Below are 244,678 nucleotides of genomic sequence, written 5' to 3'. Positions count from 1 at the left end.
CTGCGGCGGGCTGGGGCCAGGAGCCGGCCGTGGCTGGGCGCCCACGAACCAGGCGCAGCTCTGGCCCTAATGTCCAGTGCCGGTCACGCTTGTTTCCTTGCGATGACCCAAGGAGGCTCAGGGAGGTCGCCCCGCTGCCCAGCGGCAGGGACAGGTCCAGCTCGGAAACCCTGGGTCCCAGGCCGGGCCCCGACACCAGCCGCCTTCCACGAACCAGTCCCCGCAGCATCCTGTCCCCTCTCAGGGCATGAAATTGGGCCACTGGGGTTCCGGCTCCTGGGTGTCCCTAGCTGGCTCCCTGAGGCCAGACGAGCCCCTTCCTCTTGGCCCAGCGCCGAATGTGTGAATGGGCGATTGGCTAGCTCACCAGATGCCCTCCTGCCCTAATGCTGTGACGGTGACTTCCACTGGAGGCCTCTGGGACACAGGAGCTTGTGGGCGAGCCAGTCAAGTGTTGCAGGGAAGGCGGCCGGGAGCCTGATGGCCAACGCAGAGGGGTCGGAGACACCTGTGGAAGGGGCCCAAAGGTTGAGACGCAGCTGCCCTCCCTGGGGGGGGGGGGGTAGGGGTTGCTCCCAGCAGAGGGATGGGTGGGTGCCTGGCCTCAGAGGTCGGCTGGCGAGGCCTGGTCGGCGGGCTGGGACAGCCCAGCGGAGGGGCAAGGCCAGGGCGTGCACCTGGGCCTCTGACACGCCCGTACTCTCTCCGAGCTGCCATTCTGGTCTCTCCAGGTGAGCGGGGTGGGGCGGCGGCCAGGACGGCGATGAATAACAGGGCAGCGATCCAGCCCCGTCCCAACAGGCTGCCGTCAGCACTAGGCTGGCTCCGCGTGCCGCCCCTCTGCCAACCGAAAACTCCTGTCCTGTCCTCCCAAAGCTGGCGCACCTGGGGCCGCCTTGCCACTAGCCCCTCCCCGGGTCCACGGGGGCTCTGGGCCGAGCCCCGGCCTGGGGGCCCGAGGGGCCTCCAGCTCTCCTCAGGACCCAGCCGCACTCCGGTACAGACCCCAGGGCCTGCCCACGGAGGTGGCCTGGAAACGGGACAGGCGTGTGCCTAGCTTCCCCGCCGCTGGCTGCGTGACCCGGAGCACGCCACTCAGCCTCTCCGTGCCTCAGTCTCCTCGTTTGTTAACACGGGATTAGTAATGACTCTCAGGGATCCTGCGACCAGAAAGATATATTTAAAAACACATAAACGGCCTAGCAGTGTGCTCGGCATACTGCAGGAGCTTATAATGAACAGAACTTCCTCTCCCGGCCGCACTACCTGGCCTTCTAACTGTGTGGCCTTCTCTGCCGGGCTCCACCGTCTCCTGGGGCCAGGTCCCCCAGGGCCTCTCCCCCTAGCCCAGCCCACATCCTGGGCTACCACATGGCCCGCTCATTGCTGTGTGGGGGCCCTGAGACCCTCGGAGGGGGAGGAGCGTCACAAAACGCTGGTCTAGCCTTTGATTTGTCAGAAGATATAGTGAGTGCTGAGGGGTGCCTGGCCCTGCCCCCTCTCCTTGGAGGCATGGGGCCCCTCTCCCTTAGGGGAGAGTTGGCGGTGGGGGGGGGGCCTGGCAACAAGCTTGGGGCTTGAAGGGAAGCTAGGCCGGGGAGGCATCCCAGAGGGCTTCTTGGAGGTGCCGCTCCTGCTGCGGGGTGCTGGGAGAGCAAGGCCCTGGGAGGTGGAGCAGGGCCCCGGGAGAGGCCGTGGGAGCTGCGGAGCTGGCGGGAGTGTGGGGCGTGTGCGTGAGCAGGGAGCAGGCCCTGCGCTCTCGCCCTCCGTCTCGGTCACCTGCCCCGCCCCAGCCCGGCACGGCCTCCTGGTAATTTGATGAGTCACCCACCCGCGCCCGCAGAGCAGGCGGCCACACCCAGGGCAGCTGGCATCCTGGACAGTGTTTCTGTTCTGAGCTGCTGAGCCGGCAGCCTGCCAGGCTGCAGAGGGCGCTGACGGGGAGCCAAGACGCTCCGGGCCCTGGGCCGGGCTAGGAAGCTGCTGAGTGGCAGAGCGGTCTCCGTCTGCGTTGCGCCATCCCCGGCCAGGCCTCCGGTGGGCAGCCCGGCCCAGGTGCCTTCCCACGGGGAGCGCCAATCCCAGGCCTCGGCCGGCCCCTCCCAGGTCTGCGCTCCCTGGGGCCGGCTTCAGGCTGCTCCTGAGGGTCTGTAGTCGCCCACGGTCAGGGCCCACGTGGGGGGCCATCCGTCAGGCATGGGGTGCTGCATCGGGTGCCCCCCCTCAGAGCACTGCACCTCCGGTGCACCACGCAGCACACCGTGCCCCCCGCACACGGGAAGTCCCTGGCACGGCCGGCGGGCCGGCCCCTTGCCCTGAGCATCGCTCCCCGAGAGCTCTCCCTGGCCCGCCCACACTTGAGGTGCAGCCGGTGCCCCGGACAGCGTCTGAGACGATGCCCAGCCCCTTTCTGCCCCCTCTCCCCCACCCTCTCCAAAGGCCGGGTCTTCCTACCTGAGGCTGTGAGTTCGGGCCCTGCTGGGTTGGGGCTGGGCCTGGGGCCCATTTTGACAAAGAGCCCTGGGGGGACTGGGGGTGGAGGTGGGCTCCGTGGCACTCTGACCCTCTGACCCACCTCCACTGGCCACACACTGGTCACGGTCATGTTCCTCCTGGGACCACAGGCCAAGTGCTTCTGCAGCATGCACACCACACACACCACACGGGCCACACAGGCCACAGCACACACACACACCACACGCCATCTCTGGGGAGCAGTGAGCTGCTGCAGCACGGGGTCCCACAGGGTGGGGGCACCTGAAGGAGGTCGAACGGTGGCCCCCCCCAGCAGCTCCGCCCGTGGTGCAGCCCCAGACCCTGTGAATGTGGGTGCACTTGGGAAAAGGTCGTCGCAGCCCTAAGGACCTCAAAAGGCGATCATCCGGATTTGGGTTTAGGGTCGGCCCCGCATCCAAAGGCAAGTGTCCTTTGGGAAGAGAGAGAGGGCCAGGGAGGAGAAGCCACTGGGGACAGAGGCAGGGCCTGGAGCCGCGTTAGGGGCTGGAGGAACTCGGTCCTCTCTCAGAGGCCCCAGTCCCCCGGAAACTGCGACGGAGGGGCCAGCCCAGAATCAGCCATGAACCTGAAACTGTCTCAGGTACCTGGTGTGAGCTGTCGGCCTCTCTCAGCAAACTTGCTCAGCACTGGGCTCCAGGGGACTGGCCCCTGGGGACACAGGACGACACAGCCATCAGAAAGGGTGCCAGGCTGGGGCCCGCCAACCCCTGCCAGCCTCAGCCGGCCTCTCCCCGAGAAGAGGCGATGCTCCCACGGGCCACCCCCTCCCCCCAGTGGGGATTTGGGAAGCCAGGCGCTCCCTGCCCGGATGTCAGAGGGCCAACCCAGCCGTGTTCCCTCCCGTTCTTTCCCACCGAGTGGGTGGCTGTCCCCAGCCAGTGCCTCACGGTGGCAGTTAGGACACAACGGGACTGTCTTTCCATGGGCCTTCCCTCCTGAGAGCCAGGCCCTGTGGGGAGCCTGGGGGGCTGTCCTTCCTTCCGAGACGGGTAAACGAAGGGCTGTCTAGGAGAGGACCAGAACAGGGCTCAGGCCAGTCATCAATCAGTCCTCGGGCCAAGGACTTGGTTCTGAAGGTCCGTCTGGCTCCCCCATCCTCTGGGTCGGCCAGGCTTCCACGGGAGGGTTAGCTTCCTTCCAGAAAAGTCTGTGGGACTTGCTGCCCCTTCTTCGAGATGGTCAGCGTGGGGCTCAGCCCAGCTGCAGGAGCTGTGGGAGGCAGGTGGGTCATGAGGGAGAACGTGGGGCCCCGGGGGTCCCCGATGCCTCAGTCTGCCTGGTGCAAGGCTGGCTCCAGGCCTGGCCTAGCTGCCACCTGCGGCGCAGCTGCGGACGAGTCGCCTGCCCTCGCTGGGTTTCAGTTTCCCCTTGTAAAACGAGGGGTTCGGGTGGATGCTCCCCTGCGGCCCCTTTCAAATCTTCATGTACACGTGTCACTGGGGAATCTCGCAGATTCTGCCTCAGCAGGTCTGGGGCAGGGCCTAAGACTCTGCATTTCTATCCGGCACCTGCGGGTCCTCAGACCAGGCTCGGGGCCAGCCTCTCGGGGCCGGCGGTCGGCTCGTTGTCCCCACCTCCCCCAGGTGCTGTTGGAAGAACAAATCGGGGTCACTAGTCACGTTACAGATGTGGGCAAGGGAACAGGGACCTGGTGCAGGACCCCAGGCCTTTAGTCCTCCTGTGAGCCTGCACCAGGGGGTTCGGGCCGCTGCCCCACGGGCTGCTTAGGAGATGTCCCTAAAAGACCCCCGAACGCAGATGTGGGTCAGCTCCCCGTCCTCACAGGACAGGGTTGGCCAGGCCGGGGCCACTGCTACCCACGCCTGCCCTCCTTGTCCCGAAGCCCAACCTGCCAGGCCGGGACACAATGGCCCCTTGGTCCCCAGGGATCCCTAAGTTTCACCCAAGCCTCTCGCTTTCCTACCCTCCAGAGGCTGGACCGGCAGCTCCCTCAGCCAAGACCCCCGAGGGCAAGGGGCCACCCCCTGGGACATCAGGGGAGCCTGTGAGCGCCCACGACTGGGTTCGGGCTGGGGATCTGAGCCTCGTTTCCCTCCGGAAGTTGCCTGCTGCTCCGAGGCTCTTGGGTTTGGTGGGGGCCTGCCAGTCTCCAAGGTGTTGAGGTTTGTGGGGTGAGCGCGTAGCGTGAGGGGTGGGCCTGCTGGATGCCGGGGGGCAGGGGGCGCTCAGAGCTCCCAGATGGCCGGGGCGGAAACTCCCCCCAACTGTGCCCCCACCCTGGCACGAGCCCCACACGGGGTGTGCAGCCCCCCCGCCCCCCCACAGGTGCCTGGTGAAGAGCCCACTGAGCAGTGAGGTCCGGTTACGTGCAAACAGAACAATTACCCTCATTGTCATCTGTGCCTGGTGCCCGGCCATCAGTGGTGTGACAATGGGGTAGGTGTTCGTCACCCAGCCTGGTCTGGGGAGCTTCTGGGCCGCCCAGAGCCCAGAACACTGGAGAGGGGGCTCGGAGGGACCCCAGTGCCCAGTCCCGTCCCATCTGGGCCGGAGCCGCACCCTGCTCCGGGCCTCGGGTGTGGGCTTGGTCTCCAGGTGTCTGTCTGTGGCTGTGTGATGTTCACGTGGCAGGCCCCCCGAGTGTGGGACCCACAGGGGAGCTGGCGTGGGTGCTTGGGCCCCACTCGAGAGCCCTGTGGACTGACCGGCAGAGGACAGTGCCCAGAGAGAGCCACGGATGGGGGAGAAGCAAGGAAGGACAAGCCTTGCAGCGTCCCTGGGATGGGGACCTGTGGCGACTGAGGATGGACCGTGTGGAGCAGGGCCGGGCAGCAGCTGGGCCGCGGGGATGAACACAGTGACTGAAACAGCTCCCTGGTGCCTGGCTTGGCCACGTGCCCTGGCTCCCATGACCCGGCACGGCCACGCTGGCCGCCAGCCAGTGTCCCCCCTCCTGGACACTTCTGTGGAAACTTCCCTGTGGACGAACCCGTGTGGACAAAGAGTCAGTCTGGGGCCCAGCCATGGGAGGGGTGCAGCAGGCCCTTCGCATCCCGGTGCCTCTGGTTCTAAGGGAGCAGTGGGGGGGGGGGTCGGGTCCAAGTAGCAGCGGATGGACTCCCAGCCCCACTGAGGTGCAGCAGCGGTCTCGGTCTGCAGGGAGAGGGTCCGGGGAGAGTTGAAACTGTGAAATGGCCCAGGTTTCCCGGGCAACCCCCAGCCTGGGGGATTCCGGCCGTTTCCACGCCGTCCGCCTGGGCCGGTGGCTCACACTCTGGAGAACATGGAACCTCCGGGAAGTGCTCTCCCGTGTTAGGGACCCCCTGGAGCCAGGGTGGGGAAGCCTGGGAGTTGCCATTTCTAGAGAGTGCTCCAGGCCTGGCCGTTCTGGCATGTGCTGGACATTGGGCGTGATAAAACACAAGCTAAGATTTACCACTGTCACCATTTCTCAGGGCACCGTGTGGAGGCCGAGGCCCATCGGCACTGTGGTGCACCCATCGTCACCATCATTTCTGGAACTTTCTCGTGGTCCCAAACGGAAACTCCGGGCCCACTGAAAATAGACAGGGAGCGATTTTTCCAACCCGCAGCACCACCCTTTGCTGTTCTGTGTCCCGGCGCTGGACTCTCAAGGGCACAACAGTTTGGTCACACGGCGTGTGTGTGTGTGTATGTGTGTGTGTGTGTCCTGCTGTGACTGGCTTGCTTCCCTGGGCCTCGTGTCAGCTGGTGGCGCGCGCCACATGGCCTGTCTCAGCATCTCCCTCCTTCTCACGGCTGAGTGATGTTCTGTCCATGCACGGACCTCCCCGTGTTTGCCCGTTTACGCGTTGGGGGGGACACCCGGGCTGCCACCGCGCCGTCTGGCCGCTGTGAGTGTGGGTGGCAGGCGTCTGTGCGAGTCCCTGCTCTCGATGCTGCTGGGTCCTGCCCCGCCCCGTCTCTCGCTCACAGCTCTGCCACTTGCTCCCCGGACCTGGAACAGGCCCTGGGTGGCTGTCTCCCCGGCCCCACCCTGGCCTCGTCTCAGCCCGGCCCCACTCCTGAAAGCCGCTGTCAGGTGGACAAGTGAGGGCTGGGCCGGGGGTGCCAGCGAACAGGGCTGAAGCGGGAGGGCACGCCTTACGTGCATGAGGCAATCCCGGGAACAATAGAGGGCAAACGTGACTCACCGGCTTTGCCCCCGAGCTCCCGGAGGGTGCGGACACACCGACACGTTACCATAAGCACAGGAAAAAGGAATGGCGAGGCAGCTAGGAACATACCCACGGTGGCCTGGAGGTGGGAGGGACCATGGGAACAGTGGGTAGAGGCCGGCCTGGGAGGGAAAAAAAACAAAAAAACTAGAAACAGAAACAAATTCCTCGCCGATGCCCACATGTCAGAGAGTCTGCTAACACAGTGCACGTTCAGGCGAGGCCACGATTAAACTGTGCGAGGCGTAGAGAGATAGCAGCTTAAGAAAACAAAATTGAGAACTAAACACAATTGCTTATCTAACGAGAGGCTGAAAAAACGGCAACAATGGCTAAAAATAGAAAGGCCCAAAGGCTCGAAACCAGCGTAATCAGCCCTGAGGAAAAGAGGCAGGGATACACGGTAACCAGAGATGCATTGTAACCACTCGGGCTGGCTGACCGGAAACGGAGGGGAAAGAATTACCAGGCAACACTCAGGAAAGGAAAGCGGGAACAACGACAGCAGTTTCAGGTACAGTCGACTGCAGGGCAGGAGGAAGAAAGGGACCTTGCGTTTGGTAAAGGATGGAGCCACCAGCTCACGGAAGTGAAGGGACTTTTTGGCCAGCTGGATACCTGACCCGCAGGGACTTTTTGGCCACTCATTAATGAATGACTTAATGACTTCGGGGGGCCAAGGAGTCACGCGAGGCCTCTGGGAGTGTGGCCCCAGGCAGCACTGAGCTCCGTGCCCACAGGCTCCGTGGGTGGGGTCACCACCTTGGTCCGCTCTGAGGCTTCGGTTCTCCTGGCCCCTCTTCTCCTGGGCCCGGGGTCCCTGGCAAGGACCTGCAGCTGGACCAGGTACTGCCCACTGCGGAGGGGGGGCGCCCTCCCCAGCCCAGCCTCCTTGCCCTCACGCCCTAGGTCCGAGGGCAGCCCCTGAGTGTGGCACCCAGTCTCAATGTCCCCCTCGCAGGTTGGCTTCCCGGCTGCCCTGGGCCCTGTGCTCTCTGGCGCCTGCCACGGCCTGTCCTTGCTTTCTCTCTCTGGCCTCAGTTTCCTCATCCGTGACCCAGACAGGATATGACGCACTCCACAGACCTCGGAGGGCTGAAGAAGAGAATCTAGGAAACGCCAGGCCAGACACCCTGCTGCCCAGGACTCGCCTATTTGAAACTTTTTTCCTGTGCAGTGAGTTTGATGATTTTTGTCAAAATGATACGTGCTAATGATAAAAATTCACGCTGCACTGAAATCTACAAGGAGACAGTAATCCACACCCCACTCCCCAGAGAGCCCACAGTGACGTTTGGTGAGGATGTCTGTCTCCGAGCATGGACACAGACAGACGGAAGGTACTGGACAGACAGCAACAATGTAACAGAACAGGATCCGGTGTTGGAGTAGGGAAGTGTTCAATTAATTTATAGCAAAATTATAACAAAAAGAAAGGAGGAAGCCAAAGGCATGATTCTACCTTGAAAAAATGTGTCTGAATCACACCAGGCATTTGTACCTGTAAGATCCCTCTAAAGATAAGACAAAGAATTATTTTGCAAAATCCTTTTCAAATTTGCAGTCATTTTTTTTTACTATGTTTTTGTCGTTGACCGCACGGCTGACTCCCGACTGGGACGGGCAGGTGGTTGGCACCCTGCACCGGGCCCTCCCCTCCTCCCAAGGCCTGATGGTCCCACTGACACAGTATCTATTTTGTTGGGAGTTTTAAATGTTTGTGTGCGTGGTGTAACAGGTTCTACACTTAAAAGATACAATGTTTTCACCACCCCGGCCCTGGGTCCTCTCTCCCTGGGCCATTTTGTTTTGTTTTGTTCTGTTTTTTTTTCCCTGGGTATCTTTTTGGTTTCAGTTGTCTGGCTCTCTACCCCAGTAATAGTCATTGTCCTCAGACCGGCTGATCTTCACGTATCTTTTACCTTCCAACCCCCTCTCTTCTCCGCAACTGCTTCTACGGGGTTGGCCAAAAAGTCTGTTTGGTTTTTTTTGTAAAATAAGAGACACGTTTTTTTTTTTTTTTTTTCACCAGTAACTTCATTGATTTGGACATTTTGAGTGGGTCAGCTCTCTCCTGTGTGGTATAACATTGACTGTTCTCAATTAATGTCTAGATTGGATGGCTGTCAGCTTCCACCGGCCCGCCCGACCGAGGAGGAACAGCGTCCAGCGAGAAATCTCCCCCACGAGATTTCACAAACCGCTCTCGGCACGTTCGACCAGTCGGGGCACCTTCTCCACACACTGCACAAGTCTTTTTTTTTTTTTTTAACTCTTTTTCTGTGTGTTTCAGTTGCATTTTTCTCTTCTTGAAATAATAAAGTGAAAGTATGTCAAAAATGTTGCTCATTTTCTTCCATCTTCAATATTAAAATGGCTACACAAAAATTCACCAATTTTGATACGTTTTTACTTAAAATGCACAATGATGTCACAGCTGTCACATTGTCACCAAACGAAATTGTTTCCAACGAAATTGAAAACAACAATGTTACTAGAGCCATCAGATGGAAAGGCGAACAGACTTTTTGGCCGACCGACCAAACTTTGGGGGCAGCCCGATAGAGAAAGCACTCGGCCTGGGCCTTCCTCATCTTCCCCTGAGCCCAGGGCCTGGGGCCCCGAACCCCAAGGGCCGCTTGCGGAGGGGTCTCCGGGGAGCCCCAGAGGACAGGGCGTGAGCTGCCCGAGGCGTGGGGCGGCAAACTGGGAGCTGTCTCATCGCTTGGGAAGCCAGAGCAAGTGCAGACAGATTCCTGACGCAGCCGGTGGGGGGGCAGGTGTGCCCGGCGGTCCCCTCCCCAGCCCGCGGACTCTCCAGGCCCAGAGGTGGGGGAAGCCCCGTGACGAGCACCCCAGGGACCCAGGGTCCTTCCCGAGGCGTCCAGACCCCACAGCCAGGCTGGGCCTCCCCAGGGACAAACAGCTGGTCCCACAGCAGGAAGGCTCCCGGGTGGCAGCTCCCTGGGTGGGCCGAGCCTCCAGGAAACTGCATAGCCACAGTGCTGTCCCCTCTAGCAGACGAGAGCCCCACCCCTCCCCGGGGCAAACCCATCTCCTGCGCGTCCCAACCTCCTGTGTCCAGCATGGCAGCACAGGGGAGGCCAGCAAGCACCCTCCCACCGGGGCAGACAGAGGTCCTGCACATGTGTCTGCTCGGACCTTTGGACTCAGGGCAGGCCATCCTGGGGAGGCTGCCCACAGACATGGACAGCACAGCAGAGGGCAGCGGTCCACCAGGTCCACCGCCCCGTGGAGTCAGGCCTGCTCCGCAGCCGTGGTCTAGTGGGTGTCGGAGCAGGGACAGCTCGGGGCAGGTGGGGTGCGGGTGGGCTCCTGCCTCAGGGGCACCTGTGAGTTTTCTCTGTAGCCCACCGAGAGGGCGCCCTGGAGACCCGGCCTGGTTAACAGGCCTCTGGGTGGGGGAGCCAGTCGTGGAAGCTGGGAAGAGAGGGTGAAGGGGACATTGGGGCAGGGTCACGTTTCAGGGGTCCCCCAGGAACAGAGCTCCTCTGAGGACCGTCAGGGTCTGGGCCTCTGTGGACAGGGGAAGGCTGCCCTCCAGGTGAGGCCCAGGGTGCGTGGACGTGGTGGCTGTGCCGGGCGGTGCCCTCCCGTGGGTGTGGGGGCAGCCCCCGCCTGCCGCCCAGGCTCCAGCTACAGGCACAGGCTAGAGAAACGCCTGCCCCTGCCCTTGGGGTCCTGCCCGTGCCCCACATCCCAGGCACCTCACCCAGGACACGGTGTCCCGGGATGCAACCATCTGTCAGCAGCCGGGCGCACCCCGAGGCCCGCCCTCCTGGCCAGCTCCCGGCTGAAGTAGGCGAGAGCCGGGGAAAGGGCCGCACACCACGAGGCAGCCGCCCGTGACCCTGGCCAGGTCCGACCTCAGGTCCCCTGCCACCGGCCCTGTCCACTCCCCCTGGGCCTCAGCTGCATGGTGTTGCGATGGGCCCCTGGAGTCCTGTGTGGGCCAGCTGATCCCGGGCCTAGAGGGGCTGTGCTCTGGCTGCGTCCACCACACCATTCCGTGACCTCAGGGAGGCCCCAGCTTTGGACGCAGGAAGGAGGGAGGTCTGCTCTGCGGAGCTGCCCTCCTGTGTCCGGCAGAAAGCACCCAGAGAGGCCCAGTAGTGCCCCCACCAGCCCCAGGCCACCCTCTGTCCCCTTCCCTGTGCCCCTGCCCCAGCTCCAACACTGGCCCCCACTGCGGTCCCCAGGTTTCCCCTTCTGCAATCTTCCCAGTCATTGCAGGGCCAATGGCGCCACCTGGTGGTCAAGTTCGGAATGGCAGGCCGCTTGACCCGGGGACGAAGAGGAGGCTGAGGTTGCCTACCCGTGGCCCGCAGGTCCCCCAGAAGACAGGAGAGGCTGCTGCCTGCAGCCTGAGCTGCTGGCCCCCAGAGCCCCAGCCACGGTCGGACTGGGACAGAGGGCCCGCAGCTGGGGGATGCGCTTGTGTGAAGTGTGGGGCAGGCCCAGGCCTGCCAGGGCCGGAGAGGCGGCCTAGGAGAGGGGTGCCCACCCCCTACCCCCCACCCCCCACCCCCCATCCCCAGTGGGCTGTGCGGGCCTAGCTGTAACCGGATTCTGACCCCATTCTTTCCACAGCTGCCCCTCCCCCGACACTGGAGCCCAATCCGAAGGCCCTGCCCCATGCAGCTCTCCGGCGCTCCAACCTCCAGCTCACTCCACACGGATTTGCCTAACACTTTAATGAGGAAAAGCACAGAAAGCAGATCCCCTTCCCTCGCACACGCCTGCCCTCCAGGCCTGTCCCCACCCAGCTCCCCCCACCAGCTGCCCCCCTCGCTGCCCCCGCCCTGGGCTACAGGAGGCCCGCTCTGCGTCCCACGGCTCAGCCCGCCAGGCAGGTAGGTTCTCCCTGGGGCTGGAGGGAGGAAGGAAGCCCCACGGGGCGGGAGGTTCCCGCCACGCTGCTCAGCAGAGCTGGGAGGCCTAACATTCTCCTTTTCTTCCCCGAAACTCCACGCTTTCCTGGTGGGCTCTTCCCAGCGGCCCCTCCCTCTGGCCTCCCCAGGGCTCTGGGCAGTGCCCTCCAGCCCTGAGGACGGGCTCCCGGCCAGTGTGGGGGTCGGCTCGGAGACTTCACCTTCTGTGTCCATGTGGCCGGCAGGGCCAGCCCAGGGTGCCCCGGGCTAGGAGCTGGGGTCTGGAAGACACAGAGCGAGGGGTGTTGTGGCTGGTTCCGGAGGAGCGGCGGCCCCCATTACTGTGAAGGTCACACAGCAAGGGGGTCAGGCCTGGGAGCTCTGCCACTGGGGCCGCGGGTTCAAGAGCACCCCCAGGTGCTCTCAGAGGTCGGGCAGAGCCCTTCCCGGACCCCAGGGCAAACCGACCCTCGGACCCTGGCGTCTGCCCCGGCTCCGGGAAGCTCCTCGAGTGCTGGGCACAGAGAGCTCAGGCCCGGGAGTGAGAGGGAGCCCTGGGCCAGAGCGGCACAGAGGACGATTCTGAATAATTACAGGGTTCTGGGTTATTGCTTATCTATCGATTTGTTCGGCTGTTCCAACTAGAGGATGTTTCAGTTCTACGGGGAAAACGTCTTCTTACCAACACGTGTCATTTGCTTTGCTGGGAAGTTTACCAACGAGAGGGGCAGCGTGGCTTTGGGGGCACTGAAGGTCCACATGTGGGTGTATTCAGGAAGGCACGACACGGAAGCGGCCCCTCCCGTTCTCCCCATTGAATGGTGTCACGAGCCCACCCTGGGCAGCCGAGGTGGGTGACATGAAGCCCCTGTGCCAAGAGTGGCTCATCGATGACACAGCGCCAACAGCATGTCAGCCAGTCAGGGCCCCAGGGGGGCCAGTGGGGGCCAGCGACAGCCAGATTCAAGTCAAGTCCATAGGCAGCCACTCAGAGAGCCACGGCATCCTGGCTGATCACTCGAGGGGATGGGTCCCCTGTGGGCCCCTCCTCTGACTCCCCCCCTCCTTCCCCAGCCCGGCCTTGGTGGGGGGCGGGGGGTGTGCCTTACCTGTGACGAGGAGCGTGGCCGTGCTGATGGCCTGGCCCAGAGCGTTCTCGGCCACGGCCTTGTACAGGCCACTGTCCTCGAGGGAGACGCTGGCGATGACCAGGGAGCACACGCCCAGCGTGTCCATGCTATACACCACGGGGCTTCCGTCCAGGTTCTCGCCATTCCTGAACCAGGTGACGCGGGGTGGGGGCCAGCCCCGCACGGCGCAGCTCATGCGGCATTCGCAGCCGGCCGGCAGCAGGTGGGAACGCAGGCCCACGGCGAACCAGGGCTTCTGGCTCCGGCTGGGCTCCCGGTGGCTGGCGGCCTTCACTGTGACCGTGTCTGGGGGGGAGCCGGGGTCAGACAGGAGTGGGACAGGCGGGCTGGGGGCAGCGGGGCGGGGCGTGCCTACAGGAACACAGGCACCTCCCTCCTGCAAGTCCCGCCCCCGGGGCTCACCTCGCTGCCGCGGCAAGCACCAGGGCTGGCTGGTGTCGGAGGGCTCGCTGACTCCCAGCTCGTTCTTGGCCACCACTCGGAAGTAGTACTCGCGGCCGGGGAGGACGCCCAGGAGGGTGAAGCGGTTCGTGTAGACCCGGCTGGCCGCCTCGCGCCAGGGGCCGCTCCCCGAGCAGCGCGTCAGCACCGTGTAGTGCAGAGGCACGCCCTTGGCCTCGCTGGGGGACGGCTCCCACTCGGCCGTCACCGTCCCGGGCACATTCTCCTTCAGGGTGATGGGCCCAGGCGCCATCGGCTTCACTGCGGGTCAGAGGCCAGAGGAGCCGGGTTTGGGGCACCCAGAAGGGCGCCTGCAGAGGCCCGGAGGCCCGTGGGCATTGCGTGACCCTCCCTGGGTCCCTGCCTCTTGGGGGGGGGGGGGGGGGGGTGAGCTTGCTGGGTGGGAATCTGCCACCAGAGGGCGCTGTCTGCAGGGCAGGTGCCTCCCCTGGGTCTGTAAGTGACCTGACCCAGGACAGGGACAGCCGGGCTCTCTCCGCCGGGTGACAGAGCCCCGCTGGTCCTTTGCTCCTGCCTTCTGGGGACCACCTCCCGGGCGGGCCGTGGGGACAGCAGCCGCACCTCCTATGAGAACCGCAGGCAGGTCTCCCTGGGGCTCTGAGGGACAGCAGGGGGTGACTGCCTGTCCTCTGAGACCCCAAAGCATGACTAATCGAAGTCCCCATGGGGGCTCCCAGTCCCGAGCTCCTGGGCAGGAGCACAGTGAGCCCCCCGACTCCCCGGGCCTCCCCTCCTGTCGGTCATCAGCACCGAGGGGGTGAGGTCTCTGCGCAGCCCGACCTGGGAGTCGGGACAGTGGGGACCGGCCCCTGGCCCAGGCCGCCTCACCTGCCACCCTGAGGAAGAAGGTGTAGGTGGCCTCCTCGCCCTGCAGGCCCTTCAGCACCACGGTGTAGGCGCCGCTGTCTGCGAGGCTGGCCACGGGCACCAGGAGCTGCGTGAGGCCGTCCTCCGTGGAGGTCACGTATCTTCTGGGCAGGAGCAGGCCGTCCTTCAGCCAGGTCACCTCCGGCAGGGGGGCAGCCTGGGGGCCGGGGAGGGGAAGCCGTGGCCTGTGAGCGGGGCTGAGGAGCGGGGCCCGGGAGGGGCCTGGGCCTTCAAGGGCGGCCTCCTCCCTCCTTCCTGACACCCGGCGTGAGCCCTAGACACTGACTGGGGGCCAGAGGGCTGTGTCTGGCTCCCTCGGCACAGCAGCCCCCTCTCCACGCCCGCAAGGCAGACGCACTCACTTCAAAGGTGATGGGCACTCGGACCGTGTCCCCAACTCTGACCATCAGCGAGTCCTTCATGCTGGAGTCCATGAGGAACTTGGGACAGACTGCAACACACGAGATGGCCTGTCACCTCCCTCTGCAGGGGGCCCCTGGGACGGGTGTCCACCCACGGCCGAGAGGGAGCTGGGCGGGAAGGGTCAGGTGAGGTGGGAGCAGAGGGGGACGCAGAGAAATTCAGCCAACCCCTTCTTCTGCAGGCCAGGCCAGGCCACCCTGTCTGACGCAGCAGGTGACCCGCCTCGGCCCCCAGGGATGGGGCAGAGCCTGGACAAGGCCCCGGGATTCTGGACTCGGGTACAGTGTCTGATCTCTAGGTATGTCTCCCTTATTGTCACGGTGACACCAGGGGATGCTGCGGTGGCCTGGGTCGGCCTGAGCTGGAGATGGGCCGGCTGCTTCCACAGCCTGAGGAGCGAGGCCGGCCACCTGTGGACAACAGGAGGCTGGGCCCCGGGTCCCCGAGTGGACTGTGCTGGGCAGCGCCTGTGACTTCCGGGCTGGGCTCGGGGAGCCGAGGTGCTGGGGCCAGGCCGGCCTCGGGGGTCGGCAGCCTGCTTTAAACCCTGTCTCTGTCCCAGCCGGCCTGAGACCCAGGGCAGAGGGCCTTGTCTGTGGACGGGGGTTACAAACACGGACCTCGTGGGAGTTTTACGAGTTGTCACGAGAAAGCGTTTCTGAGAAAGAGCCTGCCTGGCACCTGGTAGGTGCTCAATAAGCATCACATGATTGAACTTGGGGGGAGGGGATCGCAGATCTGTGACGGAAGGGTCCCCCGGGGAGCTGGCACTCACCAGACACGGGCGCGGCGTGCACCAGCACGTCCAGCGCTGTGGGCGGGCTGCGGCCCCCCTCATTCACCGCCACGACCCGCACGAAGTAGCCCTCCCGGGGCCGGAGCCCCTTGGCTGTGTAGGTCGTGGCCAGCACGGTGCCGGCGTGGCACGGGGCCCACTCCAGGCTGTCCGAGGCGCACAGCTCCACCACGTACCCCTGCGCTTCGTCCCCGTCCCCCGAGTCCGGCTGGGCCCAGCGCAGGCTGATGCTGGCATGCGATGTGCCTGTGACCTGGAGGTCCCGCACGGGCCCAGGCGGTCCTGGCCGGGTGCAGCGGAGTGTCAGGAATGGCGCCTCCTCCAGGCAGCCTCCCTGACTCCTTCCTCGTATCTGACCCCTGCCGTCCCCTTCCCCGAACCACCCTCCTGGGGCTCCTGACCCCTGGCGTTGCCGTGGGCGGCGTCTCAGGCTGTGAGACCCCAGACACTAGCATCCTGTATCTGTGTGCCTGAGCTCTAAGCTGCTGGTCACCCCTGCCTCCCACGGGGGGTCCAGAGCTGCCTTCCCCAGCTGTGTGCCTAACCGTGAGGGTTTGGAAGGTGTTTTGTGGAAGAGGTATTCTCTGCTTAGATTTGGGAAGTTTGGGTCAAATGATGGAGTGGGGCCGGCCTCCTTCCTGTAGGACGGGGGATTTCCTGGCTGCACGTCAAACATCTTTGGTCACGGACCTCTGGCCGTGGCTGTCAGTCTCGGTGTCTACAGCTCCTGGGGGGGGGGGGGGGGGGGGGCGCTGCTGTTCCCGGGACTGACCACAGGGAGGCGCTGTTCTAAACCGGAGGCTCCTCAAGGGCAGACGGCATTGTTGGGCAGGCTAGTCCCTCCGGTGAGCAGCCAGCAGTGGCTTCTGTGACCCTGCCCGCCCTGCAGAGATGACGGCCCCTCCTTCAGGGGAGCATGCGGTTCCAGGACGGGACAGTGGGTCAGTTGGGGGCCCATCTGCCCAGGTGAGGGAGGTGATGTGACCTGGCTGCCTGGCCCCAGGCCCGTGTGGTCTCAGTGTGGGGCCGGAGCCTTCCCCAGCGCCTAAGCTACACCTCACCGCGAGACCTTCGACCTTGATCTCCCAGCCCTCCTGGCCATTCCCTGACACTGTCCTTGACCTGTGGCCACCTGTCCTGTCCCACCAGCTCCACGGCCACCCCCCGCGTCCCCCCGCCACCCTCACTCTGGGTCACCGCCCCACTTACTCATGGGGTCCCGAGCAAAGACGGGATCCGACGGGGGCCCGGGCTGCCCGGGGCCGGAGGGAGCCACAGCCGTGACCCGGAACTCATACTGGCAGTCCGGCCGCAGGTCGGTCACGGTCCACTTGCGCTCTGTGGAGGCCACATCAGTGCCACGTCAGTGTCCCCGGACGGCCCAGCCACTGGGACGCAGGCGGTGCCTGGAGAAGACAGGCCTGGGGCCCCGACCCGACCCTCCACCAGTGGGGACCCTCCACTGGGGAGGGTGCTGCCCCGGGTGTCAGGCCCGAGTCCCCGCCATGGACGTGCCCCTGGTCACGGGCAGGTGCTCGACCTCTCACCCTGCAGGTGTGAGAACTGAGGTCTGGGCAAGAGAGAGAGCTTCCTGGGCAGGCGGAGGGACAGGGCGACCGCTCCACCGCCACTTCCTTCCTAGACACCCGTGAACCCTGGCCTTCCCGCCCTCGGCACGGTGGACATTTTAGCCGCGTGAGTCTTTGCTGGGGAAGTGGGGGGAGGGGCTGTCCTGTGTGTCACAGGGTGTTTAGCGGCATCTCTGTCTGCTTCACATGGGGTGTCACTCCCCCACTTCAGTGGTGACCATTCGAAATGGTCAGGCATTGCCCGATGTCCCCAGGAGCAGAGCCACCGGGGGCCTCCAGGGTACTGGATCTGGCAAGAGGGCGCACCAGGACCCGGGGCTCGGGGGCTGCCTTGGAGCAGTGGGGAGGCCAGGCGCCGACCACTTACCCGGCACGGGCTGGTCGGTCACGGCTGTCCATGTGTTGCTTCCTTTCTTGCGCTTCTCAAGCAGGTAGCCCAGGAGGTGGGCGCTGCCGGGGCCACGCGGCGCTGTCCAGGTCACAGTGATGCTCTTGCTGGAGGCGGACAGGACACTTGGGGCCGAGGGGGGCCCGGGGAGTGCTGGGGGCAGAGGGGGCGGTCAGCCAGAGGCTGAACCCAGGGGTGGAGTGGGACATCCGGTGGGGCACATGCTGTCCCTTCCTGGGAAGCACTGGGGGCTGAGCCTGGTGCTTGGGGACACCGTTCTGTCTCCTCGGGGAGTGACAGAAACAGACAAACCCGGCATCCCAGGGGCACAGCGGGGCCCCTGGTTCAGGAAGAAGGCTCCAGACAGGGCACCCACGGAGGATGACGCCAGCCCACCCAGGGTCCTGAGAGTGGGTGCTGCGTGTCTGTCCCCTCTGCCTGGAGGGCCACAGCTGGGAGGGACCCCATCAACCTGGATCCCAGGCCCCGTAGCGCCCTCCACGGGCCGGAGGCCCTTCCCCGCCCAGAATGGTCCCCCGGCCTGGCCCCAGCCGGTCCTCTCACCCTCGGGAGCCACCAGGACCTCCTCTGACTCCAGGGCCTCGCCAGGCCCCTCTGAGGTCACGGCCCGCACTCGGAAGGCGTACTTCCTGCCCTGCTCCACGTGGGCGTCCGTGAAGCTGGTGCTGTCGGCGGGGGGCTCGCCCACCTTCAGCCACGTGCTGCGGCCGGCCTGCTGCCTCTCCACCACGTAGTGGTCCACCGCCCGGCCCCCGTCGTCCCGCGGGGGCCGCCAGCGCAGGCAGACCCCAGATCCCCGGCAGTGCTGGGCCTCCAAGGGGCCCTGGGGTGGCTGGGGCTTGTCTGGGGCCCGGGAGAGCGGAGGGAGGGGTGGGCGTCAGGGGGGCTGCAGCTGAGCCAGCTGGGCCCCCTGTTAGCAGAGAAGCCTGCCCTGGGGACTTGCATGCACGCACACGCACACACACATACATGCACTTGCATACAAACACACGCTCAGGACAGCCCCAATGGGAGTGCCAGCCCGGGCCGGCCGCCCCCCTCCACCCTCCTGCCCACCTTTCGGGCACCATTCCCGCCGAGGTCCCATCCCACCCAGCAAGGCTCTCCTAGGACACCACCCAGGGCCTGTCCTGTGTCAGCACAGCCAGCCCTCCATCTGTGGGAACTGCTTCTTCCCACCCAGGCCATGGAGGGTGACCAGGGGACCAGCAGCCACAGGCCGTGTGTAAACAGCCAGCAGGGGGCGCCTGAAGCCCGGAGCCGTGGCTCGGGCCATTGGGAGGTGGGCAGGCACCTATGACTTGCACTGTGACGTCGGCCTGTGCGGAGCCCCCCTTGCTCCTCAGCGTCACGCTGTAGCGGCCGCTGTCCTTCCTGCTGACGCTGGGGAGGCAGAGCCGGGTGAAGTCGTCGCCCAGGGCCACCTGGGCCCGCTTGCCGCCAGAGCTGTCCACCTCGGCCCCATCCTTCCTCCAGGACGCCTGGACAGGCAGGCGGCTCTGGAAGGCAACCTTCACAGTCAGCGGCTTCCCGGCCTTCACCACCAGCGGCTCCTTCAGCCGCTCGGCCACATCCGGTGCAATGACAGGGGGGTCTAGGGAGGGCACAGGGCCAGGGGTCAAAGAGGCCAGGGCTCTGGCGCCTGGGGCCCGCGAGGAGGGACCCAGAGACCAGAGTCTGGGCCAAGAGGCAGGGGCCCCACCCCCACCTCGTGAGGGCTAATGGAGGGGGTCTCATCTCCAGCAGAAAGGACCCCTGACAATGAGTTTTAAAATCGTCTCCTCCAAACTGGACGCAGGCCATCCACACCCCCGGCTGTCCCCGTATCGCCTGGGGCCAAGGGCCAGGTGGGACAGGGTGGGCCGGGCCTCACCTCGGACTGTCAGGGTGGCCTCGCTCTTCTGGCCGCCGACCTCGAAGGCGTAGGTGCCCGCGTGGGCCTCCTGCACGTGGGCGATGAGGAGCCGGTGGACCAGAGCATCCTGCTCCACGACCAGGCCATCCTGGGTGTCGAGCTGGGAACAGGCCACGGTGGCGCCCGTCAGCCACGGCGGTGCCCGTCAGCCACGGCGGCGCCCGTCAGCCACGGCCCGGGCCGCCTCCAGGCCCAGCAACCAGGTGGGCCCACACGGGACCGCGGGCCAGCCTTGCAAGGACACTCTGCCCTGCCGCCTCCCCGCGTGGCCGCTGCAGCCTCGCTCGGCCGGGGGCCATCCTTGCCTCCAGTTGTAGAGGGAACCAGCGGCCACACATGTGGCACTGGAAGCCTGAGCTCTGGAGTACTGCGACGGGCCCCCGCCTGAGATGACAGCCAGACTGGAGGACAGATGGCTGTCCCAGGGCCAGGAGATCTCGCCCGGCGAGGCCGGCAGGGTGGCCTCTGTGTGGGGCCATGCAGGGCGCTCAGAAGGCGACAGGTGCTGGGGCAGAAGCGGCATTTGGGGCAGCTGAGAGCTCGGGGCGGAGGGCGGGGGGCAGTGACCGGGACACAGGAGTCTGAAGTCCTCGGCGTTGTAAACACCCAGGCTGTTAAACTCCCAGAGGCACTGGGACAACGGAGGACAAATGTGCCCCCTCTGCCGCCCTCTGTCCCCACCCCCAACTGGCTGGTAGACGCGAAGGGATGGTACCTTGACTCCGTCCTTAAACCAGGCGCCAGGTCCCAGGTCCCGGCTGAGAATGCAGGACAGCACGGCTGCCTCCCCCAGCTTGGCCTCCGTGTCAGCCAGGCCCTGGGAGAAGTGGCCCCGGGGGCCTGGGGAGACACAGACAGAGGCTGGGGGTGGTCGCTCAGGCCCCCAAGGCCCGGCCTCCCTGGCCGTCGCCCGCATGGCACCCCGGAAAGCCACTGGCTCCTGAGAGCTACACTCTGACAGGGGCAGCAGGCAGCCCCCCACTCTTCTCAGCAGGACCTGGCCAGCGCGGAGACCTGGGGTGCAGGGGGTGACGGGCCCCTGAGCCTCAGAGATGGGTGTCAGGGTGACCCACTGAGTCAGTGGGACAACTCGGATTCGGACTTTGTGTGTCTGGACAGACACCCAGGAGACTCCCAGCCCCTTAGCTGGGATCCCACCTGAGCAAGGAGGGGAGGGGTGCTTCCTGGACCAGGGGGTAGGAGCCCCCCAAATGGGGGGAGTCCTGGCAGGGGATACTGCATGGGGCAGGAGGCGGAACCAGGACTGGGCTAGGCTCCCCAGTGTGTGGAGGAGCCCCAGCGGGGCAAGAGCACCCACCTCGGGCTTCCTCCAAGAGACCGCCAGTGGCCGGCTTGCGTCTGGATCGGGGACTCCGGGTGGCGTCCTCCTCTTGACCATCGATGTCCAGCCTGCCCTCTGTGCGACCTCTGCTGCCCCCCAGGTGACGCGAGGGCCCCTGGCTCCTGTCTTCATTCAGAGTCTCCCCGGCGCACCCCGCGTCCCCTACTCCAGGCTGCTGTCCCTGGCCTCTGGTGTCATCCGATGTCTGCCCCTCTGGGGCTCTGCCCTTGGTGCCCCGCTGTGTTCGGGACCTGCCCCCCAGTGGGCCGGGCCTGTCTGACCCTCCAGTCTCAACCGCTCCCCGTCCCTTGTCCTCCTTCAGGGCCCCTGGGCCTTGGCGCTCGTCATTCTCGGCCTCCAGGGGTGTCGGCTTCCCCAGGGGTCCCCTGTCTCCTCTCTGTCCTCGGCCAAGTGGGGAGCCCAGGCCCTCAATGTCCCTGGATCTGCCTCCAGAGTCTCTGCTGCCCATAGGACCTTCCAGGCCATTCCGGGCTCCATCCAAGTCCCTCGGGCCAGCAGCTGTGCTGTCTGGGAACCCCGGGCCTTGCCCCCGACCAGCCTCTCCGTGGCCTGCGACCCCCGCCGGACCCCCGGAGCCCGGCGGCTGGGTCCCGGCTGCCGCACTGCCCCCTTCAGACCTTTGGTCTTTCCTGCCTGTGCCCCGAGCATGCTTCAGCCCTGGCCCGGTTGAAGCGTCTGACACGGATCTGCCCCTCTCCCTGGGCGCTGGGCCGCCATCCAGACCCTGGCCTGTGCTCGTCCCCGATGCTTCTGCCACCTTCCTGCCCCCCAGCGAGCCCTCTGCTCCCTGAGGCCCCGGTGCCCCCTGGCCTGCCGCCCCATGCCCGCCTGCTGCCCCCGGACCTGCCCTCCCGGAGTCCCCTCCGTGTCTGGACCCCGGAGAGGCAGCCCCTGCCCAGGCGTCCCCGTCTACTGGCCCCCGACCATCACGAGAGCCAGAAGCCCCCATGCCCCCTGCCTGGCCTGCAGACCCACCCTCCCCAGCGGCAGCGTCTGCCGCTCCAGGCATCTCAGAGCCCACTCCGGGACCGGCCCCGTCCACCAGCCCCGGTCCCCTGCCCCTCCGGGGGTCCCCTGCGGAGCTGGTGCCTCCATTAGGCCCCTCTGATGCGGCCCGGTTCCCTGACCTGGGCCCCTGGGCTTCTCCTCCCCGGGGCCCACCCTCGTGGGCCCCTGAGCCCAGAGAGCCTATTAGTCCTCCGGCCCTGGGACCGTCTCTGTAGCCCTTCTCACTCTCTGGCCCGGTTTCTGCAGGCCCTCCTGAGCCCCCTCTGAGCCCTGCCTCATTCCTGGACCCCATTCCCTTAGAGCCCCCCAAAGCATCCCTGTGACCCGCCCCATCTACTGACTCCATGGCCCCAGTACCCCCCGTCCCATCCCTGTGACCTGCCTTGCTCCCGGACCCCATGCCTCCAAGGCCCCCTGGACCGTCTCTGAAGCCTGTCTCCTCCACTGACCCCGTCCCCCTGGACCCTGGACCCCTCGCCTCTCCTCCAGAACCTTCCACAAGCTGCGACCCTGGGACCCCCAACCCTTCCCCACGGCCTGGCCCACGGCCCAGCCCACCGGGCCCCTGGCTCTCAGAACCGAGCCTGTCGGAAGCCTGTGCCTCGGGGCGCCCAGACTCCCCCCAGCGACCCACTCCAGTTCCAGGGGCCCCGGTGCCTGGTCCCTTGGTGCCAACACTCCCTCTGCCCCCTGCTCCCAGGGTGCCCAGGCCCCCAGGGCCTCCTTCTCCAGGGGCCCCCATCGCCCCTGAGGCTCCAAAGCCTCCACCTGCTCCAGGTGAACCGCAAGGCCCAGGACTCCCCGAGGCCCCCGGCTCCGCTGCTGCGCGCTTCCCTCCTGAGGTCTCCACTGCTGTCCTGGCCCCAAGCCCCCCTCTCCCCCCAGGGCTGGCATCGCCCTGGGCTCTGGATGCATCCCAGGTTTCTGGGTGCACCCTGGCTCCCTCAGGGCTCCCCTGGAGACCAGCAGGAGTCCCTGGCCCACTCCGTGCCCAGTCGCCGCCGTCTCGGTTTCCAGCCCACCTGTCCCCAGGCACCCGTGAGCCATCCCCCCGACCGCCCCCCTCCTCAGGCCCTGCTTCCCCGGCGGCCCCGGGTCTGGGAGCAGAGCCCATTCCGCCTCTGGGCCCTCCTTCCCCGAAGCTCCATGACCCGTCACAAAAATCTGGCCCAGGCCCCGTGGCCCCCCGACCTCCTGCTCCATCCACACCTCCCCGAGTCCCCCAGGGCCCCTGAGCACTCTGGTTCGGGGAGCCAGTGAGCTGGTGGCTGCTGGCATCGCCCCTCTGACCAGACCCCGTCAGCCTGGGTGCCTGGGCAGCAGCTGCCCCCGCGCTCCCGCCCCCAGGTCCCTCTGTGCCAGGCCCAGGCTGCAGCCCCACTTGGCTGAGGCGGAACCCTGCATCACCCCAAGATCCTGGGTCCCCTGCCTCCACTCGGCCACCGCCCTCAGCTCCCTTCTGACCTGCTGTCCTCCCGGGGGGGCCCTGGAGGCTCCTGCCATCCCCCGCCTTGCCCGAGGTCCCCAGTGCCCCACGGCCCTCGCTTGTCCAGCCCCCAGGACCGCCAGGGCCTTCAGGGCGAGTTTTGTAGCCCTGTCCCTCACCCACAGGCCCCCGGGGGCTCCAACCATTTGCCTCCTGTCCCGAGTCCTCAGCACTCCCACGCCCCAGGAGGCTTCTGCCCCCCAAAACCGCAGGGCCCGAAAGGTCCTGGCCGCCGGGTATCCATCCTACAGACGGCCCTGGGGCCCCAAAGCCCTGGGCTTCCCCCTGGTCACCAGCACCCCGTCCCCGAGAGCCCCAGGCCCCAGGGCCCCTGCCTGCCTCCGAGCTGGGCCCTCTGCTCTCAGGGGACCCCAGGGCACCTGGACGTGCTCCTGCCGCTGAGCCGCTCCCAGCCGGCCCCAGGCGCCCCTCCCGCTGTAAGTCCTCCGCCCCCTCCCCCTCTGGCCCAGACCCCCCAGGACCGGGCTGCTCCCCCTGCAAGGCCCTCTTTCCTGCTCCAGGGCCCAGCTGAGCCCCCCAGAGCTGTCCCTGGCTGTCCCTGTCCTGCTGGCTCCTATTGTCCCCTCTGTGTCCCTGTCCTTCCCCACTGCCCTCCGGTCCTCCAGCCACATGGGGCTGGGACCCAGCACCCCAGACCCCTGCTGACCCACCGCGCCGGTCCCCATCACTGTCTCTGCCCTGCTGTAGCTGGTGACCATCCCGGCGGCCCAGCCCTGCACCCTCTCCCTGTGGGCGGGGCCCCTCCTCGAGGCTTGTGTCCCAGCCCCTGTCCCTATAGAGCTGGTCCTCTCCGAGGAGAGTGGTCCTGTGTCCGTCTGCTTCTGGAAAGCCATTTCCTGCCTGCCCAGGTCCCCAAGCTGCCCCCTCATCCCCTGTCGAGGACTGGCCATGCCCCCCAAGGCTGCCTCCCTCTAGGCCAGCGGTGAGCTGGAGCCCTAGAGACTGCCCAGCAGCCTCAAGGGTGCCCCCCAGGGGGCCCTGCTCTCTGGGCTCCCCACCCTGGCCCCTGGGGCTCCTGGACTCTCCCTCATCTGTGGTTGGGGCTCCTTGCGCCTGAACTTGGTGGTCGGTGCCTGTGGGCAGAAAGCCTTTGTCCTTGCCAGCTTTGGTGACAGGTCGCGGCCCCCATGGAGAAACAGAGAAAAGAGCCATGAAGTCGGGCTGATTGTCACTTGTCCAAACCCAAGTGACTATCTCCCAACCCTCGGTTTCCCAGCAGAGACACAAGTGGTCCTGCACCCACCGCCCCGCGCTGCCACGTGGGGGCTCCCGAGGACTCCAGGAGGAAGTACACGAGTCGTCATGTGCTCTCGAAATGCCCACTGGCCCTGCCGGCTGCTCCTTGTCTCCTTGGATGCCCTTGACCCCGAGGCTGGGGTTCCTGGGCCTCCTCCAAGGACTTCTCACCCACTGGACCTGGGTCCCTGTCTCAAGCCCTGACCAGGGCCCCGGGGCCACCTTGGACCTGTGTCCCCAGAGGAATCCCACAGACCCCATGGAGCAGAGGCAGCTGAGGGGGACAGGGCTGGCTGTGAAAGCCCTACACTGCGGGGCCACTGGACAGGCCTAAGGAGTGAAGGTGCCACCCAGGGCACGTGTGGCCAAAGGCAGCCCCTGCCCCGCCTCCTGAGTGCCGCCCTGGGCCTGACGCCTGGCCTTGGCGGAGGCAGGGAGACGGGGCCCACTCACCTTCCACCACCAGCCAGGCGGTAGAGGCCTGGAGCCCGGTGTCCAGGGAGTAGGGGCCCGCGTCCGAGGAGCAGACTCCCTTCACCACCAGCCGGTGGGTCTGCCCGTCGGGGGTAACAGACACTTCATATTTGTCACTGGGCCGGAGCGGCCGGTTCTGGAACTTCCAGGAGGCGTCGGGGCAGGAGTTGGAGAGGACGCACTCGAAGACGGCATCGCCCCCCTCCTCACAGTGGGTCTCGGTCAACGGGACCACCACGCTGGGCGGGATGTCTGTCGGGGGAGTGGGGACAGGCAGTCAGCTCAGCAGGGGGACCCAACGTGACCCCACGTTGGACGGGTCCTCTCTGTCCCCCATGCTGGTAAGGGGGGTGGCAACTAGGCTATGGACACGGAGACTCTTTTTGAGTCTGGATTCTCTAACTCCAAATCCCAAGGCAGACCCGGGGGTAAGGTGGGTGCGTGAGGACGCTGGTGCGCCCCGAGTGAGTGCTCTGCCCGCGTCTGCACCTTATCGGTTTTCCCAGTCACCTCCGAGGCAGGCGTGGCTGTCCCTTTTACAGGTCAGAAAGTACAGGCTTCAGAAGTCGAAGGGCCTGCCGGTCTCACTGGGCTGAGAGGAGGCCCCGCCGGGCTCCACACCCAGGCCTGCGGGGGTCTCGCCCCTTCTCCCTCCACGCGCCTCGGCTTCCTTCCCCAGCCTCTCCTGCGGCCCACTGGCCCCCGCAGTGCTCGGGTGCCCAGCAGTGGCGTGTACTCGGCTGCTTGTGGGAACAGGACCAGGCTGGATGGGGGAAGGAGGGACAGTGCCCAGGTGTGGGGAGGGGTCTGGAAGGCAGGGCGTTGCCTGGGCGCCAGCACCATGGGCTAACCCGGAGGCCCCTAGGGGTCATGGGCAAGGAGGGCGGGCCTGAGGAAGGAGCCGGCCACAGAGGCTGAAGAGGGCAGCACGGCCCAGCACGGCCCAGTCCCCAGGCCGAGATCCACCGACCTTGGCCAAGACTTTGAGAAAGAAGTCATCACAAAACCCCTCAGTCATGGGCTCCCCTCCCCATAGTCATTGTCACACTCATCTCTCTGCACCCGTGTGCCTGCTGTGGGCCCCAAAGCCCCGCCCCCTGCCCCCTGCAGGGCGGCCCCTCACTGTCGGCCTCCAGCTCCGTGGTGAAGATCTCCACGTCCTCCACCTTGACCTCGTAGATGCCGGCGTCCTCCGGGCGCACGTCCTGGATCTGGAAGCTGTAGTGTTTCCCCAGCTGCTGCAAGCTGTGCTTGGCGCTGCTGTCGGAGCTGAAGGGGATTTCCTCTCCGTCCTGAGGCCCGGAGACAAGAGGGGGTTCGGGGCCTCTGCGGGCCCTCAGGACCTCCTGCCCGGTCCCACTCTGGCCCAGTCACCCGGCCAGTGCTCCTGGGCCTTAGAGGAGATGGGGTGGGGGGGTGGGTGGGGGTGTTGTGAACAGACTGCAGGGAAATGAACCCTCTAGCAATGCCCACGACTCCAACCGCAGAGTCCAGTGCCCAGCACTCAGATGCCCACCGTGTGCCGGGTTCTGCTCAGGCACTTGGGACAGACACATAAGGGAATGTGACAGACAGGGACCCTGCTCCCGGGGACACAGACACATGCCCAACGTCTGGAGTAGGGAATGCACAGCGTGCTAGGAAGCGGTAGAGCTTCCTGGGCGAGGAGAGAGAGGAGTGCGCGGATTCAGGGGTGCCCAGGTCGGGCTGGGGGCCAGTGTCGCACAGGGTGGTCGGAAACGGCCCCGTGAGTTTCAGGAACGAGCTGGCAGGCAGAGGGAGCCACTGAGCAGAGGAAAATGGAGGAGGTCGGGGCAGAGTGAGGGAGGGCTCCTCACACATCAGCTCATGGTGCCCACGTGGGACTGGCCCTACAGGTCCCTCCCGTCACCAACCAGGAAACTGAGGCACAGCCAGTGAGGGGTGGAGCCAGGACGAGTTTGACCACAGAACCAGGGCTGTGTTTTGCTGCCCTTTCCACCTGCCCCGGTGCAGGGCAACTGCCCCTGGAGCCTGGGTAGGAATGGCCCCGTCTCTGGAGAGAGCCCACAGAGAAGGGGCGCAGTTTCTCAGAACCTCTTTCCACCCGCAGGTCCCGGTCGGAGAACCTTCTGTGGCATGTCTCTCCCGGGGCCCGACCTGACACCAGCCAGCATGCAGGGCTCACCACCTGTGCATGCCGCGGTCCCCGCAGGGGCGCCCGGGACACCGAGGACCAGCCCCAGCTCCTGCAGCACCCCTCCCCGTGAGAGCCTGCCCCTTTCGCTGGCCCCCTGCCTCACCTTGCACAAGGAGATCCTGCTCTGAGGATCCTTGAGGTCCAGCTCCATTCCAAAGGAGGCGACTCCCCTCTTGCTGACGGTGATGTGGGTCATGTCGGAGGCACTGTGGAGGTACTAGGGGAGACAAAGCCCCCAGGAGAGCTTGCTCCAGGGCACCCCAGCCCCCTCTACCCCAGACCCCCAAAAGCTCAGTCCAACACACACCCCCCACTTCAGAAGTGGGACAGGCAGCCCTGTGAGGCAGAAAATTCTCCAAGAGGAGATAGTAGGTTGCGGGGCAGGGGGGAGCAAGAGAGAACCCGGGTGTGTGCAGGGCTCCAGGAACGCAGGAAGGCTCTGTGTTGCCCCGTAAATGCGAGGGGAGCACCGGCCCTGTGCTGAGTCCCGGGCTGGGGCCTGCGTTAAAGCAGACGAGAAAGTTCGGAGGAGAGAGAGCAAGGCCCAGGATGGCAGGGTTGGTTAAATGCCGTTTTCAGGAGGGTGAAATCTAACTGTCTGTGTTTCCAGAAGGAAAGTGAGAGAGAGACTGTAGTCAGGTTCGGGACACAGGAAAGAACTTCCCGTGTACTTTATACGTCATTGGAATTGGGAGGCCAATGGGGACCGTGAAACACCTTCCTCAGAAGGCTTTGGAAACAAGACAGGTCCCCAAGGTCTGTGATGAGGGTGGACAGTGGTGGTGGTGGTGGTGATGGTCATGGTGGTCATGGTGGTGATGATGGTGATGCTGGTGGTGCTGGTGGTGATGGTGATGATGGCGGTGGTGACAGTGAGGTTGATGGTGGTGACGGTGACGATGGTGATGGCTGACAGAAGCCCTTACTAAGTGCCAGCACTCGGCTCATACTCTCCGCACACCCTCTCCAAGCCCCGTGAGGGGGGCGTGACTCTAACACCCGGGTTGAGAATAAGGAAACGAAGAGAGGGGCCCTGTCCCTCCAAAGCCCAGATGTAGCGTCACAGATGGGTTTCAAAGCCAAAGCCGACGGCACAGTGGGGCTAGACAAGGGCGGAGGCCGCTCCGGGCTTGGCCTCCCCAGGCCCGGCTGCCGGGGTTGGCCGGCGAGGCCGGCGCGGGCGCGGGCACCTGTGCCATCCTCTCCTCCTGCTCCTTGCGCATGGTCTCCAGCTTGCGCAGCATGCCGCGGAAGTCCACGATGCCGTACTTGATGCACAGCCTCTCGTAGTCCTTCCGGTCCGCCGACAGCAGCAGCTGCCACACCTGCTTTGGGTCCACGACTTTCTGGGCGGTGGGAGGCGGGGCCCTGGGGAGCGGGGCCGGCAGGTCAGAGGTCTGGGAGCCTCAGGAGCTGACCCCCAGCAGGGCCTGCGGGGCAGCCCTCTCTGCTCTCGAGGGAAGGGGCACACTGACTGGAGTCTGGGGCTGACCGCGGCTCCAGCCTCCTGCACCTAACAGCGTGCACGGTGGGTTGTCTGGGTGGGTTTCCAAGCGAGATGTCTCCAGGGGCGACTCTCCTGTTGCTTTAAATTCCCTGTGCTGGTGGAGTGCCCGCTCTACCAAGGAGCCAGTCAGGCCTCGGGGCGGGGTGGGGGGGAGCGATGATTCACTCCGGACAGAGCTCAGGAGTGGCCAAGCTGCACCCAGAGCCCCTCCTCCCTGCACCCTCTCCCCTCCCATCTGCACCTGCAGCCTGGCCCCCCGCCTGTGCCCAGGGTGGATTCCCCGGCTGAGCCCTGCATGCAAACAGAAGCTGCAGGGATGGGGACCTTGGAACCGCCACCCCCCCGCCAGGCCCACACCCACCTCAGCGTGCTCCGTAAGTCCATCAGCTCCTGCCTGAGGTCTGCAGAAGGAGGGGGAGTGAGGCCCCCGCCCGAGGGCGGGCGTCCCAGGGGCCAAGGCAGGGCTCTCCTTTAGGAAGCGGAGTGGGAGGGTGATGAAGGAGGCCATGTAGTCTGGGGACAGGTGAGGGCCCAGGAAGCCCCCGTGTGGGCCTGGCCAAGTTGGGGGCACCAGACAAGGAGCCACCCATCCCCCCAAAGTTACCAAGGAGACCACTGACAACCCTTCTACCTACCTGGCTGGGGCTCCTCCCTCTTCCGTTTCTTCCGAAAGCCAACTTGACCATCGGGGAGGAGAGGAGGGTGTCATTTTGGGCCGGCGGTGGGAGAAGCCAGGCACACTGAACGTCTCTCTGAGGACAAGGCGCACCAGGGCCCTGGCCTCCCTGTCCCCCAAGGTGCGGGCACAGCCCAGCCACAGGGATGAGCAGGGTAGAGGGTGTGCCTGACATACACGTTGACACCCCACCCCTTTGGGGCGACCCACTCAGTGGTCTACAGTGGCCAGGTGGTGGCACAGGTGAGGGGTGCGCCCTCTAGGGCCCCAGCTGACTCCCATGTGAAGGGACACCCACGGCTGTTTGGCTGGCCCTGCAGCCATCTCCACCCCTCCGTCACCCACGTCCCCCGCCACGGTGCTCCCTCTCCTCCCCAGGCACAGCCTCCTGCCTCCTCTCCGCCCCCCGTGGCCGAAGCAGGGAGGGGACGAGCCCACCTTCGATGACGGTGAGCCTGACTGAGCACACGGCCTCTCCGTACAGGTTCACGGCCATGCAGCGGTACACATCTGTGTCCTCACCGGTCAGCTTATTGATCTGTGGGGAGACCGAGGGCAGGAAGAGTGGGGCCGGCCCTCTCCCCTCCTCTGTCACTGGTCATGGCTGTGGGCGAGGGGCACAGAGGTCTGTCCTCGTGCCCAGAGAGCTGCTGGCGTTCCTCAGGAGAGACAGCCCACGGCGGAGCGCGGACACACCGGCTTCTGCCAGAGGCAGAGGGAGCCGTCTTGCAGGCACGTCGGGGGCCAAGTGTCCTCTCTGTAGTGCATTTCAAGCTGTGACCTTGGGCAAGTTCCCTGACCTCTCTGAACCTTTGCTTCTTTCCTTCTAAGGTGAGGATAACAATACCTCGAACAGCAGTGAGTGGTCAGGGTCACAAGACATAGCCTAGGAAAGCGGTCAGTCCAGGCTCCTACTAGAGCTCCGGCACCTAGTAGGTGTCTCACGATCGGCAGCTACGATTCTTACTCATACTGACCGGCATGGGTGGGTGCCCGCTGGAGGCCAGGGCACTGGCTGCTGCTTTACCCAAACCCATGGGGCTTGCAATGACCTTGAACCAGACACTGTTGTTGCCCCCACTCCCTGATGAGCAAAGAGATGCTCAAAGAATGTGACTTTTCCATCCAGGACGGTGGGCCAGGGTTGTCACTCCACAGCCCAGCTCCAGAGCTGGAGGTCAGGAGCAGCCCCACGGGGGAGAGAAGGCCGGGGAGGCCCGCGGGGGCCATGGAGGGCCCTTACCTGCAGCGCGTGGTCCTTGCTGCCGGGGGCGGACAAGATCTGGTACTTGCTGGAGTTACTGATCTCTCCCTTGCTGCTCTCCCAGCGCACCTCGGGCGTGGGGTCCCCGCAGACCACCGCTCGGAAGATGGCGTTTCTCCCTGGGGTGGGGGAGACGGGCCGGGAGGGTGATAGTGTGTTATTGAGTCGCCAGTGTGTGTGACCCCCACGGCCTAGGCATCTTGACCATCCACTTCCGGAAGTGGTCGGCTGGCGTGGTCGGCCGGCTCAGGGGCTCCCACACGCCTGTCTCCTGGCACCCAGGGGTGGCCGGTGTTTTTGCACGGCAAGGAAGTTTTGTCCTTGAGGGAGGGACTGTCCCCAGGGAGCAGGACTTGGGAGGGACGGGCCTTTCTTTGCAAGTGTCGGGGATGAGGGGTCTGAAGAACTGTCCCCAGGCTGAGAAGGGGATGAGTCTTCTGTGGCTCTCATGTCACTCTCTGTGTGGAAGTGACAACCCCAGAGAGGACTGGCTCTTGCGTGCTGAGAGGACCTGGTCCCGAAACCCCGAGCTCGGCCCGGAAGCCTGGGATCTGCTCCCCTCCAAGGACTGCTTAGTCCCTCGCCCCCGAACGGCTCTGCAGGGGGAGGTGTACACCCCGGGGGCCCTTCCCAGCAGTGAGAGAGTCCCCCCAACCTTGCTCTTGAGGACTTGGGGTCCGGTTTAGGGAAGTGATGCGTCACATTTTCTGATGCCCGAAGGTTGTACACTGAAGGGTGTTGCATGGTCGGGCAGCTCGCCAGCTGGCACGCTGGCCAGCCCGGCCTGTCCCCCAACCCCGCTGGGCACTTCTCTCCAGGGGGAAGGGCCGCTTTAGCCCAGCCGGGAGCCTGGGGGACCGGGGAGGGGTGGGCGTCTGGACGGAGGAGCCCAAGGGAACTAATCCGGGTGGCACCGCGACGCTGCAGCGGCTGGAGGCCAGGCAGGGGGACACAACCACCGCCCCTCCCTGCACCCAGCATCTCCCTGTCTCGCTTGCAGATGCCTCTCCTTTCAGAGCCACGTGGCCTGGGCTCACTCCCCCGGCCCACTCTGCCCTTCCCGGGGGCCCAGGCAGGCTCCTGTGGTGTGGCTGGTGAGGACTTGAGAACCGGGGGCTCAGGGGGTGCTGTGCGTGCTGGAGGCGGGGCAGCGGGGTCCCCTGGGCAGCTCTGGCCCCACCCCAGCCTCACCTTCTGCCAGCGCCATGGTGACGGGCTTCTGCTCGAAGTCCGGCAGGCTGCACCCTGCAGGGACGTCCTCCACCAGCTGCCGGACGGTCACCCCGTGCTTCCTGAGGGGCTTACCTGGGGACACGGAGGACGGGAGACGGCGCCTTAGCACGGTGGGGCTCCGACCCACAGACCCCGGGAGCCAGGGCCCCTCCTGTCCCGCACGGGGCAGCACGGAGACTCACAGCCCCTGCCAGGGTGGAGCCCCGCCGCAGCGCCCCCAGGGAGCACCTGGGGGAGGGGCTCACCTGCCATGGTCAGGCTCCGCTCAGCTCCTTAGGGTGCGGTGGGTCCTGCAAACAGAAGGCGAATCACCCCCAGGAGGCTGCTGGCCCTGCCCTGTCCCTCCCTAGCAGCATCGGCCCATATCTGGGGGGCCTGGGTGCAGTTGCTGCCTGTCCCCAAGGGCTTGTCTAACCCCAGCTGAAGACCCTCACGGGTGGCCTGCCGTCCCCCGGCCCAGCATGGCCGATGTCCCGGCGACCAGCAGGGGCTGGGCGCTTCCGCTGCCTTTGCCCAGGGAGAAGACAGACGGGGGGCCGAGCCTGCCAACTGCGCTGTGGCCCGGCCACTCTCCGGAGGGTGACGCAGCGTCCCCAGTCTCAGGAGTCAAGCTCCCGATTCCGGCACTCTTCGGCTCTAACGACCCAGCCCCTGGGACACGGGACGTGACTGTCCCAGGGAGAATCCCCAGTTTCCCAGTGGGTCCCAGTAGCCCTGGGCCTCCTTCCGTCAGCCAGTCTGGGTGCTTCTGAACACCAGGTCCAGAGAAGAACCCCCTCTCCCACCCCTCGATGCTCTCAGGCTCTCGCCCCGGAATCCACCTGCCCTGCTCTGAGGCCAGCGAACTATGACGTCTGGGGGATGAGAGTGTCTGAGCCTCTTCCAGCCACCACCGCCATCTCCCACCCACTCATGGCGTTTGTCCATGGTGGCCCAGAGGGAGTGCCCCGAGGAGACCCCTGAACGGGAGGGGAGGGATGTCTCAGAGGGCTCTCCGGCCACCCCACGTCTGGTGCGTCTGGTCCGTGGCCGCGGCTCTCAGTTCCAGCTGCCTGCGTCCTGCCCAAACGGCTCACAGTGGGCTCCCCAGACAGAGCTCTTGGCTGCGCACACACCCTTCCCCGCTGCCCGCCCCTCCACGCCCGCCCGGCAGCATCCCTTCCCCAGCCCCGCGGCGCTGGAGTGCCACGGGGCGCCAGTGGTGTCCTGGAGCGGTCACGGCCACGGCCACTGGGCAGCAGGGAGTCACAGGGAGGGGCAGGACGAGGGCAGCCGCTGGGCACCTGCCTACAGCCACTCCACACGAGTCTCTTAGTTGTCACCTCTGTCACCTGTCATCATTGCCACCAGCTCAGTGCCTCCCACTTGTCACCTCGAGGAGGGAATGCGAACACAGTCCTGCCCGCCAGCCTCCTGCCTGCAGGTCTCCGCTGAGAGGGAGTGGCGCCCGGCCCTGCCAGGGGGGCTGGGGGGTCCTGGGTCAGCTCCTGTCGCTGGCTGGACCCTCGCTTTCCTCAGGAAGGGCCGGTTTGGTGCAAAGTGCGCGATGGATGGGCAAGAGCTCGGCTAGGCTGCAGACCGGGGACTGTGGCATCCACTGGACGGCGGGGGCGGGGTGGGGTGGGCGACAGAAGGGACCCACGTGCCCACGTGGAGACCCTCGGCTCTGCGGAGATGCCCTAGTCCGGGCCCGAGACCTCATTCTGGACGGCTCGTCAGATCTCTGACCTGGTCACCCCAACACCGTTTAAGCCAAGAATGGCCCCGAGAAGCCGAGCCGGAACAGAGGACCGGCTGGATGGCTGAGACCCTCTCCGCCAAGACCCCGCAGTCGTCCCCAGGGGTGACGGGGCGCCCCAGGGCATCACTGGCCACTGGGGATGTCCTGGGTGGGTCTCACCCTCCGCCGGCCTTCTTGGGTGGACAAGTCCCGGAGCACGCGGCCGGCTCCATCTGCGCCTCACCCCCGCCCCAGGTGGGCAGGCGGGGGTGCGGTGCCCACTCACCTGGGCTCACTGCTGACCTCCAGCCTCCGGTCTGCTCCCTCCTCCCTGTCTCCAGCGGCTGCGCCCTGCCCCGCACAAGCCTCCGGAGGGACTGCCGTGCACAGGCGGTGCTGGGGCAGATGTAGGTCACGGCGGCCTTTTTGGGCCCCGCTGCCCCTCCCACTCGCCCCGCCTCCCTCCTCCTCTCGCCCGGGCTTGGCAGGGCCAGGCCCCCCAGAGCTGGTGCCCGGCTGCCCAGAGGTCAGAGATGGGAGGGTCCTGTGGCATTTGGCTCCTCCAACGCCTCGTCTTGCAGGGCTTTGAGCTCGGAAGCAGACGGGCTCAGTTACGCGTGCGCCATGGGCATGGGCCCTCTTAGCTGGGGTGTCGCTTTATCCACAGCTTTCGCTCTCCAGCTAAGCGGATCCCCGGGGCCCAGGACACCACCTGCCACACAGGCAGAAAGCCGCTGTCCCCGTGGGAATCACAACCCAAAGTGTCCCGAAGCAGGCAACACATTTGGGGAGCTAGTCAGCCCCAGACGGGTGAGAGGGCATGACCCCCACAGACTCTGTGGGGCACAGTCCCCCGAAAGGGACCCCGGGGCCATGCGCATCCAGGAGGAGTTCCTGGAGGAGGGGAGCTTTCTTGGGACAGGGAGGGTGACCCAGCCAGGTAGGCAGATGGTTGGCTGTGTGGAAGGAAGGTGGGGACTGAGGACAAGCTGTCTGGTGACAGATCTTCCTAATGAGAGCGAAGACCAGGTGGGGTCTGCAAGGAGCTGAGATGCCAAGGCCGCCTGCTCTGCGCCCTGCTCGGCCCTTACGGGCGGAGACCTGGCTGTTTCCCACACACACCAGGCTTGATGGAGGCCTCAAATAAAGTAAAATGGGGTCAGCACTGCCTTCGGGGGTGCCCTGGAGAAGCCCCCGTCCTCGTGAGCACAGAGCCACGTGGGAGGGCTCGGGGGAGAGGCGGGCGCACGTGGACAGGGGTGTCCCTGAGCGCTGCTCACTCTGCGTGACAGAGACAGGTGTCCCACCTGCCCCAGCGCCTGCCCTGCGTCAGGCCCTGGGGTACAAAGGTGGCCAAATCACGGCCCCTCTTAGAGCTTACAGCTCATGGGGCAGACCAATGTCAAACGGTCAGCCACACACTGTCACTCATGCTCTGAGGGACCAAGAGACAGTGGGGAGCTGAGGGGGCTGGGGTAGGCAGGGTGGGTGAGTTTGCCCAGGTGAGCTTTGGAAGCCACCTGGAAAGTTATATCTCCATGCTAAGGCCTCAGGGGGCCATTTCGTCCAGAGGGGTAACTGGGTGCAACCCGCACTTCGAAAGCTCACTGGGGTGCAGGGCGGAAAGGGAGCTGGAAGGGGTGGGAGAGAGAGGCAGCTCCCAGCAGGGCGGTCCTGTAGCCCCCCACTGGTCTTTCTCACAGTGGGGCTCTGGGCTGCGGGGGCGTCCTGAGCCCCAGGATGACATGGGCCCTCCCACACTACAGGTGCCCCGCTAGGCCCCAGGGTGCTGGTGTGTCTCCCCTGAAGCCTGGAAGTGGCCCGCAGACTGCACGGGGGTGCCTGTTCTCTGGTCCCGCACCACACTGGGGTCCCGCTCTTTGCCGTAGATGGAAGTTTCCGGACTCTAGGAACTGCGATGAGTCAAACGGGTCTCACGTGACTCTGCCCTCTGTCCACCCTCGGTGACACGCAGTGCCCCGTGTGTGAAGGTGGCACCTCCAGTTGGGTGACGGGCCCTGGGTTGGATGCCAGGGCTGCTCCTGGGACGGACAGCAGGTTCGGGGGGGTGGAAGGGGGTGCCCGGCCTTTTTCGGAAATCTCCAGGCCGCCACTCGAGCCGCGACAGCTGTCCTGACTGCCCTCCAGTGATCTGTCTCCCGGGCCCAGACTGGACACGGCCGTGGCATTTACTCGCCGCCTCTCCCCACCGCACAACCTCGTCACACCTCCTAGTAGGAGTTTCCTCTGGGAGAGAGAGGAGCAAGTCCTGCCCACCTGGGGCGCTGAAGGCAGGGACTTGCTCTGGGGCCGCTGGTTCCCAGGGGCCAGCAGCGACCAGGACCCCGGGGAAGACGCGGCCCCCGCCTCCGGTGTGAGGGCAGAGTGTCTCCTTCCTCCGGCTCAGCTCTTCTCCCTCGGGCACCAGCTTCTCAGATTCCCAGCAGCCACACACAGCTGGCGGCAAAGATCAGGATGAAACCCCATCCCTGCCCTCGGCCCGGCCTCGGGGCACCACGCCAGAGCGGGCATCGCCGGGGAGCCCGGGCTGAGGGCTGGGTGGGGGCTGGGCAGGGGCCGTGGGCGCTTCTCGGACTCTGGAGGCCGGGCCCTGGGGGAGGAGCGCTGACCCTCGGGCTCCTGCCGAAACAACTCAAGGACAGGACCCTCCCTGAGGGCCTCCTCTGCTGGGGAACGGCTTTTCCACAGGGGCCGCAGCCGCACAGCCCCAGTCCTCGGGGATGGGGGCTCCCTGAGACTGGAGAGCCCTGGTGCCCACAGCGAATGGTCCAGGTCCCCGCTGAATGGCGTCTGCCATCGCGCGGTTTGCGAGGGCCACCCTCTCTCTGCAGCGATTAGGGACGGGGACTGGTGCGCACTCAGCCCTGGGTGACTCAGCTGGGCCCTTGGTGACACTGTGTCATTGAACAGTGTCCTTTACTGCTTGCACTGGGCTGTCGGGTGGTGTCCGGGCCCACCTCCACCTCACCGACTCCTGGTCACTGGGCTGGAAGCTTCTGTGACTACAGGACTGAGTGGCTCTGTCTCATCCGTATATTTGTTCACAGGTTCTGTCCCCAACTTGAAATGCAAACCCCATGGGGAGAGAGATTCCGTTTTGTTCCCTGGGTTGAGGACTCACTGTGTCCCCGACTCTAACTTGGGGGCAGGATGGAGTTTCCCCACCACCCCCAGGCATGTTCAGAGACGGCTGTGTCACTGAGGTTCTGTCTCTATGTGACATGACGGAAGGGAGAGGTCCCCAACATGTAAAAGGGACAACGAGGCCTGGGACGCGGAGCTCACACAGCCCACTGGAGGCAGCTGTTGGAAGTGTCACGGCTTGTCGTCAAAGTGGGGGCTGAGGCTGAGGGTCAACAGGTAGAACAGACAGAAGGACGCGTGAACTCCAGGGCCACCGGACAGTCACGCAGACTGCCTGTCCCCCAGCTCCTCGCGGAGAGCGAGTCGGTTAACATCTGCAGACAGGAGGGAACGGCGGCCAACAGCTACACTGACCCCTTCCCATGGGTTTCGGTTCAGAAAGAGCAGTCCGGGGTGCAGCTACCCCACCAGGATTTGAGGGGCAAAGTGCCTGGAAGTCCGCCCCATAGAGAAGTATCCTCACGACACAGACACCAGAGCAGCCTTCGGATGCGCCACCGAGCAGAAGGGGACAATGGCCTCTCGTCCTTCTCTGTGACAGCTGTTTGCTCGGTGTCCCCAATGGGGGTGCAGGCGCCACACCCGCCAGGACTTCTGGTCCCAGACAAACGTCCCCTCTGTGACCTCCCCCAAATGTTCGCTCTACAACGGAGTCCCACCCATTTGATTTCCCAACATGGCTCCAAGTGAACATTCGTTTCTTTTCCGAAGATTGAATTCCACATTCCGGGAGGTATGCGCAGTGGTCAGATTCCAGCGAGTGACGGAACGGTCAGGCGGGCGTGGAGACCTTTACCAGCAAAATAGCTGAGAGCCCTGATCGGGTGCCAGGCCCCGTGCTGGGCGGGAGCCAGAGAACCCTTTCAATCCCACAGCCCTGGGGTGAGGCAGGGCTCCTGCCTGCATCCTGCAGAGAGGTAGCCTCACACAGTGACAGGTGAAGTGACATTAGGTCACAGGGCCACCCTGACGGTGGCAGAACTGGACGTGGGGTCAGGCAGACAGGTCGGTTTGCTCAGAGACACCCAGAACCTGGGTGTCTCTCATTTGTAAAACAAGAGAGAACTCGTCCAGCTGACTGAAGCTCTGTCCCCTGTCCCCTGGGAACTGAGTGTCCTCCTGGGCAGCCAGGGAGACAGAGGGGCCAGAGAGAAGGGAGAGAGAAAGGGACAAAGGGAAAGACTCCTCCAAGGAGAGAGAGAGAGAAAAGAAAGAGAAAGAAAGAAAGAAAGGAAGGAAGGAAGGAAGGAAGGAAGGAAGGAAGGAGGGAGGGAGGGAGGAAAAGAGGGAAAGAGAGAGAGAAACAGGAAGAGAAAAAGGGAGGGAGGGAGGGAGGGGCCCACTAGGAAACCTCTGTTAACACCAGGCTCGCAGCAGGGTGACAAGCCCTGCGGGTGTGTGTGAGCTCAGTGACACCTTCCAAAGGCTCAGCCAGCATCAACAAGAGATCTCAGGACCCAGGGTGTGTGCCCCCCCGGCTCCCACTTCCCTTTCCCTGAAGCTCCCACACATTCCAGCTCCCCGCAGTTAATTCTGGAAAATGCCCCCAGTAGGCAGTGCCCGGCCTCCACCAGAGACCTCTGGTCCCAGGGGCCACCTGTCAGCCGGTCGTTAGTTAGACGCCCAGGGAGATTGACAGGGGCGGCTGGGTCTCATTAAAGTCCGAGGCGGAAAAGGGCTTTGCTGTCTAGTGACCGGTGGCCCTGGGGGAGCTCGATCAGGGACCTGTTGACAGGCCTCCAGTGTGGCGGCTCCAGGGGACCGGGGACCCGGACACCTGGGGCCACTCCTGGGCCAGTCTGTGTCCGTCCTGGAGGGCAGCTGCTGCCATGGGCCCGTCATGCTCTCCAGGGTCACCCTCTGTCCCCCACGGTGCTTCCCCGGGGGACACGGGAATGCTGTCACAGCCACCTCTCTGCAGCCTGGCCCTGGGTTACCTCTCTGCGGGAGGCTGGGCTAGCCTCAGCTTATTCACAAACACCCCAGCGACGGAACATGGCCCTGACCTTGTGCGTAGGTAGCATGAGGACTTAAAGGAAGGAGAATCGCCACTTCCTGAGATCCGTTGACACTGAACTTGGGCTAAAAAGATGGAGACCACAGGCCAAGGACAAATGAAATCAGGGGGAACTTGGTGGAAACGACCTGTTACTTCCTGCTCTACCCCTGATGGACATGTGTGGCCGTCTACGTAGAAGGAGAGTCGGGTGGGGGTGAGGGGTGGTCTGCTCTGGGATTTGCAAATACACAGATAATCCAGAATATGATTAGCCACAGCTGTCTGCCCTCCCCGATGGTCTCTGTCCCTGTCTCCTCACCAGGGACAGCCCCCGCAGGGCAGCCGGCAAAGCCGCTAACAGCCTGGGCAGCTCATGAAACACTAGACCTGCGAGGTGCTAAGTCTCCCCATCCCGCCAAGGGCGCCCGCCCGCAGGCTCTCCAGCGGGGCAGGCATGCCGCTTGTTCTGACATTGGCCTTGGTGGGCAAGGAGCTGAAGGCCGGTGCCCCGGGCTGAGATGGACGCCTGCTCCACTCGCCATCCTGCCTGCCGCGGACTGCCCATCAGTCGCATCTCCTAGCCACGGGCTTGTGGCCTAGTCTCCAGTTTCTAAAACACCCGTTTTCTCATTTGCAACAGGGGGTGATGATGCGGGCAGGTTGGACGCTGGGGCAGGCAGGCCCAGCTGACACACCGAGTCCCCGCCTGGAGGCCGGGGGCCTGGGGGACTTGGGCAGAGGGCAGGTGGGGGATGCCGTTGGAGAAGCGAGGAGTCTGCTGCCACCACCAAGGTCACACTCCCCGGGGCACCAGGAACTCCGTCCTCAGAGTGGATCCCTTCCCTCCTGCCTCGTCGTTCCTCCCCGAGGCCTGACCTGGGGACAAAACATTCTCCTGCTGCCCAGTGGGTCCCCCAGAGCTTTGTCCAGTCGATGGCCTCCTTGGCCGTCCCTGAGCCTGGCGGTGAGGGCACCCAACTTGTGTCTTTTCTCAAGCGAGCACCCTCATTCACTGTTTGTCGAAGGCCCTCCTCTGCCAGGAAGTCCTCGGGACTCACTGGCCTCCTCCTGCCCCTCCACCAGCTATCTTGGAGGCTGGCCAGGGCTTGGCCCAGGTCTGGTCCCCTGCCCCCTGGCCCCTGTCCACTCACACGGCCCTGGGAGCTCCCCAGGACATGGGATCCTTCGGGCGGAGACCTGAGCCCCCATCCCACATTCTCAGGTGACTCCGTGGGGGGCAGGATGGGGTCGGACGTCAGCCTCGGAACCCAGGGCGCCGGCCTTCAGCTCCTCACCCACCAAGGCCAACGTCAGAACGGACGGCAGGCCTGCCCCGCTGGAGGGCCTTCGGGCGGGCGCCCTTGGCGGGTTGGGGAGGACTTAGCACCTCGCAGGTCTGGTGTTTCATGAGCTGCCCAGGCTGTTAGCAACTTTGCTGGCTGCCCTGCGGGGGCTGTCCCTGGTGAGGAGAGAGGGACGGAGACCAGTGTGGAGGGCGGCCAGCAGCCCCCGGCAGGGAGTCAGGGGACCTGGGCGTCGACGGGGATCCGGACCTGTCGGCCCGTGCCTCAAGGACCCCAGGAGGAGAGGCCAGAGGCAAATGGCCAGGAACGCAAAGGGAGCGATGTACTTGTTTGCAATCTATTTTTACTGTCCCGTCCACATGGTCTTCTTGTGACCCGGGCCTGACCAGGCGGCCAGGCAGGCTCGTTCCAGGGGCCCCCCGAGAGAATTTCTCAGAGGTTACCCCCTCGAAGGCACGGAAGCCTGTAATCCAGAGCACAGCTCACAGCCACAGGCCTGGCGCTCCCAGTGGGCTGACCGGCTGCTGCTGTCTAGCCCCAGGCTCCGTGTGCGGGGCCCCCCCGGCTGTGGTCTGATTTTGTAAATAAAGTTTTCCTGGGAACAGCCCCATCACAGCTGCTGGGTTAGTGGCCTTTAGTTAGGGCGTGCGGTGGAGCCCGCACGGGTGCCCACAGCGGGGGGCACCCCCAAACCCCGACCCCCGCTGCCCCAGCTAAGGAGACGTCGCATCACGCAGCATGGCTTCGCCAGTGGGGGCCACGGGCTTTGGAAGGAGGAGATGCCCGCTCACCCTTGGGAGAAAGGCCCAACTCCCGGGTCCTGGTTTTGCCGGGGTGTGGAGGCTGCGGGGGGAAGGACGGGCTCCACGAGCCGCGGAGAGACCCGGAGCTGACTCCAGCCACCAGTGGCGTGGCCGGGGGGCAGCCATGACCCCATCGGGCCCTGTTTCTGTCCTTGTTACACAAGGGCTCCAGCTCAGAGCTATGCCCGCCTCCCTCTCTGGTCAGCAGACTGACCCTAGCTCTGCCGGCAGCCATCTGGACAGAAGTCACGCCCTGACGCGGGGCCTTCCTCCCAGCCCCGCTTCCCTGGGACAACCCCAAAGCACCCCCCCCCCATTGCTCCTGCGGGCCTCCCAACCTCCTGACAGAGCAATCAGGTGGGTTTCCTTCAAGTCACGTATAGACGTTTTAAAAAAATAAACTTTGCGCCTACCCAGCGTGGCCCAGTTGGTTGCAACCTCACCCCATGACTGAAAGGTTTGGGTCTGCTTCTGTTCGGGGCGCCTACAGGAGACCACCGGTCAATGTTCCCCTCTCACATCGATGCTTGTTCCCCTCCCCTCCTGTCTCTCTAGCAGCAATGAAAAAACGTGCTCGGGTGAGAAGAAATATACATCAAGAATGAGCTTTGTGCTCCTGGGTGAGCGGATCCGCACCCGAGAGGGCGTGAGCTCCTCGGACAGAAGGGGCCTCTCCACTTCAGCCCCGTGTCCGCCTCCCGAACACCCCCTGGGGTTTCTCGTTTGCCCTTCAGAGGAGGGCTTCCTTTAACCCACTGTCCGGGTGGGAACACCGAGGTGCAGAGAGAGGTTGTGACCTTGTACCGGATGGGGTGGGGTGCGTGGCAGCTCCGGAACCAGCCGGCCACCGGCAGCCCCCACGGCTCAGGCCCTCCAGGGCCCAGGGCCCGGAGCCTAGAGCCTCCCAAGCCACCAGGCCCTCTGGCTCCGAGGGCCGCGTGTGCGACGTGAGCGTGAAGCGAGCGTGTGTGAAAACTGGATTAGTGTTTCTGCTCTGCTGTGTCTCCTGGGATCCGCAGGACCTGGGCGGCTGGCGAGGACACCAGCGGTGACCTCAGGGCTCAGCCGGCGCCTGGGGCCCAGTGGCCAGGACACTGCCGTGGTGGCCCGGCTCACTTTCTTCGGCCTTAGGCTTCTCACCCGGCCCGGGCAGGGGCCCAAGTTCTGAGGCCCGGGATGTCCTCAGGAGGTCCATCCCAAGTCCTTCCTCAGCCCTGCTCCTCAGGAAGGTGAGGAGACCCCCTCCCCAGCAGGTTTCTCCCCCTGGCTCAGCCCTGTCTGGGTGGGCAGCCAGCTGGAGGGCGGAGGCCCCGGGAGATGGGCCACGTTTCTGCCCCCGGGGTTTTTGCCTCAGGAGGGAATCTGAGCTGCCCCTGTTTCTCTACAACAAGCCTGTCGCCTGGTGGGGTAATCTCCCTGTTTCTCAGATGACAGCTGCTGGCCTGAGTCAGAGATGTCCTCACCCTGAGGGCGCTGCCTCCCCCAGGGGGTCTAGACCGGGGTGAGTGGTGGGCAGGCCAGGCACCGTGGCTGGGAGCATGAGGCCAAGGGCAAGTGGGGCCAGGGGGCTGCCTCCGGGCCTACAAGCCCCCCTCCTGGGCTGGCCCCCTCCTGGACCGGCCCCACCCGGGTTGGCCCCTCGCACCGCGCTTGTCCTCTGCGTGGAACTGCGGGGCAAACATTTACCCTTTCCATTTCTGCACGGGTTCAGTGACCTGCGGCCGGCGCAGGGCTGGACACCCCGCGGCCACCTGACGCCTCTTTGTCAGCTCGCACGTCCGTCCGCGTGTCCGGCTGCCAGCAGAGTCATGTTCTCGGCCCTGTTGGAATTTTCACCATGCACTTAGGACAAGTGGGTGACGTGCTGCTAGTAAAAACATCGGTGTCTGAGGGCGGCGTCTCTCCCCCTCAAGGACCAACTGGCGTGGAGTGAGGACCGCTCCTCGGAGTGTCGGACCCTGGCTCTGACTCCCGAGCTCTGCCAGGCTGTCCCCAGCCAGACGGGCAGGACGACCTTGGACTGTCCCCCCCGGGCAGCCTGACCTGTCTTCCCGAGGGGCATGCAGGACCCTGGTCCCGCCGTGGGCTGTGTCTAGCCCCGGTGACTCAGTTCCTTCTGGGCCACAGTGAACCGTCCTCAGAGCAGCCTGCCCTGACCACACGGCCGGCGGGGGCCTCCTGGCTGCCTCCGTGCACCTCTAGTCAGAAGGCGGAGACTGCTGGAGGCCTGTACCCTCCCTCCAATGTGGGGGCTGCCCAGGGAGGGCCCCTGGAGGCAGCCTGGCCTGGACCGGCCCCCCGGGGCCACCTTGTGTTTCCTTAGACCACAGGCGGCAAACACAAGGCCCGCGGGTCCAATCCGGCCCTCCACCTTGTCTTATCCGGCCCAGAACCTTGTGTCTACCCAGTGGCGGTGCCCACTGAGCTCCTTGCCCCTAGTTAAGGAGTAGTTGCATTTACACAGTCCTAAAATCACATTTGGCCCTTGAAGGGAACCGTGAGGCTGAGGTGGCCCCCTGGTGACCACAAGTCTGACAGCCCTGCCCTAGAGGATCTCGAGGAAGGTGGCCGGAGACGTTGGAGACCAGGGCTGAGCCCCCATCTGCAGCGGCTGGGAAACCCCTGCTGAGGGGTTTCCGGAAGCAGGAGCCCCGGACGTCAGGGCACAGCAGTGGCACAGCGCTCCGGAGTCCTGGGTCCGCGGTGTGCACGGTGTGGGGTGGGGGTGGGGCACTCTGGTGTCGTCCCCTCCGGGCTCCTCTGCAGATAAGAACTGGCTACATGCCTGTCTAGGTCGCCGTAGGCTGGCCGTCCCCCAGGCCCTCTCCGTGTTTGTGACAAGGACAGCAGCACAGCCTTCTCCAGAGCCCCTGGGCACACCCGGGCACGGCCAGGGTCCCAGTTTGGAGAACACAGAGCTGGGTCCTTCCCCGGCTTTGCGCTCTGACCAGCCGGGGATTCTGGGCAGGCGTGACCCCCTCAGGGCCTTCCCTTTGTGCCCTCGACGGCTCCCACACTCCCTGCCTCCCGGTGGACACGTTCTCGTGGGCAGCCGATGTGCCCCTGTCCTGGGCGTGGCCTGCAGCAGTGATCACGCAGAAGATGGCAGGGGGATCCAAGGTCACTCCCAAGATGAGTGCCCATCCCTGCCCGCCTGCCCGCTCGGACCCTCGCTGCCTCTCTCTCTCCGTCTGTGTGTCAGGCCCGTCTCTGCAGAGCGAGGCTCCAGGTTATGGACCAGCTGCCCCTGCAATGACCCACACGGCCTTGCTCTGAGACAGACCAGCAGACGGAGGCTGTCCATCCGCATGGGGTCCCACCAGAACCCCGGCTGAGCCGGGTCCCGAGTGCGGCAGACAGGCCGCAGCCCCGGGGACCCGAGAGTCCTGGCAGGAGCCACGGCTCCACCACTCAGACGGGGAGATGACCAGTGTTTGCTGGTTAAGCCACTGAGTGTGGAGTAATGGTGTGGGACCCAGCAGGCAGCTGTGCGTCTGTCCCGCAGCAGCCGGGCCCTGCCCTGGCCCTGCGCCTCCCTCCAGTCTCCTCCCAAACACCCTCCAGCCTCACCGACCTCCTTCCTAGCCTCCTCCGTGTCCAGACACCTTCCACTCGAGCATCCGCACGCTGGCCTCCCACCAGTCTAAACATACCTGAGCCAGTGCCGGGCTGGCTCCTCCGGGTCATGCTGCTGGAACTACAAAGGTCACCTCGCCCGGTCGCCTCCTCGGAGCCCCTGCCCTGTGTCCACACAGCCATCGCCCCTTCCTTCCACAGGCTGTGGGTTTCATGGAGTTGTCCACTTCCCCCCCCAGACCCAGAGCTCCGGAGGGCGGGGACCTGGTTGGCTGTTCTCCAGCCGGGCCCTGCAGGTGCTCCAGGTGCAGGTGCCGAGTGGGCTGGGAAGGTCCGTCCTAATGCTGACCAGCTCAGGTGTCCGAGCCAAATTGGTCATTGTAAGTGGACCAGATCGATAACTATGTTCCTTAGTCCTGTGATTCTAGCCTTTTGGGGTGTGTTAAGCTGGATGGCCCGAAAACCCCCTCCCCCGGTTTCTGTAGCAGTCACCATGCCCTCGTTCCAGTGCCAGGCAGGTGACCCACCCTTCAGGTGGCCACTCAGGAACCCAGAGTTCATCTATCATGTGCCTTCTCCATCCCTAGGATGTCACCTCCCCCTGTCTCCATCAGCCCAAGGGGACAGAGCGTGGAGAAATGCATGCTGGGACATTGTACCAGCCAGGTCCGCAATGGTGCACATCAGTTTCTGTCCTGTTCCCCTAGAAATGACAGCGTGCTGGGGCTGCAAGGGAGGCTGGGACGTGCCATCGAGGTGACAACGGATTCCGATGAACAGGTCAAGTTCTCTGCTGCAATGAGTAGCTGGCTTAGAATTGTGGAGTTTTTCACGTCTTGCCTGAGGGTTTGTGGTTCCAAGTCCCGACTGAGAAGCACCGTGGCCTGGAGAGGCTCCCAACCAAGAGAAGATGAGACAGGATGTCCCCCGAGGAGGAGGACACAAAGAAGGCACAGCTAGTGGAGGGGGCAGCCGCTGGGACCCCAGAGGCAGGTCAGTTAGCCAGGACATCTAATAAAGAACACCACAGCGCGGTGAAAACCGCAGACCCAAAGATAGGACAGGTCGGGGGGCGGTTGCTCACATTAAGTGGGCAGCGACTGAGAATCTAAGATGATCTTATTTTTCCGATAACTCTACGTCTGAATGTCCGTGAAAGTGGGGTTAGTTTTCCGATCCCCTCAAATGTTTATCGTTTCATGTTGATTATGCTCCGGTCTCGCGTGCTATTTTCTTCCAGCGGACATGAGGCCTGGGGGTGCAGACCAGCCACCCCCAGGCTTCCCTGCCCCACCCACGCGGGCGGGGGGCGGGGAGCTGCGGCCTCGTCTGCACTTCCGGTCCTGGTACCCGAGCTCAGTACTCACTCCCCGAGCGGCGGGACACGGGACGAGGCCCGCGTTCTCCTCGTGGGAAACGGCAGGGTGGTGCCTTCTCCTGGAAGGCACCCCGAACACTGACCCCCACAGGATTCACGTTGGTCCAGCAGCCAGCCTGGCGAGACGTCTGTTTGTCCTCACCTTCTATTGCAGTCGGAACCCAGAGCCAGGAAGCCCGCGAGCCATGTCTCCTGTGGCCACCAGAGGGCAGTGCGGGCTGCTCACGACAATGACATTGACCCACTTCCGAGGTTTCCGAGTTCGTCTGGTTCAGAACGTGTGTGACCACCTCAGAGCAGCGGTTGTCAATGTTTTGCATCTCATACACCGATGAGTAAAAAGATGCTTTTTAAAGATCTGATGAAAAAAACAGGTGTAATTTTGATCCACACCACGCAGCTATTGTTGGGACCACAATCTGAGGGGAAAGAGGCCGGTGCCTAAACCGGCAGGCGCGACACGGGGCATGGATCCCGCATGCCGGCTGAAAATCGCCGCCTTAAAGGATTTCTTTAAAGCGGATTTATTTACTTTTCATTTGACAGTTCATGAAAATCCCCTCCCTCCAACCAGCGATATAAAATGATGCTCTGACCGTGGCGCTGCTTGTGACCAGGCAGGTACAACGACCTGCCACCCCGCTCCGTGTCCACCATCGTGCCTACCTCTCCCCCTCCCTCCATCTACAAACCCCCATCTTCGTAAAGCATCTTTTGACCTTAGATGCCGCGTCTTGGAGACTTTTGTCCACCACGTTGTCCCTTCTTGGCGACAGGAGTCTGTGGACGACAAGTGGTCTGCTCGCAAGACCGTGGCACGACCCTGAAACCCGGAGACGTGACGGGGGCGGAATATCCCGGTGGGAGGGCGGCCGGGCATAGCCAAGGTCGAGGCCATGCTGGCCGGCCAAGGTCCCCAAAGCCTGCCTCGGCTCTCCCTGCGGGGGCTGGCTCAGATCCCCCAAACCCCTAAATAGCATTTCCAGACCCTGAGGACAAAGCCCTCGCACCCATTTTTCTTGCTATTGCCATATTTGCTGGCTTATTTGTACAAGGTGCTTTCTCTTGAAAACAGTAAGGCGGAGCCAGCTTAGCCCCTCCCTGAACCCGGAATTTTATAATCCGAGTGTCCATGGGCTGCTTCTCGAAGGGCCCGCGAGGGCCGGACCCCTTCTACCACTCGTTGGGAAGGCCGACGCTCCCTTTTCTCGTCCGCTCCGGGTTGGAAAATGCCCGCTGTCACTTGCGCGGAGTCTCCGCACCCGGGCAAAGGCGGGCCTTGTTGCCTGGACGACAGCGCCATCCGCTGAGGGGCTGGGGCGGCAGCCAATGGAAGCCTGGAGGGGCGGGGCCAGCCGGGTCTCGCGCGGCCACTGCTGGGTTGGCAGGTGAGAGGCCGGGAGTGGGGGAGGGGTGCGTGATCGTGACGGCCCAGGGGGGTCCCGGGTGACCCCAGGCCGCGGGTGTGGCGGCGCCGGCTTGGCCATAGGGTCAGAGCTCCCGGACTCTGCGCCCCAGGTCTCGTGGGGCCTCAGCGGGCAGAGCGGGCTGTGGGCCTCGGGGCGGGGGATCAGCGGGCCTGAGCGGGGATCGGGGACCCGGGACACCCCCACTGTCTTCCGGGCGCCCCAAGACTGGGGAGAGGCAGGGATCGCAGCGTTTGGCGCTGGGTCGCGGAGGCGCTGGAACCCCGGAGCCCAGCCCCCACCCATCCCGGGTGGGGCCGCGGCCGCTGGCCCCGTCTGACCCCGCGTCCTTTCTCAGGTGTCGGGTCTCCGGGCCCCCAGGATGGCCGGCGTGAAGCTCCTGTGCGTGGCGGCCGCAGTCGGCTGTTTGCTGGCACCCCCAGCCCAGGCCAACAAGGTGAGGGGGCGGGGCCTGCACCCCTGTGGACAGAGGGCCACCGGCCCTCGCTGCCCTGGGGCCCTGCCTTTGGGGGTTTCCCAGGGGGCGGGACCTCCGGGTGGGATTCCAGCCCGGGATTCCGTGTTCTGGGCAGTGGCCTGACCTGTCGGCGCCGCCCTCGGCCCCTGGGTCTCCGCAGTGGTTTCGCAGCAAGGCGCTCTCCGGACGTCAGGTCCTCAACACATGGACGCTTCTGCGCTGGGGGGGCTACCACCCAGGGCTAGGACTCCTCAGGTCTCTTCCACTCTCCCCGGGGAATCGGCCAGGACCTGGGTTTGGGTGGCCTCATACCAAAGCTGCGAGGGAGGCCCGAGGTGTTAGCAAAATTCAGCAGAGCACAACGGAAGATACTGACTTTTTTTTTAAAAGCATAAATAGGAATCTACATGGTTTTTTTTTTTAAAGATTTTATTTACCTTTAGAGAGGGGAAGGGAGGGAGAAAGAGAAGGAGGCAAACATCAGCGTATGGTTGCCTCTCGTGTGCCCCCTACAGAGGACCTGGCCTACAACCCAGGCACGTGCCCTGACTGGGAATCAAACCTGCAACCCTTTGGTTCGCAGGCCAGTGCTCAACCCACTGAGCCACATCAGCCAGGGCAGACATGGGCTTTTCCGTGACTCATGAACAAGGAGGAAGCCCACCCAGCAGCTAGACGGACCCCGAGGGGGTGTGCAGACTGGAAGGATTTTACAGAAAGAAGGGTGGGGAAGGGAGCTTTTGACGAGAGAAAACGAGGGGTTGTTTTTGGCCTGGGCATCTTTTCTTAGAGAAAGGGAGGGTTTTCACCCCGCAGGCTGCCCCTTCTTTCCATGGGGGGTGGAGAGGGGCCGTGTGTCACATGACCTTCCTGGTGCTTGGCCCACAAATCCCAGACTGGTCGATGAAGATGGTGTCTCCGGGAAAGGCCGAGGCTGTGGTTCGGCCGGGTGTTCAATCCGGGTTAGGAGTCGTGGGCTTTCAGCCCCAGGGACAGCATCCAGGGCCTGTGGGGTTTTCTTTAAAGAGGGTTTCGGGGAGTCCCTCCCCCGGGGCAAAAGTTCCTGTGGCCTCGTCTCTTGTGGCTTCAGAGGGCCAGCGTGAGCGTTTCCATAGGAACTACCCACTTTTTCTCCCTCCCTCGGCCTGTCTTTCCCCCCAGTCTTAACCTAGGAGGGTGGAGGGGGGGGCAGCTACAAAGACCAGGACAGAGGTGCACACGCAGGTGGGGTGCACGTTCCCTGCGCCCCCAGCCCTCCAGCCCCCTGCCCTTGGCAGCTATCTGTGATCATCTGTCACCTGGACAGCTTGTCTGGAAGCCCCTGTGATGGAGCGTCCTTCTTTGCCGAACTGGGGGATGGGGAAAGGTCAAGAGCCTTCCCGTGGTTGCCGTAGGGAACGGGGAGCCGAGAGTTGCCGTCTTGCGAGAAGGTGAGCCCGGGACCCCCCTGAGGCTTGCTGTCTCCCCCAGAGCTCCGAGGACACCAGGTGCAAGTGCATCTGCCCGCCCTACAGAAACCTCAGCGGCCACATCTACAACCGGAACGTCTCGCAGAAGGACTGGTAAGGCCACCGCCCCTGCTGCGTCCGTCATGCTCCGTGCGATTGGGGCAGAGTTGGGGCCGTGCGGGTTGAGGGCGGGCTTCTACCCCGGGCTTCTCAGGATCCCGGGCGCCCCGTCCTGCCCAGCCCAGTCCCGCAAGGAGCAGAGCACAGATGGTGGCACCCGTGGTGAGAGTTGGGACTTCCACGGTGGAGCTTTTAGCCCAGCTTTATTGAGCTCCAAGTCCCACACAGCGCTGTGCAAGTTCGAGACGCATGGGGATGGCATGCTACACGTATGTAGGGCTGGTTAGCACCTCCGTCCGCTCACGCAGCTACTGTGTGTGTGTGTGTGTGTGTGGTGAGACCAGGCAGGCCTACGCTCAGCAGCTTTCCAGGGGACGATAAATACAGTTTTGTCGATGGCAGTCCCTGTCCCGTCCATCACATGCCCCCAGAGATGTTTGTGCTCGAAGCCCTAGGAAAGGGGAGTCCCCAGACCTCGTCTGTGGGTGGTCACAGCTGAGAGAGTGCCCGGGGGGTGGGTTAACTGACAGACAGCCCACCCCAGATGCTCCCCCCCCACCGCACTCAGTCCCCCCGGCCCCGCCCGGGCCCTAGCGGAGGCCTGAGGCCCACGCCCGTCCGCCCGTCTGCCCGTCTGCCCGTCTGCTACAGCAACTGCCTGCGCGTGGTGGAGCCCATGCCGGTGGACGCGGAGGCCTACTGCCTGCTCTGCGAGTGCCAGTATGAGGAGCGCAGCACCACCACCATCAAGGTGAGTTTGCGCGTGCTGGGGCTCCATTCCAGAACATTCCAGGCGGCTCTGGGGCTGGCTTCCGGGCAGGCTGCCCTGGGACCTCCGTCCTGGGCCTCCCCTTACACTCACCTGGAATCCAGCTTTCCCAGGGACTCGCTGCACAGAGCACCTCTGGCCCCCAGCCCGGGTTCTGACGGTCCCTAGCCGGACCCCGCTTCCCGATTGCTCGCAGCCCTCCGGGGCCGGGGTTTGGGCTTATTCCTGCTTGTCCTGTGAAGAGTCCAGAGCAAGTGTCAGTCAGAAGTGACCGGGGAATGTAGCCACCTTGCTGGGTCCTCCCTCCAGGCTCAAGGGAAGAGCAGGTGACCCCCGAAAGCCCTGTGTTCTCACCTCTGAGGTGGAAGCAGCTGCCCGTCCCCTAGGCTCTGTCCCCACCATGGCCATCTTCCACCCTGCTGCCCCTCCTGCCGCCGCCTTTCCCCGTCTCTGAACTCGCTCCCGAGGCGACCAGCCGCCTGAGTTTGTCAAGCTCTGAGCCAGACGTTGCCCCTCCCTCTTTGGCAGGGAGGGGCTCCCTGCCCCGGGTCCTCACCAGACACACTTCCTAAACCCTGAGATTTGCCTGCAGGCCCCCACACCTTCAGGCTCCATCCACTGCCCCACCCCCAGGACAGGCAGGAGGAGGATGGGAAGAAGCCCCCCTTGAACTTGGCGTTGACCGAGGGGGCAGCAACCTGGAAAGTCCCAAGACCCCTTTTCCCTTCACCCCCCTTCTGAGTCTGCTCGGGTCTGGGCTGGGGTCAGAGATCAGGGACGGATGGCCAGGCGTTGGGAGGCAGAGTGGGCATCTGAGGTGCGGTCCCCAAACCGGGTGCAGGTGACACCCTGCCCGTCTGTAGCCTTGGCCCTCGGTGAAGGATGTTTGCCCGCTGTCCTCAGTCAGGTGCCTACTGCCCTCCAGGGGAGGGCGTGTCTCTGTGTCCCCCATCACTGGGGGCAGGGGCGCTGCCGGTCCAGTGTCCTGGAGGGTCCGGTCCTGGGTGCCCCGGGCACCCTTACAGAGAAATGTCCAGCACACCTCTCAGAGCCATCTTCCTCTGCCCACCAAACACCACTCCAGCTTGGGAGGTGCTCTCCGGACGCAGCAGGTTCAAGTCTGCCGTCCTGTCCCTGGCTCTCCGCTCCCTGCAGGGTGACCCTCCCTGTCCCCCTCCACCTGGCGCTGTGCCCTCAGAACTGAAGCTTCCCTCTTAGCCCCTCCCCCGGGAGCCCCTCATCACTCTACTCGGTGACCCTGGCTCACCGTCCCATGCAGGACTCTTTGGCAGCTGGTGGGCCTTTGTCCCCACCCTGCCCCCACCCCGGAGCATCGCAGGGTATCCTGATCCACAGGGTTCATCATCTCTTGTCTCTCTGGTCGTGGGAACCTGATGGGCAGTGAGGGGACACTCGGAGCAGGCCCCACGGCCACCCAGTAACCCTCTGAGCTGCAGTCAGGCCTCAGGGCCCGGGTGTCTTCTCAGGTCACCATCATCCTCTACCTGTCGGTGGTGGGGGCGCTGCTGCTGTACATGGCCTTCCTCATGCTGGTGGACCCCCTGATCCGGAAGCCGGACGCCTACACCGAGCAGCTGCACAGCGCAGAGGAGGATGAGGTAGCTGGGCTGGGGCAGCTGCGTGCGCGGTCCTGCACCCACGGGGTCCCGCCTCCCCCACGCTCCCGACAACCACCCCACCCCGTGTCCCACACGGCTCCCAGATGCCAGCTTTTTCCTCGGCAGGGTCTGCCCTGGGCACCCCCAGATGACGCAGTGGGTGGCCCTGGGTTTTTCCGAATGCTCGGCGTCCGCAGCTTCGGTGGCAGCCGGTCGGCCCTGTCTTTCTGCCACACTGCGGGGCAGGGGTTGGGAGCTGGGCGGGAGCCAGCCAGGCCAGTTTGGAGTGGCATCCTGGTTGCTCGGTTGTGTCAGGCTGGCGGTGAGCTTCAGGTGGCAGGATTATCTCCCATGACCCCAGACACCGCTCGGCACCCAGCTGGGCCTGGTGGGCTCGAGGGCAAGTGGGCTTTCAGGTACCAACAGGGCGTCAGGCGGGTGTCAGGCGGGTGGTGGGCCTGAGGAGCTGGGTATTTCCGGGCCAAGGCGGACGGGTTGGAAGTGCGGCCCGGAGCTTACAGCAGGTTATGGATGGCCCCCGTGTCTTGCTGAGTAGAGGGGAACCTGTAACTCCAGGCACCCTGCACCCCGCTAGGGCCCTGGCAGGATGGGGCCCGGCATGGGGAACCACCGCCGTCACCCCCGTCCCACTGCCCCTTGTTGAAGAGGTTTGGACGCCCTGCCGGGGAGGGGGGTGGACAGAGGGAGGGCGTCGGCGGGCCGTGCACTGTGAGGACAGCTGTCCCCATGGGAGTCTCCGTCTCGGCCCTGCCCTGGGACAGTTGGTTGAAGAAACTGGAGATGTTTAGTTCTAAAAAACAAAAACGAAAGGAACCTCCAGGAGGTGCATGATCTCGGCATTCAGATGGGAGTTCCCCCCGCCCCCCCAGCAAAGCCAGGACAGCAGGACCCACCTGGGAGGCCAGGGTGGGGGGCTTAACACCGTGGGAGAAGCAGCCTTGCACTTAGACAGTGAGTGTGGGGTTCAGGGTCACCACCAGTCCTAGGATGAACTGCCCCCGGGAGCCGCAGGTCAGGCGTCTCCAGCAGGGACGGAGGTGGGGCAGGGCAGGCTTGTGGATGGGGGGCGGAGCTCAGACCTGAGTGGGAAGCCGCCCAGCGCCCAGGGAGCTGCCCTGCCAGACCCGCGCCAGCCGCCCCCAGCCCTTGGCTCACACGCGCGGGGCCAGAGGTGGGGCAGAGGGCCTGAGCCTCGCCTGTTGGGGAGGTGGAGCCAGAGTTGGGTGGTCTGTGTTCAGGAGGAAACCCCGCATGCCTACCTGGTTATTAATGCAAGGTAATAGCAGCTCTGAGGGCGGGGGGCATCGCTAATAAACACTTGGCGATTAGGGCACCGTGCTAATTGCAGGCCTGGCTGGGGCATAATTGAGAGATGCGCGCTGATTACAGTTCGGGCGGGCGCACTCTTCCCGGAATGCCAGGCTCCCTGCCGCCTGGACGGGGACCTGGAGGAGCGGCAGCCCTGCCCTGCGGCCTGAGCCCCTGCCCCTGGCCCCTGTCCACCCCGGGGCTCCCCATTTTGACTCAAAGTCAGGGCTGCCTCCATGTGGGGGGCTCTGGGGAGAAAGGGCCAGGCGTGGTCAGTGCAGTTCCCGCAGCAGAGCCCGATCGGAGCGGGGACATCTGGGGGCAGATTTTGGTGGAGTGGGAAGGAAGGCTGTCCACAGTGAGGGGTGCTGTGGCCATGTGTCCGGGTGCCGGGAAAGGGGGGGTTCTAGAGGAAATAAGGCGTGTGTCCAGTGCCTGAGGCCTGACCGGAGGGGCGCCGGCGCTGCGCCACAGTCACGGGAAGGCCCCCCTGCCGGCACCTGGACCCAGGATGGCCCCATCTCTCTGTGCAGCCTCTGGTAGCCTTGCCCTGGTGCTCCTGGCTGACCCTTCCTGGGGCTCAGTGGCTCCTCTCCCGTGCACAAGCCTCTCTCCCTCCCTCTGCCTGCATTGCGTGAGCTTCCAGACTCATGTATGCCCCCAGGGGCTTCCACCCTGGACAGCCCAAGCCAGGAGAGCAGGCAGAGAACACTAAGGTGTAGGTAGGATCAGGCCCAGAAAATGGACAGTTGGGGATGAGGCCAGGAAGGCCCTTTACTAGACCAGGGTTGGGGACTTACCCTTTTTTCTTGTCAGTCTGGGAGGGCTTCCTGGCAGAGGGGGCCTTCAAAGCCAGCTCCGAGGACAGTGACTACCCAGCTGCTGGGGAGCACAGGGCTGAGTGGAGCCGCAGGGTCCCGTTTTGTCCTGGATGGTGAGGACACTCAGCTCGTCCTCCCCTCTCTGGGCAGGTGGAGGGGGCGGTGTTGGAGGGTGTTGGGTCGGGGTGGGCAGAGGCTGTGTCTTCAAGTTTGTTAGTGGTCTGGAGGACCCTCCCCGAGGGCACCAGGGAGGAGCTACCCCAGGCTGGGGGTCTTCGCTTTTGCCCCAAGAGGAGCGAAGTTAGAACAAGACCTCTTGGGTTCTTTGGACATTCTCCTCGGCCGGTGCAACTCAGTGGCCTTGAGACTGGAACTCTGTAGAGACGGAGTGGGCTTCAGCGGCCCTCCCTCGGGTGGGCTTCAGCCCCCCACCCCTGACCCCTGCCTGAGTCTGGGGCCCAGTCAGGGGTCAGATACAGAGGGGTTACATCCCAGGACTGGGGGCCCTTGGCTCCATCCCCCCAGCTCCGGAGCAGGGAGCTCTCCTGCCCAGGGAACATGCCGTGCAGGGAGATGAAAGCCGGCGTGTCCCTTTGAAGGCCTGGCAGCCTCGGCACTGGCGCTGCCCGCCCCCCAGCATGCCAGCAGCATTAGGGCCTAATCCCCGGGCTCAGACGCCCTTTGAAAGGAGGAAGCAAGCGTGTTTGCCGGGACAGAAGCGGAGCGGTTCAGATGTGTGGGCTTGGTGCTCTTTGAAGAGGGGACAGGCCTTGGAGGCTCTGGGTGTGTGTTGCCCACAGTGGGGCCCCAGTAGTCCCCCCACCCCCGGGGTGTGAGGACAGCATTGGACCTTGTGGGCAGGGTGAGCGGGGAATCCAGGAGAGACGGTGATGGCACCTGGGGACGTGAAGGGACCAGGGCAGGGAGGACTCAGGGCCACTACAACAGCCCCCTCTGCCCAGGCAGCGGGACCAGCTCTGAGAGGGAGGTCCCTGGTCCCGGGGTCTGACGAGGGAGCTTGGACAAGGCACGCTGTGAAAGGGACGCTCCCCTTGTCTCCTGTGAGGACAGAGCAGAAAGGTGGGCAGGCAACAGGACTCTGAAGCCACCATCGGGCCAGCACGTGGTGAGGGGCGCTGACTCCACCCTCCGCGCGCCGGCGGTCGCTGTCCGCGGTGCTGAATCCCAGGGTCGTTTCCGGAGCCTGGCGTCCGTGTGGGGGCTCTCACCCACCACGACGGTGCGTGGGCAGCTCCAAAGTGCTCCTTTGTCCTTATGGTTCGCTCAGGTCTTCACACCTACGTGGCGCTGTGACTGTAGGAGGGTCAGCTGAGGGCAGCGGGTGGAGCGCCTCGCAGTGCCGGCAGCCTCCGCCCCCAGGAAAGGCCCAGGGACCAGGGAGGCTGGGTGGCCAGCGGGCGCGGTCCACGGTTCAGCTACGCGCCGCGCTCAGGCATGTGCATCGGCCACAGCAGCGGGGTGGCCAGGCGAGGCCTCAGAGCCGGGACAGGGGGCCCTGAGGGAAGTGTCTGGAGGTGGGTGTGGCAGGGGCGTGGGGGTCAGGGGGAGCGGGTACAACAGGGAGGGTGAGCCACGTGGAGACGTGGGGGAGGCACTGCGGCCACCCTCTGATGGGCTGGCCCAGGGACGGTCTCAGCTGTGCGGCCAGGTCAGTGAGGAGATGGTCTGTCTGACTCTGGGCCCAGGATCGGAGATGGGGCGGAGGCGTCTTCTTCTCTCCTTGTCCTCAGAGAGGGGCTCACCCCTCCTCCCTGCTGTGCCCCCAGCTCCCCAAGTCCTTTGAGACCGAACCTCACAGAGAAGGGGGGCCAGTGACTCTCCAGCCTCAGCTGCCACCCCAATGCAGCACGGGCCAGGCCCAGGCCCACCCTGGCGTCTCTGGGACAGAAGTGGGGCCTTTAACACCGTTAGTCCGACTGTTGGCACGGAGCCTGTCCGCAGCAGCTTCCGACGCCCCTCGACCCCACCACTTAGGAGCTGCTTGTCAAGACCTTACGTGAAGGGCAGCTGGGTGAAGCCTCAGTCCTGCAGTGGGTGTGGGCGCAGCCCTGGTCCCCGTCTCCCCCCTGAGCGGGGAGGGGAAGTAGGCTGAGCCTTTCCCTGCCCTGCAGCTGCCTGCAAGGCTCCCCCGGCTCCTCACGGCTCCCAGAGGGGATGGGGTGGGACTGGGAAGGAAGAGGCTGGGTGGCTAGGTCCTGGTGGCCCAGAGCACATTCTGAGTGGGCCTGGGTGCCCACCTCAGCTATGTGGGGGCCAGTCCTCCGCACCAAGGAGTGCCCGTGGAGCAGCTGCCGTGGGAAGGTGTGCGAAGCCGCAGGAACTCCCAAAGGCAGGTCCCCCTGTCCCCACCTGGGCCACCAGAGCTGGGCTCGATGGCAATTCCTGCCGTGTGTTGAGGACCCGCTGAGGGCTCTGCACACACCACCCCGCTTACGGACAGGGATGGGGGTTCAGAGAGCCAGGCTGCCCATCCAGGTCATGTGCTGGGCTGTGTCGGCGCCGGACTGTGAGTCCGCCATGGCCCCAGCCCCATGCTGAGCTGTGGGGGGGACATGGCAGAACCCCAAGCCCCTGCTCCAGGGCAGCCCGTACGCCGTGTGCCTCACTCACTCACACCGTCCACTGAGCTGGCCATGCTGGTGCCGGTCGTCAACCATGTTTCTCCAACTGTGGGTCTCGGCCACTGGGTCGCGACACCGGCTTGGTGTCGGGAGCAGCACGTTTCACCCCTGAAGCGGAGCGGAGCACACCAGGACGCGCCCTGCTGCTTCTCGTGTGGCCTGTGTTCCGTGTGTGTGCTTTCGACCCCTGCTGACGGCGTAGCACAGAACGTCGGCAAACGGTGGGCTTGTTACATTACACTGAAGCCAGGAGAAACCACTGTCCAGGGACAGCTGGCCGCCAAGGGGTCGGCCGTCCCTCCTTCCTGGTGCCTTCGGCGAGCCTCTGCAACCGGCCCCAGGTGGTCGGAGGCTGGAGGAGAGGCCCGGCCCTGGGCCCTTCCTCTGCCCTGGACCTGGGCCCCTGGGGCATGGCCGCCTCTGCTCTCCCTGGGCAGTGCTCAAGACCAGTGGCCCAGCTCCACGGAGGCCACGGGCCTGCTGCTGCCAGCCTCACCGCTAGCCAGACCCCTCTCTGCAGCTGCCCACCCGCTCGCTCTGCCCCTCACACCCCACCGTGCGCCTCCCCCTGCAGCCCGGCAGCTGCGTGGCGACAGAAGCCGTGCCAGCCGGGTGTTAGAAGCGAGGTTGCATTTACGGGGTGGCGCTGGCTTAGAGGGCTGTGCTAATCCCTTAAGAGCCGGGTGGCGGGAGATGAGAGGCAGGGAGAGCTGGGAGGAAATCCCCGTGGGCACGTGGGCCGGCCTGGGCTCCGACTCCCCCAGGGATCAGGCTCGGGGTCCTGCAGGAAATTCATCGGCTTCGGAGGCAGCGAGGTGGTAATTAGGGGCGGATGCCGCCTTTGAGGACAGAGATGGCTGTCAGAGGAGAGGGGAGGAGGTGGGGCAGAGGGAGGGCGCCCAGCCGTCCCCCTCCAAGCAGATCCCAGGCCCCTCAGTGCAGTGGACCCTCCACCCCATGGCTGGGCTTCCTGCCACCGAGCAGGCTGTGACCCTGTGACACCCAGGGTCCTCTCCCTGTGGGTTAGAAGGTGCCTGTGCCACGCCTCCAGATCCTCCCCAGGCCCCGGAGTTGGGGGGCAGGGCCACCCCGCAGACCCCACGGCCCGGGGCCTCCTGTGAAGCCCAGGTCTCCTCTCCTCTTCCCGCTGCAGGATGCCCGGTCCCCGGCGGCCGCTGCGGCCTCCCTCGGAGGCCCCCGGGCCGAGTCGGTGCTGGGGCGTGTGGAGGGCGCGCAGCAGCGGTGGAGGCTGCAGGTGCGCGAGCAGAGGAAGACCGTCTTCGACCGGCAGAAGATGCTCAGCTAGGCGGGTCGGGGCCACATTCCCGCCTTGGGCCACCCTCCCCGGTCTTCCCCGGAGAGGCCTGCAGCGCCTGTGGCGTCTCCTCTGTAGCAACGTCCCTGTTGAGCGGCAGCCAGTGGGGAGGGAGGTGTTCGGTGCTGCCCTTCCAGCTCCAAATATCTGGAATGTTCGAGGGCAGAGCTGGGCCACAGCCACTCTGTGTTGGGGGGCACTGGCCCCCTCCTTCCCCACAGGCCCCACCGGGCAGGCTGGGCCATGCCCTTGTGGACCAGGCCCTCACCTCACTTCAGGACACCAGGCAGCCCCCCCTCCCATGGCTGGGAAGCCAAGCCAGACAGTGGTGGCAACTCGGGACACGAGAGGCTCTGCGTGCCAGAGTGCCTGTGCTCGGGTCCCCACTGGTCCCCGAGCTCCACTGTGCCAGTGCGTGGAGATGGAGAAAGCTTGTGTCCTTTGTGGTCTGTTATCATGGAAGCCACGATTAAATTGTCCGTGTCTCTCACTCTCTGCATTTCAAGAGGTTCTGAAAGCGAAGCGTGTCCCTGGTGACCTGGTAAGTGCCCCGTGGCAGACACGGTGCCTGCGGCATCCTGCTCACCTGCCAGCCACGCTGCCCTGGGGCTGGGGGTGGCGGCTCTTGGTCCCTGCTCTGAAGCTGCCCCGAGAGCCTGTTTGCATTTCACCATCGTGGACAGTCCCCTGAGACTGGGAACGAGCCTATGTCATTGGGGGTCTCTCAGACACGGCCGGCACTTGATCCAAAACCGCCGGGGGTGGGTCGGTAGGAAGAGACGGAAGTGGGAGCCACAGTGGTCACTCCGCTTCTGCCCAGGAAGTGCCATGGGGTGTCTGGGGCCCAGACAGAAGCAGGGTATTTGAGGGACCTGTGACCCAAGTGTCTGTCCCCAGGCCACCCAGGGAGCAGGCACTGGGGACCTTGTGGGCGGTCCTGGCTGGGTGCTCAGTGAGGCGGGGGTCCAGGTTACAAGGTCATGTGTCAGTGCTGGGGTTGGGGGCGACCTGCTGGCTGGGCTTCCAGGAGGAGCGGAGACTGGGGTTGGCACCAGAAACCCACAAAGGACACCGTGGCTGGGAGGGGATGGAGTTGGTTGTGAGACCCTGAGCAGGTGCACTCAGCCAGCACAGGGCTCCCGGTGCCACAGCCGTGAGCCAGGCCGAGCCCGAGCAGCCAGCGCTGGGGACATTGCTACCCTCGTGGGCCCTGCGCGCTCGACCCCGGCTGTCCACAACGGTGCTCTCGCCTCGAGGCAGCTCAGGTCTGTGGACAGGCACCCAGCTGGGCCTCTGCGGGTCCGTGGCTGCCAGGCCGCCCCTTCTCGGGGCCGCGAACCCTTTTCCCGAGGCCTCACTCTGCCAGCCACGGGGCACGCCTCCTGCACTTCCCGTCCCCTGGGAGACCTTGCCTCACTGCACGGAAACCAGAGCCCGCAGGTGTGAACCCGGCCTCTCCAGGAGCCGAGCTCCACTCCCACCTGCGAGCGAATCTTCGTCCAGGACCTGACCTCCTTCACACGGCCTCCTGTCCCAAGTCACCCCCTGCTGTCCCTTCTCCCGGCCCCCATGCCACTTCGACGTCCCCTGTCCCCCGTCTCCCTCAGCCTGTGCATGTGCACGAACGTCCCACCCACAGAGAGCCTTCTGTGGCCTCCAGTCTCCGCACCCTCCCCCACCCACCGCCTCAGGTGTCTAGCCCAAGCCTGTGCAGCAAGGTCAGGCAGGGGGGAGTCCTGCTCTCACCTCTGCCCCTGCCCTTCGACCCCAGTGGGCCTCCCTTGGAGAGCTGCTGCACTTGGCTTCTGGGGCCCCAGCCTCCGGTGCCCCTGCTCTTTGGATGCCCCTCCACCTCCCTAAGGTCAAGGGTTCCCAGGATCCCACTCAGCCCTGAGGCTCCCTCCCTCTGGGCTTCAGCATCTCCCTGAACAGCTACGCTCCTTCCTGGCCTCCCTGTCTCTGGCCCAGACCTGACTGCGGAGCTCCAGGCCTGTCCACCCGTCTCCCGGGTGGACCGAACCCCCCACCTACCCCAGGGTGCCACACAGCCAGCATCCAGGCCTCAGCCATCTGTGATCGGCTTCCTCTGTCTGAACCAGAATTACTCCCGCCGAAACCTGGAGGTTCGGCCCTTGTCTGCCGTCCCCTCACTCCCAAAGTCCCAGCAGCCGTCCCTCTGGGTGGCTGAGGAACCCACCCCCTCCTGTCCCCTCCGCCCTAACACCACAGTCCCCATCCATGTCCTCGTCATTTCTCAGGGGCCACAAAACATCATGTCACCTGCCTCCTGCACAGCCATCGAAGGCTTCCATCTGAGGCTCGAGGGCTTGGCAGAGGCAACAACCTGCCTGCCCCCCGGTCTGTGTCCCCAGAGCCACTCGGCAGGAGTGACGGGGCCCCTACAAGCCTGTGCTGGGGGGGGGGGTATTGGGAGGTGGCTGGCTCCCCAAAAGACCCCACAGCCCACTGCCCTGTGTGGGGCTGAGGAGAGAGCAGAGCCTGGAGAAGGGGCCGGAGGGCCGGGCGACAGATGCCCAGGTCTGCACCCTGCTGACCTGGAGATGCCCAGGGACCCCCGGAGCTGGCAGGGTGGGCGGGCAGTGTGCCCTGAAGGCCTGAAAAGACCTGGCTTCCCACACCTTCAGCCCTATGGCAACCCCAGCCGTCCCCAACCTTGTCTCCGAGGACACCAGGGCCTTACCTGTAGCTGCCCCTCAGAGGACGGTGACCATTGTGGGGGTCAGGTCCCAACCTCCCCCATTTAGTAAAGTGAGTGGCCGGTTGAGACGCATGCTCCCCAGCAGCCCGGGTGCAGAAGCCAACTGCCACTCGCTAGCAGGGCCACCAAGTCCCCCTGAAATCTCCTTGTGCCCCTGAGTCATTGCTGGGAGTGGGGTACCGGCCTCTAGCCCCAGGCGATCAGGGGCAGACGGGGAACCTGCACGGAGACGAGGACAAGCCTCCCACATAAGGACACACTCAGAGCCCCCGTTGTCCTTCTTGTCATTTGCAGCAGGGCCTTTTGGTCTGGGCTCTGAGGGGTCACGGGGGCCTCCCCCCTGCACCCCGCCGTGGCTAGAGAACCCGGACTGCAGCTAAACCAGCCTTGGGGAAGCTCCGCTCAGAACCTCCTGGGGCGACACCGTGCTGGCTCCCCTGGCCCGGGTATGTCCTGGTGTGGAGCTGAGCCGGGGCCAAGGCCACAGGCAGGCCGACCCTGAGGACACTGGGCCCCTCTGGCCAAGGCGGCAGACACGGAGGGCGGGGCTCCAGCTGGCGAGGGCGGGGAAGCAGCCCGTCCCTTCCCGACGTGCCGCACACACCGAGAGCGTTTCCGGTGGTGCCCACACTGGAACTCCTCATTCTAGTGGTCATGTGATTGTTTTAAAGAGTTTCAGGGCAAAGCCATAGGGTGTCAGCTTCGAGATTCCGTGCACATCGATGGGAGAGATAGGTGAGGGCGTGAGTGGGTGCAGAGAAAACTCAGCCTGACAGTGTGTGCCCTTGGGCTGCGGGGACTTTGGAGGGACCCGGTGCCACCGTGCTCGTTCAGGTCCCCTCAGAGTGACCCCTGATGGCTGACTCTGACTCAGGCTCCCCGGGGCCACGGTGGGTGAAGAGTGCTGAGCCGGGGTCTTCATTCTGCTGGTGCCGTGGGGCCGAGTGGACCCACAGGTGACAGCCTCCTGTGCCTAGTGCTGCCCAGGGGCCACCTGACAGCCCAGACCCCTGAATTCGGAGAGGGGTGTGCTCCCCAACCGCAGGGCCTCCCCCGACAGGAGCCCGGTGTCTTCCTGCCCTGCACACTCACTGCAGGCGGCCATCAGCCCTGGGCGGTCCACAGGTACAGCGCCCTGGGGCCACAGCATCTCCATCTGCCCTGCCAGGGCTCGGGCGGCCAATCACAGCAGGCCAGCAGTGGCCCTCTCTCCTCCTCCAGCCCATCCCCCTCCGCCCTCCTCCCTCCCCGTCTGGGTGTGTCCCTGTTTGGAGCTCCATCAGGTGAATCGTACCGGGCTCCTGGTGCTGTGGCGGGAAGCTGGGCAGAGGCTGCGAGGCGCCAGGGCAGGCGAGAGGCGCGGAGGCCCACTGTCCCCTGCCTGGAAGCCCACAAGCCATGGGTGGCTGTGCTGGAGGTGCCAACCCAGGAGGTAACCGCATACAGGTGGTGGCCGGGGGACACCAGGCCAGGAACACGCTCCCTGAGGGCTTCGTCCCCGACTGCTTCCCTCCTGCTGGCTGAGGGCGGGGAGCGGTGTGCTGGGTTTTGAGGGTGCTTTTGTGGTTCTGCCCCAGGGCACTGGGTTTGGCCGGATGCCTGACACACCGAGAGGCAAAGCAGGGTTCTCCCTGGGGGCACACCAGCTCGGGGCTATCCTGGGAGGGAGGCTGGGGGCCTGGGAACACTGGGCTGCTGGTGGCCGTGGGAGACCGCTTGGGAGGTGCGGGGCTGTGGGTGGGGGCGCAGACTCCAGTGCCAACGGAGGGGATCAGGGCCCACCCCCAGCCCTGATTAGCTGGGTGCCAACAGGCCTCTGTTCGCTTGAGTCTCTGCCCTGTCCCCTGGCACAGGGTCAGCCGCTACCGTGGCCGCCGTGGAGCCCTGTCACGGGCAGCACGCAAGATTAGGCGAGTGTCCAGACCCGAGCAAAGTCTGTGTGGGCTTTCTTGTTGTTTTCTAAACCCTGCTGTCCACTTGAAGCTCACCTAAGCTCACGGAAGCTCTCTGGGTCTCAGTTTCCCCATCTGTAACAGGGGGCAGGAAGTTCCCTCAAGGGGATTCAGTTTCTGCAGCAACGGCATTCTTGTAAATCGAGCCCAGACCGAGGGGGTCTGGCTGCATGCGCCCAGAGAGTTTGTGTGGGGCCGGATCAAGCCGGTCTCCTTGCACGGTGCAGAAACTCAGGAAGAAAGTGTGGGCGCTGTCCCCCCCACACACAGGACAGACGACGGGCTTGCTCCTGGTCCTGGAGCTGGGCAGGGGCAAAGCCAGGGTCCAAAGCCCATCCCGTTGGCCTGAGTCCCCGTCGGTCATCAGCTAAGTTTCGACAGGATGCAGAAAACACCTGCCCCTCTAAAACACAGGAGACCGCATGATGGACGGGTGACGCAGGAGAGACTGTCTGCCTGGGGAGCCGCCAGGACCGCAGCCACCAGGACAAGACCTGGGGCGGGGACATGAGGAGCCACTGTCCCAAATGGCCACAAGGGCGGGTTCTGACGACCCCAGCTTCCTCCCAGTGGAGTGGGACAGAAGACACCTCCTCGTCGGGACACCCAGAGTGTGACACACAGCGAGGATGAAGCAACATTAGTTCGCTCCAAGGAGGGGCCGTGTCCCCAAAGCCTGGTGACAGGGGCATTGCTTCCCACCCACAGAGCCTCTGAGTCTGGGGTGGCCAGGACCCCAGGAAACCTCACACTCCTGTCTTCCTCTGAGCCCACGGGCTTTCTCCACGGAACACTGATCCCCTGTGAGCACGGGCCTTCCAGACGAAGGAGCGAGCAACGCCTGGACCCGCCTTTCTCTTTCCCACATCTCGGCTTCGCTGACGCTCTCGGCTGTTAATAGAGACGCGCCCTTGAAGGGGGGCGAGGCCCGGCTGGCCCCACAGAGGATCCTGGTTTCTCCTGAAGCCCAAGTTGACCGTTCATCGGCTGTGTGACCTTGGGGAGCTTACTGCGCCTCTCTGTGCTCCCCCTTTCCTGTCTGGGGAATAGGGGGAATACCAGTCCCTGCCGGCAGTGAGGATCAAAGGGCTGTGCGTGCATGTGTGTGTGTGTGTGTGTGCGTGCGTGCACACGTGGGCATTTTGGGCCGTACCTGACGGAGAGGAAGCTTGGCTCACGGTTACCCGTGTTCTCTGGCCCTGGAAGGCTGACTCCCAGCTCTCGGTGGCCCCCCGCGCCAGCAGGTCCCTTTCTGAGGGTCAGTCTAGCTGTTCCCTCTCTCACATGTACACAGGAGCCCGAATGCCCGGAGGTGACTCTCAACTCTGCCCTGCAGCAGCTGTGCTACCCCGGGCAAGTGGCTGTCCCTCTGTGAGCCTCTGCCCTCTGGTCTGTAAGCTGGGGGCACCGTCCGTGGGGGAGACGCTGAGACCCGAGCCGGCCCGTGGGAAAGTGCAGTGTGGAGGGCACTGTGCTAGTGCCCTCTGCTCTTGGCCACACTGGGATAGCTCAGAGCCTGTCCCCCAGGGGCCCAGCCCCAGCCCGGCCTGAGAAAAGGAAACCGGAGCCGCGTGGGTGGGATTTTCTGCTAGACTTCCTCCAGGACAGGTGTGTCCGTGAATGCACGTCGGGGCTGTGCCCGGGCCGCACGGGCGGCCCTCGCTGTCTGGGGTCTTTCGCAGCCACGACCCAGGCCTCTGGCTCCTCTAGGAACCGTTCCCAAGGCTGCGCCTGCCTCGCCGACAATCCCAGATACTAGTAGCTGTGTCCCTATTACATACCATCTGAATTCCCCCAAAGACCCGGGGACTCCCACGGTGCCCAGGGGGGAGTGGAACAGGGAGTGGAAAGGTCCACCAGCGAGAGGGCAGGACCTGGAATTCCCCGCACCTGCGGCTGCCATCGCTTCTCGTGGGCACCCGGTGGCTGTTCTCCACCGGTTCTGCCCAATCCACAGGCTGGACGGGGTCCTGCCTGGGTTCTGCGTGGGTGGGGTTTTGGGGGGCGGGTACTGCTCCTGAGTTCTGAGCACAGACAAGGGGGTTCCTCATTGCTTTCCTGGGGGTGCAGCAGTGGTGAGGGAGGTGGCAGCTACATCCAACCCGGGCCAAGCTTCCCGAAACGCACAGCTTCCCGGCATCTGGGGAAGGCAGGTTGCGGGACAGAGGCTGAGCCCGCCTTTCTGCCCAGTTCTCCGGGCTTCTTAAATTTCTGCAGGGCCTCCAGGAGCCCGGAGCTGGGCCCAGCTCTGGGCTCAGCCTCCCCAGGGCAGACACTCCCGGGCCCCCAGGACGGCTGGTGGGCAAATCCGCACGGGGTGTGGAGGGCTTGGCGATGCCCCTCCGCTGGGCACAGAGAGGGCCGTCAAAGTCCCAACCACATGTCCAAACACCCACGTCCTTCGGTGCCGAGTGAGACCCGGAGGCCGGCTGTGGTGGCCCCGGAACTGCTATGATCTTTGGACAGAAGGCTCTGGAGGGTGTCAGCGATGAGACTCATCCCCACTCTCAGAGGAAGTGCCCTCGTTGGCATCATCAGAAGCTGAGCCCCACGGGTGTTTTGGGTGTATTTTTTCTTATATGAGTCTCACGTGCCATCGCCCTCCTGGGAGGGGGTTCCCTTCCCCGAGTCTGGGGAATGGGACTCAGTCCTCCGAGAGGGAGGCCGACCTGGGGCTGCAGCGCCGCTCTCCACCCTTCCTCTTCAGCAGGCGCCCCGCCCCCCACTCCAAAGCCCACAGGCCCCTTGGAAGGCGGTGACACCGGGCTCACTGCCGGCCTTTCCTAACTGGTGTGTCTGTCCGCTCTCTCCTTCAGGACCATTCCTGGGACTCTCTGCGAAGCTGGCGCGGTCCTAAAGGCAGCAGTCAGTTCCTGCCCTTGCATCCTCCCCACCCCCAGGGGGCCTGGCGTCTCCAAGGCCTGAGGAACCAGGCCCCAGCGCTGTGGTCCCAGCGCGCTGCGCTGCTGGCCAGACAGGTGCCCATGGGCGGCAGAGGAGAGCGAGCACCCCAAGTCCTGTGGCTTGGGGATGGACTAGAGCCCATGTGCTCTGAGCCTCTGCCCGGTGCCACCCGAGTCCACAGCGATGGCGCCCATTAGGGGGGCCGCTGAAGCCACCCCAGAGAGTGAAGAGCAACCCTAACCAGTCCTGGAACCCCCGAGGTGCTGCTGGCGATGTGACTTGTCCCCGCAGTGGGGACGCACAGACCCCGACCAGGGACCATTCCGGAAGCGCCTGGCTGTGGGTGCAGCCCCGCGCGGCACCATGAACAGTCACTTCTGCCGGGCGCTGATGGACCGGGGACCCGCGGCGCCCCCGGGCGGCATGCAGCTGGGGGCCGTGCCCCCTCCTCGGCCAGCGCCCCTGCCCGTGGAGCCCCCGGGCGCCATGCCCTTCCTGCTGTTCCCCGGCCCCACCGCCGCCTACGCCGGCCTGTTCCCCTGCGCTCCCGGGCCCGGCGCCCTGGGGGGCTACGACTGCGGGTTCGAGCCCGCCTTCGTCCACAAGCGCAACGAGCGCGAGCGGCACCGCGTGCGCTGCGTCAACGAGGGCTACGCGCGCCTCCGTGGCCACCTGCCCGGCGCGCTGGCCGAACGGCGCCTGAGCAAAGTGGAGACGCTGCGCGCCGCCATCCGCTACATCCGGCACCTGCAGGAGCTGCTGCGCGCCGCTCCCGACGGGCCCCGACCCGAGCGCCCCGGCGACGCCCCACCGCCCGAGGCCCCCCGCTTCTCTTCCTCGCCGGGCTTGGAGTCCGAGGAATCCAGCCAGTGATCGGGGTTCCCAGGGCCGCCCCACTGCCGAAGGCGCCCGTGACTGCAGGGTCACAGCGGGGCGGCGCAGCGCAGCGGACACTCAGAGGGGCGAGCGCTCTGTGTCTGCGACCCCTTCCTCCCTGCCCCGCGGCTGACTTCCTCCTCAGCAGCTGGACGGAGGTGCAGCGCAGGAATGCGAGGGGCCCACACATGCCCAGGAGCTGGGTAGGCGCAGGGGGCGCGGGCGTGGGGAAGCGCCAGTCCTCTCCACGCTGTCCCACAGGCCGCAAGAGGGCGACCCAGGGTGGTCGCCTGCGGCTCTGGCTGCAGTTCAGCTTCAGCCCCGCGCTGGGAAAAGCTGGGGCCCAGCCCCTGGCTGTGCACAGCCTGCCACGGCGCCCTTCGGTGTGCCCCGGGCCGCAGGCGTAGCCCTTGGGTCTTCGAGAATCCGCGAGGCCACCGGAGCTGCGCTTCGGTCCGGATGCGCCCTGCCGGACTCGCCACGAGATGGCCTCAAATACCAGCGTCCTCTTTGGAAGCCTGTTTGCAACCCCGTCCTGTCCCCGCGGTGGCGCTCTCTAGCCTCCCTGACGGAGGGCGATCTCCCGGCCCTCTCCTCCTCCCCGAGGGCCCTTTTCCTCGCTGCCCAGCCTCTCCCCTGCCCGGCCGGGAGAGGACTGGTTTCCCCCCTCAGCCGTCTGCCTGCGTGGGCGGTGGAACCGCGTGGGTGCACTGGCACTTGCCAGCCCAATGACAAAATAAAATACGCGTCGAGCTTGTAGTCCCCGTACCGTGGTCCGCCCTCACGCCCCCCGAGTCTCTCTCTCTCTCATCCCCACTCCGTCCTGGCTGCAGGGCGTGGGGTGTGCTCCACCCCCACTTACAGGGAGCTGGGCACTTTCCTGCAGGCTCGCGGGGGGGGGGGGCAGAGCCCTGAGAGAGAAAGCACTCCACTCACAGCAGTCGGGGGAGGGGACACAAAGCAGACAGTCCACTGGGGTGTGGCACATCCCAGCCAGAGGCCGGCACATCCCAGGTGGTCCTGGGAGCCTTCCGCCCTGGGAGTGGGTTTCACTTCTCTGAAGGGGGGGAGTGAGGGTGGGGAGGGCCCCTGGCCTGGAAGCTGCCTGTGCTGAAATGGGGGGGGGGGGCTGTGCCTTATGCCCAAGGGCCACCCAGCACCTATTCTGGACGGGGGGAGGGGGGCATCATGACGCCGGGGGAGGTGGAGCTAATCTTGGCATGAGGGACCGTCTGTAGTTGGGGGTCCACGTCAAGGGTCTTGCCCAGCCACGAGCCTCCTCCCTGTCTCCCTCTGCCCACCCCAGGCCCCGGTGCCTTCCACCACCCCACCCCCACCCTCCCAGGGACACTTTGGGATGTCACTGCTGGGCTGCGAAGGAATGACAGCTGCCTGGCCAGAGGGGCTAATTTTACTCCTGAAGCCGGGACAGTAATCCTCAGCCCCACCCCCGCTGGCCCAGCAGGCAGCCCGGGCCCAGCAGACACCGAGGCCAGTCCCCAAGGCCAGGGCACAGGGGACGCAGGGAGGAGAGGCTGTGGGGCGGGCAGCAGGAGGAACCAGGGCTGCCGGGAGCATGGAGCCGTCCTCTCCCCAGGACGAGGGCCTCAGGAAGAAGCAGCCCAAGAAGCCGGCCCCCGAGATTCTGCCCAGGCCCCCCCGGGCCCTGTTCTGTTTGACCCTCGAGAACCCACTGAGGAAGGCCTGCATCAGCATCGTGGAGTGGAAGTATCCTCCAGGCCCAGGGCGGGGACGCATGGGCCACGCACATGGGGGCCGGGAGAGGGGGAACGGAGATGGGGACGTGGAGGCGGGGTGGCAGGTGCCGGAGGACCCCGTGGGAACGAAGCCCTCAGGCGAGAGGGAGCGGGAGGAAGACTTGGGGGGGGGCTTCTGACACCTGAGTGGGTGGCCAGGACCTGGCGACCCCCCACCCAAGATGTCCACTGACTGCTGTGGCCAGGCTGGGTGCTCCTGGGCTGCTGGCAGGTGCGCCCGAGTCCACGTCACCTTGGGTCCCCCTGAGGGCTTTGAAGCAACAGCCTCATTCTTATACGTGATGGGGGGAATACAGTGGGGGCGGGCGGGGGGCGCTGCAAGAAAACCTTCCCCTTGATGGGCGGGGTGAGAGTGGGGGGAGGCAGGAGCTGGGGTGCGGCGGAGGGACCGGGCTTGAAGGAAGGGCCACGAGCCTGGCAACCCGAGCTCAGACCCTACCTGGGTTCAGGGCCTGGAGCCCGGCTCTGGGAGGAAGAACCCTGCAGGTTTGGGGGCTGTTCGGGGAAGGAGGGGGGAGGCAGGCGGGGGAGGCCGGCATCCTGGGGCTGCTAGAGAAGAGCAGGCATATCTGGAATGTCTCTGAGGGTTCCTGGGAGCGGGCTCCCACCAGCTGCTCCCGAGGATGAGGGGGAAGGAGCCAGACAGGGAAAATGCGGGGCCAGGTTGGAGTCATTCTCGTCAGAGCCAGCTGTGCTCCCCCACCCAGCCCCCGCTGCCAGCTCCCTGGCCCTGCCTCCGCAGGGTCGGGTTTAAAGGGGACAGGGACCTCCCCCTGGCCCTGCCTCCGGGCCTTCCCTCCCAGGCTTCTGCCCCTGCAGCACCTGGGGAATGGGTTTCCAGCCGAGCCTCCCACGCTCTCTCCCCTCCTCCCTCAATGCCACCTGCCCTGGCTTGGCCTGGGCTGCCCCAGAAGATGGCTGTGCAGGGGTGGGTGTGTCAGGATGGGGGTGCTGTGTGTGGCTCTGGGGGTGCTGGTCCAGCCGGTGGTCATCCTCTGCCTCCTTGGGCTCTGGGGCTCAGGAATCTCTCCCCACGGTCGCTTTTCCTGGGCCTGCTCTCTGGGCCCCTCGCCTGTCCCCCAACAGCCCCATTTCCCCCAGGGAGCCCTCACAAGTTTGTCTAGCAGAACCTCAGAGGGCCCGGGGTCCTGGGGAGAGGGCAGGTGAGGCGGGTGTGGGGCAGGCGTGGGGCCTTAAGGCTCCCTGGCCCTGGAAGCTGCTGGGCCTCAGAGCATGGGAGGGAGGTTTCCTGCCCCCCCAGGGGAGCCCGGGCCTTTCTCCACCTGCCGGAGATCGGGGCCCTCCCTCCCGGGGCGCCCTCCTGCCCCTCACCCTGCGAAGCCGAGCCTCACTCAAGGGCTCTCCTTAACCCGGCGCCAGACCCTTCGAGACCATCATCCTCCTGACCATCTTTGCCAACTGCGTGGCGCTGGCCGTGTACCTGCCCATGCCGGAGGATGACAACAACACTCTGAACATGGGCCTGGTAAGAGGCCGCCCTCCCCCGCCCGCGGTCTGCACCTGGCTGGGGATCAAGGGCTGCAGGGCCCGCCCCCAAGGATGCAGACGCCCCCCAACCACTGGCAGGGCTGCCCAGCGGCTCCTCCGCTCCGCGGGGTTCTGTGACGTGCCAGCGCATCCTGGGTCCCTGGCACAGTGTCGTGTGACAGGTGTGGAAACGGAGGCCCAGGGGGCCGAGTGCCCACTTCCCTTCCTGGACAGAATCCAGAAAACCCTGTCCCCACCGAGCTCACCTTCCTGGGAGGTCCCATCGTGGAGGACCGCAGGCAGAAGGCATAACCTGTGATGGAACCGGAACAGGCCAGGGTTGGACGGACTGTTTTATGGGCCAGACAGTGGAGGCTTCATTTAAAGGGTCCACCTACCTAAAGCCAGTAAAGGTGCTTCCCATGTAGATGTGTCCGTATTAGATGCCAGGCTCAGTGCTGAAGACTTTCCTCTATGGTCCACTTTCGTCCCCCTGTGAAGGAGTGACATTATAAATAAGGAAACTGAGGCTCAGAGAGTGGGGGTGCTGGGCCCAGGGACACCCCACGTGCACTTCCTTGGGGGACCTCTCATGCAGGCCTGTGACTTCTATCCCTGCCCTGTGACCGCTGTGTTGCCATCGTAATGACGGCTCGAGGACTTCTAGGGGACATCCCTGGAAATTGTGGTCTCGAGGGGGTGAGGACAAGGGACACTCAGCAGGCTTGTCCCTCCCCTACCTTGCCGGGATGGGGAGTTTGACGGAAAAATACTACCCGGCCCTCCTCACATGAGTTCCAGGATTCCAGGGAGTCGGTCCCAGGTGGGCGGGCTTCTGCACGAGCAGGACTCCACAGAGACCGCGGGCTCCCTCCTGGGTTGGACAGGAAGGTGGGGCAGCTGTGGGCGGGGCCACGCAAACTCCCAGCGCGACTTACGTCTCAGAGCCCCGCCCCCTCGCCTTCACTGGGGCTCCCCTCTGGGCCTGAGTCTGGGAGGGCTCTGGGCCCATGCCCCACGCCCACCCACCCTTCAGCAGTGCGGATTCGGGTTCCATGTCAGCTCTCTAAGAAGCTGACGCCTTGGAAAGGGATCTGCCCTCCGGGAGCGTATTCATTCACGCGGGGGCGCAGTTTTCCACCCTGAAACAGAACAGACGTCCCTAGACTACTTAAGCATTTCCTAGGGTCCCACGTGCATTGCCTTAGACGCGGGCTGGGGTTCCCCGCCTGGGGCTCCAGGGAGAGGAAGCTTTTCGAAGCGATGACGTCACCTCGGATGTGGGGTCGGATGCGCCGCCGCCAGGGGTTGGTCGGCCCAGAGAGGGTAGGCACCCCTCCGGCCACACGGCAGCTCTAGCTGAGGGCTCAGGAGGATCTAGGGGTGAATGGGGGGCCTAGCAGGTGCAATTGGCTTCCAGTGGGTGGGGACCAGGGAGGCCACGAACACTGTGTGATGCGGGGGACCCCAATCCTGCGCACAAAGAGCTGCCTAGCCTAAACATGACCGGGGCTGAGGTTGAGAAACCCCAGAAGTTGCTGATGAAACAGCCCTTGGCCCGGCCAGCCAGGTCACCCTCCACCATGACACCATGGGGACGTGGTGCCTTCCTTCTGCCGGATTCCCAGGTCGTGGGTGATTTCTGGTAACAGTGGCTAAGCAGTCCTTAGTGCTGTCCGGGGTAGGAGCGGTGGGCCAGCCCCTCCCTGGCTTCACAGTGGCTCCCGCAGACAGGGCCAGGCCTCTGGGACATTCCTGGGGTTCAGGTTGCTGCCCAGCCCTCGGGAGGCTGCAGCCTGAGCCTCTGGCAGGCAGGGTGGCTGTCTTTTTATAGGGTCAGGAATGTGCCTGAGGTGGCCTGCCTAGGCTCCAGCCTTGACCATCAGAGAACCAGGACCTGCAGCGTGCAGGCAGGGAGCCTGGTCACCCAGCAGGGGCCTGGAAAAATGACCTGAGGCCCCACCTTGACGCTGCCCGCGCCCCTGCAGGCACCAGCCACCCCTCCCCCAGAGCCCTCGCTCACTGGGGGTGAGCAGGAGCCCCACGAATAACCCCGGAGCACTGGGCCCAGCCGGCCGTCACTGGGCCGTCACTGGGGAGGCACAGGGACTGGACCAGCCTGCCCGGAGCTGGCCCTTTGCCCTCTCCACGCTCCCTGAGTCCCGGCCTCTCCATCTGCACACAAGGACCTCAGAATCTCCTGGGCAGCACGGGCATGTCCAGGAGATGAGTGCCGGCCTCGGGTCCCACCTGGAGCCCGGGTGGGGCTCAGGGGATCCCTTTCTGCACTCCCGGCCCTCCTGGGTCCCCGCTGAGGTCCCACAGAGCCCGGACCTGGGGTGGGAGGCAGGATGGGCCTGCCCAGACCGGCTTAGACCTGTCGGTGGGGCGAGGGTTCATCAGGCTAAATATAGCCACTTCCCTCACCCCCAGCGGGTCATCTTCCAAACCTGGAGGCTGCATGGGGACAGGGGCCAGGGCCCCGAGACCTGTGGGTCTGGTGGTTCACCAGGAGTCACTCAGCTGGCTCACCCGGAGCGCAGCAAACTCTGTCTCTTGGGTGGGCTGGGGCCCGGCAGCCTGGGCCCCCACTGCCCCTCTGAGCCCCACTCCCCTCACTGGCAAGGAGGAATCATAGCTGGAGGGCACTGGGTCCCAAGAGATGCTGGGTTCCACCGACGGAGACAGGGACACATGCAGATGAGTGGGTCCGGGGGTGGGAACACGTCAGGGCGAGCTTGTGAGCTCGGGGTAGGACAGGGCCCGGTCCACAGCCCCGTGAGAACCAACAGACAGGGTGTGGCTGGAGAGTGGCCCCCACAGACCTGGGGGCTACCACGCCTTTGAGGGTGCCAACAATGGTGGACACGTCCTCGAAGGACGCAGGCGGTTTGTGCCACCTCGGTTCTGCCAAGGAGGGAGCGCCGTCTTCTGGAGGCTTTGGGCTGCGTCAGGCAGAGCCAGTGAGCAGCGTTAGGTGCACGGCCACGGCCCCCCACCCCCTGATGGCAACCCTGGGGGGATGTTTGGGTAACGCTGATGACGTGGACCTTGGAGAGGCAGCCAGGCCCCCCTGGGGTGCCCAGGCCAGCCCTTGCTAAACGTCAGTGAGACAAAGAGCCCAGGCAAGAGGGGCCTCAGGTCGTGCAACCCACGGGACAGGGTTCCTGTCGTGCGCAGGGCAGGACCTGGGCACCCTCCACCTGCTGCGGCCGTGGGTTTGACCTGGGCGCTCCGAGCTGGGCGGGTGGTTGGGTGGGTGGGGGAGCTGGGCCTCGCAGCTAACTGGTGTGGTGCGTGGCCCTGTCCCGGCACACAGGAGCTACAAGTTCACAGAGTGCGGAGGTCAGGCCTGGGGACCGAGCCCAGCGTGGGCGTGGACAGGCCCTGTCAGCTGCAGAGGTGCCTGGTTCTCCACGTCAGCCTCCTGCCGCTGCACAGAGTGGCAGCCGGCGGGGCGACATCCCAAGGAGACTGGGCCTGTGGGGAGGGATGCTGGGGGGCAGGGTGGAGAGCTCTTGAAAGCCACCAGGCCCAGCGAGGACAGCTGTGGGGGGCGGGGGCTGGCTCAGCAGCGAGCCCCGACAGGCACATACTTTCCCTCTTAGAAATACCTCCCTCCTGGTCCAGGAGGGAGGGTGACAGGACATGGATGGGGTGACAGAGGACTGGATTTGGGGGGAAGGCCTGGGGGAGTCAGGAAAGCCCTCTGCAGGGTGGAGCTGGCTGAACACCCCCCCCTGCCCCTCCCCTCCCTGATAGTGCTGGTCCTGGGTGGGGGGGCTGCCTGCAGGAGAAGGGTAATAAAAACTGCCCCGCCCACACCGGGCACAGAGTTGATGTTTCAGCGGGTGAGACAGAGAGCGAAGAGGATGAAACCGTGTCTGGTGTTTTAGCGAGGGGTGAACGCGAGCCAGGGAGAGGGCCCGCGTGGCCTCGGAGGCTCGGACAGAGCTGGTGGCCTGTGACGGCCTCCGTGAGGGGTGACCTGCCGAGAGTGAGGAGCCCATGGGCAGGGGGGTCCAGGGTGTGGGGGTCGGGGCTGAGAGGTGAGGGTGGGCTCAGGGTGCCGGGGAGCGGCGTGAGGCGTGACGGCTCCGTCCCTGCAGGAGAAACTGGAGTACTTCTTCCTGGTCGTCTTCTCGGTCGAAGCCACCATGAAGATCATCGCCTACGGCTTCCTCTTCCACCAGGACGCCTACCTGCGCAGCGGCTGGAACGCCCTCGACTTCATCATCGTCTTCCTGGGGTGAGGCCAAGAGCGAGGGGGGTCCAAGAGGCCCTGGGGGACCCTGTGCCTGCCACCGCCACCGCCAGCACCCCAGGGCAGGACAGAACCCTACTCTGTGCTTGGGGTGGGGGGGTTGCCTCAGTGTGGTCCCCAAGAGGATACCCTGCCTGGCCGGTCACACCCCGCCCGCCCCACTGACCACCTAGTCCTTTATGCCACACCCTGTCTCCAAATACAGTCAGTCTGAGCTCCTGAGGGTTCGGGCTCCAACCTGTAACTTCGGGGGACCCAGGTCAGCCCCTAAGACAACTTGTCAGCGTGACCACGTCCTTGTAATGGCAGCCTTTGCCTCAAGATCGCATTCCATTTTCCCGATCACCCGGCTGCTTCCTCCCTTTAAGGAAGTTGAGGCCCCGGGGGAGTCCAGCGACTTGCCCAAGGTCACGTGGCTCCCCAGGGGGCCGTGCCCTGACCCAGACCCAGGTGGTCCCGGCCCCAGAGGCGGCCGCCTCCCCACCACGCGGCCCTTCAGGGCAGTGCACACTCTGTTCACTGGTAACCACGTCCGGGTGCTGCCCTGGGCACCCGGGGGAGCTGAGGGACGCCGCGAGCCAGGCTCCCTCAGGAGCCCAAGACACAGACACCCAGAAAGAAGGACGGTGTCAGGAGCAGCCCCTCACCAAGCACCACTGTTCCACACCCAGTGGGTCCCGGGTTCGGCCGTCAAAAGCAGGGTTTGGGAGGAAGGGCTGGGGGTGGATTTCCAAAGGACGGTGGAAGTTTGACTCCCTTAGAGAGGGGGGCGGGGCCCGGAGGGGAAGTGAGGCTCCGAACTTCCTCCCCCCGCCCCCCCCCCGGCCCCACGGATGAGGGGCTGCTGCCTCCCCGTGGCCCTCCATGGGGTGGCCGAGCCCCTGGGCTGGGGACTCTGGTAGTAAGTGACACACAGGCGCCAGTCCTCCCCAACCCATGCCCTGAGGTGACATCACAGATGGTTCCGATCCTCTTTTCCCGGAGCCTGACCTTGGCCTCAGGACATTTGGTAGTAAGCCCCTTGGGCAGGCATCCCTTAAGCAGAGCTGGCCATGGAGGAACTGTGTCTGCTGCCCTTCCCATGGGATTCCCGTGGGTCCCCTGAGTGCAGAGGGGACACGGGGTCCCGGGGACAGTGCTCATCTGATGGCTGGGCCCTCTCCCTTTGCCTCCCCCCACCAGGGTCTTCACGGTGATCCTGGAGCAGGTCAACGTCATCCAGAGCAACACGGCCCCGCTGAGCAGCAAAGGCGCCGGCCTGGACGTCAAGGCCCTGAGAGCTTTCCGCGTGCTCAGGCCCCTGCGGCTGGTGTCCGGGGTGCCCAGTGCGTGGCAGTGTCCCCACCCCACCCCGCCCCAGCCTGCTCCCTGGCCCAGTTCTGGGTCCCCCTCCTGCCCTGGTGTCCCAGAGGCTGCCCAGGGTGGGGAGAGCCAGAGGGGACCCTGGGGCGCTGACCCTCCCTCCCCTCTCCCCGCCCCACCCCGCTGCAGGCCTGCAGGTGGTCCTCAACTCCATCTTCAAGGCCATGCTGCCCCTGTTCCACATCGCCCTGCTGGTCCTCTTCATGGTCATCATCTACGCCATCATCGGCCTGGAGCTCTTCAAGGGCAAGATGCACAAGACGTGCTACTTCGTCGGGACCGGTGAGTCCCGGGGCTGGGCCGCAGCAGAGGCCTCGGCAACTCCAGGGGAGGGGCCCACCCTGCGTGGAGCCGCCGCACGCCGGGTCACTGCTGGCCACAGCTGCTGGCCTTGGGAACGATACCAGCGATGTTTCTCCCGTCGCTGCCCACCGTCTCCTGCCATCTGACCCTCCCACCTGCAGACATCGTGGCCACGGTGGAGAACGAGAAGCCGTCCCCCTGTGCCAGGACCGGCTCGGGCCGCCCCTGCACCATCAACGGCAGCGAGTGCCGAGGCGGCTGGCCGGGGCCCAACCGCGGCATCACGCACTTCGACAACTTTGGCTTCTCCATGCTCACGGTGTACCAGTGCATCACCATGGAGGGCTGGACCGAGGTCCTGTACTGGGTGGGTTGGCCGCCCCTGCCCAAGCACCTCTCTTCCTCAGGGCTGGCGGGGGGGNCTCCCTCGGGGCGGGGGGGGGGGGGGCGGTGGCCCTGCCTCTTCTGGCTCTTCCCTGGGAGCCCCCTCTGGTCCCCAGGTGTGTGTCCCAGCACCCTTGAGACACCCCAGTGTGGAGCCTGCCTGTGCAGCACTCGGGGGGAGCAGAGGAACGGAAGCCAGGAGCTGCGGGTCTGGCTCTGGTCTCCCCTCCTAACTCGTCCCTAAGCCTGGCTGGTGTGACCCACTGCTTGGGGCCGGGAGCCTCGTATCTCTTGGGGGATGACGGCCTCTTGAGTCTCTCTTCTGGCCACTGGGCAGGACTGCTTTCCCATATGATAAACCCTGGACACGAGTTTCCTCGCCCATGACAGGAGAATGCTGCCCACGTCCTTGGGCAGCACCGACGGGGAGTGGGAAGGTTCACTTCATCACGACAGAGCGGCCTGAAGCCGGTGCCATGGAAACCTTCCTGCGGCGTCTGCTGTTTACTTGGTGTTGCTGAGAGCTAGGCTGCATTTCCTATTTAATCGCCTCGCGGGGGAGGCACTGTTCCCATTTCACAGATGGGGAAACTGAGGCTCAGAGAGGTTCAGTAACTTGCCCTTGGTTAGGGAACTTGTGAGCAGCAGAACCAAGACCTCTAGTCCGTCTGGCTCCCCTGCTGACTCGGCTGCAGCAGCGTGAGCTGCTGGTGGGGGAAACACTGTGGGGAAACTGTGGGGAAACACTGTGACAGTGGGGGAGACACTGTGACGGTGGGGGAAACACTGTGACAGTAGGGGAAACATTGTAACAGTGGGGGAAACACTGTGACAGTGGGGGAGACACTGTGACAGTGGGGGAAACACTGTGACAGTAGGGGAAACATTGTGACGGTGAGGGAGACATTGTAACAGTGGGGGAAACATTACAACAGTGGGGGAGACACTGTAACCTGTCCAATGCTCTGCCGGTACGGAGGATTCACATGAACGGCTCTCATGCAAGCAAACCACTCACCACTTGGATGCGTGGTCCTTCGTGTGGCCTCAGCTCTGCTGCAGGGACCCAGGGCTCACCACTGCCCCCTGCAGGCGGCCTGTCCTGAGTCATGGACGCTGGTCCTGAGGCCCCTGGCCCGGCTCAGCTGAGACTCCTCACCGTTTCTTCTGTGTTGAAAACGTTTGACTGTAAAGAAACCAAGTAGAGGTGGACTCCATGAGCGAGTCAGGCCAGGGAGGGGGCCTGTTGGAGGGAGAAATGGGTCAGCGTCACCTGGGCGGGTCAAGTAGAAGGTCAGCAAGAACCCCCCTCAGGAGGTCCTAGGTTTTCAGGAGAGAAAGAAGCCCCTCCCCATGGTCCAGACGTCTTGACTCCTTGTCCCCCAGGGTTGGTGGAGTGGGCAATTCAGTCAGACAGTCAGACTCACCCCTCTGTCCTTCCAGGTCAACGATGCCATCGGGAACGAGTGGCCATGGATCTACTTCGTCACCCTCATTCTCCTGGGGTCCTTCTTCATCCTCAACCTGGTGCTGGGTGTCCTGAGCGGGTAAGGAAGCCCAAAGGCAGCTGGGAGGAGAGAGAGGAGGAGATGGAACAGGACGGGGAGATTGACTTAGAAGTTCGTACGTTCCCGCGTCCCCTGTGGCTAAGGGCCTGCTCCCTGGATAACCCAGAAGAGGCGGGCACTGCAGGCAGGGACCCTTCCGTGGTCCTTTATTCTCCCTTCCCTGTGAGCCTCCTTCTGTCCCTCCTGGTCCCCAGCCTCCTGGCCCAGGCTGTGCCCAGGCTCCGCACCAGAGTGCTCACAAGTTCCCAGTTGTGCTGGAGGCTCCCTTCTGCCCTGCATGGTGGCCTGAGGGTCCCTTCCTGACCCTCGGGCCCTTTCCTGTCACCTGGTTCTTTCAAGGCCCCGGAGCGCTCCCTGAGAAACTGGAGCTTCCGTGGCTGATTCTGTTCTGGCAACGGACTGCCTGGTTCCTGACCCCCTGATGCCCTCCCAGGGCGAGGGAGGAGGAATTGAGGGGGGAAGCGAAAATATGAGGAGAGGGGCTGAGTGTTCCCAAGGGCTCCTGGAGGGACATGGGGAGGGGCAGGGGGGAGGGGCGCCAGCCACAGGTTGTCGGTCTTTGAGAAGCTCTGCCCTTCCCACGCTGCCCCTCCTCCCTCCCATCCTCCCTGCCCCACCACAGGGAGTTCACCAAAGAGCGGGAGAAGGCCAAGTCCAGGGGAACCTTCCAGAAGCTCCGGGAGAAGCAGCAGCTGGAGGAGGACCTCCGGGGCTACATGAGCTGGATCACGCAGGGCGAGGTCATGGACGTGGAGGACTTAGAAGGTTCGGGCCCGGGCCCTCATCTGCCCCAGCTTCCCTCCCAGCGGGCACCCCCTCCCTGGAGCCCCCGCAAGCCCGGGCGGCCCACGGAGCAGGCACAGCACTGGGCTGTGCAGGTGAGACCACCGAGGCCCTGAGAGGTGAGCGACTGGTCCAAGGCCTCGCAGCTCCGAACATTGGCTTCCTGTGGGCCCAGCGCTCTCCCCAGACCACAAGGCCCCGCCTGCCTGCCCACTGCCTGCCCATCCATGCCCCTGCTGTGCTCCTGGTGGCCTGGTCCCAGGAAGGCAGGGGCATCCAGGCCCCCCCAGGGCCTGCCGTCCCAGGAGCCCCCTGTCCGTGGTCCTTTCCGGGTGTGTCCAGCCGCATGGGTCTCTCTTGTCCCCAGGGAAGCTGTCACTGGATGAAGGTGGCTCGGACACGGAGAGCCTGTACGAGATCGAGGGCCTGAACAAGCTCATCCAGTTTGTGTGAGTGCCTGCCCACCCCCCGGCCCCCAGCCTCGGGCCCCCAAGACCCTCATCAGAGCCCCGCCACCTCCCTCCGAGTGCAGGGCCACTGCCCCAGTCCCACAGCCCTGGTTATGGACTGCTGCCGCCCGAGGACCAGAGTGGCGTGGGCAGGCGGCTGGCCCTGAGCCTCTGCGGGGAGGCACAGGTGTGTTCCGAGGCAGCCTCGGGGCTTCGTGGGGCAGAGGCTGGCCCCGTCGCACCTCCGTCCCAAGAGTATGTGTGTTGGTTTGGGTGGCTGCTGTCCTCTACTAATTCTGATATCACCGAGCTGGTGGAAGATGGAACAGCAGAGAAACACATCACAGGGAGGATGAAGGCCCCTCTCCCTGCACAGAAGTAACCATGGTAACAGCAGCATCCCCGAGGCCTTTCCAGGTTTTCCTCTCTCGCTCTCTCACACTCACGCGTGCGCGCACACACACACACACACACACACACACGCGCAGGGCAGGTTTACCAGATTTTGTTGGGGCTTCTTCCACTGCGGGGTTATTTACAGAATTACTGTCACTTCAGATCCAGGACAGGACCTGGCACCTGGGAGCTGCTGCCAGGGGGAACAGAGGCGTGTCGGGCACTCATTACCTACTTACCTTTGTGACTTAACATGAGCTCTGGAGGCCACTTCACACAAATGTCTCTTTTTGTTGTTATTCAGACATTTTGTTTAGAGTAGTTTTAGGCTGAAGATGAAGCAGAGTTGAGCAGAAGGTACAGGGGGGTGCCATATTCCTCACCTCCCCCCACCCCCCGCAGACACTGTCCCCCACTCTCAGCGCCCCCACTAGATGGTGCACTTGGTACCAAAATGACCCCGACCGACATGTCACCGTCCCCCAGCATCCACAGCTGCCAGGAGCGTCACTCCTGTACCGGACGCCCTCTGGGTTCGGACCAGTGTCCCCACGGCCTGTGCCCACCGCTGTCGCAGCACACGGGGTGGTCTCGCCGCCCCGCTCACCCCCCCAACCCACAGCCACGGCAACCGCCCCGCTTCCTGCCGTCCCCACGGCCTGGCCGATGGCCGGACGCCACGCAGTTTTCCGATTGGCTGCCTTCACGGAGTGACGTGCCTTTGAAGCTCCTCCCAGCCTTCACGTGGCTTCATCGCTCACACACCTTCTTCTGGCATAACTTTTGAAAAATGTCCCGCAGTCAGGGTCCTTAGTGACACTTTAAAGGAGCCCACGGCACGGGTACTCAGTGACGCTCGAGAACATCTCGTGGTGTGTAGATGGAATGACGCTTTCCGGTCCGGGCTCAGGAACAGACTCCCCCGGGGCAACGGTTCTGCCAAAGTGTGAGCATTTCTGTGNGCCACGCAGTTTTCCGATTGGCTGCCTTCACGGAGTGACGTGCTTTTGAAGCTCCTCCCAGCCTTCACGTGGCTTCATCGCTCACACACCTTCTGGCATAACTTTTTTTTTTAAAGATTTTATTTATTTACTTATCTTTAGAGGGGAAGGAGAGAGGGAGAGAAACATCAATGTATGGTTGTCTTTCGAGCATCCCCTGCTGGGAGTTGGCCTGCAGGGAACTGGGCCACAACCCAGGCATGTGCCCTGACTGGGAATCGAACCGTGATCCTCTGGTTCGCAGGCCCGCGCTCAATCCACTGAGCTACACCAGCCAGGGCCTGGCACAACTTTTGAAAAATGTCCCGCAGTCGGGGTCCTTAGTGACACTTTAAAGGAGCCCACGGCACGGGTACTCAGTGATGCTCGAGAACATCTCGTGGTGCGTAGATGGAATGACGCTTTCCGGTCCGGGCTCAGGAACAGACTCCCCGGGGCAACGGCTCTGCCAAAGTGTGAGCATTTCTGTGGGCAAATCCCCGCGGAGGACCTGCTGGGTCGAAGGCACGTAGGCAGCACCTCCCTGGCTGCGCGCTCGCTGCCAGCTTGCTCTCCAAAAAGCCCCGACAGTCCACGCGCCCGGTCGGCAGCCACCCGCCACCCGAGTTTGCTAAAGAACCGCTCCCATGTGGGGCACCATGCGGGGCCCGGGGCCAGGCTGGCTGAGACGGGAAGCACTGTGCCCCGCGCCGCGCACATCGCGTCCTCTGTCCCGGGCATCACTGTCGCTCGCCTTTGGAGGAGGGAGCGTGGCAGGAAGAACAGAGGTCCCAGACCAGGGTGGCCCCGCCGCTCCGTGGCTGGGGCAGGGCCGGTCAGACCCCGGGTGGCTGGCCTGGGTCTGCCTGGAAGCTACCCGGGAAGCTGGGGCTCAGGGACAGCAGCAGCCCCTGGCCTTCTTCCTGCTCTGTCCTCCCCCCAGGAGACACTGGAGACGGTGGAACCGTGTCTTCCGCTGGAAATGCCACGACGTGATCAAGTCCAAAGCCTTCTACTGGCTGGTGATCCTGGTTGTGGCCCTAAACACGCTGTCGGTCGCCTCGGAGCACCACCACCAGCCCGCGTGGCTGACCCACCTGCAAGGTGAGGCCAGCCAGGGTGACCAGCCAGCGGCACCGAGGGTGTGGCAGGCGAAGCCAGTTGGATGCTGATGTCGGTTTCTAGGAAGTAGGGGCTGGCGGCACCCCCACCCCGTTCTGGGCAGTCACAGCGGGGCTGCCGGAGACCCCCACGAGGGTGCCCAGGTGTCTGTGCAGACCGTTCCCGCCACGGACACCGGACACAAAGCCGAGCTGCTGTCTAGGGGCCCAGGCTTCCAGGGCTAGAGATTTCTCCCCACGTCTGTGCTGCCCGTGGGCTCTCAGGGTGCAGAGAGAACGAGCACACTCTCACCAGGCTGCTCGGCCCGAGGCGAAGACAGCCCTGAACAAACAGCCGGGGAGGCGATGGGGGACGGGGGACGGCTTGGAGGCGGGCGCGGGAGTCCCAGGCGGGCGGCTCAGCCCGGCGCTGTGCCCCCAGACGTGGCCAACCGGGTGCTGCTGGCCCTCTTCGCCATCGAGATGCTGATGAAGATGTACGGGCTGGGGCTGCGCCAGTACTTCCTGTCTGTCTTCAACCGCTTCGACTGCTTCGTGGTGTGCAGTGGCATCCTGGAGGTCCTGCTGGTGGAGTCGGGCGCCATGAGCCCCCTGGGCATCTCCGTGCTGCGCTGCATCCGCCTGCTGCGGATCTTCAAGATCACCAAGTGAGCGGGGGGCGGGCACCGCGGGCACCTCGGGCCCCGCGGGCCCCGCGGGCTGGCCTGCGTCCCTCTCATCACGCACGGTCCGCGAAGGCACCCCTCTCTGTGCAGGAGAAAGGCCATCCCCTCTTTGGACCACACTCCTGCCCTTTCTTCTTACCTCTTCCCACCATCTTGGGGGAGGGAGGTGGGGTGTGGAACAGAGGACGGAAGCAGAGAAAGGAGGGACTTGCAGAGGAAAGAGGGAGAGGAAGAGGAGGGAAGAGGAGGGAAGGCAGACAAGGGCACTCTGTCAGCCTCACAAGTCCAGCCACCCTCCTCCTCACCCCTGTCCGGGCCTACAGAACAGGGAATAGGAGGAGCCAGGAGGGCGGTGAGGGGACAGGAGAGGGTGGGTGGACTTTTGAGGCTGACGAAGTTCCCCCGCCCGGCAGCCAGGTGCCATGTGAGGCACAGGGTCAGGGCACATGGACCAGAGTGGACCTTACTCTCGTGGGTGTAGAGTCCCGCGGTAGAAGCAGAAGTCAGACAGCTGTCCTGTGAACGAGTGTGACATGGCACAGAAGACGGGTGCTGTGGCGGAAGGAAAGAGTGGAGGGCACCACGACCCGGGGGCCTCCCCCTCCGGGCAGCCCACCCCCCTGCCTTCCCCCCGGCCCCCCCAGCCCCATGAACACCTGTGGGAAGGGACGCCCCCTCCACCTCTGGACCACGCCCTGCAGGTACTGGACGTCACTGAGCAACCTGGTGGCGTCCCTGCTCAACTCCATCCGCTCCATCGCCTCCCTGCTGCTCCTGCTCTTCCTCTTCATCGTCATCTTCGCCCTGCTGGGCATGCAGCTCTTCGGGGGCAGGTACGACTTCGAGGACACGGAGGTGCGCCGCAGCAACTTCGACAACTTCCCGCAGGCCCTCATCAGCGTCTTCCAGGTGGGCTGCCCTCGGGGGCCGAGGCCGCTTCTTGTTCCTCTGTGGCAGGCCAGGTGCCGCCTCGGAAGGAAGTGCCTTCCTCCAGGAAGCCTCCTCGGATCTGCGGGTTCGAGGCCAAGGTCCTTCTGCGGGCTCCCTCGTCCCCTGTGGCTCTCTCCATCATGACAGTTGCTCATTTGCCTGCGCCACACTCCTGAGTGGGGAGCTGTGCCCAGCTCAGCCTGTGTGCCCGGCAGAGTGCTGGCCCCCCGTCGGATGGCAGTCTGTGAACAGATGGAGTCGGGGGGGGGCTGGGAGTCCGGGCGCCTGTTGGTCTGTCATGTGCCGCGGCTGCCTCTGAGCACCAAGCCAGACCGGGTGGCCTCCCTCCCCATGGCTGGGTGCTCCCGAGAGCATGCGCCATCTCTCACCCCGCAGACATGCCTTGGCCAGTGCACGCGGGAATCTGCCCCAGGGAGCGGGACTGGGGCACCCAAGAGGCCGCTGGGGGAGCTGCCCTGTGCAGAGCCGGGGCACCCCGCTCTGCTGTGCGGGCCCTTGTGAGGGGCACCCCCACGGGGACAGTGGAGGGGCCGGCCCAACCCCAACGCACGCCTCTCTGTCTCCCAGTCACGCCCCCTGGCTGGGCGGGCGTGGTGTCTCTGAGAGAGTTAACACCCCGTGCCCTTTCTGGAGGACGGAGGGGCAGGAGGCCCCGGGTGCGTGCTGTGCAGTGAGGGACAGAGCACAGGGAAGCAGTGGCCCCGCTCGGGGACACCCACACTCCATGGCCCTGAAAAGCCAGGGATAAGATTGGCGCTCATTGCAAGATGTGCGGGAATTAGATCAGGGCCCTTTGGTCCGGGCAGGGGAGGAGGGGAAAGGTCCTGGGCGGGGGCAGGATCTCAGTCCCTGTGTACTCCCCCCCCCGCCCCGTCCCCGCCCCGCCCNCCCCCCCCCCCCCCCCCGCCCCGTCCCCACCCCGCCCCCAGGTCCTGACAGGGGAGGACTGGAACTCTGTCATGTACAATGGCATCATGGCCTACGGCGGGCCCACCTACCCCGGCATGCTCGTGTGCATTTACTTCATCATCCTCTTCGTCTGCGGCAACTGTATCCCTGCAGGTGCAGGGAGACCGTGGGGAGGGGGCTGGGGGAGGGGCTTAAACGGGCAGAGGGCAGCTCCCAGGCTCCTGGGGGGAGGGCAAGTTCAGGAGCTGCTGTGGGACCCTCCTTCCTCCAGCTGGTCAGGGACAGGTGACTGGCTGCGGGGGGAGGGGGGTGAGGATCACAAGAGGGCCGGGCTTGGGGGAGGAGCCGTGAAGAGCCAACCTGGGGCAAAGGCAGGGGGCAGGCAGCGGGGAAGTGAGGCACCAGGCAGCCCAAGTTTGGGCAGAGGGAGCCATAAAGGGGCAGATGGGAAGGCCAGGAGGGCAGGCAGGGAGGGCCGAAGTGCCCGGCCAGACGGGACTGGATATGATGAGCGGGGGCAGGGCGGGACCCCTGGCCCCCGAGCTCCCGTGTGTCTGCCAGGAGCTGGGCTCAGTCCTGGGCAGGAACGGGGTGGGGCTCAGGGCCACAGGGGACCCCAGGCCCTCTCTGGGCACCCTGGGCAGGCTTGCCAAGGATGTCCACGGCCCTGTACTCAAGCCCTCCGGTCAGGGAGCTCTAGCCAGAGGCTCTCTAGCGACCCCACCCAAGAGCAGGCAGGGAGGACCTGGGCCCCTTCCACCCACAGCCGCAGCCCCTTAGCTGGACACCCTCAGATATTCTGCTCAACGTTTTCCTGGCCATTGCGGTGGACAACCTGGCTGAGGCTGAGAGCCTGACCTCCGCCCAGAAGGCCAAGGCCGAGGAGAGGAAGCGCAGGAAGATGTCCAGGTGAATGCCGCGTCCTGGGTGGGACACTGTCCAGTGGTGCTGGTGTCCCAGCTCCAGGCAGGTGGCTCTTTGGAGCTTGATTCTCAGGGTCTTTGGTGTGGGGACCCCCAAGGAGCCTCGGCAGATCTTTGAGAACTTTTTAGCTCGGCCTCCACCTTGGGTTTTCTTGGTTTTCAATGCAGAGGTCTCCCAGACAGGCCAGAGGAGGAAAAGTCGGTGGTGGCCAAGAAGCTGGACCAGAAGCCCAAGGGGGAGGGGATCCCCACCACTGCCAAGGTGAGCCCGGCACGGGGTGGTTTCAGAGGCAGGTCAAGGGTAGGCTCCACTCGGAACGTCCCCTGGTCCACCCCCACCGGAGCCTGATGGTGCTGGTGGGTAGGGTGGGGGGTGGGAGAGAGGTGCTCAGCCAGGTGAGGGCACCTCCCCCAACCCCAGGGGGGACAGTCCTCGGCTACAGCCCCCGCAGGTGGACCTTTGTGCTGAGAAGTGCAGATGCCCCACCTGGGACCCAGACTTCCTCAGAGTCCCAGCACCCCGCCCCCTGTGACTCAGCACCCCTTTTCCCAGAGAGGCCCAGACTGGCTTCCCATCGTCCTACTCGGTGCTCCTTGCCCCAGCCTGGCCCTGCTCAGCCTTCATGGGGGCCGAGGTTTCCTGGGTCAGAGGATGACCCCTGAGAGCTGGGGGCCCTGGTGGGAGTGGAGCCTGGAGAAGTCATCTGGGGAGGGCACTGTGCACCAACCCGAGGGAGCTGGGGCAGTTTGTTGGACTTGCCGGGCTTGGCTGGTCATCTGTAAAAGGGGATGACTACAGTGTCCCTGTCCCCAGGTTGTAGGGAAGACTCCGGGAGCGGAAGCCCACACGGGCCCTCCCCCGAAGGTCCTGTAAGCGGACGCCGCAGGCCTCGTTTTCATCATCGTCTCCCTCGCGTTTCTCCTGCAGCTCAAAGTCGACGAGTTTGAGTCCAATGTCAAGGAGGTGAAGGACCCCTACCCCTCGGCTGACTTCCCAGGTGAGAGCCCGGTCCTCCTCCCCAGGCGCCGTTTCCTGCATGTGCCCGACCGGCCCCCCTGGCCCCCAGCCTGTGAGCGTCTGAGACAGACGATGTGACAGCGAGGCCCCCCCCACCCCCACAGGGGACGACGAAGAAGATGAGCCCGAGATCCCGGTGAGCCCCCGGCCAAGGCCCCTGGCTGAGCTGCAGCTGAAAGAGAAGGCGGTGCCCATCCCGGAAGCCAGCTCCTTCTTCATCTTCAGTCCCACCAATAAGTGCGTGTCCCCTCGGCGGGCTGTGCCCGGTGACTCACAGGGCTCTGGGGGTGGGGGCTGTCCCCGGCTCTCCCAAGACCCCCATCTCCGGACTGCACCAGGAGAACCCACCCCTGGAGCTTGGGCTCTTGCGCCCTGCCTCGGGCACTGCAGCTGGGGGGGGGGGGGAAGGCCTCAGCCTCGCCCATCGCTGGNAAGGCGGTGCCCATCCCGGAAGCCAGCTCCTTCTTCATCTTCAGTCCCACCAATAAGTGCGTGTCCCCTCGGCGGGCTGTGCCCGGTGACTCACAGGGCTCTGGGGGTGGGGGCTGTCCCCGGCTCTCCCAAGACCCCCATCTCCGGACTGCACCAGGAGAACCCACCCCTGGAGCTTGGGCTCTTGCGCCCTGCCTCGGGCACTGCAGCTGGGCGGGGGGGAAGGCCTCAGCCTCGCCCATCGCTGACACCCAGTGTGGCCTGGGTGCCCTGGCTCTCTCTGGGGGTGGTTTTAGACAGGGCGTGCGTCCCCCCGCAGGACAGATCGGGTGAGGCCTGAGCGCCCAGCACCTCACGGCTCTCCTGGCCCTCCCGTCCCTGCAGGATCCGCGTCCTGTGTCACCGCATCGTCAACGCCACCTGGTTCACCAACTTCATCCTGCTCTTCATCATGCTCAGCAGCGCCGCGCTGGCCGCCGAGGACCCCATCCGGGCCGAGTCCATGAGGAACCAGGTGCTGGCGGCAGGCCGGCCCTCTGCCGGCCCGGCCTGCCCCGTCCCTCCCCCCGCTGCAGCCCTCAGCCAGCACACGCCTCCCTCTGGGGTGGGTGGCAGCTGCGTCCTCCCTGTGGCTATGGGCACCAGAGCTTCTTAGAGTTCAAGTCCCTCAGGGTAAAGATTACCCAGTCCACTCCTTCCGAACACCGTCGTCCCAGCACGAGACAGTCAGGCTCTCGTCATCTGGGCTGAATGATGATGGTGATGACAGTGATGGTGGTGGTGGTGATGGTGGTGATAATGGTGATGGTGGTGATGGTGATGGTGATGGTGGTGATGGTGGTGGTGGTGGTGATGGTGGTGGTGGTGATGGTGGTGGTGGTGATGATGGTGATGGTGGTGGTGATGGTGGTGATGATGGTGGTGGTGATGGTGGCGGTGGTGATGGTGGTGGTGGTGATGATGGTGGTGATGATGGTGGTGATGGTGATGGTGATGATGGTGGTGGTGATGATGGTGGTGATGGTGGTGGTGATGGTGGTGATGATGGTGGTGATGGTGATGGTGGTGATGATGGTGGTGATGGTGGTGATGGTGGTGATGGTGATGGTGGTGGTGGTGGTGGTGGTGGTGATGGTGGTGGTGGTGGTGGTGGTGGTGATAATGGTGATGGTGATGGTGATGGTGGTGATGGTGGTGGTGGTGATGGTGGTGATGATGGTGGTGATGGTGATGGTGATGGTGGTGAGGATGGTGTTGGGGGTCATCGTGGTTTTGATGGTGACAATGACATCGTGGCTTCACCCTTCCGCTCACTGATCTTTCTCCTTCCCTGTCCCCAGATCCTGGGGTACTTTGACATTGGGTTCACCTCTGTGTTCACTGTGGAGATCATCCTGAAGGTCAGTGAAGGCCACGGCACGGCTTCAGCGTGGGCGTGGGGCATCTCTGGGTCAGGAAACCAGACCTGAAACAGCTCCAACTTCCTCATGTGTCACTCACTGGGGCTGGATGGCGGGGGCCAGGGAAAAGCCAGAAGATGGAGGGAGGCTGAGAAAGAGCCAGAAGCCAGGAGACGGGAAGGGGTTTCGGCTCACAGCCAGGGTGAGGGTTGAGCAGGTGGGCAGCCAGAGACGGGAATGCGGCCCACCTGCAGTCCGCATGCCTCTCAGCCGCACGGCCAAGCGTGTGCGGAGCCTCGGGGGTCTCCCCTGTGCTGAGGGCAGTGCCAGCAGGACAGCAGACCCTCGAAGCTGGGCCCCTTCCCAGACCTGCGTCACCAGTGGCCGAGAGGCCGCCCCTCCAGGCGGCCCCCGGGCGTTGCCCTGGGCGGGTTTTGAAGTTGGACAGGATTTCGTTAGGAAGGGAGAACAGGGGGCAGTCCAGGAGGCCTGCACGGTGGCAAGGGCGTTGTGGGGAGATGTCTGTGAGGGGCCCAGAGAGCGGCCCTTGCCGTGGGGAGATGCCTGCGTCTAGGGGTGGCCTGGTTCAGAGGCGGCCAGAGCAGGCCTCGGCCCCGTCAGACGTGAAGGGCAGAGCTGGCTGAGCAGAGGGCCTGGGAGGTCATCGAGAATTTGTGAAAGAAGCTGAGAGGCGCGCGAGGGAGGTGGCCAGGGACCCGAGGGCTGGAAAGAGAGAGGTCAGGGGCCTGGTGATGGTCTTCAAGTCCCTGAGGGTTTTCAGCCAACTCAGCCATCACGGGGCCGAAGGGACTTCTGGAGAAGCTTCTCGGGCAGAGGAGGAACCCTGTGGTGTCCTGCAGGAGAGGGGAGACCAGGGCTTCACTGCTCTGTAGCCCCACAGGGACAGAGCCAGAGCCCCCTCGACAGGATCCAGTATGGCTGCCCCAGAGCTGGGGTGGAAAACAGAACACACAGACCCCCCCCAACCCCCGACCCCTGGCCGCTCCGCCTCCTCGGAGCAGACCCAGGGGATCCAACCTCCAGCAGCCCCAGTCCGGCCCTCCCGGTCCGCTGCAGCCCCGGCCCCGCCGGCCCCAGCCAGGCGCTGCCTGTCTCCCCGCAGATGACGACCTACGGCGCCTTCCTGCACAAAGGCTCCTTCTGCCGCAACTACTTCAACCTCCTGGACCTGCTGGTGGTGGCCGTGTCCCTGGTGTCCATGCGGCTGGAGTAAGCGGAGGCCGGAGGGGGGCGCGTGGGTCCCTCTGCCCCCCCCCCGCCGCCGCCAGGGCCTGAGAATGGGAGTCATCCACTGGGGAGGGTGTCTCAGAGCCATCGATGGGGAGCCAGTCCCCTTGGGGTGTCACCACCTGGACTGAAGTCACAACGCCCTGTGGGCAGAGCCGCGAGCGGGAGACCAGGAGGGGACCAGAGAGGGGATCAGAGGGGAAGGCAGTCCCGGCAGCCCTTTGGGGAACCTGGCCCCACACTTGGGCTCCCAGTCTGACGAGGCGAACGAGCCTGCATCCCCCCCCGCCCCGCCCCCAGCCAGGAAGCCTGTTGTGTGCACGGACAGGAGAAGAGAACTCGGCCCCTGAGCGGGAGGCTGCGTTCCCTGAGGCTCCCACGCCCAGCCCCGGTGCAGGGGTGGGGGAGTGGGAGGCGCCACGAGGCCCAAGGGGAGGGGCGGCAGGGGCAGGGACTGACGCCCGCCCTCGGCCACCTGCCCAGGTCCAGCTCCATCTCCGTCGTGAAGATCCTGCGGGTGCTGCGCGTGCTGCGGCCCCTACGAGCCATCAACCGAGCCAAAGGGCTGAAGGTGGGGACCCTGGGTGGCCCCTGGGCGGGGAGGAGGAGGGGGTTGCAGGGCCGACTCTCCAGGGTCAGCTGGGCCCGTCCCGTCCCCCTCTGCCTGTCCTTGGGGGTGGCCGTGGGACTGGGCGACCATACCCCACGGACCTGCGGGCTGCAGCCAACTGGGGGCACGGGGGTGACGGTCCGGGGGTCCCTGTGGCCAGAATGGCAAGGGTGGGCGCTGCAACCTGGCCACATCGTGCCCCCCCACCGCAGCACGTGGTGCAGTGTGTGTTCGTGGCCATCCGCACCATCGGCAACATCGTCCTGGTCACCACGCTCCTGCAGTTCATCTTCGCCTGCATTGGGGTGCAGCTCTTCAAGGTGAGCCCGCCGGCCAGGGGCCAGCCCTCGGGCCAGGCCGCAGTGGCCCTTCCCCCCCAGCAAAGGAGCTCCAACGGAGAGGGCAGCTGTCCCCAAGGCGCCCTGCGCACCTGCTGTTGCCCAGGTTTCTGTGGTTCCCCCTCAGGAGGGGGTGTCCCCTGTACCTGCCGGGCCCTGCAGTGGCCCCTCCGTCACTCTCATCCACCCCCACCATGCCAGGCCTGCCTGACACACGCCCCCACCCAGCCCTGTAGCCCCACGCCCTCAGTCACCTGCGCTTCTGTGGCCCATGTGCCGCAGTCAGGTCCCGGTCATCCAGTCTCCCAGGAGCTTCTGCGGGTGGGGGTCTGTCTTCACTAGCTCATCGGGGAGCGGGGCCCACCCTGTCCTCAGCTCCACTCGAGGGGCCAGCCCTGCCGGGGTGTCCCTCCCACCGAGCACATCTCTGGAGCCCCCTGGCTTTGGGGTCGACAGCGCCCTGGCTCATCCTTCCGTGACCCAATCCTCTCCCTCCCCACGTGTCCTGTTTGCTACCACGAGGCAGAACCTCGGCCACGCTCAGTCACGTGATTGCCTTCACCCCCTCATCCCTCGAACCCAGACAGGGCTGTGTCTCTGGCTCAGGGCCTCGGCAGCAGGCTGAGGGCTCGTGAGCAAGGCCCTCCAGCCCGGCCTGGGGCCCGGAGCAGGCTGAGGGGTGGGCGACGGTGGAGGGGGACTGTTTGGGTCCTGGCCCCTGGTCTGGCCACGGATGGGAAGAAGACATAGGCTCCTCCTCCCAGACTGCCCGGCGCCCTTCCCCCCCATCCCCCTCGGCACTCCTGTTTCCATGACAATGCGTCTGTCCCTCCCTCCGGATGCAGGGCAAGTTCTTCTACTGTACTGACCTGTCCAAGATGACAGAGGAGGAATGCAGGTGTGTCATGTGGAGGGCCACCACACAGGGACATGTGTCAGGGGCCAGTGCCACTTCTGGCGGGGGGACCTGGGAGCAGAGCCCCTTGCCCAGGAGGGGTGCTCACAGAGGGGAGCCACTGATGAGGGAGGGAGGGCCCAGCGGGTCCCCTCTGGTCCCCTCTGGATGTCAGCTGCCTGCACACTCACTGCCCAGAGCCCAGAGGACATGGTGGGGGGGCAGCGCAGCCACGCCCGGTACAGTGACCACGGCCCCCGCCACGGCCCAGGGGCCACTACTACGTGTACAAGGACGGGGACCCCACGCAGATCGAGCTGCGCCCCCGCGAGTGGATGCACAGTGACTTCCACTTCGACAACGTGCTGTCCGCCATGATGTCCCTCTTCACCGTCTCCACCTTCGAGGGCTGGCCGCAGTGAGTGGGGGCCGGGCCGGGGCCCCGTGGCTGCTCCCAGGGGTGCTGGGGGCACTGGCTGGGGTGCTCTGCAGGACCGGTGGGCTGAGTGCTCACTCCGAACAGAGCTGAGCAGGGCCTCCGAGCAGACGCCCCCTGTCCCCCTCGGCCCAGGCCTCTCGGGTCCGTGAGGGCAGAGGGGACGCCCCACGGGAAGGCAAGGCCTGCTGTTCCCGGGTCTGTTCCGGCCTCCCCCACTTGACCCTGGCCCCTGTCCGGACACTCGCTCTTCACAAATCCCCCCCGAGGGGTGGAGCCCGCCTGGCCTGGCCAAGTCCCCAGCCCGCCCTGTCCCCGTGCCCAGGCTCCTGTACAGGGCCATCGACTCATACGAGGAGGACAAGGGTCCCGTCTACAACAACCGGGTGGAGATGGCCATCTTCTTCATCATCTACATCATCCTCATCGCCTTCTTCATGATGAACATCTTCGTGGGCTTCGTCATCGTCACCTTCCAGGAGCAAGGGGAGACAGAGTACAAGAACTGCGAGCTGAACAAGAACCAGGTGCCCCGAAGGGGCTGGGCCACCCCAGGTCCCCCACTCACCCCCCACCCCATCTCCACCCACCACTGCCGACGAGCTGGTGGGTGGGTCTCCTCATGGGCCCCTCGGGACGCCCCGAGTGGGGAGGCACATCAGGGCCCGGGCTGGACAGGAGCCACATTTGGAAAGGCCCAGGGTGACTCAGAGGGAGCCTTGGGGCCTCTGGGACTCTCCCCTCCTCGGCCCGGCAGGCCCCCCCGGCCCAGGCTCCTGGCTTGCAGGTGGTGGGGGCGTGAGGAGCGGCCACCCCCTCCTGCTGACGCCCCGCTGTGTCCCGTCCCAGCGCCAGTGTGTGCAGTACGCCCTGAAGGCCCGCCCTCTCAAGTGCTACATCCCCAAGAACCCGTACCAGTACCAGGTGTGGTACGTGGTCACCTCCTCCTACTTCGAGTACCTGATGTTTGCCCTCATCATGCTCAACACCATCTGCCTGGGCATGCAGGTGAGGGCCCGGGGCACTGGGACGGCCAGCTTTGGGGGGGGGGACAGGGGCCAGGCCACCCCACCCCCGTCCACTTTTCCTGGCACCTGCTGGGTGGGGTGGAGAAGTGAACTGGACCCAGGCCCAGGGGTTCATGGGCAGTCAGTTTTGTGGGTGTGGAGTGTGGGGGAGGGGGGAGGGGGGAGGGGGGAGGAAGTGCGCTCTCTCTGCCTTGGTTCCGCGGCTGTGCGTCTCGGGGGTCGCGTGGGCTGCGGTTTTGGCTCCGGGCCCAAGTCTGGGCGTAGTGGTCCCAGAATGGGTGTCTCCGGAGCTGGCATCCAGCCTTCAGTCAGCGTCTGATCTCTCAAGCCCGGGGCGATAGGGCCCCCTCCCCCGCCCAAGGACAGGGTGATGAGGCATCCCCCCCTCCCCAGCCGCCCTGTGCCCCTCCCCCCACAGCACTACAACCAGTCAGAGCAGATGAACCACATCTCAGACATCCTCAACGTGGCCTTCACCTTCATCTTCACGCTGGAGATGCTGCTCAAACTCGTGGCCTTCAAGGCCAGGGTGAGTGCCAGGTCTCGGGGTCCCAGGAGTGGGTGAGGCCTGGCGGGGGGGCCTCCTGGTGGCCTGCCCCCCACTCCACCGCCTCGTTCTACAGAGGGCTCTTCGCCCCCCTCCCGAGCCGCTCACCCCTGGGGCCACGTCTTCCTGCAGAGCAGGGCAGGCAGGCAAGTCCGGCTGCAGAGCTGGCCCAGGACCTGGTGGGCGCTGGCTGCCCCTCCCAAGCTTCTGAGGACTCAGCTCAGGGCCAGGTCCTTGTGGTGGCCTGGGTTCCCGAGTCCACTGCCCCATGTCCAGCCCAGCTGCCCCTGTCAGGACTGCGCTGTCCCACCCAAGGCTTCGAGGGGGACAGGGGGAAGTCCTCCCCGTCTGCACCCCAAATCCTGAGCTCCCGACCACGCTTTCCCCACTGGACACATTATGCTCTGGAGGAAACGAGGGGCCAAAGGCAGAAGGCGTGGGAGCGGGGGTCTCATGGGAGCCCCAGGGGAAAGGGGAGCGTCCTGGGCCTGGCCCAGGTCCGCTGTCCCGTGGCTGGCCGGGACCTCCACCTCCTGCTGGCCCCCAGAGCCCCTCGTCAGAGTGCTCATCCCGATTCCCGTCCGCCGCCCTCCCAGGGCTACTTCGGGGACCCCTGGAACGTGTTCGACTTTCTGATCGTCGTCGGCAGCATCATTGACGTGATCCTCAGCGAGATCGACGTGAGTGTCAGGGGGCGGGGCCATCGGGGGTGGGGCCGGCGCTCATTCCGCAAACCGATGTGCGCGCAGACACAGCGGACAAAAAAAAGTTCCAGTTGGATTTGATTTTCACTGTGATTCAGCGACTGAGCCTGGTGGCCACTGCGCAGGCAGCGCAAAAGGCCGCTGTCACTCTGGCTGCCTATTAGGACCACTCGGGGTGAATGTGTGCCCCGAAGCCAGGCCCCTCCCCCAGAGGCCTGGCTGGGGGACCCAGCGAAGGGATGTGGTTTTCAGTGTTCCGTGTGGTTCTGATGCAGGGTCAGGGTCGAAGCCCGTAGTCCAGGGCAGAGGTGCCCTAGAGAATGCGGGGGTGGGGGGGGTGGCGGTGGGAGGGCAGGGACCAGCCCACTCGTAAACAGCGGGAACATAAAGCAAGGACCCTCCCATCCCAGGACCCCAGAACAGGCTGCCCCTGACAGGTGGCCAAAGGAGAAGCCGGGCATAAACAGGAGCAAAGCAGCCCTCCCACCCCCCACCTGCTCAGCAAGAGCCCAGGCACAGCTGGAGGCCACCAGCCTCAGCCAAGCCAGGGCAGGTGCATCTGCTCTGGGGTCGCCCCCACCCCCAATTCTGTCCCTGACGGGGTGGGGGGCGTTTTCTCACTCATGCTGGTGGGCAGGCACTCTCCAAAGCCCCCAGTGTCACCGGAGCCAGAGCCCAAGCGCCTGGTCCGCTGCAGGTGCACCTGGAGATGAGAAGGGGCCTGGGGGCCAGTCTCCCCCCCGTCCCAGCTTCCCGCCCCAGCCTGCGGCCACCCTACCCCCGCTTCGTCCTGACGCCCTGCACGGGCAGCCCCTTGGGTCTCCGTCCCTGCCTCCCTGTCTTTTTCTCTCCTTAACCGATCTTGCATCCGTCCTCTCTGACACCGCCCCCCCCCACTGTGTCCCCCCCTCCTCGTCTCTTCCGCAGACCTTCCTGGCCTCCAGCGGGGGACTGTACTGCCTCGGCGGCGGCTGCGGGAACGTTGTAATTCCGGGCTGCAGCTTGCATGCCAGGCCGGGCCGCGTGGTGCATGGGCTCCAGCATTCAGCACTCCCTTCCCCAGAGCAGCGCCCCCCACACCCTAGGGTCCAGGGCAGGGTGGGGGTGGGGCTCTGCGGCAGGCGGGGCATGGACAGAGAAGCTTTCTGAGAGCCCTGGGGGGGGGCAAAGGGCTCCCCCAGAGGGGTCTGCGATGCCGGTGGGCACAGGAGCTCAGAGTCACGTCTCAAACGCAAAGCCTTTGAGGACTCAGGGAGCTGGGCGGGGCCTCTCCCCTTCCAAGGTTGGCACATGACGCTGTCAGCTGTCATGGGGACAGCTCAGTGAGTGAACACTGGGGACGCTCTGCACTGGGACGGCCCTGGGTGGGGTCTGGGACAGGAGAGCTGCAAGGTGCTCCGCTCAGCGGCAGCTTGGAGGGAAGGGGAGATGAGGCAGGCGCTGGGCCTGGCCACAGCCTGCCCTGGGCCAGAGGCCCTGTGGACCCTCCTGCGGGGACTCACCACAGGGGGGCGCTCTACGCCCACCGCCCTCCTCCCAGCCCAACAAGCCCAGAGCCCTGAAGCCCCGAGCCCAGGAAGGTTCAGCAGAGGGCGCCGCGAGGGCCACGTGCCCCTCCAGGACACCTTCCCCTTCTGCCTTGCCTGCCCTGCCCCCAACCCTTTGGAGGTGCCATTCCCAGACTGACCTCTGGGGCCGCTGCCCCGCAGGACCCCGACGAGAGCGCCCGCATCTCCAGCGCCTTCTTCCGCCTGTTCCGGGTCATGAGGCTGATCAAGCTGCTGAGCCGGGCAGAGGGCGTGCGGACCCTGCTGTGGACGTTCATCAAGTCTTTCCAGGTGTGTGTGCCTGGCCCTCCCAGCCAGGGTGCCATCAGGGGGACCCGGGGACCCTGGGGACCCGAGGGAGCCCGTCACAGACGGCGGGGGGCAGGGGGAGCCTCACGCTGCCGGCCCCTCCCGCAGGCCCTACCCTACGTGGCTCTGCTCATAGTGATGCTGTTCTTCATCTACGCCGTGATCGGCATGCAGGTGAGCGGGGCGCCGTGGGCCCTGCGTGGGGCTGACCTCGCCCTCCTGCCTGGCTCCCCCAGCAGCCCCGTGGACCCTGGTGGCTGCAGCAGGAGTCAGGGGACACCATCCTGCCATCCCAGGGGCCCGACTCCGTCCCTAAGGCCTATTAGAGGCCCAGGGGGGTCCCATCCCACCTCCCCAGAGAGCCCTGCCTGGGCCTGCCCGTTCTCAAAGCCCACGTCAGCTCCCGGTTAAGAAGGCTTGTCCACCCCCTGCTTCTCCGGGGCTTGATGGGAAGAGCCTCACGCAACCTCGTGAGCAGGCCGGGCGTCCGGAAGGGAAAGGGCTTCGGGGGAGCGCAGGGAAGACGGGGGCAGGGTGGGTGGGGAGGGCAGTGTGCAGACCCCGTCGGGGCCCCCAGGCAGCCCATGTGGTCTGCAGATGTTCGGGAAGATCGCACTGGTGGACGGGACCCCGATCAACCGGAACAACAACTTCCAGACCTTCCCTCAGGCTGTGTTGCTGCTCTTCAGGCAGGCCCCCGCCCCCCGACCCCAGGGCCTTTGCACGGAGCGGGCCAGCTGCCAGGGCGGCCTGCGTGGCCACGCTGGGCCCTGCGCTCAGAGCCCCAGGCTCCCCTGGCCCCGTCTCGTCCCCCTGCGCCCCACGTGGGATGTAGCTGGGCCTGACTGCAGGGGAGCTGTCCCCTGGTCTCACTCCAGGAGCAGGAGACAGAGGGTTGGGGCAGTGAGTCCTGGACGACCTTTGACCCTGCCTCCTCTCAGTCGGCCCCCTCCCAGTGACACGAATCACGGGTTGGTTTGGCGCCTCCGTCCCAGAAAGCCCTCTTCTGTCACTTCACTCCCACTCTGCTGCCCCAGTCGGCAGAGCAGGGGGAGGGCAGCGTAGAGGGGAGGCTGAGGCCCAGGCTGCAATGGACCTCCCGGCTTGGGGCCAGCCCAGGCGCGGCGGGGCCCACAGGAGCGCCCCTTTCCAGGTGTGCAACGGGGGAGGCGTGGCAGGAGGTCCTGCTGGCCAGCAGCTACGGCCAGCTGTGTGACCCGGAGTCCGAGTACGCGCCGGGCGAGGAGCAGTCCTGCGGCACCAACTTCGCCTACTACTACTTCATCAGCTTCTACATGCTCTGTGCCTTCCTGGTGAGCACGGCCGCCGCCCGGCCGCTGTCCGGGCCAGCAGGGGCGCTGCCTGGGCCTCCTGGCTGGCTNCTCCCGGCCTGGGGCCAGCCCAGGCGCGGCGGGGCCCACAGGAGCGCCCCTTTCCAGGTGTGCAACGGGGGAGGCGTGGCAGGAGGTCCTGCTGGCCAGCAGCTACGGCCAGCTGTGTGACCCGGAGTCCGAGTACGCGCCGGGCGAGGAGCAGTCCTGTGGCACCAACTTTGCCTACTACTACTTCATCAGCTTCTACATGCTCTGTGCCTTCCTGGTGAGCGTGGCTGCCGCCCGGCCGCTGTCCCGGCCAGCTGGGGCGCTGCCTGGGCCTCCTGGCTGGCTCTGGTCATCTGGGTGCGGCTCGGTCTCCTGCCCGCCCTCCTGTCCCAGAGGGGTGCGAAAAGGTTCTACTTTTCTGTGAGTTAGCAATGAAAAGAGGGGAACGAGCTTCCGCCCTTGCTCCTTCACTCTGTTTTCTTTCCTGAATTCAATCAGAACTCTGTGTGAGCACCTCCCCTGGACCAGGCCTTGGGCAAACAGGGCACCAGGCCAGCAGTCATGTGTCAACACACCCTGCAATTCCAGGGGAGCCCCCACCCCCGTATACGCAGAAAAACCCGGTGTGGGATCGGGGTGGGGTCCCGTGAGGGCTCCTGGGCGGGGACACTGTGTGCTGGGTGTGGGGGCTAGGGCCGGCACCCAGCCCCAGGCGGAGACGCTGTCTGGGTCTGAGCTCAGGGGCACAGCTGCTCCTGTGGGGGCTGTGGGTCACCCAGAAGGGCCCAGGCAGGGAGACACTGCGGGCCCCACAGGCAGCAGACGCCCCAGCCCCCACCCCCTCCCTGTGCCCCCTGCCTTCCGCACTGGAAGACCCCTGACCCTCCCACAGATCATCAACCTCTTTGTGGCCGTCATCATGGACAACTTCGACTACCTGACGCGGGACTGGTCCATCTTGGGCCCCCACCACCTGGACGAGTTCAAGGCCATCTGGGCTGAGTACGACCCTGAGGCCACGTGAGTCCTGTCTGCAGACCCCTGCTGGGCCTTCCCCTCACGCCATCAGCCCTCCATCCGGGGCCCCGTCTTGGGGTCCACCAGGGAGGCACTGTCCAGGTCACTGGGAACGAGCCGCTGCCTCTCCCTCCAACTCCAAGGCCCCAGCTCAGAGAACCGCAGTTTCCCAGGGTCGGAAGGGACCCCACCGCACCCCAACCCCTCCAGGGCAGGGACCACCTTGGCTTTATTGGGAAATGGTTGCCCAGTTTCTGCGAAGTTGCTTCTAGGAGCGGACCACTCGGTGCCCCACCAGGCTACTCAGAGTGTGGTCATCTCACCCACAGCTTCGCCCTGGATAAAAACTCAGAGCCCCTGCCCCCCTCACCCAATGGGTCAGAATCCGCATTGCCCCTAACCCACCCTGGAGGTCCCCAGGCACTGCCACCTCTCCACAGTCTTACCAAACCAGCCACAGGCTCCTATTTCAGGACTGCTTCCAGCCGCCAGGCACCGTGCTAACCACTGCACGTATTGCCTCATTTCATTCTCACAGCCACCGAGGAGACAGGTTGTAGGTGGGCTCACACCTGCCCTGACCCCTACCCTCTACTTCCAGTAATACAGCCCAGGGGCCCCCAGCCAGCTTGACTGGAACCCAAGGGAGGCCCCGCCATGGGAGAATACGGTCCAGATCCCAGGACTGGGGGGAACTCTGGCCCCTACCTGCCCCCAGAAGAGACCCGTTCCTCCTGGTGGGCGGCTGTGAACCCAAACATTCTCTTCTTTAAGAAGAGACTGGCTCCTGCCTGCTACTCGTGACTGCACTTGGGAAGCATCCCCCACGCCTCCCCACCCACCCCCGTCTCTGGCTCTCTTCCCTGGGCCGTTCTCTGAGCAGGGAGGGCAGTGGGGTGAGGGGGGGCTGCCAGGTTCACGGCCGCACCCCTGCAGGGGCAGAATCAAGCACCTGGACGTGGTGACCCTGCTGCGGAGGATCCAGCCCCCGCTGGGCTTCGGGAAGTTCTGCCCGCACCGGGTGGCATGTAAGGTAACCAGAGCTGCCAGAGAGGGGCCATGGGGACAGGAGGGGCACGGGTCCGGGGCGGGGAAGCGGGTGTCACTTCAGAGCAGTCGTCTGCTGGGCCCTTGCATCTCTCTCTGAGGACCTGCGGTGGGACAAAGTCCCCCCATTTACCCTTCCAGCCCTCATGAGGGAGTCCTGGCCAGGCCAGCCCACCCCGCCTGGCCTGGGACCCCACCTGGCCCGGTCCCCCCTCAGCCGCAAGCCCCCCTTCTCCCCACACAGCGGCTCGTGGGCATGAACATGCCCCTGAACAGCGATGGCACGGTCACCTTCAACGCCACGCTCTTCGCCCTGGTCCGCACGGCCCTCAAGATCAAGACGGAAGGTGAGGGACGGGCAGAGCCCTGGGTGGCTTGGTCAGGTGCAGCTGGCTTGGCCTGGGTGACGTTGGGGTGACACCTGTGCCCACCCCCTGTCCCCAGGTAACTTCGAGCAGGCCAACGAGGAGCTGAGGGCCATCATCAAGAAGATCTGGAAGAGAACGAGCATGAAGCTTCTGGACCAGGTCATCCCGCCCATAGGAGGTGCGCCCGGTTCTGGGGGCGCAGACCCCAGGGGCAGCTCGGGGCCCCGGGGGCGTCTGGGAACGGCCCAGACCCCCCCCAAATGCCTCCTATAGACCCCAGGGCGGCCACCTGGGCATGCAGCACCTGGGGGTGGAAACAGTCCCTGACCGGGTCAGCGAGAGGGGGCCTGGGCTCCAGCCCGGTCCCGGCCCGGGGGCTCCACCCGGCTCTCGTGGGCCTCAGGACGGCGCTTGTGGTCCCCTCTGCAGACGACGAGGTGACGGTGGGCAAGTTCTACGCCACGTTCCTCATCCAGGAGCACTTCCGCAAGTTCATGAAGCGCCAGGAGGAGTACTACGGGTACCGGCCCAAGAAGGACTCGGTGCAGATCCAGGCAAGCCCCGCCCCTTTCCGCGTCCTCCGGGCGAGTGACCGAGGCGCAGGGGGGACCCGGGGACCAGGACCCGTAAGGAAAGGCAAGGAGGGGTCTCGGTGGCCCTCGCCAGAAGACGGCCCGACCTCGAGGGAAGAACCGGGAGCGCTTCCGTCTCTGGAAGACAGGACCTAAGGCCACGAGGCCGTTCAGAGGAGGGGTCAGAGGTCAATCAGAGCCACGGTCTGCGGAGCAGGCCCCTCTCCCAGGACGCGGTTAAAATGAGCCCCGGGCGTGCAAAGCCGTGGACAACTGTGTGTCAGCTCCTCTGTCCTTTATTTCTGTTTTTTTTTGGGTGTTAATTATAATGCACATGATTGATGAATTCACAAATAGACACGCCCGTGGGCTGTGTGTTCAGAAATTTATTCCCATCGCAATTTTTAGCTTGAAACAACCTCACCACTGAGAAAGTGCCATGTGTAACACGAGAACCTTTTGAGACTAATTCCCCGCATGAGGTTCTACCAGCCCAGCGCAGGGCACCTTAAGGCCGGTTTTCTGCAAACGAGGGCGTTCTCTCACGTATCCCTCCGCCGAGCCGCAGCGCCACCACCGAAACCGTGAAGTGGACGCGGCAGGTGGCCAGGCCGTGCGAGTGCACCCACGAGCCCACGGGGCCCTTCCTCGCAGAAGGGCCCGACCCGGGAACCCCACTGCCTTCGGTGCTCCTGTCTCTTCAGTCCCGTCCGTCTGGAGCCTGTCCTGGGCCTTCGCTTGGCCTGACCTGGACACTGCGAAGCTTGCAGGACTGGATATCCCTCCGTTTGGGTCTGGGGGATGTCCCCTCATGATAGGTTTAGGACGCGCCTCTAGGGCACGAATGTCACGGAAGTGATGCTGTGTCCCCACTGCAAACTGTCAGGGACACCAATCTGCATGCATCCTGTGGTTGGTAATAGGAACTTTGATCAGCTCAAAAAATTATATTAATGGCACGTGCAATCGAAAGAGGTTGTTTGTCTAGAAGACCGTGCCGAACACAAAGGGATGTCACCCTGCAGGCCTGGGGGGCTGTGAAACCCTCCACAAGGTCGGGAGGAGAGTCCTCCGGGGCCGGGAGGGGTGGAACTGTCCCAGAGGCCTCACAGAGCCTGGACAGTGCAGGGGCCGGAGAGGGGCCCCGAGCTGAGGCCCTGGTGGCAAGGACTGGAGGGGAGGGAGGCTGTGCGTGGACTGCAGACTTGTCCCTACTCCTGCACTGAGGGCTACTGGGTCTCCCCTCCCCCCCAGGCTGGACTGCGGACCATCGAGGAGGAAGCCGCGCCCGAGATCCGCCGGACCATCTCTGGAGACCTGACCGCGGAGGAGGAGCTGGAGAGAGCCATGGTGGAGGCCGCCATGGAGGAAGGGATATTCCGGGTGGGCGGGGCAGGGCAGCCTCACATCACAGGAGGGAGGGCTGGGAACCTGGCTGGGCAGGAGGGGACGCGGAAGCAGAAGGCCCTCCCCTCACCCACATCGCTGGGGACTCGGAATCGGTGACCCAACCTCCTCGACTGAGGAGTCTAATACAACACACCCTGTCCCACCCACCGAGCCTCACACTTTCCTCCCTGTCCCGACCTGAGCCAACCCCCTCCTCTCTCCCAAGCCCTCTGGTTTCAGTCAGGGTCCTGCAGCCTCAGCCCTGTCTCACGTTCCTGTGACACTGCAGAGCGAGTCTGTCCCCAAGGACCACCTGGTTAAACCTTCCCGGGGTTTTGGTGATGAGATGGTGGCCCAGGGAGAGGCCCTGAGTTGCTCCATGTCACTTAGCAAGCTGGTTCTGCCCCCAGTCTCCCCCCACCCCTGCTCTCAGCCCCTCCTCTCTCCTCCCTGCCCCTAGAGGACCGGAGGCCTGTTCGGCCACACGGACAACTTCCTGGACAGGCCCAACTCCCTGGCCCCGGTCCTGGCCAACCAGAGACCCCTGCAGTTCTCCGAGATAGAGATGGAGGAGCTGGAGTCTCCTGTCTTCTTGGAGGACTTCCCCCAGAGTCCCAGAGCCAACCCGCTGGCTCGCGCCAACATTAACAATGCCAACGCCAATGCCGCCACCGGCAACGGCCACAGCGGCAGCCGCCGGGTGTTTGCCAGGTAGTGGCAGCTCCTGCCAGTAGGGGTACTGGGGTGGGGCTGGGAGGGCCCGGTCTGCAGAGGCTCCCGTGGCCAGCAGGGGGCAGCGGCGTGCGCGCGTTCGCCGCAGGATGCCTTTGCTAGCCGCACCTGGAGCAGGGAAAGGGGCCCAGGCCTGCAGGACAGATTGGGTCTGAAGGAGGGGCGTCAGCAGCACACACACACAACGCTGTGAATGGCGGAGGGCCGGTCCTGGGGGTGGGGCTCAGGGAGAGCCCGCGGTGCTGGGTGGCTCCCCTCCCACTGCCCCAAACCTGTGGCCACTGGGGTGTCCAGAAAACAGCAGGAGCAGGGATAACTGTCCCAGCGCAGGCACTGGGCTTCACGTGGAGCTTCTGCTCCAGACAGGCGGCCAGGCACCGAGGTCTCCGGCCTAGAAAGGCACCCCCAGGGAATGGGGTGGAGGCTGCTGCGAGGACAGGGCTGGGTGGGACTCTGACAGAGAAGGACGTGGGGGCTGCAGCGGGCAGGAGGGCAGGCGGCCCTGCTGCCCGCCTCAGTTCCCCGGTTCCCCGGCCTTGCCTCCCCTTCAGTGTCCACTGTGAAAGGGAGTTCCCCAGAGAAGCAGAGCCCACCGCCGCCACTCCTGCAGCCCCAGGTCAGTGTCTCCTGCACTTGGACGCTGAGCTCTCTCAGGCTGCTGAGCCCTGGGCACTGGGGCACCCAGCTGGGAGCCCGGCGGGGTGGCCTGGTGTCATGGAAGCCAGCCGGGCCCCGGGTGGGAGAGCTGACGGAGGACAAGGGTACCATCCAGGTGGCTGAGTGAGGCGGGCGGGGGTGTGCATGCACCGAAAGGGTCCCTGGCCAGCGTGCCGGGAAACACACCCCTGAGGACCACCATGGACACGCTGACACCCAGGCTCTGGGTCCCACAGCAGATGGTCCGCAGTCTCCCAGCAGGCCCTGCAGCACCGTGTGTGACCGCAGCGACCCCGAGGGAGCTCCATGCAGATGTGGGAGCTCGCCCTCCTCCACCACTGGCATGTGCATGAGCACACACTCACACTCACTCACTCATGAGCACACACACCCACTTGGCCGGAGCTGCTCAGGCTCTGGCCTGACCCCTCCCCCCCCCACAGGAGAGACCGCCCATACAGTGGGGGTTGAAGGGTGCACTGCGTCCTGCTGGCCTGGAGTGCTTGCCCCCAGTGCATGTCCACCCTCCAGGATGCCCTTCCCAGGCCCCGGATCTCAGAGTGTGGCCCACTGGCCAGGTGGGGGTCTGTTGACAACTGCCCCGCCCTCCCCCATCTCACCCACAGCGAGGCACAGCAAGTCCTGTGAGGGGAAGCGGACAGGACAGCTGACCCGGGGAGCCACACCTGGAGCCCAGGCCCCTCCTGCCTCCTGCCAGGTACCACAGGGCCTGGGTCTTGGCCAAGGGGCTGGGGTTTCGCTGGGTTCCAGTGGCCCCAGCGTCCTCTTGGGGTCTTTGCCTTTGTGCCTTTGGAACAGAGCCCCAGGGCAGAGTCCCTCATGCCTGAGGCGAGGAGGAGCCCCCCACCAGGGTCTCTGCCAGAGGAAGCCCCCCACAGCAGTAGGGCCCCCGAGAGTCCCCCCAGGTGCCAAGCTCCAGCCACTGCCCGACTGATCCAAGAGGTGAGGCCGGGCCACAGGCCACACGCAGGGCTGGCCAGGGGACAGCCTGGGGCTTGGCGGGGGTGGGGGGTGGGGTGGGGAGGGTGGGGGGGTGGGCCTCCAGGGCAGATCCCCAGCCGACCTGCCTCTCCTCCCACAGGCTCTGCTCCGAGGAGGCCTGGACTCCTTGGCAGCTGACGCCGGCTTCGTCCAGGTGACAGGCCAGGCCCTGGCGGAGGCCTGCCAGATGGAACCAGAGGAAGTGGAGGTGGCAGCCACGGAGCTGTTGCGGAGACGAGAGGCCTCCGAGGACTCAGCCAGCGCCCTGGGGTCCCCGAGCCTCCGGTGCTCCCTGGGCAGCCTCAGCCAGACTCAAGGCTCCCAGGAGACCCTCCTTCCCCGTAGGCCGTGAGCCAGGGTGGGGATCGATGCTGGAGTGGAGACCACCTCCCTGTCTCCTCCGAGTGAATGAGTGATGGGGGTGGGGGCCACAGCAGACAGCCAGAGGGGAGGAGCCAGCCAGCCCCCAGAGGCGGAAGTACAGGGAAACCCAGTGGGTGTGGCACATCCCCCACCCGCAGCCAGACATTAAAGTCTCCAGGCCTGTGATACGGGCACCTGGCTTCTGCTTGTCACCTGTTCGTTCGGACTTCCCCAGGAGCCCTCCAGGTGGCCCAGGGCCTGGGGAGGCCAGGGGAGCCACCTGGACTGTCATTTTGCATGCGCCCAGCAGCCCCACCTCCAGCTGTCCCCGCGGCCCCACTTCTGAGTCCTGGCCGTGTCCCATGGGCCAGAGTTTGCTGCTAGCCCAGGCCTCGAAGCCCCAGCTGTGCCTCTTTGTGGCCTCAGATATCGACAGGCTCCAGGGTCCCCGTGGTTGACCCTGAGTCACAACCAGTCACAGCAGCCACGGCTGACCAAGCACATGCCGAGCCCCAGCCGTGGGCGTGGCCCTGTGCCCACCATCCTCTTCCCAAAGCATCTGCCCGAACCACACCCATTTCGTGGCCCCCGCAGGCTGGGGAGGTGGGGAGGCACACGGAGGTGACGTGCTTGCCTGGTCACACAGCCGGCGGCGAGGGGCAGTGAGGCCACGTGTCCCGTCCCTCCTGTCCCCGGTGGGCCCTTCCCTCTCTGTTGCTCTCTCTTCTCTGCTCCCCTCCCTCCACGGAGCCCCTGGCTGTTGCCATGGTGACTGTACTCCCCTCCCCCAGCCTCCCAGCATAGCCGCAGGGCTCTTGGCTGCCCTCAGAGCAAGTGCCTGGACCAGGGGCTAAGTGGTCTGTGGGGTGGGGACAGCCGCCCCAGTTCCAGACACTGTCAGGGGTTCAGTCTGTCCTAGAGCACCCCTTCCTCTCTCCAGGGCACCCACATCCGGCCTTCTGTCTTGGAGGGCTGACCTCCAAGGCCTGGGCCTCCATCCAGGGTCTGGGGGAGAGGGGTAGGGAGCCAGAGGCTGAGTCTCGCCCCCTGGCTCTTTCTAACCTGGGCCGGAGCCCGTTGCAAACCCCGGCCCCCCAGTCCTGGTCTCTCTCTGCTTTGGTGCCTGCCCCCTACCCTGGAAGTTANGGCATAGCCCCAGGGCTCTTGGCTGCCCTTAGAGCAAGTGCCTGGACCAGGAGCTAAGTGGTCTGTGGGGTGGGGGAAGCCGCCCAGTTCCAGACACTGTCAGGGGTTCAGTCTGTCCTAGAGCACCCCTTCCTCTCTCCAGGGCACCCACATCCGGCCTTCTGTCTTGGAGGGCTGACCTCCAAGGCCTGGGCCTCCATCCAGGGTCGGGGGGAGAGGGGAAGGGAGCCAGAGGCTGAGTCTCGCCCCCTGGCTCTTTCTAACCTGGGCTGGAGCCCGTTGCAAACCCCGGCCCCCCAGTCCTGGTCTCTCTCTGCTTTGGTGCCTGCCCCCTACTCTGGAAGTTAGAGAGGAGGAAGAGCCCTCTCCACGCTTTTCTGCCTGCCCGCCAGTCCTGCCCCGGTGCTCCCCAGAAAGGCGTCCCCCCCGCCCCCCACCCCGTTCAGGGCACAAGTGTCCGGAAAGCTGGCTCCAGGAGAGGACACTGATCAGAGCTGGCACGGCCCCACCAGCTCCCTCTTCGGTCTCCAGCCCTGCCCCCCGCCTCCTCCAGTTTGTGAAGGTTAAATGCCCACGTTCTTGGGCCCTGCAGAGCCAGCCTGAGGCAGATGCCCTGTTAAAACCCAAGGAAGGGACCAGAGTACTGGCCACTCCGGGGCAGGGTCGCCATGTGTGCTGCCCTATCCAGAGGAAGGGACCCCCAGGGTGTTGCTGGGGCTGGGGGGACCCTGCTGGGGACTGCCTTCGAGGCCTCCGCCCTCCTTGTCCCCAGGCCTGTGGCTCCATCTCCTTTCGCGTCCACTCTCCTCCTCTCTGCTCTCTAATTCCCCACCACTGTCCCCCCTCTAGGGGACGGGGGACCCTCTAGAGGCTCACAGGCAGGACAGTGGGCTTGGCTGCCCTTGCTTGGGCCCGGACTCCTCCTAATTGCCCCAGTGACCCCAGGTGCCTCACCAGCGGCCCCGCACGTCTGCTTGAGCAAAGGAGTTGAAGCACATTGCCTTTTTAAAACCCCTTGGTTGAGTTATAATTAACAAGAAATGAGCAGCACATGTTCGAAGAGCGCAGTTCGGTTATTTCTGGAAAGTACCCCCCTCCGGAGCCGTCCCACCACCAAGATGTCTGGGTGCCTGGTGGTGCCCCGCCCTCTCCCCACCCCCTCACCGGGCAGCGACTGAGCTGCGCTCCGGGGCCGGACTGGCTTGTGTTTTCCAGACTTTTCTGCCAATGGAACCACACAGCTTGAGCTCTCGGGGGTCTGGCTTCCTTCAGCCGTGTAACTACCTTGAGGCTCATCCATGCCGTGTCCCGTGTGGAAAGTTCACTCCTGGTGGTCGCAGAACAGTGCTCCGTGGAGTGACAGGCCGGGTTAGCCCCTCCTCTGGGCGTGGACAGTTTGGAGCCACGGTCACAGAGCTGCGGTGAACCCCAAGGGCAAGCCCTCTTGGACCTCCGGAGCTGGCCTCGTGTCGGGATGGCCTGTGCGCCTCCTCGGCCCTGCCTGGCCAGACCCACCCCTCATCCTCCCCTGTGACCCAGCACCAGGGGAAACAGGAAACGAGCCTGCCCCGTTCAAACCGGCTCCGAAGCTCCTGAGGAGTGACCTTTGCTGTAACAGGGTGGTCCCTCTCCCGTCGTCCCGAGGCTGCTGTGAGCACCACGCCCAGCTCCACGAAGCGGTAGCTGTTACTAGTTTGTATGGGCCCCTCAGCAGCCCCACGGAAGCCCAAGTTGGCTTCGTCCAGGGTCTTGGAGCACCCGCCCAACCTTTGTGCAGTCCCATGTCACGGGGGAGGAACTGAGTCCCCAGGGAGAGACTGGACGAGGGCCAGTCTCCGAGTTGGGGGCTAACCCGGCAGTGCCCTCACGGCACCTCGGTGACCGTTTCCTAGGCAGGTGAGGGGCAGTGACCCTGGAACCCCCTGGCATTTTCCCAATGACTTCTCAGGGGTCCCTGACAGGCAGCCCCGCACAGCCGACCAGAAGGCTGCTTCATCGAAAGATGGCAACTCCGTAGTCAACGCGAGGGTGGACAAAGGGGCAGGTGGAGAGCCATCTGCCCACCTCTGTCTGCCCTGTGGGGCTCCAGGTGACCCAGGAGATCAGAACCAAAGGTGCTTCTGGTGTCCTCGACGGGCAGCTTTATATTGGCCAGAGACGGCCACATGGCCCCACCCACATTGGAGTGGGGACAGGCAGGCCTGCCTTGAGCCAGAAGGCAGAGAGTGGAACTATTTGGTGATCAGCACTAATGACCACTCCACCGGCCAAGTGGCCTCTGAGTCCATTTCCTCCCCTGCAGACTGGGGGCGACGGCAGCAGGCGTCTTGGGGGGCCTTGTGAGGGCTCAATGAGAAGACCTGTGCGGCTCCCATGGCCCAGGGCAGCACACGGGCAACGGAGGCAGAGTTCAGACGCCCCTGCAGACGGCCCCCCGTGAGGCTGTGACCTGGGACGTCATGTCCAGCAGGGGTCAGCAGGCCCAGGCTCCTTCCTGCCTCTGCAGACACCCAGCCTGGCCCTGGGCCCGCCCTAAGCGGTCAGCAGAGGCCAGGCCACTCCCTGTGAGTCGGCCCCTCCCATTTCCCCGGGATCGATGACCCCTCACGCCAGGCATCCTCTTGGTCGTCCCATGTCCCAGCCTCAACCACACTCACCCCTGAGACTTTCTACCCACCAGGGACCTCACCACGACAAAGTCACCCTTCTGTCCGATAGAGGAGGGGATGGGAGGTCCGTGGAATGTGAAGGGGACACAGCTGCTCTGCACCGGGTTCCTGGCCTGGCGACCTCACTTCCACTCCTGACGGTCCTGAGATGACACCAGTGTGGTCCTCACTCTGAGGACAGGGGACTGGCAGGCGGCGTAGTTCCATAACCTGCCCTGGGACACGTGGCAGGATCATTGCTGGAGTTTGCCCCTGGGTCTCTGTGACTGGCACCACCACCCTTGGCTTCGGGCTGTCCTTTGTTCTTACACGTTGACTTAGCCTTCATCCTAACAAGATAACCCCCCTGGCCCAGTCTCAGTGTTTACCTTCGGCCCCACCATGCTGCCGGGGGACTGCCCGGCTCTAGCACCCTGGGGACCCTGCTGCAGTCCCTGCTCAGCCCCTAGACTGCTGTGCAACCTGGACAAGTCTCTCTCCCTCTCTGGGCCTCGGGTTCTCCACCTGAAAGGGGAGGAGCAGAACTAGGTGACGACGGGGTCTTTCCCACTCAAGGGTGCTGTGACCCTGTCCTGCATCAGAGCCACTGCAGAGAAGGGTGGGTGAGGACTCGTGTTGGAGGTCATATGGAGAGCAACTTACCCCTCAGTAACACTCGAAACCAAAAATAGTTGTTTTTTTAAAGCCCGGCTGGGGAGTTTGAAATCCATAGCAGTCCTCTCCCCCCCCTGGCTATTTATAACAAATTCTGGTTTCCTCTCCGGCTAAGTCCTCCTCCTCTTTGAGAAGGGAAGTCGGCCTCAGCCTGCGCTGGAGCTAATCTCTGAGTCTGCCCGCCCCCCCCCCCCACAGACCCCCTCTGGGGCCCCGCTGGCAGGCAGATCTGGCTCTCTCTCCAGGTGGGCTCCGAAGGGCGCGGCCGGCCAGCTGCGGCGGGTCTCACACAGAGCAGAGCGCAGCCGTCGGGGCAGGGATGGGTGTTGGAACCCAAGGTCCAGAATGCTGGATTTTGAGGTCAAAGCTCAGGTGTCGTCAGCGAATGCCGATGCCTGGTTCCAGCCCTAGAGGTGAGGGGACAGAGCTCAGGGTCAGGCCACCCCTGGAGACATTTCTAGGGCCTAAGGGCATCTATCTCTTGGGGGTGTTGATTTGTCCCTGGAGGTCTGTGGCTAAGAGATCTGGGCCCCAAGTCACTGCTGAGTATTTTAACTACATAGCATGGAAGCTTCCTGCCCCGAGAGTGCCCCCCGCACCCCCCGTCCGGACTCCCAGCTGCCTGGCTGCCCACAGCTCCTGAGCAATGGAGACCCCAGAACCCTGGGGAAAGGGCCTCAGCTCAGGGCAAGAGGGGGGCCCAAACTCCTGTCCAGTTAGGGGCTCAGGGCCAAACACAGGGCAGTGACAGTGTGGGTGTGTTTGAGTGTGTATGTGTGCAAATGTGTGTGTGTGACTGTGCAAGTGTGTGAGTATATGGGTGAATGTATGTGTGTGCATGTTTCCCTCGGGCCAGGAGGACAGGGCTGGGGTGGGAGGGGGGGTGCGTGCAGGCAGCCGACTGGAGACACTTCGGGTTTGGGAAGGAGGACGGAAGGAAGCTAGGTGGAGGTGGGGTGGGAGCCAGTCGGAGAGGCCACGGTGGCTGGACAGAGGCTGCAGGCCAGCTGCAGGCTCCCTCTGGCCTTGCTGACCGGAATCTCCCAAGCTGCATTTAAGCCCCCCGTCTTGCCTCTGGCCACCCCCCAACCTCTTGACCCAGTTTCAGCCTCTCCTCGGAGCTGCAGTGCCCAGGAGTCGGGATTCGGGCCTCTAGCTGCCCTGCTGCTTCCCAGAGGCCTGGGAGTCCCTGCTGAGGGGCCAGCCTGGTGACCGGAGACCCTGACCTGGGAGAGTCCTGGGTCCCCACCTCCTGTGCCCCTGGCTCTGACATCCTGTGGCCTGGCTCCAGGGCAGTGGCTCCCGTGCATTTCCCAGCAGCAACGCTGCAAGTCAGAAAGGTCACCCATTCTCGGCAGGCCGGGGGGGCTTCCTGGAGGCAGGAAACCAGCGCCGGAGCCCAGAGAAGTCCAGAGGCTGGCGGGCACAGAGCGCCTCTGTGAGATGTGGCCTTGCCATCACCGAGGGGAAGGCTGCCCTTGCAGCAGAACCCTGGGCCTCGAGCCCCCGGCTCCCCCCTGGGGTCACCCCAGGGAGGGGCTCTGCAAGCACAGATCCTGGGTGAGACCCAGTCGCTCCTCTGCAAAACTGAGAGAGTGGTCAAGCGTCCCTCAGGAGGCTTTCAGGGCGAAGTGAGAGCGTGCCTGTGAAGCACCCTGTTCGTGTAGGGGGTTCCTAGACTGGGTCTCCTCCTCAGCCCCCCTTTTGGTGGATGGGTGGGGAGAGAATGCCCGGGATCTGACTCAACACTGATGGCCCCCCACACACTCTGGCAGGCGGGGCCTGCTAGCTCCAGAGATAGGCCTGCAGGTTCCAATGACACCCCCTGCCCTGCTGGTGGTGCTCCCGCTTGTCCCCAGGATGGGGGGCGGTGATTCGCCCTTGCAGTTGCCTTTGTTTTTGGTTTACGAAGGGGTCTGGGCTGCTGGCTGGCACAGGGGTCTACAGGCTGGGCGGGGAGGGAAGGGGAGGAGGAGGGCACCACCGGGGGCATCCGTGCCCAAATCGAGGACCTGGTTGCATCATCCCAGGGTGCTGCCAGAGGCTGGAGCCAGGCTCCGCGCCCTCCCCTCCTCCACAGAGCTCCCTGCACACCCGGAGCTGCAGCTGGGTCCTGGGCTTGGGCCCCTTCCAGGGAAGGGGGCCGGCTGCAGTGGCAGGCCCACGAATGGCCCCAGTGTTGGGCACCGGGAGGCATAGAGATGATGCGCGGTGCAGCAGGAGGGGAGACAGACTTCTCGCAGCTCCCGTCTCCTCCTTGTCCTCTGTGCCCACAGAAAGGCAGCTGTGCTCTCCCCCTGCCCCGGCCCCCTCGCCGCGCCCCCCCCCAGCCACCACCCAGGTGTCAGCTGAGTGCCCTCTTTGTTCCCTCCTGTCCCCAGGGCAGCTCAGGCCTCCCACATGGATGCCCAGCCCGCCCCCCAGGTCACAACAAGCGGAGTGTGGGGGCCCCCTGTGGGTCACAAAGGTCTGGCAGAAGGGCAGGGCACCTGGCCAGGGATTAACCAAAAGACAGGCTTTGTGATGCTGCAGGGTTGAGCTGAAGGGTAGGTCGAATATCCTTCAGTGAAGGTCGCAGATTCACTGGAATAGAGGGGGGCTTTCCTGGGGCTTTCACATACCAGGGGCTGGTCACTGTGCGTGCTGGGAAGGGAAGCTCTGGGCCTGGAGACCTGGGTTCTTACCCACGTTTAGCCACTGACTTGCTGTGACCTTGGGTAGTTCCCTTCTCTGGGTCCCAGTTTAGTCATTTACGAAACCGGGGTGCCCTCCAGGCCAAGGATCCAGCGCCGTCTGCTCGGCAAGCGTGGGTACTCTTCTGGGTCCGCCACTCCGCCAGCCCCCAGCACGCGGGGGTACGCGCGCCAAGAGCTCCTTTTAAAGACTCTAGCCCCGCCCCTGATGCTGACACAGGCCCTTGATTGGTCATCCATCCAGGGGGCGTGACTAGGGCGGGGTCTTGGCCTGAGCTCCGGGCGGGGCCTGGACAGGGCCGGCCCCCGCCCCCTTTGTCCGCGCCGCTGTGCGCGCGGGTGGCAGCGAGGTGGGCGGTGCGCTCAGGCGGGAGGTGTGTGTGCCGGTACCGCGCCGTACCCCCTGCGGTGCCCGCTCTGGCCACCACCGCAGCCTGGGGCATTGGCCCCGGGACCCCTGCCCCTGATCCACGCCCAGACCCTGGAGCCCCAGGGCCATGGCCGGCCAAGGGGACTGCTGCGTCAAGGTGGCCGTCAGGTAGGGGACTGCGGGCGCGAGGGGCTCGGGCTTTGTGTCGCGTGGCCATAGGGCCGCCAGGTCCGGAGCCTGCACGCCCGAAGGAAGGGCCGCGTGGACCCGCGGGCTGTTGGAAGGTGGCTTTGTTTGGGTGGTAATTTCGGGCCCCTCTTGGGAGCCCTTAATAATCAGAAAATCGAATAAACAAGGAAATCCGGTATTTCACACCCAGCCCTGGTCCAGGCGGAGAGTCTGTGTGTTTCCTCTTCGCCTCCCCACAGGGCTGCTGTCTCATATCGGGTTGTTGGGGGGAAATTTCCCCTCATCTACCCTAGCAGGCTGGTTTTGCCTTGGGTCCCGCCCAGCTGGCAGCATCCCCCTAGCCCACCAGCCTGCAGACAAAGATCAGTGCAGGGCTGGGATGGCCCCTGCTTCGGCTGGGAGGCAGAGGAGCCTGCTGGCTCTGTCCCAAGCAGACAGGGGGGCTGGGGACAGAGGAAGAGAGGTCCCTGGGGTTCCACGGCAAGAGCCAGGAGGGTGTGCCCGGCGTACGCTGCTCAGGCACTCTGATAAAATGGACCCGGGAGGGCTGCATGGACTTATCTGGGTTTTGAAGTGATGCCCTGACCTTTGAGGCAGGGACAGGACCCAGCTGGGGCTTCCACAGGGTGGGGCACACAGGGGCAGGTCGGGGAACACTGCGAAGGTGAGCCGAGCCCCTTTGTTGGGTGGAGCCCCTGTACACCACACCCCCTCTCGCTGTTCTTGCTTTGGGTCTGTCTCCTGGAGAGGGGTCCGTGGGTAGGAGAGGGCCACTGGGGACTGCCCACTGGGGACTGCTCCCTGCTCACTGAGGCAGGGATGCTGGACAGGAGCGCCCAGCCCTGCCCAGCCCTGTGTGATGCATGGGGGTCTGGGGTCCAGGTTTAGGGTGGGAATCTGCGGCAGGTGACCTATATTCCAGGAGCCCAGGAAGGTCACCTAGACAGACCTTCTGTCACCTAGAAGGCGTCCCTCCTCCTGCCCCAGAGCACGTGCTCTCGGCCTCCTCATCAGCCCTCTGCCGCCCAGAGAGAAGGGGGGATGGCTCCCAGGCTCTGCAGTCCAGGGAGGGAGAGAGAGGCACCCCCAACCGTGCACTAGGCTGCACCCAGGCACCTCCTGAGCTCGGCTCTGCTGGCCCCACCAGACAAAGGGGAGCCCGCAGGTGCCTGGTGGTCTAGCGGGCGGGTGGGGCCAGGCTGCTGCAGAGCTGACTTTGCAGCAGGAAGTGGAGAGGTCGAGGGAGGGAGGTGCCTGGGTGGTGGGGTGGTGAGAAGTGTAAATGTGGCATCTGGGTGGTGGTGGGGGAGTCTGAGTACATGCAAAAGGCCCCCCTGACGATGGAACCAGGGCTGGGAAGGACTGGGCGAGGGTGCCCCACCATAGGGGCTCTCCTTCAGACTCCATCTTGCACGAGAGAGACAAACAAAGCCCCCTCCCCGAGGCAGGGACCCCAGGCTGGACCAGGGCATGGCCGGGGTGGGAAAGGCCCTTGGGGTTGGCACTTGGTATAGAGGAGTGAGGATTCCCCCCCCCCCCCCCCGCCACCAGAAGGTCGCCGGGATGCTTTCTGCCACAGAAAGGAGGCAGGGCCTGCCTACTGCACCCCGCTCTCAGGGGCCACAGGCTTCATCCCTGCTTCCTGCTCCCTGCTGGGATCGCCCCGGGAGATCCCGGTGCCCCACTCCAGGCCTGAGCTGCTGGTCTGGGTGGAGGGTGGGGAGACTCGAGCATCAGAAGAGCCAGGTCTCAGGGCTCCTGGTAGGTGAGGGCCCACCCCTCCCCACTCACACCCCAGCAGGAGTGTCCAGCCCAGCACAGGCTAGACCTCAATGGGCAGCCGGCCGTGGAAGGCGGACAGTGCCTGGACAGAAGGCAGTTTCTGATCAGAGAGCTGAGGACAGGGCTGGTGTAAGGGGCAGTCCCTCGTGTCTTTAGGTCCCCTTCTAGCCCCCATCCCCACCCCCAGGAGCCTCTTTCGCCACTGCAGGGCTGGGGGGTGGGCCGGAGTGGAATGGGAAGGACCAAGGATTTGGATTGTTGAGAGCCTGCCAGCACTGGGTGCCACTGTCTCTCTGACTCTGTGGAAGTCCTTTCTTGTATCTAACTGAAGTGCTTTCTGAGTCCTGAGGAGAGAAACTTGCTGTGAGCCCTGGGTCTAGCTCTTGGGACCAGGAGGCCAGGAGTGAGACAAGGAGACAGACTTGTGTGTGTGTGTGTGTGTGTGTGTGTTGGGGGGGCAGGGAAACTTTTAGCTGAGGGGAGACGTGGGTGGGGGGTGCCAAGGCTGCTGTTGGGGAATCTCCTTGGGACAGGNCATCCCCACCCCCAGGAGCCTCTTTCGCCACTGCAGGGCTGGGGGGTGGGCCGGAGTGGAATGGGAAGGACCAAGGATTTGGATTGTTGAGAGCCTGCCAGCACTGGGTGCCACTGTCTCTCTGACTCTGTGGAAGTCCTTTCTTGTATCTAACTGAAGTGCTTTCTGAGTCCTGAGGAGAGAAACTTGCTGGGTCTAGCTCTTGGGACCAGGAGGCCAGGAGTGAGACAAGGAGACAGACTTGTGTGTGTGTGTGTGTGTTGGGGGGGCAGGGAAACTTTTAGCTGAGGGGAGACGTGGGTGGGGGGTGCCAAGGCTGCTGTCGGGGAATCTCCTTGGGACAGGATCCAAGCTGGCCGCCAGCAGGTCACCACAGGGCAGGCCCCGGCTGGGGCAGGGCCAGGGCCAGAGGGAGAAACTTTCAGGTCCTGGGCTGTGGGAAAGGGAGGAAGGTCCAGGTGTGAGCCAGCCCGGGACGCCCCACCCCACGCCTCCCTGCAGTCTGGTCCCTCTGCCCCTAAACCATCTGCACTGAGAGACTGCCAGGCCAGGCCAGCCCGGCAGCCTGCCTGCCATCCCCTCGTCCATTAATCCCTGTGCAGGATCAGGACCCAGAGCTGGCCTCCGTCTGGGGGTGGGGTGTAGGAGAGAGGTGAGCCTGAGCTGCCACCTGGCCCACCCAGCAATACCCGGGCAACAGTGGCGACTAGTACTGGGGAGAGGGGGGAGGGGGAAGCTGTTAGGAAATGCAAGCTGGCATAGCTCAAATTGGGGAAGGAAGCCAATCATACGGTGTGTTTACTGAAGACCCTTCGGAGGCCCCAGCCCTGAGCCCCACCCCAAGGGCCGCCCTCAGTGCGGCCCAGCCCTTATCTCTGGTCTCCTTAAGCTTCCTTCCCTGTAGGTCAGCTGGGGAGGGGGAGGTGACCCAGCCGGCCCGAGGGGGCACAGGCTTCATCCCTGCTTCTGTGGACACCTCAGGGCGGAGCAGGGACTGGAAAGGGGACAAGGGGAGTGCCAGCCGGGGACCCCAGGGACACTGAGAAAGTCCCTCAGCTCTGTCCCCGCTGGGCGTGCTCTCCCTGCCATCTGTCCTCAGCTACCCCTGCTCTGAAGTCCTCAACGTCTGAATCTGGATTCAGGAGAGTTGGTGACTTGGGGCGGAGAGGCTGCAGGAGACACAGACAAGTGTGCAAGGGGCCAGTCAGCACCAAGCAAGGCCACCTGTGTCCCGTGCAGTCCCCAGCAGGACCCCTGGGGGCCGTGTGGACACCCAAGGCCCCGGTGGTGGCCTCCTGCTATAGAAACAGGGTTTATGTCATCACAAGGAAGTGGACTGGGGTAACCGCGAGGCCCCGGAAACCATGCACCCTCCCCCCGCCCCCCACAGCCTGGCTGATTGGAGCTTTTCAAACCCTCTGGGGAGTTGGGGCGGGGCCGGGGGAGCGGCACCCACACTCTCACAGCTCTGGGGGCAAAGGGCAGGCTGGGCCATCGGGGCCTCAGTTTTACCCACCGCAGAATGGGCACAGCCGGCAGACCCCTCTGTAGTCATTAGGAGCATAGTGACGTGTGCTTGGGTGGTGGCGGCTGTGGCTTCAGCTGCAGCAACTGTTGGCCCCGACGCAGAACCCCCCGCCCCCGCCCCCCCACCCAGTCGTGATCGCAGAATTGATCGCAGGAGGCTGCTGTGAGGGAACGGACTCCACCTCAGGTGGCTCAGCACCGTTATTTCCACAACCTTCCTCTGTGCCAGGTGTGTGTGCAGGTCACCCCAGGGCGGCCCCAGGAGGTACCTGAGGTGGTTCCCGTTGCAGGGGACGTGCCAATTTTGAGTCCCAGGCACGGTCCCTTTGTCCCTTCCAGGCACACCCTCCTCATGCTGCTCGCTGCCGAGAGTCTGGAGTCTCAGTTTCTTCAAATGCCTTACTGCGCACAGCTGTCTGAGTGCGCGCGGCTGCCCTACTGTGCACGGCTGCTCAAGTGTGTGCACCTGGAGTGGTGCCGTGCAGGAGTGTGGGGAGGCCTGAGGGTCCAGGCTTCCCCTTTGTGCAGTGGCTCGCACAAGGCTGCCTGTCCCCCCCGTGGCCCCTGCTCCTAGCCCCTGCTCCCTGTATCAAGGGAACTTCTTTCCCACACAGAAGCCTGCGTCCCCCTTTCCCAAGACCCAGGTCAGGGTGGCGGGGAGAGGGTCCCTGCCCCGGCAACTGGCTGCTCTCAGGCCAGGAGCCTGTTGCTCTGCATTCCTCAGCAGAGACAGCCCCCAGGGCCCAGTCCCCACGAGCTGTCCCCACCAGATGCACATGCTGTCGTGGCTCTGGGAGCTCCAGCTCAGCCTGACTCGGGGCAGATCTGTCTCCCGGGAGGTCATGGGAAACCCCTGCCAGATGCCGGGGTGGGGGTGGGGCCGTGTGGCTGGAGACGCTGGAGCAGAGAGGAGCGGGGTCCCCGACCCGGGCTCTCGCTTCTTCCTGGGCCCGGCCATGGAGGAGTCAGATGGGCCACCCGCTTGGCAGGCTGGGGTCTGTCCAGGTCCCCACTGCTGCCTGTCGCTCCACCCGGCTGGTCCGCTTCCTGCCTTCTGCCTGTTCCAGCCTTTCTGGGGGTGCCCTGCGAGAGGGCTGGGATCCCTGGGGGCTGTGGACCAGGCAGCAGCCAGCGCCCTTCCTGGTGGACTGCCTGTCCCTGGGCATGACTCTGGGTGAACTGAAAGAGAAAGGTCAAGGACCTCTCCCAGGGGGGAGTGGGGTCACCGTCCTGCACCCCAGGCTCCCTGAGTCGGCACCCAAGCCTTCCTGCACCCTTCCTGAGCTCCTGGAATGTGTTCAGCAGCAGGACTCAGGCAGAGAAGGTTGACATACCCCTTCCACCAGGCCTGCCAGGACCTCGTTAACCCGTGCCCTTTGACCCCGCCAGTACAAAGCCTTCTTATTTGGGGTTCAGAGCCAGCTGAGTCCTTTCTCTGAGGGCACCCTCAGCCGGGTGGTCAGGGAGGGTCTGAGAGGCCAAGAGAAGGACCCTCCATTTGCCTCTCCCCACACTGCAGCCCTGCAGCTACAGGGCCAGCACCCCTCATAAGACCTCACCCCCCCATTTCAGGAGGCCTGCCTCTGTGGGAAGATGCCTTCTCTGGGCTAAGTCCACTGAAAGCCACGGTGTCTGTGAGCCAGACTCCCCTGGGAGAGCGGGGATCCAGGGCTGGCGGGCTGCCACTCAGGGCGGGCAGCCGGAGGAGGACGCGCTCTCGGCCTCCTCGGCGGCCCCCTCCTTGTCCTGCTCGTCCTGCTCATCCCGGTCCAGCGCTCCCCTCCTGGCGTGGTGGCAGCTGCTGGCAGGACCGGTCCAGACATTCTCCAAGGGTCACTGTCTCCAGCGGCCCTGCCCGACCTGGCGCAGGGTTCCTCCGTGTCCCTGCAGGTCTGCGCACAGATGGGGTGGCGTTTCACCCCCCACCCCCACCACCACGAGTCATGCAGCCTCGGGCATGTCAGAGCCTCAGCCAAGTGGGGGTTGTCCTGACACGGGTTCTCCAAGCCATCAGGGGCGTCCGGGGCTGGGAGTCCGAGGAAGGAGCCTGCAGACTGCCAGGCACCCCTTCCCGGTCAGCCGAGTGCGGCAGGAAGCTCTTTCTGCTGGCTTGTCTAAATCCCACTGCTGCGGCCCAGTTCCCCTTTGATGTGGCTCCTCCGAGGCAGGTCACAGTGGTGGCTCGTGACTCAGTGTGGCGGGCAGGCTAGAGGTCACGGAGCTGCTCTGAGTCCCTGTCACGTGTGCACATGCACAAACGCACACACACACACAAACACACCCCCCTTCACAGCGGGCCTTCCACAGCTGGGCCCAGAGGGCTGGGCATGGGTTTGCTCTGTCCCTCAGTCTTCAGGGCAGTTCACCCCGAGACAGAGTGATGGCCCTCCCAGGTAGTCCCACCGGCCTCTGGGGCTCCCTTGCAGGGTTCAGACAGTCATGGGGCCCCACAGGAGAAAAGAACAGACAGGCTTTCCCCACTGGGGCTGTTTCCAAAGAGACCAGTTGGTTATTTGGGCCAGCTGAGGGGCGATTCCAGCCCAGGTCTCTGGTTCTTTTCCTAGCCTTTGAGAGGGGGTCTCCCCACCCAGAAGTCCCAGAGGCATGCGTTTCTCACACGTGAACAGCCTCACGCATGAATGGCTGCACGTTTGGGACCCTCCCCAGCTCTCCTTCTGGAGCCGGCCTCAGGGCTGATGGCGAGTGAGGGTGTCTGCCTGGAAGGCCTTGCTATTTCTCAGCCCCGTGGCCTCGGACTGGCTTATTCAGTTTCTCGCCGAGCCCTCGCTGGTCAGTTAGGGGCAAAAGCTCCCGCCTTCCACCTCAACGGTCGGTGCCACCAGGCGCCCCGCACGGAGCAGCCAGACACAGTGTCGGACAGAGAGGCGGCCTCGCTCCCAAGTCCTGCGGCTGCGACCGGGCGACACGAAGGAGCTGAGGGGTTTGGGGTCTCAGCTGCCGGCCAAGAAAGAGTCGGGATTTGGGACCACACACCACCGTTGTCCTGGCTCATTGTCTTAATATCACAGCGTCCTGGTGGGACCTGAGACTCCGAGGGCTGCACCTTCAGGAGCTCAGGGTCAAGACTGGGGGGCAGGTAGGTAGAAGACAAGGGGGGGCCTTGCCAGCTGAGTGGGTGGGACTAATTTCACCTGAGACACTGAGCAAACCCCCAGGACCCCAAGGTCACTGGGTGGCACCTGGGGGGCTGTGACCGGCTGTCTTTGTGCGTCGTCACTAAGGGGGGGTTGGGGGGAAGAGAGTTGGCCCCGTCCTTGCCCCCCAGCCTGGGGCTGAGCGTGAGGCACTGGGCACCCTTTGCAAGCGGGGTTTTCTCCTTGGCTGACTCTCTGCACCCCGGCTGCCTTCTCCCTGTCTCCTCTGCCCTCCCCTCCTGCCCTGTCCTCGCAGGCGCTCAAGGACTAGCTGAGCTCAGCTCTCCCTGTCGGCTCCGCGCTGGGGGTGCGCCCAGGGTCTGTCCCTGCGGAGTGCTCATTTCTGGGGCGGTGGGGGTGAGTCTGAGAGTCTCTGCCAGGAACAGAGGAAGCCCAGTGCCCGCACCAGTGCCAAACCCTGCCGCTGAAAAGCGCTGGCCCTCTCTCCGCGCCCCTGCCCCGCTCCCACTGTGCTCCAGCTGCTGGTGCCAAGTGGCACATAGACCAGGCTCTGTTCCGGGAGGTTCCGGGCCTTTCTGAGCGGGGCCGCTGGGCTGCCTCGCCTCGGATGGGTGGTGCTCGGGGGAGATGCCTGAGATGAGCTTCAGGAGGTCCCGGATGGAAATGAGACTGGAGGTTTGGCCCAGAAAACCTCACTGAGAAAAGCAGGGAGCAGACCCATGGGCTGTAGTCGGCCAACCCGAGGTTCTCAAATGTTGCATTAAGTCGTAGTTGACCTTCATCATGGACTTTCTTGCGCCCCTTTAAATTGTGCGCTTGGAGCCAGCCAGGGCCTCGCCCCCTTGCCCCCCAGTCCTGGATCTGGCCGCAGTTCCTTGGGTCTGTCCTGAAGCAACCTGCACACTGGCTTCCCCGTGGACCGCCCCCCCCCAGGCCCCCAGGGAGGAGCAGGGCCGTGAGTGGTAATTGGGCTCTGGAGGCCCCCTGCTCAGGGCAGGACTGAGAGAGGAGGCTGTCTGTGGCACATACCAGCCCGGCACCAGCACAGAAAGCTCCCCAGAACCTCACTTCTCCTTTGCTTCCGTCTCCGGTTACCTGTCCAGCCGCACTCCTGGGACGGGCACTCTCGCCCCTGTCCAGGTCAGCGGCTTTGGGAATCAGTGCCTTACCCGGGCCACGGCCCCTGTCTCCCAGCTCGCACCCTTTCCTCTGGGTGACATCCCTCGCCCGTCTGCAGCCTTCAAAACACCCTGGGGTGCTTAGACTGGACCAGTGTGTGGCTGGCTGGCTCTCTCTGATCGCAGAGCACCCCACATGGGATGGCGGGGTCCCGGGGGAACCCCCATCGGACTCCACTGCTCCTGGACCCTAACATCCCAGCATCCCCTGCTCTCTTCCCCTCCCACACCGCCCCCCGCCCCGTTCCTGCCAGGCGGGCAACCCTGTGGCCTGGGGCTGCTGGTGAAGAACCGTCTGTCTCACTGACAGACAGGGCAGCAGCCCCACCCGCTGCTCCCAATCTCCAGGGACCCTGATTCGATTTCCTCCAATCACCAGCATTGCCAGCAGCCTGGGGTAATTAAATGGTCTTTGAATTGGATCCAGAACTCCCATCCTGTGTGGTGGTGGGCAGCGCGTCCTGGGAGCTGGTGCAAAGCCGCAGGGGCCCCCCGGGCTGCCCAGCCAGGCCCCACTCACCTGCAGCACCAGGCTGCTGGGGGCAGCATGTGTTTGGTCTGGAGTGCCAGAGGTGTGGGGCAGAGCCAGCCCCAGGGCCAGAGCTCTGGGTCCTGCCTGGGCCTGTGCTTGGCGCCGCGGCCCACTCAGGTGACCCCAGGCTCTGTCCTGGGCACACGTGTGATGTGTGTCCACCCCCACTGCATGCTGAGCCTGCTCCTCAGCCACATGGCTGGGCAGGGCCCCTGAAGGGCCACAGACAGACGGGTTCCAACCCCTGTGCCCCTCCTGTGCCGCTGTCGGACCCCTCACTCCCTCCGGGTGGAACTAGGGTAGCGGGGCTCCTGCTCTGCCTGGCATACGCGGAGAGTGCCCATCGGTGTTGCCCGCTGCCCTGTGCCGTACAGGAGGGGGCTTTTGCTGGCCCTGGCCTCTGGCTGGCTGGTCGGCTGTCTGGTCTGACCAGCGGAAACCACTCTGGGGGCTCTGGGGGTCGTTGGGAAGCTGGGTGCTAGCTCCAGCTGACCCCGACCTCTGGAACGGCCAGACGGGGTAGGTGAGCGTGGGCCCTCTTTGGGCCTCCGTCCCATCGCCGTCCGTCCAGGTAGCCCTGACTCAAGGGGACTGCTTCTGGCCCGAGGGGAAGCACTTCTGGGAACGCCCAGGCCACGTTCTGTGGGAGAGCCGGGCCTGCAGGACCTGCGCCCCCAGCCCCACCCAGGGCGTTCCCCCTCCCCTGTCCCCACGGCACAGGGCAGGGGCGGACTTGGGTGAGCTCGGAGTAGCCGGCGGCGTTCCGGGGCAGGGACAGGATGGTGGGAAGCCCTGGCCCCATGGCAGGAGCCCCGGGCCCTTGGCGGGTCTCGCTCGGGTCTTTGCAGGGTGAACGTTGGAGCCTTGTGTGCGCCGTGCTGACATCGAAGGGCTGCCTCGGGTGGGCCCGGGAGTGTTAGCGCCAGCCCATCCCCCTTTACTTTAGGCATTTGAGAGGTGCTCTCTGCCAATCCCCGCACATGCTCACTGACTCACCTCTGGTTGCCATGGCGGCATCGTCATGGCAATGGCTGCTGGGAAGGGGCGGGGGAGCCAGGCTGGATGGAGACGGCCCTGTCCACCGCTGACGCCCCCTCAGCCCTGCTGCTACGTTTTCTTCCTCTTTCCAGGGGAGTCGTGTCCCCCCCTCCCGCCGCAGGGTCTTCGGTGTGGGCCCCTCCTGTGTCGGCAGGCTGGGTGTCCCTTCCAGGGGTCCCTGCCCTTCCCAGGGAGCTTGGCCTCCACCCGGGCCTGCAGGACTAGCCCCAGAACCTAACCCCCCCTGGGCTGCTGGAGAGGAACCAGAGCTGGTCCCAGGAAGGTCCCCAGGCTCCGGCACAGGGGCGTGGCTTCTGAGCTGCAGGGCTGAGCCGCCGGGAGTGGCCCGGCCTGTCCCTCCAGTCCCCAACCTGGCCCCTTGCCACGAGGTCAGACAGACCTGGGGTTAGCCCTGTCACCTTGCGCTATTCAACCCTGGACACTCAAACTCTCCCAACCCCAGCAGACAACACCTGCCTCGTGAACACACGTGCATTAACATGAACACACAAAAATCCTTTGCACGCAGGTCGGACAGAAAGCTCAATACGTGTCAGCGGGTGATGTCGATGTTACTACTGTGACCCTGTGTTTTCACAAAAGCCACCTTTGCCCTCTGGGGGGCTGCTCCTAGGCTTCCTTTTCCTCCCGCTGTGGGGGTGTCGGCAGGGTGCCAGGGAGGAGGGCTGACCCCGGCCCTCTGTTCCCCACCCCATCCCCGGCAGGATCCGGCCGCAGCTGTCCAAGGAGAAAATTGAGGGCTGCCACATCTGTACGTCGGTCACCCCGGGGGAGCCCCAGGTGCTGCTGGGGAAGGACAAGGCCTTCACCTACGACTTTGTCTTCGACCTGGACACCTGGCAGGAGCACATCTACACAACCTGCGTCCGCAGGCTGGTCGAGGGCTGCTTCGACGGCTACAATGCCACCGTGCTGGCCTACGGGCAGGTGAGCCCGCGCACTCTCATGGCCCCGGCAATGCCGAGAGCCCCACCTGAGAGCCGCTGAGGGTGTGCGGTCCTCTGAGGATGCCACCGAGGGAGGGCTACCAGAGAGACAGCCCCAGAGTGTCGCTTCGAGACTCTCTTGAGCCGGGCCCAGGCTGGCAGGTCACGGCGAGGAAACGGGGGGCACGCGCGCGGGCTGACACATCCCTCCATCTTTGCCACGCAGACGGGGGCTGGGAAGACCTACACCATGGGCACCGGCTTCGACACGGTGATGGCCGAGGAGGAGCAGGGCATCATCCCAAGGGCCATTGCGCACCTCTTCGGGGGCATTGCGGAGCGCAAGCAGCGGGCGCAGGAGCAGGGAGTGGCTGAGCCGGAGTTCAAAGTCAGCGCTCAGTTTCTGGAGGTACCGTGGCCTCACAGGGCGGGCAGGAGGGACCCTTGGGGACTGGGAGTCCATGGAAGACAGGCTGTCCTCCAGAGCCGTGGGATGAGGCCAGGGAGCCCTGGAGGCGTCTGTAGGTGATGAGGTTCCCTCTGCTGGAAGCATCCAAGTGAGGGCTGGAAGACCATGGGGTGGGACTCTTCTCTGTGTCGGCAGGGCCTGAGTCAATGAGGCTATGGGATCCCTCCCGACCCTGACTTTGGGCAAGTCACTTCAGGACCCTGCGCAGCAGTGCGACCTCGAGTTTCCTTAGGGGCCGCGAGAGGAAGCGCAGGCCTGGCACGTAGTGGGAACTGGGGCTCCCACCCATCCTTCTGGCCTCCGGGCCTCCGGACAGTCTGCCCTGACCCTCGCTGGTGGAGGCCCTTCCTGACCCCTGAGTCTCCTATGACCCCAGGAAGGAACATCCCCAGGAGGGCCCCGCTTCCCTCAGGGAGACGTCAGGATGCCAGGGGCACGGGCAGCGGCAGCTCCGCCTGCGGGTGGGACGGTGCTAAGGCTGCCCCTCCCCCAGCAGGTAGGACAGAGCACTGGGGACCTGGGGCCCGGAGAGGGACATCTCAGAGGGTCTCCGGGAAGGCAGTGGGCCTGCCCAGGGTCCTCCTCCGGGACGCTTGAACCAGGCAGCGCAGCTTTCTCAGCGTCTGCTACCCCAGCCCGGAGACCCCCTGGCCCGAGTGCTGGCCCCACCTGCCCTGTCTCTGCCTGCACCCGGTGGCCCTCTGCGGGGAGGCCGCTCTGGGTTGCCCTGCCGCGGCCCTGCCCGCCACCCCGCAATTGTTCTTCCCCAGCACACAGGGGGCTGCCCTTCCCTTGGACGACCCTACAGGGTTTTGTTGTGTTTTCTTGTCCTTCCGGACTTTTGGACTCAGAGACTGCCTCTGTGTGTCTGTGTGTCTGTGTGTCTGTCTGTCTTTCCCACTGATGAGAGTCTGTATAAGCTCCTCTCTTGGTTTTCCTCCTTTCTCCTTCTGGTCACCATGGAGATCCCCAAAGGCCAGGCCATTTCGTAGAAAACCCATGTCCCAGGGTGGACCACAAGGGGTTAAATGATGCCAGGTCTGTCCTGACAGGCAGACACCAGGGCACCAGCCCCCTTCCGCTTCCTCTTCCCCTTCCTGTGGGTATTTTTGTCCCCGTAAGTAAAGTCCGTATGTCTGAGGACAGCAGCCTGCCCCTCCCCCCGCAGGGCTCTGCTGGCTGCGGCCCCAGCTGCCCAGTCCCTCTTCCCGCTCCCCAGCCCAGCCCTGCCCGCTGAGCCTCCCCGCCCTTCCACAGGTGACAGTCCCCTGCTAGCGATTACGAACGCAGGTGTGTCTGAGGCTGAGACCCTCTGAAACCAGCTGACTGGGCCTGGCCAGGCCCCCCGCCCCCCGCGGTCTCACCAGGCCCACCCAGAGAGGCTGGGTCCCTTTCTCCCGAGTGCAGGACACGCAGCCATGTGCCTCCCCCGCTGCGAGGTGGTCATCACCTAGACCCCCCGGGCTCTGCTTCCCCTCCTGAATCTGGGAGCACATCCCCGCCCCAACTTTCCCAGGCAGTCACGGAATAGGATTTGTCCAAGTCACAGGCTTCTCTACATCTGTATGTAGGGCCTGAGGTCCCTCGCTCCCTGTGGGTCCCCAGTGCTCTGCCGTAGCTGCTGGGGGAGGGGCAGCCTCAGCACCGTCTCACCCAGGGCCCAGATGTCCCCACCCCTGTCCCCGAGAAAGGGGGTGGAGCCCGGAGCTGGAGCTGCAGCTGCCAGGCCTGCAGGAGGGAGTGGGCACACAGGCAGGAGAAGGCCCCTGGCCCAGGAGCCCAGCAGCTGTCCCCCCCTGCCCGCCCCCGCACAGCTCTACAACGAGGAGGTCCTGGACCTGTTCGATGGCACCCGGGACCCCGACGCTCGCCGACGCAAGTCCAACATCAAGATCCACGAGGACGCCAACGGCGGCATCTCCACCGTGGGCGTGACGACCCGGCTCATCAACTCCCAGGAGGAGGTGAGCGAGCCTGCGGGGCGGGGCGGGCGGGAGGGGAGGGGTGGGGGGGAGGGGCGGGAGTCGCGGCACCAGGGGCCATGGGGGCCCCAGCCCTCACCTCCACCCCCGCCCCCGTCCCAGCTGATCCAGTGCCTGCGGCAGGGCGCCCTCTCCCGCACCACGGCCAGCACGCAGATGAACGTGCAGAGCTCCCGCTCCCACGCCATCTTCACCGTCCACATCTGCCAGGTGCGGGTCTGCACCCAGCCCCAGCCGGTAAGCAGCGTGGTGAGGAGCGTGGGGCAGGGCCCTGGGAGGGGGCGGCGCCAGGAGCAGCGGGCGGGTGCTCGGAGCTCTGAGCCGGCCACCGCCTCCCCCTGCAGGTGGCGGACACAGTGCCCGGGCTTCCCGAGGCCACGGCGCCCAGGAGGGAGTATGAGACGCTCACGGCCAAGTTTCACTTTGTGGACCTGGCCGGCTCCGAGCGGCTGAAACGGACAGGGGCCACCGGCGAGCGGGCCAAGGAGGGCATCTCCATCAACTGCGGCCTGGTAGGCGCAGGGTCGGGGGAGGCTCGGGGGCTCGGGGGCTGCGCTGGGCCTCCCAGTGCCTCTCCAGTGCCGGGGTCTGTCTTCGCAGCTGGCCTTGGGCAACGTGATCAGCGCCCTGGGGGACCAGAGCAAGAAGGTGGTCCACGTGCCCTACAGGGACTCCAAGCTCACTCGGCTCCTGCAGGACTCGCTCGGGGGAAACAGGTACCCACCAGCGCCCAGGGAGAGGCAGGAGGCCAGGCGTCCTGGGGAAACGGGATGTGAGGGTTCAAGTGTGAAGGCCCCAGGGCAAGGAGACATCCGGCTCTGGGCTGGGTGGGGCGCAGGCACCTTGAGACACCCCATGACCTTTGGCCAACATGGTGGGACTCAGTTTCCTCATCTGCACAACAGGGGGGCATGGTCCTAAAGGCAGTGAGGGAGCCCAGATGGGGCAAGAGATGGAAGACGGTGAGGAGATGGGGGGCCAGCACTCTGGTGCTGAGGCAGCGCCATCTCCTTGCACCGTGGGGGGTCCAGGTACTCGGGTGTTACCGTAGCCAGGGAAGGGGTGTGGCAGGAGCTCCGTTCTGAGGCTTCCCGGGACCTGCCGGGCACCTGGACCCTCACTTCACCCCCTCCCGCCCGCCCCGCAGCCAGACCATCATGATCGCCTGCGTGAGCCCCTCAGACCGGGACTTCATGGAGACACTCAACACGCTCAAGTACGCCAACCGGGCACGGAACATCAAGAACAAGGTGGTGGTGAACCAGGACAAGACGAGCCAGCAGATCGGCGCCCTGCGGGCGGAGGTCGCACGCCTGCAACTGGAGCTCCTGGAGTACAAGGCGGTGAGCTCGCCTCGCAGGGCCCCGAGGCAGCCTGCCTGCTCTGCGCGCGTCTGCCTGTCCACTGTGTGGACCCCAGGAGTCCCCTAGACCGAGGCACCAGACCAGGAGGAGAGTGGGTGGGACCACATGGGTTGTCCATTGTGGTGGGTGGGGCCGGGGCAGGCCCAGGAGGGAGTTGGCCCTACTTCCTCAGCTGGTCAGAGAGGGCTTCATGGAGGAGGAAGCCTTTCACCCGGATCTTGCAGAATGAGCGAGATGTCAGCAAAAGCAAGTGGAGCAGGCATTGTAGGATGAGAACGTGCCACACACAGGCAACAGAGATGAAAAAAATGGGTGCCCTGGGGGATGTGCCCCGACCCATGTGACGGAGGCAGGGGTCACTGGCGGGCGGCCCAAAGCCTGGGGCTGCCACACAAGTGGGGTTTGGTTTGACTTGCCCCCGACCTTAAAAGAATGTGACTTAGTTTCTGTTTTGTTTTAAAGTGGGTCGTTTCCGTTTCTCTTTAAACATTTGAAGCTGCCCGGACCCGGGGCATGGAGCTGGCTGCAGGGACACAGTGGCGGCCCCTCTCAGACCAGGGGTGGCACTCGGCTCACTCCAATCCCCACCGCTCCCTGTTGTCTGACACCCAGACTGGCTGACTCATTTGCGCCACCTGCCTGGGGCCCCTGGGGTCTAGCCTGGGGGTAGAGTTTGAGGGGATGGGAAGGGGGCAGTGGAAAGGAAGGTCAAGGCAGCACAGAGGGAGGCCTGCGAGGGTCGGTCACAAATTTCAGACTTTCCTGTTGGCACCAGGAGCCCCGCAGGGTTTCCGAGCATGGGAGGCAGGAGCTGTGTCCTAGGAAGCCTGAGGCACCGGGGAGCCACAGCACGCTGCCCCTCCCCTCTCCCAGTCAGGGGCCCAGCACCTGACTGCCCCCCACTGCCCTTCCTCCCAGGGCAAGAGGGTGATCGGGGAGGACGGCAGCGAGGGCTACAGCGACCTCTTCCGGGAGAATGCCATGCTGCAGAAGGAGAACGGAGCCCTGCGCCTGCGCGTGAAGGCCATGCAGGAGGCCATCGATGCCATCAACAACCGTGTCACCCAGCTCATGAGCCAGGAGGCCAGCCTGCTTCTGGCCAAGGCCGGTGGGTCTCTCTCCACCTGCAGCCAAGATGTGGGGGGGGCTGGGACAGGACAGGCCGGGCCAGCCGACCAGCTCACAGATCAGCTCCGTGTACATTCCTTCCAGTCAGTCGTGACTTCTTTTGTGCACGACGAACAGTGGGGGGTTAACCCTCTCTCCCTGCTCCCGGCTCCTTGGAGCCGGCTGCTTGGAGGCTCCCGGCTGCTTGGAGCCTCCAGGAGCAGCTCATCGGACCGTGTGCTCCCCGGGGGGCGTGCCTCTCTACACGCTCACACGTGTGTGGCGACAATGCAGTCTCTCCTCCGTGCCAGAGGCCGGATGTCCCACAACTTCCCCTCCATGCCCAGCATTGTGCTTTACAACCTATGAACCACCCAGTTTTTGTAAATGGCCGTGGCCTGTCTCTGGTGGTGAGGAACTGTGCATGGTGACCACCCTCTCCGGAGGGACCCTTAGCTGGGTCCAGCGTCTCATTGTTCCTGACCTGCTCGTGCAGACCTGTGCACAGGACAAGCCTTTCCCAGACGCAGATCCCTCTTTGGAAAAGGCCCGGGCATGCGGCCCTGTGGGGGACACGGAGGCAAGGCCACCAGTTTGGAGCTGAAGGTCCTCTTGTGACTTCCCCCCGCAGGTGACGGCAATGAGGCCATCGGTGCTCTGATCCAGAGTTACATCCGGGAGATCGAGGAGCTGCGGTGAGTGAGGCCGGCCCCCCCCCCCGGGACACAGCCCGACACCCCCAGGGGCCCTGGGCCAGGCTGGGCATGGGTGGCCCAGCTAACGCTGGCCGCCCACTGCCTCCCCGCAGGACGAAGCTCCTGGAGAGCGAGGCCATGAATGAGTCCCTTCGTCGCAGCCTCTCTCGGGCCTCGGCACGGGGCCCTTACTCCCTGGGTGCTTCTCCGGCGGCTCCAGGCTTTGGCGGCAGCCCGGCCAGCTCCATGGAGGATGCCTCCGAGGTGATCCGCCGGGCCAAGCAGGACCTGGAGCGCCTGAAGAAGAAGGAAATCAGGCAGCGGAGAAAGAGGCGAGTGAGCGTCCTGGGATGGCCCCCAGGAGGACGCTGCCCAGGGTTACCCAGCGACTCCCTGAGCAAACTGGCCTTTTGGGCAGGGCCCCCCTCCCATTCCTACTGCCACCTCCCCGGGGAGAGGGAGGGTGGAGAGCCTCCAGTTAGCGTTGGGTGGGCCTCTGACCTCTGGGCAGGACCAGCCTCTCCCACCCCACTCGCCCGCCCCCGCGCCCCCCCCAGGCAGGTCTGGTCCCCTAACCCGGCCTCCCCTCGCTCCTCGGCAGCCCAGAGAAGGCCTTCAAAAAGAGGGCGAAACTCCAACAGGAAAACAGCGAGGAGACGGATGAGAACGAAGACAACGAGGTGGAGGAGGTGAGCACACCCGCCTCTCCCTGGCTCCTGTCCCCTCAACCCCATCTCTGCTGGGAGGGGCCCCATCGCCTCCTTGTGCATGGAGGGGAGGGCTAGGTGCCTCCTGACAGGCTGCCTGGTTACCACGGGGATCTCCATGCCTCAGTCTCCCACCTCATCCCAGTGCAGGCAGGGGGCTCTGACCAGGCTGCTGGGGGATTGGGTGGTTCTCTTCCAGAATGGGGGTGGGCCCAGGGCCCTGTCGGAGACCATCCTGTCCCCCAGTCTTCTGACATGCCCACTGTGTGGTCTGGACTGGCCTCTGCTTCTGGGCGCCCTGTGGCCCTGAGGCTGGATCCAGCTCCTGTGGGGGCCACCAGCCTACCCTAATGGCATTTGGTGCCCAGGAGGAGGAGGAGCCTGACGAGAGTGGCTGTGAGGAGGAGGAGGAGGGGCGTGAGGACGAGGACGAGGACTCGGGCAGTGACGAGAGCCTGGTGGACTCAGACTCAGACGCTGAGGGGAAGGGTGAGTGTGCCCTTGGGGCCCGTGGAGCCCCTCGGGGCACCTCCTGGTTGGCAGAGCTTGAGCCGAATGCCCCCAGGGTGGCATAGTCTACACAGTGCGGTGGCTGCAGGGCTGGGCCTGGAAGGCAGGTCTTTCTGGTGCCTCGGTCCCCTCCACGGGGCAGTTCAGCTCCCTCACTTCTGCCCCGCCGCCATCTCCGATCCAGGGCCCTGCAAAGCGCTCCCCGTTCCCCCTCCCACCTCCACCCAGGCTGCCCTCAGGGTCACGTAGACCGGAGGACAGTGGCCTCTGGGTCAGAATGGGGAATGCCTGGACCACCCAGCTTTGCATTTCCGGGGCCTCTCATTAACTGTGCGCTCCCATTTGGCAGCCCTACCCACTGTGGGGTGTGCCATTTCCTCCAGCCTCGGGGCATCGCCCTGTGGCCTCTGACTCGGAAAGCCCGTGGCCCCCTACCCCCTGCCCTGGTCCTGGCGCCCTGGGTCAGGCTGGTGGCTCTCTGCCCCACAGAGGTGAACTATCAGGCGGATCTGGCCGACCTGACCTGCGAGATCGAGATCAAGCAGAAGCTGATCGACGAACTGGAGAACAGCCAGCGGCGGCTGCAGACGCTCAAGCACCAGTACGAGGAGAAGCTGGTTCTGCTGCAGAACAAGATCCGGGACACCCAGCTGGAGCGGGACCGCGTGCTGCAGAACCTCAGTGAGGCCCTGCCCGCTGCCCTCCCCTGGCCCCGCCCACTGCCCCGAGGGGCCCGCCCCTGAGTGAAGCCCCGCCCACCCCTGGCGTCTCTGGGATTTACCTGATTTCCTGGAGCGGGCCCTGGGCATTGCCCATAGTCAAAGGGTTCTTCTGTCTGGCCCCAGGTCTAGGCCACACTTTAAATTATTTTTATTATTTTACTATCATCTGGAGTGCTGGAGGCCTTCACGTCCCCAGGCCCACGAACGTGACACTTTCCAGCCTTTTCCCCTGCACTCAGTTCCTGGGGAGTCTTTCTGGACCCATTTACCAGCCCGCTGCTCCTACCCCATCCTCCTTACCCTGCTCTGCAGCTCGTTCACTCACTCACTCACTCACGTTTTCAGCAAACGTCAGTTGAGTGACTAAACACACCTTGTGGGGCAGACGTTGTCCTGGGTGCAGCAGATACTGGGGTGGGCGAGGTCCCTGGGGTGCTGGAGTGGTCGAGCCTTCTGGCGGCGGGACAGACAGAAATAAGACGAATCCCAGAACCCTAGCATGTCAGGCAGTGATAAGTGTGGCAGAAAGGATACAGCAGGGAAGGAGGGCAGGCTGGAGTCTTAAGAGGACAGTCCTGGAAGACTTCCCCAAGCCAGTGACATCTGCGCAGAGGAGGAGGTGACACAGGGCTCGAGCAGAATGAGTGCAGGGAAGGGCATTCCAGGCTTAGGGAACAGAAGGTGCCAAGCCCTGAGGCAGGCAGGTGGACGGGTGGGGGGTGTGGAGAGAGGGGAGGGGAGGGCCGAGGACACTGCAGGGGTGTGAGAGTCTGGGATGAGGAGGACGACACCTGCTAGGAGGAGGAAGGCTGCAGGGGTGGGGGCGGGCCCTGAGGTGGCTGTAACTCTCCCCGGGAGCGGTCCGCAGCGCAGTCGGAGGGGTCAGGGGTGCAGGTCAGCCTGTTCCCTCGGCTCCGGCCCCCATCACTCTGTCTTTCTCTGACTAACTCTCTGACTGGCCCAGCCCTTTCCTCCAATCCTGGGTCACAACCAGCCAGCAAGAGGGTCTTCAGGACCCTCCTGGGAAGCTGGTGGCCAGGGGCTCAGTGATCTTAACCTGGGAACACAGGTCCAAGCCCATGGCATGCCGCTCGGAAGGGTCCCTGGGAGTCCTCCAGCCCGACCCCGTCACTATCCAATATAAAAACAGCAGGTGGGGAGAACGGCCCTGCAGGGGGCCTGGGAGCCGGGCCCCCCCGGGACACGGCCCTGATGCTGCCTGCATCACCACCGCAGGCACCATGGAGTGCTACACCGAGGAGAAGGCCAACAAGGTCAAGGCGGACTACGAGAAGAGGCTGCGCGAGATGCACCGGGACCTGCAGAAGCTGCAGGCGGCCCAGAAGGAGCACGCACGGCTGCTCAAGAACCAGTCCCGCTACGAGAGGGAGCTGCGGAAGCTGCAGGCCGAGGTGGCCGAGATGAAGAAGGCCAAGGTGGGCGCCCGCAGCCCCGCTCCCCGCGGCCAGCCATCACACCGGCCCCGGCCTGGGCCTGGGTGCTTGCCCAGGGTCTCGGGGGACCCCGCTGCACACTGCCCCCTGGGGAAGCCCCGGCATGTTCGGAATAGGGGGGGGCAGGGCCAGACATGGCCGGGCTGGCAGGAAGGCCACTCCTTCGCCAGGTGGCAGGGGAAATGGGGCAGCTCAGCCCCTGCGGAGGAGTGGGGGGCAGATGCTGCCCGTCCCCCGCCCAGCATCCTCCGCCCTGCAGCGTGTGGGCCGCCTGCTCAGCCCTGCCCCACCGCCCCCTCTGCCTGTCCCAGGTGGCCCTGATGAAGCAGATGCGGGAGGAGCAGCAGCGGCGGCGGCTGGTGGAGACCAAGAGGAACCGGGAGATTGCGCAGCTGAAGAAGGAGCAGCGGCGACAGGAAGTGAGAGCGCCCCCAGGAGGCCTGGCCCTGCAGGCTCCTGTGCGGCCTGCGCTGCACAGAGCAGAGACTGAGACCCCCCAGTGAGGGGCGGGGACTTGCCTGAGGTCACCAGCCTCTCGGGAGGCCCATGGTGGGGACGGGAGGCCAGAAAAGTGCCTGTGCGGAGAAGGGGGCTGCTGTGACCTCTGGGACAGGGGCCAAGCTCCAGAGCGAGTCAGATCCGCAGGTGGGGCCCTGAGTGTGGACCCTCATCTCCACCTGCAGTTTCAGATCCGAGCCCTGGAGTCCCAGAAGAGGCAGCAGGAACTGGTCCTGAGGAGGAAGACCCAGGAGGTGAGCAAGGCGCCTTCCTGAGGATCCCCCCCCACTCCCCCAGCGAGCACCCTGCCGCCCCCACCCCCCCACCCCACCCCCGGCCCACCAGCAGACGCAGGAGTGGCCTGGGCTGAGGCTGAAGAGCAGGCTGCAGGCCCTGGTCCCAATGTCCAAGCTGTTCATTCTTGTTTTAAAGGGTGGAAGTCTCTCTTTTATGTTCACTTCCTAACACACGGAGGCCCCTTCTCAGCCCCAGCCCAGGCCAGGATGGAGGGTTCCCTCCCCTTCTCTGGGCATTTTCTGGGTGCCCTGCTCACCAGGTCCCGCTTTCCGTGGTCCCCAGGTGTCCGCACTGAGACGCCTGGCCAAGCCCATGTCTGACCGGGTGGCGGGGCGTGTGGGGTTGAAGCCACCCATGCTGGACTCCGGGGCTGAGGTGTCGGCCAGCACCTCGTCGGAGGCCGAGTCAGGGGTCCGCTCGGTCTCCAGCATCGTGCGCCAGTGGAACCGAAAAATCAACCACTACCTGGACCACCCCGCGGCCAGTGGCCATGGCACCCGCCCTGCCAGGTGAGCGGGGCCTGGGGACCCAGGGCGGGTGGGGCTGGCGGGAGGCAAGCCCTGGGAGGGTCAGCTCCTGGTGAGGGTCCCACCCAGCCCCGCTCGTCTCTGGGTCCAGGAAGAAGTTCCAGAAGAAGGGGGCCGGCCAGAGCTTCAGCAAGACTGCGAGGCTCAAGTGGCAGTCGCTGGAGCGGAGGGTCATCGACATTGTCATGCAGCGAATGACCATTGTCAACCTGGAGGCGGACATGGAGAGGCTCATCAAGGTGGGCGCGGCCCCTCCCCCAGCCCCCGCCGTCTGTTTAGGCTGCTCCGGCCCTTCCCACCTCCGCCGGTCCCCCATCCCCCGCTCCTCGTAGGGGCTCTGGAATCCAGCGCTGCTGGGGTCCCCAAGAGGCCCAGTGCGGGAGTGGGGACAGCCCTGGGCAGGGCCGAGCAACATCCTGAGGCACCCCTCCGCCCCCCACCCCAGAAAAGGGAGGAGCTGTTCCTCCTGCAGGAGGCGCTGCGGAGGCGGCGAGAGCGGCTGCAAGCCGAGAGCCCGGAGGACAGGGGGCTGCAGGAGCTGGCGGAGGAGATGGAGGTGCTGGCGGCCAACATCGACTACGTCAACGACAGCATCTCCGACTGCCAGGCCACCATCGTGCAGCTGGAGGAGACCAAGGTGCCCCAGGGCGGGGGCCGCAGGGGTGCGGGGGGCTTGGCGGGTGAGGGGGGCCGGGTAACCGGAGCGCTCTGCGGCCCACCCCCCAGGAGGAGCTGGACTCCACAGACACGTCCGTGGTCATCAGTTCCTGCTCCCTGGCCGAGGCTCGCCTCCTGCTGGACAACTTCCTCAAAGCGTCCATCGACAAGGTGGGCGCAGCTCACCACCGCCCCCCCCCCGGGGTGGGCACCTCCTGCCCACCCCGTGGACCTGCTCGGGCAGGTTAGAGACCCAAGCCGATGACACACCGGCCCTGTGGCTTGTTCTGTGGCTCTGAGATGACACACATGAGGAGCTCAGCCTGAGGTCCGGCTCCCAGCGAGGCCTCCGTGGAAGGGGACCCCGTGTGTTGGCCCAGGCCTGTCCTCAGCCAGGCTGGCTGGAGTCTGCTGGAGGTTGGGGGCAAGTGTGTGTTCATGTGCTGGGGTGAGGCAGCCAAGGCAGACGGGCAGACGGACCCCCTTCCACCAGGAGGGCTCCTGCTGGGACGTTGGGTGGCAGTGGGCGTGTCCTGTGCTCCTCTCCGCCCTGCTGGACCAAGAGCCAGAGAGAGGCCGTGCTTCCGTGTCCTGGAGCCGGGGTCTTCGGGGCCCACCCTGCACGTGTGCAGCTCTGGATGGGGTGGGAGTCTGCCTTCCCGGCTCCTTGCCAGTCCCCAGTGGGCTCTCAGCTCTGCCTTGTGTCTTTGGGGACTGTGTGACTTAACTAGGCAGCTGTGACATTGTGGCGTCGGCTGGTGGCCTAAACCACAGAGATTCCTCTTCTCCCAGTCCTGGAGGCTGGGAGAAGCCTCCTGGTTTCCTTCGAGGCCTCCCTCCTTGGCCTGTGGACGGCTGTCCTCTCCCTTTACTGGTCGTCCCTCTGGGTGTCCAGTCTCCCCGTCTTATAAGGACGCCGGCCAGGTAGGGTAGGGCCCACCTGAAAGTCCCCACTTAACTTGGTGATCTCCTTCAAGACCCACTCTGCGGTACAGTCACATTCTGAGGTCCTCGGGTCACAGTGTCAGCGTGTGAATTTGGGCACACATTTCGGTCCGTAACAGGAGTGTGTCTCAGGGGACCTCCACGGGTGTGTGACTGTGAGGGAGTAAGGGGCCCGTGGTGCATCTCAGGCCTGTGACAGGCACAGGGTGACACCCAGGAGTCCCGGTGAGCTCTCCAGAGGGTCTCAGTGGAAGCAGGGGGTGTGGGGCAGTGCCAGGGTGCCCTGGGTCCCAGGCCAGGGAGACTTACCCAGGCCCGGCTCCCTGCCCCCAGGGGCTGCAGGTGGCCCAGAAGGAGGCCCAGATCCGGCTGCTGGAGGGACGGCTGAGGCAGACGGACATTGCGGGCTCCTCCCAGAACCACCTGCTCCTGGACGCGCTGCGCGAGAAGGCGGAGGCCCACCCGGAGCTGCAGGCCCTCATCCAAAACATGCAGCAGGGTAGGCAGGGTGGGAGGCGGGCACGGCCTCCAAGTCCCTGGGTGCTCCCAGGGCTCCTGGCTCTCACCTGGGACGACACCTCCCCAGAACTCTGCCAGAAACCCGCCTGATCCCAGTGGGTTAAACACGGGAGGGAGGCCTCACTTTGGGGCCTCTCACGTCCCAATCCCCACTTCCCTCCCCTCCCCCAGAGAACGGCTACGCCAGCACGGATGAGGAGGTCTCAGAGTTCTCCGAGGGCAGGTGAGGCCCCACATCTGTGGTGAGCACCAGCTTGGCGCCCCCTGGGGTTAAGGGTCGGGGGAAGTCTCGGGGGCCAGGGCGGAGCCCGGGTTGGGGGCTCTTTGGGGCCCAAGTCGAGGTCCCAGAGCACCAGGAAGGGGGCTCACAGGGTGCTGACCACCCTCTGCGTCTTCCTTAGCTTCTCCCAGTCGTTCACCATGAAAGGTTCTACCAGCCACGACGATTTCAAGTTCAAGGTGAGCCCCCTCGGGATGCAGGTGAGGTGTGGAGGGCCCGGCCTCCTCAAGCCTGGTCCCCGCTCCCACGGCTCTGCTCTCACGCTGGCCCTGACCCAGTGTGGCCTCCAGCGGGGGTGGAGGGATGGGGGGCCAGGTGTGTGACCCGATACAGCCCATTCTTTTTGTGGAAGATGGGAGAAGGGGCCAGGGCCCCGGCCTGGTGACGTCACCATAGCCAAGGTCTCCCACTTTCAAAATCTTTCTCTTCCCCACCCCAGACCTGAGTCAGAGACAGACTAGGTCTCTGGTTCCTGTACACGCAGAGGGTGACCCCTCAGCGGTGGGGGGGGCTTCAGGTGCCCTTGGGGGCCCAGTGAGCGGGCTCTAGAGAGGGGCCTGTGCAGAGTGCAGGGCCCATCGATCATGGTAAGCAGCTGTTTGCATGGTCCAAGGGAGTGCAGGGAACCCGTGCCCGTGGCTTGGAACTGTCCAGAAGCCTCGAGGGATGGGCTCTGGGTGATGTCCTTCCACAGCCCCGCCATCCCCCCTGCCTGCCCGGTCACCGGCCACCCATGTGGGAAGTCAGCCCACCCTGGTGCCTCCTTTCCAGGGTGAGCCCAAGCTGTCTGCCCAGATAAAGGCCGTGTCCGCCGAGTGCCTGGGGCCCCCGCTGGACATCTCCACCAAGAACATCACCAAGTCGCTGGCCTCGCTGGTGGAGATCACGGAAGACGGCATGGGCTTCTCTATCCGAGACCCTGGCCTCCGGGACAAGGTCTCGCGCACCGTCAGCCTGCCCACCAGAGGCAGCACCTTGTAAGGAGGGCGACCGGGCGGCTGGACGGGGTGAGCAGGGAGCCGGTCGGCACCTCACTGGCGCCTTCTGTTCCAGCCCCCGACAGTCCCGAGGCGCCGACACCTCCCCCCTGACCCGAAGGAAGTCGTACGACCGAGGGCAACCCACCAGGTGAGAGCGCCTGCCACGCCCCGGTCCAGGCCTCAGCAGCATGGTGGCCACGACTGTGAGACCTTTCAGTCTGGGCTGGACTCACCTGCCCCCACCCCTTCCGGAGTGGGCTCAGGACTCGTGACCTCCATAAGCCCTAGAACTAGGAGCCGGATCTGAGGCTGAAATTGTAGGCGGGGGTGCGCTCAGCGTCAGGGGGCTGTCCTTGCCCGGACGCACTTCAACCCCTTCTAGGTTCTTGTCGTGTAGGAGGAGTTTAGGCATTTAAAGACAACCCGCAGAGACCAGGGCAGATCGGGGAAGTCTGTGGCAGGCCAGCCGCTCCCTGTCCTGGCCCCTCGGAGCCTCTGCAGCCTGCTGGGGTCCTCCAGTGTGTCACTGAATTTCCAGGGACACCGGGCGGCCATCCCAGGTCACAAGCTGAGGAGTGGAAGGGCAGGGTCTCGGGCTGTCTTTCACCGCCGGCCTTGGAGGGAGGCAGGGGGACTCACTCCAGTCCAGGGGGACTCACCTCGCAGGGGTGGCTGGCAGAGGTGGGGGGTGGCGAGGGTGTTTCCCCTCGGGGCTCACACCTGCCGCTTCCCTGTGAGGACAAACGGCCGTCCGAGGGACTGAGGCCAAACTCCTGGCGAAGTGTCTGGGGTGCCCGAATGGGGTGGTGCGGCCGACTTGCATCACTCACAGTAGTTCCGTCTGAAACGCTAACTTCGAGACACTGAGCCGTCCCCATTCCCGGGGCCCCGGGGGGCCACCTTTTCATCAGCCAGTCAGTATGAGCCCACGGGCCATGGGTTTCTGCTCAAAGACACTTTGTTGACATATGTCCTTGATTCACTCCTGCGGGCCTCCCACTCTGGCCGGCGCACGGGTTGTCTCGGAGAGGCCCGTCACAGCCCCGCCCGGTCAGCAACACGGGAGGGGCTCCCCTGGGGCCCTGGAAGCAGAAATCACCGACAAACAGCACAGAAGTGCACGCACCCTAGTGCTAAGGAGACCACAGAAGGCCACCTGCCCCCAGCACTGGAGGAAGCCACGGGCAGAGGGTGTGGCCTCGCTGACCTCAGCCGGCAGCGAGCGTGGAGGGGCACGCCGAGGTCTCACTGCTGCCCTCCGGTCTGTGCTGACCGCAAAAGCATGGCGGGGTTATTTCGGGACTACAAACGCATTCAGTGAGGCCAGGGAACCGCGTGGGGGTCGGTCTGTTCAGGGAGAACTTCGGGAGCTCAGCCAAAAGCGGAGCTCGGGCCGGGCTGCAATCCCTCGCCGACGCCGCTCTGTCCCTGCTCGCCAGGTCCACAGACGTGGGGTCCACGCCGCCCCCGTCCCCTCCCACTCGGCCACGCAATGATCGCAACGTCTTCTCCCGCCTCACCAGCCACCAGAGCCAAGGGTCGGCGCTGGACAAGTAAGAGCCCTGTGGCCGGCTCTGCGGGGGAGGGGAGCCTGGGGCGGGCGGGGCTGTGGGCGGGGCCAGGGTGGCCCCTCTCCTGGCCTCTCTGCCATTCGGGTCCTGACTCGGGACCTCCGAGCACCAGGGGGATCTTGGGAGAGAGGCGCGCAGAAAGCCACAGAGATGGCAGGGACATGCCGGCACCCCAGGGGTGCCCCCAGAACTGCCCTTGGAACCTCCACAGCTGAGGCCATGATTCTGTGACGCCCCCTCCAGCTTCACAAGCCCCTCCTGCCGTGAAGGCTCAAAGGCGGGTGGGCTCACCCCAAGGGGGCGGCCCCTGCCTGTGGGACAGGTGCTGAGGGTGGATCTCCATGGCTCGTGCCCTCACCCCCTCGGTCTCACCTGAGCCATCAGTCAGCTGTGGGGACTGCCACCCCTTCTTTATGCGACAGAAAATGGGGCCCAAAGGCAGCCCCCTAGAAGGCGCCGGCACTGTGTGGGGGACTCGGGGCTGTGACCTGCGCTGGCAGGTGTCCAAAGCAGTGGACTCGGCCTGGGAAAGTGGGGCCTGTCCACCAGGAGTTCCTCTGTGCGCTGTGGTTGGCCCTGCTGTGCAGGGGACGGCTTCCTGAAGGCCAGACAGTGCTGGTCCTCACTCCGCACGGGCAGCTGACACAGCCCTGCCCGTGGAACGTCCCTCCTGGGCCCACACATGCTCCTCCCCGGCCCGCCTTGGCACAGGCTCCCACTGGGGGGCGCACACTGAGCCCGGCCCACGCCAACCAGGGCCCCCCCCCACCCCTTTACAGTGGTCAGGCCCCTTTCTCAGAAGCCGTGGGGGTGCTGTGGGCTTTCGCCGTCCCACCCGGCAGTCAGTTGCCCAGCCCGCAATCTTCCCCTGGGGTCCGGGTCTTGGGGCTCATGTGAGGTGCACAGCCAGCTCCTAGCATGTCCCCATGGGTTCTCCGGGGACAGTGGGCTCCGTAACCCAGTCAGTCCCTGGGGAATGGCTGGAGGCTGCCAGGACGGGAGGAGCCAGCAGGTCCCCACACTGCCCCGTGGGATGGGTGCCCCCAGCTTGTGCCATGGGACAGTCAGAGGCCTTGGGACCAGCAGACAGCCCAGGAAGGGGCTCCCCAGACCGTGAGGCTGGTGCCCCGGCGGCTCCCTGGGCCCCTCCTCATCTCGCCCGATAGCAGAGGGGTGTCCCCAGCTCCCAGGCCAGCCGGTCCCCAGCTCCTGCCCTCTACCCCTCAGCGCTCCACCGCATCCCTCCGCCTCTCCGCTCCGCTCTGAGAGAATAACCGCCCTCTGACCTCCCGCTGTTGCCTCTGCCCCGGTGTGTTTCCCGCCCTCCCCCTAATCCGGCTAATTTTCTGCCCCCCTCCCAGGTCTGACGACAGCGACTCCTCTTTGTCGGAGGTCCTGAGGTACACACCGTCGGCCGCATGCTTGTCTCCAGCGCGCCCCTCCCTGCTCTCTCCCAGCCCCTCCCGCCTGCACCCCCTGCCCTCGGCATGCGCCCTGCCTCTCCGTGGCCCCTCCAGGCCCCTTCCTGCCCCCCACCCCCGATTCTCCTCTCAGGGTGGCCGCTGGGCCACTGACAACATCGCCGGCTGGAGCTGGGGGCTCGGGAGGGCGTGCATGTGCTTGTTCCAGGCCCTGGGCTCTCCTCCCTTGCCGCCCGGTCCGGGTGTGGAGCATGGAGCCTGGGCTGGGCTGGGCTGGGCTCTGCCCAGGAGCGTCAGTGGCTGTGCTCGGGGTCCCGGGGACGTGCTCCGTCTGTGCCAGCGTGGGCACACACAGACCCGGCTCTGTTTCCCGGACGGGGTGCTGGGACGCCCCTCTTCCCCACCCAACCCACACAGCAGCCCCCACACGGAACACCTCCCGGAACCCACTAAGGGGCCCAAGCAAAGGGCCAGGGCTGGGCCAGGAGAGCCCACCCACTCTCCCCACGTGGCCCCTGATAGCCACTCCCCAGGCCCCCACCCCAGGCGTGAGCCACCCTGCCACCCCTCCTGCAGGGGCCAGGGCACCCCCCCCCCACATGCTAGCCAGCCCCTGTCTNAGCCCCCACACGGAACACCTCCCGGAACCCACTAAGGGGCCCAAGCAAAGGGCCAGGGCTGGGCCAGGAGAGCCCACCCACTCTCCCCACGTGGCCCCTGATAGCCACTCCCCAGGCCCCCACCCCAGGCGTGAGCCACCCTGCCACCCCTCCTGCAGGGGCCAGGGCACCCCCCCACACATGCTAGCCAGCCCCCGTCTCTCACCAAGGAGGGTTTACTTGTTAACACGCTGCCCACAGCCATCTCAGCTCCTTCCCAGCCGCTCAGCTGGGCCCAGGGCAGGGTCAGAAGCAGGGAGCTAGGGCGTGGGGGTGGGGCTGTCTCTGTGGGTAGCCCCAGCTAGCCACTGGGCCTGTGTAATGTTGTTCTTGGGATGGGGGGCGCTGACTGAGTCCCCGGGGCCCCGACAGGCCTGCGGGAGGCACATGGGTCATCCCTGCCTCAGTGTTCCTGTCAGGGGCAGGGTGCTCTTTGGGAAAGCACCAGGGTGTGTTTTCGGCTGGGGCCTTATGCCCACAAGGCCCTCCGTGGAGAACAGCCTCCACCCCCAGCATCTGCGGGAGGCCGATATGGGGACTGTGGAGCCGGGAGGTGTGCTCCCCCACACCTTCCAGGGGCCCCAAACCCTTCCACCCAGAGCTGAGCCCTGGGTCTCTAAAGGAGACCTGTGTGAGTGACAGTCTCAGGTCTGACCGTGCTGGTCCAAGGGGCCGTAGGTGGGGTGTGTGTGTGTGAGCCCCACTGCGTGGGGGGTGCTGGCCTGAGGCAGCCACTGGCAGAGGGTGTTGGGGCAGTCGTGGAGGTGCAGGGGCCCCCCAGCCCTGGGACCTGCCCCAGAGGGTGTTGGCAGGAGCTCTCTGTGGGCAGGGCTGTGCGGAGGAGACAGTGCTCACTCCCGGAAGCACGGAGGATGGGGGCGGCGCCCGCCCTGCCTGCGCGCCTTCTTGCCAGCACCAGACTGCTGGCCCTGGCTGGTGTCTCTGGGGCCTCCTTCGTCAGGCCCCGGCCTCCTCAGCCTGGCACGGTGTCCCTGGCTGACGGGTGCCCTCTCTCCCTCTGTCCTGGAAGGGGCATCATCTCGCCGGTCGGAGGAGCCAAGGGTGGACGGACGGCCCCACTGCAGTGTGTCTCTGTGGCCGAGGGCCACACCAAGCCTGTCCTCTGCCTGGACGCCACGGATGAGCTGCTCTTCACGGGGTCCAAAGGTGGGTGGAGCCCAGACCTCCGGGGCGGGCCCGCGTCTCCCCAGATCTTGAGGACGCAGGGCTGACTTGCTCACAGCCTTGACTAGCAACTCCTGCCTTGGCCCCAGGCTCTCATCCCAGTCGCTCCACCCACGGCTTCCTCCCAAACCTCCCTGGGTGGCATCTCTCTGGGTCACCCCCACCCCCGGACCTGGAGCCCAGCCCCCCAGCCTCACACCCACTGTCCCTGGCGCTGACGCCTGTCCCCTCCCTGCGGCTCTCCCGTCATAGACCGAAGCTGCAAGATGTGGAACCTGGTCACGGGGCAGGAGATCGCGGCCCTGAAGGGCCACCCCAACAATGTGGTCTCCATCAAGTACTGCAGCCACTCGGGACTCGTGTTCTCCGTGTCCACCTCCTACATCAAGGTGTGGGACATCCGGGACTCGGCCAAGTGCATTCGGACCCTCACGTGAGTGCTCCTCCCAGAGGTGGGTGGCCGCTGGCGCCTGGCCCAGGGCCCCTACTGGGCACAGCCTGATGCTGAGGGAGGAGGGCACCCCTGGGCTGGACGCAGGGTCTAGGGCAGCAGTTTGGTGCAGCCTTTGGCCTGGCTGGCCACACCTTTGGCCCAGGCCCCCGAGCTGTGTTTGAGCTGGAGAGGGGAGCTGGGGAAGCAGGGTGAGACCAGCAGGGGGCGGCCTCCACTGTGCTGGCTCCCTGCCTGCCGGAGGAGCCCCATGTGGTCCCGCTCCCCGAGCCTGCCCGCTGGACGGAGAGCTGGGCTGATGCAGCGAAACCGATGGTTAGCAAAGCCACGCATTCTCCCTTACCTGCGTGGTCAGCTGTGGTCTGTCGCTGCCTGAGACTCTTTAAAGAGTGACCAGAGGACCCTCAGTTCAGTGGGGATGCCCTGCATGACACTGGAGTGAAGGGGGGGCTGTCGTGGCACCCCTGTGCAAATCCACGGAGTGCACTGTGCTGAGAGCGACCCTACTGGGAACTGTGGGCTCTGGGCGGCAGTGGCGTGTCCCTGCAGGGTGGCCCGCCCTGACCGACACACCGGCTGGTGGGGTGGCATGGAGGGCACCTCGGAGTCGGCGCCTCCTGTGCCACGTTGCCCCGAATGAAGGGTGAGGAAGCAGGCTGGGTGTGTCGCCCCTTTTTACAGAGGAGGAGGCTGAGGGTCAGAGCAGTTCCCGCACGACCCAGCCTCAAACCGGGGTCCTGACTCCGTCTGGCAGCCTCCAAGCCCCAGCTCGGGCAGACCGAAGGTCAGGGTGGGGGCTTGGGTCCTGCTCTCCCTTGGGTCTCACCCGTCCTGTGCGTCAGTCAGGGAAGGCTTCCTGGAAGAAGTAAGTGGCAGGCCTGTTCTGAGGGAGGCCTAATTGGTTGCCTGGCCTCTCTTCCTCACGGGCAGGTCCTCGGGCCAGGTGATCTCAGGGGACGCCTGTGCGGCCACGTCCACCCGCGCCATCACCAGCGCCCCGGGCGAGCACCAGATCAACCAGATCGCCCTCAGCCCGTCGGGCACCATGCTGTACGCCGCCTCCGGCAACGCCGTCCGCATCTGGGAGCTCAGCAGGTCCGCCGGGGCTGGGGGCCTCTGCGGCAGGAGGGGTCAGGTGGCCGAGGGAGAGCACGCAGGTCTCAGAGTGGGTGGTCTCCCCAGGGCTACAGGCCCCCACTGTGTTCCCGCTCCCCGCATCCTCTGGGGCCCCTGGGGAAGGGCAACTGTCCAGGAGAGGCACACCCCCCCAGGGCAGACCCGCTGACCCTCCTGCCCCCTCTGTCTGGGCCCTTCTGTAGGTTCCAGCCTGTCGGCAAACTGACCGGCCACATCGGGCCCGTCATGTGCCTGACGGTCACCCAGACAGCCAGCCAGCACGACCTGGTGGTGACCGGCTCCAAGGACCACTATGTCAAGGTACCTGAGACGCTTGGTCTTTCTCCCACTGCCCCTCCCCTGCTGCCCGAGAACGCTGGTGAAAATGGCAGGACCTCTGGGCACGTAGCAAAGAGCGCGCCCGAAGCAGCCAGAGCCGCAGGTGGGAAGTGCCAGTCCACTGCGTCTCCTGGGACCCCGGGCTGCACCCGTGGTGGGTGACTCGTGGGCCTCCCTGCACCCCACCCACAGATGTTTGAGCTGGGGGAGTGTGTGGCCGGCACCATCGGCCCCACCCACAACTTCGAGCCACCGCACTATGACGGCATCGAGTGCCTGGCCATCCTCGGGGGCGTCCTCTTCAGCGGCTCCCGGGACAATGGCATCAAGAAGTGGGACCTGGAGCAGCAGGAGCTCATCCAGGTGGGGGGATGGGTGGGGGGACGGGGGGAGGCACTCCCCGCAGCCCAGGCCAGAGGCCCCCCAGCCTGCCTGCCCTCCACCCGCTCCAACCTCTTGCCCCGGACTTGACCGTGAAGCTGGTCTCTCTTCCCGGTCCTGGAGCATTAGTGCTCCCTGATCCCTCCGAGGGCTGACGGATGCCCCTCCAGGGCAGGGTCTTAGGCTTGAGCCTGGGATGGTGCAGACGGACCCTCATCTGGGACCTGCCTGCCTGGGGACGCTGGAAGCAGAGGGGTCGTGGCCCCGTGTCACCCGCCCGTCCTCCCCCAGCAAATCCCCAACGCACACAAGGACTGGGTGTGCGCCTTGGCCTTCGTCCCGGGCCGCCCCATGCTGCTGAGCGCCTGCAGGGCCGGCGTGATCAAGGTCTGGAACGTGGACAACTTCACACCCCTCGGCGAGATCAAGGGCCATGAGAGCCCCATCAACGCCATCTGCACCAACGCCAAGCACATCTTCACCGCCTCCAGGTGGGCACCCCACCCTCCCTGCCTGGGCAGCTGGGGGGGGGTTCCCGGGTCAGGGCCCCGGTGCCTTACCCAGCTGGCCGCGCCCCCGCGCCTCACTCCTGCCCAGGTGTCCTCAATCACAGTGCAGCCCAGCCACCCCCAGAGCCAGCTCTGGTCCCCGTCCAGGGGACACGCAGGCGCTCGGTCCCGCGGGGGCCACTCACTAAGCTCTCTTCTCTCTCTTCTCTCTCCTCTCTCTCCTTCTCTCTCCTTCTCTTCCCGAACTTGTCCTCCTCCGCCTGCCCACTCCCTCCCCCTCCACTCTCTGCCCGTCTCCCCACAGCGACTGCAGGGTGAAGCTGTGGGCTTACGTCCCCGGACTCACCCCCTGCCTTCCTCGCCGGGTCCTGGCCATTAAGGGCCGCGCCACCACCCTGCCCTGACCCCGCCTCCTCCCCTCCCCCTCTCTCCCTCTCTCTCCACTTCGACCTGCGCTGCCTGTCCACGGTAGGAGACCATTGCTCCTCCGGCCTCTCTCCCAGCAGGAGCGGAGGGGTGACCCCGGGCCAGGCGGCCAGGCTGCAGGGGGCAGGGCGGGCGGTCAGGGCTGGACAAGGTCAAACAGCCACTGGGAAGAGCTGACGGGAAAATGCAGGCCCCTCCCCCACCCAGCACCCTGCACCTTGTCCTCACCGGGGCTCGTCCCTGGGCCCCAGCCACATCGGGGGGACTGGGGGCAGCAGGGGCAGCCAGCAGGCCCAGGCCGAGAGCTGACCAGCCGCTCACTGTCCCCCCAGTGACCTGACAGTGAAGCTCTGGAGCGTCCGGAGGTTACCCCGGGGGCCCCCCTAGGACTGAGGTCAGAGGACAGCCCCGGCCTTTGGCCCCGAGCAGCCTGCACCGTACGGAAGGGACGCCGCAACTGCAGGGCCAGCTGCCCTGGGGACAGGGTGCGGGCAATGGCTGCGCCTGCCCCCCCACCCAGTCTCCTTCCCTTCCCTGGACCTTCCTACCATGGACATTGACCCCTGTCTTGGGGAGGCAGACACAGGGGGGATTGAAGCTGTGACACCGAAGGGCATCTCCCCTCTTGTTCCTCTCCCGTGGCCCTGTGGCCTCCCCTGACTGGCCACACGGCCCCTGGCGAGCTGGCTGAGCCCTTCCTGGAGCCCTGGGCCCGGGGGTGGCCCTGAAGGGGAGGCAAGGCAGAGCCCACACCCCAGCCCAGCCTCTGGACCACGGCACCTGCTGCCTCTGAGCCTTGAACGTTGTCCTCAGGTAACCGTGGAAACCATGCAGGCAGCTGGGCCCCTAGCGCCTTGGCCATGAACCACCCCTGCTCTCTGCTGACCCCGGTGACCCTCAGGGTCCCTCGCTGAGGGCCGAGGCAAGGCTGCTAGAAAGCTTCCTCCAGGTGGAGGGGTCGGGCAGGCTTCAGTGATTTATTTTATTTTTCGCTCTTGCCTCCTGGGAACTGACTTGAAGTTTCTTCCACGTGCTCCGTTCCTCTGCTCTGGGGGGCCAGGAATCCCCCAGCCCCCGGGGCCACCCTCCCTCTCGTTGTGCAGAGGAGGGAAATGCGCCCTTTGGCTTTGCAGCCAGGCCATCCCTGCAGCACCCCAGGGTCCCTCCTGCACCCAGTCTCGGCTGCCTGGTGCTCCAGTGCCTTCCTCCCACCACCTGGGCCCGGCGCCCGCCCTGGGCAGCCCGACACCAGCCTCACCTGGGGAATAACGCCACCTGTGTCTTCTCACCCTCGGGTTTCATGCCCGCTGTCCCCAGAAGGCGGGGTGCCCCACCCCAGGGCCAGGGCCTCCTCCCCAGGGTCCCCCCGGGCCACGGGGGTAGCAGTTTGAGGGACCGAGGCCAGCAGGAAGCAGCTTGATGGTCCCCAGACCCTCTCGTCCTACCCCCAATGGGGCAGGAAGTCCCTCGCTCCCTCTCTCCGTTGTGTATTCAGGAGACATTCTCAAGCCTTAACACTGGCATGGGCCAGGGGCCCCTCTGGGAGAGCGGTGCCAGGTCCACCGGGGGCCTCCCCGCTCAGGGCTGGGGGCTCCGCCCAGGGACGCTAACGGGAGCGCGGGCCCTGCGGGGGCAACTCCGCGTCCACAGCGCCTGCACCCCGGCCTGCCCACCGCTTGAAGGACCCTCCTCCACTCTGGTGCTGCCTGCCTCGGTGTGGGACTCGGGGCCTTGCATCCCCTCCGTCTGGCCGGGGTGCGGGGGCCTCGTTGGCCTCGCCCAGGGGGAGCCAGCTTCTGAAGAGGAAGAGCAGCTGCTGGGGCTGGAGCCCAGCCTGTCCCCTCCTGTCCCACCCTGCTCGAAGCCGTCCCTTCTGAAGATGCTGCTCTGTGCGAGCGGCCCCACTGGATGTGGCCGTGGCGTCTCCGTGAGCCTCTCTGCAGGCTGGATGCGCCCCCCGTGGGTCCCTGGGACCATCTGTCTTCCACACTGGACCCTCTCCTCCGGCTGCCCAGGGGTGCCCGGCAACGCCCCCAGGTCCGTCCCCGCCCCCGCCTCTCCCTCCTGAGCTGAAAGCCCCGCCTTGCAAGGAAGACCCTCGTCTGCATGACTTCACAGACACAGACAGACTGCCCCCACCTCACCCCGGGGCGGGGTGGCCAGGCCGTGGCGGTTGGCGGCCTGCTGGGGTCGCCCTGCTGGGGTCGCCCTGCGGCCAGCCAGGTACTGCCCTGCTGTTGCTCATGGGCGCGCTACCTCACCGCCGGCTGCTCTGCTGTCCCGGCGCCAAACTGACCTGACACTTGAAGTCCCCCCGAGCCGAGTGCCCGGAGCGACTCCTTGGTGGGGCCCAAGGTACGCGGTTGGGGGCCGGCCCCCCGGCCTCATGGCACAAGCACTCCCGTGTTGGAAGCACAAACTGGTCGTGGTTTGAGCACAAGGCAGGGAGCCTGCGCTCTCTGGGCCCAGGGAGCTCCTCTCGGGCGGCTCCGTGCCACATGTGGCCGAGGCAGAGGGAGCCTCCTCGGGGGAGCCGGCCCTCCTCCAACCAGGGCCACCCGGGGCTCATTCTGATGCTGGCCATCATCCGTGTCCTGTTCTGTGGTCCCTCTGAGGGCGTGAGGCCAGGCCACGTGGGAAGGCCGTGACTCTAGAGGAGCATTCTGTCTGCACCTCACACCCCAAATCTCTTGGCTGAGCCCACGCTGGGTCCCTGTGAGCCTGGACCCTCATCCCCCATCTCTCTCAGGGGTGCACCTGGGGTCTCCTGTGGATCTGGGAGTGGCCGGCCCTTCCTCTCCCACCAGGAAGGCAGGGCCGAAGACTCCGCACCTCGACTGTCCCAGGCCCTCCCCTGGGGTTGGGGCTGAGTGTGGGCACCTCTCCAGCGGGCCCCGCCCCACCGGCACCGGTGCCTTCACCGGGTCTGTGCCAGGATGCTGAGCTCCTAAGGCTCCTCCTGACTGGGTGACCCAGGCCTGCATCTTCGGCCCCCCCCCCCAACGGGAAGCCGCGCGCTAACCTCCCCACTGGGCACAGCCTACCAGTCCAGGTTTGGGAGCAGGGCCCAGCCGATGCCCCCCACGACTGGCCTCCGGGGCCGGGCCCTCCCCGGGCTCCCAGGCCTTCGCTGCACCCCTCAGTGCAAGGGAAGTTCTGTCTCTCCCAGGGCATCTTTGTTCTATGCTCTTTCCCCTGCCCCTCCCCAGTGCTCAATGAGCCCCAGCCCCGCCACACCCCAGTCCAGTCCTTGGGACCCTCATCCCGAAGGTCTGGCACGGAGGCGAAGGCTACTCTGCGAAGAAGAGCCGAGGGTCTGAGAAGACCCCAGAAGTGAATCGGGCCCTACCCCACCCACCAGCTCTTCCCAGCTGCTGCCCCTGCCTGGGCTGCAGGGGCCACGGGCACGCCCCCTTGCTCTGCGGCCAGCACAAGGTGTACCTGTGTTTTGTACCCCTGCCCATGACTGTACATATGTACGAAAGTTATTTAAGCCTCACGTTGTACATTTCTGGCCCTAGACTGGATGTGTGTTTGCCCTCAGAAGTTGTCCTAAATAAAGCCCGAATGACTGTCGTCTGCCATGGTGGGGTCCCTGAGCCTGCCAACTGGACTGATGGCCCTTCTTGGGGCAGGGGGCGGCTGGCCCGGTGAGGGTGCCCTGGGCCAGCAGGGTGGGGCCGGCTTGGTTCCAAAGCAGCGGGGCGTGTTGCCTTTCCTGGAGACTCGTGTGCTGCCTCCTGGGGTGGGCCTCACCTGGACCCCACACCGGGCACCACGTCCGGCTCTTCATTGGGTCGTCTCTGCCCTGTGACGGGCGGGGTCCTCGTTCTCTGAAATGAGAAAACTCAGAGAGGAAGCGACTTGCACAGGGTCACAGCTAGTGAGGACAGCCAGGATTAGAACCCAGGCCTGCGGTCCCCAGCACCCCTGTCCAATCGGGGGTTCGGAGGGTCCAGAGGATATGCTGCATGTGTGCGCCAGGTGCCTGCCTACCCTCCCCGCTGCGCTGAAGAGGAGGCAATGAAATGTGAAGAGTTCGTGGAAGAAAGCAGCTTCAGCCCTGGCTGGTGTAGCTCAGTGGACTGAGCACCAGCCTGCAAACCAAACGGTCACAGGTTCGATTCCCAGTTGGGGCACAGGCCTGGGTTGCAGGTCAGGTCTCCAGTAGGGGGCATGTGAGAGGCAACCACACATTGATGTTTCTCTCCCTCTCTTTCTCCTTCCATTCCCCTCTCTCTAAAAAATTAAAAAAAATTAAAAAACATAAAAATGAACCCCAGCTCCACTGGCCTCGGTTCCCAGTTCCTGGTCAGGATTTTCCAATCTTTAAAACTCATACCCCCGTCCCTGTAAAATTCTCCTGTGCTCCGACTTCTACTCCCATTGTTTTAACATAAAAACAAGTGTTGAGTCCATGAGATGCCTGGAACAAGCACTGCACCCTGAAGACACATGAGCGTGACTCCGAGACGCAGCCGCTTCGGCCCCATAGCGTCTCCTCATGGGCGCTCGGCAGGAACGCCTTCCCAGTCATCCGGGCCTGTGCCCCTCGGAGCCCCCTGCTCCATGTGTCCTCATGGTCCCATTGCCTCCTTCGTCACTTTCTCTTAAGAAGACGTTTCTGCAGCCGTGTTTAGACTAAATGATCTCACCTGGCTTATTTCCACACTCCTTAGGTGCATCTCGTGGCAAAAGGTGCTGAGCATACTTAGTGAGGAGATGATGAGGAAACAGCTTTGGAGGGCTGAGTCATGACGGGCCACTGAACCCCTAAGCCCAAGAGTCCTCACTCCTGTGGTCACCACCAGCCAGCCACCTCCCCCAGCGGCTCCCGAGATGCCCATCCTCTGGGCGGACAGGCTGGAGCAGGCGACCGACTCCACCTCCGTCACCAGCGGGCTGATCATTGCTTTGCTTTCCAAATATCAAACCGTGTGGCTTTGTCCATCCACACAGTCCCTCCTCCTTAACCAGGACCCAGGCTGTGGCCATGGTCCAGCCAGGGGTTTGCAAGTGTGGAGGCACAGAAGTAAGTAGTTGGGGGGGCCTTCTTGTCCGCAGATGCGGGGGTCTTGGCACAGGAGAGGGGGCCCGAGCCACCCAGGGAACGCAGTGTGCAGAGTCACCTAACTGCCCACACCCCTCAGGCTGCGTGCGCAAGTGGCCTCAGAGGATGCTGTTTTTGGTGACGAGCTGAGCCACACCCAGGCTCCCCACCCACTCCTGTTCCATGGGACCCTGCTCTACGGGACAGGCACTACTGTTGATTATAGGGTGAACCCAGAAAACAGAGGCCTAGGAGCAGCCGAACCTGTCAGGGGCAGTGGGGAGCTGACTTCAGCCAACGGGGTCCTACCTGGGGCTGTGCCCTTCCCCTCTCCCCATCCCCACCCTGACCAGGTGTTTGCCAAAAAGCTGGTTTTTCCCAACCGAGGACACCCTGGGTCTTGAAGATGCCAAGGCACTTGGGGGCAGGAAGGCGGAAACACCAGGTTAGGGGTATTGGTTCCTTATTCCTTCATTGTGGAATGCTCCCCCCATATTATAAGGGTAATATCTGCTTAATATACAAAATAATGCTGGGAGGGACGCAGGTGGGGGGCTGGGGGAGGTCCGTGTCCCCAGGGACTTGGATGCAGGGGCAAAGGCCAGGCCCTGCCAGGCGTAGCTCCGTCCAAGTTACACCAGGTTTGCCCACAGGGGAGACTACTTTTTAGGACTTTGGGAGACTGTCCCTGCACCCAGAGCTGGGCCGGGGGCGCAGCGATCCAGGCCCCACACCGCTGCCCTGTGTTTGTGAGAGGAGGCAGTGTCTGGCTGCCCCGAGGAACGGCCGCCAGCCTTCTGCCCGTACCGGTTTCGCAGAGCAGGCCTGCTCCGGGTGAGCAGCAGCCAAACCCTCTGATCCCCCGAGAATTTTTACGAGCTCTCCACATCCTTTTAAGAAACCCTCTCCAGCCTAGGCACCAGAGTGACTCATCGCTGCCCTCCCAGGACAGGGTTCCAGCAACATGCCCTCAGCCTTGCCGCTGAGTGGGAGAGGTCAGAGCGGTGGCGGTGGGGGGCGGCCCATACCCCCAGGCCGCTGCAGGTGAGGCTGCACCCAACTGGTGGCCCGGCCCGCCTGCCCGGCCCGCCCGGCAGTTCCGGACTCCGCACAAAGACCAGGGAACCTGCTGCACACAGGCGCCTCCCTTTATTTCCGAGGTTCGGCAGGCACACCCGGCCTCCTCTCCCACGCAGGGCTGTGGAGCCCGGCCCGTGTCACAGCCTCCACCCAAGGGCCTGGCTCAGAAGCAGCTCTTTCAGGGCCTCCTGACGCAGAGGCAAGAGGTCGAGGTCCTGGGTGGCAGCCGCTCCTTGGCCTCCAGGACATGCAAGGTCTGCGCAGCCAGGCAGCCGATGGCGGGGTCCGGGTCCCCCCTCATGGACTTCAGGGCTGTGACAGAAAGGCCACAGCGCTCTGCCCAGAGGTGCCGGCTGGGTCAGGTGGGAGGCCTGGCCTAGGGGCGGTCGGCAGGGGTGGGGGACTTGCCAGGAGGGCTATGCAGAGGGACTGGGTCGGGGGAGGGGCTGGCAGAATGGAAACAGGAGGTGCAGTTCCTCCTGGGGACCACCCTGCTCTGTCACAAGCACAGCCTCGGGGACGTCAGGCCGCTGCTCCCAGCCCTCAGGGTCCTCACCAAGGTCCCCGGCCTGGCTCCCAACTGCAAGTGAAGGCCCCCAGCTTCCGAGAGAGCTGTGGCCCAAGGAGGCCAGAACTCGGGGATCAGTGGCAGCAGCCGTGGGCTGGAGCCAGGCGAGGCCGAGGGGACCCCCGGGCCTTCACCCAGGTGGGGAACCTCCTGTCCCCTCACGTGACGGAAGGTTGGATGTCCCTCCTCTAAAGCTCTCTGGAAGAGTCCCAGCTGGCAAACAGTCCGCAGCTCAGAGGGGGGTCAGTGAGTGGACATGGGGGGACAGGATGGCCCTGGCCAGCGTCACTCCTCCCGAGTGGCAATTCCTGGGAGCCCGGCTGCCCGCAAAACCTGCAAGGAGTGGGTTGCCACTCACCGTCATACGCCTCCTCGATGTCGCTGCACAAGTCCGTGTCAAGGGCTTGCATGATCTGGCCTGCAGGGTACATAGCACCTCAGGGCCCAGGGAGGACAGGGGACCCCAGCTGCCCCTGCTCTGGGCTTCTCCCCCAGCCCCCACACACCCTCCCCGTCCGCCTTCCTCTCCCCACAACTGGCCGAGGACGCCAGTCTCGGGTCCGGACTTCTCCCATGAAGGGAGGATGCTTCCCCTGCTCCCAGAGGGGTCCGAAGCCAATAGAGCTGGGGGAGGGGGAGGGAACCCTTGTGCTCTGAAGGCGCTTTTCTTCGGGGAGACGGGAGGCAGAGCCACAGGCTCTGAGCCTCCTGCAAGGCAGCACTCCACGCCCTGACCCCGGCCTCTGGGAGCATGGGTGGCCTGGCCTCCCGGGACAAGGCCTGTTCCAAGGGAGGAAGGCCACCCACCCAACCAAAAGCCTGCAGGGGACAGCGCGGCCAGAGACAGCCCTTTGGTCCCCCAGTCCTCTTGCCCCATGTCCTCAGGCTGTCTGGAGGACCCTAGGACAAGGACAGGGGCCATACCTACAAACCACAACGCCACCTGGCGGATGGGGGCCTGTGGGCTCTTGAAGAGGGTCACGCTCTGCCTCAGAAACCAGAGGGCTCTGCCTGCCTCCTGCTTCAGCTGTAGGATGAGGTGCTGGGTCAGGTCAGACCCCAAAGAGGCAGGAAGACGACCCACACGGCGGGGTCCCCGGCCTCCTGACCTCCCGGCCCCAGTGAGGGGGCTGCCGCTCACCAGGGCTGTGAGGATCGTCCATACGTCTCTCTCGGCAAACACGGCCTTGAGTCTTGACCAGCCCAGGATGGAGGCTGCGCGGCAGAGGGCTGACCGGCAGACCTGGGCGGACAGGCCCGGCATGAGGAGTGATGGGGGGACAAGACTGGGAGGGGGCAGAGGGCACGCTGGGGGAGAGGGTGTGGTTCCCGGCTGGGGAGAGGGTGTCCCCACTGTACCCCAGTGGCCATCAGGACTGAGCCAGGAGCCCGAGAAACCCGGGTGCCCGCCCCTTCCTGCAGCTCTCTGGGGCCAGAGGTGGACAGCTCCGTCCGAATCTCCCAGCCTGGCAAAGCCTCTTTCTAAGTGCACCCCATCCCGGCGGCATCTATGAGCCCGGCCCCGGCCGGCCCCTCACCTGGACCACGTTGACGTCCCTGTCCGCCAGGTGCAGTACCAGCAGGACGAGCAGGTTGAGGACCTGGTGCTTCAGAGGGAAGGCAAGGTGCGTCCCCTTGACCTTGGCCAAGAGACAACTGTAGATCTCAAAGGCCACCAGGCGCAGGGCCTCCGACTCCTGGGCAGGAAGACAGCTCTGCCTCTGTCCATCGGTCCCCGGGGACAGCTGGAGCTGACCCCGCCCACCTTGCCCTCCACAAGTGTCCCCTGCCCCCTTCACTGTCCTTGTTCTAGAGGACATAAGCCATCAGCCCCGCAGGGTGGCATCCAAGTCAGTCTGGCTGGGCCTCCGAGGTCCTTCTGCCCGCCTCCCTTGCCCCATGCCACCAGGAGACAGGAGCCGTGCCGTCAGAGGACCGTACCGCCTCGAAGAAGGGCCCCAGCGTGAAGGTGAGTTGCACCAGGAAGGAAGAGGACTGCGGCCACCTGAGGCCGTCCACCAGGCCCCGCAGCACCAGGAGCGCCTCTGCCACAACGTCCCCGTCCAGGGAGTTGCAGCAATTGAGCACGGAGGGCTGCAGGAGGTGGAGCTGCCTGGGCTGGGGGGGGGGTACAGGAACGGGGAGCAGCCAGTCAGCAGACACACAGGGCCCGTGGTCCCTCACGAGACCAGGCAGGGGGCAGCCAGAGAGCCGCCCGGGGACGCCCAGGCGGGTGCGGTCTGTCCCCTTGGGAAGCGGGGGAAGACCCAGGACACCCCTGCTTCGCTGTCCCTGTGAGCTTTCCCTCCATCGCCTTTCATTCTGGGGATGAGGCCAGTCTCAGGGATGCTGGGATCCCGAGAGCAGCTTGGCCGGGTCTCTAAAATGACCCTCCCCTTTTCTTTCCCGGAAGGCACAGCCATCGTGGCTGAAGCCTGAACCTCACGAGGATTTGGTCTGATCCCAGGAGTGCCTGCCCTGTTGCTAAGGAACACACTGCCCCTCCACCTCTCTGTTCCCTCCCTGAGTGACCCCGCCCCCGGAGACCCCGCCCCTGGCCCCGCCCTCTGTCACCATGTTCCCATGCCGCCTGAAGATCTCCACCACCTGCAGGAGGAGCTTCACCGTGGCGGGCTCCTCGCAACGGAACCAGTCGGCCAGGACGTGCACGGTGGCGTCATCCACAGTGGCCGCCACGTCCGGGCACCGCAGCAGCTGGAGAGGGAGGCCGAGACACAAGGGGGCCAAGGGCAGGGAGGGTCAGCGGGGAGCCCTGGTGTGGGGGCCAGTGAAGGGCGGGTTCACAGCCCGTCCTTCCAGAGCCCCGCACCCACGAGGCTAGCTTGCCTCGGGCGTCTGGAGAAGTGCACCCCAACCCGCTACACAGGCGTGAGAATTAGAGGTCACACACTGCGGGTCGGGTCTGCTGGGCAGGGCGGCTCAGCCAGCAGGAGGCTGCGGCAGGACCGGTGCAGGCCAGGCCACCAGGCCCCGCTGGACAGAGATGGGGGGTGAGCCAGATGCACTACACGGGAAAAGGCAGGACCTGGGAAGTTTAAGAAGGCAGCACTGAAAAAGAACATGGCATGCATGACTTCTTTGCACATGTCTGCCACATGCACGTGCAATGAAGCATGCGTGTGTTATTGGAAATAAAACTTAAAAGATGAGTCCTGGCTGGTGTGGCTCAGTCAATTGAGTGCCAGCCTGCAAACCAAAGGGTTGCTGGTTCAGTCCCAGTCAGGGCATGTGCCTGGGTTGCAGGCCAGGTCCCCAGTATGGGGCATGTGTAAGAGGCAACCACACACGGATGTTTCTTTAAAAAATTTTTCAAAAACTTGAAAAACGAGAGCAACCCTGACACGTTTGAACTAGTTGTGGTTGCGTCTGCAGGCACACGTGTGTGACGGTGTCTGCGTGTTCACCTGTGTGGCCCTTGGGACACACCCTGTGTGTCCGCAGAACGCCCAGCGGCAATCGCCTGCCTTTGACTGGCAGCCTGAGAGACCCACCTCCGTCATGAGCACAAAGGTGGACAAGTGGTCCCTGCCACCTGGGTCCCGGAGTGTCGTGACAATGAGGCTGAAGACGGGGCGGCTGTGCCAACAGTTCCTGACGACCATGGCCCTGCGGCGGAAGCAGGGCACCGTGGTCGGGTCTGGGCCGCAGGGCAGGGCCCGCGGGCACGCCCTGGCTGGGGACACGGCGTGGCTCACCTGGCCAGCAGGCTGACCCCCTCGTAGTGTCTTTCAGGGCTGCGGAGCAGCTGCCAACCCCCGAGTCTCTGGACATAAGCCACATAGTCCCCATACCCAGTGCTTTGAATCAAGACCTTCAGAGCCTCGATGGTGGAGCTGGGGGAGGGAAAGAGAGCAGACAGGTCACCCCCTCACCCCATGCTCCCCTCCCACACCCACAACCTGCCCGGCCACTCAAACCTCCCTGAGATCAGCTGGGGGGTGGGACGGCCCTGGGGAAACAGGCCGAGAGAGCCGCGTCCCCCCAGGGGCAGCTGGAAGTGAAGGGCAGGTGGGGGCTGAACCACAGTGGTGGGCTCAGGGGCCCCATCACTATACCATCTCCCTGGGCCCAGAATCGCCGCTTCAGCCTGGTGAGCCTTCTGAAAACACCACTGAGGTTTGTTGAAATGCCGTGTGGGGACCCAGCACCCCAAGGGGGCGGTCGTGATCGGGCGGGCGGGTGGCAAGGAACACCCAGACACGGGCGCTCAGCGGATGGGCCCCGGAACTCGGTCACCAGCTGCTGTGGCCAGAAGCCCAAAGGTACCTCACAGGGTCCATCCACTCGGTGACATGCTGTGGATCCTGGGGGGTCTCGGCGCCCCCCTCCACCACGAGGAAGGAGGTCTGAGACAGCAGGGCCATGAACAGCGGCGGGAACAGCGCCTGCACTTCCATCCGCCGGCTGGGCTGCAGCAGCAGCTCGTGGATGGCCCTGGTGGCCTGGGGGAGAGGCGTGGGGCATGGTCGGCTTCAGTGTCCACGTGTGGGTCCTGTCACCGGGAAACCTCAGCCCACAGTTACCGTGACGGGCTGGCCCAGGACACCCACGTGGGAGGCTAAATCAGCGTGAGCCAGGAAGATTGAGGGAAACTTCTAGAATGTCACTGACTTAAACTGCCCTGGTCATCGTGTTGGTTGTCTGTTGTCTCACCACCCTTGAGAAAGAAGGTGGGGGTTGTCCGTCCTCCCTGAGGCCCCCCCCCCAGGGAGGAGCAGGCGCTATTCTGTCTCCCTATGAGGCCTGGTCCCCGGGAGACCCTCCCACCCACCCTGCCCCGGACTCTGGAAAGGTCAGCCAAACGCTGATGCGAGAAAGTGGAGGCCCAAGAGGCCAGGGACAGCCCGCCTGGGCCCCGCCCTACGAGCAACGGCGTGATGCGGGTCCCAGCCCGGGGCTCCGGGTCCCCGGGTCTCGGGTGCGGCGTCAGCCTCTGCAGCAGGCGCTCCATGATGGCTTCATAGCTCTGCGGAGAGGACGCCAGGATTTCCCAGTGTTTGCGGATGTCCCTGCGGAGGCAGAGGCCCGCCAGCTCAGTTACCACCGCCTGCCTCGGGCTCCGCCAGCCCCTCCGGCTCAGCGCCCCTCGGACGCAAAGCAAACAGAAGAGAGCGAGCGAACCACCCAGACGAGAGCAGAGCGAAGGGAACAGGAACAGTAAACAGGGGAGGCTGAAGTCAGTCCAGGCTGCTTCCCGGAGGAGAACGCTGGGGCCCCCAATCAGCCAGCCAGACAGGCCGAGAGACAGAGGCAGCACAGACGACCGACCTTGGGAACAAAGGCGGGCAGTCGCCACGGGCGGGCAAAGGTCATAAAGGGACGTGCCTTTATTAGGAAGTAGAGGACCTGCTCCCTCCCCACAAGTACGACAACTTCAGTGCCGTGGCCCCACGCCTGAAACACACCAACTAGACACCCCCTGAAGGAGATGCAAATATAGCCAGTTCCTGTTTTAAAGCCGAGGGAGACCAGGACAGACGGACACACCGATCAGACTTCCACGTCCCCACGCATTCGTTGGCTGACTCTTGTACGTGCCCTGATCAATCGGGTTTTGATAAGCTGTAAAAACAATCCAACGGAGAAAGGCTAGCCTGCCGGGTGGACCATGCCGGACAAACCGGACCTCTGCCGGCGGCAAGGTGGAGCCGGACCCACCTCCCACCGCAGCTGAGGTTCCGCGGACCTCACGACAACTGACTGCCAAGGAATCCCTCCCCACACACAAACCAACCATGGGAAGGCTCCCCAAGGAAAAGCTGGTGGGGGGTCTTCCTCCGTGATCGAGGACAGACGCTACACCGGGCTTCCTTCCACCCAAAACGTCCGCGCTGCCAAAGACACCCCCCAGAGGAGGCAAAGGCCATCCACGAAAAGGGAGGAATATGTGAAAATCCTATCCGACAGAAGATTGTACCCGGAACGTACAGGGAGCTCCCAAATCTCCACAGCGGGGAAAACCGACTGCCCATGAGGAAGCGGGTGAAAGACCCGGACAGGCGTCCAGAGGGGCGCACAGGCGGCGGGCAGGCGATGCGCAGGGAATCTCAACACCGTCAGTTGCAGATTCATTCAAACCACACCCAGACGGCACTACGCCCCTGTGCGAACCGCCGGGGTCATTTCAAGACAGACGATTCCAAGCACGGGTGAGGGTGGGAACGGAGGGCTCCCGTGTAGCTCGTGAGGACGCCAGGCTGCAGCCGCTGTGCGAGACCCTTCGGGTTGAACCCACATCCCCCACGTGGTCCGAGGACCTCCCCCTGCCCCCCCGCCAGGGACTTATCCAGGAAAAAGGAAAGTGGACGACTCCACTGAAGCCTGTGCACAAAAGGTTGATGGCAGCCTCACTCACAATCACCCAAAATTGGAAACAACGCCAGAGGCGAGTGGACCGAGGGCGGCCCGGCCACACAGAGCAACGCTCTTCAACAAGCAAGCGTGCGTGGCCACCTCCCCAGGTCCCACCGGCACGGCGCTAAGTGACAGACGCTGGACCCTGCCCCTATGGGAACAGATCGGTGGTCCCCAGGGTTTGGGGCGGCGGCAGGAGCTGGCTCCCGAGGGCAGCAGGAGGGGACTTGTGGGCAACAGGGATGCTTTGGGACTCGATGGACTAGACACGCGAGGACACGTGGAGAACCGCACAGCAAAGGGACGAATTGTACCACCTAAAAACGAAACTAAAATGCGGACTAGAGGAAATGCATAGTACCGGACGTCCAGATAAAGTAATGTGAGACAGCCATTAAAATTATGTCTACAAAAGGGTTTTAACTTGGGAAAACGCATGGTCAAATGGGGTTTTTGTTGTTGTTGCTGTTGTTCTTTTTGTCTTTTTTTTTTGCCATGCACAAAGGTTAAAGGGAAACTACACTAATCGGCAGATACAGTGCAGGCTTGACTGTCCATTTTTTAAGCTGGTTTTAAAAGATAGATGGATTGGCCCTGGCTGGTGTAGCTCAGTGGATTGAATGCGGGCCTGCGAACCACACGATCGCGGTTTGATTCCCAGTCAGGGCACATGGCTGGGTTGCAGGCCAGTTCCCAGCAGGGGACACACGAGAGGCAACCATACATTGGTATTTCTCTCCCTCTCTCCTTCCCTTCCCCTCTAAAGATAAATAAATAAAATCTTTAAAAAAAAAAGATAGATGGATTGTAAAAGTATAACCAAGCGATAGCAGAGGGTGCCTTTGGTGGGGGGGGTGTTTCAATGTTTTCCTTTTTGCCTTTTCAGCAGTGGACACGCTTTCCCATTTTCGGCAGTACGCCCACGTGGGCCTTACAACCGCCTCACCCCAAAGAGGCAAGGGACTGACTTGCACTGGAAACCGGGTCCCTTGGAGAACCAGCCCATCAGAAGCCTGCGGGGGCTGGTCCGTGTGCAGGTGACAGAGCCGCCCACCTCTGGCCCTGGTCCTGCATCTTGAACAAGGTCAGGATGACGTCGTCCGCGTAGGCCTGGGCCAGCAGCTGCAGGACCCTGTTCACCGTCCCCTGGGCCGTGGGCTCCGGGATGCCGTTCATGCTGTGGTAAATGTACTGCACAATCTCTGGGACCTGAGGTCGGGGGGAGGGGGAGAGAAAGTTTGTCCTGGACGCTCAAGCCCGAGAATCAGGAGACCCACCGCCAGGCCCCCACGGGACGGCGGGGCCGCACATGGTGCGTGTCTGACACCAACATCGTATCGTACGTCACAGGAAATTGAAGAGCCCACCTCAACGTTAAACTACGCTTTTTAACTGGAGGGCGAGCCAGCCCACCTCTGACGAGACTCTGGGCGTTCCACCCCCGGTGCGGGTCTGCGGCACAGGCCCACGCACGTACGAGAGGCATGAACACACGCCCAGACAGCGTGCTCTCCCCCCAGAGCCAAGGAGGCCCCCCCAGCCCGAGCGTGAAGCACCAGGGCGACCCAGCAGGTCATGCTGATGCCGATCTACTTCTGTGGCTTGGACGCAGGTCCCTGTCCCTTCCCAGGCAGATGGATGTCAGGCGGTCACCCTCCCATGCAAGGACCTTTCGCACAAAGGAAAAAGCCCTCGCCACTGAACCTTCCTCCCCCCTGGGTTCAAGGACTGTGGCTCCCTAAACCCAGATCCCCCTGCCAGCAGCAATCCGAAGCAGAGCAAGAGAGAAGCACCACCCAGGCCCTCAGGGCGGCTACCTTCCCGATGTCCGGCACCGGGGACCCCAGGACCACCTTCAATATCTTGGACACTGCACTGACATCATTCTTGCTGGCGCTGGCCACGGCCTCCATCAACACCAGGATCACATCTGCTCTCTCCTCAGGGGTCAGGTACTTCCTGAAGAACTGAAGACAGAGAAGAACCGCTGTCCCCGCCTCGGTGGCCCCTGCTCGGGCGTCACCTGAAGCCTGGGGACTCCTAGAGCCGACCCCAGCCAGCATCCACCTGTCCCCTGGGGGGGAGGCTAAGCTCCAGAGCGCCCGCCGCTCTGAGGTCCTTGGGCAGGAGCCGTGGTCCAGACACCGTGAGATGGACAGAGGGTGCTGCCAAAGGCGTTTCTCTGTTGGATCTGGAACCCCGGCACTCAGCCACCCCACTGGGGGGATCATGGCGTTCAGGCAGCCTACAGCTCCCCAAATGAGGCCACCGATGGTCTCCAACGGTGTGCGTGCCCCGCGTCTCAATCTGCACATCCCCGAGACACGCCTTCGCTCTGACAGCTCCTGCCCCAGCTCCTCCTGGCTCTGTTGCTGGGGGCAGGGGCACCCCAGACAGGACGCCCCACTGCCCCCGCCCTTGTGGGACGTGCTCATGAGGGAAAAGGGTGGGCGCTGCAGCCAGATGTGGGCAATCAGGGAAGGCTTCCCAGAGAGGGTCCCTCTAAAGGCCCTGCCTGGTGAAAACGGGGCAGAGTTCCGGGCGGAGGGGGCAGACTGCGCGAAGGTGTGAAGGGGAGCAGAGCTTGGCCTGGCTGCCGCGTCCTACAGAGCGCCGAGACCGGGCGAGGAGTTCTGGGGAACTCCCCGGCACAGACCGGGGGGAGGAGTTCAGTAAGGTGCGCCCTCGGGGGCTTCAGGGTAAGAAAAGCCAGGAGTCAGCGAGTCAGCGCCAAGTGGGAGAGGGGATGACGGGGTGTTTGTAGTTTAGAAAGAATTCTCTGACTTGCAGAAAATGGCGAGACCTCAGACCTCAGCCAACCAAGGGACCTTGACCTTTGGGGACATTCCCCTCTAGGAGGGCCACCCTGTGTGGCCCCCAGCCAGGCCCTCTTTCTCCCCTGCAAACAAACGCTCCCCACTGGGACCTCCCACGCACAGTGGGCGGCCAGGGTTACCTTCGCGAGGTCCTGTATGTAGACAAGCCACGTCCCACGGAAGTGCTTCTGCAAATCCTTCAGGACCCTCTCCCTCTTCTGCGGCCCACCTGAATGCAAAAACAGCAGCTAAGGGCAGGGCCTCGCAGGGGCAAAGGAGCGTCCCTTCCCCATGGCCCCTCCCAGGAGAAGGTTCGGCCTGCTGAACAGGGAGCCTTCCCTGCTGCCGGGCTGGCGGTGGGGGCAGCAGGGCCTGGGGAGGTGGCTGGGTCCCAGGTAGCTGCTGTCCCCCGACAGGCGGGCACGTGGGCACGAGGACCGTTCCCACCCCCACCCCACTGCTAGGAAAACGCCCCCGTGGGGACCGGGTCCTACACAGGAGTCACCAGAGGCCAGGGTTTCCAAGACTCCCTTGGGGGTATTTGCAAATTCCTCTGCCCCCCGCCCCACAGGAGTGGGTGGCTGTCTGATCCCTGGTTTCCTGGGGCAGGGAAACTCCAGGCCAGGACACCTGTTTGGTCCCTGGAAAGGTTGCTCGTTTCCTGCGCCCCACCCCCAGCGCCCCCAATGGGATAGCTGTCAGGTGCGGAGGCATCAAAGTGATCTCACAGGTGGCTGCAAGCCTAGTCCAGCCCCGCTTTCCCCAAGAATCTTCTAGAATCTCTTAACAGGGCATGGCCTCAGCAATGGGTTGGAAGTTCCTTCAGATAAAACGAGCCCGTGCCCCACCACTGGGACCTGCCCCTCGCAGTGCCTGGTCCCCAGGGACAGGGGCTGGTTGGTTGTGCGTCTCAGCAGGTGCCCCCCGGATCTGCCACACAGTCCCCCGGGCCTCTGTCGCTCACTTCTGTGAAGCACCAGGAGTTTGAACAAGTAATGCAGCCCCTCTGAGGCGCCCGTGCTGACGTCGTGGTCGGCGCGCATGCAGAAGATGCCCAGGACGCCCATCAGCCTCCCGCTGACGGAGAACTCCTCCAGGTGCTGTGGGGAGGGAAAGCTGTCCCCGGGCGTCGCCGCCCACCACGGCCGCAGTCCCCCAACCGCCTCTCAGTCGGCCTGCAGCAGACTCCACCTGGCCACCTCTGCACAAGGAGAACCCGTCCACACCAGCTCCCAGCGAAATGGGCAGCCAGGACCCTGCAGACCCAACCCAGCAGTCTGTCGGGGTCCGGCTGATGGGCACTCCCTGGGCCAAGGGCAGTACTCCATCGGAGCAGAGCCCGTGGTCCATCCGCCCTCTGGTTGGCCACAGGCTCAGCCAGGTGTCCCCGGGGCAGGGAGGTCCCCAGACCAGCCGGCGGCCCCGCCCCCAGCACTCACCAACAGCTCCGGGAAATTGCAAGTGAACCTCAGCAGGTGGGAGATGGTGTACACAGCCCGGGTCTGCTCCTGCTCTTTCTCCGACATGGTCAGCCACGGCAGGATGACCTGGGAGGGAGGTCACCGAGCCCTCCTGCGACCCCTCCCTCCCCGTCGTGAGTCCAACAGCGGAGAAGACACGCAGACCCCGCAGCACCCTGAACTTGGCAGTGCAGGAGTGCGTCTGAGCGTCTCTGGCCCCTCCCACCAGGATGTTTGGAGACAGTGCTGCCTGAGTCGCAGAGCCGGGGGGCCGGGAAGGGCGGGGGACAGTGGGGAGAGGGGCTCCCTGCGCAGACCCACACCCCTGCAGCCTGTGGGCCAGCCTGGTCCAGGTCCAGGTGCTCTCTGTAGGTGAGCCGCAGAGCCGCCATTTCTGGAGGGCAGCGCTTCCGGGGACCGGTGCTCTGCACGTAACTCAGTTTACCCTCCCAACAGCCCTGGGGGGGGGCACTGTTATCTCCCCCCAGGCTGAACTGTCTTGGGGGGGGTGCGGCGAGTGCTGGCACACACCTTTGGGAGAGTGCCCACCCTCCAGGGCAGCCTCTCTACCAGGGCATTGAACCTTCTGCTGGACACGGAGGAATTTGTCCCCAGGCAACCAGGCTGAGGCTTGAGACCTCGGTCAAGGATGACGCCCAGACGACCCTGGGGTCCATCTCCCTCTGCCCTCCCGCTGCCCTGGGACAGCACACGCCAGAGCGGCTTTTCCGGCCACTCACCTCCAGCAGCTTCTGCAGCATGACCATGTCAGGGTCCAGATGGTCCATCACAAGGGCTTGTAACATGTCGTCTAAGGCCTGGATTGTCTGCAAGTCAGGACACGTGGGGCTTGGGGGGCCGCAGCCACGGCAGCCGCCATCCCCTCAGACGCTCCTCGGGAGCAAGGACGGCTGTCACACCCCCATCTTCCTGGACCTCAGGGTGGGCGGGGCCAGGGTCCACCCAAAGCGGGGGCAGAGAGGGAAAGGCTGGCATTGAGGGTCCTCCCAGACAAACGCAGCCCCCGGGGACCCTGCCCATGAGAGCTGTTCCGTGAGCTCAAGGGAAACTTCCATTCTGAACGGCAGAGGGCCTGGCACCCACTGCTCCATATTCCAGACTCCCGTTTTCTCCTTAGACCGTCTGCTCCTGAGACGGAGGTAGGGGGCCAGCGGGGGCAGGAGCCACTGCCTGGGGAGACGGGCGCCAGACAGGGGAGCCTCCGGGCCAGGGCTCCTCCCCCGGGGCAACCCGCGGCCAAGGCTGGCACCGGTGGGCACACCTGCAGGTAGAGGCTCGCACTGTCCTTGCGGTCGGGGCTGGGCGCCATGGGCGGCAGGGAGAACACGCGGCAGATGGCCGCGCTCACCAGGTCCAGCTTCTGGGCTAAGTGGAAGGGCGGGTCCACCTGGCTGGGGAGAGGACAGAGGGCTCTGGGGACATTCTGGGGAGTCGGGGTACGTGCCCAGGACCCTGGGGAAGAACCTCGCCTGCTGCCGTCCCTCAGGCACAGGCGTGACCGGGGCCTGAGTCCTCGCCAAGGACAGGGGCCCTGGCTCCCCGGGGAGCCTCCCCAGGCCCATCCTAACAGGTTTCCCATGGTGAATCTGGGGACCCCCATCACCCGGGTGCTGGTGAGTGAGGTGGCAGTCATGGGGCCCCCCACCCACAGCCCGAAAATCGAGTCCCTAGACCTTGCCCTTCCTCCCAACCCAACTGTCTCAGCATCGAGACCCCGGGGCTGGGAGAAGGGGACGGCGGGGGGCCACCTCAGGGCCACGACGCAGAGCATGGCTTGCTGGCACACACTGCTGGTGAGGAGCTCGCCGGCCTCTTTAAGGATCAGAGTCTGGAAGGGCCAGGAAGAAACAAGAATCCCCATGAGAGCCCTGGCTGGTGTGGCCCAGTGGACTGAGCACCAGCCTGGGAACCAAAGGGTCGCTGGTTTGATTCCCAGTCAGGGCACATGCCTGGGTAGTGGGCCAGGTCCCCAGTGGGGGGCGCTCAAGAGGCCACCACACATCGATGTTTCTCTCCCTCCCTCTCTAAAAGTAAATAAATAAATATTGTTTAAAAAAAGAATTCCCATCAGAGAGAGAGGCGCTGGGCTCAGGGCGGGTCAGGGGGACCCGCCACCCTCCCCCCAGGAGAGCTGGCCTTTCTCACCTCGACTGCCTTGGCCAGAACAGTTTTTGGTAAGTAGTCGTCCACGGTGGCGCTGGCCTGGGCACGGACGGCACTGCAGAGGGTGTCCACCGCCCGCAGGAACTTGAGCCCGTGGAACTCCGGCTGGGACAGAGCACACACACACAGCGGCCCCGGCGCCTCCTGCAGGCCGTGTCTGGACCGCTCACATCCACCCAGCCTGGCACTCAGAGCTGCCAGCTTGGCGCCCAGGCCCCTGGAGGGGTGACCAGCCCCCTCTGAAGCCCTCTGGGGTCAGTGGGGCTTAGGTTCTATGTGGAACATTCTTTCACACAGAACTGCCTGGTGACCCAGCCACCTGAGATGCTGAGATGCTGGTTTTCAGAACCCAGTCAGGCAGGGAGGTCTCTTCTTTTTCCTACTTTCCCACTCAAAACATTCCCCGAGAATTTCCTTACCATGTCTTCTTGTTCTAGAAATTCCAGGATGAACCAGTAGGCTTCTCTCTCTGATTGGCGCAGTCCTGCAAGGGGATGTCATTGGCTCCCTGGGGTGGTAGCGGGAAGCACAGCCACCTTGCCCGCCAGCCCTCTGCCCGGAAGGCTCAGGAGCCCACGGGGTCGGTCCAGGCCCACGGCCCTGCGTGGGCGTCAGCAGCCTCCCCGGGGAAAGGCGATTACACGGGACCTGGTGAAGCGGTTTTCTGAGTCAGGCAGGGCCAGTGAGGGAGGATTGCAAAGAGAGAGACCTGGGAGTCAGCCCCTGTGGCTGCAAACCATCGGAGTTGTCCTACACGGGCTTTGAACCCCAGATCGGCCTTGGAAGCCCCGCTCCAGGCAAGCCTCTCTCAGCAGGGACTCAAGTGTCCACGCTGGGTGCGAGGCGGCTCGGGGGTGAGGCTAGGAATGGAGCCTGTGCACCCTAGGGTGCATTGGCAGGGGATGAAGGTAGAGAGTGGGAATGGTATCGGTTGGGACCCCAAGCAACACGGGCCACCTGCCATTTCACAGACCTGCAAAGTTGCACCCTGGGGTGGGGCTCAAAGCCACAGGTTGGCAGTTAAGTGTCAAGCTGCCAAGTTCAAAGCTCAGGCCTTCCACTTTATTAGCCCCACGCCCTTCAGCAAATAAAAGCCTGGACGGCCTGGCCCTGTCTGTGCAGTGGTGGGGACGACAGGCAGACACTCTCACTGCCCTGAGGATTAAAGGAGGTCGTGCACGGGAGAGGCAACCCCGACCACACCACACACCCCGCCCTTGGTCTCAGCTCGGCCAGCTTGTCACCGGCATGGCCGCCATGTATCTATTATTGTCACGAGGGGTGCCAGGTGTTGTGTCCACCCTGCAGGTGGGACCAGCAGGAGCCGCGATGGGCCAGGGGGTCTGAGAGAAGACAGAAGTCGGGCTGGCCCGAGGGACCGAAGCGTGGAGTGGCACTGACTTGGGTGAGGGGTAGGTTGGGGGTTGGGAGCACAGGTGGGGACCCATTAAATAGGAGACCTCTGCCCTGGCTGGTGCAGCTCAGCTGGTTGGAGTGTCGTCCCGTAAACCAAAAGGCGGTGAGTCTGAGTCCCGGTCGGGGCGCACACCTGGGGGTGTGGATTCGATCCCCTGTCGGGCATTACAGGGGGCCACTGACGGATGTTTCTCTCCCTCTCTCCCCCTCCCCTTTCTTTAAAATCAATAAATGCACCCTTGGGCGAGGATTTTTTTAAATTTTAAAGCAAAACATAAAAATTGAGACCTCGGCTAGGCATCCAAGTGGAGTTTCACTAAGAATCTGGAATTCAGACGCCGATCTGGGAGCTGGGTGGCTTCGGAGTCGGCTAGGAGGGGTCTCACTCAGACGGAGCCCGGCGGGGTCCCGGTCCCCGCCCAGTTCCCGGTGCCATCAGCAGCCCCTTCCGCAGAGGGACAGGCATGCAGAGCTCCAAGGGGACAGAGGGGGCTGTGCCACCACCATCGCCTCTGAGTGGCTGTCGTGACCTGAGGCGCGGCCGGGCCAGGGGCTGCTGTGCCACCACCATCGCCTCTGAGTGGCTGTCGTGACCTGAGGCGCGGCCGGGCCAGGGGCTCACCTGTCAGGTTGGGCTTCGAGGACACATGCTCGGCGGGCAGCGCGAAGGTCTCTTTGTCCTTCTGAAGGTCCTGACTCACCCCGGCTTCCCGAGGGTCTCCCATTTGGGGAGCGTTTCAGACTCAGACGTGACTTCCCAGGTCAGTGTCCACCCCGGTGCCCTGGGAGTCTTGTGGCCGAGGCTCTGCGGCCCTGTTCACAGGCCCCTGCCCCGTGTCCCTGTTCAGAATCCCAGTCTGCCCTGGGACAGGTCCCCAAGGTCACCCTCCCAGGGAGGGTGCGGACCAGGAACTCCTGCCTGACCTAGCTCTCCTTGCCCAGCACTCAGGGTCCCCAGAAGAGCATCCCCTAGCAGCTCCCTACATGGGGGTCCCACCTGGCTTCCCTTGTCCCCCCTCCCGAGCTGCCCCTGGTCTGTCCTGTGGCTGGGGCGCTGCTGTCCCCAGGAGTCCCCGACACTGGGGACTAACTCCTCACAGTTATCTGAGATACATCGCCAAGTGCCTGTGTCCCAGACGCAGTCAGACAGAGTTGGCTCCCCTCCCAGACCCCCTCCCCCAAGAACGCACACCCAGGGCCTCAGCCTGTCAGGCCCCGAGCCACAAGAACCCCGGGTCCCCAAGGCTGAGCACCAGGCATGAGGCTGAACTGCCAGCCCACCCCTCCTTTAGCTGGGAGGGGACAGGCAGGGCCCCCTACCTGCCTTTGGGCACCTCAGACTCAGGCTCCAGTCCTCCTCCTCCTCCCCTGGGGATGGCACTGCAGGGGGCCCCACAACTCCAGGGGACACTGCACTCCAGGGGGCAGCACGCGCACACCCAGGTCAGGGCGACCCCTGCAGGGCAGGCAGGCAGGGCGGGATCCCCCTGGGAGCTCCCTTCCCTCTGCGGTCCCTGTCCAGAGCCCCGCCCCAAGGGTCCAGCAGATGGGGCAGCAGGGCCTGCTGGACCGGCCAGAGGAGCGGGAGGCTGAGCCACACTCACCGCCGACCACAGCCCAGCCGGGCTCCGGGCCTGGGACACCCATTCCCATCCTGCCAGGAAAGCAGGTGGCCCGAGAGGCCTCTCCCGTCCCATCCAGCCCACCGACTGCCCGGGACCAGGCCATGCAGCCCCGGGGTGGGCACCCCAGGAGCTGGGCTGCTCGGCGCAGAAGAACCTTCACCCAGTCAGCTTGGCCGGTCACAGAAAACAGACTTTATTGGAGTTTTTGGCACTAAAATCCACACAGGCGCAGCCCCACCGCGGAAAACACCACCAGCACCTTCCAGAACCAATAAGTTAACATCAAGGACACTCAGGTGTGCGCCAGCAGGTGGGGCGCTCTGCTGCCTCCTGGCTCTGCCCCCCACAGGACACTGGGCCAGGAGGTGGCTGGACAGGGGGAAGGGCTCAGAGACAAACTGGGCCAGGACAGCTTCCAGAGGACATTCGCGCATGCAGGTGCCCCTCCCTCAGCCCTCAGACGGCCCCCCTGGGCATTGCCGCCTCTATCCAGTGGGACAGCGGGGCCTCTTGGGGGTCAGGCATCGATTTCCTGGGCGTTGCGGCTACATCTGTGCCCTGACCAAGTGCAGGGACTTTGGAGGGGAAGGAAGGGTCCACATGGGGGGAATCACGGCTGGGGCTCCGTGCCTGCCTCCTTGAAGCAGGGCCCCCCTCGACCCTCCAGGCACCATGCCCAGCAGTAGAGGTACCCGCCCCGGCCACCCCACAGGCCTGGAGCGGGGTACCGCCCGACAGTCTCAGCCAGCCACCCAGGCCTACTCAAGTCCTGGCAGCTAGGACAGGCCATTAACACCCTTCAGCGTGGGCACTCCCGGCTGCTGGTGAAAACAAGGGCTGGCCAGTAGGCACAGGTCCATTCTCAGAGCTGAGACGGGCGGGGCGGGGCAGTAGGAGGGGCATGACCCCACCCGGACTGCCCTCAGACTTGCCACCTCTCCACAGTGTTTGCACAGGGCTGGTTTTCGGGACCTCGATGCCCTGAGCAGGGGTCACAGTGAGCTGTTCTCTAGCCAGCACCACGGGCTGGCCCCCAGCCTGGCCTCCTGATGCCCAAGGCTCAGAGGACAGCAGATGCTGGGAGCCCATGGGGCCCCGAGAGCAGTTAGTGACGGGGACCCCACATGGGGTTTAGCGAGACAGTAAGACAGTCCTTCACCAGGACACAGACTGGCCACCCTCACTCAGTGTGTGCATCACAGAGCACAGTGTCTGGGGGGGGGCTCCCCAGCCCAGCACCCCTGTCATGCCCAGAGAGCTGGGGAACAGGGCCAGTGGGGGCCCAGCCCTGGGGGCCAGGCTGTTCTCAGGGACACTCAGAACTAGAGGGCGTAGCGTGGGGGGCACCTGCTACGGCCCCGGCTGCCCCGGTGTCCCGCCACTTGGGTTGTGGAAGGAGACATGCTGTCAGTCTGACGGGCAAGGGAGGCTCTGGGTCCAGTTGGCCAGTCTCTGAGGGGCAACGCATCACCATGTGACAGCGATCTTGAGAACAAATGACAATATAAATTCACAGACCAGGACTTCTGAACAAAAACTGGTAAAAAAAAAAAGGAAGTCTCAGCTCCAGGCCATCGGCCTGCGATGGGGACGGGGAGCTGTGGAAGGCACAGGAGGGGGGTGTTGCAGCCCCGCTGGGGAGCAGCGCGGGGGGCCCAGGGCGTCCAGGCCACGGCTACACCTGGCTGATGATCTCTCCGTTCTCGGGGACGAAGACCTGCACGGGCGCTCCCTCGGGCGATCTGCGGAGCACACACACCGCGGGCACCTGCGGGGTTGGGGACAAAGGCGGTGGGTGAGCAGACCTGGCTGGTGGCCCATGCGGCACCACCCTTGTCCCCTAGGGAGCCACACCTCCCCCCAGCTGTCCTGGGGGCATGACGGGCACCCTGACCGCCTAGCCCTCTTCTGGAGTTCCTTCCCAGCAGCCTCCCGGTCTGGCGGGTTGGGCTGGGCTGGGGCTGGGCCACCCGCAGGTCTGGGCTCGCAGGGAGGGAGAGGAGGAAGGTGCGGCCAGGGGCGGGGCCCGCTGTGGCCAGGCCTGATGCAGTGGAGGGCAGGGGACGCCCATGTCCAGCTGGGCCTGCCCATGACAGGGGGGGTCTCGGAGAAGCAGCCTGTGGGCTACTTCAGGAGCATGTCCCCTGCGGAGCCCTCAGCCCCAGGGGAAGCAGAACGCACTCGTGGGTGCTGCCCCCCCACATCGCAGGGCCAGGGTGCTCTGCCCCACGAGCCGCCCAGCCCGGTCCCGGTCCCGCGGTCTGGTGCGCACAACGCTCCCCTCTAACCCTTCACACATACGCACTCAGTCAATGTCCTCAACAGTCTGGGATAAAAGTGCTCCCCCCACTACCGAGGGCGTGAGAGGCTGGGAGTTCACCCACCTGCCCGTCCACATTGCTAGCAAGGGGCAGGGCCGAGATTTGAACCCGGACAGTCTGCTCTCGGCTCTGTGCCCTTAACCAACACGACACCCTACTCTGCAGCTCGCCGACAGGCAGGGTGTCGGCCAGGCCGACTGGCCGCCAGGCCGCCCGGGCTCTGGCTTCGGTCAAGCCTTTCCCAGATGCTCCCTCTGTCCTGGCCCCTCCAGCCAGGACAGCCGGGGCGTGACGTGGGCTGGACTTTGGTGAGGCCTCAGGTCTCAGAGGGACCCTCTCCCTCGGTGCACGTGGGCTTGTGCTCGTGAGGGGACGCACAGCCAGGGACCTGGGTGCCTCCCAAAGCCACAAGGGGATGGTGTGGGCCTGTCCTTGCAGCTGGCGATCTCCCAGCCAGCAGACTGCGGGACTGGCCACCCCCACCCCCCGAGGGCTGGAAGGGATACGAGCGGCCCTCACCTGTGTCCGGGGCCCCAGGGAGCGCCCCAGGGGCAGGCTGCGCAGGCGGAAGGCGCCCTGGCGGTCCAGCGAGTGAGGGCGCGCGCCCCGCAGGCGGGCACGCTCGTGCCAGGACTGCAGCTCCTGGGTCACGGCCGCCCGGCAGAGCGCGCGGCTGGCAGGGCTGTCCTTGAGCGAGGGCGCACGCGCCGGGCGTCCCCGGGGGCGCACAGGCTGCTGCAGCCGCAGGGCCAGCCGCTCCTCCTCCAGGGGCGCTCGGCTGCCCTGGCTGGGCGGCAGGCAGCCCTCGGGCACCAGCAGGAACAGCTCGGCCGGGAAGGGCCCGGGGGGCAGCAGCAGCGAGGGGCGGGGGGCGTCCGGGCCCCAGGCCGCGTGGTAGCTGGGCGCCCTGTGGGGGGACAGTGGCTGCAGGGCGTAGATGTCGGGGCTGCTGCTGCCAGGCGAGGTGGCATGGGACACGCTGGAGCCATCGGAGCCGCTGTCCTCGGAGCAGGAGTGGGGGGCGTGGGGCGGCCGGGGAGGTCCGCTTGGGGGCCAGCAGGAGCTGGGCACGGTCACCGTGTAGTGCGTGGGGCGGCGGCGGGGCCCTGCCCGGAAGGAGTCCATCCTGGGGGCAGACGAAGACAGACAGACACCCTGAGTCTGAGGAGTGGGGACAGAGACCAGGCCGGCTCAGACCCCAGCATACAGACCGACTCTGGCCTGGCCCACCCAGCAACTCACACCCCCTCACTCCACGCGCACCGCCCTGCGTCATGTCCCCTGTGCCACCTCAGGGTCACGTATTCTCAGCCTCGTTAGGGACCCTGGGTTCAGGGCATTCCACCTGCGGGACCTGTCCAGGCGGCCACCTCCACATAACTAAAACAATGCTTAAGAACTGTCTTGTGTCACACACAGAGGAAAGGCCACAGGAAGAGGGGACAGGAACTGTGGCCTACAGCCCAACAACAGAGCCCTCTAGAACTCCGGGACAATGATTTCTGTCACCGAAGTCACTGTCTGCCATACTTTGTTTCTCGACGGCCCCCCAGACGTACGTGGGGCAACTCACACAGGCCGGCCCTCCCCGAGGGCGCCAGCCCAGGCCCGGCAGGACTGACACACAGGGACACGGGGCTGGGTCTGTCCAGAGGGGACACCCCTTGCTGACGTGCAGCGAGGCACTGTTTGCCGGAGGGCCCCGGCGCATGGCGCACCTGGAGCCATCCGTGACGTGGCGAGTGGTCCCTGACGGTGCCCCATGCTGCGCCACCTGACATGGAATTGACACGAACGGGGGACCCCTGCTGGCACCCTGGACGTGCGTGGGTGCGGCAGGCTGCCCTGCTGGGTCACTCACCCCAGGACAGGGCCACGGTGGGCACGGACTAAGTCGCACGTGAAGTCTTATTGCTCACGGGGTGTGCGGGGGCAGACCCTCGCACAGCCACAGTGTCCCTATGACCCCGACATCGACACACGCGACGCTGGCGTGGTCGTGCGGGGACAGAATGTTGGGAAACTGGCCCCTTCTCGGCTGACACTGAAGGAGGCAGCTTCCGGCTGCAGCTCATCCTGTAACGCAAAGACCGGTCCAGCCCCTGTGGGGCCACGTGGTTGCATTCTTGTGCTTTTTGTTGGTGACATCACTGCTCTACAGGGACAGCGTCTGGTGTCCCCGGCACGAGGGAGGTGACAGGTCTCGGGGAGAAGACGTGGGGTGGGCAAAGGCAGGGTCACAGCTGCGAGGGTGCGAATCAATTCGCTCTCGCGTTATTATTATTCACTAATTATCGTATCAGTTGCTGGCATTGCACCCGGAAACCTACTTCTGTGCACCCCAAAGGTGGTAATGAGACTCATCGGGACGCCAGTTCCTTGGTCACCCTCCAGCGACGTATATCAAATACGGCGTCTTTAACAGAGAGGCCCGTAAAACGGGGTCACTGATGTGGGCTGACAGGGACGTCGTGGGCAGACGCTCTTGGGGACCTAACACTGCGCTCCCTCGGGGGCAACGGCTCGGTTTTGGGGAATTCGGGCTTCCTAGCACCTTCACGGACCTTAAACGAAGGAACTGAAGAGAATCGGTGGCATGTGCTCAGAGACCGGCAGTCAGGTACCGACCGACACCCACAGTTTGTCCCCGTGAGGACAAAGCGGCGGCCAGGGGGCTTGTGCAGAAAGACAAAACGGGGGGCGTGGGAAGAAAAAAGTGTCCCAACGACTTGCCCGGGTGTCCCGGGCTGGGGCGCGGCCTCTGCTGGGGGTCCCCAAGCAGGCCCTGGGCAGCGCCACCCCAGGTGGCTGCCTGTGCCTAGGAGCCACTGTGCGGTGAGCTCTCCAGGGTGGGTCCCCTGTCCCCTGTGCCTTCGGGGTGGCCCGCCCTTTACCTCAGCAACTGCGACTGGGCCCTCCGCCCCTGCATGTCGGGCGTGGCGGGGGCACTTGTCCGGCCCTGCCGCTGGCCGGGGACACTGCGGACAGGGATGACGTGGCAGGAGGCAGGCCAGTCCTGCGGCGTGGTGGCCGGGCTGCTGCAGTAGGGTTAGAAGTGGTTCAGGGTGGATGCCGCCCCCCGGGGCTCACACTGTGCATAGGAATGGCCCCCTAGTCCCGCAGCTCACAGCTGGGGACAGGGTGGCCCCCAGCTGACCCCCGCTCCCAGCCCCGCCTCCCCGCCCCCTCCCTAACCTGGACTCGCTGCCGGAGTCCACAGTCTTCCCCGGCTTCTGGTAGGGCTGGTCCAGGCTGGTCTCCTTCCAGGGGCCATTCTGGATGGGGGCTGGGTCCAGGCCCCCGGGCTCAGGCCCAGCAGGCTGCAGCCCCTCCAGGCTCTGGGGCGGGGACGCTGGGGCAGGTTTCGGCACTCGGGCCTCCTCTGCAGGAGAAGAGAGACCTGTGGAGGCAGCGGCTGGGGAACCGGCCCAGCAGGAACCTGCCTCCCCCGGCTGCCTGTCCGGCTGCACCGGGCCGTGGCTCTGGTAGCTCTGGGCCCAGAGAGTCAGAAACAAAAACAATGTCTTCTCCTCTGGGGCCCAATCCCTACCTCACTGCCCTAATGGACACCTGCCTTCTCCGAGAAGCCTGCCCGGGTTGACTCTCCCTGGTTCTGGTCATCTCACCCTTCAATTCAACCTCTGCTCCTGGTGCTATGTCTGCTGCAAACCATCTGTTTCCCTGTTTTCCATGCCCACGTGCCCTGTTTTCTCACTGGCCTGGGCACTCCCCTCGGAGGGACTGCCCCCCACTCAGTCGCCTTGATCCCCAGCACCCTCGAGGTTTATAGGCAGAGATCACCACTGAGGACCTCTGCTTCCCGCCACTCTCTTGTCACCAGGCCCAGTTGCTGCTCCAGGAGGCCCTCCAGCTCCGACAGGCGCACGTTGAAATCCATGCCCCGTAGCAAGGCAGGGAGGCCTGGGGCCTGGCTGGAATGGGCCCGTCCCTTTCCTGACTCGGTGGCTGAGCATCTAGAAGGGAAAGCAGCCAGCACATCCCCGCGCTCACTGCGCATGGGCTGGGGCCCAGACAGGCTAGTGTCGGTGGGGGGCAGGGGGGCGCCGCATCCACCTGCCGCTCCAAGCCCGCTCCCCAGTTGGAGTCCTCGCCCGTGAACTCTGCCCAAGCCCCGGGTCTCGCCACGGGATCCCAGTCCTGATGGTCGTCCCTGCACGTCCCCACGCACCTTCCTCCAGGAGCAGCCCGTCCGAGAGGGAGCTGTCGTCCGAGACGCAGAGCTCTGGGGAGAGAGGAGAGCTGAGCAAGCAGGCAGATGTCGGGGCCACCAGGTCTGGCCCCTCCCCGCCCCACCCATCCCAGGAATCTCGTCAGGAAGTGCCCGCTGTGTGTTCAGTCCCCCACCGGCGTGAATTTATTACTTGGAAATAGAAAAAAAGGCAGACGTTAGAAGCCAGGAGTCAGGAAACTGATGTCCCTCCTGGCCGACGTTAGTCCTGCAACCCTGAATAAGCCGTTTCGATGCTGTGGGCCTCGGTTTCCCCATCTGTCACAAACGGCCAGCGTTTGCTGGCAGGGGAAGGGGAGTCCCGCAAGGCCCTCGGCACGGAGGCACATGGCTGCCTTCCCCGAAGACTACGGCTGTCTTGGATGCGAGGGACCCCGAGTGGGAGAACTCCCGCACCCCCACCAAGAGCCGCTGAGCGGGGCTCTGAGCCGCGGGCCTGTGGGACCGAGCCGGCCAGACGCGGGCGTTCAACCGGCCCCAGAGCGCCGCTGGGCCCCAGCGAAGCACAGGAACCTGAGCTGCCCACTGCCCTGCAGCGAACGTCCATCTCCCTATGGTGAGAATCTGCCCCCTGGGGACCCGGGGGGCCCTCCCCAATATCTTCAACTGGGTTTGAGGACAAAGAGGAGGAAACTGAGGCCACCGCTAGTGTTTCCATCGTGCCAGTAACTGTACTGTGGCCGCGTCAACTCGGGGGCTCCTCCCGGCACCCCCTCTAAGGTGCAACGCTCCGAGGCCCTCCAGGCGGCGGCCCAGGAATCCGAGCCTGGAGGAGTCTGCCCACAGGGCGGTGGGAATTCACACTCTGACGGCCCGGCCGCCGCTGGGCTCTGAACCGCTCTCCCAAGGGCGGATGCAACACCCAGGCCGTCACCCAGAAAATCCTGAAGGCGGACATCCAGCCGCCTCAGTACTTTTTTATAACAGTGATGGGCGAACGACAGCCCGCAGCCAACTCTGGTTAACTGGCTGTTTCTATAAAGTTTTACGGAAGCGCAGCTATGGGTTTGCTCACTCAACGCCCGGCCGCCTTGGCCAGGCGGGCAGTTGCGTAGCTGGGACCGGGGCCTCGCAGACCCGGGCAGTCCTTGCACTGAGCCCCTCAGCCAGACCGGACTGGGACCTTACGCAGGGCCACTGTCTCCCCTGCAGGGCCATCTACCCCTGGAGTCCAGCTGACTCCACGCTGCCTCGGCCAGTCTTTGCCTTGGGCCTCCCTTGAAGAGATACCCTCTGAGTGAATTCTGGCCACCTGCCTTTGCTCTTTCAGAAGAATTAAGATTTCTTTGCAAATGTCGGGTTGAAGAGATGGGGGAGGGACAGATGCTGTCACACCCACCACGAGGCAGCTGGGGGCAGAGCCAGGTGTTTGGTCTGGGAAGATGGACACCCACCCCCATCACTCCTGATCTTCACAAGGACAAGCAGGGGGTGTTTCACAGGCCACACGTCCCTGGTGGGGAGGAGACAAGGGTGGGTCCGGCACCGCCTGGCCCCAGCCCCCCTACCCCTGGTCCGGGGTGCTCACTTGGTAGGCCGAGAGCGGGGCCCAGGCCACCACTTCACAGACGCTGAGTGTCCAGGGCTGCTGGCCAGCCCATAGCCACAAGCCACGTGAGGCTACGCTAATGCCCGTGGAATAAAATACACCCGGTCCCTGGGTTACAGAGACACACGGCCCAGGCCCCAGAGCCCGCGTGGCCAGTGGCCCCCGTCCTGGGCGGGCAGGTGCAGACCACATGCAGACAGGACGGTGGGGCTGCCCGCCAGCAGACCTGCTCAGAGCACCCTCGGGATTATGGCTCCTCCGGCTCCCCGCCCCCCACCAAGCACGGACTCATCACTCTCCCCTGCCTCGCCTGCCCTACTTACGCTCCAGGGCGAAGTAATGAAGCCCCCGCGGGCGAGGGGTCGCTGCTGCTTTCCCCTTTAGCTTTGTTTTCTCTTCCATTCCCAACGCCATTCAGCTCCTAATTATCGGCCCCTCTCCACCCTCTGCTCAGGAGGGGTCAGGGGGGCCTGCAGCGCAGCCCCAGAGCAGGCACCCCCGGGTGGCACTGGGTCCCCTCCCCCTGCCCCAGACACCGAGTCTGACCGGACAGGGCTTGAGCGGGGAGAGGAGGCCCCTCCGATCTGGACGGGGACCCGCAGGGTTTCTCCTCCAGAACCCAGAGGCTTCTGGAGCTGCCTACCTCCCAAAGCGCTCACCACAGCCCCGGGAGAGTCCCACCCTGCTCCGCGCTCCTGACAGGCGGGTCACCAACAGCAGCAGCAGGGTGACACCCCGCACCCTTCGCCACCCCAGCAACCACAGACCGGCGGGCAGGAGGCCGCTGAGGACCCCGCAGAGGGGCCACCTCCCTCCCCGGCTCCTCCCCACGCAGAGCTGGGCGTCCACGGGGACGGGGGTGCAGTGGTCTCCACAGAGCTGCCAGGAGGGCGCAGGGAGGGCCCCGGGGACCGCAGTGTCCTTGTGCAGGCCACAGGCCTTCAACCAGGGAGGTCTGGCCCCCCCGAGCTGGGTCACACCCTGCGTCCTGTGTTCCTGGGTAGGGTCCCACCACAGCCTTTACTCCTGGCTGACAGCTGCTTGAGGGGCGCTGGGAGGTGTCTGGTCACACCCTTTCTACTCTATCAGACGCCCACGAGAGACTGCCCGAGGCAGGGGTCATGAGGCAGGGGACAGGAAGAGCCCTGTACAAGGTCCCAACTCAACAAAGAACCACCCCCAACCTGAGGGGCAGGGTTGGGGCCTGAGGGGGTGGGGACTGCGGTCAACCAATCAGCAATCTTCCCAGCCCGGGCCTGGAATCCAGTTCTGCCCCAGGCCTGCCCCTACCCCTCCTGCAGTCCCCTCACCACTGAACCCCTGACGCTGGTTTCAGGCCCAGATAACTCACCCTGTGCCCCCACATCTGCCTGCCCCTGGGCCAAGGGACTGAGGGGCCAGAACGGACAAGGGGCAGAGATGCACTCTTAGCCAGGAGGTTCTAGAAGGTGAAAGGACGGTGGGGCGGGGCCCCGGGACTGGATTCCACACTGAATGGCCCGGGACAGCCCGGGGCACGGACTGAAAGCTGCCTGAAACCCCTCTGGGCTGGGCAGCCCCAGGGCTGGAAGGGCGTGAAGGCAAGAAAGTGAGAACCCTCAGAACCGGCTCCAGGTCAGCTTGACTTGTGCCTTCCCTCCAGGAAGTCTCCTGGCAGGGGGGGTTTGAAAGGATGTGGATGAAAGGAGGGGGTGCTCTCTCAGGACTTGGGGGACAGAGGCCAGTGGGGGGCAGGCAGGCCAGGCTTAGCCAGAGCCAGGGCGGTGGCGGTGGGCGCCCACCTCCCACGTGAGCCCAAGGGTCTCGTCTCCGGACGCAGACTCACCGGGGTCCAGGGGCGGCGGGGCGGCGGGGAGGGAGGCGCGGTGGCGCCGCTGCTCGCCCAGGCAGCGCTCCAGGGCACGCAGCCTCTCCTCCTCCTGCAGCAGGGCGCGCTTCCGCTGCCGGCGGGCCTGCCGGCTCAGCTTCTCCTCGCGGCTCAGGCGCCGCGCTGCCTCCGCAATCTGCAGCTGCAGGGCCAGCTCCTGCTCCAGGCCACTCAGGGGGTCCTGCAGGGGCAGGTGGGTGAGCTGGGGGTGCCGGGAACAGCCCAGGCCGGTGCTCTGGATCCCGGCCCTGAGCCGCCGACCTGGGGCAGAGGGTGGAGTGCAGGGAGGTGCCCAGGAGCCAAGCGGTTGCTGGCCTGGAACTACCAGGGCGGGGTGGGGGGGACGGAAACAGGACACTTTCCCTTCTGACCCCAGAGGGTTGGGCAGGGAGCCGGGGCGGACCGTCACAACTCACAGCTCAGGGGAGGGCCCTTAGGAGGACCTGGGCCACCACCCTACCGAGAGGGAGGGCTGTCCCGGAGCCAGAGCGACCTGTCTGAATAGGTCACCGCCTTGCTGGGCTGCTGGTGACCTCATGGAGCTCTTCGGTGGCCTCGGCCCCCAGTGGGCTGCCCGCTGTCCTGATCCCTGGGGTGGCATACCACCCCCCCCCACAGCCACTGGGGCCACACCCTGGAGGGTGCCCCAGACTCACACAGAGCCACGCCATCTGGTGGGTGTGCCCAGTGGAGGCCGCCAGGTGTACCATGCTCAGTGTCGCTCTCCAGCCCTGAAGTCCCAGCTCTGGGCCCACCCTCGGGGACCCCGGCCAGCCACCCCACTTCCTCACCTCTCTGCGCAGGGCCCGTTCATCGAGCTTGTAGGCAGCTCCAATCCTGCGGCGGACTTTGGGGGCCTTTTCCCCTGGTTTGAGGGGGTACTCGGCTGGCAAAACGCCTGTCAGCTCCTGTGGGGGAGGCAACACCAAGCTTAAGCCAGGCCCCTCTCCGCTGGCTCAGCCAGCCCCGGTGACTGACAGGGGCCCAGTGCCCGACACCTCCACCCGCTCCGGTCCCCAGGGTGGTGGCACTGGAGTTCTCGGGCGCCCCCTGCCCCTCTTCCCGCAGCCTCCTCATTCTCCTCCTCCAGAGCCGCACCTCCACCTTGATCCCTGCCACGCCTCCCCCTGCTTGGTCCCTTCAAGCCCTGGGCCTCTCCCCACCCGAGCAGCCAGCACCCACACCCAGGATGTGGGCACCACACTCCCCCGTCCTTTCCAGAGTTCCCCCTTCTGGCAGCCCCACCACCCCGACGAGGCTCCCCAGGGAACCCCGGGCGGGGGCAGGGCGGGCCTCACCGCCTCGCGCAGACACAGCCCCCGCAGCTCCTGCAGGCAGGCCTCCAGGCGGGCCTCCAGGGCCTGCTGCTGCTTGCGCATGGCGTGGGTCAGCTCCTTGGCCTCCTTCAGCTCCTTCAGCGGGGACACCGGGCTGTCGGGTCCTGCAGGCCCAGGGCACAGGCTCAGGGGAGCCCCGCACAGGGCGCAGGCCAAGCTCCCCGTAGGGAAGCGTGTGCCCACACACGTACAGGCGTGTGCGCCTCCTCTCCCTCATCCTCCGCTGGGCCGGCCAGCCTGGGCGGGCGGCTCAGGCCCTGACCCGAGGGACTCTCCATCTGAGTGATTGCCGGCACCCACGGGGAAGACGGGGGAGACAGCGAAGACGTCTGTTCCAGATAGGATCAGACTCCAGGCCGGCGCCTCGGGAGAGAAAGACTGTCCGGCCCTCCCAGTTCCCCCCACACCCCGCACACAGGCCCAGTTTCTCCACCTGGCCAGCCCTGGCCTGGGGACATGGGTCACTCACCAGACTGCAGGATGACGCCGCTGTCGGTGTCGCTGGCCTCGTCCTTCGCCTCCATGGTGAGTTTCTGGGGCCAGGAGGCGTGGTGCCCCTGCCTGCCTGGGCCAGGCTGGGCTGGCCGCCTGGAGTTTCCCCAGCTTGAGAGACAGAAGCAGAAGCTACGAGTCAGCCCCCGTGGCTCCGAGCAGAGCTGAGGGGTCCGACCCAAGGACCCCTGCTGCCTCCTTCTTGGACAGTCCTCTTGACCAAGGGAGTGGACAGCGGTGGTGGCCACAGGAACCACTGACTTTGGGGAGCAGGTCAGCAGGGAAAAGAGCAAAAAACGATGAGGACAGTTCAGGGAGAGGGGAGCAGGACGGGGGTGATGTCCGTGTGGGGTTAGCTGTCCCCACGGGGCTCGCTGCCCTCTGCAGAGAGCCCGGGGGGCATGAGGCCCACCCTGCTGCCTGGTGGGTGAGGGTCCTCCAAGGAGTGCTGGACACTGGCACTCCGCCAGGGCCCCGCCCCCCGAGCCCAGGCTGCCCCACTCCCTGACCAGAGTTCACCCAGGCAAGTGCCAGAGAGCTGTGCCAAAGCCCGGGACCAGCTCCCAGGCCACCGCCCATGCCCAGGAGACCCCTTGAGGGCAACTCAGGCTGGATCCCGTCCCCCACAGCCAGGGGAGCCCCAGGAGGCTGTCAGGGCTGTGAGAAGGGAAGGACGTGACTAGAGTGGAAGCCGCGGGGGACAGAAAGACCACCGCACCTCTGCCTCCCCGGGGCTTGAGAGCAGAGGTGGCTGGGGACTGTCCCTGCTGTGTCTCTCAGCCCAGCTGGCACCTGTCAGGGAACGAGCACCTGCTGCCCGCCCCCACGCCTCCCCAAATCCACGGGCGGCACAGTGCACGGAGTGGGGCAGGGGTGGGGCGGGCGGGCCGTCTGCGAGGAGAGCCCAGCCACCTCCTCACTGAGTCAGCCCGTTGAGCAACAGCCGCCCAGTCCTCCCAGGCTTCCGTCTGCGGCTTACCCTGCCTCCTGGGGACCCAGGACTCTGAGCGGGGGCATGGGGCTGCCCCTCCATCCACTGCCCCGGGACAGAGCCAGCGCAGAGCGGGCCACCTCCCTGCCCGTGCAGACAGGCCAGCAGCAGGGAGAAGCTTCTCCAGCCCCAAGCCCCAGGACCGCAGCCTCCAAGGCGGGCTGGGGCAGGGCTCCAAGCAGAGAAGGCTGATGTGGGGCCTTTGCAGACCTGGGAGCACGGTGGGGGGTTCCCTCTGCCCCGCGCACCCCTCCCTCCCAATCACTGGTCTCCAAGAGGTGAGGCAGGGCCGGAAGGAGGGTGGCAGGCACCCTCCCACCCTCCCCAGAGCCAGGGCCCAGCCAGAACAGGGTGGTCTCAGCAGGCTCAGGGTAGGGAGCGGGAAGGTGGCGGGGTTGGGAATTAGTCACACTTGCTCACTAATCATTAACCTGGAAGGAGTTGCTTTGGGGAAGTTGTGCAGCCTCCTGCAGAGGGGGGCAGTTCTGAGGACCAGGGGTGGGGGAGCTATCGGAGAGCCTGGCTCACACCCCCAGGTCAGGCGGGAGGCACTGGCCCTCAGTGGTCCGAGCCTAATGCTGAGCTCACGGCACAGGCCCCACATCGGGGCCCCAGACTCAAGTCCCTGTCACCCTGGGAAAGTCACCCTGCCTCCCGGGGCCTCCGGCTGTCACAGGGCAGATGACACAGAGTGAGACACAGCCCTGCCGCAGGCCCCCTCCTCAGGACCCACCCCAGCTGCTCTGCCCACGGTGGGGCCCTACCCCAGAGCCCCCCACCGCTCCCCAACCCAGGAATCCCCCTGGCCCCCGGTACCCCAGCCCCAGTCCACGGGCCCAACTACAAGGTCCCCAGAGAAAGACAGAGAACAGAAGGGGCATGGGGGGACAGAGAGAAACCCACAACAGTCCCTCAGGCTCGGCCACTGGGGTCCCTCCCTCCCACAGGTACCCTGAAGTCAAGTCCTGGACCTCTGTCCAGCTGCCCGCCCCCCTGTGGAAACTGAGACTTCAGAACTGCAGGCTCCTCATCAGGGTGAGGGGACCCACCAGCACCCCTGTCACCGCTGGGCCCCCGACCACAGGAGGAGACCGATGACGGCGGTGCTGGCCGCTGCCCGGGCCGCTCAGGGAGCTGCTCCACCCAACCCCGAGTCCCGCCCTCACCTGCTTCTGCAGTTCGCCCCAGAGACCAGAGTCCAGACGCAGCCTTGGTGCCCAGGTAGGGGGCCCAGGGTGTCACATGCCCCGGGGGTCTCCCTGGCCACAGAGGGCTCCCGCTGTCCTCACGCCAGCCCTGCCAGCGCCAGAGCCTAGCCTCAGCTCTGCGTCCCTGTGTCCCTCCTCCCAGGCTGCTGGGCCCAGGGAGCCAGGTTGCTTGTCCTGACTTGAGTCAGAGGGCGGAGCAGGTGAGCCCGTCCCTCCCTAAACAGCCCTGCCCCGACTGCTCCTGGGCCTCTGCACTTCCGGGGCTGCAGGGAGGGGGGCTCCCCGAGGAGGAACCCCAGAGGAAGGCAACAGGGTCCTGTCTTCTCAGCCTGCAGGGCCCCGGGGCAGTGCACAGAGCTGGGAGGGGCCCAGCTCCTGCCTCTGGAGGTCGCTGCCCTGCTGAACCTGGGGTTCCCTGTGCAGAAATCGAGGCTCCAAGGCCCCAGAAGTGGGGTGAAGGACCAATGTCCACGGGGAGCGACAGCAGCAGGAAATGTCCCCGCGAATGAGGCCGGGCCCCACTGTCCTGCACACCCGAGCGGGACTGAAAAGACTCAGGACGGTTCTGGGGTCCCAAGAAGACCAGGCTGCCCCTCAGGACGGTTCTGGGGTCCCAAGAAGACCAGGCTGCCCCTCAGGACGGTTCTGGGGTCCCAAGAAGACCAGGCTGCTCCTCAGGACGGTTCTGGGGTCCCAAGAAGACCAGGCTGCCCCTCAGGACGGTTCTGGGATCCCAAGAAGACCAGGCTGCCCCTCAGGACGGTTCTGGGGTCCCAAGAAGACCAGGCTGCCCCTCAGGACGGTTCTGGGGTCCCAAGACCAGGCTGCCCGGTTTCTCTCTGGGACACCTCCCCCCACAGTCGAGGCTCCCTGTTCACATCATCTGAGGGATGGTCCGAGGACACCGGCCCAAACCCCGGTCCCGTCCCTTCTCCGTGGGAGGACCAGGGGACCCTGGGCTCTGAGCCCGCTCCCCACAAGCAAGGGGCCAGAGGCCGAAATGAAACTTGGTGCCTACAGAAAACAAGCCCCCAGGCCTCCCACCCCACCAACCCCTCAGCCAAATGCTGTTGGCATTAGGCCCGTTCCAGCTGGCCTCGCCCACCACCCCAAACCAAGGGTCCTCCTGACCCTGATGACTCCGTTTTAACTCCTAGCTCTGGAAACCAGTCTCTCCCTCTGCCCCTCAGGGACTGAGCTGTTCCCTGGAGCACCAGCAGTCCCCAAGGCGGCAGAGGACAGTAGCCGGGCCCTTGCCAGCGAGGGTCATGGGACCGACCCCTTCGGGCCAAAGGTCACAGCTGCGCCTCAGTCAGGTTTCAGCTCCAGAGCCCTGAGGTGGGCGGACCCCTGGCTGCCTTGGAACCAGACCCAGGATTGGGGGGGGGGCAGGAGAGACCCAAGCNTCAGGGACTGAGCTGTTCCCTGGAGCACCAGCAGTCCCCAAGGCGGCAGAGGACAGTAGCCGGGCCCTTGCCAGCGAGGGTCACGGGACCGACCCCTTCGGGCCAAAGGTCACAGCTGCGCCTCAGTCAGGTTTCAGCTCCAGAGCCCTGAGGTGGGCGGACCCCTGGCTGCCTTGGAACCAGACCCAGGATTGGGGGGGGGAGCAGGAGAGACCCAAGCACTGTCCTCCAGACCTGAAGCCGAGACGCACCCCTCACTCCCACCTCACCTTCCAGCAGTCAGCTCCCGGAGCCGGCGGGGGGGTGGGGGGGGGACCCTGAACACCCACCCCTCCCCCGTCTCGGATTTCGCCCTGTGTGACCTGTAACCTGCACGCTGTTGCAGAGTCGGGCCTCTGCCCACTCCCTGGACGGCACCGCTCCCAGCTTGGTCTCTCCCCACTGCGGTTCCTCGCTGCCAGCATCTGGCCCACCAGCGCCAGGTGGGGAGGCTCTTTTCACCCCGAAACACACCTCCCTGACCCCTGTTCTAGGATTCTCACCCCCCCAGGCCTGGCACCTCGACATAGCCCTGGGTGGCTTCCCTACACCAGTGCGGGCACCTCCAGTGGAGCCCGGAGCCCCCCAGCCCCCTCCCCTCCCGTACCCTGCAGGCAGCCTCGCGTTCCTGCACAGCCCCTCTTCAAACAACGCGAGCCCACCCCGCCAGGCTGACCACCTCCTCCGCCCTGGCTGAGGCCGAGGGGCCCCAACAGGGGGCAGCCCCCTCCAGGGTCAGGAGCTCCAGGTCCTTCCCTCCCCCCAGTCCTCAGAAAAACAAGTCTTCCCACCCCCCACAGGTGTGCGCATTCCTACCACGTCAAACAGAGGAGTTGACTTTGCACATAATTGACACCCTCCCCCCAGCTCCAGGTGGGAGAGGATGGAAGTTTCTAGAATCAGCTCACAGCAGTATTTTTTGATACACACGATAAAGAGAATCACTGGGAACCAATTATATTGAAATACAGGGCAAAAACCTGAAAAGCGCAGTTGTACACCGCCGTGGTGGTACAGGCGTACCGGCGGAGTGATGAGTGCGGACAGTATTTCAAGACGGCTACCAGTGGACTGTGACACGGGACTCTCGCAGATTCTATCAATGGCAGAGTCACAGGCGACCGCCTCTCTCGCCTTTCTAACGGAGGGCTACATTTCTGCCAAAGGCGATGCACGTGTTCCCCACCTGAGTTCGCAAACCCTCCGAATTCCCTCCAGAGGTTCTGCTGCCCCTGAACCCCGGGAAGAACCGTGCCTTCGGGTAAGCCCTCATCTCTGGCTCCAAAGGCGCCCTGTACCCTCAAATCCACAGGCAGCATTTCCTGACTCACGGAATCTGGGGTTTGGGGCTGGACTGGCGACCCTCTCTCCTCCAAGACCCCCAGGCCCACGGGATCTGCCCGCCTGCCATTCCAATCAAAATACCAAGGGGAGGTGGACAGTCCGCGGCTGGCTGGGGACTTGGGGTCTGGCACCCCACTCCCAGCACATCTCAGAGATCGAGGGACTGGTGGACGCCCGGGACCAGCAGCCGGTGAGGGCGCCGAATCTCCTTGAAGCAGAACCCTTGGAGACGTTCTCTGAGAGGAGAAACCTGCTTGTCCCTCGTGTGGTGCCTTCCCAGGAACAAGTCCTGCTTTAGAGGCGCTCCCACGCCCCTCGACCATCCACTCTCCAGGGCTGAGTGCCGTCTTTAAGCTGCTTCGGATTCCCGAGACTGAAGTCCTCGAAGGCCAGGGCCTGTCCCGCTCGGCGCGCCCCCAGCACAGGGCCCACTCGGTCGACCCGAACTCCACCGAATGAATTAACAATCGGCGGCCAGCGCCGAGCCCGCTGCGGAGACGCGCGAGAGGAAGGGCCCGGGACCCTGCAGGCCGAGGGGGCGGGGTGGCTCCTTCCTCCGCCGTTTCCCTCCTTCCCTCTCCTCCCTTCCCGCCGGGAAAGGTGTTCGCCTCCGGCCAGCGATGGTGGCGTGGCTGGGACCGGGGAACCCCAGGCCAGCCGGGAACGCGCCCCGAAACCAAACACCGGACTTTCTTAAAAGCCCCTTTGTCCACCCTCTCCCCTCCCCCACCACGCCCTCCGCATCCCGGCGGCGGAGACTTGGCTCCTTTTGTCTGGCTGCTTTCGAGCTTTCCGGAACCTGGCCAGGGAGCGCGGGGAGGGTCCAAGGAGAAAGGTGGAGGAGCAGGAAACAGGCATGTGGGGTAGGAGCGCGGCATCCCCGCCCCCCGGGCGAATTTCCCCATCCCCAGTAGAGCACCCTCCGCTAAGGCCCAGGACGGTGGGCTCAGGGGCCGATCCCCCACTCACCCGGCTGCGGCCCCCCGTTTCCCCCTTACCTGTCCCCCGGAGCCGCAGCGCCGCGCGCCCGCGCCCGCGCGCCCCGGCCGGGCCCCGCAGCCGCAGGGCGCGCGTGTCCAGGCCGCCGTCCCTCCCCCCTAGCCTCCCCCCGGCCCGCCCTCCCCGGAGGTATTCCATTTAACTTCGGCATTCGCAGCATCCCAAATGTTAAAGATCCCAAGACATCTGTCCCCCGGGGCGTACCAAGGCACGGAGGAGGGGGGAAGGAGCCCGACAGGGCTCAGAGTCCCACCCCAGAGTCGGGCGGGGCCGCGTACCGGGCGAGAGGGTGTCAGCGCGGGTGGGCGGCCAGCAGGGGCTCTGGTCCCAGGGATGAGGCTGTCCCCCTGCGCCCGATTTCGGGCGCCCGCCTGCGGGACCCCCCCGGCGCGGCCGGTTCCCGCGGCCGGGGCGGGAGGAGGCTCCTCTGCGCCCGAGCGCCGCCCTCGTCCAAGCGCCCTGGCCAGGCCTGACCGGGCAGCTCCATTTCCGAGACCCCGGGGCGGGAGAGGGCACGGAGGCGGCGGGGGCGCCGCGCCCGCCCTGCTCCCGCGCGCCTGGCGAGCTGGCACTGCGTCCCCTCCTCCGCCCAGTCAGACCCTCCTCCTGCCGCTGCGCACTGCGAGCCACGTGCCCCGTCTGCCCATCATTCGTTTCTTCGCTCCCCCGTTCTCATTTGCTCAAGAAACTAATTCAGGCTGGTTCCTCAGTGCACCCCCCCACCCCCGCCGAGACACTGATCGAAATACGAAGGCAGGGCCAGGACCCTGGGCGCGCTGTGGGGGGCGGGTCGCAGAGTGGGGGTGGCGAGCCCGGCGGATTTGGGAGGTTTGAGCAGGAAGCGGGGTAGCACTGTCCGGACAAACGCTCAAGACTGGGGACCGCAGGTGTAGGAGCCGCAGGGATCTCGGGGGGGATGTGTTTGGCCGGGGGGCGGGGGGGCGGTGCCATGAAGGAAAGTGAGGAGGTTGAGGGCCGCCGCATAGGCAGACTGCGCCCTGGGAAGCAGGGGCGGGAGCGGCGGGCGGGGGGGGCGGTTCGGGGGTGAAGTTGGGGGGGGGGCGTTGCCCNGCGGCGGGGGGGGGGGGGCGGTTCGGGGGTGAAGTTGGGGGGAGGCGTTGCCCTGCTCATGCGCTAAGAGGAAGGCTCACCGGTGCCCCAGCCACCCAGCCCGGGGGCCCAGCCACCTGCCCCCACGCGGTGGCTTTCTCAAACGTGCACAAACGCACTACAGGAGCCAAGCTGCAGAGCCCAGGGGCGAGCTGAGGATTTAAGGTTTTTATCCTGAAATGGAAGGCTGACAGTTTCAGAATCTACAGGGTGAGCCCAAGGACTGGAGACCCAAAGGCGGTCAGCGTGCAGGCCCCCCTCTTCCGCAGGGAGCAGTCAGCCTCTTTTCTGTTAAGGCCTTGACTGACCCGCCCTTGTTAGGAAAGGTAACCCTGCTTTTCCCAGCATCTACTGTTCATTTATTTTTTAAAAAGGTTTTCCTTACTTATTTTTAGAGAGAGGGAAAGGGAGGGAGAAAGAGACAGGGAGAAACATCAATGTGTGGCTGCCTCACGAGGGCCCCCTACTGGGGACCTGGCCAGCAACCCAGGCATGCGCCCTGACTGGGAATCGAACCAGCGACCTTTTGGTCTGAAGGTTGGTGTTCAGTCCACTGAGCCACACCGGCCAGAGTGTCTACTGTTCTTTGAAATGTTAATCTCATCTGAATATACAGATGCCTTCACAGAAACATCTAGAATAATGCTTGGCCAACTCTCTGGGCACCAGGGCCCCAGCCACGGTGACACACCAAGGAGCCATCGGTCCACGGAAGACTGACTGTATCCCAGAGGTGACTGGGGCCGAGTCACCGTGATGCGCACATGGGGGGATTTTGGAAACAGGGAGACCGACCGTGGCTAGACAGTCCCCCCGGGGCAGGGCTGACGGGGCCTGACTCATGCGGTGACATCGGGGCCGTGAAGTACAGGTGAGTCGAGAGCTATTTTGGAGTAGGCCGGCCTCCCTCCATGAGTGGCTGGCTGCGGAGGCAGAGGGGCAGCTGGGGTTCCCAGGCATCTGGCTCGGGGGTTCCCTCGAAGGGGTGCTCACTTGGGCGGGGCCCGGTGCCAGGTTTCCTGGGAGTGGCGCAGGCCCCGAGGGGATCACTTCCCGGGTTCTTGAGGTGAGGAGCAGGCAGAGGGCCGGGCTTCTGAGAGCGGCAGTGGAGGCGTGGCGGCCGGGAGCTGCTCATGCGCCACCCCCTCCTCACAGGCACCCGGTGGAGGCCCCGCCCCAGCCTGCTCCCCGGGGCGGGGCCTGAGGACTCACATCCTCAGCCCTGGGCCCAGCAGGGAGCCGGCCCAGCCTGCTGCCTCTCCCCTTCCCATCCCCTTGCTTCTTCGTGGGCTGGTTGAGGGGCGTGGAGTCTCGGAGGCCCAGACAGTGCCCCGGGGATGCCCGAGGTGGGAAGCTGTTTGGAAACCCCAGAGTGAGCTGGAGCCCCGCTTCCTCTCCTGACGGCATCCTGCAGTTCCCAGCCGGGCAGGGGCGGGAGGGCACTGCCTGGCTCGAGGCCTCTGTCGACCAGGACCCTCTGGGCTGGGCACAGGCAGGTGAGTGGCTGTGCTGAGTGTGTGCCACCGACTTAGAGGGTCAAGCCAGGGGCTTCACTCAACAGTTGCTCGAGGGAAGAGACACCCCAAAACTGTGGCCCGGTCCCTGAGTGTAGAGAGCGGCTTGGCTAACAGGGCAGACCCATGGCTGGGGCTCAGAGCCCGAGGGACAGGAGCCGGAGAAGGAACCCCTTTCCCCAAACACACCAGCACCCTCCGGGCCTGTAGGTCTCCAGCGGGATCTGAATGCCACCAGGATTGTCTAGAGCTCGCCCTGCGCCTGCTGTCTCCTCTTTCATTTCCCCCTTGCCTCTCCAGCTCCTCCATCCCGGTGGGTCGCTGGGGCTCCCATGGGGTTGCAGTCCCTCTGGACCCTGCCCCAGCACCCACCCCTCTGCCCAACTTCCAAGCACCAGTGGGGGCGGCTCTCCCCAGCGCCACCACCAGGAGGCAGCAATTGGCAGCGGATCGCCCTGGGGTGTGGACCACAGGTGGGCCCCCGTGTGCCCTGGTAGAAACCCAGGGTGAAGCCACAGCGGGCCCTGCGCAGGGCCTGCAGGCTCCGGGCCAGCCCAGACTCTTCCTGCCTCCCAGGCCCAGCTGGGGGAGGACGTGGACCCCTCCTCCGAGGAGGGCACAGCCTGGCCCTTCCTCACTGTGACCCCAACCCTGGCCCACCTTCCGCCCCTCTGGGGGCCTCACCAGAGAGCCTGGTCTCTCGGCCACCCCCACTTTGGTTTCTGGAGACCCACAGACAATGTGGGAGTTTGAGAGAGTGAGTTGTGTTAAAAATAATACAACTACTGAGGTACAAGCTAAATACCAGCAGTGTTTTTAAGGGATTTTCAAATAAGGGGAAGACCATTGTCCCCACACACAGGACAGCGGGGTCCTGAGATCACCTCCTTCCCCACCCAGCCCAGCCCCACAAGAAAGCCCCTATCTGCTTGGCCTGGAGTGGCAAAGACGCCGTGTCAGTCTGGTCCCCACCCCGTGGGCCCCCTGGTGGGGCTGGGTGAGCAGAGAGTTGCCAGACCCCTGGATGCAGACCCCTGGCCCTCTGGCCTTGAACCTCAGGGAGGCAGGAGCCTGGGCCCTACAGGAGAGGACATGGTGTATGGGGTCTAGGATTGGGGAGGGCTGCCCCCTGCCCAGGGTGGGGCCGTCCTTCTCAAGGGCGGGCATGGAGATGCATCTAAAATCTCACCTGCTGCCTGGGGGTGGGGGTGGGGGGACTCCCCTCCCCAGACTCCACTCCCCTCCCCGGGCAGGTGGGCACTCTGCAGCTCAGGTACCGCATTTAGGGGAGAATTTTCCCAACAGACGGGTGCCTCGGTTTCTCCCTCTGCAGTGGGGGTGACTGCACCCCGACAGGACTGTGGGGACGGTGACAAACTTGCAGACAACATGCTTTTCTACCCACAGGTAGCGATGGTTGTGAAAAGGGTTTCTCATGTTCCTAGTCTTCCAAGAAAACGGAAGATGAAATGCTGAAATGAGTACGTGCTCGCCCGTCTCCGCCGTCCCGAGCCGCTCACCAGGGACCCAGTGTCACTTCCTGTGGTTCAGCTGTGTCAGGCTTCACAGGGCCACCAGCCCCCGTGGGCCAGCCTGGCCGGGCTGGGGTCTGGGCGTCTGTCACCAGGAAGCCCTGTGCTGCCCTGAGCACCGAGAGGGCTGAGAGAGGCTGGCGATCTCACGGGAGGGTGGTTTCCATCGAGGTCAGAAGATGCTGAGGTGGCCCAAACACTGGCCACATGTGACCTCACCCCACCCTCCCACGCGGCTCCCAGCCTCTGGGGCTCACGCTGCAGGCGGGAGGGTTTAGCTTGATTCCCGTTCACTTGCCCCATCCAGGCACTGAAGCGCTTGGGTGTGGCGACAGCCTGGAGCAGGGTGGGCGGGGAGGGGGGCCGTGAGTGGCACCTGGAAGCAAGTGTGGGGCCATCCTGATGGGCAGAGCCACCTGGGCCGAAGTCAGGGGGATGGGAAGACACACGCGGTTTGTTCCAGAAACTGACTTCCCCACAGCCCTCTTGGGTGCTTGGAAGATGGGCGATTTCTCTCTCGCTTGCCACGGTCAAGAGCCCGGATTCTGCCAGGAAAGGGTAAGAAGTTAAAAGCCAGTGAGACTTACTCAAATGGTAACAGCGGATCCTTCCAGCGACGGACTGGGGGACAAAGGGGACTTTGGCTTTATCATTTCCGTGTGTACTTGGTGCTGGGCAAATACAAGCCTTCTCTGTGTGCAATTTCTGCAATTAAACTGCCTGGAACTTTTATTCTGGACGCTTTCCAACACAAGCAAAAGCAGGCTAGTCCAGTGAGCTCCTGTTTATCCACCAGCTACAGTTAGTACTTGTTATTTCCCTAATTTATGTTTCAAGTGAAGTGGTGTGAAGAAAATTCCAGGCCTCGGGGCCATATCACTGCTAAGTGATTCGGAGGCACTACTGAAAAAACCCACGCGCGCTGCTTAGAGAACCGAGGGACTGAGCGACCGTGGTCCCAAACAGCTCTCCATATCTCCCGTTCACAGGTCCCTGGGGTGCCGTCGGCCTGCTTGTGTCTGCGCAGAAGCGAAGATTGTTGCGTTTGGCTTGCTCTTTTTTTTTTTTTTTTTTTGCGTCAGGCTCTTTACTCTCCTCCCCTCCCCCGATTTTGTCCCGTGAGTGACTTGTTAAAATCAGGTCAGGGGTCTCATGAAGGGTCCTTCCTACCTTCTGTGTCCTACCTGCTCGCAGCCGCCCATTATGGGGGGGGGGGCAAATAAGCCCGGCATTTATTTCTATGAAAATCGTGTATTTATTCTTACATGTTTGGACTTCAGCTGCCCGCGGAGCACTCCGCGTGAAGCCACGCACCAACCAAGCGGTGTTCTCCGCCGCTCAGAACAGCGTTCAAACTCTCCGAGTCTGGTGCCTGTGGTGCTGCTGCCGGTTTGTTTCACTTCTTCCACGCTGGCAAAACGTTGTTTCCCTTTGAGGACTTTTTTTTTTTCATCTGAGGAAATGAAAAAAAACTTGCTCTGGGTGAGATCGGGTGAATAGGGAGGGTGGGGCCTGGGGGTCATGCCATTTTTGGTTAAAAACAGCTGAACACTCCGTGTGGTGTGGGCAGGTGCTCTCATAAATCACCCGTCATGAAATGGGTAAAGGAGCTGAAAGAGTCCTGAAAAAATTTCACTGCAGCCAAACGCAGCCTCTCACAACACCACCAGCTGGTGCACTGATTCCATGGGGTCCTACAGCACTCACTCACCTGGTGGGGGAAGCTGGGACTACAAGGGCTCGCCCTCCAGAAGATAATTCCAGGGGTTTTTTTGCCCCCGGTATTTGACTCATTCCTCACCCCTTGTATGTCCTGGAACCTGTCAGTCAGTGGCAGAGGTTTGAATGCTTCCTGGTTTTCCATTTTGAAGAGGATGCCCCCCAGGAGCTGGGCAATCGCTGGCCCCCATCCTGAAGCGCAGAACCCTGGTCCCTCTGATGTGACGTGAGGTCCGTCGGTGGACCCAGGGGGTGACAGCCGATCCTAGCCACGAGATTGCGCTGCCCAGTGTCCCTGGGAAACGACCCAGGTGATGACATTGGGAGCATCTTGTCCCAGTCGCGCCGGACCACCTCTCCGGAGGAATTGTTGCCAAAGGCGATTTTGCTTTTTAACTTTTCTCTCTGAGCCGGGGACCTGTGCGTGCGGAGGGATCTCGGAGCGGAGCGCAGAGGAAGGGCCTTTTCCGGGGCCTTGGTGGCAAAGCGGCTGGGAAGTTAGCTGTGCGCGCTTGGTCTCCCCGTGGTCTCCTGCCCATGGCCTGTCGGGTCCTGGGTGGTGCGGCNTCCTAGCCACGAGATTGCGCTGCCCAGTGTCCCTGGGAAACGACCCAGGTGATGACATTGGGAGCATCTTGTCCCAGTCGCGCCGGACCACCTCTCCGGAGGAATTGTTGCCAAAGGCGATTTTGCTTTTTAACTTTTCTCTCCTAAAAAGCAGTAAGCTTCTTGTCCATCTGTCTTCCAAACTCAGATTGTGATAGAAGAAACCCCGCCATGTCGATTAGTTATATTTTAAAGTGAGTCCCCTGTTCGCACAGCACCCTGGGGAGCCCTGGAGCGCTGAGCCGGGGACCTGTGCGTGCGGAGGGATCTCGGAGCGGAGCGCAGAGGAAGGGCCTTTTCCGGGGCCTTGGTGGCAAAGCGGCTGGGGAGTTAGCTGTGCGCGCTTGGTCTCCCCGTGGTCTCCTGCCCATGGCCTGTCGGGTCCTGGGTGGTGCGGCGGAGTTGGTTTTTGTGTACGTGGACTCTCTTGCCTGGATCGCTTTCTCTGTAATGGGCGGATATGGGCCTCTCGCCTTTGGACGGGTGCAGTTTTTAAACCACTTCAATGTTGGTGAAAAGCAGGGCAGGAGGCAAAGGGGAGCAGGCTGGGCCCCCCCGCTCGTGGGACTGTGGAATCACTGGGCTGATGGACCAGGGGAGGGGGCCCCTCGCTCATCTGGGTGACTGAGGCTCTCGGCCCCATCCATTTGGGGACCACTCCGGGCTTTCTCTGCCCAGGGAGACAGTGTGCTGGGTGTGCTCACAGCACACTGCCGCGGCACTGGGACCGACCAGTTCCGTGTAAGTCAACAAGCCGCTGATGCCTCGAACAGAATTCTCGGAATGACTTTGAGTCTGAAGGACATAGAAACAGGAACGGCAAACTCCCATTTCGCTGAAAATCAAAGGCCGCACGGCTTGTAGTTCCCGCGATGCCAGGAAGCCCACGCTGCCCCCGTTCCGTGCGGGTGGGGACTCCGCCGGTGATGGCCGTCCTGGGGGGTGGGGCATGTCTCCCGTGTCGCCCGGGTGGCTCCCAGACTCACGGGCCTGCAGCAAATGCCAAGCAAACCTGCGTTGCGAAGGAAAGTCCAAGCCCAGGTAGAATTCAGTCCCAGTCACAAATCATAGTCATTCTGTCCTCAACTCCCGGTAACTCCAGCAAACATCCAGGGCTCAGTCTGGGCGAGGGAGTCCCGTGCGCTCCCCGAGAACATTTTACACCTGCTCCGTGCCTAGGGGGCCTCAGTCCCCTTTCACAGGTGGGACTTGAAGTGGAAACAGGCGAGTGACCCACCAGGTCACAATGTCATCGAGCAGCTCCCGAGTCCCGCTGGGTCTCACAGCTGGCGCTCAGGGCTCTAAAATCATCACAATTATGACTGGGACACACTAGGTTGGGGACAGACACTCAAAACCCATCGAGGGCCCGATGGGAGGCAGCTCCTGAGCAAACGGAAGGTCTGATCTCAGCGGGCGGGGCACTTATGGTCCGGTCCCCCGCCCCCCCAGAGAAGCCTGCGAAGGGACGGTCAACACACCTGTAGAAAAATGCTTGTAAGATGCTCTGCAATTAAAAAAAGAAACAACTCTCGTGGTCCCAGTGACGCAGAATGAGAACATGGCAGAGAAAGGTTGGGAAGCAAATATGCCAGAGAAAAAGTAAAGGAAATTGTTAGAGGGCCCTGGTTATTTTAATGCTAAACTTCTCTCTTTATGGGAATAAGAATTTTAGCAACTAACCCCTGAGAAAATCGGGCGCCACAGGGCACACAAAGTGTGAGACTTGGTTAAGAAGATGAAAAGAACTGGGGGAGGTGTGTGTGCGTGGGCACAGCCTGAGGTGCAGCCGGCTTTTTTGAGGCTGTCTGGGGTGAGCGGGGCATCGCGTGGCGGGGGGAGCCTGGGAGCGGACACCTCGAGGGACAGTCATTTCCAGAGCGGCTGAGTGAGACCGAGCGGCTGCTGTCTGGCTCGTCCCCGGGGGGCAGACCACAACCTCTTCCCAGACGCCCGCGGCGCTCGTCTGGGGTGGCACTTCCTGCTCTGCTGGGCCGGGACTCGGCTGACCCACTTCCACGCAGCCGGACTCTGAGCCCTGCTTCCCGCAGGGGCGTGAGAACAGGTCAGCCCCGTGGGTGTGCTTTCTGAAAACGGGGGCGGGGGGGGGGGGACGCGACCTGCAGAGCTGTGCGTGGGGCTGCTCCTGACCCCGGGCAGGTGCCTCCCGGTCTCGTGTCCTCGAGTGGACAAAACAGGCTTCTTCCCGAGGCACCGTCCTGTGAGAGGCATGCCCAGGACTCAGGCTGAGCTGGCTCTGGGCAGGCGTGAGCGCACGCTGAGTAAACACTTTCTGGCTCTGAGGAGAGTGAGGAGGGAGGCGGATTCACACCTTCACTTGCTCCCCCCTCTCGGGTGTTCCCTGGGCTTCTGCTGGGGGGGTCTCCCCATCACTGAGGCTGGGGCCCGCTGGGGGCGTAGGGTGCTCAGGGGCCTCCTGCAGGCCACTGGGCCGAGGCCCAGAGCGGTCCGGACCCGAGGACCCCCCGGAGTCGAGAGCACTGGCAGTCCCCCAGAGTGACAGGGCTGAGTCATATCACCAGTGCAGCCCTGCCAGCCCCTGAGTTCCCCAGATCACTCATAACCCTGGGCCTGGGTTCCCACACTGTGCCCTGAGAGGGAGCCATGGGGTCAGGGAGGCGACAAGAATGCTCAGAATTAGTCACAAGCACCGAGTCAGAAATACCCGTGCCCAGGGTGCCCGGGGGCTGACCTTTCAGCACCCAGCTCAGCCCCCCCCCCCCGGCGGCTCCTCTCTTCTGGTGATGACAGAGATGCGTCTTGTCCACCCTGCACCCAAGTGAGCCAGTGGAGGGGCGCCACCTGAGACGGGCAGCGATGGCGGGAGCCAGGGCCCAGGACCTCGAGCCTCTTCCTTAACTGCCTTGAAGAACGAAAAGCTCCTAGAACCCGTCAAGGATGAAGAAGTGGGAAAAGGATTATGGCCTCGCTCTCGCACGGTCCCTCTGGCCCGTCCTGCCGTGTGCCATTTCAGAAAAGACACACAGAGCGCAGCATTGCCAGTCCCCGTCACCTTGGGGCGTATCCTGTCCCACAGTGACACGGCCTTCCTGACCGTCCCTGCCCCAGCTGCTGCCGCCTGCGGGCCCCTGCCGGCTCCAGGCGCAGGGACACAGCGTGGGATAAAACAGCGCCCTTCGCTCGGGGACCTCAGGTTCTGCCAGGAGACGGACGCTAAACCAGGCAGTGACATAGATGGCCAATGGCCAGGATCCCTGGAGACCAGGCAGGAGGCACGTTTGGGTCCCTTTCGAGTGCTTTGTCGCACTCCCAAACCACAGCAACCGTTAACTTTACGACCCTGAACCATGTGGGTGCCGGACAGAATCGGGTGACCTTTTAAAATTTATCATCAACGTTTTCCAATCTCTCTTGAAGCAACAGCGTAAAATTTTTGGAATGTCCCTGATAAGGATGTTCGGAGTTACAGAATCCTTCAAGAACCTGAAAGGGAACCCCCGCCCCCCCCGAAGTCCAGCACTTGGGAGGGTGGGGGAGTGGGGGTGGGGTAAGACTTAGTCCTCAGGCTCTGGCTGCAGGTTGACCAGCTTCTTCCTGAGACTGCCCTTCTGCCAGCCCTGGTACCAGCCTGCTCACTCAGCCGGCTCCGCGCTGAGCAGCCTGGCCTCCCCAGGACCCGGCGGGCTCGCTCAGGGACCCACACAATGAAGGGAGGGAACTTTCTGGCCACATTGGAGGGAAACAGTTTCAGTAACGGCTGGGGGTGGGGTGGGGGTTGGGGCAGTGAGAGCCCCCCTGGGCACAGAGAAAGTCCTGGTCTGGCTTCAGGGGGCACAAGTAGGAAGTGGGTAGGAGCTGCTGGGGACTGAGTAGCGGTGCGGACTCAGCCTGCACAAACTAGAGAGGGCCTGTTCGGGAAGCTGAGAACCCCCCACCCCCACCCCGGAGAAATAATCACCTCTTGCCCCCGAGAGCCACTGGGAGGGCAGGGAGGGCTCAGGGGGCCGGGCTCTCCGACAGGAAAGCGAAGTTTGTCTTGCCGGCTCCCCACAGGCTGCAGGCTGGCTCCGGGGGGCAGAATTCCTGAGCTCCTTCCCCTAACAGACTGAATTCCTTTATGGCAAATCTGCTTAAAGCAAAAGGACTGTTAACCCGAAAATAAAAGGCCAAAGTGAAAAGCAACAAGAATTTTACTGGAGTTAAAAAGAAGGAAAAAAGCTCTTCTGAAAGCGTCCATCTGCTGGGGCAGAAACCCGGAGAGCACAGCGATTAGGAGACAAAGGCAGGGCGGGGCGGGGTGGGAGGGGGGCGTTTATGAGAAGGGAAGGAGACAGTGACCTCCATAGAAACTTCCTGACGCCAATGCTAAACGACCTTTTCATTTTCAGCCTGGCAGCCACGGTAGCCACTCTCCTGAGACCCTGGCAAACAGCTCTCTGGGTGGTGCCGCCGTGGGCCGTCCAGAGGTCACTCCTCTGGTTTTAACGTCCCGGGTTGGCGGCGGAAAACAGGCAAGGGGGGTCCGTGTGCACAGATATATAAATACACTGTATAAACATTGTATATGTACTGGGTAGTGTGTGTGTGTGTGTGTGTATATATATATATATATATATATATACACACACACACACTANCACCACCCAGTGTTTTATATATATATATATATACTACCCAGTGTTTTATATACATATATATATATATATATATATATATATATATATATGACAGTACAAACACGGAATTTCCGGCCCCCAGAAACCTCAGAGGCAGGCCATGGAGCCACAACACGGCAGTGTCCTGAACCCTTGGGCTGGGTGGCCTCAGAAAGGACGGCAGCAAAGGCCCCGTGCGCAGCTGAAAACCACAAGGCCGCGTGTCCTCTTTGAGGTGGCCTCTGGCCGTCATCGGCCCTTCCACCTTTGTCCTCTCCACGGCCTACAGAAGGGGACACGCTCTGTCAACTCGCGAAAAGAACCCGTTCGTGGCTCTCCCTCGGGACGGCCTCGCCCGTGGGGCTGCCGCCAACTCTGCCCCCAAACCCCGACCACCCTGAGGCCGGCCCCAGCTACCGGGGGGAGTTCTGTCTGGCCCCAGGCTCAGTCACCCCCATGCTCGTGGGAGGGAGGACTCCCACGCATGCTCAGGCTCGCAGCTGCGTTTATTGAGAAAGGAGACTCGCACAGAAGGTTCTGGTGTCGCTGGCCGCGTGACGGAGAATCCGACTACTGCCTGCCGAGGGAGTCCCGGTTCCCTTCTTCCAGGGAGAGGCCTGGGGAACTGCCAGGTGAGCGCCGAGGCTCCGAGGCGCGGGGAGAAGTTGTCCACCCAGGGCAGCCCTCTGGGAAATCACGGGGTGAATGCACCCGGCAGCTTGTGCTGGGGCTGGTTCCCAGGGCTTTGGTGCACCTTGAAACTGAAAATCTGAACTGATGTGACTAACCCACAGGGCAAAGGCTGCGAAGGTGACGTGCACGAGGGCTGTCCATTCCCACAGTCTGCCGAGCATTCAGGAGTGGAGAGGCCCGAGGTCAGACTTGGAGAAGGTGTTTCTCAGGACTCGGTGGCTCTCGCAGGCACCACAGCTGGAGACAGCAGCTTTGGGGCTTGAGTTGGATATTGCAGTCCGTGCTGCTGATGGCAGGGAAGAAGCCCATTCCCCTCTCCTGTACCTGGTGGGCCTGTGGGCATCCCAGCACAGCCTAGAGGGAGTCAGCCCAGGCAGCCACTGGGCTGAGAGAGGGCTGGCCCCGCCACCTGGCTGGGGGAGTTCAAGAAGCCCTGAGGTCTGGGAAAGGCGACGGCAGAGGAGTCCGAGCTGCTGGCCCAGCGACGTGCTGCCAGCAGGGGAGAAGTGTCTGGGGGATCCAGCCGCCTCCCTGGGCCTCCGTCGGGCTGGGGCTGCTAGGGGCCTGCCGCCGCTGGGCTCTCTGTTTGTGCTCGTCCCCAGCTTTGGGCCGGGCCCTGGACCTCGGCGCTGGGGTCCCCAGAGCGCGAGGACACCGAGCTGAGCCCGTGCGCCAGGCGCCAGGCCCGGACTCGGAACGAGCGGTCCAGCAGCAGGTAGATGAGGGGGTTGGCGCAGCTGTGGCCGAAGGCCAAGCAAGTGGCGATGGTGAGGCCCCAGCGCAGCGCCTGCAGCAGGCGGCAGGGCAGAGGCACCGCCCCGAGGCGCGCCAGGTGGAGGACGATGCGCAGGACGCTGAAGGGCAGCCAGGAGCCCACGAAGGCGCCCTCGACCGCGCAGATGATGCGGAGCGGAGCGGTGGGGACGCGGCCCAGGCGCCGCGGCCGGCGAAGACGGTGGGCCAGGCGGCAGTAGCAGAAGAAGGTGGCGCCCAGGGGCAGCGCACAGGTGAGCAGCAGCAGCAGCAGCCCGAGGGCCTGGAAGGCGTCGGAGGGCCTCTCCCCGCACTGACTGCCGGAGCCTTCGGGCAACGGCTGCAGGTCGCGGAAAACCAGGGCCGGCAGGCCCACCAGCAGCGACGCGGCCCAGGCGCCCCCGCACAGGGCGCGCACGCACCGCGGGGAGCGCAGCGGGCGCGCTCCGAGCCGCCGGGCCACGGCCAGGTAGCGGTCAGCGGCCAGGCCGGCCAGCAGCAGCGTGCCTGCGCAGCACGAGGCGGCCACGGCGAAGCCGCTCAGCTTGCACAGCGCGAGGCCGAAGGGCCAGCGGTCTTCCCGCGCCGCCGCCGCGGCCCACAGAGGGAGCGTCAGCACCAGACCCAGGTCGGCGGCCGCCAGGTGCAGCACGAAGGTGTCCGCCAGCCGCCGCGGGGCGCGCCGCCGGGCCAGCAGCCGCAGCACCAGGCCGTTGCCCAGCAGGCCGACGGCGAAGGCTGCCAGGTAGAGCGTGGGGACGAAGGCGCGGGCGTAGGGCAGCTCCCAGGACGCGCACAGCTCCAGCTCCTCCTCCAGGGCGCCAGACCCCGACCCCGAGTAGTCCCAGGGCGCCGTCTGCGGGCTGGGGCTCCAGGGCTGATTGGGCGGCATGGCCGGGCCAGAGCCTGTGCGCACCGACGACGCAGCGCGGGCGCAGGTGGCGGCAGCGGCTCTGCAGGCGGGTGCCCAGCACCTCCCTTCCTGCAACCCAGGCCCAGGGGATGGGTGGGCAGGAAGGTGGAGGAGGGGAGGAGAGTGTGGGGGAGGGGCGGCTTCCCTGGTGGGGGGATGATGGCCTGCGACTTGGGGTTGCACAGGGGAAGGGACGGGAGAGGGACAAGGCAGAGGACCTCCGTCCCTGGGCACCCAGAGGAAGAGTCCTCAGTGCCTGGAGACCCGCCTGGCCCCCCGCTGGGGGCAGCCTGAGGTCGGGGCACGAGGTGTGAGTGCTCCGGAGCCCTTCTGTGCTCCCCCTCCCTGCCCCCCAGGATCTGGGCACTGGTGTTCTCTGGTTTCAGAGGGGAGGAGGGAGACCCACAGAAGGGTTTCCTCTGGGCGGTAGGGCCTCGCGCCCACCCCCCTGCAGTCCCGGAAGAAGTTCTTGTGCCCTGGGCCGGTGGGTGTGTGGGGAGCCCGCCTCTGGGGCCCTGCCTCCAGTCACCAGAGCTCACCGGCCGGTGTGAGCGTCCCAGGACACTGTGCCGAGGGTCTGGCCACACAGAGTCGCTTTCCTGACCTAATCGGATCCTCGGGAAGCCAAGTGGGGGAGTTCCGGCCGAGGACCCAGGGATGGCATTCCCCAGACAAAAGGAGCGGAGCCTGGGCTTCATGTCCAAGTTCTTCCCCACCTCCCTCCATTCGGCAAAACCCTCCGCTTAAGCCAGACACAGAGGGAAGCTCAGCACAGGGCACCCAGCGCGGTCCAGGGCGGTGGTCCAGAGCAGCGGCCCTAAGTCAGGGGTTGGGGGCTCACAGGAGGGAGGGAGAGTCAGGGGAGGTGGGGGTGGCAAGGGGAGCCACACCCTGTCTCCGGAAGGTGGGGCACAGCCGGGATTCTGGGAGACGCTGGTGAGGCCTACCTCCTTCCGGTGAGATGCCGCACTGGAGCTAAGGTCCCCTTGTGTGCGCCTTCCCAGGGCCCATCCTGCTGGCACCAGGGATGAGTGACAACCTGAGGGGCGATGTGGTGTCAGACCCCGGGGGAAGAAGGACCAGCGAGTTTACCCCAGTCACCAACAGTGACAGGCGTTGTCCCCGGCACTGCAAGGGAGGCGGCCTTGGCCTTCCAGGTTCACGGTCCAGGCCAGGCACAGACATGTGCAGCTGAGTGGTGTCCCCCCGCCCCTGCCCTGAGCAGAGTCACACTGTGGAGACACTGGACACAGGGTCCTCCCGATGGAGGGGGGCACTGAACAAGCGGTGCAGGGTGTCACTGGGGCAGGTCCAGGAAGGAGCCGAGCCTGAGCAGAGGGAGAGCAGGGGTCACTGGGCCCAGGGTGACCACGCTGGGCAGGGGGGGGATGGTGCATGGAGCGCGGGAGGAGAGGAAGCAGGTGGCAAGCTTGCATTTCCTTCTGTAGGTGGTGAGGAGCCCCCGCCATTTTTGAGTAGGACACACACCCATCTTTGGCTGGGCTGGACGGGGACAGGCTCGGGCCAGGGGACCCCACTGTGGGCTCTGGTCACTTATGCTGGGGGTAGGGAGGTCTGGCGGTGGGATAGCAGGGAGAGGGTCTACTCAAGAGAGAAGGGGTCTCAGCAGAGAGGAGTCGAGGACAGGCCTGGGAGTTGTGCTGGGGATTCCGTGGGTGTTGCCCGGTCCCCTGAGAGGCCTCTGTGTGTATTGGGTTTGGCATTGATCTCTCGGAGGGGGATGAAGGCATTTGTTCATGATTCAAACCAAGGCACCCCCGAGAGCCTAAGAGCCCTGTCCTCATCTGCGCGCCCGGGGACAGAGGCTTCCAGCTGGTGGTCCCTCCAGTGCAGAGCAACCCCAGGGAGCTGGGGACTCATAGGGAGAGTGGGGCCTGCCTGTGTCTGGCTGGTCCTCTCCCAGGCCAAGGAGGGCATTGCAGCCTCAGGCATGGTTCTCCCCCGCCCCCCGCTCCCAAGACCCCCCCCATCCTGAGGGCAGACACCTAAGGGGCTGCTGGAGATTCAGAGAAGTCCTAATGTCTGACCCCCTGGGTGCTGGTGAGTGGCACCCACACCCTGTGTCTGCGGCCCCTGTGGCCCATGGCTCTGAAACTGAGAGAGGAATGGCAGGGAAACACCAGGTGAGTGAGGAGATGGGGTGAGCGCGCCGAAGGGGCATGGGTGGGGCTGGCAAGTGGAACTAGGTTGTTTATGAGAAACACAGACTCTTGCTTCCTGGGCTGTGGCCTCGCACGCAGGGGAAGTCTGTGGCCCAGAGTATGCGAGGGCTTCTCCCTGCGGGGCCTGGGCCCCATGGGCCTTTCTGACCGACAGGTCAGAGGTTCTGGCCTTTCTCGCCCCGCCCCGCCCCCCCATATGCGGGACGGGAGCAGCAAAGGCCCGAGCCACGAACCTAGCCGCCCACCTAGCCGGTTCTGTGACCCAGGCCCACTACACCAGTCTGCTGCCCACAGGAGGAGGAGGTCCTGGCCACCTGCTGACAGGCATCCACAGGGCACAGTGGGCAGGGGCCCACCCACTCTCTGTCCGTCCTGGTGACTGGCACGGGCCTGGGGCACAGGCCGTCCCTGAGCAGCGGACGTCTGCCTTGCGCCAGTGAGCTCTGAGCAGCAGGTTTCATTTCTGCCCCTTCGTGGGCTCCTGCAAGGTGCCCCCCGATTTCTGTTTTTCTGTGCAAGCCATCTGAACCTTGGGGGAAGGGCTAAGCATCACACTCGCCTTTTCCGTCACAAACGAGAACGCCTTCCCGGTCCTGGTGACCTGGGGACCTCGCTGCCAACCAGCGAGGGGAGAGCTTGTTTGATCACCTCGCCACTCTCGGGATTTTCTGTGCTTTCACATTCTATTTCAGACCCTCCCCGCAAGTTTTTCTTTTTGTTTTGTTTTGTGCATCACCGGGTCAACTCACATTTGTGATTGATTAGCGGGTGAATGCTGAGCCATCTCACATTTTGGGGGATGGCTTAATTTTCTAATTCCTCGATTTTGGACATTTAGGGTCTGTCCAGGATTTTTGCTGTTGCAGGAATTTGCAATGCCTGCACTCAGGACCACTGTTTGCCTACTTGGGTGCGGTTTTCATGCTGGGGATCCCTCGTGCGGGTCAAAGGCTGCGAACAGCTCAGGGCTGAGGGACCGCGGGGTGTCGTCCAAGGGCCCAGGTGAGGTAACATCACTGCCCACATCCATCAGTAAAGCCTGTTTTTTCCACTTCCACAGGAAATGTGGTGAGAAGGCATCTTTTAAAAAATTTGCATTCTTCCAGGGCACAGGTGGGAAGTCTTTGCCCGTTCAGCTCCCCTGCGGGGCCTGTGCCACCGTGTCCGGCACCCAGGTCTCTGGCGTGACCGTGTGCATCAGGGCATCACCATCACGACACTGAATCCAGGTCTTTCTTCAGGCTTTGTTCTTAGTGATTTTTCATTGTCTTGAGTTTTACATGTTCACAGCGTCCCATTTGTTGTCCTTAGCAACATCAGCACTTAAAACTTTCTCACCCTGGCCGGTGGGCTGGCACTAGGAGCGTCAGCCCACAAACGGAAAGGTCGCGGGTTCGGGCACCAGTCTGGATGTGCGAGAGGCAACCGTGGATGTTTCTCTCCCTCCTCCCTCTCCCCCACCCTGCCTCTTTGAGAGCTCGTCCTCGGGTACGGATTTTAAAAACTTACTTTCCCTTTGATAAGCTAAAAACATTCAATTCTGTTCTTGTTAAAAATAAGTTTGTCTTTTTCTCCCAGTGACTCAGAGTGCGATCTTTTTTTTCAGATTTTTGTTGAACTTTCCAAAAACTATGAAACTGACAGCAGAGATTTTACTTGAAATCACTGTGAAGTCACATCGAGTCCCAGCTGTAACGGACAATGAGCCGGGACCAGCTGCCCACCTGCCCACCCAGCATACTGGCCACCTGTCTGTGCCTGTTCAGAGCCCAGCAGGACAGTCCGACTAGAGGCTGGGCGCAGTGAGGGCAAGAAAGACCTGGTGGGGCCACCCTGCCTGTGCGCCTACACCTGCTGGGGGAGCGCTGAGCTGTGTGTGGGGCATGTGTGCGTGTGCATGTGCGCGTGCGTGACAGGCTTGGTGGGCACACTGGGGAAATGGCCCTCTGCCTCGGTGCCTAAGGCCTTGAAGGATGTGTCCAGTGCTCAGTTATTTCAGAAATGTCCAGTCCCACCCCTGGGGTGGCTGGCACGGGCCCGTTTCTCTGCCACAAACAGGGCTCCCACCCCCGGGGTGACTCAGCGTGAGAGCCTGTGGCCTGCAGGTGCGCCGGGTCTCTTCCGGGTGACTCCTCTGTGGCCCTCGGGGGCAGGGTGCGGGGAAGACGGGCCTTCAAGGAAAGCAGGGCCCCTGTCTCTCCCCATGTCCGTCCGTGGTTCTCACAGGTAAAACCGGCCCAGGCTGCAGGGCCGAGTGACAGGGAAATCCCTCGGCACCAAAAGGGCCCCTCTGGGGAGGGCGGGCCCTTCCTTCCACGGTCACCCCGCGGCCCACGAAGTTGCTCCATGGGGACGCACCCCGGCCGCCTGGCGATGTCTTTCACAGCATGGGGACTGGGCAAGGCCCCCCTGCCCTGGTGGGGCCACCCCAGGTGGTGGAGCCAGGTCCTGGATGGCCTGTCCCACAGGGTCCGACTCTGAATTTCGGGCCAGGACCCCTTTGCTGGACAAGTGTGTATTGAGTCCCTATGGCGAGGAAGCTGGTAAGGCCACTGCCCAGCATGTCTCCCTTGCGGGGACGCAGAGCTGCAGGGCTCCGGGCTTCGATGCGACAGCAGGTAAGACGGTGCCCCCAAAGCACGGATGCGGGGGGGGCACACTGCGGAAACACAGCTACACTCCAAACATCCTCCCTTGACCCCCTGCCCTCGGTCTGGCCCGCCTTCCCGCACCTTGCGCACTCTGCACGGGCAGGTCACAGCCCCTCCTCTGCCTGGCTGACCCCTACTGGCCAGAGCAGGGGGACCCGCCGGCAGCGGGTGTGGCCGCCAGGGTGTGGACTCCTCTCTCCTACGGCAGTCTCGTGGGGAAACGTGTGTACGATGGAAAATGAAAGCACTCACCACCTATCGTGGCGGGAGGGCGGACAGCTCCGCAGGGCGGACGCCTTGTGGAGGGACGAAAGCAGGGGTCTGGGCATGGTGACATGGGAAGGTTGGGTTTTTCCTTTGGTTTTGTCATTTGTGGCTGGCACGCAGGCCGGAGAGTCTGACAGCCGCTCAGTTCCGTCGGTGTTTGTTCAGGCTCAGTCTTGCTGCCCGTTCACTGGCGGAGCCAGCGGGCACGGCCGCGGACGGTGGGCGCACACTCTTCCCCCACCGTGAGGACTGAGCTCAACCCAGGGTGCCTCAGACAAGCCTGCTGTTGGTGAGACGCACCTCCTGTAGGCAGGTCATGAACTTTACACAGGGGTCATGACCCAGGAGCGCCATGTGATTAGGTTGCCTCGGCCCAAACAGGGTCACAACAACAACACGACTTACTCAGGAGCAGGTCGTCTGGGGCCGAGCTTTTATTCAGGTGACAGGGAGACCCGCACAGTGCCCGGGGGCTGTTCTGCGGGGACAGGGTGCGGACCACATGCCACTCCGCCCAGCAGTGTCTGCGAAACCAGGTGAGAGGCTGCGTTTGGCTTCAAACAGCCAAAGAAAAAACCTGTAACAGTCATCCCGAAACAGACTGAAAAGCCGTGTTGAGGGGCAGCCGTGCCACGCCTCGGTGACTGTCACTGAGCAACGGTCGCCAACTTCTGACCCCGAGGACACAAGCACTGTCAGTGAGGTTCTTTGAGAACCCGCCTGGCTCAGCAGGACAGCAGCTTTCTCGTTTGTGTGATTTTTCTTTTAAATTTTATTTATTTATCTTTAGAGGGAAAGAGAAGGAGAGAGGGAGAGAAATATCAATGTATGGTTGCCTCTCATGTGTCCCCTGCAGGGAACTGGGCCTGCAACCCAGGCATGTGCCCTGACTGGGAATCGAACCACAATACTCTGGTTCGCAGGCCCGCGCTCAATCCACTGAGCTACACCAGCCAGGGCGTCATTGGCATGATTTTTAAAAAGGGTTTTTTTTTAAAAAAGAGCTGCCCCATAACGAACCTGCAGGCCCACAGAAGCACGCTGTCCTCCGCTGGCCACAGCCAGTCCGGCTGCAGCAGGGACGGTCACCGCGGGGCTCCAGACTCGGGGGCGGCCCTGCGCCGCCCTCACCGCTCGCTCCCCCGCCTCGCTGCCCCTCGGAGAGGTCGGCTGCTGAGGAGCACGGAGAAGACTGCGCGGGTGCGGGAACCGCGGTTTAGGGAACGGACCTCGGCGTGTGAACTGCTCACGGAGTTCCTTCTGACGGCCGCGCACCACGTTCCAGAGGGATGCACCCTGTGTCCAGCCTTCACTCCCCACGCCATCGACAGCTACCGCTTTCTCGCGGGAGCCAACGGGAGGGCACAACGTGCGACTGCAGGTTTTAATGTTCGCACACTATATACACCGTGTGTACACGCGAAGTACAGGAATCACACCGCCTGGTCTCACATGCAAACAGCAGGTCACAACGAGCTACACATGTATCTTGCACAGATATTGGAAAAGAATCTGTGACTGTACAGTTTTAACAAATATACATAAATATAAGAACATAAGTTACAGTAAAGCAGCAACGGCGTCCGAGGCCATCGAACCCGGGGCAGGAGGCCCGCTGGCCCTGCCACACAGGACGGTGCCACCGGCCTCATCCCGACTTCGTCTGGAGTCGGGGAGCGCGTCCCAGCAGGCACTGGCTGCTTCTCCACCCTGAACCGGGGCGGGGGGGGGCCCACACTCCAGCCCCTACTTCCCACGAAAGGAAACCGGCCAGGCACCTCGCATGTGACGCAATACTGATGCCCCGAAGTCACACGGGGCCACAACACTGACACAGGACAGTCACGTGATCGCTCGAGTCTTTTCCTGAGAACGGAGGTGCGCCCGCCAACCCTCTGCACACACCCGCCGAGGGACGGCAAGTGTGTGCCGGACCGTGCCGCTCTGGCACGGGATGAGAGCTCGATGTAAGTAAAGGAATGGGAAGCTGCTTTAAAACTAAAGTGTAGCCCTTCATACATGTTTAAAAATTCTAAATATGATTCTGTATCAGCTATAAACACCAGGGAAAGACGGCGAGACTGGCAGGACGCCTCCACCTACAGGACGCTGTCCCTCCCAGGCCCTCACCCCACCAGCTCCAAGCAACTGGCTGCAGAGCGAGCCGCCGCCCGTGCTCCCCGAGTGCTCGGACCACTCCGGGCAGCCGGGGCAGAGCAACGCAGCCTGAGTCGGCAGCTCCTTCCTGCGACTCCTGGTCAAGCTCACGTGGTTTAAAGCAAACCCTATCAGCAGCTCCTCACGACACCTCCCTCAGGTCCCCGAAAAGTGTTAATACTTGCAGGAGTAATAAATACGTCTATGTGGGCGAACGCCGAGCAGGGCTCCACCACCACGGAGACTCGGGGCTCCTCTGAGCACCCCAGGCGGGCCCGCGCCCCACCCACACCATCTCCACGCAAAACAAAACCCAAAAGTACAGTAGGATGAGCCCCTGGACAGGAAGGACAAGACAAACCCTCTGGAGACAGCACATACATGAAAAGTTTAGAAAAAGCAACAAATAAACCCATAATTTGTAACCTCAGCCACATTCCCACCATTAGTCCAAGTAGTGTGTGACAGTGAGGGCCTCACACGGGCGCCTGGCAGGTGACCCAGTGATGCTGCCCCCTGTTCCGTCTCCGCATGCGCTCACCACCACGGGGACCCCGGCCCCAGGGTGCTCTGGCTGCCCGGCAGCGGAGCCCGTCTGGCCTGGCGACCGCAGGTCTCGGTGGCTATCAGGAGGGTGCTCTCCAGGCGGGGAGCGGAAGGGCACCTGCGCCCCAAGGGCTCGGGAGCGGCCGCGGCGGGCCCTACGCCTTCGAGGGCAGCAGCTTCTTGGGTGTCATGGGTCTCTTGGTCTGCCACAGGTGACTGTGGATGGTGATGGCGTCGACGCTGGCAGACAAGGTCTTGGCGGGGATGTGGCTGAACTGCTTCCGGTCCGAGTTGTACTTGTACAGCCCCTCGATCATCTTCTTGGTGATGGCCTTGGGGCCAATCCCGGTCAGCTTGGCGATGTCCTCTGTCTCGGGACAGTAAGTGTACAGGGACCGGAACTGGCAGCCCGAGTCCCTGAACAGGATCAGGAAGTTGTTGGCGTCCGACTTCTCCATTTCCTTCAGAGTCAACAACAAACAAACGAGAAACAAACCCAGAGAAGCCCGTAAACATTCTGCTGAGTAACCGTGTTACTGTCTGGTCGAACCTGACGACACGTGACATACAGGTCCTCGGCAGCCAGAACTGCGTGCACACCGCCAGGGCGAGCGCACTTCCACCGGAAGGGCCTGCGGGCGCCTCTGGCTGCAGCTCGGCCAGCTCCGCGGGAGCCCTACCATCGGGAGCCCGACCCTCGGGAAGCCAGCAGATGGGGCGCGGCTGCCAAGCCCTGGCCCCGGGGGCTCTGTGCCTGCCTTCCACTCCCGAAGGCCCGATGCACTGCCTTCCCTGAGAGCTTCACTCGGAACAGGGACCCACACGCCACCCACGTTCACGACGTGAACGAATCGACTGGGGAAGAAAGTAGTTCACGGCCCCTGCCAGCAGCCAGCCCGGCCTCACACTCGCAGGTGCAGGGGGCGTAGGGGTGGGGGGCGAGTCCCTCTGCGGTGGGAGCCCTGGCTCGCGGAGGGGGAGGCCCGGCACGCAGGTGGCACCCTCACCTCCAGGATCTTCCTCTTCTGGCCCTCGTTCACCTTGCCAGCCAGGCAGCAGTGGGCCAGTGCGTTCTGTATGATGTGCTTGTTGGACTTGGCACTGGGCTCCTTGTACAGCTTTGGTCCTGCAGCAACAGTCACAGAGCAGTGACCGCCTGCCCAGGGCGGCAGCCCTGCCCCAAGGAGGCGCCCTGCCGGGAACCCCACCCGGGCCAGAGGCCTGGGCTGGCGGCGCCCCCGCCAGAACTCACTTTGCCCACACAGGCGCCTCTGCAGGACGTCCCTGCCCCCGAAAGCCCTCAGAGCGGTGGGGGCCCGGGGACCCCTGTGACTGTCACCCTGTCTGCCCCCGTCTTCCCTGGTCTGCAGGGCGGCAGAACGGGGCTGGGGGCCTGTGGGCCTTGACAGCTTTGACACAGCCAAGGGGAAGCCTCGTCTCTCCCCTCCCCCACACCGCTGGGTTTGTAGTGTGTTTCATCATCGCCTGCCCCTCGGCCCACAAACCCCCTGTCACAAGCAGGATGCACACAGACCGGTCCCCCGCGCTGCATCCCCACTGCACTCTGCCCTGGGCGCGGGGGCTATGCCTCCCCGGCAGCAGTGCACTGACTTTAGGGGGAGAAAAACTCGCCCTGATTTGCAGCATCTCCCCATTTCTGTGCCGTGGACGGCCCCTGCGGCGGTGGACCTCCAGCGGCCAACTGTTCTGTGGTCGGCGCACTTCCCGCCAGCTGTCGGAGCGGCCCTGAGGTGGCCCACACTGCAGCGCCAGGTCACGGCCCCCGTGATGCAGCCGACTGGCGGGCCGGCGGCTGTGCTGAGGGCAGTGCGCACAGGCACCAGCAGCTCCGCCCTGACGCCTTCCCAGTGCCCCCCGGCAGGTCCCACAGGGACAGGGCTGCTGCCCACCCGTGCCTTCCCGCCCCCTGGCACCTTTCTCCTCCCGTTAGCTGGAGCGTTCCTCCCCACACCCTGCTCTCCCGCTGGCTCATGCCATCGACACCCGCCCGCCCAAGGCTGGAGAGGGCCTGCGGGGAGGGCGGACGCCCTCTGGCCCCCGTGCGTCTGAGCTCCCATTGAGCAGCAGCATCACGGGTAAAGCTGCCCGATTCCAAACGCTGAGAACGTCTTCAGACCCAAACTGTGACACCGAGGGGCCGGGGCCGGAGCAGCACGAGGCGCGGTCTGTCTCTGAGAAGCAGCCCCGCCGGCCCTGGACAGGTCCCACCTGATCCCCAAAGGGCCCACCTGTGAGCAGCCCCTGCGCCTGCGGACTCTGGCCGGAGAAAGCCAGAGCTCTCTGGGGAGCCCACTCCCACTCCCACTCCCACCCGTGTTCAGCCGCAGTGTTTCCCTCAGAAGGTGCAGGGGCGAACCTGTGTACTCCGTCCCCGAAGCCACCGAAGACGTGGTCGACGCGTTTTCCCAGTCTTTCTCTCCGTTCCGGCTGCCGCAGCGACTGGGCGACAGGAAGCCTTCCACAGACTCCGACCTAGGCGGTGAGCAGAGCGTTTCACAGCTCCCACAGAGGAAGAGGGCTGGGGCGCAAAGGGGGTGTTGCACCGCAGGGGCCAAAGTCACCCCGAGCCTCCGATGGCACACGGCGGCAGCTCACACCCGCGCCACCCGTGCCCAGAGCGGAGCCACCACCCGCACAACACAACGGCCAACACGGCTGACAAGGTCCCGGGGCATCAGAACGAAGGCAGCGAGACACTGGGCCTTCTCCCAGCCTGTGCTCTGCAGGGCGGACGCAAGAGAGGTCTCCCCTCAGGCAGAGGTGGCTGCTCTGAGGTCGCTATCCTGGGACAACACTGTGTTGGTGGGAGATAAACTTGGGGGGCGCCGTTCCTGCGTCTGCAGACTGCGCCCCACCACCACCGTGTCCCCAGTCGTTGCTAAGGCCGCAGTGTACAGAGTCTCACCCACGTCAGTGATGCCGAAACTCTGACCAGTGCGAGGTGAGTGGACCACTGTGTGCGTGGCGTCTCTGAGCCACTGCGGTCGACACGACTCACCAAAGGCCGTGACTAGGGCTCACTCGCCCATTCCAGAGGGGGAACAAGGGGAGGGCCCCAGGCACGCCCCTCACTCCAGAAGGGAGGATGGAGGGCAACCGCCCCCAGCCCCACGGTGGCGGGATGGGTTACCTGGGGGTCCTCTTGCCGGAGAGCAGGCTCTCGCTGTCGCCCGTGGTCAGCGACGCCAGGGAAAGGCTGGAGACTGAAAGCACACGGCACAGTCACGTCCCGGTGAGCGCCAAGCCGGGCAGCTCCCGGGAGAGACTCTGTGCGGGGAGCGGGGGAGGTGCGGGGGAGCCCGGCCTCTGGGCACTGCTGGTTTTGACTCTGGGCGGCAGCCCACCGTGCGCTGCACGCACGTAGCACAAGTTACTACAACGGGCAGAGAGCCTCTCTCGGAAGAAAGCAAAGCTCATTGCTGACACGAACTATTCCAAAAGGAGCATGGGAGCCATGACACGGGGACCATATGAAAAGAAGTGAACATGAAAGACATTAAAAAAATAAACTATTTTACATGAAAAATCCATCGATTCATTTTAGCCTATACTAAGCACCAACAAGTTTTGTTGGCTGGAAAAAGCAGTTGTTTTCTTCCTTAGCTTTAGAATAACTCTGGGAATTCTCTGAGATTTCAGTGGCTTTTAGTCTCAACAAGATAAATGTCATCTTTCAAGGTGACCGTGTGCGTAGAATTTTAGAAAAGATACAGCCTCTTGACTCCGAAGGCTATAAACTGGGGCTCCTGAGCACGTCTCGGCCAGAGGCGGCCTGCCCAAGTGCCGGGTGTCGGTCCCTCCCACTGCATGCCCACGACGCAGGTGCCCGCGGGAACGTGAGGAAGGGGCAGCCACTCACACCGGGGAGCGGCCGACAGCTCCGTGCGGACACGCCCTCTAGTGCACACAGCGCCCCACAACCCCCGGAGCCACTCCTGCCCCCTCCAGTCTCCAGACCCCGACATGCGAGCTCCCGGGGCTGGCGAACCAGGTGTGGTCACGCGGGCCTGAGCTGCGTTACCTGGAGGCCCCTGGGTGGGCGTCCTGGGGGACTCCACGTGGTCTCTGTGGATGGACTTGGGGCGCGGCTTCTTCGGCCTGGCAGCCGGGGCCCGGGGCTTGAGCACCGTGTCCATGTCCTCCATGAGCTTCAGCTGCTTGCGCCGCAGGTACTCCTGCCGGATGAACTCCCTGCGCGCCCGCTCGTCCTCCTTCCTCTGGCGCTCCTCCTCCGTCTTCCGCCTGAGAGACCGCTGGGTCAGGGCCGGTCTGCGCCCGCAGAGGGCGCGGTCCCCGCAGAGGGCGCGTGCCCGGAGCGGGCGGGGCCGTCAGGTTTCAGTACCGTGGGGGGAACGGTTCACTGAAAACCTCCTTCAGATAGTTTGGGTCATTACAACCTACATGAGTGTACCATCGACACGAAGACTGTGTGTGTGTGTGTGTGTGTGCGCGCGCGCGCGCGCAAGCAAAATCCAGTGAAGTTAAATTCTTGTGGTTTCTGGAGAACCTGACTTTGAAATGGCCTCAAACGTAGGTAAAAACATACAACCAAATAGTACTCTGGGAAAACAAAGTTAACCCCAAATCTGCCTGAATTCAGCGGCCTGGGCACTGGGAACGTCTAGGATCTGCGAGCCACCGGGGGAGAGCCCTGCGCCGCCGCCCCCCCTGCCCCCACGCGCCCCCACCAGCCCCCGCACCTGGTCTCCTCCTTCCTGTGCTCCAGCTCCGCCTCCAGCTGCTGCTTGCGCAGCTGCGTCTCCTGCTCTCGCCGGAGCCGCTTCTCCAGCAGGGCCGCCCGCTTCAGCGCCATGTCGTTCTCTGCCTTCTGGTCGTCCTGAGGACAGATTCCACGGGGAAGAGGGACACGCTTTAGGCACGAACGCTCTCATTTTCCGTTCTCGTGACCGAGAATCTGAAACCTCCGTCCAGGCTCATTCCAACCGCGCCCCATACGCGCCGTGCGCCGGGGGCTGCGGAGGAAGACAGGCGTTCGAGCGCTGCGTCCTGTCAAGTGACTAGGGACACAAACTGCGTCACCACTTTCCCGACCTGGGGAGCCAGCAAAGGACAGTCAGCCACAAACAGGAAAAAAGGGACAGAGGGTTTTTTTGGACCCTAATAAATAATTTAAGTGGGGAGTCGCCCCCAATTTTTAAAATTGCATTTAAATAGTACGTTAAGATACACGCTCAATAAAGAAAATTCAAGTCGAAGCACCAAAAAATATTTCCCCGAAGCGACCTCCCGTGAATGAAACCATCGCTGCGGTTCTCTAAGTGGAGGTGCTGGACCACACGGACCGCTTTCCTCCCGCGCAGACCAGGCGACAGGCGGCTTAACCCCGCCTCCTGAAGGCCTCCCGGGGGGAGAGCAGGTTCCGGCTCTGCCCGTCTCCGAGCCTGCAGCGTCTCCACCTGCGTCCGCCGGACGGCCCTGCTCTGGGCAGCCTCCAACACGCTGCCGGGCTCAGGAAGCTGCAGGCGGCAGGCGGGCCCACCGTCTGAAGGACTCTGTGATGCTTGGCCCACCACGCCACCTGGGCCTGTCACACGGGCTCCGTGGAGGGCCAGGCCCGAGCTACAGAACCTGAGAAAGACCCTGGAGGTCCCGGGGCAGAGGCAGAGAGAGGAGCTCTGCTCGGGGCCCAGAGGGAGGGGGCCCAGAGGGAGAACGCACAGGCGCACGGACGTCCCTGGCACACCCTGTGCACTGTGTACTGTGCACATGGTGTGCACTGTGACAGGCGGGTGCTCCCTTCACTCGGGACAGGTGAGTGTGGGAGCTGCAGGCATGCACACCACGGCCACAGGCACTCCGAGCAGTGTGCCTAGGGTGCGACGGGACACAGGCGGCGTGCGTGGCGGCTTTGGAACCGAGCCAGACTTCTGCAGACAGGGAAGCCCTGGCCCGGTCCAGAGGAATGATCTGAGAGGGAGGTCACAGGGATGAGGGGTGGCCGCACAAGTTGGTGGGTCTGGGAAAGACCCCAAGTGAGGTGCTCAGAGGATTGAACTTGATTCCAGGGGCAGCTCTGAGTCCTCGGATCAGGGGGACACACATCTGGGGCACGCCTCCTGCACCCCGATCCAAGGTAGCCTCTGGAGAGGCCCGCAGCCCAGTGGGGGCCAGGGGACCCCACAGGAGGGCTGCAACCACCTCCCACCCTACAGGAAGGAGGGGCCCGGAGGGTATGCACATGGCGTGCAAAGGCTCGGCCGGCCACAGAACAGGCCCAGAGGTCTGGCCAGCTTTGCCCTGAAGGGCGTGCCCTCTGAGCCCCCTTCTCTGTGAGGCCTCGACCCCGGAGGACAGGCTGGCCCGCCAGTGCTCACAGCAGCACTCTGTGGAAGAGCCACAGTTCTGCCTGGTCACCCAGGACACGACCCCCTCAGACTCCGGACCCTGAGAGGGCCCACAGGGCACGTGCCCGAGGCCAGTTCTAACAGAGGCTCCGAGTTCACGTCCCACCTCGCAGCCCCCGCGGCGAAACCGCCGTGGCAAGCGCGCTGGTGCTCGCGGGTCGTGCTGAGGCAGGGCCGCTGTGGGCCTCTGCTCAGACCTAAACTGGCCGAGGCCTCGCCCTCCCGCCCACACTGCACACCAGGCCAGAGGTGGCCTGCTTCCGCCCCTCCGTGTGAAAATGAAAACAAGTAATAAACACCTGTTTGGATGATTAAGGAAACCCATGCTCTTCCCTATAGGACCCATACTACAGGTAATTTGGAAAATACAGAAAAACTTTAAAACAAAAGAAGTGAACGATAACTGGAATACAAATGTTAAAATAACAGGCTTTTCTTGTATCTATGAAAAACATCAACACTCCACCACCGAGAGGTGACACCGGTCGGGGCTTGTTCAGGTGGCCGCGGTGCTGTTTGAAGGGGACCGCCTGCAGCCACGCCGAGCCCGGGTGGGTGCCAGACCCCACAGGCTCCGCCAGCAGCAGCTACAGTGACAGCCACGCGAAGCAGGCGCACGAGCTTGTCCGCGGGCCACCCTGCAGGAGCCCACGGGCTCAGTCTTTAAAGGGTGTAAAAGACACGCGAGGGAAGACGTTCATGGCTTTAGAGAGGCCCAAACATCCTTCTGCACAAGGCCAAGGCGTGAGCTTCCAACAAACTGGCACCTGAGCGCATCTGCGGAGACCTGGGCGGCTCCGCCTAAAGGCTTTCGTGACAGAAAGAGGCAGAGGGGCAGAGCGCTCCCCCAGACGCGTGCCTGGTGGGGCCGCTCCCCACACCGGGGGGCTCATGGCAGGCGGGCACCCAGGGCCGCCGCGAGCCGCCACAGGTCCCGTCCAGCGGACACCTGAACCCGCATGTGCCGACATACCTTAAAGAAGAACCCGCAGCACACCTTCTGGTCCTCGTCCGTCGGCTCTCTGTCGCTTTCCCCGTCCCCTTTCTCGACAGACACGTCGGCCTTCACAGGGGGCTTCAGGTCCGAGAGGGAGACTTCGATGAGACTGGCGTTCTTGGGCGCAGCGGGTGGGAAGGCAGGCCGGGGCGGGGGCTCTGCAGGCCGGCGCGGTGGGCCCTCGTTGGGGGTCAGACACACGGTCTCCGTGACGGGCTGCGACAGGACCTCAGAAACGGTCGACTCCAGGGGTCTCACCTCCTGCTCTCCTGGGGGCGGGGCGTGCTGCTCCGAGGCGCCCCCGGAGCCCACGGCCTCCTTCCCGGCCGCCTCCCTGGGCTCCGGCTCCTGCTCCTGCCCGTCGTCCCCGAAACACACGAACGAGCGGGTCTGAATGGGCACCTGGCTCGGGGAGAACCGCCTCAGCCGAGGGAGGCTGTCCACCGACCGCGGGGGGGCCAGCGTGCGGGTCAGGGGCGTGATCTTCAGCTCGTTGGGCCGGGGAGTCCTCTGGTTCTTAGTGGAGGGCGAGGGGCCCTTCCTGTGGGAAGGCTGTGGGGACGGGTGGGCAGGGCGCGGGGGCTCCGAGAAGGCCGCGCCGACTGGGGGCGGGCCGGCCGGCCTGGTGGGCCTGGGCTCCCGGCCCGGCCTGGGCGGGGAGGGCGGGGGCGGCGTGGCGACCCAGGACTGCCGGCCCCGCACCTGCATCAGTGCCTCCTGCTGCAGTGACAGGCGCTGCATCTCCCGCTGCAGGAGGTGCAGGGACGCGTTCAGCTTCTCGATGGACCGCGTGCACTCCAGCACCTCCCCCTCGCCCGCAGCCGCCTCCGTGGGGCTCGCCAGGCCCCACTGCTTCTCGGGCTCCACCGGCGGCGGGGGCGACTCGGGCCACTGGGCGGGGGGGCTCTCGGCACTCTCCTTGATGTCCGCCAGCGACCGGCTCCTCTGCCCGCCGGCTCTGGGCGGCTCCTTCTCCCTGGCGTGGTCGCTGTACACCTTCTCGTCCTCCGCCCCGGCCGCTTCCTCTCGCAGCGGGGCCACCCCGTCGCCCCGCTTCTTCACCACGGTGAGGAAGGCCGTCCGCCCCATCTTCTGCCTCTGCCGGGTGAACGCCGCTTCCACCTTCTTCTTCTGGGCCTCGATAGCACGCCGCTTCTCCTCCAGCCTCATCCGCAGCTGCAGCATCTCGGAGGCCAGCAGCTGGGTGCTGTCCCGCGGCGGCGGGGGGCCGGCCTCCTCGGGGGTCTGGGCCCAGGCCACCACGTGGGGGAGGTTCAGCTCCGAGCCCTCGGGGGTGGTCTTCTGCGAGCTGCTCCCGCTGCTCCTCCCGTCGGTGTGGTTCAGCTTCCGAAACTTCTGCTCCGCAAAGCTGGTCATCTTGACCCCGGAGCCGGAGGACGCGCTGCTCCCGGGCTGCGACCTGGTGCTCACGGTGCTGGGACAGGGGCTGGAGGCCTCGCGGGGGCCGCCGGCGTGCGGGTCGTAATCCTGGAGGAGCTTCGACGTGTCGTCCAGGTCCGAGTCCAGGCTGACCGTGTAGTCTCTCAGCGACGACTCCTCGTCCATGGTCTCGGGAATGTCCTCGGAAGGGACGTGGATCCCGGTGTCCACCTCCGTGTCGTCAGTGACAGGACTCAAGGCGCCGCTGGTGTCCGTGAAGGGGTCGGGGCCCGTCTGGTGCAGCTGCAAGTTCGCGCTGAGGGCGCTCAGCTCCTGGCCGTGGAGGAAGAAGCCGCCGGCCCTCTGCTCCAGCGGCGGCGTGTGCAGGGTCTGCTCCGTGTCATGGATAATCTGCAGCGCCTCCTCGATGCTCGGGGTCTCCGTCTGGCTGCCCAGCTCATCCAGGAGGGCTCTGCTCTGCAAGGCTCCATTCGGGAGCCTGCAGCGGACCTTCTCGTCGGCGCTCCGTGCGTCCACGCTGCGGGGCACGTGCCCCTGCAGGTCTCTGTGGGAGTCCACGCCCAGCTCTTCCTCGATGCTCTCTGCTTCTTCTTGTCCATCCACCGGCCTGAAGGACAAGTTCTTCCGGACGTTTTTAGGAACACGGTGGTTGTTGAGGGAAAGCCCTTCGTTACTGAGAGAGCGAGGGATCCCTTGGTTTGGAGTGGGTCTCTGTACGGCGTTTTCTTTATCAAAAGAAATGTCAAACGAAACCCCGTGCACTGATGATCTAAAAAGATTCAGAGAAAAGCCCGTAAATACTCCCCAAGGAGAAACGGCTGCATGTCCCCAAACAGCAGCTACTTAAAATTCGAGCCGCCCTCGGCGTCTGTGGAGGGCCCCTCGGTCCCAGGACACCGCAGCGCCTGTGCAGACGCCGTAGTACTGCGTGCAGCGCGGACACCTGGCCGGGGCCCAAGCCCCTCCCTGGACATGTGGAGCAGCCGCCACAACGCCAACGCCTGTCGTGCCGACACGGCACTCGGCACAGACGCAAGCACAGGCGTGACTCCACAGGACACGCCAGTGACAGGTGACGCTTGCTCCCTGAACACGGCCCAGTGGGTCTGGCCCGGACGGCCAGGCTACCTCCTGCCGGGAGCCCCCGGGCCCTCTCACCTGCCCACAGTGCCCTTTTCAAGGTCAGGTGCTGAGTCATGTCATTACAGCCTGGCTGACAACAGGAGACCGAATCGGCATTTCCTGATACTGTGAACATACCGGTAGAGTTCTCCGTACCTTTTCTCTTTGGGCCATGTCCCTATGAAGCCATCCACATAGGACATAGACGAAGACCTTCTAATTCCTCCTACAAATATCAGAGAAAAAAGGCACTGGAATTGTGTCAAAAGTTTTAACTTACACCAACTGAACTGATTTCACACATTTGAGGATTCATGAACAGCACTAAAAAGGACGAAGGTACACGTGGGGAAGGAGAGATCGTCTCGCCAAGAGAAGCAAGCAAAGATGAATGGGTGTTGACTGTATTTCCCAGAGGACAAGACTGGGTTTTGCGTTTGCCTTCGCTGGCCCCCACCGCCCCAGCCACCCCTCCACGCACGTGTTACCTGAGGCTGCCGCCCGAACGTGGGGGCGGGACTGTCTAGACGGCAGGTGCCAGGAGTGTGGGGGCGCCGCCCCTTCCCCGCTGCAACGCAAAATCAATGGGCGTGTCTCAGCCAGCGTATTGCGCCGGCCCCGACCCCTTCCGGAGGGTGGCTGACACCACGCAGGGCACTGCTACCCCGACTCCACCCCAAGTTCAAAACCAACACCACTCAGGGGACATGGTGCGTCGTTTGAGCTCACGAGTGGCCAAGACAAAGCGTCTCCCAGTCAGAAGACCCGGAAGGCCCTCGTGCACAGCCGTGTCCTCGAGAGCAGACACAGCCACTCTGGAGTGAGGCGCTTAAACGTGAGCCGTCGTCAGTCTGCACCCTCTGGGCACCCCGGGCCTGGCGCCAGGGCAGCCCCCGCTCGGGGGTCTCGCTGGTCAGGGCAGGACGGTCCGGGGACCGGGGGCGTCCCTGCTCACACAGGGGATGAGACGGACTACGACCCAAGTCCAACATCTGGCCGGAGTCTGCTCCTACTCCCCCGAGGCTTTGAGTCTGCTCTGGCCTGCAGTGGAGTCGGGTGGAGAAGTTAGGCACCCCGACCCCGGCCCGTCAGGAATAAACCGGGCAAGGTGGCAGTGACGTCTGTGGCCGTCTCACCCACGGCATCTGCATGACACCGTCAGCCCGTCGGTGAGGTCACGCAGGCAGAGGAAGACAAACCCCGCGTGGACTCATGTGCCATCGAGGAACCGAACAGGACAGCAGACCAAAGGGACACTTATGGAGGGGAGGGGCTGGGAGTGGGCACAAGGGGCAGGAGAGCCGGGCCCGTGACATGTGAGGAGTCCCCGCGGTGACCGACGACTGCTAGACTTGGTGGATGGTCACATTGCGAGGCCCAGAAATGTCAGATCGCTGTGTGTAGGCCTGACACTAATGTCACTCACACAAGACTGTGTGCCAACTACACCTACATAAAAAATTAGACGTCCTGCCCAAGCCCTGAGGGTCACCCACCGTTCAAACGATCCTGGACGATAAGTGAGTTACGCAACGAAAGGCGGGGTCTAGGCCGCTCCCGGACCACGGAACACACCCTCCCACCCTCGGTGTGACCCACAGCAGCCTGGGGGTTACTCGTCCCGGGGACACGTTTCAGTTCTGCGGGCGAGCAGGAGGAACCGCCTACCTGGCACAGTGGGCAGAGCGGGGGCCGCTGTCTGTGGGGCTCCCTGGGGCGGCTGCAGGCGGGTCGTGTGCGGGGTCGGCTGCGAGATTCAAAAGCCCCGCGTTAACCACCTAGCACACCTCCACCGTTGCTTCAGGACTTCGAGGTCGCGAGCGGGGACTTGGCCTCCATTTCCCTTCTAGCAGAGCGCATCAGGGCGCATTGAAAGCTACCTTCTTAAATCATTTTCACAGGTAGAACTCTCTTTAAATTCTTCTTCAAGTGCCCTTCTGACTCAAAGAGCCTCACTCAGTTCAGGCCAAGTGGAGAGCAGGCCCAACACAAAGGTGTGTTAGCTCCACACTCCGCTCAGTCCCGTGAGTCCGTGTCTGCTTCCCCGTGGGGCTGCGGGTGCTCCGAAATCACTAAGGCGAGCATTTCCTGGGCCAGGACGCAACCCACCCCCCCACCCCCCGTGCAGTCCACGCTTTGGCAAACTGCCCTGGGGAAGATCAACTCACTTCTGGCTTTGGAGACCTAGCACACTGGCTGCCGCGCACCCCGAGCAGGGGCCTCGCAAACGGAGCCGCCAGCCCAGGCCCTGACCCTGCTCCCTGGCCCTGGGCAGGTGGCAGCTGTGGCGCCAGCTCTCGGTGGCGCGGGCCCCACACTCAATCTGCCTCCCCTTCCTGCTCTGTTTCTCGTCTCTCTGTTACTGGTGGGGAGAGGACAGGGCCAGGTGGGGGGCGCGGAAGACCAGGCCCAAAACCCGCTGAGCTGAGCGGGCACAGGTGCAGAGCGCACGGCCCCTGACTGGGGGAAGAAGCATCTCTGCGGGCGGGCCTGGCAACCCGGGCCGTCTCTCCTCGGAAACAGGCCTCCGGTGGTGCCCTGGGGGTCAGCAGGGGGCCCTTCCGCTCTAGAACCCGTCCTGGAAGACGTTGTTCTTCATTTCCAGGGATCCTCATAATGACCCTTTGTTTCTTACTGGTTGTCACCATGGCGATGGAGAGACCGTAACACCACGGTGGTCACAAACCCTATTCCAGCACCCATCCATCTCCTCATCACGGTTTAGTAGCAAATTCAAATGACAGGTCAGAGCCGGGCCACAGTCTGAGTGGATTCTGGGTCACAGCATTGAAGACTCAGAATCCACTAGGGAAGGAGAGGGCGGGAGGGGGCAGCAGATGCAAACAGAAGGAAGTGAACCAACAGGTACGGCCGCAAATTCGCGGCCGGCCTCTCCGCTCTCCCTGCCCCCCCGCCCCCCCCCATCTGTCACAGCGAACTCGGCGGCGTTAAGCCACTGGAGGTCCAGGACTGATTGAGTGTGGGGGCTGGAGTGAAAGGACGGCTACCGCGGCCACGGGGATCCCCGGTCCCCCGGGATTCAAGGGCGCTACCTGCGTGAGGGCGGACGGCACGGGGCTGCACGAAGGACGGCTTGACCACCTCGAACCACCAGAAAAGCTCCGCCACGAACACCAGGTAGTTGCTCTGGGGGGGAGGGCGAGAGGGCATTGTCAGGGTGGCCTGGCCGGAGGGGGCGGGCGGCCGGGGAAAGCGCAGGGCTGAGCCTGGCTGTTCACCAAGGTTCTGCGGTGCAGCCACAGTGGGAAACGGCACGGAGGCTCCCCAACAATCAAGACCAGACCCACCCATGACTCAGCACGCCCTTCGCTGGGTCTTCCCCCCCAGAAAGCAGAAACAGCACCAGGGGAGACACCTGCCCCCGATCGCGAGAGCCAGGGCAGGGGCTCCAGCGTGCCCGTCAGCAGACGCAGGCGGGCGGGCAGAGAGGGAGGCGTGTGCACACACTCGGAACCTCGACCACAAGGAAGAGACCCTGTGGCTTGCAACGACGGCCAGACCTCGAGGACCTTATGTGACGCGAACCGAGTCAGAGAAGGGCCAGTTCCGCGTGACCTCACCCACGGGTGGGTCTGAGAGCCGGACTTGGAGCAGCGGTGCACAGGTGGTTCCCGAGATGGGGACGTGGGGTGGCGGGAGGTGCTGGGGAAGGGAGAGCCCCCCACTCCTGAGAAGAGGAAGCTCAGGAGCGCTAATGACCGCCGTCAGTGGAGCCGTGTGGCACAGCTTAATGGCCCCAGCACGGAACAGGAGCGGCCCCCATGTCTCTGACGGCAATGTCGGTCAGTGCCGTGGTGGGGACAGCTCTGCACGCCTCAAACTCCCACGGCGTTGTCTGTCAACTGCACCCTAACAGACGCGCTGAGCTCGGGGCGGGCTGTCGTCAGGCGACTGTGCCGCGCTTGGCCACCAGATGGCAGCACAGCAAGACACCCCCCCCCCCCCCCCNGATAGGAGCACAGCAAGACCCCCCCCCCCCCCCACACACACACACTCCATAAAGCCCGAGAGGACCGTTTCCCTGAACTGGGGGCGGTAAACAGGGACAACCTGTCCCCTCACCCTAGCAGGGACCCCAACCAGTCTCACTGCCAGATCTTCCCCTGCACCCAGCCTGGCAGCTGCGGCCACGCGCCGGGACGGAGGCACGCACACGCGCGGCAGAGGCGGAGAAGCCCCCAGCCCCCAGCGCGCACTCAGAAGAAGCCACAGTCAGGCTTCGAGTTCGTGTTTCTGGGCCCTTCCCCCACGCATCCACGTACGCGTCCAGATTGGCATATGGCGCAGAAAGGGTCTCTGAGCACCAAAGGGCCCACGTCACGTGATGCCCATCCTGTGCACTGCCCGTGATTTCCGCGAAGGACGTCTCGGAGCGCTTCCCGACCCGCAGAACGCCCTGCCCCGCCCCTGAAGCGGCTCCACGGCCCCAAACGTCTCCGCTGTGTCCCCAGCGAGAGGCCCTGTTCCCGACTCCTCGCCACCGTGCCCAGCCCCTCCACCTGCTACAGAGACCCCGGCAGCTCACCGCTGCACTGGGGGGTGGGACAGGGGTGGGGTATGACGAGCTTGCGCTCGGGGCAAATCCAAAGCACCCGGGGGTGAAAGCGGCAGCGAGGTGCCCACGTCGGGGGTCGCGCAGCCTCCTGAGCCTGGACATCGTGGAATGCCCACGTCAGGCCTTGGCCGCGGGTCTCATGGTTTAGCAAAGAACGCGGCCAGTGAGCACGGGCCTCCGGTGGACGCGCGCCTGCCCCAGCGCGCGCGAGAGAGGAGAGCCTCTGTCTGGGTCACGCTGGGCGAGGCAGCCTCAGCACCAGCGTCGCCGTGGTTTCAGGCACGCCCAGCCCTTGCAGCCTCACACACACCTCCCGTGTTTCCTGAGACCATCTTTCCCTTCCAGACCAGAAAGGCAGGACCGGAATTTTCAACAGGCAAGTGCCAGAAAAGGCATGAACAGGACCCATGTGGAAATAACGCTTCCCGATTCCCATCTGGGCAGAAAGGGCGGGCGGGGCCTTGCGCAGCGAGGGCGCCGTGGACCGTGCGCTGCGGTCCGTGTGGCTTTGCGGGGTGGGAGAGCCCAGGGCCAGCCGTGTGTTTCGAAAAGACGGGAGCCGCGCACAGAGGGCCCCGGGCCACTAGGGGGCGACGCGAGCGCGCGCGGGCGCGGCGGGCGCACCTTGATGGAGGCCGCGGCGTAGAGCATGTCCTCCAGGGCGAAGTGGCAGCACCGCGCCAGGTGCTCGTGGCAGAACTGCTGCACCAGCTGCAGGTTGTACAGGCTGTCAGCCAAAGACATGGTCTCCTTCAGACAGACGTCTTCGAACAGGAAGAGAGCGGGCGGTGACTTGGGGTCGCCCGTCACCCCGTTTCAGACCCCAGCTGGGACTCGGCTCGGAGCAGCCTGCCGGGCTGTTCCCTCCGCGGACGGAGGGACTGAGGGACGGAGGGACGGGGGCCCGGGCGCCCCCTCGCGGCCGCCCTCCCCACCCCCGGCTCACAGGCAGATGCGCAGGCGCCCTCACGCGCACTCACCCTCCAGCCTGACGACCCCGGGGCAGTAGAAGTGAATGAGAGCGGCCAGCGCGCAGCCGTCCGCGCCGTCCTTCAGCAGGTTCTCCACCAGCGGGATGCAGGGCGGTTGCTTCAGCAGCGCTTGCTCCTTCCTGTAACGAGCCTGCGACGTCGGAGGGAGACGAACGTGAGCTGGTGCCAAGGACACCGGGGAAGAGCCTGCACCGCGGTCGGTCGGGTGTCCCCCTAGGGCAGCACCACACCACGTGGACGAGAAGCGAGGGCTGCTCACAGCGTCTCTCCCACACCACACACACCGCAGCACTGGGGCCCACGGCCCACGCTCACCACCTCTGCTGCCGAGCGGGATGGGACACCCAGCCAACTGCTCCCCGCACAAAGCAGCACCGGACAAGTCCTGAGGGTTCTGTACCCCGCCACCAGTTCGCTGGTGGCCTGCAGGGCAGGTGGCCCTGGACTTCAGTGGGGGCTCCCCCTCCGTGGCCCTCCATGGCCCTCCATGGGTAGTCCTTCCCTGGTGAGGCCCGAGCACCCCTGGGGCAGAAAGGCCTGCCAGGGCTGTCCACACTGGGGCAGGGAGGGACACGCGGCCCTTGGGGAGGCCTGGCAGGCAGGAGCAGCTCCCCGAGGGCCTTGGGTAGCATCACAAGAGACGCTGGCTTATTGTCTGAATGGTGAGGTGGCAGGAATAAAGCGTGACAACTCTGACATGGGAAAAGCCGCCCCCACTGGGGCCACATTGGCCAGGCACAGAGCAAGCCCGAGGGCTTCTGCATCCCGTGGAAAACGGAGAAGCCCTGGTCTGGGGAAGACCGGGCACGGGTTTGGAGGGCGGTTCTCTGAACATGAGGCCTGCCTTGAAGCTTGGGGGATAAGGACAAGCTCTCAAATCAGATGACCCAGGTTCAAGTCCTGGTTCAGCCACTCACTGGCCCCGTATCTCTGCCTCCCCACTTGTGAAAAGGGGAAACAGTGCTGTGCGGGCCGCCGGGAGTGCGGCAGGCACCGACCACAGCCACAGCCCCCTGAAGCCAGGAAGCCTGACCCGGGAGCGCGTCAGGAAGATGTGAGCTCAGGTACTTCATTGGCAAAACCCATAGTTATATTGGTTATTGCTACTTAGAGAGTTTTTAAAAATAAAACTAATTTTTCTTCCAATTCATCTAACTGCTCGTCTGTATATTTTACAGTTAAAATATGGTTGTGAAATTAAACACTTTTGTCAGAACAAAAATGGAAAAACGATGTCCTGAAAGAGTACGGTAACCGCTAGGTGAGGCTGCACACCCTTTGGAGGGTGGGTGGCCCTCAGCAGAGCAACCGTGTCCTTGCGGGAGGCGCTGTCCCCCTTCCTCTCCCACTGGCGCCCGGCGCCTGTCCTCGCCACCCAGGGCTGGCGGCCCTGAGCTCACAGAGGACTGACACCCAGAAAGACATCCCGAGCGCACACCGCACACAGTCTTCCGTGGATCGCTGACTTCACACAGCCCTTAAAACTGCCTCTGGCCGAAGTTCGTGAACCAACCCTGAAAAGGGGCGAGTAGATGCAGGGGGGGAAAGGAAGAGACCGACCCAGAGCTTGGCCTCAGGCCTGGTCAGCACAGGCCAGGGCCTCCCCCGCCCAGCGAGAAACAGAGCAGCCTCTTCCTGGACGCCCTCCCACCTGCCCCCTTGGCCCGCTTCCCAGGTCAGCCGACCGCCTGGGGTCAAGGACAGAGAACCGGAGTGCACGCCGGTCCTACTGTGCTCTGCTGGGTACCATCTCTCCACCAGGGGACACACGTGCATGGATTCACACGTACACACACAAGGGTGCACGAACACATGCATGCACAGGCATGCACGCACGCACACGAGCACAATGCACGCAGCTATCTGCATGGGGCTCCAGCAGTGAGCGCCGACGCTCAGACCAGACGGGCAGAGATGGATGGGTGGCATGCCACACCCCCGAGGTGACCTACACCTGCCCCCAGACGGGGTCCTGACCATCTGCCCTCCGAGTCAAGTGGGGGTCGAACATAGGGGTGGCCAGTACCAATAAGGGTGCAGAGAATGTCACTTGTTTGTCACACAGAGTGGCCCCTGTGATTCAGGCTGGAAAGAAAATGATTCTTTCAAAAACATGATTTTAAAATACAAATAGTTGCCCTGGCTGGTGTGGCTCAGTGGATTGAACAGGGGCCTGTGAAGCAAAGGGTCGCCGGTTCGATTCCCAGTTAGGGCACATGCCTGGGTTGCGGGCCAGGTTCCCAGTGGGGGAGGACACATGGGAGGCAACCACACATGGATGTTTCTGTCTCTCCTTCTCCTTCCCCTCTCTCTAAAAGTAAATAAATATTTTTTTAAAATGCAAAGAATTTACACATGCAATTCATACTCACTTTTACTAATGCTGTTAAGGCTAATCAGCTGACAATCGTGCTTTTTTAACCCTGTTCCTGATGGTCTGTGACTACCAGCAAGAGGCTTCTGTGTCAAAAGACTTTACAGCGTCTGCCCCAGACCTTGGATCTTACCCGGGAGCGAATGCCTGAAAACCCAACCTAGGCGGGGACTGGCGGGCCCACACGGAATGACAGCACCAGCAAGACACACAGCCATGCCACGGGCTCAGGTCTGGAGGGCGGGCGGGGGTCGCGGGGCACACTTACAGGAACCAGTTTCCAAAACCACTTGGAAGGAGACTTCAGAGGAAGCAGCGGGAACAAAGGGAAAGGGGAAACTCATCAGAATTACTTCCAGTTGGGTCAGTCAGATTTCTACAGTGGAGCTCCACATTCGCAGTTCACACGGCCCTTTAAATGCCAACCGATGTTAGCTCAGACTCCATGTACATTGAAAAAACAAACACATGTGGATGGAAGTAGATTGCACCCCATCGAGTAAGACTCTGTCGATTCCCAGGGGTGATGAAGGGTGACGGGTGAGGGCAGACCGGCTCGTCATGGAGTCAGAGCCCTGCAGGGAACGCAGACGGTAGGATGGCAGAGGAAGTCGCCCCCATCGGCACCGCGGTTACACCGGCTCGGGCAGGAGCCACTGGCGAGCAGCCCGGCAGAGGGGCCGCTGCGGCGGGCGGGGCTCTGGGGGAGCTCACCCACGCCTCTCCAGGCTGAGCCTCTGCACGGAACCCTGCTTGGAGGAAAAACCACGTAACCACCTCTGAGTTTTTAAAGTGCTCAACACACCAGGCTCCTGGCTGAGCTGCACTGACTGGCAATGAAACAAGGACGCAGGTCAGACCGGGCGCTGTGCCGCCTGCAAAGGCACGCTGGTGCCAGGTGTCAGGAAAGGAAGGAACTAGTGCCGGCCACCAGCCTGCACACGCGCTCACCTGTAACTATGGAGTGGAACCGCGGGGCCGCACTCCACACAGAAGCTGCTTACGTCAGGCGGGGCAAGCCCTCACAACCACTTCGCTGAAGCGAGGGTGAGAAAAAGGACCCCAAGGTCGACCAGGGGTCAAACCAAGCGACGCATCTGAGATCTGAGAAGGGGCCACGGCAGCAGGACGCCGGTGTTTGCGCCAACGTGGGAACCAGACGACCGAACCCGTCGCCACGTCACAGGTCAGAAACCAGCGTTTCCCAAAGGTAGTCTAAAGGGCACTAAGTCCTTGGGATGCCAGCCCACGCCCTTCGTGAAAGAGGTTGAAGGTCCAGTGCATTTGGGGAAAGGGTGGACAGGCGTCCTAGCTGGGCCCCGTCTGCCCTGAAAGGGGTGGGGACATTTCGAAAGGGGTCCAGGCAGGGCCTGTCCCCAACAGGGTTGACTGCAGAGCCCCGTCTCGAAGGTGCCTCGGGTACCGTCTGAAGAAGTGGAGCTGAACGCGAGGGCGGGTGTCGGGGCTCAGCCGCCTGGGCTGCGCGGACCTGGCATAGTGTTTGCTGCCCTCGCGCCGTGGACAGCGTGCTCGACTCGGAGGCGGACCCTTTGAAGGAAAAGCAGTGCAGCCGGGGATGCGCTTCTCCATGTGGAGCTCGTGCGTCCAGCGCCCAGCCCCGCAGACGCCCCCCACTGCTCCGTGAATAGGGGCAGGGCGATGTCGCACGCACACACGTGTCTCTGCGGCTCTGAGACAGTCTTGTCAGAGTGCGCACTGTGCACTGAAGAACACTCACCCGCGGGTGTGTAGCTCCCTCAAAAGCCGTCCAAAGGGCCTGCTGGCCAACCCCACATGTGCCCCACCCCCACCGGACACCCACACTCACGTGTCCCTGTGCCCTAGTGACCTGCTTTGTCAACAGCACCATGAGACCTGCCAGGGGTGTCCGTGTGGGTGTCCACAGAGCCAGCCCACTGCTTCCAGGAGCCTCACGGTGCCAAGTGCTCACGAACACGGTGGGCGTGGAAACTCAGAGAATCGCTCTAGCCACAAAATCTAGGAGCCATGTGACCCAACCTTTAAATTTTCACAGACAAAGGCAACGAGGCCCAGAGAGTTCCAGTGCCTCCCACGGGTCAGGATGCTCAGCAGTGGTGGAACCGGTCCACCTGCCAGCTCTGTGCTCGGCTCTCGCTGCGCGGCCGCCTTCGGGGGACCGAGAGTGGACCTCGAGCCGCTGGCTGCAGCCTTGAGAGATCTTTAAAGCAGGGTTGCCAGGTTCAGCAAACAGGAAATACAAGGTACTCAAGGAACTTACACCCAAAAATTACTTGTGGTTGATCTGAAATTCAAATTTAACTGGGCCTCCTACTTCAGAATCAAAAGGAGTACCAGAAGCAAAAGGAACAATTTGGACAAAAAACCAGAAAAACCACATTAGTAAACTGGATTTTCCTCAACATGACGCTTCTCACCACCCCCACCTCTGAGGATGCGGCCTGAGCCACCCTCGGACACGCTGCACGAGGGTCTCACTGGTTTGGGACACAGATGACACTCTGTCCCCATGGGAGCGGTGCCCATCGGGCCCTTGGCTCACCAGGCGTGTGCCACACTGTGGAGTCCAACCCTTCTGCCGTGTGTGTGACCGTGTCCTGGGGGAGGCCACTAGTGACAACTCGGGGGGCGCCTTCCCCTCCTCATTCCTGATCAGAGCCAGGGGAGAAGGGGGGGCAGGACTCCCCCATCTGCAAGGCGCAGGTCCACCTGCCTGGAGGGAGGGAGGGGCTCATGACGAAGGCCTGGGGAAGGGAGAGAGGGGGAGGGACGGCGCCGAAGGTGGGAAGCGAGGGGCGGGGGGGTGGGGGTGGGGAAGCAGTGAGGTCCTGGTGGTGGGAAAGGCCATGTCCACTCTGATTTAACGTCCGGGGAAAGGACGTGGATCCCACACAGGACTCCAGAGAGAGTCCGCAAGCTAAGCCAGGACCATGGCTGTGACGCCCAAACCTCCAGTTCAGACCGGTCCGGGGGCCTTGCACACGGCGATTTTGCCGAGGCTGGCCGGGCCGGCAGCTTTGCCCTCCCTCCTGCCCTCCCCTCCCCCAGCAGCGGCCCCGACGGCTGTGGCCCCGACGGCTGCGCCCCGACGGCTGCGGTCCAGAGGAGCGCAAGGACCGCGTGATGGTGCAGAGGCTGAAGTCGCCCCGATCTGAAGTGCAGTCTGAACATGCGCTTCTCACCCCTCAATCCCACCGCCACAGCACATGCTTAAAAGGCCCTCATCACATGCATTTCGAAAGATGGGAAGATGCGCTGTGTTGTAGAAAATGCTCTGGTCTCAGTACTCGACAGACACAAACTTCCACAGCAGAGGATTCTAAACGCCGCGCACCCTTTTTAAAGCCCGAACCCATGTCCGCGTCCCTTCCTCCCCCACAGAACCGTCACATGGACAACTGACAAGCCCGGACTGCGGTTGTAAAGCTGGTCTGACCACAGGGCAGTACAAGGCCGGTTTTTTGCTTCACCGGTTTTACCAAGAGAACCTCAGAAAAGAGCTCCAGCCACAGCTTTCCTAACGCCGCTGTCCGGTCTGCCTTCGCGCTGCCGTTCTTCTCGCCTGGTCTTCACGGCTGGGCCGTCCACCTGGGGCAAAGGCACCGACACCCAGAGCAGCCCAGGGAGCGGGGCGCCGCCTGGCCCCAAACACTGCCACCCGGGGCCGCAGCAGCGGCCGGCCTCCCCTCTGAGACACATACCTTCTGCCCTCCTGGTGCCTCCACAGGGTGGTGCTCTTTCAGTTTCTGCTCCTGTTCGATTATGTCTTTCAAGTGTTCGTTTACCTTAAAACACAAAAACATTCGCTTGAGTTCATGTTCAAATACACAACTAAAATAACGTGCAGCTTAAAAGGCTGTGGTCAGGTCTCTGACGCCAGATATCGACGGCACTCGAATGAAGAGCATGTCGTCGCCCCAGCCGGAGAGACACGTTTCCCGGGGGCTACACTGGAAACCAGCACGATGGAAACCTGCCATCGGCTCTTTGATTTACTGACTGCTGCTGGACGCCCTGGACGTCAGCAAGGGGCCGGAGCGCCAAGGAAGCTCAGGTTCTCGTGCTCAGGAAGCCGCAAGACGTCTGTTCAGGGAAAGCTGCGCAGTCTCTTTCAGGACTGGAAGTGAAAATCCACGTGGCCAGTTCTCCAGCTGCGACGCAGACGTGCCCCGACCCCAGCGGGTTTTGGCGTGTGGGTGGGAGGGAAGGCCACGCTGAAGTGCGTGCAGTGTGCGCACAGGACTCTTCGAGGTCAACTTATTTCCTAGCAAACTGTTCAAATGGCCCCAAACCCAAAACAGGTGACAGACAGTCTAGCTAGTACATAAGGTGCTTATTGAGAATATTTAGACAATTTTTTATTTTGAGCTAATGATTTTAAGGTCATTCTAATAATAATAAAAGTTCAAGTTAGTTAATTACGGCACTCTAGAAAATCCTAATGTGGTTATCATCCACTTAACTTAAATCAATGATTTTCAGAACTCTCCACTTGCCTAAAATTCAGTTCAGTGGCTAAAAAATGGAGAATTCTAATCGGTGATCAATTTAACGAATGACAGAGCCTTCTCCGTGAACACCGTCGAAGGCGTCCTGGGGATTTAACCGACACCAGACGGGCTTGTCTGCGAGGCTGCAGCGACCGAAGCTCTCGGAGCTCAGCCCCTGCTGGCGGAAAATACTCTGACGGTTCAGTCGGCAAAGACACGGGTCTGACTCAAAGCCTCCACTCACGAGCTTCGACCTCCCTAGTTTCTCGACACCTGTGAGCCTCAGTTGCTAGTGTGAACAGAACCTACTTTGTAAAGTGGCTGGTTTGGGCGACGTGGTCCCCGTGGGTCCCGGAGTGTGGACAGGACTAAGGGGTGTGGAGCTGCACCTGTGCCTCTGGGAGTTCACGTGTGTGAGTTCACGTGTGACCTCCCTCCTGCCCACAGACGCTCCCGCTGATGTCAGCAGATCAGCCGCCCCACAGGGCGTTGAGGGCGGCCTCCAGCCCACGGTCAGCCCCGTGGAGCCAACGCCACGTGAGCTGGGCAGCTGGTCCCCCCAGTCAGACTGTCGGTGGACCGGCAGTGCCGAGATGGTGAGAGTGAGTGACAGAGGTGACGAAGGAGTGCCGTCCTGGGCGGCTGAGCCCTGGCTTGTCACTACACCACCAGGACCAGGACCAGGACTGAGAGAGACACACACGAAGCATTCGACGTTCTGAGCAGAGTGCCTGGCACACGCACGTAGCCCACACACAGAGGCCATGTCCCCAGGACATGGGGATCGCAAACATGTCCCCAGGTGACAGCGGCGGTATGGCCTCCGTGAGGCTTCAGCAGACCATCCTCAAAACCCATCCAGCTGACTCGCTGGCAAAAGTCACCCCAAACGCAGCATCACGGCTGCAGGAGACTCACACGGCGATGGCTCACCCTGTGAGCAGTCTGGCGACGGGACAGGAGGCACCCAAGCAGGTCAGTGAGGTGACTGTGACCCTCCACCCAGCGCCCGGGCGCCGGCTGGGAGCTCTGCCCACCGCCGAGCCAGGACGCCCCTGCGCAGGCAGCTTGGCCTCCCGAGAGTTGACCCCAAAGGAGTCGGTCACCAACAGGCTGGCCACAGGGACGTTCATTTTTAAACAGCCCTTAACTTTAAATCTGATGCTCACTTTTATTTAATTTTTCCTCGTTTTAAGATGCAAAACAGCAACAGGGACCCCTGGCCTAGTTTAGTCTGAAGCCAGTCGATGCTCCCTTTTTCCTGGGCAGCACAACACCCCAGCGAGGCTTTCGCTCCGGTGCCCCTGCCCCACCCTCTCCCGGGTGCTTTACCGAGAGCTGCAGCCCCTCCCCCCAGGGCCTCAGGGCGGACACACTCGCCCCGCCCCTGCCCCAGGCTCTCCTAGCCGACCCTCCCCGTGCCCCGCCCGCCCCCAGCCCCAGGCTCTCCCCGCTCCAGCACAGGTGCCTCCCTACCTTGTTCATCCAGTACGTGACGGCGTCCTCGATGTCATAGGGCAGGTCGGTGGCCTGGAAGAAGGCCGAGTACCGCTGGGCGCACGCCACGACCTTCTCAACGCTGACCATCTCCACGGTGTAGGCCATCATCAGAGCGTCGACCATCGCCAAGTGGGCGCTCTGGAACGAGGGGGGCGAGGGCAGGGCGTCACCCTCGGGGCTCTGGTGAGTCTGCGCGTGCGTTCGAAACGCCAGTCACCTCCCGACAGCCGCGGGTGGACACACAGACCCCGGAGAGGAGACTGCACAGGCGGCACAAATGGCACACACTCAGGACGAGTGAGCTGCCCCCGCGACGCCTATCCCTCAGCCACTCCTGGGGACGTGCTTGGGACGCTCATCTGCTGCTCCAAGGATGCTCCTGTCCCGCTTTTTCCTACTTGGGGCGATGCCATGGCCATGACCGCGATCGGGTGACATGATTCACGCCCCACAGCGTCATCTTGCTCTGCTCTCGGCCCACGTGTCTCAGTCACGCAGACCCGACTTTGTGGCGTCTCCTTCCACACTGTCACGGCCCTGTCCCCGACCGCCACACCCTTCACACCTGGAGGCAAAGTCCCCCGCGGTCCTCCTGCCTGCAGCCCCCACCCGCTCCTGCACGCAGGACACGCGGCCTTTCCTCGGGCCCTTCGCGGGCGGTTCACGTTTTTCAGTGCGTGAGCGGCAGGTGCACAGGGCCCCCCCTGGGCCAGCGCCCCTGGGCCAGCGCCACGGAGCCTGTGCGGAAGGGAGGGCGAGAGGTCTGGACGCGTTCTCACGCAAGCGCAGCGCACGCCAGGCAGGGGCACTTACGGTGCTTCTGCCTCCCTGGCACCACCACCGACACCCAGGCTGGGGACGCGCAGTGACCGGGCGCACCCGCTCGAGGGGTGCCCACGCAGAGCTGATCAGTAGCAGGGGAACTTGACCTCAGGGGTCGCTCGGACCACCCCAGCTTCATCTCCTCGGCTTGTCACATGTGGGTGCTGCTCACCCCCCGCCTTGAGCAGACCAGGCAAGCCGTGTGTCAGAGCCGTGTGTCTGGGAGCTCTCTGTGACACGGATGGCCGGTGTTTCACGGCTTCGGGCGCTTTGCAGTCCGTGTGTGGCCGAGGGATTAGCCTACAGGGCAGTGAGCCATGTGAAGGTCCCCTCTTCAGCGTCACGGGGACCATCCCGCCGCAGCAGTGACTGAGGGAACTGCACCAGATGTGCCCCAGGCGTGGCCTTCGTGGGCCGGCCACTGACAGCGGAGCTGCCCCAGAGGCGTCGGGACTTGAACGCAGGAGCAGTGCCACCGAGAAGATGACACTTGACTGTGAGGACACAGCACGGGTTTTCTGGTGCGCCAGCCGTGGTGGCCTGAGCGAGACTGACCGTGGTGGCCTTCCCCCGTGGCGCTCAGGTCTGCCCGCCACCTCGCCATGGCTGCTGTGCCCCCGTGCCAACAGGGCAGACAACGGCCATGCCTGTTGCCCACTGGCAGCGGAGACCTTCCCGGGACGGCCTCACCCGAAAGAGATCTGATTAAATCATAAACATCAGCTCGTAAGTCACGTATGAAAGTCTCCATCTCATTTCATATCACACACACTATACACCCACACACTTGCTTAAACAGCTGAGTTTTATAAAGGTCCACTCTCGTTTCCTATGCTGGCAAAAGTTGTTTGCGGTTTTCAGTTCACGAAATACAGTTTTCACTCGTACTCTGGGAAATTTTTTCACACAGGTCTTAGAAAAGCAGTAACTCAATCAGTCTGTGTCACAGCTGTTGGAGGCTTTAAGTCAAATTGTGACCAAACCAGGAGTTTGCAACTAAAACGAGCTCAACGACTGTCAGGCTGCAGAGGGTTGAGACACCGCGGCCGCCCACGGTGGAGGCCAGAGCTGGGGGACTGGGCGCCGCGTCCCCGGCCATCAGCAGCCCAGTGGTGTGGGAGGAACCGGATCGGCGCCGTGAGCATTTGCCGCGCCGCACGCACTCCAAGAGCGTGGGGAGCCCGCACAGAGCGGTGTCCCTGGTGAGCCGCTCCCGTTAAACGGTCAGCAGGTTACCTGACGTGTGTCTCCCGGCACACGAACGTGCGGCTCCTGCGCAGGCACTGGGCCACCTGCAGGCGGCCACCAGTGCAGGGTCCCAGGAGGGGACTGGGACGGAGAGCCACTGTTGTCCCAGCTGCCTGGACGTGGAATGGCCCGGGAACTGAGGCCCCAGCAATCAGAGGGCGAGCGTGGGCGAAGCCTGAGCAGTGGCTGCAAGCTACCTGCTCACAGACGCTCTTAGTCATCCTTCATGACTCCATCAAAAATCGGCAGCCAAGTCATCAACTAAATTTTTCCCAAGACATTAGTCTCTGTTTTTTGCAAGTAATAAAACAGGTTTTTCAAAAGAAAAATAGGCCCTGGTGGTGTGGCTCAGTGGACTGAGTGCCAGCCTGCGAACCAAAGGGTCGCCGGTTCAATTCCCAGTCAGGGCATGTGCCTGGGTTGTGGGCCAGGTCCCCAGTAGGGGGCATGCGAGAGGCAACCACACACTGATGTTTCTCTCCCCTTCTTTCTCCTTCCCTTGTCCTTTCTGAAAATAAATGGATGAACTCTTTTTTTAAAAAAAGAAGAAAAATAGGCAGCAAAGTAGGTCATCGGCTCATTAAGGGCTGGGCTGGGGGACGGATGTTGTCCACCCTCCTGTGGGCTCCCAGTCTCACGCATCTCCTGGCATGTTCTCCTACACACGCCTGCCCCACGTAAGGCGGTCTCGCGGGGGAGTGGGGCTTCACCAAACGCACAGACCCTTGTCCTTCCTAAAACACCGCTCTGAGGACGCCCAGCCCCTGAAAACCGAAGCTGCAGCGGGACAGCAGCCTGGAGCGGCCAGCGGTGCACCTACGCCTGGCTGACCCACGCGCGGCTCTGTCTGTGGGGACGGCTCTGTCCGAAGGGACGGTCCTGCGAGGCTCCTGCCTGCCTGTCCCCAGGCCGCTCCAAGTCGGTCACTGGGAGTGCCCCGCAGGGGGAGCTCCTGCTCATTAGAGGCACTGACACACCTGCTACGCAGAAACCCACCAGCGGGCCACTCAAGCAGGTGAGTGACACAGCGCCACCCACGCCTGAGGGCACGCCCTGCTGACCCAGCGACCCCAGGACGGGACTCACCATCTGAATGGGCTTCTTCTGGAGGTCTCGTTCGGTCACCAACCGCTCCTGGTCAGTGACGTAAAGGCCCTTCTGGGCCAGCGCCTGGATCACCGCGTCGTGGCCCAGGAGCGGTTTGGCAGCATCGCTCTTGAGAATGAGGCTCCCTGCCCGGCAGTACAGCTCAGCCGACAGGAGCAGATGGACCACGGGGGGCTTGACGTGCTCCTGGTCGTACTGGTCCGTGTAGAAGGGCTCGCGCAGGTCCTCCGGCACATTCTCTGCAGAGGGCAAGAGGGAGAAGCTCTCACGGGCTCTTCAAGAGACACAACGTACCCGGTGGTTACTGCACACGCGGGGGAAGTTGAGGCTCTTCCTTGAAGCAACTGCCGTCCTTTAACGAGAAGGCGGCTCAGGGGAGCCTGGCAGCGAATCTGAAATGAGGGCGGAAGCTCCAGGACAGAAGACGCCGCGCTGAACGTGACCTAGGAGGGACCACGGGGCCGGCGCGGAGACGGGCTCCAGCCCCCGGCTCTGGGGCAGTTCCCCACACGCACACTCGAGCGCTCAGAGTGGGCCAGAGACTCTGACAGCGAACGTCAGTGACGTCCCTCCCATCCAGGCGGTCAACCAGGAGATGCAGTTGTGACAGGTATTTTGGGAGACAGCTGGCCTGGCCACCTCTGAGTGCAAAGTCCCTCGCCTGAGAATGCCTCCTGAACCCCCTTGCCCTGTATCCCTCAGCACCTGCACCTTCCAGGAGCCACACCCCACCGAATGGAGATGCAGAAATCCCACCTGGGACCCGACAGGGGGACCAGATGCCCCTCCGCTCCCGAGAGCCCCCTTCCTGCCGGCATAGCCCCTGCGGAAGAACGCCGCCCCAGGCTCCCAAGGCCACTTCCAAACCTGCCTCTGAGGCTCCCTTTCCACCTGTCACAGCAAGACCACCACACAAGCAAGACACGGCAGGTGCAGGCCACCATTTTCTCAGCGTTTCGACCCTTCTCCCCACTCCTAACTGGGGCACCATGCTTTCGATCCAAGCCACGATGAGACGCAGGTCTGTCCCCACAAGCAAGGGTGGGCCTGGGTCCGAGGGGACAGGGGGCTGTATTCAGCCTACCCCCCCGGAATGTGAGGCCCAGCGGCCACCATGTGTCACTGGCGGAGGAATCTCCTGAACAGGCAGCTCTAACGTCGGCTCGGTGATGCGCAGGGCTGATCAAGGCCAGCAATCCCGAACAGACACGCACAGAGTTAATGGTCTTTAGCAACGTTCACCCTACAGTTCTGTGAGAGCTCTCTCTCAGGACTACTCATCACGGAACAGTGTTTCACACTACATGTTGCGTGGCTCTGGGGACCCACAGACTGAAACAACCCGTCCCCGAGGAGTCTACGGTATATGAAAGTCCAGAAAGACGGGGAAAGTCCAGCCACTCAGAAACTGGAGACGACATGAAGCAATCCACGATTAAGCAGCCAATGAAGAAAACGCACAATTAGGTCCTCAGAGTTCAGAGAGAGAAGCCTCAGCAGCAGGCTGGCGTGACTCATCTCAAGGCAGCGGAATAGGGAGAACAGGCAGCCTTAGATTCATCGGGAGGAAGAGACTTCTCAACAGCGGGGGAGGGGAGGGAGACACCCACCTGCAGGCGCGGGTGGGAAAGTGCGGGGCCGTGAGAGGCGGAGCTGGGAGGGGAGGCTGGGGCTCAGACGCACACGGGAGCCTTCCCACAGCAGCCGACAGGAAACCGCTGACCGTTCCCAAGGACAGAGTGACACAGGAAGAGTGACGTCTGGGGACATCAATCTGGTACTCAGTAGTGGCAGTGGTGACAATCAGAGCAGGGGGAGGGGAAGAAGGTAGAAGGCACGGAGGAGTGAAGGGACAGCAGAAGTATCCACGTGGAAACAGATACTGCCCGCAGCAGAGCAGGCGCCACGCAGGTCTCTGGAAAGAGGTCGAAGGGAGACGCAGGGATCCGGGAGCTGGGTGACATCTAAACACACCCCCCTCTTTTAATAACCCCGAACGCTCTCCTTCCACCACAGCCCCGTTGACCGGCAGAGAGCCGCCTCGGCCTCACAGCCGCCACCGGGAGACCCGCAGACTCGGCCATGCGCCTCGGAGCTTGGCCTCGGGCTCGCCTCAGTGCTGGGCGGTCTCCCGGGGGCCATGCTAAAAGGGGAATGTTTGCTGTTAAGATGGTCATTATAAAACGTCTGTTAATGGCTTATTTCCCGGTATCCGGCGTGAGCCGAGCACAGAGAGGCCCGCCCACTGGCGGGACGGGGGCCCTCTCCGCCCTGCCCGCACACCCACCAAAGACTGAGTCACTGCTCCTGCACCCACCCCGGCGGTCCGACCCCGTGCAGACGGCTGTGAGGAAGGCACCAGCTCTCGCCGAGGCTCCTCTCTAAACACTTCCCTAAACTTGCACCCGGTCTTCCCGTTCCCTTCCTCTTCCCTCCACAGATGAGGAACCCGAGAAAGGCCCCTGTCCACGGGCACACAGCTGACAAATGCAGGGCCCCAGCTATAACCCTCCCTGCCAAACACGTCCAAAAATGACAATGGCTTAGCAAGGTTGTGAGGGAAGGTGGGGGACAGACGCTCAGCACCCCACCCACTTTATTACGAAGACTCACAAACCCAGGTTCTGAAAGCAGAGCTCCAGAGACCCCCATGCAAGGAAGGAGAAAGGGTCTCCAGCAAGTCAAGGAAGGTGTCAGGGATATGACAGATTTCCCACCCCCAAAGGATGCGAAACTGCATGGTGAATATTACAAAATAGGTCACTTTTAAAGACGAGTCTTTGCTTAAGGGAAGACTTCGAAGATGTCCGCTGTGCCCACCAGCAGCGCAAGGCTGTCACTGTCAGCAGCCGTGAGGACTTGCATCACACTTCGACACAAATGAGGCGAAACAGCGCATCAGAAGATAAACAGGCACGTCAGAGATAAGAGGTTTCGCCCTCCCCCTAATCTCGGGCGCCAAAGATAAGGAATCAGCGCTCGGGGAGCAGGGTGTGGGCACACTGGCAGGGGTTCTGGGGCACCGGGCCTTCCGCAGGAGCCGCCCTAACCGTGCCCCTGCGAACCCCGACTAGGTGGCAGGCCCGCCGCCTGCCGCCACCTGAAATGCCTGGGCTGCAGGCAGAAGGTCAAGCCTGGCAGCCGGAACGCTGCCCCCCTCAAGGCCAAACCTTGGTCCATTAACTCACATTCGCTCCAGAGAGGCAGCATGATAAAGTGGGACAGCCGGGGCCCTGGATTTAAAAGGGGGTCTCCACTCACCCCTCACTTGGCGTGGGGTTGTGAAGGCAATGATTCACTTCTCTAGGTTCCTGTTCCCGGGATTCCAAGATGGGCCTAGGCTGCTGCCCTCCCCTTCCCCGCCCACCACCGGCCCCTGCCCTGTGGTCCAGACGCCAACCTCTCTCTGGGGCCACAATAGGCTGCATTTGCGTGGCGAGCTCTGCACACGCTGACTGTTCCCTCTGCCTGTCACGCCCCCCCAGCCCTCACAAGGCTGCCCTTTGCAGTTGGACCTCAGCTACTGGTCACCTCCTCAGATACGCTCCGCTCTGGTTCTCCCGGGTGTGTGGGCGTGGGCACCCCCGCCTCCTCCCGCTGGAATGGAACCTCGAGGCCAGCAGGACGCTTCTCCTCCCAGGGCCACCACACCCAGAACAGTGCCTACGCCCCAGCGGGTACAGGACACCCACCCTGGGAAGGTGACACTGAACACACAGCTCGGCCTTCCTCCCTGCCCTTGTCAGAGGCCCAGCATCACCGAGCTTACCCCCCCCCCCTCGCACGGTCCGTGACGCCCAGGGTCTCTCAGGAGCGCCTGCCCCCGGTGCTGCCAGCCCACTACCGCTTCCCCAGGAGGGGCCCAACCTCGGTGACAGAGGGGGACAGACAAGGGAGGGGCACAGACCCAGACGCCCTCTGTGGGACATGGGAAGGGGAGTGTCCACATGGCCACCTGGCGCGTCACAGCCAGAGGGAGAGAGACACGCAGCTGCGCGTCAGCTGCGGAGAGACCCGGGTCCCCCAGCCCCCAGCCGTGTGAGCACGGCCCCGCCCTCTGGGTCTCTGGTGCCCTTCCCACGAACAGGAACCAAGGGTCCTCGAGAAATGGCTGTAGCCAGGCCTGGCACAGGAGAAGCAGGAGATGAGCCACGGACGTGTGGGTAGCTCCCTTCCCGACGCCGCCACCTTTCCCTCGGGCTCCAAGCGTCCTAAGTGTTCGCCCCTAGATTCTGCCTGCCTACACTGCCTTCTCTCCCTCTTTGGTCTCATCTATTTCCAGTGTCCATCACACCGCACACAGAAAAGACTCCAAAGTGTTGTCTTCTGGCCTCCGCTTCTCTATCACGATGCACACCTGCATTTATAGCTGACGACTTGGCTGGATTTCTCAGATACCTGGCCAACACGTCATGTTCGAGGTTCCCAAACACAAAGGCGTTTTGCCATTCCAACGGGCCATGCTCTCCCTCTGCCAATGGCGTCACTCGTTCTCCCAGTCACTATGTCTCAAGAGCTCAGGTGACCTCACCCTACACACAGCCTTCAACTCAAATCACCCCCACACGCCCCAGTGCAGTCATTTAAAAATACTAGGGTCATCTCCAGTACCTAACGCCTCCTTCCCATGAACCTGACTTCTGCCCACAGAGGCGCGATCAAGGCAGTTCCCTGGTGGCTTTGGATGAGTCCCTAACCCTCTGGGCTGCAGGCCCCCGGTCGGCACAGCAGAGCGGCAAACCGTTTCCAGCATTTAAGCTGTCACGAGGATTCGAGCGAGAGGAGCCATGTGACAGCTGACCCCAGAGAGTCAGCGCTCCCTCCACCCCGCCTCCTCCAGCTCTCAGGGAGGATCGCTGACCCCTGGGCACCTTCCCCACCTGCCCCGGCTGCGTGTCCCTCCCAGTGGCAGCGTCCTGGCACCGAGACCGCTTCCACCACCTGTGCAGGGGACTCAGCTCTGAGGAGGGTCGGGGCTACAGCACGAGCTGCGACACACGCGGAGATCCACGGAGGTGTGTTTCTAAGAGCAAATTACTTCACGCAGTGTGAGACCAAAGGCGGGAGAGGGAGAACTCTACTGGCCAGAGTGACAGGCTGACGGGAGGAAGGGGGCTGTAAGCCCATGCATGCTAAGACCCCTGCATTTCAGAACTAGTGACCCCTGAGTGGTGTGGCTCAGTGGGCTGGGCATCGACCCACAAAGCGAAAGGTCGCCGGTTCAATCCCCAGTCAGGGCACATGGCTGGGTGGCAGTTCGGTCCCTGGTTAGGGCGCAGCCTGTGCGAGAAGCCAACAATTGATGTTTCCTTCCCTCATCAATGTTTCTCTCCCTCTTCCCCCCTCTCTAATAAAGAAATAAGTATTTTTTACAAAACCACTTGGGAAGGAATAGTGTCCTCAGAGGCTCTGTAGCCACCGTTTTCCCCAAGGATTTAAGGGTCGGAAGCACAGCGGGGAACGCCGCCCTTGGGTGGCTACACCGGTCAGCAGAGAAAGCGGTTAACCTTCCTCCTCTCCGGCACTGCCCTTACCTTGCAGTCTCTCTCTACCGGTCACACGCATCCAAACCGAGTGTTCTCGATTTGGTCAGAACTGAATCTGCATTTTCCCAAAGATAAACTGTTCAGATCTGGGCTACTGGGCGTGTCTTCAGTGTAAAGACAAGAACAGGATTCAAAGCTTCTGACATTAAGACTTCAGATTAAGTGCATGCCCCATCTGCTTTCTAGGTACTGCAAACTTACGCTTTATTTATTGTGCACGGCTCACGAACTTCATTCTATGTCCACAATGTGTTTCTAGCTATCAGTTTAAATGACTTCTTCGTTATATGGTTCTAAAACTGACTACTTTAAAACATGCCAATAGTGAGGAAGTCTGTCATGGAAAAGCATGGAATCCATGCCTGAAGGCTGTCCCATCCTTACAGAAGTGGGTTTGGCAAATCAGAGCAAAGTGGGGCCAATTCTCGCAGGGTCACCATCACTGGCCACCGTTACCATCACCAGCACCATCTGCTGTTGCCCGCCACCGTCCCCACTAGGAGACAGCCTTTGAAACGCATTCCCCGTTCACGTTTGCTGCAGAGCAGTATTCCCGGTACATGAAGAACACTGACACCAAAAGAAATAAAATGTTACCTTTTTTACTTACAACATATAAATCTGCACTTTGAAACACTGTTGACTAAAGAAGACACAAAGTATATAAGTAACATTTTGTTACTAATGTGTCCATTTCTTGCTACTATGCCACTCTAAGGTCTTCAAGCTCATTTTTCATGATTTTTTAAATCCATTCTAGCTGTGACCAAGGCAAATGTTACTAAGTACTGACAATATCCCCTTAAACCATCTGACAGGTAAGATCAGCCCATTCTTTAAAGGAAAAAAAAGACTGGAACACATACTATGTGCACGGTTTTACACTGACAGCTGAAAAGATTACTCTGCAGAGGGAGGTAAAGGGCGACGCTTCCAGGAGTCAGAAAGACCCGAGCTGCCCTGCAGAACCCACCACTGGCCAGATGTTTCAGCCTGAGCAGAGCAACCTCCCACCTCCCAGCCGCTCGCTCATCTGCTAACAGAGAACAGTATGGGGGGGGGGGGGTGAAGCTGCAGGAAGGAAGGAAGCAGTTGGGGCAAAGGACCAGGGACCCACAGGCGTGCGCTGCCTTAGGCCACGCCACACTCCGGAGTCAGTCAGATCAAACTCACTGCTGCCCTTACGAAGGGGCAATGGTGGGGGAGGCCGTGGGAGGTGTCTGCATGGGTGCTGCTTTTTTACAGCGGGGAGCACAGCACTTCCATCACAGAGCTGCTGGGAGCCCCAAACGGACGAGGTAGCCACAGCTCGGAGCCCGGACCAGAGATGCCCCTGTGCTCTCCCTTCCTGTCTCCCTGCAGTGTCCCTTCTGCGCGGCAGAGTCTGGGGAAGGGCCTGAGAGTCGTGCAGAAGGCACTCCTGGTCCGGGGCCTTGGTGAGCCCAGGGCCACACGACGGCCTCTGCGCTCTGGGTGCGCTGGGCTTCGGGAGGAGAGAGACGCTGCGGAGGGCCCCTCTGCCTCCCAGCCTGCATGTGCTGCTTTTCCACACGGCCCTGCTTCCCCCGTTTCTGAACACTTCAACAGCTTTCATGTCTCCTCCAGATGGACTTGGGCTTGAGTGTGCTGCTTAAGCTCACACCAAAATACCCTTATTGCTCTCACCACTGGCATTAGTGATGCCAGAAAACGCAAACACACTTGTGCCCGGTGCCCCCTCCCATGTCAGGCTGCCCCTTTAGCTCCGAAGAAATCTCTAAAATATAAGTTATCTCCGAAGATGTTTTTGTTGCCTCTATCCCTGGTGCCAGTTTTAAATCACTCAACACCTCCTTCCACTTCAACATCAGAACATAAGAACTCAAATAAAATGAAAGCCGTCATAAACGCAAAATCAGGCTAAGGCGAAGTCTCCCTCGAAACGAGTTCAAATAATTTCCCAAACACAGCACTTCATTTGCCAGTTATCTAAGGCGAGCAGTCTGGAAAATGTCCAACTGTGTATATTTAAGCAGTGAGAGCGAATTAAATCTTTACCCACAACCTCCCCCAAACTCTACTTAACATCTGGAGAAAAGTCCGTAAGTGCTAAGAAATTTCTCAGCAAATACTTCGCACACTCCCAGCTGATGAACCTGGGCCCAGAAATCTAACAGAACGACGTGAAGTTGTCGGGCGAGATCCCCAGTTGGGTCTGCGACCCGCGGCGCCGGCTCCCAAAGCAGCGGCGGAGCGAAATGACAGCGGAGCCTTTTCCTGTTGTTTCGCGAGGGCTGGATGCGGCGGGAGGGCCTAGCTGCCCATTTGGGTCAACAGCACAGGCCCTGAAAAAACACTCTATTTAAAGAAGAAAAAAAAAGCAAATCCCACGGTGGGAACTGCGGTTTCCCTTCACCTATAAAGCCAAAACCCGTCCGGAGAGAGGAGTCGGTCTCATTGGCGTCAGGAAACGAAACCCGCAGCGGCTGCCCCGGCCCCGGGAGCGCGAGGGCAGCAGCCACCACTCCGAGCGCCGGCACCACGGCGATCCCGCGGGGAAGACACCGGCCGGACCTGCGGGCACGGGCGGGAAGCGGCAGCTCGGAGCAAAGTCACCGGGGTCGGAACGGGACCCCACGGGCCGCCGGAGGCCAGCCGCTCCGCGATGCAGCCCGAGGGGCCTCGCCAGCCCCCACCTGCGCCCCCCGGGCGCGGGGCGCCGCCCAGCCCGGCGCGGGCCGGCTCTTTCCGGCCCTCCCGGTGTCCCGCCAGCTCCCCGGGCCCGCGGGCGACCCCGCGGCCGGGCGGGATCTCGGGCCCGGCGCCCCGGCCGGGCGCCCCCCGAGGGGCAGGGCGCCCACGCCCCCGCCTACCTGAGCCGAAGGCTTTGGCCACCAGCCAGGCCAGGTTGCAGGCGACCTTGGCCCGCGCGAAGTCGTAGTGGTCGAAGGGCTTGATGGCGGGGACGATGAACGTCCTCCGCAGCTCCCGCGCGTCCGCGGCGTCTCCCATGGTCCCGGGGGCTCGGCGTCGCGCGCGGGCGCTCACATGGTGCGCGGCCCGGGGCGCGGGCGCGGGCGGCGGGGCGGCTGGGTGTCCGCGCGCGGGGAGCCCNCTAATGTCTGCGGCTGAAGGAAGCCGGTCGGGGGCGGGCAAGGGGGTGTGGCCAGGGGGCGTGGCCAACGCGAAAGCGAGGCTGGGCATGCTCAGAGCTCCGACACGGCGGGGCAGGGATCCCCGTGGGTGGAGGAAAGCCAGGAGGAGGTGGACCTGGGGGGCGGGCCCGGGGGCGGGGCATGTCTGGGGCGGGGCCGCGCGACGGCGCATGCTCAGTGCCCGCAGCTGCTCGCTCGGTCCACCTCCTCCTGGCTTTCCTCCACCCACGGGGATCCCTGCCCCGCCGTGTCGGAGCTCTGAGCATGCCCAGCCTCGCTTTCGCGTTGGCCACGCCCCCTGGCCACACCCCCTTGCCCGCCCCCGACCGGCTTCCTTCAGCCGCAGACATTAGGGCTCCGGCGTAGTGAGCATGCCCAGCCTCGCTCCCGCCCAGACCACGCCCCGACCACGCCCGACCACGCCCTCAGCCACACCCCTGCTCGGCTATCCTCCGGCTGCAGGCTGCAGGCTCTCGGCCCGGAGGCTCGGCTCAGGGAGCATGCGCTGTCTTCACCAGCCCAGGTCCCGCGATCTGTGCGGCTGCTTCGTAAGCATCCTTTGGATGCCAGCCTGGGTGGACATCCTCCGCGTCCCTGGCGCTTAGCTGCTGCCGCTTACACTGCTGGGAGAGGAAGGGGAAGGAAGGAAGGACGGAGGCCTGGTAGTGGCTCTCATATGTGAGCTACACGCTGGGTAAGCAAAGAGACCTGGTATTTATTAAAACGCTGGTTACGTGACACGCACTTTGCTGCGATCCTGGCGTGCACAATTCTAGTTATTTCTCCAAGTAACCCAAAGAAGGTGGGTGCCCTCGCTGGCGGAGGTGGAGCGCGTGCATTTACTCACAGGTGCTTTAACCAGGTTTGAGGATCCCTGAAGCTCCAGGCCTGTATTTGTGACGTCAGGATACTCTTAACTCGATGCTCTCCACTTCGACGTCCCCTCTGGGGGAGGGGCTCATCCGCCAGTGCCTCCCCCTTCCCGTCACATAAGCATGAATTCTGTCACAGAGCACACCGACACCCACCAGGATCTGGCACCTACATCACCTTGACAGCTTCGATTTTTGTCAGAGCCGCTCTCCATCTTCCCAAGGGACGTTGGGGTGCTTTCTCAGAGCTGCGCCCTTGCTCAGTGTGCCCCCTCTGTCCACCTTGCTTACTCCTTGCTCCAGCAGCAAGCCGCTTCACGGTAATCACCTCCTCCTTCCTGGTAGCCTTCCCTGATAGCTCCTGACACCTCTCCAGGGCTGTCGCATACGCACCTCCTCCACTGCGTCCAGAGCACCCTGTTCTTATTTCTGTCATAGCATTGGCCACAGTATGTGCAGTCGGCAATCACTCCTCTGTCTTTCCCACTGATGGGAGGGTCTCTCTCCAACATCTCTATACTGTTTAGACCATAGTAGTCGCTCAATTAACGACTAGGGACTAAGAATGGATATTATTGTAGTTAATGCTACCTCAGTTTCTTTAAATCACTGATTCTTTACAATATCTCATTTTAACACATTATCTAATTTTATTTATTATCAAGTCCTGTGCTATCTTCATTTCACAGATGAGAAAACTGAAGCTCAGAAAGATTCTCAAATCAGCCTCTGTCACACAATTAGTAAACTGGCAGACTCGGGATTTGAACACAGAACCTTCGTGCTCCAAAGCCCATTTCTTAACCACCAGAGCCTCCCTGGAATGACATGCCCTTAAGGCAGAAGCAGAAAGCAGGAGGGGAGGGATCTGCTCAGCAAAGGGCAGTTAGATCCACCAGCAGGCCTGTCCCTTTGATCCTGTTTAATCCCCACAAACGCTCCGCCCTGAGCCCGGGAGACCCTGCAGGTGAGCCTTGCTGACAATGTGGGCAAGGGAAAGAATGGGAGAAGAATCTTACACTGCAGGGTGGCTGATGTCATTGTTAATAATTTAATGCATGTTCGTAGAGTATTTCTCATAGGCAAGGCCCTTTGCTAGAGCACATAGGGATGGGAGAGTTAACAGACGGACAACAGCTCACAAAGTGGGTTCGTATGATGACCACGTAAGTTCTCACGTCCATTCAGTGAAATGCGCACTATTATTATCTTTCAGTTCTAGACGCAGGACGGAGGGTTGTAGGGGTCGAGTTGCGTGGCCAAGATTTCATGGCTGACTCGTCTTTCGGCGTCTGACTTCAAAATCAAGCCAGGTCTGCTGGCCCCCCTCCTGGAGGGGGCACCAGGCCCTCTGTCCATCCGCTTCCCGGATCGTGGAGGCTGGTGTGCCCATTCAGTGACGCAGTGGAAAAGAGGTAAGCCCCGTGAGAGACGAAGTACAGGCAGAACGTGCAGGTGACGAGATTGGAGGGTTTCTCTGAGACGTCTGTTAAAGCTAATGCACCCAAGTTCACTCGCAACGGACTTCTAGAGCAGCAAGCCAAGTTCAGGGGAACCTATAGCCTGGAAAGGCTGAAGAGAGATACTGAAACATTTCGCCACTTATTATAATAATCTGCAAGCGGATACAAGATTCGGAGGCCAGCAACCCTGTCCAATCCACTTCGTGTTGTGTGTGACCTGGCACAGCGGTGTGCTCACAGAGGGTGCTGGGTAAATACTTGCTGAGTTTTACCAAAAACCACTTCAACCTAAATAAACACAATGAGGAAGAGGAGGAATCAAAGGCCACTGCTGTGGCTTGTCCTTTGATTCAGTGGCGATGTGTTTAGTACTGATGGCCTGACTGTGACCCGGACTGGGGAGGAGTGTGTTTAGGGACCAGAAACAAAACGCCTGCACAAAGAGCATCTTTCACTTTCCGGGAGGCTGTGAGGCCTGGGGTCACAGCAGGAGGCTCTTATTAACAGAGAAACACCCTGGGTACAAAGAAGGATTCATTTCCAGGGAGACAGACACTCTAATAGGGTGTTCTTTGTGACACCTTCAGAATGATCCCTTTCAGCAACTAGAAAGCTCTGCAGAATACCAGTCGAAAAGAAATGCCCTCCACTGCCTTCTTAAGATATCTGACTTTGTGAAAAACAGAACCCGAACCCCGCAGTTCTTTGGGCCAGCTTGTTCTGCGGCACAGCCGTCCCTCTGTCTGTCTCCGGGCTTAGAATCTCGGGCCGTCAAACAACAGCGACACTTATTCCTGCGCATACGATCCCCCTTCTCACTGTGGTAAACGCTGCTCTCTTTATCCTAGAAAATCCACAATCTCAGCCAGACTTCCTTCCTCGTGGCCATCCTCTATCTCCCTCTGTCTTCGGGTGGAGTCGTAAGTGTGCTCATTTGGTCTTTAACAACATTTGCTAAAATATTGTTTGAGAACCCGCCGCCAAGGAGGTGCTGTCGAACGAGACAGCTTGAGGAAGCAGATCTTTAGGGAGAAAACTTGGAGATCCAGGGCCGGAGTGGCCCAGCTCTCCTTCATTGTCATGTCGATGTATATCTCTGTAGGCTGGAAGCCTGGAAATCGCAGAAACAAAGAAACATTTAACCGTTTGCTCTCCCCTGAGACCTGGTATTATTTTTTAAAATTGAAAGCCTGTGTCCACGGGCTATCATCCACTTTCAATGAGTTACATTAATAGCCACTCACACTTACTATGTATCAACACTTTCTACGTAACAGGCCCTGCTCTGCAGATACTAATTTATTTAATCCCCACCTCGGCCCTGTTGTTCTCATTTGGCAAATGGGGAGACCAAGGTGCAGAGAACTTTAAGTGATGACAACCTTCGTTACTTTGAAACTCAAGGAACTTGAGGAATGAAACTTTGAATCCACCAGGGTAACAGTGGTCGTGGGGAGAGAAGGGGGTGGGGGCAGGGGGGACGGGTGCCTGGCGAACTGAAGACGAAACGGAGTAGCATCTGGCGGACTGACTCGGGCTGGAAGGGTCTGTGCTGTGTAGCTGACACT

General features: G+C 63.9%; 8 protein-coding genes and 2 long non-coding RNA genes across 25 annotated transcripts; 5 read left to right on the top strand and 5 right to left on the bottom strand.

Annotated features, from left to right (window-relative positions):
• Positions 1-11,498: 11,498 nt before the first annotated feature.
• On the bottom strand, positions 11,499-31,921 carry IGFN1 (immunoglobulin like and fibronectin type III domain containing 1). The gene is made up of 24 exons (XM_037070574.1): positions 31,874-31,921; positions 31,587-31,700; positions 30,375-30,514; positions 29,570-29,669; positions 29,091-29,132; positions 28,811-28,856; positions 28,139-28,316; positions 27,052-27,165; positions 25,893-26,061; positions 24,749-25,021; positions 24,109-24,162; positions 20,500-20,613; positions 19,897-20,021; positions 19,140-19,281; positions 18,561-18,860; positions 17,810-18,109; positions 17,225-17,398; positions 16,478-16,606; positions 15,248-15,550; positions 14,412-14,500; positions 14,011-14,206; positions 13,123-13,422; positions 12,679-13,005; positions 11,499-11,850 (listed from the first exon to the last, which is right to left on the bottom strand). Exons 1-24 carry the CDS (start codon positions 31,878-31,880, stop codon positions 11,837-11,839), a joined length of 3,750 nt encoding a protein of 1,249 aa, XP_036926469.1. The 5' UTR covers positions 31,881-31,921; the 3' UTR covers positions 11,499-11,836.
• Positions 28,330-58,010, top strand: TMEM9 (transmembrane protein 9). Of its 3 annotated transcripts, none has more exons than XM_037070573.1 (6): positions 28,330-28,336; positions 47,338-47,436; positions 48,928-49,019; positions 49,677-49,776; positions 51,282-51,413; positions 57,359-58,010. In XM_037070573.1, exons 2-6 carry the CDS (start codon positions 47,362-47,364, stop codon positions 57,509-57,511), a joined length of 552 nt encoding a protein of 183 aa, XP_036926468.1. In that variant the 5' UTR covers positions 28,330-28,336; positions 47,338-47,361; the 3' UTR covers positions 57,512-58,010. The 3 variants fall into 3 exon arrangements, with proteins under 3 accessions (XP_036926468.1, XP_036926467.1, XP_036926466.1); XM_037070572.1 differs by lacking the exon at positions 28,330-28,336 and adding an exon at positions 46,859-46,961; XM_037070571.1 differs by lacking the exon at positions 28,330-28,336 and adding an exon at positions 46,968-47,091.
• Positions 58,011-64,979: 6,969 nt separating this feature from the next.
• Positions 64,980-66,161, top strand: ASCL5 (achaete-scute family bHLH transcription factor 5). The gene has a single exon (XM_037070517.1). It carries the CDS (start codon positions 65,459-65,461, stop codon positions 65,966-65,968), a length of 510 nt encoding a protein of 169 aa, XP_036926412.1. The 5' UTR covers positions 64,980-65,458; the 3' UTR covers positions 65,969-66,161.
• Positions 66,162-67,442: 1,281 nt separating this feature from the next.
• Positions 67,443-103,462, top strand: CACNA1S (calcium voltage-gated channel subunit alpha1 S). 3 transcript variants are annotated; one of them, XM_037070509.1, is made up of 45 exons: positions 67,443-67,699; positions 69,130-69,235; positions 73,347-73,486; positions 74,684-74,826; positions 74,993-75,145; positions 75,328-75,533; positions 76,994-77,097; positions 77,741-77,883; positions 78,269-78,350; positions 80,670-80,830; positions 81,269-81,494; positions 82,214-82,421; positions 83,393-83,513; positions 84,167-84,281; positions 84,464-84,557; positions 85,224-85,293; positions 85,418-85,497; positions 85,749-85,801; positions 86,130-86,259; positions 87,086-87,145; positions 88,269-88,375; positions 88,877-88,964; positions 89,216-89,323; positions 90,187-90,239; positions 90,508-90,654; positions 90,998-91,199; positions 91,522-91,680; positions 92,119-92,229; positions 92,844-92,927; positions 93,879-93,935; positions 94,661-94,789; positions 94,916-94,981; positions 95,405-95,496; positions 95,961-96,120; positions 97,022-97,149; positions 98,083-98,179; positions 98,438-98,540; positions 98,638-98,739; positions 98,991-99,115; positions 100,388-100,516; positions 100,983-101,233; positions 101,806-101,870; positions 102,538-102,629; positions 102,692-102,874; positions 103,014-103,462. In XM_037070509.1, exons 1-45 carry the CDS (start codon positions 67,548-67,550, stop codon positions 103,263-103,265), a joined length of 5,637 nt encoding a protein of 1,878 aa, XP_036926404.1. In that variant the 5' UTR covers positions 67,443-67,547; the 3' UTR covers positions 103,266-103,462. The 3 variants fall into 3 exon arrangements, with proteins under 3 accessions (XP_036926404.1, XP_036926405.1, XP_036926403.1); XM_037070510.1 differs by lacking the exon at positions 85,749-85,801 and having other exon boundaries at positions 85,418-85,550; positions 102,731-102,874; XM_037070508.1 differs by lacking the exon at positions 85,749-85,801 and having other exon boundaries at positions 85,418-85,550.
• Positions 103,463-107,746: 4,284 nt separating this feature from the next.
• LOC119003927 (uncharacterized) lies at positions 107,747-110,576 on the bottom strand. Of its 4 annotated transcripts, none has more exons than XR_005070080.1 (3): positions 110,430-110,576; positions 108,972-109,161; positions 107,747-108,152 (listed from the first exon to the last, which is right to left on the bottom strand). It is a non-coding gene; the product is annotated as an uncharacterized LOC119003927 (long non-coding RNA). The 4 variants fall into 4 exon arrangements; XR_005070079.1 differs by having other exon boundaries at positions 108,995-109,161; XR_005070081.1 differs by having other exon boundaries at positions 108,995-109,070.
• A 195-nt stretch (positions 110,577-110,771) lies between these two features.
• Positions 110,772-144,532, top strand: KIF21B (kinesin family member 21B). Of its 5 annotated transcripts, none has more exons than XM_037070485.1 (35): positions 110,772-110,976; positions 121,431-121,653; positions 121,879-122,061; positions 123,936-124,085; positions 124,206-124,340; positions 124,448-124,615; positions 124,704-124,819; positions 125,251-125,446; positions 126,386-126,575; positions 127,206-127,269; positions 127,383-127,601; positions 127,871-127,958; positions 128,345-128,465; positions 128,976-129,167; positions 130,445-130,644; positions 130,974-131,081; positions 131,346-131,414; positions 131,740-131,966; positions 132,076-132,223; positions 132,430-132,621; positions 132,711-132,812; positions 133,920-134,085; positions 134,277-134,328; positions 134,507-134,564; positions 135,157-135,362; positions 135,439-135,513; positions 136,805-136,918; positions 138,298-138,336; positions 140,047-140,183; positions 140,454-140,634; positions 141,583-141,747; positions 141,972-142,089; positions 142,300-142,470; positions 142,780-142,979; positions 143,756-144,532. In XM_037070485.1, exons 1-35 carry the CDS (start codon positions 110,936-110,938, stop codon positions 143,808-143,810), a joined length of 4,869 nt encoding a protein of 1,622 aa, XP_036926380.1. In that variant the 5' UTR covers positions 110,772-110,935; the 3' UTR covers positions 143,811-144,532. The 5 variants fall into 5 exon arrangements, with proteins under 5 accessions (XP_036926380.1, XP_036926378.1, XP_036926381.1 ...); XM_037070483.1 differs by lacking the exon at positions 143,756-144,532 and adding an exon at positions 143,302-143,494; XM_037070486.1 differs by lacking the exon at positions 138,298-138,336.
• A 21,634-nt stretch (positions 144,533-166,166) lies between these two features.
• Positions 166,167-184,324, bottom strand: INAVA (innate immunity activator). 4 transcript variants are annotated; one of them, XM_037070519.1, is made up of 10 exons: positions 184,078-184,324; positions 177,790-177,923; positions 177,282-177,424; positions 176,775-176,891; positions 175,942-176,164; positions 172,508-172,561; positions 171,514-171,700; positions 171,213-171,356; positions 168,838-169,444; positions 166,167-167,765 (listed from the first exon to the last, which is right to left on the bottom strand). In XM_037070519.1, exons 2-10 carry the CDS (start codon positions 177,842-177,844, stop codon positions 167,673-167,675), a joined length of 1,623 nt encoding a protein of 540 aa, XP_036926414.1. In that variant the 5' UTR covers positions 177,845-177,923; positions 184,078-184,324; the 3' UTR covers positions 166,167-167,672. The 4 variants fall into 4 exon arrangements, with proteins under 4 accessions (XP_036926414.1, XP_036926413.1, XP_036926416.1 ...); XM_037070518.1 differs by lacking the exon at positions 184,078-184,324 and adding an exon at positions 179,970-180,189; XM_037070521.1 differs by lacking the exon at positions 184,078-184,324 and adding an exon at positions 179,970-180,189 and having other exon boundaries at positions 171,213-171,353.
• An 11,287-nt stretch (positions 184,325-195,611) lies between these two features.
• On the bottom strand, positions 195,612-197,394 carry GPR25 (G protein-coupled receptor 25). Its single transcript, XM_037070549.1, has one exon. It carries the CDS (start codon positions 197,253-197,255, stop codon positions 196,167-196,169), a length of 1,089 nt encoding a protein of 362 aa, XP_036926444.1. The 5' UTR covers positions 197,256-197,394; the 3' UTR covers positions 195,612-196,166.
• A 6,353-nt stretch (positions 197,395-203,747) lies between these two features.
• On the bottom strand, positions 203,748-240,701 carry CAMSAP2 (calmodulin regulated spectrin associated protein family member 2). Of its 2 annotated transcripts, XM_037070475.1 has the most exons (18): positions 240,494-240,701; positions 232,075-232,334; positions 228,895-229,056; positions 226,630-226,713; positions 223,197-223,229; positions 220,543-220,684; positions 220,187-220,326; positions 218,040-218,133; positions 216,655-216,733; positions 215,475-215,554; positions 215,143-215,212; positions 212,440-214,633; positions 209,802-209,938; positions 209,123-209,343; positions 208,232-208,304; positions 207,458-207,573; positions 206,088-206,206; positions 203,748-205,541 (listed from the first exon to the last, which is right to left on the bottom strand). In XM_037070475.1, exons 1-18 carry the CDS (start codon positions 240,630-240,632, stop codon positions 205,236-205,238), a joined length of 4,449 nt encoding a protein of 1,482 aa, XP_036926370.1. In that variant the 5' UTR covers positions 240,633-240,701; the 3' UTR covers positions 203,748-205,235. The 2 variants fall into 2 exon arrangements, with proteins under 2 accessions (XP_036926370.1, XP_036926371.1); XM_037070476.1 differs by lacking the exon at positions 223,197-223,229.
• Positions 240,702-241,223: 522 nt separating this feature from the next.
• On the top strand, positions 241,224-244,024 carry LOC119003897 (uncharacterized). The gene is made up of 3 exons (XR_005070073.1): positions 241,224-241,469; positions 242,864-243,062; positions 243,959-244,024. It is a non-coding gene; the product is annotated as an uncharacterized LOC119003897 (long non-coding RNA).
• Positions 244,025-244,678: the final 654 nt, after the last annotated feature.

This window comes from Sturnira hondurensis, unplaced genomic scaffold (assembly GCF_014824575.4).
Source record: "Sturnira hondurensis isolate 20B ecotype Veracruz unplaced genomic scaffold, ASM1482457v3 Scaffold0018805, whole genome shotgun sequence".
In the NCBI taxonomy this organism is placed as follows: Eukaryota; Metazoa; Chordata; class Mammalia; order Chiroptera; family Phyllostomidae; genus Sturnira; species Sturnira hondurensis.
This window is presented reverse-complemented; position numbering and strand designations above follow the sequence as displayed.

Bases quoted from the DNA above. Each gene is read 5' to 3' on its own strand.
- INAVA (XM_037070519.1), bottom strand. From the start codon at position 177,844: ATGGAGGCGAAGGACGAGGCCAGCGACACCGACAGCGGCGTCATCCTG. The intron at 172,562-175,941 runs GTGAGTCTGCGT...CTCTCTCCCCAG, and splicing joins CCCGCCGCCCCTGGACCCCG to AGCTCTGCGTCTCGGACGAC. The intron at 171,357-171,513 runs GTTAGGGAGGGG...ACCCTACTGCAG, and splicing joins GACTCCGGCAGCGAGTCCAG to CAGCCCGGCCACCACGCCGC.
- KIF21B (XM_037070483.1), top strand. From the start codon at position 110,936: ATGGCCGGCCAAGGGGACTGCTGCGTCAAGGTGGCCGTCAG. The intron at 126,576-127,205 runs GTGGGTCTCTCT...TTCCCCCCGCAG, and splicing joins CCTGCTTCTGGCCAAGGCCG to GTGACGGCAATGAGGCCATC. The intron at 136,919-138,297 runs GTAAGAGCCCTG...CCCCCCTCCCAG, and splicing joins CAAGGGTCGGCGCTGGACAA to GTCTGACGACAGCGACTCCT.
- ASCL5 (XM_037070517.1), top strand. From the start codon at position 65,459: ATGAACAGTCACTTCTGCCGGGCGCTGATGGACCGGGGACCCGCGGCG.
- GPR25 (XM_037070549.1), bottom strand. From the start codon at position 197,255: ATGCCGCCCAATCAGCCCTGGAGCCCCAGCCCGCAGACGGCGCCCTGG.
- CACNA1S (XM_037070509.1), top strand. From the start codon at position 67,548: ATGGAGCCGTCCTCTCCCCAGGACGAGGGCCTCAGGAAGAAGCAGCCC. The intron at 94,790-94,915 runs GTGTGTGTGCCT...CCCCTCCCGCAG, and splicing joins CGTTCATCAAGTCTTTCCAG to GCCCTACCCTACGTGGCTCT. The intron at 102,875-103,013 runs GTGAGGCCGGGC...CTCCTCCCACAG, and splicing joins CTGCCCGACTGATCCAAGAG to GCTCTGCTCCGAGGAGGCCT.
- TMEM9 (XM_037070573.1), top strand. From the start codon at position 47,362: ATGGCCGGCGTGAAGCTCCTGTGCGTGGCGGCCGCAGTCGGCTGTTTG. The intron at 47,437-48,927 runs GTGAGGGGGCGG...TGTCTCCCCCAG, and splicing joins CCCCAGCCCAGGCCAACAAG to AGCTCCGAGGACACCAGGTG. The intron at 49,777-51,281 runs GTGAGTTTGCGC...GTGTCTTCTCAG, and splicing joins GCAGCACCACCACCATCAAG to GTCACCATCATCCTCTACCT.
- CAMSAP2 (XM_037070475.1), bottom strand. From the start codon at position 240,632: ATGGGAGACGCCGCGGACGCGCGGGAGCTGCGGAGGACGTTCATCGTC. The intron at 208,305-209,122 runs GTAACGCAGCTC...GTGTGCTTTCAG, and splicing joins GCCCACCCAGGGGCCTCCAG to TCTCCAGCCTTTCCCTGGCG. The intron at 206,207-207,457 runs GTTCGCCCCTGC...CTGTTGCTGCAG, and splicing joins TTCGGGGACGGAGTACACAG to GACCAAAGCTGTACAAGGAG.
- IGFN1 (XM_037070574.1), bottom strand. The intron at 20,614-24,108 runs AAGGAGCCCCAA...ACCTGGGGGGCA, and splicing joins CGACCACCAAGTTCAGGCGC to GCAGAGGTCGCACAGAGGGC. The intron at 15,551-16,477 runs GTAAGTGGGGCG...GCACCCGGCCAG, and splicing joins CTTTGCTCGGGACCCCATGA to GACCGCCTGGGCCCGTGCGG.